Consider the following 288358-nt stretch of genomic DNA (forward strand, 5'->3'; position numbering starts at 1 on the left):
ACATGTGCCATTACTGAGTTTTCTTTCACTTATGGAGATATCATTTCATTAACTATCTTCTGTGAATCTAGTCTGGTGTGTGAGATTCCTTAATTTTGCTTGAATTGAAAAACATTTCCTCTTTGCTGCTGAGATAAAGTATCAGTATGTACAATATTATTGATTATGAGTAATTTTCATATATAATGGCGGTTGTTAACCTTCCTAATGCTTCAACCCTTTAATACAGATCCTCATGTTGTGGTGACCCTCAACCATAAAATTATTTTCATTGGTATTTAAAAAACTGTAATTTTCCTATTGTTATGAATCATTATGTAAATATCTGTGTTTTTTGGTGGTCTTAGGTGATCCCTGTGAAAGGGATGTTCAACCTGCAATGGGTTGCAATTCACAGATTGAGAACCACTGACCTAATGGTATTCTAATGATCTTAAAGGCTTTATTCATTTAGTCCAATTTTACCCTTTCTTTTGTCTGACTAGAATATTTCAACAGACTTATCTTCAGGTTAATTTTTTCATTCATATACTTCAAATAGCCTATAATTAATGTTTTCAACCATATTTTTTTTTCCTTTGGCTGATATTGAGCCTTTTATTTCCAAGATTTGGTTGGGTTCTTTTTTCCATATCTGTTTATCTGTGATTAATCTGATATATCCATGCAACTGTTTTTCTGATTTTGTTCAGCTGTCTGCCTATATTTCCTTGATTTTCACCGGACTTCACAGTTTCCACTTGAATTCACCAGCTATTTCATGTATATCATTTTTCTTTGGGCTCTTTTCTTGGAGCGTTGTATTTCTTTGCACATTTCTTGGGCTTTTACATCAACACTGACACTTGTGTATCTGACAGTGCACTACTTATCTCTACCAACTTTATTCAGGGACATTTTACAGTAAATGGCTTTTTAATGGGGATTTGCCTTGGGATATCAAATTAGTATGCAGTGATGGCCTTGATTATGGGCATTGTACTTTTGCCTCCCTATAGTTTCTTGGTTGTAATTAGTGAATTTGGGCATTGGATAGGAGTCAAAGAAACCTATTCATTCTGCCTACCACACAGATATGAAGATAATTATATGTATTAGATAAGCGTGGCATGCAAAGTAATGTGTGTAAGAAGCGCATGTATGGCTACTTTAACAGTTGGAGCTGTAAACTATTTGGGAAGTAGACATTTCTTCAATAATTTCTGAGGCAAGTTGTTTGAATAACAGTGTTTTATGGTACTGACAACCCAAATAGTGGTGGGAAATTTATAAAAACAAAACAAAACAAAAATTTTTAAAAATGCTATTTTTCCAGGAAATGCATATTCTGAGATACTGTGTTTGAAAAATGGTAGAGAGAATTTGTTTTCTCCACTGTGTGGCATTCACATTTAGCTACAACAGTACCTGGACACATACCAGCAATGAAGCTGTTCTACTGGCTGTTGTCCCTGAAATAGAGTAGATTGTACAGCCAGAGAAAATGATGGCACAGGGTGAAAACAGAACCTGTAGTGTTGGCAGTGAGGTCAAATGGGAGTGAAGTCCATGTTGTCCCACAGTGGAGTTTTATTTGACCAGTGAAGGCCTGGTTGGTGCTTGTGTACTGTTGTGTCATTGGCATGAATCCATTTATTTCTGGGCTTGATCTTGTCTCCAGTAGATAGTCACCTTTTTCTCTCAGTTCTTGAGGAAGGCACTCTTCAGTTTGCTTTGTTCTGAAACCTCTATTTTCTGAAATTAAAAGGCAAAATAATTTTGAAGGCTGGTATTGCAGTTGGTCTCTTGTGTCTAGTTGGGTTTGTGAAGCTTAATTCACAAACTAGCTCTGGAGATACAGATACTAGTGCAATTCTAAATATGGTCCAACTATTGTTGTCCTGGGCATCTGCCCAACATCATACTCCACAGATACTTGCTTTGCAATGTTAATATCTGTCCCATTCACAGTAACCAGGAAATGGAAACCCTTAAATGTCCTTCAACAGATGAATGGATAATGAAAATATGGTACATATACACAAGAAATATTATTCAGGTGTAATAAATAGTGAAGCCATTAGCTTTGCAGGTAAGTGGGTGGGGCTAGAGAAGATTATATTGAACAAGGTAATTCAGATCCAGAAAGACAAATCTAATGTGAGTAAACAACATGGAGTAACTATAGAAAGCAGAAAAGTATAGTTATCACTCCTCATCAAAGAAGCTTCTCAATATGATTTTGAATAACATCTCTCAATTTGGTTCCCAGCCACATCAGCCCATTTCTGTTTACAAGTAGACAATGGACTTTTTCTTCAAAGCCTAGTTTCTAGGCAGAGAATTCCAGATTCCTCCTTAACTGGACTATAAATCAATGGTGGCTGTGAAACTACCCCTTGAGACTGCTGCCTTCAATATTGATTAATTTTGAATGTATTATTTCATTCATTCTTTCTTTTGCAAAAGAGGTTCCTGTATCCACCTAGGATACCAAGGCAGAAGTTACAGGATGTTTTGCTTTTCTGTCAATGGTGTCATCCCAGAATCTATATTATTGTAAATTCTAGAATGATAATTCACTTAAAACTGTGGCTATCTGTATAATCATTTCTTTTTTCCCTTTTTTTGGTGGAGGAGGAGATTTGTTTTGTGTGAGTCTTTTCTTACTATATTTTAAATCCTGCTCTGTTTTTATTTATACATCCTAACATGCAATTTAAGTAATCTTGAGCAAATTTTTAAAGTTCAATTCCCTAGAAAATGTAAAAAATACAGTAATGAGACTCAGCTTTTCAAAAGAAAAAAGAAAAGGGAGCATGTTTTTATGATAATGACTATTTTCCCATGTTATTATTGCCATTCACGTAAATTACTTGTGGATATTTGAATTCATTTTGTTCACATTTAATTGGACTTTTGTATTATTATTTGAGAGATCTTTGTACATACTGGAATAAAGAGCTCTAAAAGATGTATTGTTTGCAACTATTTTCTCTAAGATTGTAATTTAGCTTCAGATTCCTTTTTATAGAGAAAAAGCTCAAAAAAACAGACTTTCTCATATTTCAAAATCACCTTCATTAGTTTTAATATGTTTGAGTGAAAGTACATATTATTTGGTACTGCTTGGGTTCAAACTAAAGTCCTAATGGCTGCTGAGCATGTCCAGTGTAATATCTGAGGCATCTAAATTAATCTGTCTAAATTGAACATTATACTAGCATTATTCATCCACATATTATATAAATACTCTTGTTGGTTATAAAAGTATTTCCATCTCCACCAAAGTGGAACTCAGAGCCATTAACAGCTCACTTCCAATTTCCCACTCCAATCAGTTCCTAGCAAACAATATTTTCTTTTTGCCTCTTCCTTCATTCTGAATATTACATACACCTATAAACTTATACACCTTCTTAATTTTTTTAAACTTGATTAAATCAGGTAATCTGAGATGTACCAAGAAATGGGCCATTACCCTATGAGTTATTGGTGAGGGAGATCCCAGAAGTATTGTAAACAAGACAGATTTCTGCTGTATTTGATTACCCACCATAACCATATGGTAAGACCCTATTTTGGAAGACATATCAGTCTTTGGCTATAGAATGTAGAAAAATTTATCTCAAATTGAACTGAAAATGTGTACTCTACTGGCTAGCTTTCATGCTGCCTGAAGTTGGTATGCAGAACACTTGAGAAGAAAAGACAACCAGGATTTTACCCAGCACTGAACCATGCATCCTGCAATGTTGATCTGCCAGGTAAGACGTACCCACTGTTGCAATAGTGGTATGGTTGTAATTTTCATGCCTGCTGCTATAATCTTGGTGAAATGCAATGTTTGGGGGATCTTAAGCACTAGACTAGAACAGGCTTTTGGTATTTTGCTATATAGTCTTGCCAAATTGACTTCTGAAATTTATGTTTATACCCATATACTTGGGATTCTCTCAGTCTTGGTTAGAGAACCTTTCTTTTGTAGTTGGCACCAACCAATAGAGATAAATGTAACTAGTCTAAGTGCTGACAAAGAAGGCCTGAGGGCTTAGCGCTAAATGGAACACCCACATTAGCTTGTCTGTGGAAGAGGAAGCAAGGCAGAGGGTAGGGAGGAATGCACTGAAATGATGCTCTCTGAACATAACATGGTTATGGCATTCAGAAGCTTTGGTTCCTTGTATGAGACCTATACAAGATCAAGCTAGCCAAAACTGAGACATAAATGTTGTAAATGATCTTCAGTACCCACTCGTCATTGAGGAATTTGTACCAGGGTCTAATTTCTGGGGGAGGAATGATCACATTTTTTGGAGTATATCACCCTCAGTAGGTTCCCCATGCTTCAGTGGATAGCTCCACACCCAAGTCCCTATGAATGGCACTAAATGAACTTTGTTATGAAATAAAAGGACATGAAGTTTGCAGGGGGATGTGTCAGGGAATATGGGACAAGTTGTATACCTGTATGACATTCTCAAGAATAAAGAAAAAAATTTTTACAAAATAGATTACCTTAAAAAATCATCTACAAAGTCTTTCTTAGATTATTAAAGGAGAATGAATATATCATAAATTTGCTTATAGTTTTGATATAGAGAGAGGTAAAAATTTCCACATCAACATATCAATTCAAATATATTTTACATTATGTCCCTTTCCAAGAAGCTTGTGCATTAAATATTGAAATATTTCATGATGGAGTGAGAAAGTTATAGGAGAAAATATATGAAAAAAGAACTTCAGAGGCATTAATGAATGACTTTCATTGAACTCTGAGTATAACAGGAAGCTAGAAATTATAATTGTGTGCAATTATTCCTCTTTCCTTAGCAATCTTTTGGAAGAAACACTCTTAATCCTAATAGTAACTCATAAAAATAAATAAATGTCATGTGTATTCTTTTTGATGGCCTCTCTCTCACAAAGTACAGAAAGCCTACAAACTCATGGAAACTGAAGAATGCTCAACTGAATCACCTCTGGGTCAAGGAAGAAATAAAGAAAGAAATGAAAGACTTCCTAGAATTCAATGAAAATTAATGTTGAGGTCTTTGATCCACTTGGACTTGGCCCCCAACTGGATCAGGCCCCCTGAATGGGTGAGACAGTCATTTGGCTTGATCTGTTTGGGAGGCAGCTGTGCGTTGGTGACGGGTCCTGGGCTCGTTGCATGAGTTGGCTGTTTGAATCCTGGGACTTATGCAGGGACGCTTGGCTCGGTCTGGGAGGGGGGGACTGGACCTGCCTGGACTGAGTCTACCAGATCGACCCGGTCCTCGGGGGAGACCTTGATCTGGAGGAGGTGGGAATGGGGGGGTGAGCTGGGGGAGGGGGAGGGGGCGAGAGGGGGAGAACAGGGGAATCTGTGGCTATTATGTTGAACTGAATGGTGTTGTAAAATAAATTTAAAAAAAGGCAAATGGGGATATTGAAATAATAAAATACATATGAAACAATAAAAAAGGATATAATATTCAAAAAAAAAAAGAAAATTAATGTACAACATACCCAAACTTATGGGACACTATGAAAGCAGTGCTAAAAGGAAAGTTCATGGCACTAAGTGCTTTCATAAAGAATTTGGAGAAATCTCACACTAACAACCTAACAGCACACTGAAAGCTCTAGAACAAAAAGAAGCCAACTCACCCAGAAGGAGTACATGCCAGGAAATGATCAAACTGAGGGGTGAAATTAATAAAATAGAAACAAAGAGAACAATACAAAGAATCAATGAAACAAAGAGTTGGTTCTTTTGAGAAATCAATAAGATAGACAAATCTTATCCAAAAAGGATGATAGAGAATATCCAAATTAACAAAATCAGAAATTAAAAGGGAGACGTAACAACAGACCTTGAGGAAATCGAGAGAATCATTAGGTGATACTTTAAAAAAATTGTACTCCACAAAAGTGGAAAATCTGAAAGAAATGGACAATTTTCTGCATAGGTACCATATGCTAAAATTAAACCAAGACCATATAAACAATTAAAATATACCTATAACCCTTAAGGAAATTGAAGCAGTCATTAAAAGACTTCCAACAAAACAACAACAACAACAACAACAACAACAACAACAAAACCCAGGACCTAATCGTTTCAGTACAGAACTCTATCAGAATTTCAAAGAAGAGCTAATACCAATACTCCTCAAATTGTTCCACACAATAGAAACAGAAGGAACATTGCTGAACTCTTTTTATGAAGCTACAGTTACTCTGATACCCAAATCACACAAAGATGCAACTAAGAAAGAGAATTACCAATGCCCCTCATGAACATTGGTGTAAAAATTGTCAACAAAATACTGGCAAACTGAATCCAAGAACATATAAAAAAATCATCTACCATGATTAAGTAGTCTTCATCCCAGCGATACAGGGATGGTTCAATGTTAAAAAATCTGTTAACATAATCCACCATACAAACAAACTGAAAGAAAAAAAACACATAATCATCTCATTAGATGATGAAAAGCCTTTGACAAAATCCAACACCCTTTCATGATAAAGGTCTTGGAGAGATCAAGGATACAAGGACCAAAACTAAACACAATAAAAGCAATGCACAGCAAGCCAACAGCCAACTTCAAATTAAATGGAGAGAAACTCAAAGCAATTCCACTAAAATCAGAAGACAGACAAGACTCCTCTTTCTCCATATTTTTTTCAATATAGTACTTGAAGTTCTAGTTATAGTAATAAGGCAACAAAAGAAGATCAAGGGGATACAAATTGGAAAGGAGAAGTTTAACTTTTGCTATTTGCAAATGATATGATAGTATACATATGTGACCCCAAAATTTCTACCAGGTAACTCCTACAGTTGACAAACACCTTCAGTAATGTGGCAGGATACAAGATTAACTAAAAAAATCATGAGCCCTTCTATATACAAAACATAAATGGACTGAGAAAGAGATCAGAGAAACAACACCCTTTACAATAGCAACAAATAAAGTAAGATATCTTGGGGTAACTCTAACCAAACAAGTGAAAGACCTATATGACAAGAACTTTAAGTCTTTGAAGAAAGAAATTTGAAGATATCAGAAATGGCAATCTTACCAAAAGCAATCTATAGATTCAATTCAATCCCCATCAAAATCCCAGCACAATTCTTTACAGACCTCCAAAAGACAATACTCAACTTCATATGGAAAAACAAAACAAAAAAAAACTAGGATAGCTAAAACAATCCTGTTCAATAAATGAACTTCTGAATGTATCACTAACCCTGACTTCAAGCTCTACTGTAGAGCTATAGTATTGGCATAAAAACAGACATGTGGATCAATGGAATCAAATCCAAGATCCTGATATATATCCACACACCTATGAATACCTGATTTTTTAACAAAGAAACCAAAATGGTACAATGGAAAAAAGAGAGCATCTTCAACAAATGGTGCTGGCATAACTGGATGTCGACATGTAGAAGAATGCAAATAGATCCATATCTATTGCCATGCACAAAACTCAGGTCCAAGTGGATCAACATAAATCCAGTCACGCTGAACCTGATAGAAATTAGGAAGTGGCCTTGAACACACTGGCACAGAAGACTACTTTTTGAATAGAACACCAGTAGCACAGACACTGAAATTGGCAATTAATAAATAAGACCTCCTGAAACTGAAAAGATTCTGTAAGGCAAAGGACACTGTCAATAAGACGAAACATCAGCATACAGAATAAGAAAAGGTCTTTACCATGCCCACATCTGACAGAGGGCTGATTTCCAAAATATATGAAGAACTCAGAATACTAGATAGAAAAAAACACCACAAATAACCCAGTTAAAAATGGGGCTACAGATACAGACAGAGAATACTCAACAGAAGAATGTCAAATGGCCTAAACCACTTAAAGAAATGTACAGCATTCTTAGTCATCAGGGAAATGCAAATCAAAATGTCTCTGAGATACTATCTTACACCTGTCAGAATGGCTAAGATCAAAAACAATGATGACAACTTATGTTGGAGAGGATGTGAAGCAAGGGTAACACTCCTCCACTGCTTGTGGGAGTGCAAACTTGTACATCTTCTTTGGAAATCAGTATGACAGTTTCTCAGAAAATTGAGAATCAACCCACCTCAAGACACAGTGATACCATTCTTGGGCGTATACCCAAGTGATGTTCAGTCGTACCACTTTGAGCAAGCACACTTGCTCAACTATATTCTATATTCAAAGCAGCATTATTTGTAATAGCCAGAACTTGGAAACAACCTAGATGCCCCCTCAACCAAAAAATGGATAAATAAAATGTGGTTCATTCAAACAATGGAGTACTACTCAGTGGTAAAAAACAACATCATGAAATTTGCAGGCAAATGGATGGAACTAGAAAAAAAATTATCTTGAGTGAGGTAACCCAGACCCAGAAAGAAAAACAGTGTGTATTCACTCATAAGTGGATAGTAGATGTAAAGCAAAGGATAACCAGACTATAATCCACGTCCCTAGAGAAACTAGCTAACAAGGAGGACCCTAAGAGGGAAGCATGGATTGTCCTGGGAGGGGGAAATAGATGACGTTTCCTATGTAAAGTGGAGGTAGGGAAAGGGAGTAGAGGGGAGGGGATGAGGGATGGGAACATGAGGGATCAGGATGTTGGAGTTGGGGAAGTGATGGAGAGGGAGAGCAAAGAAAGAGACATCTTGATAGAGGGGGCGATTATGGGGTGAGAGAAATCTGTTGCCAGGGAAAAACCCAGGAATCCACAAGGATGATCCCAGACTACTAGGAATAGTTGAGAGGGTGCCTGAACTGGCTGTCTCCTGTAATCAGATTGGTGACTAATTGTCATCATAGAATCTTCATCCAGTAACTGATGGAAGCAGATACAGAGATCCACAAGCATTGGCCTTAGCTTTGGGAGTCTTGTTGAAAAGAGACAGGAGGAATTGTATGAGCTGGGGTGGGGCAGTCAAGATCATGAGGGTGAAACCCACAGAGACAGCTGAACTGAGCTCCTGTGAGCTCAGGGAATCTAGACTGATAGCTAGGGAGCCTACTTGGGACTGAGCTAGGCCCTCTGCATATGGGTGACAGTTGTATAATTTTGTCTGTTTGTGGGGCCCCTAGCAGTGGACCAGGATTTGTCCCTGGTACATGACTTGGCTTTTTGAAACCTATTCCCTACAATGGGATGCCTTGCCTTGCTCAGCCTTGATGCAGGGGGAAAGAGTTTGGTCCTGCCTTAACTTGATATGCCATGCTTTGTTTGCTCCCATGGGAGGCCTAACTCTTCCTGAGGAGTGGATGGGGGTAGGGGTAGGAAAGAGGTAGGGGAAGAGAGTGGGAGGAAAGGAGGTAGCAGAAAATGTGGTTCATAAAATAAATAACATAAATAACAAAAATAGTACTTTTAACTTAGTCTAGCTAAGACTGTAATGTTGTTCCATTTGAAATAACAGTAATGGATAGGCTAAGTAATATGTCCATCAAATCTCACAATTACCATTTCTTTGGGTTGAGAACATTTAAAGTACATTCATAATAGTTTTGTAATATACTTTATAAATTAGTTACTGTGCCATGCAACAAGTAAACAGAGTACATTTTTTTTTCATGTAACAGAAAATTTGTACCTTTTTTTTTTAAGATTTATTTATTAATTAAGTGTACAGTGTTCTGCCTGCATGTATCCCTGCAGGACAGAAGAGGGCGCCAGATCTCATTACAGATGGTTGTGAGCCACCATGTGGTTGCTGGGAATTGAACTCAGGACCTTTGGAAGAGCAGTCAGTGCTCTTAACCTCTGAGCCCTCTCTCCAGCCCCCCCCCCTTTTTTGAGACAGGGTTTCTCTATGTAGTCCTGGCTGTCCTGAAACTTGCTGTGTAAGCCAGTATGACCACAAATTCATGAAGATCTTCCTGTCTCTGCCTTCTGAGTTCTGGGATTAATGTAGTGTGCCATTACGCCTGCCTAGGAACTTTGTATTCTTTGACCAACATTTCTTCTTTCCTTGTCTGCACACTCTCTTGACTCTAGTTAAAATAATCCTCTCTATATACATATTTTTTCGTTTCTTTGAGTTTGAAATTTTAGAATATACATAGAAGTGATATTATGTGACACTTTTTTTCTGCATCTGAATCATTTTACTTACTGGAGTATTATCTACACTCACTCATTTGTCATAATCAGGAATTAGCTAGATATATAAATATTACATTATTTTAGAAAATTGGATATCAGTAGCTTTACTTGGCAGGGCAGCTTGCTTTGAAAGTGAGTTTGACATAAGGAGATAAAGAAATGATGTACCAATAAGAATAGTGAAAATTAAAAGAAAAAATATTTCATATTTTTAAAATATAATAGATATGTTGTGATGGCTAGTCTTCATTGTCAACTTGCCTCAATCTGGAATCAACTAAAACCCAAGGGGTTGGGTACACCTGTGAGAGATGTTTTCTCAATTGAATTATTTAAAGTTGGAAAATATACTCTTAATCCAGATCTTTTAAGGTGGGAAGATCCATCTTTAATCTGATCCACATCTTCTGCTGGCTGCCTATATAAGGACATGGAAGAAGCTTGCTTGTAGCATGAATCTTAGAAGGTCTTATTAATAAAGACAAACCCAGGGCTAGGTACTGGGGTGAATGCTGGAAGATCAGAGAAGCAGAACACGTCTCAGCCACCTCACCTTGCCAGTTCCTCGGCTGATCCTGTTTCCTCAGACTGGAAGCCTCTGTGTCCTCATTTGAATGAATCTCAGCTGAATTGCTGCCCCAAAGCCTAAAAGCCTAACCAGTTCTAGTTCCTGGTTTTCATGCCTTATATACCTTTCTTCTTCCTGCCATCACTTCCTGGGATTAAAGGCGTGTGTCACTATGTCTGGCTGTTTCCAGTGTGGCTTTGAACTCAGAGATCCAGATGGATCGCTGCCTCCCAAGTGAAAGGATTAAAGGTGTGTGTGCCACTGTTTTTTGGTCTCTATGTCTATCTAGTAGCTGTTCTGGTCTCTGACCCCAGATAAGTTTATTAAGGTGCACAATATATTGGGGAATACAATATTAGCACATTTGCTCTCTTTGTCTGCTTGCCCTCACTCACTTCCTTACTGGCAATTCACTCCCTTACTGGCAATAGAACCTACTTCTTCAGGGTTGTGGCACTCAGCCTCACAGACTAAACAACTACTGGATTCTTGGATCTTTTGCTGGTAGACAGCCATTGTTGGGCTAACAGGACCACAGCCTGTGAGTCATTCTAATAATAAATCTCCTTTTATACATACATACATATTCATTCATTCATTCATTCATTCATTTTTTTAATAAATCCATATATATTCATTCTGTAAGTTTTGTTCCTCTAGAACACCCTGACTAATACAAAGATGTTTGGTTAAAAAGAAAAAAGAATTCAAGATAATCCATGTAAGCAAATAAGAATAAAATAAAGAAGCCGGGCGGTGGTGGCACACGCCTTTAATCCCAGCACTCAGGAGGCACAGGCAGGTGGATCTTTGTGAGTTTGAGGCCAGCCTGGTCTACAGTGCGAGATCCAGGAAAGGCGCAAAGCTACACAGAGAAATCCTGTCTCAAAAAACCAAGAAAAAAAAAAGAATAAAATAAAGTTCAGGAGAACCATTCCTTAGGGCAGATTTGGTGCTACAGTGAACAATGCTTTAATAACTCTTTGAAAATTACTGATCTCATTTGAGCTTTGGCCCACATATTAACTGAATCTTATTTTATTTCATTTATGCAACTTACATATTTTGGAGCAGTTATTTGGGTGTTATTTGCATGTTTCATTAGATTATTTCTATCATACAGCATAAGTATTTGGAAATATTTTTTTAAGATAAAGTAAGCCCTACATTTTTACTTTGCTAACATATAAGTAACTACTTTTTATATAACTATAATACAATAGCAATTATGGAAGTATAATAATATGCTTCAATATCACAGGAGATCCAAAGACAATTTTTTTACTGTGAGCATCTGAAAAATATAATACAATCTGTGGCAGAAAAATATGTTCCTAAACATTGAAAGCAGAAGGATCGGATGCTCTTTCTCTCCGTGTGTGTGTTTGTGTGTGTGTGTGTGTGTGTGTGTGTGTGTGTGTGTGTCTGTGTGTGTCTGTGTCTGTGTGTGCATGAGGTTTCTGCGATAATATAAGACTCTTCAGGACTATGGAAGGCAGATGGTAGTTTTCTTACCACCCACTAGAAATTAAAAACCAGTTTTTATGCCTGCACACAGATGATATTTAGGGCATTAAGACTTTGTAGGGGGAAAGACCACAGTGAATAAATAACAAGATGTTGGCTTTGCAGTATTTTAACTTTTGAACATTTTGTAATGTTCCACTATGAGATGAGTATAAAAGAAATAGACGGTTACAGTAGCATTGGGAGAGATAAAAACTACATCTCCAAAGCTGTCTAAACAGCACTGAATAAACCAAATGTTGGACAAAGCAAACGTGCATTGTTAACATTGCCAGAACTGCATTCTATGAACAAAGCCAGAAACCACAGCGTGTAGTAGAAACAAGATTTGATGATTTCAAGAAAGTTGGCTTATAATTCATTTCGTAATTCCTTTCATTTTTCTTTCTAAATTTCACGTGGCAAATTTGACCCTTGAGGGCATGGGGACTGAATTGCAATTTGTGTCAAACTATGGCTGAGTTCCAAAAAGCTTAGGCACATGACAGAAGTGGTGGTGACAAGGACTTGCTCTGGGGAAACTGGGCACCACTCCCCTGTAGGAGTGTTTAGTATACTGCATGTGGGAACAATCAGAAGCACACAAAGCAGACACAGACCTCAAGGGGAAGTAGCAGTAAAAATTGGGTCAAACTGGAAGTCTTTGCCAAGAGCTTGGTTGAAAACATGGCAATGATGGAAAGTCTTTCTCTGAAAGAATAAGCAGGAGGTTGGGAAAATAGGTGGATGAGCTCCAGTTTTGGGTGCAGAAAATTGTGATGGAGTACCTGGAAGTAATTACACGTTCTCTTTTTTGCCAGGAAAGTAGACTGGGAAGATTGTTTGGGCCTATTTTCACAATGTGTTAAGTGTCTTATAAACATATGTATGCTGTTGCATGTTTAGAGGATGTAGAAATAATTAATTTATTGACTTGTTCAACATTTGTTTAGTGGTTTTTTCATGTCAGTCAGCAATTAAAATATTAAGAGCTTACTCTGAACACTGCACTGCAACAATAAAAGAAGTTTTTAAATGGAATCTGATATGACTCTTGCATATAAGGACTTAAGCACTAATTACAGCCACAGTAAAGCATGCATATACCACAAGCCTATTGAATGTAGGCCACAGGAGAGGAATACAAGCAATAAGTGCTACAGAATTTTTGAGAGAGAATCAAATGTGTCAAAACAGTAAATAGGAGAGAAGACTAAAAAAAAATATAGATGACAGGCTGGCAATACATGAACAAAAAGGATAAATTAGGCCAGGAACACTGTGGAAATGGGAAGAGATATAAATAAGGTATGGGATTTAATGCACTGAGAAAATTATTCATTGCTACATCTAATATGATATCTAAATTTCTGAAAATTAAAATGAGAGACATGGGAAGGCTTTGTGCATTTGAGCTGTACTATGACAATGTTATAGGAAGAGTTTTATCATATAGCATACAATGGAGCAAGGAAGAAATTGGGAGAGTTGGAGATAGATAAATGTACTTGGTGATAGTTTAGTGGTTGAAGCATGTGAGCTATGACCTAAACCACAGGCATGATAGAAGAGTTAGAATAAATATGAGACACATTGTATAGGCAATCAGAATTTTATCCTGGACATAGAGCATAGTATTGGGAAAAAAGCAATCCATGCTTTAAACTAACTTATCAATCATTCAAACAGGAGGACATATTAAAATCCTTGAGCAATAACTTTATCACTTGAAAAATAAAAGGGTTGGATATACAAAGTAGTCTCAAATATTTTCTTTTTTCCTATAAAATTCCATTATTCTGTAGTTATAGTGCACTTGGATTGAGAAAATTGAGGAAAAGGAATGCTATATAAAATGATGCTAAATGATTAATAATTTAAGGATTGAATGTGCCATTAAATAATAGAGTGTTTACTAGTTAATTGTCTAGAAAAAATGGTAAGTTACTATTTGGGTAAAACAAGTAAATTTGTATTTTATTGTTATTTGTCAAATAAGAAATAGAAAATACAGGCTTCAGATTGAGACAGGTGCTTAAAATAAAAAAATCAATAAAATCAGTTCTTGATTTGCTTTCTAGGCTATGAGACAATAATAATAGTCATATAAATTAGAGCTAGGTATAAAACTCTTACTAATTGATAGAGACAATACAATTCTTCTGTGATGTTTAAAAATGAGTGATGTAACCAACCAAGACCCAGAAAGACAAATAAAACGTGCTCTCTCATTTGTGGTTCCTAGCTCTGAATCTTAAGATTGGAATATATAATCTGAAATAACTGCAAACTCAGGAATGTAGAAATGGAGAATGGATACATGGGCAGAAAGGGCTCTAGAGACACAGGTGGTTGGACACAGGTGCTATGAAGGGGGAATTGAGACTTTCAGTGGGGAGGGGAAGGGTTGTAGCTGGAGTTATCTCCAATCCTGTGAGGAACCATAGCACTCTGTAGCAGGAATCTTAAAAGTTCTTATTAATAAAATCAAACCCGAGGCGAGTTATTGGGGTCCATGCTGGTAGATCAGAGAGACAGAACAAGCTACAGCTATCTCACCTCGCCGGATCCTCAGCTGGTCTTGTCTCCTCAGACTGGAGGCCTCTGAGTCCTTCCTCATCCGGAATGGGTCTCAGCTGAATTACTGCTCAAAAGCCTGAAGCTTAACCAGCCACATGCTTAACCAGCCAAATGCTTAACCAGCTAAAAGCTTCTAGTATCTGGTCCTCACGCCATATATATCTTTCTGCTTTCTACCACCACTCCCTGGGATTAAAGGCGTGTGTCACCATGCTTGGCTATTTCCAATGTGGCCTTGAACTCATAGAGATCCAGAGGGATTTCTATCTCTGGAATGTTAGGATTAAAGGTGTGAGTGCCACCATTTTCTACCCTTTGTATCTAGTGGCTGTCTGTTCTCTGACCCCAGATAAATTTATTAGAGTACACAATATTTTGGGGAACACAATACCACCACACCACTCAGACCCAAATAAACACACAGAGACTAATATTACTTATAAACTCTATGGCTGTGGCTGGCTTCTTGCTATCTAGTTCTTATATCTTAAATTAACCCATTTCTATAAATCTATACCTTGACACGTGGTTTGTGGATTATTGGTACCTTACATCTTACTTTTCTTGGTGGTGGCACCAGCCAGTGTCTGCTGATTCAGTCTCCACTTCCCAGAATTCTTCTCTCTGCTTATCCTACCTATACTATACTTCTTGCTTGGTTACTGTCCAATCAGCATTTTATTTATCAATCAATCAGAGCAACACCTTCACAGCATACAGAAAGACATTCCCAGAAGAGGGTGGAAAATACAATTGGAGAGGAAGGAAGGAGAGAGAAAAAGCACTAGGGATATTTAAAGCCAGTTACCTCACACTCCTGCATCTATCAATTCCCTGCCATAATTGACTATATCCTCAGACCATGAACCAAAAGGAGAGAGACTGAACTGAGAATGCCACACTATAGGTAAACAACAGCCTAGAGAAGTATTTTCTCAAGTTTAGTCACTAAAAGTGCACAGAAGCTGCTAGAGCTGTTGCAGAAGAAGTCCAAACCACACAAAATGCCAGCTGAACTTGACATTGTCCCCAACATGACATTGGTATTATAAGTATATAAAAGAGTTATGTGATCAGCAAGGTTTCAAACAAGGTTTCAGAAATATGCTGGGGATGGATGCTGTGGGGATTAGTTTTATCTGTCAACTTGAGACAACCTAAAATCATCTGGAAAGAGAGTCTAAGGAGAAACTATTTAGATTATGTTGGTCTGTGGGCATGTGTGTGGAGGATTGTCTTGGTATTGATACAGGAAATCCCAACCAATTATGGTTAGTACCATTCCCTAAGTAGGGGTATCCATGTGGTAGTTTGAATCAGAATGGTCCTCATATACTTGAAAACTTGGCTTCCAGTTGGTGGAACAATTTGGTAACAATTAGGAAGTGTGGCTTTATTGGAGGAGGTGTGTCCCTCAGGGCTGGCTTTGAGGCATCAAAAGACTAGTGCAACTCCCAATTTCTCTCTCTCTCTCTCTCTCTCTCTCTCTCTCTCTCTCTCTCTCTCTCTCTCTCTCTCTCTCTCTGCCTCCAACTTCTCTCTCTTTGCCTCCAACTTGTGAACAAAGGTATGAGCTCTAAGCTACTGCTCCAGTGTTAGGCCTGCTTACTTGCTACCATATTCCCCCATGGCAGTCATAGACTATAGCCCTATAAAACTGTAAGCCCCCATCAGATGCTTTCTTCTACAAGTTGTCTTGGTCATGATATCTTATCACATCTATAGAAAAGTAACTAAGTTAGTTTAGAACAGCATAAAAGAGGGGAAATCTAGGTAAAAGCAAGCAAGCAAGGGTCTAAATTTTTATTCTCTTTCTGCTATTGATCTTGGATGTAATATTTTAAATTCCTTTGTTGACTTCCCTGCTACAATGAAATGTAAATGAAAAACCAAATGAATCCTTTTTATCTTGAGCTATAATTTATCAAGATATTTATCACAACAGCAAAAATGAAACTAAAACAGGATTAGAGAGGCCATTTGTAAAGCTTTGAAAATGAAGCCCAAATTGCAGTGGATAACTAGATATCAGGAATGCCATAACAATGTAATATCCACCAAGATAAGCTGTAGGCATGTAATTAAATGGCCCAGGAAGGAGGCAAAATGGGCTACAAGCAGAACTGAAGGATTAGGGTTATCCAAGTCTGTTGGAGCCCAGATGCCATCAAAAGTTCTTGACTTAAGATACGGAGTTCCATGATGTGTTGTTTCTCTCCTGGATTCTGGTCTTGCTTTGGACTGAATGTTTTAGCTATGCCTCCATTCCTCATTTTTGGAGTGGGAATGTTTATTCTGTGTCAATGTATATTAGAAGTATGTAACTTAAATTTTTGATTTTATAGCACTTCACATTTAAGAGACCCAAGTCTCAGAAGAAACTCTAAACTTATACTTTTGATAACTTAAGATCTTAAGATTTGGATTTCATTGTCACAGCTTCATGAACAGCCTCTTAAAACTTTCAGAAATTGAATAAATGCAATTTGCCTTATGAAATGACTATGAAGCTTATATAGTCATTTGTGGAATGTGATAACTCAAAAGAGATGTTTGTGTATCAAGTAGACAAGGAGTGGGCTTGTGATATATGGTTTTTGTTGTTAAATTGGTGGAATTTAGACTCATCAAGGAGATAACCTTTGGATTTTTCTATGAGAGCTTCACAATTGAGACTTAATCATGGGAAGATCAAGATGAATGTAGGGAGCACTGTTCATTGGTCTAGGTTTCCAGACTGAATCAAAAGGAAAAATCCAGTGGCTCATCAACATTCATCTCTCTTTTTTCTGTGGACACAATGCCTATTACTCCTGTCACAGCTCCTTCCTTACTATGATAGCATATAATTTAAAACTGATATGAACTGTATTCATAAACTGGGAGATAAAATAAACTCTTATTTTGTTATGTGGCCTCTTGCCATGTATTTGTTAGGTTAATAAGAAAAGTAACTAATACAAATAATATTAGTTGTTGCCTCTATTTGATCTTGAAATATGTTCCCTCATTGGATATTGAGATACATTCATCTTGCATAACTTCAATGCTGTACTCTCTGAGCAACATCTCCCCATTGCCCCTATTCTACTGCCTCTGGTAATCAGTATTGTACTGTGTCTATATATGAGTCTGAATTTTTGTTATTGCTATACTCTACATAAATAAAAGTTCAACAATATTTCTTGTTCTTTGGCTGATTTCACTTACCACAATACTTTCAAATTTTATCCATGTTTCTTCAAATGACAGGATCTCTATGTGTGTATATGGAATGTGAGTGAGGGTGGGGTGGTGTGCAATTTGTGTGTGGTGTGTGAATGTTAATGTGCCAGTACAGCACATCCATGTAGGTGCATGTAGAAGCAAGAGTAGGAAGACAGGTATCTTCCTCTATTCCTCCTCACCTATGGTTTAGAGAAGGGCTTTCACTAAAGCAAAAGCTCACAATTTTAGATGGATGGAATGAGGGTTAGCATGTTATCAGAAGCCATCTCTACTTTTTGATGCTAAGTCGCAGGTATGCATAGCAATTCACAGATTTTATACGGATACTGGTAATTCAAACTCGGGTCCTTAACCTAGCAGAGCAAGTGCTCTTACCCATCAAGTCATCTCCTCAGTCCACTATCTGTACTTTTTTATGTTAAATATATATATTTTTCTTCAGTTATTTGTTGACAAATCTTAGTAATTATAAATAATATTTTAAAGAACACAGAAGTCTACAAAGTGATGATTTCATGTCTTTTGGTTTTACCCAGAAGCAAAATTTCTGAGTCAAATGGCAGTTCTTTCCTCAATATTTTATAGGATATTCATAGTGTTTTCTATAATGGCTGTACCAATTTCATATTCATGTCCATGGTGTGATTTTACCATATTTTTGTCAATGCTTTTATCTCTTACGTTTTTTGACAATAAGCATCCTTGTAGGTGTTATTATATATATATATATATATATATATATATATATATATATATATATATTGTTTGGTTTGCATTTCCCTTATTTGGAATTTAAACACCATTACTATTTGTCATTATTATTTTATTTGATTTTTGAGATTATATTACATAAATTCTCCCTTCCATTTATACCCTCCAAACACTTTCATATATCCCTCCTTGCTCTCTTTAAAATTCATGGCCTTTTTTGCATTAATTAATGATATATATATATATATATATATATATATACACACACATAATAGTTTCATAAAATAAAATGCTATTTGTATAATATTATTATATGCGTGTCTTAAGTACTGACCAATTGATATTGGATAACCAATTGGTGTGCTCTTTCCTTGGGAAGACTTTCCTTCTACTCTGAGCATTTCTTACTTGCCTGATGTTCTTTGTGTAGGATTAAGGCCTCATGCATGGACTTTTCCCAGTTGTCATTGTTGTCCTTGTTCAGCTCCTGTTTAGGCAGTCATATTTGAGAGATTTTACAGCATATTTTCTGACATTACTAGAGACAAAATCCCACAGCTAACTCCCATATCCTCTGATTCTTAGAATCTTTCTGCACCTCTTCTTCAACATTCTCCAAGCCTTAGTTGTTTTGTAGATGTAGACACTGGATTCAGCTCCGTAATGTGGACCCCCCCCCCTTTTTTTTGTAACAGTCTTCATCTGTTGCAGGGAACAGTTTCTTGATGATGGGTAAGGACAACACTGTGGGTATAAGGACATATGCTTAGAAAGTATTTAGGCCTTATGTTGGTTTAATAATGTGGCAGTCATAGACTCTCTGAGATACACAACTTCATTAGCCCTAGGTAGTTGACTAGATTACTAATACCAGGCATGATTTCCTTCTTGTTGAGCGGTCCACAAATCTAATTTGAGAGTTACTGAGAGTTACTGGTTACCACCAAGGTATGTATCACTACATGTATCACTAGTGTACCCTTAGAGTTTACATGCCATTCTGGTCATTGCTGTGGTTCATAGGTGTCATAGCTGGGTAGGACTGTTGTTTGCTTCCCTCCTTTGGAAACTTGCATTGTGCTTTCTGGTATCATGAAAATAAGTCCTCAGAGAGTAGGCATTCTTGTAAGTTCCAGATCAGGGCCCTCTAAGCCCTGTGTATATGGTACATGGTGTCTTTGCGAATAGGAACTTAGCTTAACCTCTGGGAAAAGCCAAGGGCAATAATAAGAGCTTGTAAGTTTTGAGGAGGCTCTTGGACAACCCTATCCAACAACTCAAAAGTAGCCTCTCATGCCTGGTGTTAGGATTTTTGTTAGGTAGTCTTTGGCTTTTGGAGGAATCATTGTCAGTCTAGATGAAATAATTTCATTTAAATTATACATGTATATTTATATACAAATTAGGTGTACTATAGGCTCTTTTAGGTGAATTATTAAAAGCCTGATTTCTTATGACTTTTCAGATGTCCTTACTGTTATTTTACACTCCCCTAGTCTTCTGTATTTGTCTTTCTCCATGCCTAAATAGAGCCAAACATTAGGTAGAGTTTGTGGAATTCTACAGAAGAGGACAAGGCTTGTAGGAGCCACAGGGGTCATGGACACCACAAGAAAATGGCCCATAGAATCAACTGAAGGGCTCAAAGGGGCTCAAAGAGACTGAACTGACAATCAGGAAGCCTGCATGGGACTGCCCTAGGTCCTTTGCATATATGTTACCATTGTGTAGCTTGGTCTTTTGGTGGGGCTTCTAACACTGGGAAAAGGGTCTCTCTGACTCTTTTGCCTACTTTTGGGACCATTTTTCTCCTACTGAGTTGTCTCATCCAGTCTTAATATGAGGAGATATACCTAGTCTTATTATAACTTGATATGGCATGTTTGGTTGATATCTCTGGGAGGACTACCCTTTAATGAAGGGAAAGGAGGAGGAGTGAATCTATGGGAGAGGGGTGGTAGTGAGAGAGGGACTGGGAGGAGCAGACAGATGGGAAACTAAGGTCTGGATGTAAAATATGAGGGAAGAATAAAAAAGGAAAAGATGCTTGACAGATGGAGTTTATGGGGGCATTTTCTTAGTTGGGGTTCCTTCTTTTCTGATAAAACTAGCCACCACACTGTGTCTATTTACTGTATTACATTTATTGAGTTGCATACAAAAAATGCTCAAATACCTGAAATAAACCAACTTGGTAATGTACAGTATTTTAGAAGTATGGTTGAGCTTTGTTTATGAATGTTTTACTTAGAATGTTTGCATCTATTTTCATCAAGGAAATAGGTAGTTTTGTGTGTGTATGTAGTCTTTATCTGAATTTTACAGCAGGGTAATATCAAATTCACAAAATGAGTATAAGTGAATAGTAAGTGATTACTTTCATTTTATATTTTGTGAGGAGCATTGCTGCTAAATCTGATTATCTGGAAGAATCCTAAAGTGGATCTGTCTGGTCCCAAGATTTTCTTGGGAAACACTAGACTTTCAACAATTTCACATCTTTCATATATCTGTTTAAATTGATTATATCCTCTTGATTTAATTTATGCTACATGTGTTTGTTATTTCTTATATGTTCAAATTCATTGAAATAAAAGTTTTTAAAACATGTTAATAATGCAGTGGGTTTCATTTTTATCAATTGCAATGTCCAATTAATTATAATTTTATGGAATAAGACTTTTCTTTCTGATGTTTAAGTTGGTGAAATATTTGTCAATATTTTTTATCTTTTAAAATATCTAAGTCACCTTATATAGGTTATTTCTATTGTTGTTTCAGTTTCTATCTAAGTAACTTCTGTGAGATCTTTAATATTTTCCCTCTAATGACATGAAATTTGCATTGTTCTTGCTTTTCTCAGAACTCGATGTGTATGTTTGAGATATTTATTTTATTCTGTCTGCTCTTTATTAACATAAGTACTCACAGCTATAAACATTCTTCTTGGAGCGATATAACAATGATTCTAATGAACTGTATTTATTGTTGTTTCTTAGAAATTTTATGTTTCTGACTAATTTGATCAATATTCTACTGATCATTCAAGACTGTCTTATTTATATGTTCTTGATGGAATATAATAATGGCTACTTGTGAAAAAAAGATAGCAAACAGCAGCAACCAGTCCAGAAAGGAAGCTGGCAGATTATTCCCCTTAATAAGGATTATCAGAACAAAAAAAGTTCTAAGGCTGTGATTGAGACTCAATGTAGGAATGAGAGCATTAAAAAGAGCGAATGCAATATATGGAGATTTCAAAATGATTAGGCTTTAAAGGAAGGAAATGCTTCATTTTATAGCTTAGTTAACATTATTAAGAGTGAGAATTGAAAGGCTGTCAAATCCTTAACCACTAGATCACCAAGGAGCAAGTCAATGTAATGATTCCTAAAGATATTTTGCTATATTCACAGACTGAAGCCTAGACCAATCATCATCAGAGAGGCTTCATCCAGCAACTTATGGGAACAGATGAAGAGACAAATCCACAGTCAAACACTAGGTACAGTTCTGGAAATCCTGAGGATGGTGATGATGAAGGATTGTAGGAGCCAAGGGGATTGAGAACACATAGAGAAAAGGCCCACAGAGTCGACTAAACAGGACTCATAGGGGTTCACAGAGACCAAAACAGCAGCCACGGAGCCTGCATGTGTCTACACTAGGCCCTCTGCATACACTCTGTGGATTTTCTGCTTGGGTTTTGTTGTTGTTGTTGTTGTTGTTGTTGGACTCCTAACAGTGGGAGTAGGAATGTCTCTGACTCTTTTGCCTCCTCCTGGAACCCTTTTCCTCCTACTGAATTGCTTTGTCCAGCCTTGATATGATGGTATGTAAATGGTGTTATTATAACATATTATGTTATGCTTGGTTGATATCCCTGGGAGGCCTGCTCTTTTCAGCAGGGAAACAGAGGAGGAGTAGATCTGTGGGAGAGGGAGGGATGGAGGGAGAGGGAACTATGTTTGGGATGTAATATATGAGAGAAAAATAAAATTTAAAAAATAAGATTTATGAAAAATAAAATAAAGTAAAATAAAAATTTAATAAAATCATGAGAATGGAGAGGGAGAGGAGAGGAGAAGAGAGGAGAGGAGAGGAGAGGAGAGAGAGAGAGAGAGAGAGAGAGAGAGAGAGAGAGAGAGAGAGAGAGACAGAGAGAGAGACAGAGAGAGAGACAGAGAGAGAGACAGAGAGAGAGAATGAAAGAGAGGGCGAGTGGAAGGCCAGAAGTGCCTCTTCAGAGAGCATCCTTCAGAGAAATCTCCTCAACAGTTTTGCTGAGGAGTCTTGAATCAACCCTCAGAACAAAGGGAAGATCTGACTTTTTGTAACCTTTTAGAGTCAGTGAGATGTTTCACACCACATGACTTAGTTTAAAATATTATATGTGACAAAGAGCATGAATGGAGACATCAGATAGCATAAATCAGCGGCTATTGTTAGGCAACAACATAGACAGCTTCTTATTCACTCTCCTAGACAGGGCTTCAATCTGTGGACTGGCTTAATGATGCAGGTCAGTATTCTAATAGTTACCTTCTATATATTTTTGAATTTGCCTTTGAATCCCCTTTGTCAGACATATGTATATTTACTCTTATTTTCTTTAACATTCTATTTGTGAAATATCATTTTTCATGCTTTTACATTCAGTGTGTGTGTGTGTGTGTGTGTGTGTGTGTGTGTGTGTGTGTGTGTGTGATCAGGAAGTTTTATTATTACTTTACAGATAACTATAAGTTGGATTTTGTCGTTAAATGAATTTAGTTAGCCATGATTTCAGTTCTAGAGTCATAACCTCTCTTTAGTGTAATTTCTGATTTCTTTATTCTTTTTGTTTGTTCTCTTCGTTGCTTTGATTGCTATTTGTTCTTTTCTTTCACTTGCGTGTTTACTGAGTTGTAGATGTGTAATTCTTTCCTAGGTCTCCTTCCTTCATATATTTCCCTCAGGAAGTTCATTCTTTTCTAAACTCTTGTGTATGTGGGACTGTCTTTGTCCATTGTTCAGAGAATTCTTTTGAGTACCTTCTGCAATGCTGGCTTAGTGGTCATGGATGACCTTATTGTGAACTTATCTTTGAAGGTCTTTAGTTACCCAAGAATTTTAAATGATACTTTCCAGAATATATTTTTGTTCACGTATAGGTATTTACTTTCAAGCTTTGTAATGTATTATTCCAGGCTTTCCTGAAGGTTGTAATTATTAATGTGTAGTCTTGGGTTATTCTGCTGAGTTTATCTTTTAGTTGAGTTGGTGAATGTCTCATGCTATACTTCTTATTGTTTCTTTATCCATATAATTTTTTATTTTGATTATTGCTACCTGAATGTTATATCATTCAAATATTGTACTTAATCTCTAAAATTCTTCTATTTGATATAGTTTATTGGTGATATTTTCTACTATTTTAATTTTTTGAAATTTTAATTTATTTTTATTTTTTATATATGGGTATTTCACCTGCAAGCATGTCTGTGTGCCATTTACATATATGGTCAGTTGAAGACAGAATAGGGTTTCAGATGCTGGGGTTACAGGTGGTTGTTAGCCAAAGTGTAGGTCCTGGGAACTAAACCTAGGTTCTCTAGAAGAGAAGCTGGTGCCCATAGCCACTGAGCCATCTCTTCAGACCCTCTACTGTATTTTTTTTTTTTTTTTGGATTTATCAAGTCTTTAGAGACCAGATCAGGGATATAGTTCAGTGGATTGGAGCACTTGCTGCTTTTGCAAAGAACTTGAGTTCAGTTCCTAGGATAGACATTGGGCAGAACACAGCTGCCAGTAATCCCAGATTCAAGGGTTCTGACTCCAAGTCCTAGACTCATATGTATCAGGAATCTCTATGGTGCACATACATACATGTAGGAACTTACCCATAAACATAATATCAAAATCAAAGTAAACCTTGTTTTTTTTTTTTTAAAGATTTTTAACATTTAGCCGGGCGTGGTGGCACATGCCTTTAATCCCAGCACTTGGGAGGCAGAGGCAGGCGGATCTTTGTGAGTTCGAGGCCAGCCTGGGCTACCAAGTGAGCTCCAGGAAAGGCGCAAAGCTACACAGAGAAACCCTGTCTCGAAAAAACAAAAAAAAAAAAAAATACCAAAAAAAAAAAAAAAGATTTTTAACATTTCTAAGATTTCCATTAGAGTATGTATTTTAAGAATCTCCCATGCACCATCCACTTTATCATTTGTGTTGCTAGCTTTGTTGTTCACATCATGAATTGTGTTCCTTATTTAATTTAACTGCTTTTTGAATGCTATTTGACGTCATTTTAAAAACTAAACTTTCAGATCTTTTTTTTTTTTTTTTTTTTTTTTTTTTTTTTTTTTTTTACAGATTTAGATATTGAAATGTTGTGATTTTTAGAGGTGTTACATTGACCTGACTTCCATGTTTTTAATGTTTATAAGTTGGGGATTATTCATTTATTAGTACACATATTACTGCTGGTTTTATTTGAAGACCATCTCTTCATAGCCTATTACCCTGTATTACTCAGAGAGGAGAAAAAAATAACTTCCATTTATAGCAGGAACACCAACCTAGATGACAGAGAGAAATAAAATGAAAATACACTATTCATCTACTAGAACAACATTATCCAGATAAATGAAAGTGGCAAAATTATTATATAGTAAACTGTGAAGCTAAAGTTTAAGGTAAAATCAACAATAATAATTGAATTAAAGTTAGAATGTGTCATGGTTAGTTTTAGGTCATTTTGACACAAGCTAGAGTCATCAGAGGAAGCAGCTTCAGTTGAGGAAATGCTTCTGTAAAATCAGGCTGTAGGTAAGCCTCTAGGGCATTTTCGCAATTAGTGATTGACAGGAGAGAGCCCAGCCCATTGTGGATCATGTTACCCTTGGCTGGGTGTTTCTGGATTCTATATAAAGTAATTAGGGTATTCACTGATTTGATTACTGGGGTAGGCCATTTCAGGTGCTCTCTCCACTATTGCTAGTAGTCTCAGCCAGGGTCAACTTTGTGGAACTTTCCTAGCACCTTGTTTCTCCCTATCCCCATGATGTCTCCCTCTATCATGGTATCTCTTTCATTGCTTTCCCACTCCATCTCTATTCCAGCTCAACTATCACATTCCTTTATGTTCTCATTCTCCATCGCCTACCCTCCATTGCCCACCTCTCATCACCATTGGCTAGAGGGGCAGAAGGAGGGAAGAGGGGGATCTTTGGTATGTAAAACGAACAAAAAAATTTGTTAATAAAAAAAGAAAAAATGAAAAAAAAAACCCATGCCTGATTAAAAAAAAAAAAAAAAAAGCAGAGCAAGCCTTGCAGAGCAAGCCTGAAAGCAGCACCCCTCCATCAGTTTCTACCTCCAAGTTCCTGCGCTGCTTGAATTCCTATCTTGACTTCCTCCAGTGATGAACAGTGATGTCGAAGTGTAAGTCAAATAAACTCTTTCCTCTGCAGGTTGCTTTGGTCATGGTGTTTCCTCATAGCAATAGTAGCCCTAATTAAGACAGGAGGGAAAGGTAAGGAAAGAGACAGAGGATTGAAATGAGTATGTGGATGACAAAAAAAAAAAAACAAAAACAAAAAGGAGCAGTTGATAAGCTATAACCATACAACAAAGAATTGTAAATAAATAAAACTACACAAAGGTAATAGCGAAAATTTAAGCATGCAAAAATGTTTTAAAAACTAAAACAGGTTTTGGCTATTACAAACAATGCTGATATGAACATAGCTGAGTAAGTGCTCTTGTGGTATGATTGAGCATTTCTTGGGTATATGCCCAGGAGTGGTAAGCTGGATCTTGGGGGAGATTGATTCCCAATTTTCTAAGAAAGTGCCATATTGATTTCCAAAGTGGTTGTACAAGCTTGCATTCCCACCAGCAGTGGAGGAGAGTTCCCCTAATTACACATCCTCTCCTGATCATGAGATCTGCCCTGGGGTGGTCAATATACTCAGTGTCATTCCATTGAAGAAAATTGACATTCCCTCTCCTGGCAGGTATAAATGACAGTTTTGCTGCTAACTTTTACCATAATGGGCAACTTTACATTTATTCATTCATTTTTTAAAAAACAAAACAAAATAAAAATAAAAAAGACAAAACAAAAACTATCACATTGAAGTTGGACAAGACAGACCAACAGAAGGAAAAGAGCCCAAGAAAAGGCACCAGAGACCCACTTGTTCATATACTCAGGAATCCCATAAAAACACCAAACTAGAAGCTATCATATAAGTCCTGAGGACATGATACACACTTGTGCTGGCTCTGAGTATGCTAATTCGTGAGTTCATACAAGCTTTGCTCATGTTGATTTAGAGGGCCTTATTTTCTTGGTGCCTTCCATCCCCTCTGGCTCTTATATTACTTTTGTCTCCTCTTCTATGGTGTTTCCTGAGCTCTGACGGGAGGGATTTGATGGAGACATTACATTTAGGGCCAGAAACCCCATCCAAGGACTGAGGAATCTGGATGCAGACATCCATGGCTAGGCCCCTGGTGGAGCTCCGGGAGTCTAATTAGTGAGAAAGAGGAGGGTTTATATGAGAGAGAAATGTTGAAACCAAGGTTGGATAAAGCACAGGGACAAATAACCAAATGAATGGAAACACATGAACTATGAACCAAAGGCTGAGGGGCCCCCAACTGGATCAGGCCCTCTGAATAGGTGAGACAGTCAATTGGCTTGATCTGTTTGGGAGGGATCTAGGCAGTGGTACCAGGTCCTGGGCTCGTTGCATGAGTTAGCTGTTTGAAACCTGGGACTTATGCAGGGATGCTTGGCTCAATCTGGGAGGAGGGGACTGGACCTGCCTGGACTGAGTCTATCAGGTCGATCCAAGTCCTCGGGGAGACCTTGATCTGGAGGCGGTGGGAATGGGGGTGTGCTCGGGGAAGGGGAGGGGGGCAGGAAGGGAGAGAACAAGGGAATCTGTGGCTATTATGTAGAACTGAATAGTATTGTAAAATAAAAAAAAAAAAAAACTAAAACAGAGCGGGGCGGTGGTGACACATACCTTTAATCCCAGCACTCTGGAGGCAGGAGGCAGGCAGATCTCTGTGAGTTCAAGGCCAGCCTGGGCTACACAGTGAGTTCCAGGAAAGGTGCAAAGCTACACAGAGAAACCCTGTCTCAAAATACCAAAAAAAAAAAAAAAAAAAAAAAAAATGTATGTACTGGGGCTGAAGAGATGGCTCAGAGGTTAAGAGCACTGACTGCTCTTCCAGAGGTCCTGAGTTCAATTCCCAGCAACCACATGGTGGCTCACAACCATCTATAATGAGATCTGGTGCCCTCTTCTGGTGTTCAAGTACATGCAAGCAAGCAGAACCCCGTCTCAAAAAAAACAAACAAAAAAAAACCCAAACCTAAAACATTCTATATACAATACAAATACATGAAAAAGTAAAACACAAAGGGACATGAAAGAAAAAAATTTAAAAATCTCTTAAAAATGTAAAAGAATTGAAGATATGCATATATCTTCTAATATTAGATTCTGCTGGGTGCAGAGAGTATTGCACAAAAGCTGGGGACATTTGCCATTCCTAACATTCTGGGACTGAGGTCAGGTCAAGGGTCAGTTGTCTACCTTAGAGCCACCACACTAATTTCAGAAGCTTCCATTCTTTGCATACTTGGAGACATTGCTCATGATCTGAATTTTGCATTCCAAACTTAGTGGTGCCTTTTGGGTGTATTGGAGATAGGAGGAAGTCAACAGAGTACTAAGGTCTGCATGGAAAACCCAAGGGAACTTATCAACTTATCAACTGCTTCTAGGATCCCATCTAGCAGGAAACCAGCCTGAGGGAAAAGGAGGCTTTTGATACTCAGTTATCTTTTCGGTGTGTATTGAATACTCACAGTCCACTTATAGCAAACCACATTCAGTAGGGAGGCTGTTCTGGAGTTCATGCTATTCATTGCTCATAGGCTCAGGGTTATCAGTTTCCATATTCAGGAGATGGTGTTTGTTCCTCACTGTAAAAGATGGGACCATGAAACAATGTGCCCTATACATCCAAATTCCTACACTGCCTGAACTTCTCAGTGTGTCCATGCTCTCCTGTCCAACACTCCCCATTTCTTGTACCACCTCTTGTACCTCGTTTACCATTCTGTGGAGGGTGTCTCCAGGCTCCCTGATTTATGATTGCTAATTTTATTCAGGATAAATATTAGCTTAGTAGCTCAGTATCAAGGAATAAGTCCTTTCAGAAGATGCTAGTTGAGTACAGCATTACATATAGAGAATGTTAAAATGAATTTCTTCTTGAACACTGGCCTGATCCATAGGAAGTATGACTGTCTTAAATTTCTACATTTGATTTAGGCTTGAAAACCTGTCTGTTCTTCCTGCAGCTGAGTGACTTTACTTGTGGTTGTAGTTTCTGCTTCTCCTTATCTCTGGAGATCTGAAACTGAAGTTGTGGGCAGTTTTCTGCTTTGTGCCGTGTGTGCTTTGTGTTTCACATCTGCCCTGTTATCTCTTTAATGATGTCGGTAGCTCATCCTCACTTTCTCATTTCAGAATAAATTATTTCTGTTGTCACCTTGACTTTTCTCATTCACAGATTCATCTGGTAGCAGTTTCTAATCTGTCATCTCACATGCAGACATATCTAATTATATATGCATATATGCATCTCTCTCCCTCTGTCTCTCTCTCCTCTGTATCTCTCTCTCTCTCTCTCTCTATATATATATATATATATATATATATATATAATGTATATACAATGTGTGTATATAAATATATCCTCTCTATAGCCTAAGTCTTAATCTCCTAGCAATATTGGAAGAAACAGTGAAAAATTCCTGAGACAAAGTATATACCTCTGTGACTGAATATACCATATTATGTAGCAATTTCAGACACACAAAAGTGTTTCTTGATTTTCTTTTCAATAGGATAGAACTAAGGTCATTAAGGTTCTGGAACATGGTCCAATTAGGATGCCAATTCACAAAGTGATACGTCTCGGATATTGTATCAGAGTCATAAATATCTCTCTCTGTTTCCCCCTCTCTCTGTCTCTCCTTTCTCTTCACCCCTCTCTTTTTTAAAGCTCTGGGCAGTGAACCCAGACTTTTCAGGATGCTTGGTAAGTTACCAAAGAATTGCACCCCAACCTTTTTTATAAATTTTATTTTGAGACAGAGTCTCACTAATTTGGACAGATTGTACTCACTCTGCAGGCAAGCCTTAAATTTCTAATCCACCTACCTAAACATCCTAGGTAGCTGAGATTACGGGTTTGCATCACAAGACTTCCTTATATTTTATTTATATAATTGAGATTTTTAAAAATTTCTGAAGAGTTACTGTTCTGTCCCATGCAGGCTCGATAGCTGTTGATCTAAAGTTCATGAGTTCCTGCTAGTTTGATTTGATTGTCTCTGTAGGTTTCTTCATTATGATCTTGATGCCCCTTGGTCATAGAATCCCTCTTCTCTCTCTTCAACTGAACTCCTGGAGTTCTGCCTGGTGTTTGGCTGTGAACTGGCTTTTTGGTGCCCACTACCTATGGTGGGACAATTCACACATCCTTGAGGCAGGGGGAGGGGCATGGATCTGCTTCTACTGAATGTACTAGGTACTTCTGAGTCCCCATGGAAGGCTTTACCTTCTTGTAGGAGGGAATGGGGGTGGGGAAGGCAGGAGGAGTGAGGAGAAGGAGGAGGGGGATCTGTGATTGGTATGTAAAATGAATAATAAAATTTCTTAATAAAAAAAAAAGAAAAAATAGAGTTACTGTTCGAGGACCAAGAAATTAATTGTACCTATAAGTCAAAAAAAAAATTGTAGGCTTTAGCAATGAAACAATATTTTAAAGTGTGTATATAGCATCTATATTCACAATAGCCCAGACAGGAAATAGCCATCATGTCTATCATTAGGATAAACACTTTGTAGTTGATTCAGACTGTGGACATTACTCAAACAATGAACAGGAATAAAGTGATATATTTAACATCACAGGTAAATTTCAAAAGCATTATGAACTATACAAAACGCAAATGATACAAAAATCGTTATGGTTAGAAATGAAACATTTTGATTCTTGCAACTTTAAAGTGCTTCAAAAACAGACTGATGAAGGTAAAATGTGTGCCAAAATATATTCAGCAAAATGTTAACTACAGCATACATAGAAGGGAGATTGATGAATGTTCACTATACAATCCCTTCAAGTTTTTTTGTAATTGAAAATTTTCATTATACATTTTTTTTAGGCTGAACTCGCAACAATAAATATTTTGAAACAATATTTTTAACAGTTATTACAGATTCTTGTTCAGATAGTTAACAATCATATTTTTACTATTACTACACTGGAAAAACGGAATATATTTCATTGGGTTTTATGTGTCCAACGTCTTCTAATTTCTGATGTACCCAATGCGTCTGTGCCTCAAACAACCTCAGACTTAACCTTTTGGTAGACTGTGAAATCTCCTGCTGAGATTTGGCACAATCAGCCAGAATCTTAAGAACAGATGAATCAAAGTGACTGGATAACATGATGATTTTAGGAAATGATTCATACTGTTATCTTATCATAGCTTTAAATGCATGCTCTGCACCATCCATTGCTAAATACAGACAGAATTGAATAGATCCATTTCAATAAATATTACTGAAATTTTCAAAAAATTCCACCTGTTAGTGTTTCTAATTGCTTCAGATTTATATTTTTCTTTCTTTTTTTTCAGTATGTGTCTATTTAGGCCAACATTGAATAGTATTGGCTCACCAAGCCTATAGACAAGTAATTAGATTAGATATCATATTCTTCCCAGAAGTCATCCCTGTAACTATACACACAACTACAGAGGCTGCAAGAACAGCTATTTTTGTTTTGTGACTTGTGAAAGAAGCTGAGAAAAATCTCCATAGTTGAAAAGTGAATTGCCAAAGGGATTATTTTAGTCTAATCCATCATAAATTAAAGATGTTCATTATGTATATTGAGCATGCTAAACTTGATGATACAGAATACGTCATACTTGAAAAGAAAATCCATTCCAAGTAGGATGTCTATCTGGACATTGTTTATCCAAACAGGGTATTGACCCTTAGGAAGACTTGAAGGAACTTGAAGATAGCCAGGACCCTCTTGTCTTTGTCTCACCAAAACTGGAACTACGGAAACATACTGTAGTGACTGCTCTCATATGAGTACTAGAGCTCAAATTCAGGCCTTGTGCTTGTGTACTGAGGCATCTCTACCTGCCCAGATTTTTATGTAGGGTTTATTATTCTTGTTCTTTTACTTCATAGCAAACAAATGTATAAAGCTAATAAGGGAATGACTGGACTTTATCCATCACACCCTCCTAATTATTATGAAAAAAATTATTTACAGTATGCATCTACAGAAGATGCAGATTCTCTTGGTAGCCCCTAATGTATTGCATATAGTTTCTTATAACAGAGTTAAAAATAGCTACAGCTGAGGGTTGTTGATTAAATAACTTGAAAGTATTGGAATTATTCTATTAGAAACTTCCAAAAGGCAATTCTTGAACAACAACAAAAAACTAGGAAAACATGATAGTTCAGTTAGTATTGCTTTGAATTTCAGTCCTACAAAAATTAACAATATTAAAAGCCAAAAATACATCTACATATAAAATATAATTTGGGAGCACTATGAAAGACTGTCTCTTGATTTCTACTTCTATATTCTTGCGTTGCTTCTGTGTTACAACTTTGTTATTAATAAAGCACTAATAAAGAAATGGAAGAGAAATTTATAGTTTTATTTCTTTAGAAGCTAAATATTAGAGAGAATTCATTTCAACAAAAGAAGATAAATAAATAAGTCTTAGTTTTTATTTTTGTCTCTTCAGTGTTCAAACTCTTTCTGTGTCTCTTATTAACTATAATTATATCTTATTAATTTTTTCACGTGTATTTTCTCTCAGAAGAAAAAAATCACTTGTCATATATTATTTTCTGATTCTTTCAAGACAAATAGTCAGAACACACTTGTTTCAGCTTTTGTGGTCTTAGTGATAATATCAGAGAACTCAGCTTAGAGGTTTTTTTGTGATTTCAAGACATAGTAAGCATCATGTCCAAGAATGTTGATAGTGAAGATGACCACTGCTAAAAGTTCATCTTGAAAGAAGCAGCTATAATTTGACCTAATTATGGGTTACCAAACCTTTGTAAAATCTTAGAAGTTTGCCTTGTCAGTTTGGCCTAACTGCAATTAGTTTCTTTTATTTGAGGTAAAATGTACTTAAAACCTGCACTTAAAAGGGATGTAAAACAGTCAAAGAAGCATAACACTTAACCTCTATTCATCTAAAATATATATTCCTTTGCAGAGGGAGCCTGGACAGTGTCAAATGAAACAAGCAATTAGTCGCTTTCTAACAGTGAGCAGTTCAAACTGTAACATCATGCCAGACATGATTAAGAATGATACAGCACATCATCATTGTCAACACTATTCAGCCAATGTAAACCTTAGTTAGAAATGTACTTGTCAGAGAAAAATGCGCCTTTGATTTCTATTGCACTTTCCCAGTAATTGCTGTCATCAGTGGCAGGTTATTATTACAGTTGAATAGAGTTTCAGTAATTACTTTTCCACAGATTCTAACAGCTTTTAGATTGAAGGATATTCTGACAGTTTGAATACTCTTGACAACAATTACCTTTTTCCTGGTTAACACTGATTCAGGAAAATTAAAAATTAAATCTGTTCAGAGGAAACACTTATGTATGTCACTAGTAAGTGCGTTGATATAAAAAAATGTGTAAATTGCAGAATGACTTAGATTTTTTTAAACTTCTCTTTCACTCAAGTATTTTTGAAAATCAGCATTTAGGGAGATACAGACTATGTTGGTTAGTTTAAAAGTAAATGATGTGGAAAGACTGAAACCAATCCTCAATCCAATTACTAACAGAAACCACTATAATGTTTTGATGAAAAAAAGATGTGCATGAGAAGAATAGAACAATATTATACATGCATGTCTATATCTACCTATGCATATATCTACATGCCTTAGGTAAATGGAGGCCAACGTACATTCACATTTCTACATCTTTCAGAGAGTAAGAATATGCTTTTGCAAGTTTGCATTTTATGACATTAAAATGCCAGCTTTTAGGAAATGGAGGGTAAGTGTGATTAACTGAAACATTAGGATGAAAACACTTTGGTTTGAGTTATTGTAAAACAATAATAGAGAGCAGGTAATTTGGGATTTAAAGGATCCAATTCATCACTTTACATTGTATTTAAGTTAATGGGAACATACTTAAAGATTCTTAAATGTTTAAAATCATGTTTAAATGTTAGTATTTTAAAGTTATTATTAGGTAGAATGAAGTAGTGCCAAGTAGTTATTTTGGAATGAAAATGATAAAAACATTAGTAAGAAGCTGAACAGTATCTTATAACTAATTTGATTTAAAACATGTTTCAAATACAAGAATAAGAAATCATATACGTTGGTTATGATACATACATCTGTAATCCAAATATTTTAGAAGATTAAGCAAGAGGACTGCAAATTTGAGGCAATCCTGGACTTCAAGGTCAACTACTATCTAATGAAAATTAATGGTTGAGGGTATGGTAAAGTGCTTACTAAACTGCATGTATAAGATAACGAATGCTCTTCCTTGAACTTTAGCACAGTAAAATGTAACATGTAATAAGCAAAACATTGTATTGAGTGTTACAAATTATGTTACATGTTATATTGATTAGTTGTTTTAGGTAAAATGGGGGAAAAGTCAACTTGCATTGTAAAATTCAATTAAAATTTCTCTTCTAACCTACCTACAAAATGCAGGGGAAAGAATTATCAGTAGAATGGACCAAATAGAAAGTAATATAAGTACTCAAGCATAAAGTAGAGTAATTGAACTACTCAGTCAAAGAACATGACACGTTTTAAAAAACACAACAAAGGAATATGCAGGAATTTTGAGACACTGTGAAAGAACCATGTTTTAAAAACTGTACAAAAAGGAGAAGAATCCCAGGTCAATGCCAGAGAAGATGTTTTTCAACAGGATCATAGTTAACCATTTCCTGAAGTATTGAAAAGATATAATAATGCCTATACCAGAAGTATACAGAATACCAAAATAGATAGACCCAGAAATGAAATTCCTCATGGCATGTTATAGTAAAGATCCTGAGTACACAGAGCACAGAAAAGGTATTGACAGCTGCAGGAGAAAATACATGAGTCAAATATAAAGAAGACCCATCAGAATAATAGCTGATTCTCAATGGAAACTTTCAAAGCCGTAAGAGTCTGGAGCAATGTAAAATAGGAATAAGAACACAAAAAGGGAAAAATGACACCAATCAACACATACATTTTCCTATAACAACTTTAAATATTAATGGTCTTAACTTACTAATCAAAAGGAATGTGCTAGTTGAACAGGTTAAGAAATAAAATCTATTGTTTTGTTGTCTAAAAGATACTCATCTTGCTTTCAAGTATAGGCATAATGAAAGGATGAAACAATAAACCAAGCAAATGAATCAGGAAACAAGTGTTCCATACTAATATGTGTCAAAGTAGGCTTCTAACCACTAATATCTGACAAAGTAGATATTAATATGAAAGATAAAGAACATTTCATTCTGATCAAGGGAATATTCTGCCAAGAAGACACTACAATCCTAAAAATGTATATTCAAAACTCTGGTTGATCCAATTTAATAAAAGGCATAATATTGGACATTCATTAAAAATTAAGTTTGTATATGCATATAAGTATGTAACATCAATTAATGAAAAAAGTGTTCATGAATTTGAAAGAGAGCAAGGAGGTGTATATGGGAGGATTTGGAAAGATAAAAGTGAAGGGGGAAATAATGTAATTATAATCTCTAGAATAAAAGTAATAATAGCCGGGCGGTGGTGGCGCATGCCTTTAATCCCAGCACTCGGGAGGCAGAGCCAGGCGGATCTCTGTGAGTTCGAGGCCAGCCTGGTCTACCAAGTGAGTTCCAGGAAAGGCGCAAAGCTACACAGAGAAACCCTGTCTCAAAAAACCAAAAAAAAAAAAAAAAGTAATAATAACAGTAAAGTTAGAGAGATCAAAAACAAACAACTTAATAATGCAAGTTTGGAAAATACTTAATAATGAGTTTGGAAAAAAAAAGTACAACCAAACACAAATCAATTACGCAGGGAGAAATAATTAGATAAAATAGAGCTGAAGTTGAGAAAATAGAAACAAATAAAAAACCCACAATAGAAATAATCACTGAATGTACAATAATAAAAAGAAGAAAGAAACCTAAAAACAAATGACTTAATAATAATGCAACTTATTGGTTTGAAAAACAAGAACAAACCAAACCCAAATCAGGTAAACATGAAGAAATAAAAAGGAGTGAATATTCATGTAAATATAAATGTGTATTCAAAGATGTTAAACATACATTCTGGAGGAAAGAGAATGTCTTTAAGAAGTGATGCTTTGAAAACTGAATGTCCACATGTAGAAGAATGAAATTAGACGCATATCTATCACTCTTCACAACAATCAACCTCAAATGGGTCAAAGACTGCAATATAAATGAAACCCAAGATGCTGAAACTGTTAGAAGAAAACAGGCAGCACCCTACAAGATACAGACAGAGGAAAGGACTTTCTGATTAGGACTACAATCATTCAGGAATTAAGGCCAACAGTTTACAAATGGGCACAGCATGAACATAACTAAATACATATTTCTAAGTTCTATTCACCATAATTAGGGCAGAAATAAAACAAAATGAAACAAAAAGTCCATAAAAATGCCAGTTGGTTTGGTTTTTGTTAACTACTCTTGGGAATGGAGACTTGTGACATCTGGTTGATACACACAGGGGGAATCCATTGGAGAAAACTGATTTTCCCTTTGTCAGTGGGTATCAATTTCAGATAGCTGGGTGATTTTGATGATTGCTTTTCTCCTTCAGCAGCATGTAGAGTACATGCAGTGCCATGACTACTACCCAGTAGTTGTCAAGCTTCCAGTTAGTGACTAGCTCGATTTCCCTGTGTTTGATGAAAGTAAGCATTGTCTTCAGAAGTAGGTTTTTATCATTAGATTGTGGAGAGTAATCAAGATCCTTAACAATAGCCTATGATGTTTGGAGGTTTTCATGTTATCTCTCTGGCCAATGACTCAACAAGATGTAACTCATTCCTGGGGTTGAAGGTTTTACTTGGTGTCATAAGATGTCTAGTTGGGGCATTGTCTCTACTATTATTTGGTGACTCTTTCTGGATTCGTTTCATATATGTATATATTTTAGGAAGTTTCTACAGTAATAAGTTTCCATGTGTTTTTTTTTTCAAATGGTCTTTAGTGTTAGTTGTCCTGCCCCTTATTCCTCTTTTACTCTTCTCTTTCATCCCCTCCCTATTTAATCTTCCTGTTCTGCTATCCTCTTTGTCATTCCATAGCACTGTATTTTGTTTGCCCTACTTCAGTATATCCTCTCCTACTCCTTTTCCCTTATCTTTTTGGTTGTTCAGATTACAGAATACACTTATAAGCTGAAATGCTAATGTTCCTGTATAAGAGAAAAAATCAGTGTTTGTCTTAAATACTGAGTTACCTTACTCGGGAAGATTTTTTTTCTGGCTCCACCCCTTTATCTATGAATTTCATTTTAAGTAACAGCAGAATAATATCCCTTTTTGCAAATATACCACATTTTCATTATACATTCATCATTTGATAGAAATCTGGACTGCTTCCAATTTCTGGCAACTATAAATAAAGTAGAAATGGACATGAATGAGCAAGTATCTCTGTAATAGGATGTACAGTTCTTTTGGTATATGCCTAAGAATAATATAGCTGGATTTTGAGGTAAATCAATTCTTGGTTTCCTGAAGGAACCACACACTGATTTCTATAATGGTTGTACAAGTTTATATTCCCACCAGCAGTAAATGAATACTCCTCTACCTGCATCATGACCAGCATTGGCTATCATTTATATTTTTGATCTTGACCATTCTGACTGACATAAAATGAAATTCAAAGTTTTCTTTTCCCTAATGGTTAAGAATATTGAACATGTTTTCAATAGTTTCTTACCCATTTGTGTTTCTTTTGAGAACTCTGTTTTTTCTGTCTTGATATCCAGTTTGTTGAGGTCTTGATATATATTTTAGGTATTATCCTTTTATCAGATGTGTAGTTGGTAAAATATTTTTTACATTCTGTAATCTGTGACTTTCTCCACATGATGGTATTTTTGTTTGTTTGTTTATTCATTTTGCCATACAGAAGCTGATCAGTTTCATGAGGTCTGGTTTATTAACTGTTGGTCTTAGTTCTTTAATACCACTGTCTTATTCAGAAAGTCCTTTCCTGTACCCTTGAGTTCAAGCCTATTCTTGATTTTCTTTTCTATCAGATTCAGGGTATCTGGTTGAGATTATTGATTTGCTTGGTCTTGATTATTATGTGACATGAAGTATTTCTTTCCTAGTCCTATATATTTTGTGTTCTGTATGTTTCCTGTACTTTAATCTGCACTTTCTTCTTTAGATTGGAATTTTTTCTTCTATGTTTCTTTGAAAAGTATTTTCTCTGCCCTTGACCTGTGTTTTTTTCTCCTTCCTGTAACCATTTAATTTGTAGAAATGGTAATTTAATAGTAGCCTGATTTCCTGGATATTCAATGCCTTGATTTGTTTCTAGATTTAACATTTTCTTTGATTGAGCTATGCATTGCTTCTACTTTATCTTCAAGATGTGAAATTCTCTCTTCCATATCTCTATCCAAATCTTCTGGTGAGATTTATTTCTTGGTTTGTGTTTGACACTCTAAAATTTAACTTCTAATTTCATCTCATTTTAGGTTTTCTTTAGTGATTCTAATTCTACATTCATGTCTTGAAACATTTTCATTATTTCATTTAAATTTTTTGTTTTCATTTTCTTTATAAAGGCAATTACTCATATATTCTTTTATGTCCTTGAACACATTCCTAATTGCTATTGTGAAGTCATTGTCATATGATGTAGCTAAATTGCTTTCCTCAGGACCTAGTACATTATAGTTAGTGGTTTCTGGGGCTAGAATACTGTCTTGTCCTTTCATATTTGTGTTTTGCTCTCTGATCTAGGCATCTGGACTTACAATGTTTGAGGGGTTGCTTGGTGTAGATTTCTAGGCTTATCTTTACTGAGGGTGTTTGTTCTTTGGCTGCTGTTGTTTACTTTCTTTAGACCTAGAAAGCATAGTGGCTGTGGACTCACTGGTAGAAAGTGCTTTTAATTGTGAGTGGGTGACACAAAGGAATGGAATTGGGCTAGGTGAAATGGATGAGAAGGCCAGCAGGAAAATGTCCAGGGTCCAACCAAGAGGCAGAGTCCCCAGGGAGTGGAGGCAGGGTGGGAAGAGGAGCTCCTGCCACCAGACTGCTACAGGACTAAGAGTAAATCTGAGAAGACTGAAGTGGAGGACAGGAAGGATAGTGAAAAATCACCTACCTATGTCTCAGCCCAGTGTACTACTGGAAATTCCTGGTAGACATTGTTTATGTGGATTATCAGCTGACAAAAAGGAGTGGAGACTGGCTAGAAGAAAGACTGAGAGAGTCTTCAGGAAATCCCTAATGAGCACCTGGATCTGCACCAAGAGGTGGAATCCTCAGGGAATAGGGCAAGGGAGGGAGAAGGAGGGGTTCCTGCAGGCAGTCTACAGTAGGACTAAGGTTAGTCTGGAGGAACTGGAATGAAAAAGCTCTCTGTTTCCTTTCTTAATGTGCCATTGCTGCCTTCTCAGAGGTTACTTTAATGCATTAATTTATTCAGCCATGAAGGAAAAATGGAAAAACCTGGGGAAAGACTTTAAAAAGGAAAGGGGAGAGGAGAGGAATATAGAAAGAGAGAGAGGGAGGAGAAATAAATAACACTAAGAATGTTTGAAAATCCACTGGGAAATATTATTTTATAAACCCACTTATGCAAAACAGAATCTAATTCAGCTGCAAAGAAAAATGATATCATGGCATTAGCTGGAAAATGGAAAGAATTATCATATTAAGTATATATTAAGTATAGCAACACTCAGATAGACACATTCATGTTTTCGTTTATACCTAGGTCTTCTAATATATATATATACACACACATATGTTGTATGTGTTTGTGTATAGGTCATGAAACTAGAATGCGACTTTGGGTAGGAATAAAGTTACTTTAACAGGGAGGAAGGAATATAGAGTGTAATGCAATAATCTAACAGGAGAGCTGAGTAGATACTACTATGAATGAGAAAGTAAGATCAACATTAAATAAATATGTATGAAAATTCCATAATGAAACTCATTAGTACATGCACAAATTTAATTAAAAGTTATAAAGTATCTTATGTACACTATCACAGCCTGAAGTTTCTTCGTTCTATGCCAACTATTTTTGCATACTAGATTCAATGACCTGTGAATTAATTGGACCTACAGATGTAGATAATCCTTTTATCACTGTGTCATCTCTTGGCACTGCAATCTCTTTGAATGATTATTTTTATAACTTGTGATAGTTTCCTCAAACTCATGAGCAATCCTATTCTCAGTATACGCTGGGTGCTAGTTTACATTCCATTTGTCAGACATGCTAACACCAGAAATTGTTTTAAGATTGGAGCACTCTAGGCTTTCTCATTTCATCTTTACGTAATGCAATACACAAACATTTTTCTTCCATGTGTTGTTTCTGTACAATTAAGAAAGTTGGCTTTTGTTCATATCAATCAATGACCAGGATCTTTTATTCTTGGATATTAAGGGTTCTGAAAACTATTATTTGAAAGAACTCAAGAAACTAGACAAAATACCAAATAATTCAATTTAAAATGGGGGTAAAGATCTAAACAGAGAATTCTGAACAGAAGAATCTCAAATGACTGAAAGACATTTAAGGAATTGCTCAACATCCTTAGTCATTGGGAAAATACACATCAAAATGACTCTGAGATACAGTTTATACTTGTCAGAATGGCTAAGATTAAAAACACTGATGACAGCTTATGTTGGAGAGGATGTGAAGTAAAGGGAACACTCCTCCACTGCTGGGGGGAGTGAAAACTTGTACAACTACTTTGGAAATCAGTATGAATGTTTCTCAGAAAATTGGGAATAAATCTACCTCAAGACCCAGCCATACCACTCTTGGGCATATACTCAAGGAACGCTCAATAATACCAGAAGGGTACATGTTCAAATATGTTCATAGCAGCATTATTCATAATAGCCAGAACCTGGAAACAATCTAGATGTCCATCAACTGAAGAATGGATAAGGGAAATGTGCTGTGGGTATCATTCTGTATAAATAAAACACTGATTGGCCATTGGCCAGGCAGGAAGTATAGGCGGGACTAACAGAGAGGAGAACTGAGAGAACAGGAAGGTGGAGAGAGTCACTGCCAGCCGTCACCATGACAAGCAGCATGTGAAGATGCCAGTAAGCCACAAGCCACATGGCAAGGTTTAGATTTATGGAAATGGATTAATTTAAGATGTAAGAACTGGATAGCTAGAAGCCTGATCCATTAGGCCAACCAGTGATTTGTCCTGACTGTGGACCAGTCAGGACTGGAGAATACTCCAGCTACAAATGGCGCCCAATGCGGGGCAATAGTTTCCACTTAAAACCTGAGAAAAAAGATTCTAAAATGGAGCTAAAAACAGTTCCTAGTTGTTTCTCTCAAGTTAGTGGTAGCCTGCGTGTTTGAGCTACTATGGCAGGTTCCTAGCATGTGCACTCAACCTGCAGTATGGCAGGAATAAGGCCTCTGCAAGTGGCACATTAAGCTGTATGGTGGATTTAGCTTTTGCTAGTACAAAACAAAAAGAGGTTTCTGGGCTACATGCTGCTTTGATAGAAGCGTAGACCCACTATTTTTGAGAGTTAATGGCTCCCAGACCTGGCGGGAAAATGTACCACCGCCATGTTGGGAAGCTGAAGTGGGTGGACTCAGCAGCCACAGCACCATTTCAGGCTTAGAAGGCTGCCGTTTAAAGCAATAGGCTCAAGGTAATATAAAAAATAAGCCACGTAAAGATGGCTACCACACAGAGAATCTGGATTATGTTCTCTTTGATATTCGTAACTGAAGAAAAACATTTGATTGCAAGAGCTGTTGAGTTATGCCAAAATGTATATTTTAAACATACTTTGACTTCAAAATTTGGATGTAAGGATATGTTGCTTTGGAAAGGAGGCTCTGCTTTTGTTTCCACAGAAAGCCAGAGGCTATGGATTTGTTCCAGATTAAGATACATCAGGTTTGACCAGCCAAGACCCTCTGAAAGGTCTCCGATGACAGCATGGCCCAGATGATCCAACATCCAGAATGGTTTGAAGGCAACTGGCTCAGACAATACAGCCTCATGGACTACTCCATAATCCTAAAAATTTCTTTGTGTCCCCATAAGATACAGTGCCCCCCTCCAGCAGGAAGTAGTAAGAGAGGCTACACCCAAATTCCCAAATTATATGTAATTTTACTATGTTAAGGTTAAAACCTTCTTTTAAAAAAAAGAAAAAGGGAAGCTTAAACAATATAAGTCTCTATGTATTTACTTGGTTGTATCAAAGTGGTTGTGGGACTGGCGGGTGAGAGAGATTTGTCCTGACTGTGGACCAGGCAGGACTGGAGAAAAACTCCAGCTACAGAAATGTGGTACATATACACAATGGAGTACTACTCAGCAGAGAAAAACAATGACATCATGAAAATTGCTGACAAGTGGATGGGAAACAGAAAAGATCATCCTGAGTAACCCAGACCCAGAAAGACATATATGGTATGTAGTCACTTATATTGGATATTAGCAGTAGAGTAAAGGAGAACCATGCTACAGTCCACAGATCCAGAGAAGCTAAGTAACAAGGAGGGCTCAAGTAGGGACACATGTGAAGGGGAAATAGAATTTAAATTACTGGTAAATGGTGGAGGGGGATGGAAACAGGAGAGATCAGGTAGGGGAGGATGGAGGGAGAGAGTACTAGGATAGACACCTGGAATCAAGGCGCACCTCTGGGAAGAGCTAGAAACCTATTGCTTAAGACAACACATATCTCACTGAACATGGAGAAGTTGAGCTAGTATCCAAGTAGAGCTTTCACCCCTACTGACTAGTGTTCGTTGTAATTAAGGATACTCTTCATGCTACCAAGGCAGAAAACCATAAACCCTGTGATCTACAAAGATGACCGACCTGTTTGTCGGATATGCTGGTGCAGTAGTAGTACAAACTTGAGAGTAACAAATCACTCTTTGATTGGATTTGAGTGCCATTCCACAAGGTGGAACCCATGTCTGACCCTGCCAAGAACCTAAGACTGGATAGGTCGTGAGCCTAGAGGAATGCTATTATTCTGCTAAAGGAACATAGCAATAAAATGACTCCTAATGACATGGTGCTATACTCGTAGATCAGCCATAATAAGAGAAGTTTCTTTTTGCTGTAGATGGCAACTAACACATAGACCCACAACTAGAAAATATGCAAAGAGTGAGAAATATTAGAACACTCATTACTAAATGGGATGTCTTCACCAAACCTCTCATCGAGCCTCAGAGAGCTTTGCAGAAGAGGAAGCTGGAAGATTGTAAGAGCTAGAGGTAATGGATGACTCCAAAGAAACAATATCTTCCAGATACTACAGGAATGACACACATGTGAACTCATAGACTGGCAGCATGCACAGAACCTGTGCAGGTTCTGTTAGTGGTAACCCAACAGAGATGGCCACTCAGATACAGTATACAGCCAATTGAAAGGCTTTGTTCCAGCTGGCCAGGAATATACCCAGATATTTGCGGACCTAGGTGTGACCCTTAGTATACAGAACAAAGGGATTTTGGAGGAAAATACCACATCCTGCCATCTCACTCAGCAGCTCGAGGGGGCGGGGCTTGGCAGAAGCAAGCAGTTTAACAGAAGCTAAGATAAGCAGTTACCTGTAGGAGGTTCTGTGCAAATATGCAAAGGTAAGTTAGCTAGGGTAATCTGTCTTGGGTTCCTAGAATAGAGTTAAGCAATTTTCCATGGGATTCTCCATCAAGGAGATCAAATTCTACTTAAACCTGAAATGGTCTCAGTAAGAATGCAAGATGGAGGAACTTTGATATTTTCTTGCCAGATGGGGTCCCAGAGCTGAGAGGGATAGTTGGGACCCTAACCAAGAAGCTATCTCCAATTGACATCTGCTTCCAAATGAAAAATTAGCTCTCTCCATTGAAGTCTTACTGGGGATACTACCTATGCATAAGGGTGGGCATCATGTCCATCAGTAGATGGCCAACACAAAACAGACTCCATAGAATTTTTGTAGCCTTTTTTTGTCTCATATTGCTTTGTTTGAGCATTTTTTTTTTATCTCACTGGCTCTTTGCTTGAATATTATGGTTTACAATTTGGTGTTTTTATGATGTTTTTGCAAGTATTTCTCTGTGTGTTTCTTGAGGTTTTCTTTTATTAGTAGTGTTATGGTTTGTTTGTATTCTTTGTTTACCAATTTGTTTTCTAAAGAGAGAGGAAAAGGGGGGTGGAAGTGGATGGGTGATCAGGTGGGAAGGATTTGGGGCAAGGGAAACTGTGATTATAATACACCCTGTGAAAACTTTTTTTTTAGCAAGAAAGAAAATTCCTGACAGGTATATCTTGCTGCTTGTATTTTAGTTTATATTAGATGGAGTCAAGTTGACAACCAATATTTGCTGTCACAATAATCAAAAGGGGAGGGCATGGTTTATTTGGATTATAAATCACAGTTAAAGATTGAGAAAAGATAAAAACAGGAAGTCAAGAGAGAGACCTGGAGGTAGGATTTGAAGCAGAGGCCATGAAGGAAAGATACTTCCTATCTTTCTCCCCAGGGCTTAGTCATCCTGATTTCTTATACCACCCAGGACCATCTTCCTAGGTTTGGCACAACCCACATTGGCCTAGGCACTCCCACATAAATATAGGCAATCAATATAAGCAAACAATATAGACAATTTGGTGGAGGCATTTTCTTAATTGAGGTTTCTCTACCCAGGTAACTCTTGCTTATGTCATGTTAACAACATGAACATAGTATATTATTTGTTATATATTAGTACATATTGTGCATAATATATTTTTAAAAGAATTTAGGGGCTGAAGAGTTAGGTCAGTGGTTAAGAGCACTGATTGCTCTACCAGAGGATCTGGGTTTGATTCCCAGCATGTCACATGGCAACTCACAACTGTCTGTAACTCCAGTCTCAAGGGGCCCAATACCCTTCTCTGGCTTACACAAGCACTACATGAACATGTTTGCACAGACATACATGTAGGCAAAGCACCTATACATATTAAGTAATAAAATGGATAAGTCTTTAAAAATAAAGATATTTTTTAATTGTTATATGTGTGTCTGTGTATATGAGTGCAGTGCTCATGGAGGCCAGAAGATGGCATCAGATCCTCTTGGATTCTCTATAGCTGGAGTTAGGTAAATTGTTAATATCCTGATGTGGGTGCTGGGTAACAAATCTGGGCCCTCTTCAAGAGTAGTAAGTGGTTTTGTTACTGAGCCAACTCTCTAAACCCACTTGAAGATAAATAAATGCTTCTGCTTGAATTCTAAATGGCCAGGATTTAATCTGATCTTTTACATCTTTAGGTGTGCTGAACAGCTGTCATGTCATCACATTATATACTTTTCTAACCATCTTTGGAATTCTTTCTGCATATATTCTCAATAAATTTTTTTCTTCAGGAATATTTGATATCATCTTTATTCATCTCCTGAAATTTGGAGGAATATTTTTAATCTTCTATCTTAGGAAGTACTAATTTTATGAAAACTTGCAAACCTGAAAAATGTTTACATCCTACAGTTTCATGGTTTGGACATAATGATTTATTTCAGAAATAATTTTATTCGAGTTTGGATGATCATTCTTTATTCTAAACTTAACTTCTAGAATAACCTTGAGAAATCTACCATTCTTACTTGTGTTTTGTAAAATACTTGTTTTATTTTCTCAGTTATATCTATGTAAAAATATAAAGAATGGTCAATATTTATATAATTTTTTTCTTTTGATGTTTTTGACGTGTGTGTGTGTGTGTGTGTGTGTGTGTGTGTGTAAGGTTGCAGTGGTACACATGAGTGGAGGTCAGACTATGACTGGCAAATACACACACACACACACACACACACACACACACACATATATATATATATATATATATATATAATAGTCTGGGGTTTTTTGCCACCCACCTTTTTCTTCTTTATTCTACTGTCTAGATTTAATAATACTTTGAGTTTACCTTATTGATTTTTAGAATACTCTCAGAATTTGATTTTATTTCCTTTTTTACATTAATCTAAGATTTAAACTTTTTTATTATTAAGAGATCCTTTCCCCTTCTTTTACTCTTCATTTTTTCATTTATCTTCTTTCTCCTTTCTTTTATTTTTTATTTAGCCTTGTTTCTCCTCTATTTCTCCCTCTTTTTCTGCCTCCTTCATTAAGCTCATAAATTTACCATTTCCTTACTTACCTTAAATTATTTCTAATTTCTTAGCATATTCCACAGTAGTATTTTTCAGTTTTCAGCTTTGTTGTCATTGTTATGTCTTAGTTTGATGGTGTTGCTTCACTTTAGTTGGTTTTCTTCTCAGTGGCAATGAGAAGCATTTAAGAGCAGTCTTTTCCATGAAATTTACAGGCAAATGGATAGAACTAGAAAAAATCATCCTGAGTGAGGTAACCCAAACCCAGAAGGATAAACATGGTATGTACTCACTCATAAGTGGATTCTATATATAAAATAAAGAACAATCAGACTACAACCCACAGAACCATGGAGGCTATATAGCATGGAGGACCCTAGGACAACTGTGGCTTATAATAAGTTTTGGTTTTACTCAATTACTGAGCAAGCCTCAATGAAACATTTCGCTATTAAGGTAAGAATACATACTGTTTCAAACTGATAATAGAAAAATAAACAATTTAATTAATTTTAAAAAATAAAAAATAAAAAAGATAAGAAAAATTTGAACTATTAAAAAAACAAACAAACAAACATATTTTACTAAAGTTAAAAAAAAGGGGGGAACTAGGGGCTCAACATTCCTCTCCACATTCTATTCTTTCCCTTGTTTTATATATTTGAAATTTTTTATCGGTGGATTTGCTGGAGTATCTGCTGCAGATAAACACTGGAGGGCTCCTGCTGCAAATTACCCTTTGGAGTGATGGAAGGATCTTTCTACTGGCCCTTGGAGGAGACCTGATCCAGTGTTGGTGTGGGCCTGGTGTTCTATTTATGTCTTTCCACGGGACAATGAGGTTCCTCTTTGGATTCCTGAGCACTGTGTATGCCCTGTGGCTGCTGCTGAAGCCCAACATGACAGAGACATATTGGGCCTTTATGAAAAGCTCTCCCCTTCTGATGCCAATGGGGATTGAGAGCCCTATGTGGTCAGCTTTGGCAAGCATTAACGTAAGACTAGGAACTGTAGCCATGTGGCTGGATTCTCCAGGAGGATATATATGGTAACTGCTTTTTCAAGTATGTTTGAGAACGTGTCACCAAGACACCTTGGAGATTAAGGATAACCCTGAAGGTCACTGACCTCCATTTGTTAACAGTAGCATGCCAGATTAGCCTTTTCATTTTCACAATCCTCCTCAAGCTGGTGTAGTACCTACTTTTCATCAGTGGCTCTGTGCAACATTTTTTGGCCTCCTGAAATTCATTTAGCCCCCCTTTGAAGATACCTTAATATTTATGAGCCTGAATGTAGCCATTATAAGACCATAATTATGCTCCTTATGAGCTGCCTGTTTTTTCTTTATGGATCTTAGTTGTTCTTTTGCAGAGCTTCCAGCTTAAGTTGTACTAGGATCAAGAAAAATGGGCCTTGGCAGTTCGTGTTCCAGGAGTTGTATCCATGCCAGTGGATGTCCACATGCTCCAGAAGAGAATTTGACATTGCTGCTGCCATTGTTGCTGTTATAGCAGTGGTGGCCACGCTGCTACTGTTTCTGGGATTACCATTTCATAATTGCTTACTACAGCTAGCACAGTGGAGACCCTGGCAACAGAAGTAGCTACCACAGTTAGTTAATCTTATATTCTATTGGGCATGATAAATTTAATTCAATAGTTATATACATTTTGATTGGCTTTCAAAATTATAAATTTATAAACTCAAGTTCCATTTGCTTTTGCGATACCATCTTACAAGGACTCCAATTTGCAGTAAGGCTTGTTAAGGAGGGGAATGGCTCAGGTGCCTTTAGCCTACTGGCTATGGGTGGGATATGACCTCTGTTGGTCTTTTCTGTGTTGAACACACAGATTGCAAGCCCAGTGCCACTTTGAGATCTTTGGCAGCAATTAACTCTGCAGCTTACACACGATTGAGCCTGTAAGATAATGAGTATTCAGAGACGGGTTATGCCTGGGGGGGCGCTCACCAACCTAAGACAGAGCACCTGTGTGACCTGGGCAGGTGTCTCCATGATGGGTAAGGTGACTTGCTGACGACCCACCCAACCTAAGTCAGGAGCTCAATTTATACAATATTGTACATAAAAATATAAAGACGTCATCAAACCTATTTTAACTTTAATATCATCTCACATATATTAGATTGAAATTAGATCAGGTATCTGTTCTGGCCAGTATGCTACAAGGCTGGAAACATAGAACAACAACAAAAGCAAAGCAAAAGAAAACATTGGAAATTGGGCAATAATACAAAAATAAAAGACTTTATATTCTTTTCATTTGTTTATGTTTGAGAATGAATACTTTTATGTAATAGTGCAAGAGAGTTACTAAGAAAGCAAGTGAATATATGGAATGCAGTGGTAAGAATAACATTTAAAAGTGGAAAATACTTTAGTATTGAAAGTGTGCTCTTGGTCGAGTGAAAAAGAGGGAAGGTTTATAGCAATCAACTCCTAATTCAAAGAAACAAGAAGCACTAAATTAGCAACCTATTGCTGCCTATAAAGAAACTGTTGAAACAAACAGAAACCCACCCTATAATTAGCTTAATGAAGAAAATGTTAAAGATCACAGTTAAACTAAATGAAAATAGGAAGAAAAAGTACAAAAAAAATCAATGAAGCATATGTAGACTATATTCTCAGATGGTCTAAAAAAATGACAGCAAGGAGTCAAATAAATTTAATTAGAGATGATGATGAGAGAAATCGCTAAATAGCAAAGATACACAAAAGTTCACTCAGGCATGATAGCTCAAGCTTGCAAGTGTTGCACTTCAAAAGTTGAGGCAGGAGGATAAGTCAAAAGCTTTCCCAGGTTACTTAGCAAGACATTATCTTAAAGGAATGGAACAAAATATTTCATCAAAATATTATAAACAGTTACAGGACAATACATTTTATAATCCTGAATAAATAGACAAATTCCTAAACAAATACGTTCTACAAAGAAATAGCAAACCAGCATTTCAGCCAGGGAAGCAGGTAGCATAATTGCAGATCTTCAGCTCTCCCTCCTCTCCTCTAAATCCAATCCCTAGGAAGCATCCCCAGCTCTGTAACAGACCACTTGGAGCAGCCTACCCTACCTCTCTAACCCCATTTCCAGTGAATCAAGTAGATCTCTCCTCCATTATTCCTTCCCCCAATTCATCACATTGAACCCAAAACATCAGCAGACATTCCCTGGGAACCCACGACCAGGCTGCCAGGGAAGCAGGAATGCTAACTATAGATCTTCATATCTCTTTCCTCTTCTCCAAATCCGATTCATCCTCAGCTGTGTAGCAGACCACCTGCTGTTGTCTCGTCTTCCTCTCTTGTCCCCATATCCAGTGGATCATACAGATGTTCCCCTCTAAACTTTCTTAATCCTACTCAATGGTTTATTCCAGGATCTAATCCAGCAGGCATTCCCTGGGAACCTGAAGGCCATTCCAGCCATGGAAGAAAGTAGGCTAACTTCAGATCTTCACTCCTCTCTCCTTTTCTCCAAATCCAATCCTCCAGTCTCATCATACTCTGTAGTAGAGCAGCTGCTGTGAACTTTCCTCTCTCATTCTTCCCATCTTCAGTGAATTATACACATCATCCTTCAATCTCTGTTTTTCCTACTTATTGCTTTATTTCAGCCTCCAACTCTAGTAGACATTCCCTGGGAATGTGCAGGTCACTCCAGCAAGGGAAGCAGGTAGCCTTTACTATGAAAGTTTCCCTTTCCCTCCTCTCCTCTGAAACCATTATCCCTGTATCAGATCACCTGCTGCAGCCTCCTCTTCATCTCTGCCCCCATCTCCATCACACAGACTTTCTCCTTCAATATTCCTCCCCACTCATCCTGTTATCCCATTCCCCAACTCTAGCATGAACTCCCAAACCTGGCAGTGAAGCGGGTAGGAGAGCTTCAGACATCCAGTTGCCCTCCTCTCCTGAGTATCCAAATGCCTAGTCTCATCCTCAGCTCTGTAGCAGACTAGCTGTTGTGGCCTCTCCTCACTCTGCCTCCACTCCCAGAAGACTAAGAATAGTCCATTGGAAAACCCTACTTTTATCCCTCCTGTGAACCCCCTCAGACCATCCCTCTTAGACCATCCCCTAAGTGTCAGCCCCTACTACATAGAAACACATTTTACTCTGAACCCCCAGTAACCACACCTAACAGTATCACAGAAGAATCCTCACCAGGCATCACACAGCCACCACACCCTCCCAAGAAATAGAGAAAGCAGCAAAAACCAAGGAACACAACACCTACCCAACAAAGACAAGATTAGATATCATCACCTAGTGTTCCAATCTTCCCAACCCCAGATGTCTAGATGTAAGCCTAAAAAGACAATCAGTAGCAGTCAGGACAATATGTCTCTAACAGATCCCAGCCACTCTACAACAGTAGGCCCTGAATATTCCAACATAGATAAAGCACAAAAAAGACCTTAAAACAATCTTTATGAATATTATGTGGCTCCTTAAAGAAGAAATGAATACACCACTTAAAAAAATCTATGCAAAAATAACCAAACAATGAAAGGAACTGAGTAAAACAGTTCAAGACCTGAAGATGAAAATAGAACAAGTAAAGAAAACCCCAAATGAGAAAAATCTGCAAATTAACATTGAAAGAAAATTTTTCAACAAAATATTTGCAAACCTGGTCCAAGAACATATCAGAAAGATCATCCATCATAATCAAGTAAGCTTCATCCAAGAGATGCAGGGATGGTTCAACAAATGTAAACTAGTAAATGTAATCTGCCATATAAACAAATTGAAAATAAAAACCACATGATCATCTTATTAGATGCAGAAAAGGCCTTTAATGAAATCCAACACTCCTTCATGATAAAAGTCCTGGAGAGATTAGGGATACAAGGGACATACCTAAACATAATAAAGGCAGTTTAGAGCTAGCACATAGCCAACATCAATCTAAATGGAGAGAAATTCAAAGCAATTCCACTAAAATCATGAACAAGACAAGGTTGGCTACTCTCTCACACCTATTCAACATAATATTTAAAGTCTTAGCTAAGGCAATCAGACAACTGAAGGAGATCAAGGGTTACAAATAAGCAAGTAAGAAGTAAAATTATTGGTTTCTGCAAATGGTAAGATAGTATACATAAGTGACTAAAAATTTCACCAATAAACTCCTACAGCTGATAAACACTTTCATCAAAATAGCTGGATACAAAATTAACTCAAAAAATCTGTAACCCTCCTATAAAGATATGACAATGGACTGAGAAAAAATCAGGGACACAACACCTTTCACAATAGCTTCAAATAACATAAACTATCATGGGGGTAACTGTAAACAAACAAGTAAAAGACTTGTATAATAAAAACTTAAAGACCTTGAAGAAGGAACCTGAAGAAGATATCAGAAGATAGAAAGAGCTCCTATTCTCATGGATTGGTAGGATTAATATAGTAAAAGTGCCTACTATGTCACAAGCAATTTATGGATCCAATGCTATCTCCATTAAAATTTCAACACAATTCTTCACAGATCTTGAAATGACAAATATCAGCTTCATACAGAAACACAGAAAAAAACAGCACAGCAAAGAACAGTAGAAGAACTTATAGAGGTATCACCAAACATGATTTCAAGTAGTACTACAGAGATATAGTAATGAACACAGCAGACACATTGTTTAATGTAACCGAACTGAAGACCTACATACAAATTCATAAACCTATGGACATATAAACCTATCATTTTTGATAAAGAAGCCAAAATACACACCAGAACAAAACAAAAAGAACAAAAAAATAAAAAATAAACAACAAAGAAATAGAGTCTTCTACAAATTGCACTTGTCAAACTGGATGACTTAATGTAGAAGAATCCAGCACAAAACTGAACTGAAAATGAATCAAAAAACTCGACATAAACCAAGATATACTGAACATAGTAGAAGAGAAAATAGGGAGTAGCCTTGAATGCACTGGCACAGGAAAAGACTTTCTGAACAGAACACTGTTAGCACAGGCACTAAATCAACAATTAATAAATGGGACCTCATGAAACTGAAAAGCTTTGGCACAGCAAAGGACATCATTTGGACACAGCAACAGCCTTCAGGATGGAAAAAGATCTTTACAAATTGTACATTTGATACAGGGTTAATATCCAAAATACTTAAAGAACTCAAAAGGCTAGATGTCAAGAAAACAAATAATCCAATTAAAGGGGGGTACAGTTATAAACAGAGAAATACCAATAGAGAAAAATGTAAGTGGCTGAGAAACACTCACAGAAATGTGCAACATCCTTAATAATCAGGGAAACACAAATCAAAACTACTTTGAGATTTCATTTTACACCCATCAGAATATCTAAGATCAATAAAACAAGTAACAGCTCTTACTGGCAAAGATGTGAAGTAAGGGAGTGACTACTCATGCATTACTTGTGGGAGTACAAACTTAAACAGCTATTATGGAAATCTGTGTCAACTCCTCAGGAAAATGGGAATTGATATACCTCAAGATCTAGTTCTACTCTTGGGAATATACCCAAAGGGGGCTTCCAGTTACCACAGGGACACTTGCTCAGCCATGTTTACTGCTGCTATTCATAGTAGCCAGAAAATGGAAGCAACCAAATGTCCCTAAACAGATGAATGGATAAAGAAAATGTAGTACATTTAAACAATGGATTATTACTCAGCCATTTAAAAACTGAAATCAGGAAATTCACAGACAAATGGATGGAACTAGAAAAAAATCATCCTGTGTGCAGTGACCCAGACACAGAAAGACAGATATGGTATATATTTGGATATTACCTATTAGGTCAATGATAACCACACTGCAATCTATAGAACCATAGAGTTTATGTGCAGAGTCAAGGAATAGGAGAAAAGAAAGATCTCATTAAGAAAGGGACATAGAATAGATAGTTATGGATGGGGAGGTACAACCTAAAAGTAGGATGATCTAGCAGGGGAAGGAAGGGAAGAGGAAGATGAGGGAGAGAATAAGGGGAAAGACAGCTGAAATGAAGGGCCATTTGAGGGGGGTAGTGTATAAACTTAATACAATCAAATATTCTTAAAATATATACATATATAAATGCAATCTAAATGAAATCACCAAATAATGGGAGAGACATTTTTAAAATCTATTTTATTTTTCAGTGATTGGCAATTTCACACATTTACATAATGAATATTAGTCATTTTCAAGCCCATGCTCTCTTCCCTTCACCCTGAAAGATGGAAAAGTTGCATGTATCTTTCCTTTCTTCATTTCACCCTGAGAAGTTATGAAAGTTTGTGGTGGTATTGTGTTCCCCAAAATATTGTGTACCTTAATAAACTTATCTGGGGTCAGAGAACAGAAAAGCCACTAGTTAGGCAGTGATAGCACACTTTAATCCTAGCCTTTAATCCTAGCATTCCAGAGACAGAAATCCCTCTGGATCTCTGTGAGTTCAAGGCCCACATTGGAAACAGCCAAGCATGGTGACACACGCCTTTAATCCCAGAAAGCCAGCCTTTAATCCCAGAGAGTGGTGGTAGAAAGCCGAAAGATATATAAGGCGTGAGGACCAGAAACTAGCAGCATTTGGCTGGTTAAGCATGTGGCTGGTTAAGCTTCAGGCTTTCCAGCAGCAGTTCAGCTGAGAGCCATTGGGATGAGGACACAAAAGCTTCCAGTCGGAGGAAACAAGACCAGCTGAGAAGTTGACCAGGTGAGGTTAGCTGTGGCTTGTTCTGTCTCTCTGATCTACCAGCATGGACCCCAATAACTGGCCTTGGGTTTGATTTAATTAATAAGACTTTCTACGATTCATGCTACAAAAGTTTCTTTTTCTTTCATTTTTAGAAAATTTTACTTTATTATACAATTCATATAATCAAATATAATAGTCTCATCTTAACATTTATATAAGCTAACATATTGTCAAGTCCCGTGACATAAAAATTAACATAATGAGACATAATTCTATGTACAACAAGATTTTTTTCCTGGGAAATTTTTTCCTAGGACTTCTTAAAAGATCATAAAGGACAAGGAAACAATGATTTGGATCTTTCTCATATTTTCATTCACAGCTACTTTGTTGGAAATAGTTTATGTTCATTTCTAGAAATTTTATTTATTCCCGTATTTGTTATATTTTAAGCTATTAAGCCATTGGAGTAAGATACTGGGCCAACTAAACAGGCCTATAGCTAAGTATCTGGAAATAATTCACACATTTTGAATAGTAATCACTATGTTTTGAATGTATTCCCTTCCAAAGTTGATGTTTTGGAAGTTTAGTCTTCAAATTTCTATACTGATAGTGTTTGGAAATTGATTTTTTAAATTTAATTTTTCTTCTCTCATACATTATATCTCAACTGAGGGTTCCCCTCCCTCCCAAGTCCTCTCATCTTCTATTTCTCTTAATAAAATAGAATGCCTTCCAATGACATCAACCAATGCAGCATAACAAGTTACAATAAGACTAGGCACAAACATTCATATCAAGACTAGAGGAGGCACACCAGTAGAAGAAAAAGGGTGACAAGAGCAGGTGAAAGAGTCAGAGACATGCCCTACTCCCACAAAAACACCAAGGTAAACAACCATAACATATATGCAGAGGACCTAGGCTCAGACCCATACAGGCTCTATGATTGTGGTTTTAGTCTTAGTTGATTCTGTGGAATGTATTCTCCTGGTGTCCTTGACCCTTCTAGCTCCTGCAATCCTTCCTCCTCTTCTGTTGGGGTTCCCTGAGCTCTACCTAATATTTGTGTGAGAGCCTCTGCATCTGGCCTCATTGCTTGCTAGATGAAGCCTCTCTGATGACAATTGGGCTAGGTGCTGATCTATTATTACAGCAGAATAATTAACATTAGGAACCATTTCATTGATTTTATTTATTTATTTATTTGCAAGTTGTGATTGGTTCTCTCCTTGGTCTCTGGGATATCTAGCATCTGATTCCTGGCCATTCAAGCAGTGTCAGGTGTGAGCTGCCTCTCATGGTATGAGCCTATTTACTGGATATGGCTGGTTCAGGCTCCAATTTCCCTATTAATAGAGGAATTTGCTTGGGTCACCCTTGTAGATTCCAGGGAGTTTCCACTGCACTAGGGTTCCACACTACCCCTAAAATGCCCTAAATCCCAGTCATCTCTCTTAGCACTCTCTCCCTCCATTCACCCCTGTCTGATTCTTCTTGTTCCTGTCCCTTCCTGTCCCCAGTCCATCCACAAAATCTACTCTATTTCCCTTTCTCAAGGAGGCCCATGTGTCCCTCTTTGAGCCCTCCTTATGACTTACCCTCTCTGGATCTGTGGATTGTAGCATGATTGATGTAGGTGTAACCAACCATCTTATTAAATAAGAAACACAGAACCAATGTAAAAGAGAAAGCCAAGAAGTCAGAGCTCAGAGCTAAAATTTCACCCTTCCTCCTGTGGTGGTCCTAGCTCTCCAAAAGAGAGCTACTGCCTGTGTGTATGTCTTTTCATAGTCTTTTTGTTCTGCCTTCTCATTGGTTGTAAACCCAAACACATGATTGCCTCGTCACTGTCTGTATGTACAGCCCCCTAGGTCTTAAAGGCGTATGTCTACAATGCTGGCTGTATCCCTGAACACATAAAGATCTATGGCATTAAAGGCGTGTGCCACCACTGCCACGCTCTTTCTGTGGCTCTGATAGCTCTGACCCCTGGGCAACTTTATTTACTAACATACAATTAAAATCACATTTCAGTACAAATAGAATACCACCACAGATTACCATTTACTTAACAGCTAATGTCCACTTAAAAGTGAATGCACATCATGTTCTGGGTCTGGGTTATATCACTCAGGATTATATTTTCTAGGTCCATCAATCTGACTGCTAATTTCATGATGTCATTTTTAACAGTAGAATAATGCTCCATTATGTAAATGTACCACACTTTTTAAAAATTTTATTTTATAATTCAGTTTAATTTTACATATCAGCCACAGATTCCCTTGTTCTCCTCCTCCCCCAACCCCACCTTCCTCCCAGTGCAACCCCCATTCCCATCTCCTCCATGGCAAGGACTCCCCTGAGGATTGAGTTCAACTTGGTAGATTCAGTCCAGGCAGGTCCAGTTCCCTCCTCCCAGGCTGAGCCAAGTGTCCCTGTATAAGCCCCAGGTTTCAAACAGCCAGCTGATGCACTGAGCACAGGACCCGGTCCCACTGCCTGGATGCCTCCCAAACAGATCAAACTAATCAACTGTCTCTTATCCAGAGGGCCTGTTCCAGTTGGGGGCTCCTCAGCTATTGGTTCATAGTTCATGTGTTTCCATTCATTTGGCTATTTGCCCCTGTGCTTTTTCCAACCTTGGTCTCAACAATTCTCACTCATACAGACCCTCCTCTTTCTCGCCAATTGGGGGTAATGAAGGGCAAGGTCAAGGGAAAGAGAGCTTAGGGGAGCGGGATATCCCAGCTGGATGAAGAACAGAGAGGGAGATCAAGGAATAAGAGACCGTGATAAATGAAGACCACATGAGAATAGGAAGAAGCAAGGTGCTAGAGAGGTCCACAGAAATCCACAAATATACCTCCACAATAGACTACTGGCAGTGGTCAAGAGACAGCTGGAACTGACCTACTCTGGTGATAGGATGGCCAAACACCCTAATTGTAATGCTAGAAACCTCATCCAATGACTGAGGGAACTGTATGCAGAGATCCACAGCCAGGCCCCAGGTGGAGTGCCACACTTTCTTATTTTTATTTTTTAAATCTTTTTAAATTTATTTATTTATTTTATATCTTGACTGTAATTTCAACTCCCTCTTTTCTTCCCAATCCTTACCCCCACTTCCACTTTCCCTCTGTTCCCCCAATCTACTCCTCCTTCTTTTCTGTTCAGAAATGGGCAGGCTTCCCACATATATATATAAATGGCATATCCAGTTGCAGTGAGGCTAAGCACCTACCCTTGTATTAAGACTGGGCAAGGCAAAGATCTCTTCCCATTCTTCTAGCTGCCATTTTGCCTTATTGACCATGTCCTTTGCCTTGAAGAAGCTTTTCAGTTTCAGGAGATCCCGTTTATCAATTGTTGATCTCAGTGTCTATGCTACTGGTGTTATATTCAAGAAGTGGTCTAATGTGCCAATGCATTCAAGGCTACTTCCCACTTTCTCTTCTATCATGTTCAGTGTAACTGGATTTATATTGATGTCTTTGATCCACTTGGACTTGAATTTTGTGCATGATAAAAGACATGGATCTGTTTGCATTCTTCTACACGTTGACATTCAGTTATGCCAGCACCATTTGTTGAAGATGCTTTCTTTTTTCCACTGTAAAACTTTTGCTTCTTTGTCAAAAATCAGGTGTTCATAGGTGTATGGATTTATATCAGGGTCTTGAATTCAATTCCATTGATCCATATGTCTGTTTTTATGCCAATAGCAGGCTGTTCTTATTACTATAGCTCTACAGTAGAGCTTGAAGTCAGAGGTGGTGATCCCTCTGGAAGTTCCTATATTGAACATGATTATTTTAGCAATCCTGTTTTTTTTTTTTTTTTAATTTTTTCCATATGAAGTTGAGTATTGTGCTCTGGAGGTCTATGAAGAATTGTGTTAGGATTTTGACAAGTATTACATTGAATCTGTAGATTGCTTTTGGTAAGATTGCCATTTTTATTATGTTACTCCTATCTATCCAAGATTATGGGAGATACTTTCATTTTCTGATATATTCTTCAATTTCCTTTGTAATATAGGTCTTTCACTTGTTTGGTTAGAGTTACCTCAAGGTATTTTATTTAATTTGTGGCTACTATAAAGAGTGATTTCTCTGATTTCTTTCTCAGCCCATATATTTAGTATATTGTGGTGGTTTTGTGTACCCCAAAATATTGTGCATGCTAATAAACTTATCTGGGATCACAGAATAGAACAGCCACAATATTAAACATAGAGGATAGGCAGTGGTAGCACATACCTTTAATCCTAGCTTTCCAGAGGCAGAGATCTACCTAGATCTATGTGTTCAAGGATACAGCCAAGCATGGTGACTCACACCTTTAACCCCAGAAAGCGAGCCTTTAATCCCAGGGAGTGATGACAGAAAGCAGAAAGGTATATCAGGCATGAAGTCAAGAAACTAGAAGCTTTTAGCTGGTTAAGCTTTCAGGCTTTGGAGCAGCAGTTCAGCTGAGATTCATTCTGGATGAGGACTCAAAGGTTTCTGGTCTGAGGAAACGGGATCAGCTGAGGAACTGGCAAGGTGAGGTAGCTATGGCTTGTTCTGCTTCTCTGATCTTCCAGCATTCACCCCAATAACTAGCTACAGGTTTGATTTTATTAATACGACCATTTAAGAGAGGGGAGGAGGGATTCTATGAGCAAAGGAGGTCAAGAACATGAGGGGGAAACCCACAGAGACAGCTGACCCAAGCTGGTGGAAACTCATGCACTCTAGACTGACAGCTAATCATCCTACATGGGACCAACCTAGGCCCTCTGCATATGGGTGACAGTTATGTAGCTTGGCTTGCTTGTGTGGCTCCTAGCAGTAGAACCATGATCTGTCCCTGGCACATGAACTGGCTTTTTGGAACCTATTCCCTATGGTGGGATGTCTTGCTCAGCCTTGATGCAGTGGGGAGGAGCTTGGTCCTGCCTCAACATGATATGCCATGCTTTGTTGACTCCCATGGGAGACCTTATCCTTTCTGAGGAGTGGATGGAGGGGGTAGAAAAGAGATGGGGAAAGGGAACAGATGGGAAGAGGGAGAGGAAACTGTGGCTGGTATATAAAATAAATTGAAAAAAATTAATAAAAAAGGGGCCACCCCCCATCAAACCCTGTAATCTGCAAGTTCCATTCGATCCTCCAAACCTACCCATCCCCTGAGACCTCAGCAGCTCGTTGAGACACAGATTCTGCCAGCTCCAATTAGACCAACAGGTGAGTGACTGCTCTCCCCCAAAGTTCAGTCCAATCTCTAGGCCCTAGGCCCTGAGGCACAACCTGTGACCCCCCCAACCCCACCCATTGCAGCCCTAGTTGCAGGCCAGCAGGCAAGACTCCTGTGAGCAGGGCTTCCTACCGGCCCCTTGAGTCACACTCCATCACCCAAACACACCCATCCCCCAAGACCCTAGTGTCTCCCTGAGATACAAACAACACCTGTACCAGTTGGACCAAAAGTAGCTCCCTGAGACACAGACACCACTTGCACTGATTGGAGGAAAAGATGGGTCGATACCATTGCAAGAATACATTCAATAACATAAAGAGCAATATTGCACCACTAGAACCTAGCAGTTCTACAGCAGCAAGACTTCACATCCCAATGCAGAGGAAGAGGAGGAGGAGGAGGAGGAGGAGGAGGAGGAGGAGGAAGAGGAGAAGAAGAAGAAGAAGAAGAAGAAGAAGAAGAAGAAGAAGAAGAAGAAGAAAATGACCTTAAAATAACTTTATGAAATGGGCAGTGGTGGTACACACCTTTAATCCCAGCACTCAGGAGGCAGAGTCAGGCAGATCTCTGGATCTCTGTGAGTTTGAAGCCAGCCTGGTTTACAGAGCAAGACACAGGACAGGCACCAAAACTACACAGAGAAACCCTGTCTCAAAAAACGGGGAAAAAAAAAAACTTCATGAAGATGATAGTCTTTAAAGAGGAAATGAAAATTTCCCTTAATGAAATCGAGGAAAAGACAAACAAAAAATTGGAAGAAATCAATAAATCCCTGAAAGAAAGCCAAGAAAACCAAGAAAAACCAACCAATCAGGTGAAAGAAACAGTTCCAGACTTGAAAATTGAAATTGAGGAAATAAAGAAGACACAAATTAAGGGAATACTTGAAATGGAAAATCTGGGTAAACAAACAGGAACTAAAGATGCAAGCATAATCAACAGATTAGAAGAGAGAATCTCTGGCATTGAAGATACCATAGACAAAATAGATTCATCAGTCAAAGAAAACATTAAAGTCAACAAACTATTGGTTGTAGAATTAAGACAACTCTACTTCATGTAGTTAAAAGGGAGGTTTATTTTGTGGGGTAACTTACAAGTAAAGGTATAGGTTACAGGGTCCGGGAAAAGTGTAGCACAGTCCAGCGGTATTCTCTGGAGAACTCTGCTCAATCTACCTCCAGCGTCCAGGACCCAGGAACCAAGAGAGCCAGCACATCTGGATCTTGGGTCTTAAGGGCTCTTGTCTCTGCCTGCCTTGTAGGTGGAACAGATACTGAAGCCTCAATGGGGGTAGTACTTCCAGGTCAAAGCTGGAACAGCTACCACTACAACAAAGTCATAACATAAAATGTCCAGGAAATCTGGGACACTATGAAAAGACCAAACCTAAGAATAACAGGGATCGAAGAAGGAGAATACCAGCTTGAAGGCACAGAAAATAATTTCAACAAAATAATAGAAGAAAAAAATTCCAAACCTAAACAAGGAAATGCCTACAAAGATACAAGAAGCTTACAGAACACCAAATAGGCTGGACCAAAAATAGAAGTCTCCTTGCCACATAATAATCAAACCACTAAACATACAGAATAAAGAAAAAAAATATTAAGAGATGCAAAGGAAAAATGCCAAGTAACTTATAAAGATAGACTGATCAGAATAACACCTGACTTCTCAATGGAAACTCTGAAAGCCAGAAGGTCCTGGACAGATGTTATGCAGAAACTAAGGGACAACACATGCCAGCCCAGACTACTATACTCAGCAAAACTTTCAATCACCATAGATTGAATAAACAAGATCTGCTATTAAAAAACTAGATTTAAACAATACCTGTCCACTAATCCAGCCCTACAAGAATCACTAGAAACAAAAATGCAACCTAAGGAAGTTAGATACACCCACAAAAACACAGGCAATAGCGAATCCTACACCAGCAAATCCCAAAGAAGGAAACATACACATACTAACACCAAAAAATAGTAGGAATTAACAATTACTGGTCATAAATATTCCTGAATATCAATGGACTCAATGATCTTCTAAGCCATCTTATTAAATATAAAACACAGAACCAAATATAGGGGTGAAAGCCTTAGAGAGATCAGGGAAATAGGGAAAGCCACCAGCCAACCTTACCTCACCAACTCTGAAGCTTCCAAATACGAGTTACTTCTGTCTTACCCATGCCTTTATTGCCTTGCTGTTCTTCCCTCTGATTGGCCATCTTAACCCAGCTACCTCACTTTCCTGTCACTGTCTGTCTGTACAGACCTCCAGGACTCTATGGTTGGTACTGGGATTAAAGGCATGTGTCACCACGCTTGGCTTTGTTCCCTAGTATGGCCTTGAACACACAGAGACCCTGACTGATAAGTGATAGGATTAAGGGTATGTGCTACCACTGCTTGACTTTTGTGTTTACTTAAAATGACTTGCTATTTCCTCAGATCTCCAGGCAAACTTTATTAAAGCACAAATAAAATATCACCACATTTCCCTTTTTTTGTCTAATAAAAATTTTTAAAAGTTATAACTAATATAAGAAAAACTATATACAATAAGTACAATAACTGTATACAATATATACAAGCAATAAATACATCAACAATGTCTAGTCTATTTGCATTTGAAAAATTCAGAGAAAATATTCCATTATCTATCCTATTTTGGTGAGTCCAAAATGTACCTAATTCACTTTATATCCTAACTTGAATTACCAACAGAAAACTATCTTATGATGTCTTTCAAACTTATACACTTAACACCTCTTAGTGAGTTTCTTTTCTGAATTTCCTTTCCTTTTTTTCCTTTTATTTTATTTTACAATACCATTCAGTTCTACATATCAGCCACAGATTCCCTTGTTCTCCCCCCTCCTGCCCCCCTCCCCTTTTCCCCAGCCCACCCCCATTCCCACCTCCTCCAGGGCAAAGCCTCCCCCGAGGACTGAGATCAACCTGGTAGACTTAGTCCAGTCAGGTCCAGTCCCCTCCTCCTAGACTGAGCCAAGTGTCCCTGCATAAGCCCCAGGTTTCAAACAGCCAACTCATGCAATGAGCACAGGACCCAATATCACTGCCTAGATGGAACAAGGAATAGGAGACCATGGTAAATGAAGATCACATGAGAAAAGGAAGAAACAAAGTGCTAGAGAGGCCCACAGAAATCCACAAAGATACCCCCACAATAGACTGCTGGCAATGGTTGAGAGACAGCCCGAACTGACCTACTCTGGTGATGGGATGGCCAAACATCCTAATAGTCGTGCTAGAAACCCCATCCAACGACTGAGGGATCTGGATGCAGAGATCCATGGCTAGGCCCTGGGTGCAGCTCGGGGAGTCTAATTAGTGAGAAAGAGGAGGGTTTATATGATCGAGAATTGTTGAAACCAAGGTTGGATAAAGCACAGGGACAAATAGCCAAACGAATGGAAACACATGAACTATGAACCAAAGGCTGAGGGTCCCCCAACTGGATCAGCCCCTCTGAATAAGTGAGACAGTTGATTGGCTTGATCTGTTTGGGAGGCATCTAGGCAGTGATACCAGGTCCTGTGCTCTTTTCTGAATTTCTTAACAAGGAAAACTGTAACCACAACTATCTAATCTTCAACTCCCTCAGACACCCAAAAAGAAAATAATATTAACTAGTAAAACAGGAAGTGCACAAAAGTGACTTCCAAAAAATGTGAATTGACAGAAACAGCCAGCTTCCTGGACAGTCACCCAAGGTTTCTTTGCACGTTGGGGCATCATCTTCAGCCTATAGGCTTAGCATATCTGACAGACTCATTTTTGAAGTAGGATGTACACAAGGCCTACAGTTTAACCTCACAATTGTTGAGAGTAGTCCATGTACAATATAAACCTGAATTCCAACAGTGTCCTGTCATGATTCAGGATTTTAAATTCTGGAAATTGCTGGTGGTTTTGGAATTTGGCTGCCCATTCTTCTCAGCTTGAGGGTGGCTTCATCTCCTTTATTAAATGCCAGTCTATCATTGAGAAGTTAGACTCTGTCAGCCTAGTTACTCCTTCAAGAATAACTCTTTCAGCTACTGTTCCACCAGAAGCCATTGGTACACTGCCTGTTCAACTGCCTTTGAAGAAAGGGGCACTGAAACTTTTCTGGATTGCAAAGTCACTTCAGCGATGGTGCCATATTGTCCTGACCTCAGAGAACACCTGTTGCCAAAGCTGCAATCACACTTGTCTTGGCAAGGATTGGTAGTCCTTTATTTTGTGTCCTGTTTGTCTGTTTTGGATAGCATACTGTCAGCAGTCGATGTGAGAGCACTTTGTTGCCCAGTGGCTAACTTTTACTACAATGAAAGTTAATTCTATATGCATTTTCTTCAATGCCCATAACTTCTCTTAAGTAGATTGGTGCTGCCAGGGGCCAACATGTCTCATAGTCATAAAAAAGAAAAAAAATCTAAGTTATTAAAACGTTTTAAATGCCATATTCTGCAGATCTCTGAAGTGTTTGAAGACGACCTGTCTATCTAAAATATATCTCTGCTTGACTTTGAAAACATACCTAATATGACTACAAGTTTGCTTGAAATGTCTAACTACTAGCTTTCATTTCTTTGTATCCTAATGGTTGGTAATAACATGCAAGGCAAATTACATTACATTGTTAAATGAACTGTACAGGTACAATATCCTGAACAAGATTAGAAATATACATACAGCATTTTCTAACGAAATCAATCTCAATAGATATAATTTGTATACAATATATGTGAACTATTTAAAACTAGTAGTTGTCTTTTAAAAGTAGATTGAATAATCCTCTTTTGTTTTCAGATTCAATTATCTACCCTTTATTCTATCATTTCTATATATCTTTTCTTTCAGAGTAGATTCAATAATCTTCCTCTTTTTCTTCTCTTTTTTTTTTACTTTGCCTTACAGAAGATTTTCAGTTTCATTATTTCCCATTTATTAATTGTTGTTCTCAGTGTCTGTGCTACTGGTGTTATATTTGGGAAGTTGTCTCCTGAGCCAATGTGCTCAAGGCTGTTTCTCAATTTCTCATTTATCACATTTAGTGTAACTGGATTTATTTTGAGGTCTTTTATCCACTTGGACTTGGGTTTTGTACAAGGTGATAGATATGGATTTATTTGCAGTCTTCTACATGCTGAAATCCAGTTATGCCAGCACCATTTGTTAAAGATGATTTCTTTTTCCATTGTATAGTTTGGGCTCTTTTGTCAAAACTCAGGTTCCATAGATGTGTAGATTTATGTCTGTGTCTTTGACTCAATTCCACTGATCCACCTGTCTGTTTTTAAGCCAATACTATGCTGTTTTTTAATTACTATAGCTCTGTAGTAGAGCTTAAAATCAGGGACAGTGATAACTCCAGAAGTTTTTTAGTGTACAGGACTGTTTTAGTTCTACTTGTTTTTTGTTTGTGTGTTTGCTTGTTTTTCTATATGAAGTTGAATATTTTTTCAAAGGCTGTAAGAATTGTGTAGGGATTTTAATGGGGATTTCATTAAATCTGTAGATTGCTTTTGATAAGACGGCCATTTTTATTGTTAATCTTACAGATCCATGAGCATGGGAGATCTTTCCATCTTCTGATATCTTCTCTAATTTATTTCTTCAAAGACTAAATGTTCTCATTATACAGGTATTTCACTTGCTGGGCTAGAGTTATCACAAGATACTTTATATTATTTGTGGCTATTGTGAAAGGTCTTGTTTCCCTGATTTTTTTCTCAGCCCATTTATCATTTATATATAAGAAAGAACTAATTTTTTGAGTTAATTTTGTATCCAACCACTTCACTGAAGGTGTTATCAGCTGTAGAAGTTTGCTGGTACAATTTTGGGGATTGCTTATGTATGCTATCATATTATCTAATAGCACTACTTTGCCTTTTCCAATTTGTATCTCCTTGATTTCCTTTAGTTGTATTCTTGCTCTAGCTAGACATTCAGGTACTATACTGAATAGATATGGAAAGAGGGATAGCCTTATCTTGTCCCTGATTTTAGTGGAATTGCTTTAAGTTCATCTGAATTGAATTCAATGTTGTCTATTGGCTTATTGTGGATTGCCTTTACTATGTTTCAGTATATCCTTTGTTTCCAAGATTTTAATCAAGAAGGGGTGGTAAATTTTGTCAAAGGCTTTCTCAGCATCTAATGAGATGATAATGTGATTTTTTTACTTTTACTTTGTTTACATGGTGGATAAAATTGACAGATTTTCCTAGGCTGAACTATCCCTGCAACTCAAAATAGCCTATTTGACTATGGTGGATGATCTCTTTCATGTGTTCTTGGACTCTGCGAGTATTTTACTGAATATTTGTGCATCAATGTTCATGATGGAAATTGGTCTGTAATTCTCTTTTATTGATGAGTCTTTGTATTGTTTGGGTATCAGCATGAATGTGGCCTCATAGAAAGTATTTGGCAATGTTTCTTCTGTTTCTATTATATAGAATAACTTGAATAATAGTGGTATTATTTCTTCTTTGAAAGTCTAGTAGAACTCTGCCCTAAAACCATCTGATCCTGGGTCTTTTTTTTTTTTGGATGGGGGGACTTTTAATGACTGCTTCTATTTCCTTAGGGGTTATAGATCTATTTAAATTGTTTATCTGATCTGGATTTAATTAGTTATGTGGTATCTATCAAGACATTTGTTCATTTCTTTTAGATTTTCCAATTTTGTGGAGTATAGGTTTTTGAAGTATGAACTAATGATTCCACAGATTTCCTCAAAGTCTGCTATTATGTCTCCCATTTTGTTTCTTATGTTGTTAATTTGGATATTCTCTCTGCCTTTTAGTTAGTTTGTTAAGGGTTTGTTTATTCTTTTTTATTTTCTCAAAGAATCAACTCTGTGTTTCACTGATTATATTATTTTCTTTGTTTCTATTTTACTGATTTCAGCCATCAGTTTATTTCCTTCCATCTACTCCTATTGGTGTGTTTGCTTCTCTTTGTATCTAGAGCTTTTAGGAGTGCTCTTAGGTCACTAGTATGAGATTTCTCCAAATTCTTTATGTAGGCACTTCGTACTATGAATTTTCCTGTTAGCACTGATTTCATTGTGTCCCATATGTTTGGGTTTGTTGTGCATTCATTTTCATTGGTCTCTAGGAAGTCTTTAATTTCTTTTCTATATTTTCCTTGACCCAGTGGTATTTCAGTTGAGAGTTGTTCACTTTCCATGAGTTTGTTGACTTTCTCTGGTTTCAGTTGCTGTTGAACTCCAGCTTTAACCCATGGTGATCTGATAAGATACAGGGAGTTATTTCAGGTTTTGATTTTGTTTTTGTTTGTATTTGTTGAGACTTGCTTTGTGACATGACCAAGTCTATGGTTGATTTTGGAGAAGGTTCCATAAGGTGCTCCAAAGAATTTATATTCTTTTGTATCTGGGTGAGTTCAGTGTTAAGTCTCCCATTAAGTATGGGTTTCAATGTATGGTTCAAGCTTTAGTAATATTTCTTTTACAAATGTGGGTATCCTTGCATTTGGAGTATATATTCAGAATTAAAAAGCCAACTTGTTGGATTTTTCCTTTGATGAGTATGAAATATCCTTCTCTATCTCTTTTGATTAATTTTGGATTGAAACCTATTTTGGGTTCCTAGATCTCTCATGGCCTCAGGTAAAGCCATGATCTTCTTCCAAAGTTGTAAGTCAGAATATGGAGTCCAAGGGAGAGGATACTGTCTGGGGTTGTTGAATGGGGTATAAGGAGTGTTAGCAGGTGGTAGATTGTATCTTACCTGGGTGTCTATGACCATATGGCTTCCAGTAAAGCTGTCTGGGCTGTGGGCCAGAGTATGGAGTCAGTGATGGGGATACCTCAGTCCTTAGATCTGGCCTCACCTCTGGTAAAGCCCAAGTCTTCTTTAGAAGTTGTAGCTAAAACATGGAGCCCAGGGGATATGATGAAGTCTGGGGTTGTTGGGTAGTCTTTTTGCCACATTTTCTTTATCCATTCTTCTCTTGAGGGACATCTATGTTGTTTCTAGTGTCTGGCTATTATGAATAAAGTTTCTGTGAACATAGTTGAACAAGTGTCCTTGTGGCACAATGCAGCATCCTTTGCATATATGCACAAGAATGATATAGCTGGTTCCTGAGGTAGATTGATTTCCAATTTTCTGAGGAGTCACCATATTAATTTCCATAGTAGCTGTACATGTTTGCACTTCCACCAGCAATGGAAGTTCTCCTTGGTCCACATCCTCACCAGCATGAGCTGTCACTTGTGTTTTTGATCTTAGCCATTCTGACAGTTATAATATAGAATCTCAAATTAGTTTAGATTTGCATTTCACTGATTACCAACAATGATGAACATTTCTTGTGTGTTTCTCAGACATTTGATATTCATCTGTTGAGAATTAATTCTCTGTTTAGATATGTACTTGATTTTTTTTATTGGATTATTTGGTTTGTTGATGTCTAGTTTCTTGAGTTCTTCATATATTTTAGATATTATCCCTCTGTCAGATATGGAATTAGGGGAAACTTTTCCCATTCTGTAGACTGCTGTTTTGTCCTATTGACAGTGTCCATTGCCTTACAGAAGCTTTTCAGTTTCATGAAATCCTACTTATTAATTGTTGACCTTAGTGCCATGCAGTGGTGGCATGCACCTTTAATCCCAGCACTATGGAGGCAGAAATCCTCCCTGTCTTGAAAAAACAAGAAAAAAATGTTAGTGCCTGTGCTACTGGCGTTCCAGAAGTTGTTTCTTGTGCCAATGTGTTCAAGGCTTATTTCCCACTTTCTCTTCTATCAGGTTTAGTGTATCTGGTTTTATGTTGAGGTCTTTTATCCACTTAGAGTTGAGTCTTGTACATGGCAATAGATATGGATCTATTTGCATTCTTCTACATGTCGACATCCAGTTATGCCAGCACCATTTGCTGAAGATGTTTTCTTTTTTCCATTGTCCAATTTTGCCTTCTATGTCCAAAAATCAGATGACCATAGGTATGTGAATTTACATTTGGGTCTTTGATTCAGTTCCATTGATCCACCCGTCTGTTTTTATGCTAACACCATGCTGTTCTTATTGCTATAACTCTGTAGTAAAACTGGAAATCAGGGATGGTAATACCTCTGTAAGTTCTTTTATTGTACAGGATTGTTTTAACTATCCTGGGTTCTTTGTTTTTCCATGTTAGTTGAGAGAAAAGAATGAAAAGTCATTTTTTTCTTCACAAGAATTTAGTCTGTGGTCATAGATATAGTGTCATAAAATATAAAGATTAAATGAGTGATTGTGGTACAAAGACCCATGCAAATAATAAGATGATGACTTTGAGAGCTTTCTAGGAAGATGACATCCAAACAATTATGAAAAATGAATTCAAGTATTAAAACATTATGGTTATGATGCTTTGACTGTCCCCAAAGATCAGTCATTATACTTCACCTTTTAAGAGAAACATTGGCATGTTAAGTTGTTTATGTGTCTTTGTATGTTGTATTTAGTGACAATTTCAAGTGAAACATAGTTGCTACTATGGCATGTTTTTATCAAAGGTAAGACTCTATGATCACTGAGGTACCTATTTGGAGATTTAGTAAATTGCATTTAATCCTCTAAGTGGAAATATTTTTTGGTGGTTCAGTGCTCAATAAAAATGTGGTCTATGGCAGAAACACATTCAAGAATGATTTTTAAACACTTATTTAGAATTGAATATATTAACCAAGGCTTGCTAATTTATACTGTATCTTTTATCATTATTACAGTTGTCATTCCGAATCATAAGGAGCTTTCAGAATCTCATTGAGAATGTTAATTTCTGCATATACTCTCCTTGGAAATTAAAGGTGGAGAGAACTTTTAAAAAATATGTTTCTATGACTTTCTGCATTGTTTTTTCCATTTAAGGAGTCTTTATCTCCAGTTATACAATGTCAATATATAAAAATATATCTATAAATGTAATAGAATAAATAATATATTTTATACAAATATACATACATATAAATGAATATGTATTTTATTTGAGAAAGGGTGTCTATGTGGTACTGTCTAGCTTTGAACTCAAGATTCTCTTGCCTTTGCCTCCCAAGTGCTTAGATTAAACTGTCTGTCATCTTTTCTAATAAAGCTTTTACGACATTTAAAGAAAATACACAAATAACCTAATAGTGTCTTACTCAGGAGAATCATTTTCTTATCAGTAATTGATAACACTGTTACAATTGGAATTTTGTTGATCAGGTTATGTTTTGCAACTTTCTGTGAAACAGTCAGTGAATATTTTTAACAACCGATTGTCAAGACAACTTAAATGTTATAATACCATATTTTATGTCTGAAGTACTAAATTTCTGTTAGTGATGTACTGATTTTACAGGTACACAAGATGGGCTATAAAGTCAAGCCAAATTTTTCCTGTCAATTTTCCATGGGGCTAATTAAACAATGCAGCCAATATCTTCTTTTCAACAATGTCAAAAACTAGCATACAATTTTTATTAATTGGGTATAATTGAAATATCCGTTCCCAGAGTGAGATAGTGTATCATCTATAGATGTGGATTTCACTACAGTTCTATTAGCCTCCTTAGTAAAATAATAAGGAAACATCATAGCATGAGCACACATGAAAAGACAACCAGTGCTGTGTATGCATTTTCATGTCTTGCAGATTGTTTCTTCCTTGTTAGATAAAATGAAAATGGTTATAATTACAAGACCACTGCAGGATCAGGACTTATTCCTTCATACTTGTCTTTTGTTGGTTTTTAAAATAATAAGCCTTTAGTGCTGGCCTGCTTTTGTAATGAAATAACAATAATTTTTGTTCATTAGTACTATTATAAACTTGTAGTTTTGTTGTACAGTTGGTCAAGATCATTTATATTAGCATTGTACAGACTCTATAAAAGCAAAATTTAGTCTTTCCTGAGAGGTGAAAGGAAGCAATCTCTTATATGACAAACCTAACATTCTCATATGTAAACTTCATTTACCATGGAATGTCTCCCTCTTTCCAGCTCATTAATTGAATGAAACCCATTTTTACAATTTAGTAGGCAGCAATGCTCTCCAAGTAATGGAATGGCATCTTTAGAAAAAATGGGGGAGGGGGCATGGAATGGAAAGATAATGAGAGAAAATAATTCCCTGAAAGTGAAAATATGCTGATAGAAATATCAAAGCCACAATATTCTACTAAGTTGTGAAATATAAAATTGATATGCATAAGTGGGTGTTATTAATATAGTAAACAATTTGTTTACTAAAATCTACCAAATATTTAATAATAAGTAACTTAGATGTTTTTTCTCTTCCTATAAATTTCCCCCAAATGACAAAAAGAAGTGGTTTTATATGGACATCACATAACTAATTCTGCTTCTGCCCTTTCTTTGTGTGATAGGAAACTTCAAAATTCATTTGGTTTTACAATAGACACATCAGACAACCTATATATAGATTGACTGTTTAAAAATGTATAGTTATCTAACCATGAGGCACTTGGATGTATCATTCAAATTCTCATCCTGTATTTTATTCTAAAATTCTTTAACAAAGTACCAGGGTTTCAGTGTTTACAATGACAGATACCTATGAACTCTAGACAGACCCAACTCAGGAAGGTGAGGCAATAGCTTCATTTGTCCATAGCAGTAGTTTTTCCTTACTAAATGCTATTTGAAAACTGTTTAAAAAACTCTTTAATATATAAAAACCAACTAGGAAAGTAAATTACATTTCATAGAATGGTAAGGAAATTCACACATATAGAAAATTCCTAGCTGGAGAGAGAAAGAGGTGTTATACACCACTGATGTCCATGTTTACAATGATGATGCCTTTTATTTACATAACATAATGTTTTGCATATATTATCTAAATTGCTATGCAACCAACAACCACTACATACCTTTTCTCTGGCAGGATTAACCTGCTTACAAAAACCAAATTACCTGAAACAATGGACTATATTAGACACATTAGCATAAGAAGTGTCTCTTAAGTCATATAATCTGTCTACATGATCTGTATGAGAAAGACACAAATTCTTTATTACAGCACAAGTCCAGGAGTATAATATCAAATAACTGAGAGTTTCTTTGGCCATATATTATGGTTCTGTCATCCAGACATTTCTCTATACCTTTTATACAGCTATGTATTTCTTAGACTCATTTTCTTACTAGATATTCTGTTCTATTTCATCGTTCTTCCGCTTGGTAAATAAGCAGCTCATATATTTGTCTTTTATCAAAATTGATAATATAGTGAAACTGATAGTATAGTTATACAATTCCAATTCAGAATTAAAGGAGGAAGTCAAATCATCCTCCCTGCTATCCTCTGAGATGCAACCAGTGAGATCTCATCTTCTGAAGAAGTCACTTATTAACTTTTTGTTTATATTTTTAAACTTGTTAATTGGTTCACTTTATGTGTATAAGTGTGTTTTCTGCACATTCATGGACAATCAGGGGATTGAAGAGAGTGCCAAATCCCGGGACCTGAAATAGCAGATAGCTGTGGAGCCCTGTTTGGATGCTAGGAACTGAATCCTGGTCCTCTGCAAGAGCAGCAAGTGCTCATATCCACTGATCAATCCCTATAGCCTTTGTGTATTTTTACTGTTTAAAATGTAAAGATCAGGCTATTCCTAGCTGTGAGTTATTCCTATTGTGTAAAACAGTGACTTATCAGTCTGTGTCATTCTCTAAGACTATTTTGCAATCGACTTTGGACTCTATTCTGAGGGTGGGTGTAGTGGGTAGCCATTCCAGCTTGGATCTGGAAGTCTCAACCCCCATTGAGACTCTGGCAACTGTCACGCCCATGAGGCAGGGCCAGGGGAGGCACCTGGAGACCCGAGATCTGGATGGGCCAGCGCTCTCTCTGTTCCAGGACTGTAGACAGTGGATGTTGACCGAGCAGAGCTCCAGAGGACACCGCTGGAGTTTGATACACCTTCCCCAGACCGCACAATCTACCTTTCCCTTTTTTGTAAGTTACCCACTAAATAAATCTTCTTTTTAACTATGTGGAGTGGCCATAATAATTTCACCAATATCTGGTGCCCAACGTGGGGCATGAACCCACGAACCTGAGATTCAGAGTCTCATGCTCTACCAACTGAGCTAGCTGGGCACTTGAAGCTGCAGGGTACCGCCTGCAGAGCTCCGTAAAACCAGGAAAAACCTACATGGTTCCATTACTGAAAAGGAAGAGCAACAGGTAACAATGACTCCTAGAAATAGACTCCATAGTGCTTTATTAACCTTGAATTTTCTCAATGCTGATGAGAAAGGAACAACAGCTGCAGAGAGACATTGGACGACAGACAAAACTCCTGTGCTAAACCAACTGGTTTATTTCAAGGTTGTGCTGACCTCAGAATGGAAAGCTGGATATTTTCTATGTTGGGGAAGGTATTTTGCCTTTGTTTCTGCAGGAAAAGAAAAGCTACGGATACCAACAAAATTAATAAAAATTCGATTCGAACAGGAAAAACCCCTTGATGAAGAGAAGTGAAAGATCATCCACCAATGTAACATCTCTACAAGTTGTAAGAAAAATTTAACAATCAAAGGTTGGGGTAGGGTTCTGTTTTTGCCTTTCCAGGATAATGGAAATACCCATCTTCTAAAATCATAAGGCTTTGGATATCTGGATGTTTACAGCAGAATGAAAGAATCTATTGGTACCAATCTACACATGGTAAAATCTCACTGTCTAACATCTATCTCTCTATCAATCTAGTAAAGTTGTGGTTCCAATTCAATTATAAGCCAAGCTAGCTTTGGAGATGGAATTGGCTCACTCCTTCTCTAAACCCAAGCATATTGCTAAAAGAAAACTTTGAGAGATTCTTCAGTCCCTTATCAGAAGAGCCCTTTGGTGTGGGACAGAAGGAAACCAATAAAAAGGGCCCATTGTCTTCTAAATTCTAATTCTCTCCATGCTTACTCTTGATTTCTCAGAATCCTTTCTTACATGCTATGTCCTCTTTAAATCCAACCCCCGCCATTTTTGATAACAAATAAGTTTTTTCAATAGCAATCTCAGAAGTCTCCAGAAGGAAGATGGGGCCCCAACAACAACAACTCTACCCAATCCAGATTGATGCCATGGTAGTCATCATCATACTACACTTCTTGCCAGAATTTTAGACAATCTTACCCACTACTCTAAAACTTGCTGCAGAACCTTCAGTTAGTTTAACTGAGATTTAACTATCTGAGCTTTCTCACAGTACCCAACAGAGATAACATCACCCTCTAAACGGCAGGAAGCAATTCTAAGAAAACAACGCCCCTTCTCCCTTAGGTTTCATAATTCCAGGGTTATGGATGATGGTTATAGGGTTGGGGGTGGAAGAAAATATTAGACTCCGTATTCTAAATAAAAGGGGGAAAAGAAGAAATGTAATGGATAGGTATGAGATATTATGATAGATCATTGTATATACTAGTAAACAAATTTAGTAAAACAGCAACCTTAGATAGTTTGCACTGTAATTTGTACTGTTATGGATTCTTATATGTTGATACAATTGTAAACTATTTTTATATTCCTGTTTAAGATAATTTGTGTATTGATATAAATACAGAACTACATTTGTTATAATGTACATATATTTCTACTCTTATTTGAGATATTTTTATATTAATACAAATGTAAATTTATATCTGTCATACTTTATGTATGTTCTACTTCTGTTTAGGATATTTGGTATATTGATATATATTTAAGATTATTGTCATATTGCATATTGCACTATATATTCCTACCTCTGTTATAAATATTTTGTGTATTGTCACAGTTTTGAAGTCATCGTTCTTTACCATACATTTGCTTAGAGACTGTTTACCTTGTTTACGTGAAGCCTTAGTCCTTAGGCTATTTCCGTAGATAAGACTAATAGATTTATAGTCACCTATGCCTGTCATCTCTATAGTTATGTTAGTTAGGTTATCCAGATTTACAGATACATAGGTCAGATGGACAGGCAATCTTCAAACACTTCATAGACCTAGAGAATATGGCATTTAAATAACTTAGAATTCTGTTGACGTGAGACACAATTGCTCCTGGCTGCACCAATTTGATCCCAAGAGAATGTTGGGCTTCTAAGACATTTCCATTTGGGAGTTTGTCTTCTTGGCACAAAATGGCCTACTGGGCAAAGAACTGCCCTTGCCTTGACGGCTGACAGTACAAATGCAATGCTGTCCTTTCTGGACAAGCGGGACACAAGGAAAGCGACCAATGTACTCTGCCAAGACAGGGTAAGATGGTCTTTCAGAATTCCTGCTTCTGAAAATGGTCTGTCAGATACTCTAGGCCTGTACCCAATTTGAATGCACCAACAATGCTGAGAAACATTAGGTGACTGTCCAGGCTGCCAGCTGTTTTGGTTTACTCTTGCAAGATTCCCGAAAGTTGCTTGCATCCATCTACCATTTCTCAGGTACCATTGTGTTCCTTCTCAGGTCTTTGATGGGATTGAAGACTAGCAGTTATAGTTATAACTTAGTATATATAATATCTTAGATAGAACATATTAAGTATTAGATTCAGGTTTTTTAGGATAGGACACCTTTTGGAATGATCTTTATAGCATGCCATTTACCTATGCTCTATACTTCTCTGGATTTTTGTATGTGTTTCTTGCTTGATATTGTTTGCATTGGTTGTAGTTCCATCTTATCTAGGTCATTATCCCTCATTATTCCTGGACAATATTTGATAACCATTCCTTTGTATATATTCTTGTATTAGTTTAGAACCTTCTTATTTAGACAAAAAGGGGGAGATGTGGTGGGTAGCCATTCCAGCTTGGATCTGGTAGTCCCAACCCCCACTGAGACTCTGGCAACTGTCACGCCTACGAGGCAGGGCTAGGGGAGGTGCCTGGAGACTCGAGATCTGGATGGGCCAGTGCTCTCTCTGTTCTGGGACCCTAGACAGTGGAGGTTGACCAAGCAGAGCTCCAGAGGACACCGCTGGACTTCAATACACCTTCCCCAGACCCCACAACCTACCTTTCCCTTTTTTGTAAGTTACCAACTGTGGTGGTATTTTATTTGTACTGAAATGTGATTTTCATTGTATGTTAATAAATAAAGTTGCCCAGGGGTCAGAGCTATTAGAGCTATAGCAAGAGCATGCTGGTGGTGGCGCATGCCTTTAATCCCAGCACTTGTTAGAAGAGCTAGGTAGATCTCTGTGTGTTCAGGGATAGAGCCTGCATTGGAGACATACGCCTTTAAGACCTGGAGGGCGGTACTTACAGGCAGTGACAAGGCAGTCATGTGTTTGGGTTTACAACCAATGAGAAGACAGAACAGAAAGACTATTTAAAGACAGACACACAGGAAGTAGCTCTTTTTTGGAGAGCTAGGACCACCGCAGGAGGAAGGGTGAGATTTTAGCTCTGAGCTCTGACCTCTTGACTTTCTCTTTTACATTGGTTCTGTGTTTCTTATTTAATAAGACGGTTGGTTACATCTACAACCCACTAAATAAATCTTCCTTTTGCTGGGTGGTGGTGGCGCACGCCTTTAACCCCAGCACTTGGGAGGCAGAGGCAGGCGGATCTCTGTGAGTTCGAGGCCAGCCTGGGCTACCAAGTGAGTTCCAGGAAAGGCGCAAAGCTACACAGAGAAACCCTGTCTCGAAAAACCAAAAAAAAAAAAAAATCTTCCTTTTAACTACATGGAGTGGCCATAATAATTTCACCAATAGGTGGGAGATGATTGAGCGCCTTTGTAGATCTGCAAAACAAAACCAACCCTCCTGTACCACTCCTGTGATAAAGATTGATAAATGACTTGTTCCTGGGACTAGAAAGGGTACCATCATATAAATTTATTGAGATAAATTGAACAAGAGCATATTAAAATCATAGTATGGAAATAAGACCCATGAACTTAAGGGATAGTGCTGTGAGATATACAATGGCAGGAAGCACCGTCTGCTTTGGGCCTTATAGCCCAATTTCAAGGACAGAGCAAATACCACTACAGGATATGTCATGCTGAATACTGTAACTCCTTTACCTAGCACATCTATCACAGGGTGCCAGTGATCTGTCACCTGATACCTTGTGTGTATGCAGATCAAGGGTTAGTAGAGAACTCCTGAGTATCCTTGGAGCTTCAGCTAAGTTTGGCCTCCACTGTTAATGCTGCTTCTAAAAATTGTTATTAATTAATTTATTTTTATTGCTATGTGTATGTGTGACTATCTGTATACCTATACATCCCCATGGAGGACATAAAAGCATCTTGGCTCCCCTGAAACAGGAGTCAAAGGAGTTTTGGGGATGTAAGATATGGATGCAGGAAACTGAACCTAGATCCTCTTCAAGAGCATCAAGTACCCTTGACTGCTGAGACATTTCTGTAGTCATTGGTATGACCTTTTCAGCTGCCTTCTGCCCATTCATCTGCTTACCCTTTTTGACTTAGAACTGATCTCATTCTCTAGACCCAGTTCTTCTCTTTCCTCTCTGCACCTGACTATATCATAGTTCTCAGTATTCACTCTCCCAAGGCTAGTTGGGGTTTGGTCTGAAACCTGTTGAATTCTGCTATAGTCACTTTGACTTATGTTCATTCTGTAACTCACATCTATGGATAGATAGATATAAGTGTTATATATTAGAGGAATAAATAAATAGATACAGTTTATGTGTGCAATGTTGTATATGATATGAGTTAGTATTAGTAATTTAGACTGAGATAAAAGAACCTGCATAGCCTCAGTCAGATTACCATGATAGGTATGATTATTTGACTCATGGCTGCAGTTGAAACTTCTGCATCTTGTGGATTTATTGTTGTTCAACAAATTATGACATTGTGGTAAAAGAAAGACATGTTCATATACATTTATGGCATAGCACAGTATCAACAAAATTACGCTCTCTTTTGAAAAAATATTTCTATAGTGCTTCCTAGGCTTGCCAATAGCAACAGTATCTGTTAACACCTGTGGCTATTGAGCAACTATGGTATGGTTTATATAAATAAAGTTCAATAAGTGTGAACTATTATCAGATTTCAGAGTTTGTGTGTAAAAAACAACACATGCAATATTTCTATGTGTAGAACATATTTGTTTTAATTTTATTGAACTTACACATTTTATTTCTCTTGTTTCTTTTAATTCTTTGCCCTCAAGGAAACAATTGTCAAATATGATGTTTATTTGAATAGAACTGTTTTCAAAATATCACAAATAGGATAAAATATTGACTTGATGCATAAGTAGTTGTACATTATATCAGCAGTATATAGACACTGCAATTCATTCAATTTTCAAAGCAAATTTACCAAATGAAATGAATTTTATAGCTTAAATTCTGGCTGATGGCATTCACTGCTATATAAAAAAATCAGGGATTTAAAATAGATATAAATTCATATTGTAAGATACTGCACAGCTCTGCCATTTCCTAACTGTGACTGAGCAAGAGAACTTGGTTTCTAGGAATGTCAGTATTTTTCCTGTATACATGAATGCTTGATAAATGTTGCATGCATCTTAACCATGGCCAACCCAGAGACATGTTTCCACTCAAATATATCCAACATACTGGAAAATGCTGCCTCTCTCTCTCTCTCTCTCTCTCTCTCTCTCTCTCTCTCTCTCTCTCTCTTCCTTCTCTCTGTCTATCCCTCCCTCTCTCTGTCCCTCTATTTATCTCTGTAGAATTGCATATGTATATTTCCTCCTAGCTACTCCTTTCTTTCATGTTCTCTAAAATTCCTGAGCTTCTATTTTATTTTTATTATTTAAAAATAATTTCTTTTGTTTTTCCAGATTATAATTAAATCAATTAAATAGAAAAAAAGAGAACAATACAAAAAATTAATGAAACAAAGAGTTGGTTCTTTGAGAAAATCAACAAAATAGACAAGCCCTTATCCAAACTAACCAAAAGACAGAGAGAGAGAATCCAAATCAACAAAATCAGAAATGAAAACGGGGACATAACAACAGACATTGAGGAAATCCAGAGAATTATAAGGTCATATTTTGAAAACCTCTACTCCACAAAACTGGAAAACCTAAAAGAAATGGACATTTTTCTAGATAAGTACCACATACCTAAGTTAAATCAAGACCAGATAAACTATTTAAATAGCCCAATAACCCCTAAGGAAATAGAAACAGTCATTAAAAGTCTCCCAACCAAAAAAAGCCCAGGACCAGATGGTTTCAGCGAAGAATTCTACCAGATCTTCAAAGAAGAGTTAATACCAATACTCTCTAAATTGTTCCACATAGTAGAAACAGAAGGAACATTACCAAACTCCTTCTATGAGGCTACAATTACCCTGATTCCTAAACCAAACAAGGATGCAACAAAGAAAGAGAACTACAGACCGATCTCCCTCATGAACATTGATGCAAAAATACTCAATAAAATATTGGCAAACAGACTCCAAGAACACATCAGAACAATTATCCACCATGATCAAGTAGGCTTCATCCCAGGGATGCAAGGGTGGTTCAACATACGAAAGTCCATCAATGTAATACACCATATAAACAAACTCAAAGAAAAAAACCACATGATCATCTCACTAGATGCAGAAAAGGCATTTGACAAAATCCAACACCCCTTCATGATAAAAGTCTTGGAGCGATCAGGAATACAGGGAACATACCTAAACATAATAAAGGCAATATATAGCAAACCAACAGCCAACATCAAATTAAATGGAGAGAAACTCAAAGCAATTCCACTAAAATCAGGAACGAGGCAAGGCTGTCCACTCTCCCCATACTTATTCAATATAGTACTTGAAGTTCTCGCCGGAGCAGTAAGACAACATAAGGAGATTAAGGGGATACAAATTGGAAAGGAAGAAGTCAAGCTTTCCCTATTTGCAGATGACATGATAGTATACTTGAGTGACCCCAAAGTTTCCACCCAGGAATTGATAAAGCTTATAAACACCGTCAGCAACATAGCAGGATACAAGATCAACTCAAAAAAATCAGTAGCCCTCCTATATACAATGGACAAAGAAGCTGAGAAGACAATTATAAATACATCACCCTTTACAATAGCCAAAAATGACATAAAATACCTTGGGGTTACACTAACCAAGCAAGTGAAGGACCTATATGACAAGAACTTTAAGTCCCTGAAAAAAGAAATTGAAGAAGATGTCAGAAAATGGAAAGATCTCCCATGCTCATGGATAGGCAGGGTTAACATAGTAAAAATGGCAATCTTACCAAAAGCAATCTACAGATTCAATGCAATCCCCATCAAAATACCAACACAATTCTTCACAGACCTGGAAAGAATAATACTCAACTTCATATGGAAAAACAAAAAACCCAGGATAGCTAAAAGAAACCTGTACAATAAAACAACTTCTGGAGGCATCACAATCCCTGACTTCAAGCTCTACTATAGAGCTACAGTAATAAAAACAGCTTGGTATTGGCATAAAAACTGACATGTGGACCAATGGAATCGAATTGAAGACCCTGACATTAACCCATACACCTATGGACATATAATTTTTGACAAAGAAGCCAAAAGTGTACAATGGAAAAAAGAAAGCATCTTCAACAAATAGTGCTGGCATAACTGGATGTCAACATGTAGAAGGCTGCAAATAGATCCATATCTGTCACCGTGCACAAAACTTAAGTCCAAGTGGATCAAAGACCTCAACATAAATCCAGCTACTCTGAACCTGCTAGAAGAGAAAGTAGGAAGTAGTCTTGAACGCATTGGCATAGGAGATCACTTCCTAAATATAACACCATTAGCGCAGACACTGAGACAAACAATCAATCAATGGGACCTCTTGAAACTGAGAAGCTTTTGTAGAGCAAAGGATACGGTCAACAAGGCAAAGCAACAGCCTACAGAATGGGAAAAGATCTTCACCAACCCCACATGTGACAGAGGACTGATATCCAGAATATATAAGGAACTCAAGAAATTAGACATCAAAACGACCAACAGTCCAATTGAGAAATGGGCTTTAGAACTAAACAGAGAATTCTCAACAGAGGAAACCCAAATGGCTGAAAGACATTTAAGGAATTGCTCAACATCCCTAGTCATCAGGGAAATGCAAATCAAAACAACTCTGAGATACCACCTTACACCTGTCAGAGTGGCTAAGATCAAAAACACTGAAGACACTTTATGCTGGAGAGGATGTGGAACTAGGGGAACTCTCCTCCACTGCTGGTGGGAATGCAAGCTTGTACAACAACTTTGGAAATCAATATGGCGCTTTCTTAAAAAATTGGGAATCAATCTCCCCAAGATCCAGCTATACCACTTTTGGGCATATACCCAAGAAATGCTCAATCATACCACAAGAGCACTTGCTCAGCTATGTTCATATCAGCATTGTTTGTAATAGCCAAAACCTGGAAACAACCTAGATGCCCTTCAACTGAAGAATGGATAAATAAATTGTGGCACATATACACAATGGAATACTACTCAGCAGAGAAAAACAATGACATCATACGGTTTGCAGACAAATGGATCGATCTAGAAAAAATCATCCTGAGTGAGGTGACCCAGACTCAGAAAGACAAATATGGTATGTACTCACTCATAGGAAGATACTAGATGTGGAACAAGGATGACTGGACTACTACTCACATCACCAGTGAGGCTACCTGGAAAACAAGACCCCAAAAAAGACACAGAGAAATGGATGAGATCTACATGAACAGCCTGGTCATGAGTGGGAACAATGAAGGGCAACGGTCGAGGGAAAGAGAGTGGGAGGTCCTAGCTGGATCAAGAAAAGAGAGGGAGAACAAGGAATAGGAGACTATGGTAAATGAAGACCACATGAGAAGGGGAGGAAGCAGAGAGCTAGGGAGGCCCAAGGAGATCCACAAAGATACCCCCACAAAAGACTGCTGGCAATGGTCGAGAGACGGCAGGAACTGACCTACTCTGGTGATGGGATGGCCAGACACCCTGTTAGTTGTGCCATAAACCCATCCAAGGAAGGTCTGAGGAATCTGGATGCAGACATCCATGGCTGGGCCCCTGGTGGAGCACTGGGAGTCTAATTAGTGAGAAAGAAGAGGGTTTATATGAGCGAGAATTGTTGAAGCCAAGGTTGGATAAAGCACAGGGACAAATAACCAAATGAATGGAAACACATGAACTATGAACCAAAGGCTGAGGGGCCCCCAACTGGATCAGCCCCCCTGAATGGGTTAGACAGTCATTTGGCTTGATCTGTTTGGGAGGCAGCTGTGTGTTGGTGCCGGGTCCTGGGCTAGTTGCATGAGTTGGTTGTTTGAATCCTGGGACCTATGCAGGGACGCTTGGCTCGGTCTGGGACGGGGGGACTGGACCTGGCTGGACTGAGTCTACCAGGTCGATCCCGGTCCTCGGGGGAGACCTTGATCTGGAGGAGGTGGAATGGGGGGTGGGGTGGGGGGAGGGGGAGGGGGCGAGAGTGGGAGAACAGGGGAATCTGTGGCTATTATGTTGAACTAAATGATGTTGTAAAATAAATTTACTTAAAAAAATAATAATTTCTTTTGTTTTTCCAGATTATAATTACATAATTCCTTTCTTCTTTTATCCCTCTAAATCATTCCATATTCACCTCCTTAACCTTTTTAAAATCTATGACCTTTTATTTCATTAATTGTTGTTACACATACACATAAACATAATATTCTTAGTGTGTATGATATTAATTGTAGGTATATTTTCAGGGATGACCATTTGGTATGGGACAATATGTCTGTGTGCTCTTCTCTGAAGAAGACTGTTTCCACTGCATTCAGTATTCTTCAGTTGCCTATAGTACTTTATATAGGGTTGAGGCCTCATGGGCTTTTTCCTATCCACTTTCCAGTTTCTATTGTTGTCATCCATATTCAGCTAACGTTTAGACAATTAAGTTTGTGAGACTTTATAGGTGCAGCTTTTGACTTTCTTAGGAGATATGGTCTGACAGAATACTCCAATTATCTGGGTCTTACATTCTTTCCTCATCTCTTCAGCAATGGTCCCTGTGCCTTAGGTATGGGAGTTGTGCTACACATGTTTCAGGATTGGTTGTCATTTTCTGTAATTGTCTCTATCTGTTACAAAGAAAAGTTTCCTTGATTAATGTTCAGCACTACATGTATGTGTAGATATAATAATGAATATTTAGAATATAGTTAGGAATTATGTTGATTTAATAAAGTGGTGGTTGTTGGTTCCCCTTTAAGCCCTGGGTAGTTGGTTAAGTTTCCAGTATCAGGCATGATTTCCCTCTTATTGAGAGGATCTTAAGTCCAATTAAAGGGCTGTTACTTAACACCAAGGTATGAATACTACTACTGTACCCTTAGAGTTAGCATGCTATGCTGGTCATTGTTGTGGTTTATAGGCATCATAGCTAGGTAGGATGGCTGGGTGTTTCCCTTCTTTGGAATACTGCATGATAACTTTGAAACCATGAAAGACAGTCATAAGGAGACTTTCAGGTCAGTCCTAGTGCAGGGGCCACTGAGGTCCTGCATCCAAAATGCATGGTGTCCTCAGCAGTAGGGATTTAGATCTGGGAGGCAACCAAGGGTAATAACAATAGACCCTGTATATTTTGGGATTCCTTAAGACAACCCTGACAATTGTATCAAAAAAAAAAAAAGCTTCACATGCCTGGTGTTCTGCTTTTATTAGATGGTCTTTGGCACTTGGAAGTAGCACTGACTGTCCAGATGAGAAAATTTTATTTAAACTATATATGTATATTTATACACAGACTCACACGTATTCTTTGTTTTTTGGCTGGATAGTTAGTAGTGTGATTCCTTATGACTTTTTAAGACAAAGGGCTGTTTCTTTTTCTAAAGTATTGTGAATAAGGCAACAACAAACAAGAATTTACAAATACTTCTTTGGTATGTTAACTTAGGGTTATAACGACATACCTAAGTATAGTATAGGGGAATCATATGGCAGCTTTATTATTAATTTTTGAGGCAATTTCATACTGATTTCTATAATGCCTATATTAATTTGTACTCTCACTGAATAAGGGTTCCTCTTTCCCATATCTTCTCTAACATTTGTTGTCAGATTTCTTTATGCTAGTTATTCTGACTAGAGTGAGGTGTTAGCTCAAAAAGTTTTAATTTGTATTTCCCTGGCAACTAGGGATGTTGAATGTAGCTGGAGTTAATAGCTGGAGTTTTCTCCAGTCCTGCTTGGCCCATGGTCAAGACAAATCTCTTTCACCCACTGGACCTCTAGCCATTCAGACCCAAATAAACACACACAGGCTGATATTATTTAAAACTGCTCGACCATTAGCTCAGGCCTACCACTGACTAGTTCCTACACTTAAACTCAGCCCATTTCTGTTAACCTGTATGTTGCCATGTGTTCCATGGCTTTATCTGTGTGTCTGTTATATGCTGCTCCCTTGACAGGGCTGGCATCTCTTGACTCAGCCTTCCTGTTCCCAGAATTCTCTTCTCTGCTTGTCCTACCTATGCTTCCTGCCTGGTTACTGGCTAATCAGCATTTTATTTATACAGAGCAATATCCAGAGCAGTTGAACACTTATTTTAAATAATTACCAGCCATTTGTGTTCTTTTTTTCTTTTGAGAATGATTTAGTTCATTAGCTCATTTATTGATTAGTTGCTTTATTTATTTACTTGGTGTTTAATTTTTGCAGCTCTTTGCAAATGCTGAATACTTCCCCCATCAATGTAGTTGGTAAAGATGTTCTCCCATTCTATGGGCTGTCTGTTTATTCTATTGATAGTTTTCTTTTGCTATACAGAAACTTTTAAATATTCTATACTCCCATCTGTTCTTGAGGCTACTTCTTGTGCTATTGTATGTTCAGAAAGTTCTTGCCTATACCATCATCTTGCAGAATATTCCCTGTATTTTTCTCTAGAAGTTTCAGCATTTTAATTTTTATTTTCATTTTTTACTATTTAAAACAATTTTTAAATTTAAACATTTTGATAGATTCCTCCCCTCACCCAAGTTCATCCACATCCTGCTCTCTCCCTTATCCGTAAAACTTGTTCTTTTTCAAAAACAAACCAGAAACCAAATGTAACAACAGAATGCTACAAATCTCAAAAACAAAATACATTGCCCCCAAAGTAAAAACAAAAACCCATAACATTTTAACCAAATAAACACACCCACCCACCACCACCACCACCACCACCACCACCACCACCGTAGTGGGTAGCCATTCCAGCTTGGATCTGGAAGTTCCAACCCCCATTGAGACTCTGGCAACTCTCATGCCTACGAGGCAGGGCCAAGGGAGGTGTCTGGAGACCCGTGTCCTGGATGGGCGAGCGCTCACTTGGTTCCTGGGCCCTAGACGGTGGAGGTTGACTGAACAGAGCTCCAGAGAACACCGTTGGACTGCGATACACCTTCCCCAGACCCCCACAATCTACCTATTCCTTCATTTGTAAGTCACCCACTAAATAAATCTTCCTTTTAACTACGTGGAGTGGCCTTAATAATTTCACCAATACACCACCACCACCAACAACAACAACCACAAAAACATGGAGTCCATTATTCTTGGTCAACTACTCCTGATCATGAGATCTGCCCTGGGGTGGTCAATATACTCAGTGTCATTCCATTGAAGAAAATTGACATTCCCTCTCCTGGCAGGTATAAATGACAGTTTTGCTGCTAACTTTTACCATAATGGGCAACTTTACATTTATTCATTCATTTTTTTAAAAACAAAACAAAATAAAAATAAAAAAGACAAAACAAAAACTATCACATTGAAGTTGAACAAGACAGACCAACAGAAGGAAAAGAGCCCAAGAAAAGGCACCAGAGACCCACTTGTTCATATACTCAGGAATCCCATAAAAACACCAAACTAGAAGCTATCATATAAGTCCTGAGGACATGATACACACTTGTGCTGGCTCTGAGTATGCTAATTCAGGTTCTGTGAGTTCATACAGGCTTTGCTCATGTTGATTTAGAGGGCCTTATTTTCTTGGTGCCTTCCATCCCTTCTGGCTCTTATATTACTTTTGTCTCCTCTTCTATGGTGTTTCCTGAGCTCTGATGGGAGGGATTTGATGGAGACATTACATTTAGGGCCAGAAACCCCATCCAATGACTGAGGGATCTGGATGCAGACATCCATGGCTAGGCCCCTGGTGGAGCTCCGGGAGTCTAATTAGCGAGAAAAGAGGAGGGTTTATGTGAGCAAGAAGTGTTGAAACCAAGGTTGGATAAAGCACAGGGACAAATAGCCAAACGAATGGAAACACATGAACTATGAACCAATGGCTGAGGGGCCCCCAACTGGATCAAGCCCTCTGAATGAGTGAGACAGTTGATTGGCTTGATCTGTTTGGGAGGCATTCAGGCAGTGGGACCAGGTCCTGTGCTCATTGTATGAGTTGGCTGTTTGAAACCTGGGGCTTATGGAGGGTTGCTTGGCTCAATCTGGGAGGAGGGGACTGGACCTGCCTGGACTGAGTCTATCAGGTCGATCCCAGTCCTCGGGGGAGACCTTGATCTGGAGGAGGTGGGAATGGGGGGTGTGCTGGGGGAAGGGGAGGGGGGCAGGAAGGGAGAGAACAAGGGAATCTGTGGCTATTATATAGAACTGAATAGTATTGTAAAATAAATAAAAAAATAAATAAAATATAAGTGTAAATATAAATAAAAATATTGCACACATATGCAATAGCAATTAGTGAAAAAGGAGACCATGAATTTGAAGTTGAGTTGAAAGGAGTAGACGGGAGGATTTGGAGAGAAGAAACATGTTTAAATTAAATTATAATTTCAAAAAATAAAAATAAAATTATTATATGTGTTTATTTCAGTTTTATGTTCACAAAATCTAGCTATCTGCAAAGAGATGAATTTATTCATTTCTTTTGGATATTTTAGTATCTAGATCCCCTCCATATATTTTGTTATCTAATAATTCTAATTAGAACTTCCAGTAAGTTATTGAATAACAGTGACAAAACTTATTATCCTTATCAGATTCCTGATATCTGAATAATAGCTTTAATTTGTTAAACCACTTTAGATGCTGTAATTATAAGTTTGTGATATATGACCTTAATTTTCTTAATGTCTATTTATTTTCTACCTAGAATATTGAGCATTTTTTCATGAAAGGATATTTGTGTTAAATTTTTGTCTACATTTTTGGAGGATATATTTTCAGACACTGTTATTCTATGCAGCCCTGGATTATTTGATATTTGCTAGGGTGGGTGTCCATGCTCACTTTGAGCCCAAACTTGTGGCACTATTTCTGCCTTCTTGCAAATGTCTACAATTACAAGTATGAGCTACTATATGCTCAATCTTGTCTTCAAGTGTTCATATAATCTTACGTCAACCCCTTGTTTTGTTAACATGGAATTAACAGTCACTGATTTGTGTATGCTCTTCTAGTCTTGTATTTATGGGTTAAATATTTGTTGATTAGAGATCATGGTTTTTATGTGCTAGATATTTATTCTGCTTGAGAGTCATTTCATGAAGATTTTACACCTATGCTCAATCTCTAGAGATACCAGTTTGCAATTTTCTTTTGTTGTAGTGTTAGAGTTTGGCTTTGGTATCAGAGAAATAATGGCCTTCATGAAGTTGGTTTGTAATATTTCCTTAGTTTTCAATTTAGGGGATGCGTTTCTTTTTGGGGGGGGATTTTTTTCTTTCTTTTTTTAAATTTTATTTTACAATACAATTCAGTTCTACATATCAGCCACAGATTTCCTTGTTCTCCCCTCTCCCGCTCCCCTCCCCTTCCCCCCAGCACACCCCCATTCCCACCTCCTCCAGGGCAAAGCCTCCCCCGAGGACTGAGATCAACCTGGTAGACTCAGTCCAGGTAGGTCCAGTCCCCTCCTCCCAGATTGAGCCAAGCAACCCTCCATAAGCCCCAGGTTTCAAACAGCCAACTCATACAATGAGCACAGGACCTGGTCCCACTGCCTGAATGCCTCCCAAACAGATCAAGCCAATCAACTGTCTCACTCATTCAGAGGGCTTGATCCAGTTGGGGGCCCCTCAGCCATTGGTTCATAGTTCATGTGTTTCCATTCGTTTGGCTATTTGTCCCTGTGCTTTATCCAACCTTGGTTTCAACACTTCTTGCTCACATAAACCCTCCTCTTTTCTTGCTAATTAGACTCCCGGAGCTCCACCAGGGGCCTAGCCATGGATGTCTGCATCCAGATCCCTCAGTCATTGGATGGGGTTTTTACCATGACAGTTAGGGTGTTTGGCCATCCCATCACCAGAGTAGGTCAGTTTGGCCTATCTCTCAACCATTGCCAGCAGTCTATTGTGGGGGTATCTTTGTGGATTTCTGTGGTCCTCTCTAGCACTTTGCTTCTTCCTATTCCCATGTGGTCTTCATTTACCATGGTCTCCTATTCCTTGTTCTCCCTCTCTGTTCTTGATCCAGCTGAGATCTCCCGCTCCCACAAGCTCTCTATCCCTCGACCCTTGCCCTTCATTACCCCTACTCATGTGCAGGCTGTTCATGTAGATCTCATCCATTTCTCCATCATTGGGCGATCTCAATGTCTTTCTTGAGGGGGTGAGTTTCTAAGGTGATGCTACCAGATCCTAGTGGATTTACAATAGGATTTATGATTTTTTATGATAGAATTTTTAAGATTACCAATTCAACCATTTTATTTATTCCTATCTGGAATATTTAAATTCCTTATAATTGTTTTTGTTTCTTGGAAATTATCTATTTTTTCTATCTACTTTCTAATTTTAGTCTTTTGTGGTTCTTTTGAAATAATTACTTGAAGATTTTATATAAGAATATGATACATGACTGCTACATCATTCTCCCTTCCCTTTTACTTTTCCAATGCTTCTTGTTTCCCTCTCAACAACCTACTTTCTATTTATGACCTCTTTTATAATTGTTTTTATTTACACACACACACACACACACACACACACACACACACACACACATACCAGTAGCAACTTCTCCCATTTGTTCTATGACCTTACAGCCATAGCTTCTTGGCTTAGGTTTCAGCACTAGGCATGAGTTCCTTCGTATATTGACCAGTCCTTAAATACAATTAGACAATTGTTGTACTCCCAAGATTAATAATATCCCCAAAACTAGAAGATATCTATCTATCTATCTATCTATCTATCTATCTATCTATCTATCTATCTATCCACCTATCATCTATCTATAGTTAGATATAGATACTGCAATTAGTATTGCTCCTACTTGAATATGTTTAGGGATGACCACTTAGGATTAGGGTTTGTGTGGTAGTTTGAATGTAATTGGCCCCATAAACTCAGAGAATGATATTATTAAAAAGCAGTGCACCTTGTTGAAGTAGGTGTAGCTTTGTTGGAGGAAATATATATGACTTTTAGTTGATTTCCTGTTGCTTGCAAGAGGACTCTCAGCTACTTCTTCAGCACCATGTCTGTCTGCATGCCAACATATTCCCAGTTGCCATGCTTCCCATCATGATGATAATGGACTGAACCTCTGAACTGTAAGCAAGCCATTCCAATTAAATATTTTCCTTATAAGAGTTGCCATGGTCACGGTGTCTCTTCACAGCAATAGAAACCCTAAGACATTTTGTTTCTATAAAAACTGGTTCTAACTCCATTAACAACCATTTACTTCTTATAGCTCTTCATCTAGGAATGGGGCCTTGTTAGATTTTTTTTTCTCCATCCATATTTGCAATTGATTATTGTTGTCTTTATGTAGGTATTGTTTATGCAATCATATTATTTTGGTTTCATAGATACAGCATCCCTGCCATGTCTAGAAGACACTATCTCACAACATATATCCTAGTCCTATAGCTTTTCCACCATTTCTTCTCCCTCATCCATGATGTTATCAGAGCCTTATGTGTAGAGTTGTATTGTGGATGTATTAATTAAGGTGAGCACCCTATGATCATTTATTCTCTTCATTTTCACCAGTTTTATATCTTTGTAACAGTCTCCATATTTTAAAAATAGAAGCTTCTTTAATGAGGTTGAGAACTACACTTATCCATTGGTATAAGGATAATATTTAGAATGCAATTAGAAATTATACTGGTTTAAGAAAAAAATTATATTGGTTTAGGTTCATCTCTATGGTCTATGACTTCTCTATCTACGGTTATTTTGTGAGGTTTGCATGATAAGAACATTCCTTGTGTTGAGCAAGCCTTAAGTCAAACTAGACAACTCTTGATTATGCTCAAGATAAATAAGTGTTGTTATAATTGTACTTATTCTTAAAAATTTACATTCCTTGGATTAAAACCACTAACTGACAAAAAGTATAAAATTAGTTCAGCATAATGCTGAATTTTCTTGGAAATCATTTATTTTAAGTATTTGTGTTTATAAACATAGACTATGTAGATACATATTATTCTTGTGGTATCTTTGTCTAGATTTTAATACAGTGGTAATTTTGTCACATACGATATACTAAGAAATGTAGCTATATATTGATTTAACTCAGCAGCTTTTCCAATCAAATGTCTCTATCCAGTTAAAAATCCCAAGACAACATAATCTAGACTCTCTGTGTGATATCATCTTTATGTGCCTTAATTTCTATATTACTTTTATTTTCTCTTTAAAGACTTTATTTTTTAAAACTTTCTATTTCTTTAATATAACTGTCTATATTCCATTTCCTCTCTCTTCTAAGCCTATGTACATTTTTACACACAGTGTTATAGCTGGAGATTTCTCCAGTCCCACCTGGGCCCATAGCCGCTCAGACCCAAGTAAACACACAGAGACTTATATTACATATAAACTGTTTGTCCATGGTAGGCTCCTTGCTATCTAGTTCTTATATCTTAAATGAACTCATTTTTATCAATCTATAAGTTGCCATGTGGCTTGTGGCTTACCAGTACTTTACATCTTACTTCTCATGGTGGTAGCAGATGACAGCTTCTCCTGACTCAGCCTTCCACCTCCCAGAATTCTCCTCTCTCCTTATTCTGCCTATACTATACTTCCTACCTGGCTACTGGCCAATCAGCATTTTATTTATCAATCAATCAGAGCAACACATTCACAGCATACAGAAAGACATCCCCAACACAGCATAAACCATTTAGAGGTTTACTTCAGCTGAATCTGCCTTACTGTGAATCTATTGTTTTAAACTGTGGAATGACTAGGACTGAAATGGCAGCTTTTGCTGCTGGCTCTGCCCACCTCAGCTTCCCAACATGGCAGAACTATGTTTACAGCCAGCTCTGAGAACCATGCTCCCTGCCAACTCTGGGAAGCAGTGGGTCTATGCTTCCATCTAGCAATATGTAGCCCAGAAACCTCTTTTTTTGTTGTTTTTTAATCTTTCTCAGGTTTTATGTGGATTTTGGAGCCATTTGTAGCTGGAAGTTTTCCTGTGTCCTGCCTGGTCCTGCAGCTGCCCAGACCCAAGTAAACACACAGAGACTTATATTAATTAAAGCTGCTCAGCCATTAGCTCAGGCTTACTACTGACTAGCTCTTACACTTAAACTCAGCTCATTTCTGTTAATCTATATGTCACCCTGTTCCATGGTTTTACCTGTGTGTCCTTACATGTTGCTCCCTGGACAGCGGGTGGCATCTCCTGACTCTGTCCTTCCTTTTCCCAGAATTCTCCTCACCTGCTTGCCTGCCATTACTTCCTCCCTGGCTACTGGCCAATCAGCATTTTATTTATCAAATAATCAGAGCAACACATATTCACAGCATACAGAACAACATCCCACAGCACTTCCTCTTTTCTGTCTAATCAAAAAAGAAAGTTTTAACTTTAAAGTATTAAAATTACATATAACAAAACTGTTATCAAGCAAGAATTATAGTTACAATATCTAGTCTATTTGAATTGCAGTTACAACATCTAGTCTATTTATATTTATATAAGCTTCTGAGTGATTAAATTTTAAGCAGCTGCAAGACCACAGGTGAGAGATATTTCTCCCAAACACCTGCCAGCTAGGACATGGAAAAACTTTCAGTTACAAAGAAATTTTTTATACTTCCTCGTTTTCTACATTTGGAAGAAGTTTGAGAAGATATGTGATATTATTTAAAAATTTTGTAATATATTTCGGTGAATACATTTAAACCTTTGTATCTCATTTCCAGATTGCTAATAGTGGTGGTTTGTAAGAAAATTATCCCTCAAAGGGAGTGGCAATATTAGGAGGTATGGCCTTGTTGGAGTACTTGCCGCCTTGTTGGAGGAAGTGTGTCACTAGAGAGGTGGGCTTGGAAGTCTTCTATGCTCAAACCACACCCAGGGTCTAAGTTCACTTCTTGTTACCTGCTGATCAAGATGTTGGACTCTCAGCTCCTTTTCCAGCACCATTTCTGCCTACATGTTGTCATGTCCTGCCCCATTGATAATGGTCATGTCTAATAGAGATGAGGCAGAGGATATGAAGCTCAGGTCATGAGGATAAGAATGAGTTCAAAAGGAAAAGTTCTAGAATATGATTGAAATATGGTATATCTTTGTATAAAATATGACAATAAACCCATTATTTTGTAAAGTTAATGCATAGTAATCAAATAAAATATAAGAAGAAAAGAGTGAGTTAATCATATCTAATCCTGAAATATGCCATAAAGCTATGATAGTCAAAACAGTGTGTTATTGAATAAAGAAAGCCATGGAGGTCATTTAAAATTGAATTTGAGGATGACCCCAGCTTAGACTACTAGCAATAGTGGAGAGGGCACCTGAACTAGCTTACCCCAGTAATCAGATCAGTGAATACCCTAACTGTCATCATAGAGCCTTTCTCCAGTAGCTGATGGGAACAGATGCAGAGAGCCACAGACCTAGTTGAATAACAGCAGTAGTCAAAGGTTCTACCTTTGTTTTAGCAGTGACATGTGTTCTTCAAAGGCAGTCCCATCCAAAGACTGATTATAACCAAGTTACCCAGGTGTTAATTCTCTAGGATAATAATTTTGTTGTGCATTCCTCCTGTCAGAGGAAGCAGAGAGTAATGAATTTTTGTATTCAGCTTCCTTCCCCCTTTTTATGCCGTCCAGAATCCCAGCCCTGATAATGGTTCCATCCAGAGTAGTCAGATCTTCCTATCTCAACCAACCTAATCAGGATAATTTTCCACAAGCATAACCACAGTCTTGTCTTCTAGGTGACTCTGGATATATTTAAGTTGACTTGACAATTGAGATGAACGTCACAATAGGTATCAGATAAACCACAGACAAAATTCTTCATTAGCCTCTTAAATTGTATTGGCACTGCTATCTTTTTATGCAGACAAAATAATGCCAATTTAAGGTATCCTGAAAATGTGAAAATTTGACCTCATAATACAAACATAGCCAAAGGCAGAGGGTGATATCAAAGGCTGAGGGTGGATACAAAGGGAAAGGGAAATGAATGGGATGGAGATGCATGATGTAAAAGACACAAAGAATAAGTAAAAAAAAAATAGGGAATTTTGGTTGTTAAAACTAATTGTTCTGGGAAAGATGACGAGAAAAAAATCATATTGGTTAAGCCCAGAAGCCCCAGAATTAAGTGGGGCTTAATTAATATGTTAATTAAGAATTAGCATAAAATGTAAGGTTTCAATAAAATATGAACCTGCTTTCATAGGATCCAAAATACTGATAAAATTAAGTGTGAATATTAGAGTGATTGCCATTCATTTGTGATTTTAAATAATCTTTACTAAGATAATGACCTAAGAGAATTGTAATTATGAAGCACCAGGTATAGGTTGCTTAATACTTTGAAACAAATTATGCAGGAAACAGTTAACACTTGACAATTTCATTCAATTGTATACTGAATTTCAATTTTTTTATGCAGTGGAAAAATTGGAGAGGCTTATACCTATATAAAACCTAAAGACATACAATATCCTCATTAATACAAATTACAAAAGTCTATGTGTATCTGAATATTTGTGATTTTGTCATTTATGCAAGGAGAACTAGTAGTGAAAAGTTAACCAGGGTGGGTGAAGATCAAAACCAGACTTGGGAAAAGTTATGTGGGCAGGCATCTATTTACATGTAGTAAATCAAGTAAAATGTAGGAAACTTGTGCTATCAGCATTCTATAATATATGGAGTAAGTTAATAATATCTCTTAGTCTCATTTTGTCATCCTTAGCATTGTATAAATAATCTGTCATTTCTTTTTTCTTTTAATTAAACTGAAATATAAGCATATAAAGTGTGTAAATTTATGTCATACCATGTGATGCTTCTAGTATATGCATATATCACAGGTTCCTTGTGAAAATCAAATGAAAACAGATATATGAATAGACTCAGTAATTCTTGTAGACCAGTTTATATTTTGAGAAAGCAGTCTTGAATTGCCCTCCATTTGTCTTGTATTCTATGTCTAACTTGTTATTATAATTCTCTTGGTTTTGCTGTAAATATTTTATGTAAAGTTATGTAAACTAAAACAAATTTCATCTTTGAAGCTATTAGAAACATGATTTCAAATGAATTGTGGCGATACATTACTATGTGGACAGTTGTTTACACATGTAGTTTAAATGTGACAAGTGATCATTTATTTTCTGTCAACTACTCACTAGTAGTTTTTTGTTTAAATGTTTAAGTGTTTGAAATATTTGATCTTTATAAGTGCCTGATTTGATTTTAACTGTTTTATTTGCTATCTATAAAAGTATCTATCATTCAGTAATCAAATAAGTTTAGGGAATTAGCTGGTAGACACTAGATTAAAAAGAACAGATGGAATGTGTTTGCAGGGTAAATAAGAGAAGTGAAATGCACATCAATTAGTTAGAAGGGTTGAGTGTGGGCTGGGCCATGACAACGCCTGGATAGCAGGCAGGCAGAATGAAGGCTTTAAGTTCTTGGTGGCTGGATTGATGTGGGTTGGGGAGGGCAAACCAGGTCATTGAAAGATAAGATGGAAAGCATGAAAAACAAAAGTTTTCTATTCCCAATATTGTTCATGCTAAACCTGCTTCAGAAATTTCTGAAAGCAGACATTTGCATCAACAAAGCTTTTGTTAGACAAAAAGGTCATATTTTATGTTCAAACCATTGAGAAAACCAAAGAATTTAGCAAGTGTCCCCACCTACAAAGGTCCTTCAAATGCAGTGTTTTCCTGTTAACCTAATCGGGTCATGCAACTTTAGCTGGAAATACCAAGGAGAAAAAGCTCATAAAGCTACTTTTGTAAACCAAACAATCCAGGATCCACTTAAGGTAGTGCCGATCTTATAACCTACAAATTCCCATTTCATTAGTACTAGGGAAAACAGTGCCAAAGTGCCCTTTTAGTGACACTGGAGCTGTGAGGGGTTTCCTGACTTGATTGCAGACCTCTCTGTTAATTATTAGTAAAGAGCTTTCCTCACAAAGGCTGCTGGCCAGCTGGCCAGGCTGAGGAACTTAGGCAGTTTGGATAGAAGAGCTCTCGCCAATTGGAAGCGCTTACTTCAAACATCTCATTCAAGGTTTAGAATCTTTTGTTGCTAGGTAGGAAGGGTCTCTGAGCTCAATGTGGAAAGACTATCATGAACTCAAGAGCATGGAGTTTTTAGAATTTAAGCTCAGAGCTCCATCTGGCTCACATCAGGGTGAGAAATTTCTTTTAACCCTCTCTGTATCTTCCAATTCAGTTTAGCATTATCTTTTCAGTTATAATGACAGATTTTTGTCTATCACACACTTAGCCTTATTATATTGTTCAAAGGATACCTAAAGAAAAGTATTTTTAAATTTAATAGTATTCAACATAATTGGAAAATATAAAAACGTTGTAGAAAAAAATCAAATTTCCTCCACACTTCTATGATGCAGCTGTGAGATAAAACATTTTCTTTTCTCATAGTTTTTATGCCTATAACACACACACATTGCTTCTCTTAAGCAATGATGTCTAGGCACCTGACTACCTTGGCATAGCTGTATATTATTAGTAAAACTTAATCCCAGTGTCATCAATTGACTAAGTTTTTAAACCATAATGAACATATTTGAATAACTAAATGTCATTTAATATTGGCAAATACCTTTTTGCAAGGTGTTTCTGGTTTCTTTGTATGAAAGTTACCAGTAATCACACTACGTAGCTTCTGTGGTTCTGATCTTCATTTATAAACTTAAGAATTTTTCTTACATTTTGTTCAACACAAATTGTGAATATCGCCCAGATATGGATTTCTATATATTCATATCTTTTTAGATAAAAGTGACTTCTGAGAAAGATACTCTTTTAATGCTGTCAGAATTAAGTCTAAGATCTTTACTCCCTAGTCTAGAAATTACAAATTTATTTCCTGTTTTTAATAAAGTTTTCTATTTTGATATTTAAATGTGAAACATAGTTTGAGTCAAATTTTGTAAAATAGTTTTTCAAAATTTGCAAAATTTAGGCCAAGCTGTGTGTTTATCCTGTAGTAGTCTAATTGTTTTATCAGTATTTCTTTAAAAATTTACTCGTTTAGATCTTAATCAAAACTTAAACCAAGTGTACGAGTACATGCCTATATTCCAGCACATAGAAGCTAAAGCTGAGTTCTAGGTCAACCTAGGCTACACAGTAGAGACACATTTCTCACTGGCAAACTTTTTTTTAATTTAACCTCTTTTGGGGGTCTTTATATCTTATATTGTGTTTATCCTTTCACTAATATCACACAGTCTTCTTTACTGTATCATTACTGAAGGTGTTAATATTAAGTAGATTGCTTCATCCTACTGTATTCTTTATCAACTTTAGTAGGATATTTTGAGTATTTTGACTATGAAAGAGTCTTGGCTTCTATCAAAATATTTCTATATTAATTTTCTATACTTACCGTGTGCGTGCATGTGTGTGTGTGTGTGCGCGCGCGTGTGTGCTTGTGAGTATGTGTTTGTGTTTGTGTTTGTATGTGTGTGTGTGTGTGTGTGTGTGTTCACAGAGGCCAGAGGTGTCAGATCATCTGGAGTCATAGGCAGTTGAGAGCCCCCTGACATGAGTGCTGAGCAATACTTGCTCTTGATCACTGAGATTTCTCTCCTACCCCTTCTATACTTCCTTCTTTATGGTTAATAACACTGTTTTATTTTGATTCAGTCTTTGCTCTTTCTATCTTTTTGTTCCTTTATTTTGTATTTTTTTCAAGGAAGTTTAGACTTTCCATTGTTTCATTTAAAGTTAGATTTATCTTGTACACTTGGAAAATAAATGCTGCATGCTCATTATGATTGATTATTATTTTCTGCAATATCAGATCAAAATTTCTGATAGTTTTCAGGAAGATTTTTGTGTCTAAGATTATGCTATATACTGGTGTGTAATTATCTTTTCTTTTTTTACACTCTTCACCTGCTTTTGCTCTTAGAGTATTATGAGCCTCATAAAGTAATTTTCAAAATGTTCTGGTCTTTCTGTTTGATGCAAGAGAAATATATTTTATTTCTCTATCAAATGTTGTTTAGGAATAAATGAATGAAAAAATGAATAGAGTAAGAATTATGCCTGTCTTTTTAATTCTGCTTTACTTTGCTATCCACCCATTTTTGTGCAAATGACATAAGTTTGTCTGTATTGTGGGTGGGTCAAACCCTAGTATATATCCTACATTTTATTTATCATTCATCTTTATCTTAGACATCTTCTATTTTTATTAGTTCAAAATGAATTATGACCAATAACATCAAAAGATTTCAGATATCAAAATTCTAATACAGCATTTATATCAGCAGGTAGATGGTAAAAGAAAATTCCATAATGTGTAGCATATCTTGGGTTGTTTTACAAATACAAAATCAATGTGTTATTAAATTTATCTTGTGGATCAAGAGTGTTGACATAGTAGAAATAAGGATGCATGGTAGACAGTACCTTGGGAAACTGTGAGAGAGGCTCCAGGAAAAAAGGCAGAGGGCTTTTACTTCAAGTACATTTTTGTTCCCTGGATTGTTTTTGGATGTGATTTCTTGACTCCTGTGAGAAACATTTACATTCAATTTGTAAGACATGTTTATTCGTTTTTGATCTCAGAACATGGCTATAGAACCCAATCTGGTCAGTGTACCCTGAATTTGGATATTGCCTTCTCCCTTGCTTTCATGTCTTTCCAGATATAATCTATAGTATGTGCCAGGCAATTGTGTTTAAATTGCTCTTTCCTGAGAACATTCTGGGCTGCCCTGTTAATATTAATATGTGCTTGCTGACCTTTATTTATGTTTTTCTGATTATAATTTTCTGAACTCATACAACTTTCCTTGGATCATTGCTTTCTTTGTTACAATCATTTATAAAAGTACCCTGAAACTGAAGTAAGGTTGTCTACAGCATTAAACTGTAGTCTGCACATTCTTTCAGGTCCTTAGATCCCAGATCTCACAGACACAGATCTGCATAGGTCAGAGAAAGTTGAAACAAGAGCATGAAGGAATGCTTAAGGCAACTTTATTACAATAATAAATGAGATGAGTATCTATAGGAGATCCATAGTTATAGACAAGAATCATTTGTTTCTCTAGTATATGGAAGAACAAAAAGACTGAATAACTCTTTGCATTTTATCTGATCACAATTCAATAAAGTTCATTATTGACACCAAACAAATCTCTAGTAAATACACAAACTCATGGAGATTAAACAACTCATTACTGAATGATTAATGTGTCAAAGAAGATGCCAAGGATGAAATTTAAAGAATCATGGGAAAAAAACAAAATGAAAATAAAATATAAAAAAACAAACAAGCAAGCAAACAAAACAAAACTTTGTGACACATTGAAAGCACTTCTCAACATAATAAAAGCTATATATGAAAAAAATCCACAGCCAAAGTCATCCTAAATTGAGAAAAGCTTGAGGCAATCCCATTGAAGTCAGAAGTGAGACCGTATGTGTAGAAGTAACCATCTTATTAAATAAGAAACACAGAGCCAATGTAAAGATGAAATCCCAAGAGGTGAGAGCTAAGAGCCTTACCCTTCCTGCTGCAAGTATCCTCTTCAGCCAAGAGACCTACTTCCTGTGTGTTTATCTTTATATAGACTTTCTGTTCTGTTTTCTCATTGGTTGTAAACCCAACCACATGACTGCCTCATCACTGCCTGTCTGTACAGACCTCCTGGTCTTCTATGGTTGGTATTGAGATTAAAGGTATGTGTCTCCATGCTGGCTGTATCCTTGAACACACAGAGATCAACCTAGCTCTGCCTACTAAGTGCTTGTATTAAAGGCGTGCACCACCACCGCCCAGCTTTTGCTATGGCTCTAATAGCTCTGACCACCAGGCAACTTTATTAACATACAAATCACATTTTAGTACAAATAAAATATCACCATATTTCCACTTTTCTATTTTAATAAAAAGAAAAAAGGAAAATGTTGTAACTAATGTAAGAAAAACTATATACAAAAGTACAATAGCTATATACAATATATACAAGTAAATACTGAAACAATGTCTAGTCTGTTTGTGTTTGACAAATTCAGATAAAATAATTCCATTATCTATCCTATTTTGGTAAGTCCAAAATGTACCTAATTCACTTTCTATCCTAACTAGTCTTCAACTATAACTAACTAATCTTCAACTATAACTAACTAATCTTCAACTCCCTCAGAGACCCAAGAAGGAAATAATATTACCTAACAAAAATAAAAACAGGAAGTGCATGCAAGCAACTTCCAAAAATTTGTGAGTTGACAGAAACAGCCAGCTGCCTGGACAGTCACCTGAGGTTTCTCTGCAGTGTTGGGGCATCATCTTCAGCCTATAGGCTTAGTGTATCTGACAGACTCATTTGTGAAGTAGGATGTACACAAGGTCAACAGTTCAACCTCACATTATTTGAGAGCAGTCCATGCACCAGAAACACCTGAATTCCACTAGAGTCCTGTCATGTTTCAGGATCTTAAATTCTGGAAATTGTTGATTTTTTTTAAATTCAGCTGTCCATTCTTCTTGGCTATGTGTGTGTGTGTGGCTTCATCTCAGTATCCCGTTCTTCTCCATATCCCTCTATTAAATGCCAGTCTACTACTGAGAGGCGTGAGCTTAGTTACTCTTCGAAAATAACTGTTTCAGCTGCTGTTCCATTGCTCATCAGAAGCCATGAGCCCACTGCCTGTTCAGCTGCCTTCGAAGAAAAGGGCACTGTACCTTTTCTGGATTGCTTCAGGGATGGTGCCATATTGTCCTGGCCTCAGAAGATGCCTTTTGATAAAGCCATAACCACACTTGTTTTGGCGAGAATCAGTAGTCCCTTGTTTCGTGATCTGTCTGTCCATTTTGTCCTGTTGATTCGAATATACTTTGTTGTCCAGTGGCTAACTTTTGCCACAATGAAAGTTAACTCCATATGCAGTTTCTTTAATGCCCGTATTCTCTCTGAAGTAGATTGGTACTGCCAGGAGCCAACATGTTTCATAATCATAACAAAAAGAAAAATTTTCTAAGTTATTAAAACTTTTTAAATTCCATGTTCTGTAGATCTCTGAAGGGTTTGAAGATGACCTGTCAATCTAAAATATATCTGTTCAATCTTGAAAACATACTAATATGACTACAAGTTCTATTATAATGTCTAACTACTAACTTTCATTTCTTTATATCCTAATAGTTGGTAATAATAACAGTCAAGGATCAGAAATTTGCATTACATTGTTAAATGAAGGGTATAAGTACAATTAGAAATATACATATAGCATTTTCTAACAATATCAATTTCAATATATATAATTTGTATATAATAAAAAACAATCCAATCCAATGTAAAGTATTTAAAACTAGTAATTGTCTTTTTCTTTTCTTTTTTTTAACAAGTACCTTAAATCTAATCTCCTTTGCTTAGCCCTTTTTCTAACCCTTGACAACAACTTGTAAACAACCCCACTAAACAATGAAAATTGTCCCAGACCCAAAACCCATTAAAAGACCCAAAACCACCTGCCCCACACCAACTCTTTGGGAATGTGGGCATCATATTCTTAAAATTGCTTCCTGCTGGGTATGGCGAAGGTATCTTTATCCTGAAAAGAAAAATTTTAGGTTAATTGCCAAATTCTAGGAAAGTAACTATATCCTTCGTTATTCAGTCTGTGTATAATGCCAAAGTTCAGGGTTTATTTTAAGTTCTTATTCAAGTAGTCTTTGAAACTGGATCATCACAGCTAGCCCTCTCAAAATTGCTCTGAGCACTTTGTAGTTCAAAGCTGATCTATAGATGATGTTTGTCAGCTTAGTGATATTACTATTGTCCACATGGAATTGTTGTTGTTGTGGGGCCCCATCTTCTTCCTAGAGACTTCAGTTGATGTTAGGTGTGGCCGTGATTTCCTACAAAAAACTGATAAGAGATTCAAACACAAAGACATATATATGTAGCTAATTGAAGCCTTTTTTCTAGAATTAGTACTCTATATGACCATTCATATCTTAACAAAGTTTAAAATGTGTGTGTGTGTGTGTGTGTGTGTGTATGTATATATATATATATATATATATATATATATATATATATTAATCTTGTAAATTTTGATATAAAATTCATACTTTAGGAAAAGTTTAAAGAATCAGAATAGAATCAAAGAGTTGAGATTAGTAATAGAATAGTCCCTTAATTAATTTGGTTTTTCTCCTGTCCCATAGCAAAAGATGGTGCTTTTCTATTGGAGAAATTATTTTGGCCACTCCACATTGTTAAAAGGATATTTATTTAATGGCATAACTCACAAATTAAGTGAAAGGTAGGTCGCAGGGTCTGGAGAAGGTGTATCGCAGTCCAGCGGTGTTCTCTGGAGCTCTGCTCAGTCCAACTCCAACGTTCAGCATCCTGGCACAGAGAGAGCGCACAGAGAGAGCGCTGGCCCATCCAGCTCTTGGGTCTCCAGGTGCCTCCCCTGGCCCCGCCTCGTATGCGTGACAGTTGCCAGAGTCTCAATGGGGGTTGGAACTTCCAGATCCAAGCTGGAATGGCTACCCACTACATCTCCCCCCCTTTAGTCTAAATAAGAAGGTTCTAAACTAATACAAGACTGTATACAAAGGAATGGTTATCAAATATTGTCCAGGAATAATGAGGGATAATGACCTAGATAAGATGGAACTACAACCAATGCAAACAATATCAAGCAAGAAACATATACAAAAATCCAGAGAAGTATAGAGTATAGGTAAATGGCATGTTATAAGGATCATTCAAAGGTGTCCTATCCTAAAGAACCTGAATCTAATACTTAATATGTTCTATCTAAGATATTATATATACTAAGTTGTAACTATAACTGCTAGCCTTCAATCCCATCAAAGACCTGAGAAGGAACATAATGGTACCTGAGAAATGGTAGATGGATGCAAACAACTTTCGGGAATCTTGCAAGAGTAAACCAAGACAGCTGGCAGCCTGGACAGTCACCTAATGTTTCTCAGCATTGTTGGTGCATTCAAATTGGGTACAGGCCTAGAGTATCTGACAGACCATTTTCAGAAGCAGGAATTCTGAAAGACCATCTTACCCTGTCTTGGCAGAGTACATTGGTCGCTTTCCTTGTGTCCCGCTTGTCCAGAAAGGACAGCATTGCATTTGTACTGTCAGCCATCAAGGTAAGGGCAGTTCTTTGCCCAGTAGGCCATTTTGTGCCAAAAAGACAAACTCCCAAATGGAAATGTCTTAGAAGCCCAACATTCTCTCGGGATCAATTGGTGCAGCCAGGAGCAATTGTGTCTCATGTCAACAGAATTCTAAGTTGTTTAAATGCCATATTCTCTAGGTCTATGAAATGTTTGAAGATTACCTGTCCATCTGACCTATGTATCTGTAAATCTGGATAACCTAACTAACTAGATAGTTGTAATTTCCTCAGTTATGATAAAAGATATGTTAGATATAAAACCTTAAACTCACAAATGTAAAATAGATAGGACATCTTTAATATTGTAACTGTAATTCTTGCTCAATAATTGTTTTGTTATATGTAATTTTACCATGTTAAAGTTAAAACCTTCCTTTTTAAAAAAAAGAAGAAAAGAGGAAGTGCTATGGATATCATTCTATATAAATAAAACACCGATGGACAATGACCAGACAGGAAGTATAGGTGGGACAAGGAGAGAGGAGAATTGGGGAAACAGGAAGAAGGGAGAGAGACACTGCAGCCACTGCCAGGACAAGCAGCATGTAAAGACACCAGTAAGTCACAAGTGATGTGGCAAGGTATAGATTTATAAAAATGGATTAATTTAAGATATAAGAACAGTTAGCAAGAAGCCTGCCATGGCCATACAGTTTGTAAGTGATATAAGTATCTGAGTGATTATTTTATACATGGATTGTGGGACTGCGGGGTTTGGTGGAACCTGGAGAGAAGCCCTCCAGCAACATTTTTCTTCTGGCATGATACTGGGAGTTTGCATTTTCCTTTTAACAACATACTTGAGTTTAAAGAAGGAGAGAGCCATTCTCCAACTCCAAAGTCAGCTTTAAATTTTAATTGAACTGGGACTATAAGAAGACCAATAGTGTTAAATGTCTTTAGAAAAGAGCAGAAACAAACATTTAGGAAGACTTATAAAATTTTATAAATGATATACCTATAGGCCATTTTACTCTGTTTCCTGGGATAGATGATTTGTCCTTTTTCTTCATTTGTCTCATTTATCCAGTGTTCTTCTGATTCCTTAGCCTTCATTCTCCTAAAAGACAAAAACAAAAACATTTCCACAGTCTTTTGAGATATTGTGTTCAAAGTACTGGCTGGTGAAATAAGGCAAGAGAAATAAATTGTGTATCAAGAGGGAGAGAAGAAGCCAAAATATCCTTATTTGCAAATGGCATGATGATATACATTATAGATCCCAAAAGTTCTACCAGAAAATTTCTAGAAATGATACAAAAATTAAACAATGTTTCAGGATACAGAATCAACTTTTATAAATCAATAGCTTTTCTATACTTCACCAATAAACATAAAGAGAAAGATATAATGGATGTATTTCCATGAACAATAGTCTCAAATACAATTAAATCTTAAAAAATAGGAATAACCTATCCAGGGAAGTAAAGAGGCTCTCCAATGAAAACTTTAAACCTCGGAGGAAAGTGATAGAAAAGACACTAGAAAATGTCTACAAATGTGGAGGGAATGTAAAGCACTGAGAAGAAACTCTTCCTTAGTTCCCCATGCATCCTTAAGGTTCAGGGAATGGAAGCTGAAGGATGCTGAGGTTGCTTAGCTTAGGAAAAGTTTAGACACACTGTGGAGTATCCAGAAAGACCTAAAAGATCTATGACTGCCAGGTTCTAGGCTGGAGGAATCAAACCTCCAATGTGACTAACCATGAACCTTTTAAAGTTCAACCTTATATGTAGGTCACAGTTTGCTTCTTCCCTGCCATGTAATATGAGCTCACAGATCAAAGGGCAGGCATGTTTGATGTTTGTATATGGAGCTTTTGAAGAAATAACCTTAGTTAAGAAGTGTAAAAAAAATCATTCATGCTGCTTGTTGGCCTGCTGCTTGTGGCTTGCTCAGCTTGCTTTTTTATACAACTTGCTAGTATCTTCCCAGGTTTGCGCTGAATCTTTCCCCATCAATCATTAATAAAGAAAATGTCCCCAAAGACTTGCCTACAGGCAATCTGATGAGGACATTTTCTCAACTGAGTTCCCTCTTCTCAGATAAATCTATCTTGTATCAAGTTGGAAAAAAAAAAACTTACCTTGCACAAACACCCATCTTATTAATCTCAGATAAAAAAATGAGAAGTCACTAAACCAGAAAAAAAGTAAAAATTGATGATAGATTTCAGAAATAAATGTCAGAAACAAAGAGATGGGAATTAAATCATTTGAAAAGTGTCAGTTCCTGAAGAAAATATAACAATTTTGAAGGTGTATACACCAAACTTTAGAACTAAAAACATGTGATATAAGAACTGATGGGAATTTAAGAAACCAATATGCAAATAATAATAGAGATTTTGAGAGCTTACAGTAATTGATAGAATAGATAATCAGAAAATCAGTAAAGATTTGAAAGAAATTGGATACACCATCAAATGTACCTGATACATATTGATAGAACACTTTTCTGATCAACAGTAACAACAGCAGTACCTATGGATTTATTATCACACATATCATGAAACATGAAATAACATCAACAAATGAAGCAGGAAATAAACATCAACAAATAAAGGAATTCAGTTCACATAAAATGTGACAATGAAATTAAAGAGTAACTTAATAACTGGGAATATACAGCAAATTTATAAATTTTGGGAGTTTTTGTGGGGAAACAAGGTCTCAATCTGTCTGTGTTGCCCTGGCTGGCCTGGAACTCAATATGTAGACCAGGCAGATCTTGAACTCACATACCTGTCTGCCTTTAACCCCAGTGCTGGGATCAAAAACATGTGACACCACACCCATCCAAGGAGCATATTTTTAAAATATCTATGGATAAAAGCAGAATTCTCAAGGTAAAAGAATTATAGTTCACTGAATGAGTACACATTATACTAAAAAGTGTGAAATATATCTTTAAAAGTGCTGAGAGTTGGGGGCTGGAGAGATGGCTCCGAGGTTAAGAGCACTGGCTGCTCTTCCAGAGGTCCTGAGTTCAATTCCCAGCAACCACATGGTGACTCACAACCATCTACAATGAGATCTGGTTCCCTCTTCTGGCCTGCAGGCATACATGCAATCAGAACACTGCATACATAATAAATAAATAAATCTGGCCTGCAGGCAGAACACTGTATACATAATAAATAAATAGATAGATAGACTTTAAAAAAAGTGCTGAGAGTTTATAGTAAAAAATTCTATAATCTGAGCTATAATTTTAAAAATACTAGATAAAGTGTATAATAACTATTAAGCAAGTAAAACTAACATAACTATAAAATTTAATGACAGAAAAGCATAAATATATATAAAAAAGAAATCCAATGAATTGAAAAGCTAGTTCCTTGAAAAATCAACAAAATTCAAGGTAGGCTGATAAAAATGAAAAATAAATGACTGACATCTTCCATAGAACCTTCTCTCATTATAGGTGCTGCAGACAAAAAAAAAAGAATAATATAGTGATCTCTATTTAAACATATGTGACAGTTGAGATAAAACAGATAAATTCCTTGAAAAGTACGATCTACCAAAATCAACTCAATACGAAACATGACAAATAGTTCCTTTACAGTTTAGGAAATGGATTTAATAATAAAATAAAAATTCCAAAATTATTCCACTGGGAATTTTTACACAATATTTAAAGAATTAATATGCATTTCTATAGACGAATTTCTAAACAGTCTTATTAAATAAGAAACACAGGGCAAAATACAGGGGTGCAAGCCGTAGAGATCAGAGCAATAGCCTCCAACTAACCTTAGCTCACCACGTCGCAGTAGCTTCCCAAGAGAGCTTCCTCCTGTCTAACCTGTGCCTTTATTGCCTTCCTGTTCTGCCTTCTCATTGGCTGTAAGCCTAGCCACATCACTTCCTGGTCACTGCCTGTTTATACAGACCTCCAGGTCTCTATGGTTGGTACTGGGATTAAAGGCGTGTGTCACCACGCTTGGCTGTGTCCTTGAATACACAGAGACTCTCCTTGCCTTGTGATCAGATTAAGGGCATGTGCTACCACTGCCTGACTTCTTTTTATGGCTAACTATGACCTCTGATCTCCAGGCAAACTATATTTATTAACATACAAATAAAATATCACATTTCAGCACAAATGAAATATCACCACACATTCCATACAATTTTCAGAAAATAAAAAGAACCATTCCTAAATCATTTCATAAGCCTAAAATTACTTTATTGCAAAAGCAGACAAGAATGAAAAGGAGAAAATGCAATTGTATTTGTTTTTGGATAAAGATGTGAAAGTTATAAGCCAATTAAGAGGACAAATGTTTGTTAATACAAAATAATTACTATGCAGTATGATCAAATAATTAACTTCAGGTATAGTAGATCTGTATCTTCTCTCAAAATCCAGCTATAATCATACCTAGCCCTTCAGCCCTTGCTTCTAACCATCTATAAAGACCTCCTTGAGAGGACCCTAAGAGGGATGCGTGGATAGCCCTGTGAAGAAGAAATAGATGAGATCTCCATGAACAAACTGGGGGTGAGGGGGGCCAATGGAGGGTAGGGGATTGGAGATGAGAACATTAGGGAATGGGACGTTTGAGCTGGAACAGGGATAGAGTGGGAGAGCAAGAAAAGAGATACCATGATAGATGGAAAAATCATGGGAATAGGGAGAAACTGGGTGCTAGGGAAACTCGCAGGAATCCACAAGGATGACCCAAGTTTAGACTATTAGAAATAGTGGAAAGGGTGCCTGAACTGGTCTACTCTGGTTATCAGATCAGTGAATACCCTAACTGTCATCATAGAGCCTTCATCTAGAAACTGGTAGAAGCAGATACAGAGATCCACAGCCAAACACCATGCTGAGCTCCAGGAGTCCATTTGAAGAGAGAGAAGAGGGATTCTATGAGCAAAGAATATTAAAATCATGATGGGAAAACATACATAGACAACCAAACCAAACTAGTGGGAACTCATGAAGTGTGGACCAATGGCTCTGGAATCTCCATGGGACAGAACTAGGCCCTCTGCATAGGTAAGACAGTTGTTTAGCTTGACCTGCTTAAGGGGCCCCTGGCAATGGGTTCAGAATCTGTCCCTGCTGCATGAGCCAGCTTTTTGGAGACCAGTGCCTGTGGTGGGACACCTTGCACAGCCTTGGTTCAGGGAGAGGGGCTTGGACCTGCCTCAACTGTATGTACCAGGTTCTGCTGACTCCTCATGAGAAGCCTTGCCTTGGAGGAGGTTGGGATGGGGGTTGGGTTGGGGGGGAAGGCTGGTGGAAAGGAGGAGAGAATGAGGGAGGAGAGTAGAAAATTGCTTAATAGTGAAAAAAAAGAAAAAAAAAGACCTCCTTGAGCCATTAACTGTAGCCAGAAGTTTCTTGCTTCCTGCCTTGCCCTGCAATCTGGATTAGTCTCTCCTATACACATCCTGCAGCCGCTTTGCCCCAAGTAAACACACAGAGGCTTATATTAATTAAAACTGCTCAGGCTTATTACTGACTAGCTCTTATACTTAAATTAACCAATTATTCTTATCTACGTTTAGCCACATGGCTTGGTACCTTTTCTCAGTTCTGCTTTGTCATCTTGCTTCCTCTATGTCTGGCTGGTAACTCCTGACGCAGCCCTTCCTCTTCCCAAAATTCTCCTCATCTGCTCACCCCACCTATACTTCTTGCCTGGCTACTGGCCAATCAGCATCTTATTAAACCAGTGTACAAGAGCACTATCCCACTGCCATTTTTCCAAAATATCTTTAAGGTTCCCAGAAATACTTAGCGGTGTTTATTTTTTTAAATAATGTACACAAATATGTTTACTGGAACAGTGTTTAATACCAAAACCCTGGAAACTTGGATTTTTTTTTTTGTATGCTGTGAATATTTGTTGCTCTTATTGGTTTATAAATAAAGCTACTTGGCCTATGTTAAGTCAGGTTATAGTTAGGTGGGAAATTGAAGAGAGAGACAGGAAGAAGAAAGGAGAGGTGGAAGAGACACCAGCCACTGCCAAAGGAACAACAATTTGCCAGGAGACTAGTAAAGCCACAGAACACATGGCAAAATATAGATTAATAGAAATGGGTTAAATTATAAGAACTAGCTAGCAAGAAGCTTGCCATAGGCCATGCAATTGGTAATTAATATTAAGCCTCTGAATGTTTATTTTATAAGTGGCTGAGGGACTGCAGGGCTGGGTGGGACTGGAGAAAACTTCAGACTACATTTGGCACATACCTTTGGGCATTGATGCATATAGACCTAAAAAAGCTTAACGATTCTGAATGCACAGAAACAGAGCCATACTAGGCTTCCTAGTCTCAGAGTCTCATGGCAGTAGCAGTGTAGAGACTCATCTCCTGGTAGCTGCCTGTGACATGGAACTGGCCTCCAGTTGCCATAAGCTAAGCAGCATGGCGAATTCCTGCTGCAGTACACAGTGGTGTCTCCAAGCAGTACAGTGCACTGCATGATGGATTTAGCTTTTGCTAGTCAAAAAAAAAAAAAAAAAGATTTCTGGGCTGCATGATGCTGAATAGAGGCTTGGACCCACTGCCTCCCAGAGTCAGCCGAGAACATGGCTCCCAGAGTTGGAGTTGAATTACCTCTGCCATGTTGGAAAGCTGAGGTGGGGAGAGTGAGCAGCCAAGGCTGTTGCATTGATCCTAGCCATGCAGTTTAGCAGTTTAAGGTCTCTCCTTGTCAGAGAAGTATTATAGATTCACAATAAGATTCAGATGGAATAAAACTATAAATGGTTTACATTGTATGTAAAAATGTACATAGGCTTGTAAGAGAGAGGAAAAAGAGGATAGACTGTTATATAAAGAAATACATAATTTTAAAAAATAAAGTCTTTAAAGAGACAATAAAAATAATATAAAAAATAAGCCACATAAAGATGAAAATCACACAGAGAGTCTGGATTATGTTATCTTTGGGATTTTTAACTATAGAGAGACATTTGATTGTAAAGGCTGTTGAGTTAAACCATATATATATATATATATATATATATATATATATATATATATATATATATATATTATCTTGACTTCAAAATTTGTATCTAAGGATATGTTGCTTTGGAAAAGAGGTTTTGCTTTTGTTTTCACAGAAAATGAGAACCTATAGATTGCTTCCAGGATAATATGGTTTGATCAACCAAGACTCCTGGAATGTCTCCAATGAAACCATGGCCCAGATGATCCAACATCCAGAACAGCTTCAAAGCAACTGGCTCAGACAATGCAGCCTCACAGACTACTCCAGTCAGCACTTGACCATAATTCTTAATTTTCTCAGGATTTCCATAAGATTACCAGTACCCCCACCCACAGAAAGTAATATGAGAAGCTATGCTCAAATTTGCAAAATATTATTTATAAATGTTAATTTTATTTAAAGGGGCTTGATTATAAATGCAATCTCTTTCCAAAAGAAAAAAGAGGATATGATATAGATATAATAGGATGAAAGGGTAGATCATTGAATCTACTTTTAAAGAGCAACAACTTGCTTAAAATGTGTTATATTGCTATGGATTTTAGTTTATTGATACAAATTTGAAGTTAATTTTGTTATAGTCTGTATATATTTCTATTCTTATTTAAGGTATTATGTTTATGCAACTCATTTAAAATTGTAATGTATAATTAAGAAATACAGGTTAATAATCAGTCATCTATGATAATCAAACATATTCATATTAGTTAAGTTTTCCTGATATACATAAATATATTTCAATTAGGTAGGTAATCTTCAAATACTTCCAAGACCTACAGAATATGGCATTTAAAATGTTTTAAGAACTTTGACTTTTCTGGATATTGAGTCATGTCTGCTCCTGGCAGCACCAGGCTACTTCAAGGAGGATGATGGGCATTGAAGACACTCATTATGGAGTTTGCTTTCTTTGTGGCAAAAGTTAGTCACTGGGCAAATAGTGTGTTTACATCAACTGATAAGAGTATGGTGTATAAACTGGACATGTAGGACCCATAGGAAGGTGATCACTGAACTTTGCAAGATGAGATGGTCTTTCAGGTTACTGCTTCACAGAGGAGACTGCCAAGTATTCTACAGAACACAGGGAGAAGTGACTAAAAATCTCTAGGCTGAAGATGGATGCCCCAAAGTTACAGAGGAACTGTGGATGTCTATCCAGGCAGGCAGCTGTGTCTGTCATTTACAGAATTTTAGAAGTTGCTTACAATCCACTTCCTGTTTACTTAGGTAATATTATATCCTTCTGGGGTCTTTGATGCAGTTGAAGACCAGATAGTTATAATTATAGTTTTCCTTAGTCATGATAAAAGATAAATTAGATATGAAACTTTAGACTCACAAATATAGGATAGATGATATATATTTTCCTTAATTTTGCCAAATACAAATAGACTAGATATTATAACTGTAATTCTTGCTTGATAACTGTATTGTTATATGTAATCTTACTATGTTAAAGTTAAAACTTTCCTTTTTGATTAGATAGAAAAGGGGAAGTGCTGTGGGATGTATTTCTGTATGCTGTGAATATGTGTTGCTATGATTGGTTAATAAAGAAGTTGCTCTGGCCTATGGTGAGTCAGGATATAGTCAGGCAAGAAATCCAAGAGAGATAAAGGAAGAAGAAAAGCTTAGGGGAGAGACATGCCAGCAACACCAGGAGAAGCAAGATATGAAAATACTCATAAGCCACGGCTATGTGGCCACTTATGGAAGCTAGCAAGAAGCCTGCCATAGGCCATGCAATTGGTAATTATTATTAAGCCTCTGAGTAATTATTTTATACGCAGCTGTGGGACCTCAGTGATGGACAGGAAAGGAGAAACCTTCTGACTACAATTAACCCATCACACTACTTCAAATAAAGTAGGTCTATGTCTTCTCCTAACATTCTGTTGTTAGTATATAAAAGTTTATTTACATGTTACCACACAAGGTTTATGTCAGGTAGAAAATGATGATTAAGAAACTGCAACATAACAGAATATTGTCCAAATGAGAGCTCCATACTAACAACCAGGTTAATAAGATTCAATAGCAGGGCTGCGGATATAGCACAGTTGGCAGCGTGCTTGCCTAGTGTACAATAATTCCTGCAATGGATACTTATCACCAAAAAATCATACATATTTGTAATAACCCCAATTTTCAGCAGGTAGAGGAAAGAGAATCAGGAGTTCAAAGTCATCCTTGGCTACATAGTAAATTCAAGGCTTTTATTTGATATGAGACCCAGTCTTGTTAAATAAATAAATAATCAAACTAAGTAAACTAAACAAAAAAACTCAATTTAACAGAAGCAGAAAGTTCATGGCAATGGGAAAATAAGTCACAAATTAACAATATTAAAAACATAGTCAAATAGGAGATACTTAATAATCAGCTGAGTCAATAAGAAGGTTGATACTTAGAATACTTATGTGTCAACGTTTATGAGCATAACAGGTAAAGAGAATACAGATACAGCATTATTTCTCAGTGTTTTGACATTTATAGATTCCTGTTTTATAACTAAATATCTTGACAATATTTCAAATAGGAAGAATAAAAATTACCATCACTGGCAAAATCAAATGTTCATCAATATCATGACTTTGTACTTGAAACAAAAATGATTAAATAAGTAGGCAATCTTCGCTGTGGGACACCAGCTTCCACGTTTATTTACAGCAGGGACTGTTGAGGAATGAGGAATAAGAGACGTAATTAGAAATAAAGAGGGGAGAAAAACAGATAGAAACACAGGATAGACTCAGGTGGGCATGGATCCTTATCTACTGTAGCGGTAACGCCAGCATTACCAATACCCATTCACCATGTCCGAGCGAAGGGCTGCGGATTAAAAAATAGAGACAAGAGACAGCAGGTCATCCATACAATTGGATGTCAAATGCCGTTTATTGAAAGAGGGAAGAAACCTTAAATACATACAGGCTTACAGCACAAATGGAGGAACCCCCGGAGGGCAGAAGTTCGCTGTCAATGGTCTACATTCCAGACCCAATGTTCTACATTCTTGCATCTAAGTAGTTAACGCCCAAAATGCAGGATACACAAACAAGGAACTTCCCTTAAGCATTCAGAAGGGTGGATACCGGCAGGGAATCTGAATAGGGAGGACATCTGATCGAGGTCAGCAAGCAAGGCCGCAGCCACTCCCAGTCGGGGGCCAGGGCCCATGGCGCCCACAGGTCCCCCCTTTTTATTAAATGAGCTTCTGACTTAGGTTGCATGGGACCAGCAGACCACCTTACCCATCATAGAGACACCTGCCCAGGCCACACAAGTGCTCTGTCTTAGGTTGATGGCAGCCCCCCAAGCATTACCCGTCTCTGAATACTCATTATCATACAGACTCAACCATGTGAGCTGTAGAGTGACTGCTGCCAAAGATCTCAAAGTGGCACTGGGCTTGCAATCTGTGCGACACAGAAAAGACCAACAGAAGTCCGAACCCACCCATAGCCAGGAGGCTAAAGGCAATTGAACCATTCCCTTCTTAAATGAGCCTTACTGTAAATTGGAGTCCTTGTAAGGTGGTATCCCATAAGCAAATGGAACTTGAGTTTTAATAATTTTTTACAACTTACAAAGCCAATTATAATGTATAAAAGTGGAATTAAATTTATCATGCCCAATAAGAAGAAAGATTAACTAACTGTGGTAGCTACTTTTGCTGCCAGGGTCTCCATTGTGCTAGCTGTAGTAACCAATTATGAAATAGCAATCCCAGAAACAATAGCAGCAGTGGCCACTACTGCTATAACAGCAACAACGGCAACAGCGATGTCAGAGTCTCTTCTGGAGCGTGTGAGCATCATCTGTGTCTAGCTGCCACGGTCCACTGGCATGGACACGGCTCCAGGAACACGAACCACCAGGGCCCATTTTTCTTGATCCCAGCACTACTTAGGCTGGCAGGTCTGCAAGAGAACAACTGAGAAACATAAAGAAAACAGCAAACAAGGAGCAGAACTAATGGCCTCAGTAATGGCTACATTCAGGCTCACAAATTTTGAGGTATCTTCAAAAAGGCTAGATGAATCTCAGGAGGCAAATAAATGTTGCACAGAGCCATTCCTGAAAAGTAGGTACTACACCAGCTTGAGGGGGTTTGCAAAATGCGAAAAAGGCTTAGCTGGCATGCTACTGTTAGCAAATGAAGTTCATTGACCTTCAGAGTCATCCTTAATCTCCAAGGTGTGGTACATTCTCAATGTTTTTTGAAAAAAGTTACCATACATTACCTTCTGAGGAATCCAACCACATGGCTACAGTTCCTAGGCTTACAATAATGTTTGCCAAGGCTGGCCGTATTGGGCTCTCAATCCCCATTGGCATCAGAAGGGGAGAGTTTTTTACGAAGGCCCAATAGGTCTCTGCCATGTTGGGATTCAGCAGCAGCCACAGGGCGCACACAGCGTTCAGGAACCCACAGAGGAATTTCATTGTCCTGCGGAAAGACACAAACAGATCCCCGGGCCCACACCAACACCGGATCGGGTCCCCTCCAAGTGCCAGTAGAAATATCTTTCCATCGCACCAGAGGATGATTTGCAACAGGAGCCCTCCAGTGCTTATCTGCAGCAGATACTCCAGCAGAATCCACCGATAAAAAATTTAAAATATATAAAACAAGGGAAAGAATAGAATGTGGAGAGGAAAGATGAGCCCCTAGCTCCCCCCTTTTTACTTTAGCAATATAAGTTTTTAAGGTACGATGGCAGCGTTCTACTATAGCCTGCCTTGAGGATTATAAGGAATACCAGTCTTATAAACAATAGAAAAATCTTGGCAGAATTTTGAAAATCCCGTACTACTGTAGGCGGGACCATTATCAGTTTTTATGCATTTTGGCACTCCCATGTAAGCAAAAGCATGAAAACAATGATTCTTTACATCCTTAACCTTTTCCCCTGAATGGACAGAAGCAAAAATTAGAGAAGAATATGTATCAATAGACACATGGACATATTGTAATTTTCCAAAGGAAGGCATGTGCGTGACGTCCATCTGCCACACATGATTAGGTAAAAGTCCTCGAGGATTAACTCCCAAATGAGGAACAGGTAAAAATTCCACACAAATAGGGCATGATTTAACTATCGGGATGGCTTGTTCCCGGGTTATGCCTGTATGATAACGGAGAGATCCAGCACTAAGATGATAAGCTGATGCAACTGAGTAGCCTTATCAAAGGCAGAACAGACTAATGTGACAGCCATACGAGTAATGGCGTCAGCCCTCTGATTACCTTCACTTAGAGGTCCAGGCAATTGAGTATGAGCTCTAATATGGCCCACATAAAGGTTATGTGAGCGAGACCATATAAGTCCTTGCACTTGCAATAAGTATTCATGAATGGAAGAAATGGATGGTATGTAGGCTGTTGTTTCCAAATGCATAATGGCATGTGCCACATATTGCCTATCAGTATAAATGTTTACACTCTCATCAGAAAACATCTGTAAAGCAAGCAACAGCGCCTGTACCTCTGCCACCTGGGCAGAAGTGCCCTGGACTTTTATTCTCTTTACTATGTTACCAGAAACCACCACAGCAAAACCACATGAAGTGTCATCAGTAAATACCACACGGGCCTGAGGAATAGGAGTCATTTGTACTATCTTGGGAAATATAACAGGATGCAATTTAAAAAATTGACACACATCATTGGAGGGGTAGTGAGTATCAAACTGACCCTGCATGGAGCATGTCAATATGGCCCAATCATTGTCATTAGCTTGCAACCATGCTACTTGAGACTGGGTGTATGGGGTCACCACAATATCTGGCTCCTTACCAAAAGTTTGAACACTGGTCTTGATTCCCTTAAATATAATCTGAGCGACAGCCTGTGGATAAGGAGTGATGATTTTTGCTGGAGAAGCTGGGGAATGTACCCATAAAATAGGACCTGTTTGCCAAAACACTCCAGTAGGTGAATGAGTAAAACAAAATATCAAATACAATAAGGGAGGATTAAGATCTATATACTGTACGTGAGCCTGTTCCAGGGCCTCTTGCACACGTTGTAGGGCTACACGTCCTTCAGCTGTTAATTTACGGGGAGATGAAGGGTCAGGGTCGCCCTTTAAGACATCATAAAAGGGGCGAAGCTGACCTGTTGGAATTTTTAAAGTGGGCCAAAGCCATTGAATATCTCCCAGAAAGGTTTGGAAATCATTAAGTGTGCGTAGCTGATCCATACGAAGAGTAATCTTTTGTGGGCGTATGCCCGTGCGTAACAATTCATGACCTAAATAATGATAGGGAAAAGATACCTGTACCTTTTCTGGGGCTATCTGTAAATTAGCCAAGCTAAGAACCTCTTGTAAATAAGAAAAGGCATCAAAAACAAGTTTTTTATCTTTAGCAGCCATTAATATATCATCCATATAGTGAATTATATAAACACCTGGAAAAGCTTTTCAAACTGGAGCTATGGCCAAAGACACATAAATTTGACATATAGTAGGGCTATTGGCCATTCCTTGAGGCAATACCACCCATTGATATCTCTGATAAGGTTCCTTAAGATTTTCTGAAGGAACACTGAAAGCAAAGTGAGGACTGTCCTCGGGATGCAAAGGAATGGTGAAGAAACAATCCCTCAAGTCAACCACAATTAAGTGCCAATGCTTAGGAATTGCCACAGGGGCAGGCAAGCCAGGCTGTGTTGCTCCCATGAGAAGCATGGTTTTATTTACAGCTCTAAGATCCTGTAACAGCCTCCATTTTCCTGATTTCTTTTTAATAACAAATATAGGTGAGTTCCAAGGTGAAGTGGAAGGAATGTGTCCAGCATCTAAATGCTCTTTAACCAATGCATATGCAGCCTCCAATTTTTCCCTAGTAAGGGGCCATTGTTCCACCCATAAAGGGTCATCACTTTTTCAAGTGACTTTTATTGGTTGTATTATTGAAGGCTGTTGTGCAGTGACCTCTATGGAAAAGACCCTAATATTCTAGTATCGCCAGGACCCCTAGTGACACAGTTTTTGTCTGTCGTAGGGAGCGGGTCTCCTTGCAACATTTTTCCTAAGCCTTTGTCCGGGCAGTAGCCCTGACTCTTTAGCATCTGTTGTACAGGCTGTGTAGTAAGCACTGTTCTCATACCATCCAACACATCCCGTCCCCACAAGTTCACTGGAATGTCAGGTAGCACAAATGGTTGAAAAGTTCCTGTATGACCTTCCTCATCCTTCCAATTTAAAAGTAGCCTGCTCTGTAATGGCATCTGAGCTGTGCCGGTACCTTTTGGTTAGAGGTAGAATTTTTAAGGGGCCAATTGGGATCTCAGGATTCCTGTGAAACTATAGATATACCCAGCACCAGAATCCAATAATCTTCTAATCTCAATCCCACATAATTTTATTTTTAATTTAGGCTGTTTATCATTGATAACTGTTTGTCAAAACACCTTTTTTTTTTCTGTACTTTCAAAGCCTCCAGTTCTATATATCGGCACCATTTTGAATTTAAAATATGAAAGCAATAATAATTGAGCAATTTTATCACCAGCTTTTGTTTCCATGGTCCTTATTACATATGCCAATTATAAAAGCATTAAATACAATCTCTATAGGATTTGAAAAGGTAAACTTTAGATAATACTCCTGAGTATTTTTATAAAATCTTAAAAAGAGGATTCTTTTTTATAGATCCCAAATAACACATTAGCACAAATAGCCAATTATTAACAATGTGGACCAAACAATTTACCTGTATTTTATTTACTGGAAAAATAATTTTGTAACCTCTTTATCAGGAAGAGATTATCATTTATGGGTTTATCTTAGCAACATTATTTAATAAGCTAATAACCCAAACCATTTCAGGTGTTATATTTTTATAGAATTAAACCAAGAATTTCTAGAAAGCAACTTAAATTGCAGAGCCAAATTTTCAGTAATGATCAACAGACAAGGGCACACCTAATATATAGTTCAAAATTATGAATCCTGTTCCTTTAGTTTATCTACCATAAAAATCCAAACATTTATCAAGACAATCAAAAGAACAGAACATCCTTTATTCAAACAGCATTGACTTAGCATTCAATGTCCTGACCGAAACCATTTTTCACCAGAAGTTAGGCCCGTTTAAAATTTTAGTGCTAGTCCCTTCCCGACCTCAGCTCGCTGGCTCTGTCCAGTGCTCAGGCTCTATTGCCAGTGCCTGCCTGGGCCGCACTCTATCACGGCTCTGCCTCCTACCGGCGTGTACCTGTCTGCCCGCTGCTTCGGGCTATCTCGTGCACACCTTTGTCCGCCACAGCCGCTGGGCGTGCCCCCCACACACAAACTCACATTTAAACTTCCTACTCCCATGAAGGGACTACCTAATAACGAGTTATTCCCACCATAAGGGAAAAACAGAAAAACATTTCCCACAAAGGGATCCTAAATATTGAATTATTCCCACTCTGAGGGAAAAATAAAAAACATTTGAGCCAAAATTAAGCAAACAGACAGCAAAACTTTAAGCTCTGGGCTTGCTCGCTGTTCAGCCAGCAGCAATGAGGCCTACCTGTTGATTCTTTGTAATTCAGATGCTGCCGCTCTGCACTGGCGGGAAGAAAGAGCTCAGAGTTTCAGCTATCCTGAAAACTCTACAACTGGAAAAAGTCTTTACATTTTCCATTACCACTGGGAAGAGGCTTCTCTCTTTCCTTCATCCTTCCTCTACAAGGCCCCAATCTTTAGGCCTAGTTTCAAAATTTTTTCCCCTTCTTACCGGGAAAATACTTTTTTCTTGATTAAAATTTTTTCTCCCTTTTCTAACAGGAAACTTCCTTTCCTTCCCTCTTCTCTATTGGGAAGATTTCCTTTTTCATTTAAAATCTTTAGCTGTCTTGCCCTTACTTAACTTTGGTGCCTTCCTGCTTCAACAGTCCAATTAACTGACTGTGAGCTACCTGCACCCATTTCAATCCACTCTTACCTGTAAAATGCCAGCCGGCCTTCCAAGAGTGTCCGTCAGCTGGTCCTTCTTACTCAGACCTCGGTAGGAACCTCCATCTGTAGCGGTAACGCCAGCATTACCAATACCCGTTCACCATGTCCGAGCGAAGGGCTGCGGATTAAAAAATAGAGACAAGAGACAGCAGGTCATCCGTACGATTGGATGTCAAATGCCGTTTACTGAAAGAGGGAAGAAACCTTAAATACATACAGGCTTACAGCACAAATGGAGGAACCCCCGGAGGGCAGAAGTTCGCTGTCAATGGTCTACATTCCAGACCCAATGTTCTACATTCTTGCATCTAAGTAGTTAACGCCCAAAATGCAGGATACACAAACAAGGAACTTCCCTTAAGCATTCAGAAGGGTGGATACCGGCAGGGAATCTGAATAGGGAGGACATTTGATCGAGGTCAGCAAGCCAGGAGCCACTCCCAGTCGGGGGCCAGGGCCCATGGCGCCCACAATCTACTACAGGCCCAGAACTTTATTCCAAAGAGCTTTTTATAACAATGGCAAGGAGAGGAACAAAGGACCTCCCCCTTGCTAGATACAGCCAAGTGTAGACACTTAACAAACACCTGGTACTTGGGCCTGTGGTCCAATCATCCTTTTATGCAGACCTGCTGGGCAAAGCCCCTAGGAAACCTAGATGGGCTCCAACACTTCGCTCTTGTTACTCTCCTCTAAATCAAATGCCCCAGTTTTGTGGCAGAGCACCTACTTCAGCTTCTCCTCACTCTTGTTAATCCCACAGATTTGAGGAGAAAGTCCAGCAACTCAAATTATGGCCAAATTAAATCATACTTTATTGTGCATACCAGAGTGGTTGATTACTGAGAGAAGTCATTGCAAATCAAGGTTTTTAAAAATAAAGGAATAATAAGAAGTTACACCTAAAGCCTATTAATTTTTTAATATGAAGCTTGGTAGCAAGGCAAACCTGTCTGTGAATTTGCCTTTTTCAGCAGGAGACTGAATAGCTCTAGAAAAGCAAGGTCTGATTTTCATATATGCAATGCATTGAGTCTAAAGCTGTAGCTTTGTGAAAGCAGCTGGGTGCCTGTTGTTAAATTGATAAAGCTACAGTTATCTGTCAATAATTTTAGAGCTCTGAGAAGGATAAAACATAGCAAGAAGTGTAATCCAAATGGCCTATGTATCAATTAAAATGACAGTTACTATAGGCTTCTGTGGTCTTGATGGCTTCATTGCAGGACAGAGGTCAGTCTTTGCCTGTCACATAAGACAATATTAAAACTTTATCTGCTGCATAGGACAGCATAAGCTTTTAGCTTCCAGACCCCGAAGGTCTGAGATATTTTCCTGTGGAGGAGGAATTGGAAAAACTGTCCCACCATGGTGAAGCAGAGGACAGTTATCCCAACAGTGTCCACACTTAGGGCAGGGGCTCTGGTGGCAGGTGGGGCAGTTCTTTGCCTAATGCTTAGTGTTACCAAAATCCTGGTGGAGTTGCCTGTGTCCCATCGTCTTCTTTGGAGACCCTAGAATTGCTTCTAAGAGTTTGCATTTTTGTGTATAAATGGGAGTCTTTTCTATTAAACATTCTAAATGCCATATTCAGGAGATCTCTGAAATGTTTTGAGGGCCATCTATTAAGTACATCTGATTTTAAGTAAACTTTACTTGTTTTTAGTTACTTACTTTAGGCTTGACCTTGAAAATACATACAGAAAGCCAGATAAAACTTATTCCCCTAAATAAATTAGATTTGTATTTATCATGGCTACAAGTATAGTTCTGAACACATGAAATAATTTTTTTATTTATAAGGTAACAATTAACTTTCATATCTTAATTACTTTTAACAATTCACAACTAGGTAGCAACTTTTATAAGACTAGGATTTGCATTTTCATCCCCACCAAACTCAGTCTTAGAAAATTATAAGTTTTTACCTGAAGGTATTTTAGTATCAAAATAAAACTTTAAACCAAAAATACATAAATAAATAAACTGGCAACTTTATTTTCCTGGTTCTTTTATTATTGAATATCACCATTTCTGATATGATTCATTTTCTCAAAATAGTTAAATCTTAACAAAGTTACCAAAGATAAGTAAGCTAGACATACATTCTTAAGTCACTCCCTGTTAGCCTGAATAGATTTTAGATAAGGAGAGACATTCCATAGGCTCTTTACCATACTGCTTATATCATTATCTTGCTGCATCATGGGATAAGATTATCACAGTTTCGGGTGTTTAGGGTTTGGTGCTTAGAGCTGTGGCCCTAATTCTTTAGCTTTTTTTTTTGCTTATTAATAAAGACATCATAATATAAAACATTTATAAACCTAAAAGTCACATACCCTTATAAATTTAAATATTTTCAAGAAAGATTGTTTCTTTTTTAAAAAAAATTCAGTTTTTTTAATTTAAAGTTTGTGTAAAACTCCAAAATTTCCTGAATACAAAATATAGATGTGCTTGCTTTTCACGCTCTGTTCCCATTCTAGGGGATCACATAGACTTTTTATGTTCTTCTTCCACCACCCCATCACTTTATCTCAGTCACGAGCACACCAAAGTCATTGCCTGAAAATTCACTGGCTATGCCAGACAGGAAATCTGGTAGGTAATTTTCACTTCTCCCCTGCCTTCTAGTTCTTATCCTCCATTCTTATTCATAGCTTTATTGCAGACTACCTTTGTGTCCTCTCTTTCCTCTCTGACCACACTACCAAGAGTTTACTCAGATCTTGGTACCACACCAGCTATACTCTCTCTAGCTGATATTATGAGACCCCCTTCTAGTTCAGTTCCAGTCCTCAGTATCAGTTCCTAACACCTAGAAACAAGTTCAACCCAGGACCTCCAGTGGCCATATCTAGCAGGATCTCAGAAGAATTTCCTACCAGGCAACCAATAGCCACCACATTCTCCTAAACAACCAGAGAGGGCAACCGAAACCAAGGAATAAAACACCCACCAAATGCCAGGCAGTTGTAGCACATGCCTTTAATCCCAGTACTCAGGAGGCAGATGGGGGTGGAGCTCTGTGAGTTCCGGGGCAGCCAGCCAGAGCTGTTACACAGAGAAAACCTGTCTTGAAAAACCAAACCAAACAAACACCAAACCAAAAAACAAACAAAAAAACACCCACCAACGAAGTCAATAGCAGGCATCAGCACCTAAAATTACAATCATCCCAAACTCAGATGCCTAGTTTCCAATATAAAAACATAATCAATAGTAATGAAAGTCAAGACAAAAATGTCTCCACTAGGCTCATCAACCCTACTCAAGTTAGACTAGAAAAATGCAATATAGATGAAGTACAAAGCATGTACTTCAAAATAACTATTATGAAGATGCTCAGAGACCTTAAAGAAGATGTGAATAACTCCATTAAAGAAATCCATGAAAAGCGCCAGGCGCCAGTGGCGCACGCCTTTAATCCCAGCACTCGGGAGGCAGAGGCAGGCGGATCTCTGTGAGTTCGAGGCCAGCCTGGGCTACCAAGTGAGTTCCAGGAAAGGCGCAAAGCTACACAGAGAAACCCTGTCTCGAAAAACCAAAAAAAAAAAAAGAAAAAAGAAAAAGAAATCCATGAAAACACAATCAGTGTAATAAAATTTAGAAAACAGCTCAAGACATGAAAGTAGAAATGGAATTACTAAATAAAACCCAAACTCAGGCATAACGGGAACATCAAAATTTAGGAATGAAAATAGAAAGGTTAGAGGAAGCCCCACTAATAGTACAATACAAGAGATAGAGAATATTGTGCATTGGTGATGAGAAAAGAAATGGGCATGTCAGTCAAAGGAAATATTAAATTAAAAAAATCCAGGTACAAAAGAAAACCTTCATGAAATCTGGGACATTATATAAGAAATACCTATAATAGGAATAGAGAAAGGAAAAGAACTCTAGGTCAGAGTCACAGACAATATTTTCAACAAAATCAAAGAAAGAAATTTCCCTAAGCTATAGGAGAGGCCTATAAAGGTAAAAGAAGTATACAAAGCAACAAATAGATTGAACCAGAAGAGAAATTCCCCTCAGCACAGAATGAAGACACTAAATATACAGATCAAAGAAAGAATATTAAATGTTTCAAGAGAAAAAAGACCAAGTGACATATAAAGGCAGACAGATGCCAGCCCAGACTTCTATACCCAGCAAAACTTTCAATTATCATAGATGGAGAAAACAAGACATTCCATGATGAAACCAAATTTAAGCAGTGTGCTGGCTAGTCTTTATGTTTACTTGACACACAGACAAGAATTATCTGAAAGGAGGTAACCTTAATGGAGCTTTAGCAATAAGATTCAGCTATAAGGCATTTTCTTAATTAGTGACAGATAGAGGATGGCCCAGCCAATTGTGGGTGGTGTCATCCCTTGGCTGGTGGTACTGAGTTCTATAAGAAGGCAGACTGAGCAAAACCATGGGAGGCAAGCCAGTAAGCAGCACCCCTCCATGGCTTCTGTATCAACTCCTGCCTCCATGATCTTGCACTGCTTGAGTTCCTGTCCTGATTTCCTTAGATCATGAACAGTACTGTGGAAGTGTAAGCAGAATAAACGTTTTCCTCCCCAACTTGCTTTTTGATCATGATGTTTCATCACAGCAGTTCAAACCCTAAGACAAACAATGTTTAACTACAAATTCAGCCATACAGAAGGTGCTAGAAGGAAAACTCCAACCTAAAGAGGTTATCCACACCCAATAAAATGCAAGGTGTAGCTGTGTGGTCACTACACCAGTGTGTGGGTTCATGTGGATCCATGGAATGAAGACACAGAGGCATCTTAAGAATGAATTTAGGCCAGGCAGTGGTGGTGGTGGTGGTGGTGGTGGCGGCGGCAGCGGCGGCGGAGGCGCACGCCTTTAATCCCAGCACTGGGGAGGCAGAGGCAGGCAAATCTCTGTAAGTTTGAGGCCAGCCTGGTCTCCAAAGCAAGTTCCAGGAAAGGCACAAAGCTACACAGAGAAACCCTGTCTCGAAAAAAACCAAAAAAAAAAAAAAAAAGAAAAGAAAAAAAAAAGAATGAATTTAGCCTATCATGGCTGCAGGAGGTCCAGTCTTGAAGGACTAAAGTCCTTTTCCCTTCACCTAGGGCAGTTTTATTTACTCTTTTTTACAGTTTAGATAGTTAATTTGCATAGCTTCAAAGCAACCTAAAAGGAGCTCCCAGAGACCAAATGCCAGGTGCAAATTACTTGAATTAACAGATACCTCAGTTTTCCAGGCTTCCTGGACCAAGTTTTGCATAGGCCTTTGATCCTTGGGGGAGTCTCTGATCCTTGACTCTCAAATAACATTCACATAGGGCAATAAGAGAAACAAAAGGTAAGAGAAACAAAAGGTGAGGTTAATCAAAGGAAGAATTAGGGCTAGGTGCTGCTCTCTGGAGCCAAGCCAGGAGTTCAGCAGGAATGCCATTACAACAAGTAATAATCTCAAAACATAATCAAAAGAGGGATTAAAAACTTACAGCCTAACAACAAAATAATGGGAATCAAAAAAACACTGCTAATTAATCACTCTCAAATTAAATTGTCTCAGTTTCCCAATTAAAAAAATAGACTAACAGATTGGATTTGAAATCATGATCCATTTTTCTGCTGCCTCTAAGATATACACCTTAACATCAAGGATAGACATCACCTAAGGTAAATGGAGGAAAAACATATTCCAAGCAAATAGACCTAACAAGCAAGCTGGTATAGTCTATTCAATATTTGAATTAATAGACTTCAAACCAAAAGTAATAAGAATAGAATAATTAATAAGAATAAGGAAGGAAACTACATACTTACAAAAGGAAAAAAAATCCAACAAGAGTATATTGCAATTCTTAACATTTATACACCAAACACAAGGGCATCCAAGTTCGCAAAAGAAACACTACTACAGCTTAAATCATATATTGATGCTCATATATTAAGAGTGGGTCACTTCAATACCCCACTATTGCCAACAGACAGATTAATCAAACAAAAGCTAAACAGAGACATGCTGGGGCTAATCAAATGGGCCTGACAGATATTTGCAAAGCATATCTCTCAAAGACCTTCTTCTTAGAAGTTTATGGAACTTTCACCAGAGTAGACCACATACCTAAACACAAAGCATATCTCAACAGAAGAATATTGAAAAAACATGCAACCTATCTGATCATCATGGCTTAAAACTGGATATCAACAACAGAAACAACACAAAGCTTACAAATGCATGGAAACTGAACAACTCAATACTGAATTAAAAAAAGGGTCAAAGCAGAAATCAAACTCTTTTAAAGATTGGAATGAAAATAAACCTCAACATACTCAAACTCATGGGACACAATGAAAGTGGTTCTAAACTGGGCGGCAGTGGTACATGCCTTTAATCCCAGCACTCAGGAGGCAGAGCCAGGCGGAACTCTGTGAGTTCAGGGCCAGCCTGATCTACAGACAGAGATCCAGAACAGGCACCAAAACTACACAGAGAAACCCTGTCTTGAAAAACAGTGGTTCTAAGAAGCAAGTTCAAAGCACTAAGAGCCTGCATAAAAACATTGGACAGATCTCATATTAGTAACTTAATGGTATACCTGAAACCTCTAGAACAAAAAGAAGAAATAATGCCCCAAGGAGTAGATGGCAAGAAATAATCAAACCTAGGGTTGAAATGAACAAAGTGGAAACAAACAAAAAACAATATAAAGAATCAAAGAAAGAAAGAAAGAAAGAAAGAAAGGAAGATTTGGTTCTTTGAGAAAATCAATAAGATTGACAAACTCACAAACAGACCAGGCTACAAAACTGTCATCCATGGAAGGCCTTAACCTTTCTGAGGAGTGGATGAGTGTGGGTTGGTGGAGGTGGGGTGGGGCAGGAGGATGAAAAAAGAAAAGAAAAAAAAACAAAAACAAAAGATCAAAATGATAATACATTTAAACAGATCAAGTGGAAAAAAATATTTACACACTCTTATTCAAATTAACTAAAAGACAAAGAGAGAATATCCAAATTAACAAAATTAGAAATAAATGGGGGGCCATAACAGACACTGAGGAAATGCAGAGAATCATAAGGACATACTTTAAAACCTTATCTTCATTTCTAGCCAAAGCAGTATCAAAACACATTATTAAGGATTAATATATGGACAAGTGAAAAGATTATATTGCCAGAGAATTATAATACTTGTGCATTTCACATGACAATTTTCTCTTGGGGGATGATAATATGTTAATATTTGTTTGATATTCATTAGACAATAGGAGTTATTTAATCAGCTACTTGTGGCAAGCACAAATAGGAATGAACAGCCATATTAATGCACCCTCCAAAGGCATTTCAGCTAAAACCTTTGGAAAAATACCGGTACATACCCATTTTTCCTCTGTGAAATCTTTAGTAAGTAAGTAAGTAATCCCAGAAAGTTCCTAACTACCATCATTATGACTCAAGATTCATGCCCAGACTCCAAAGTGTTTCTATCTTCTGTTTTAAGCTTTCCATCATGTACTGCATGAACTTGCAAAAAGCATACTCAGGAATGTTCACTGCATCTTTCCTTCTTGATTCATGATTTTAAACCATGCAGTAATGAACACCTTAATCCTGGCATGTTCAGGTATATGCCCCTCCCCCAATTTTTCCCATGTAAATATGTACCTGCCTCATGGATAAAATTGCCTTTCTTGGTTGCAGAAAGGCACTGATTTTAGAATAACTCCAGATCTCTCCCCACATGATTCGGGTAATTATTCTTTCTCCATTGCTTTTATCTTCTGGTTGTGCTTACTGGTTTTTTTTTTTTTTCAGCAAAAGAGTTCATTTTATTTGATTATGATTATAATACTCTTTCTTACATATAAGACTTAGTTTTGACTCCAAATTGTTTTATTTTTATTTTTAAAAAGTATTTTTAAAGCCTCAATTAATTTACAAAACAAAGTAGGATATTTAATAAGAAAATTTTCAACTAAAACTGATATATCACAATGTTAAGTAACTTCTCTTCAACGGATGTAAATTTTCTAAAGTTAGGAAGTAAAGCGCTGATAATATATTCTCATGTAGTAGTAAATCAGAGGATGAACGGGTATATCCAACTCAAGCCTTTGGCACTGTAATTCTGTAAAAGATTGAACATTTGGGCCCAGATTTTATTTATGTACAAATTTGTTTACAATAAGGGAGATTCTTTGAAACACCTGTTAGGAAATAGGCATAGTTGGTATATATATATATGTGTGTGTGTGTGTGTGTGTGTGTGTGTGTGTGTTGTAGTGAGATAGAAAGTTGCTAAAGAAAAAATAATGAGTCATAAATTAATTTCCATCTTCTTCAGTTGTGATCAGTTTTATAGCCTAATTAACACTGGCTCTGAATTTTATTATTATTTTTCATTTTTTGCAGTAATTCTCTCTTTCAATCCTCCCCTATCCTGCATTTCATATTTAAAATTTACTTAACCCAACATAAGACCAAGCTTCCAACTGTTTTGTTAAAAGTTTTTATATTTATATAGCCTAAGATATCTCTTTACTTTTGTGAACTTCCATACCTAGTTCATCACTTCTCTTGAGTAACATAATGTATGCAACAATATTATATTGTGATCATTTGTGTACATACCTACTTCCCCTATTAAATTGTAGCCTCTGAGCCAGTATTTGTAATTTTGTATTGCAGTCTACACTGTAGCCTATATTATGTGCCAACACATATTCAAGTGAACAAATTACTTTTTATGTGCATATTTACATGTGTTGATAACAGGAGCAAATGGGTCTATTTGCATGCACTGTTAGTAACAGCCCCACAATTTGCATCCAATAAAGCTTTAACATTTACCTCTCTGCTTGTTTTACAATGACTCTACTGTCATGGTTGGCTGGTATGTTTATTGGAGGCAGAGAAATATTTGATATGAGGCGGCATGCTGCAGGTTCTGTTCTTTATAGATACTTCTTTACATCCCATGTATGGTTTAAATTTTATCTCTGAAATTTAGATCAAACATGGCTGTCAACACACATTTTCTCTTTTTAAACTTCATTTCTTGATCTTTGACTTTTGTAGATGAGCTCTTTCTGGTTTATATAAATTACCTCATAACTAAGGAGGTGTATTCCTAGATATATACAAATGTCTGTCTTACACATTTATATTTGTCAATAATACAATGACTGTGGCTAGAACAATCATCCACTAGCAGTTCAGGTAGGAGAATGCATGTGGCATGAAAGCAAAATGGGGACTACTGTGGGAAGGAAGGGATGGTTCCTCAGGAGGGCACAGGGATGGGAAAGAGGAATAAGAGAGGAGGATTACCAAAAGAAAATACCATGATGAAACCAGTTACTACACATTCTGCTGTGGAATGTCTTCTCTGTAAGCTGTGAATATGTGTTGCTCTGATTGGTTGATAAATAAAGCTGCATTGGCCTATGGCAGGGCAGGATGGATCCAGGTGGGAAACTCCAAGAGAAGACAGTGAAAGGAGAAAGGAGAGTAAGGGGAGACACCAGCCAAACTGCTATCCAAGGAGCAACATGCAGGTAAAGCCACGGAACATGTGGCAATACATAGATTTACAGAATTGGGTTAATTTAAGATGAAAGAACTAGCTAGCAAGAAGCCTGCCATAGGCCATACATATGGTAATTAATATAAGCTTCTGAGTGATTATTTTATAAGTGGCTGTGGGAACTCAGGGACACAGGAAAACTTACAGCTACACACACACTAGTTTTTGAAAAGCAATAAAAATAAAAACCTAAAGAATAATTTTAATAAATAATAATTATGAAAATGAAAACAAATTTTAGAATTATGAATGTCAGAAACATTCTGTATTGATATTTCCTGTTATTAAATTATACTTTTATAATGGTGAATTTTATATTAACATATTTGATAATAACAAATATTCATTTTGAAAAGTCCAATTAAGCATAAAGAGGAAAATAACAATAATACTGGAATCTTACAATTAAAAAATAACCTGTTAATATTTTGATAGATTTCCTTTTTCAGTTTAAATAAATATAATAGTTATATTTATAAATGAGGGTTAATGTAATAATTTGCTTCATACTTTGATATTATATATTTTCCCTTTCTCTGGATCATTAAAAACTTTTTAATTATTGGACACTGTGCCTTTATACTAATTTAACCATTTCTCTCTTGTTTTCCCTTTTTGAGTGTGCCACAAATATTTCAACAAGAAATACTTGTTGTCCATGAATTGTTTGTACTCTTAAGATCACTTCTTTGATATGAAAATACTGAGGCTTCTCAATGATTGTTTAGAAAATACTATACCTTTTTTTTGTCTCTTGATTGCACTAGTAGATATGGTGTGCTTTTTATATGAGTATTTTTATTATTGTAGTTTTAAATTTGATGAGCACAAAGAATGTTAGATTTGTAATGATATTCAAGACTTCGAACATCTGCTACTAAAATTGTGAAAATTTGTGCTTATTTCATTAATATTATACCTTACACAAAATTGACTTTAGTCATATAATAAAGTATATTTGATGTTATGCTAATATTACAAAATATTTTAAACAGAGTGGCTTATAAGCAGCCTAATACTCAGGAGACCAGATGATGTTGGGTGTTCAAGGACATTCTGGCTAACACCGATCATTACAGGCTACAACTATACAGAAAACTGTTTTCCAAAAACAGCAAGTACACAAAAGAAATGTTTTTCTTATAAACCTGTATGCTAGGAATAGCAACATTTTGTAGGGAACAGCACAACTGAATTGTAGTGGTTCATAGTTTGCAATTATTTTTGTATTTTCATATTGCACAAAGAGAACTACAACTAGAACTGTGAGCCATTTCTTCTAAGGGACCTTGATTTTATCTATGAAGTTTCTACCATCCTTGCCTGAATTATAACCCCAAATCTCTATCTTTTAATACCATCACATATGAGTTAAAGTTTAACACATGAATTTTTGAAAGATATAAACAATTTCAACCATGATACAGCTTCTGAGACATCTCAGATATAATAAAACTATACAATGGTGAAACTTACTTTATAAATATTACATTTATTTCTATTATTTACTTCATGAGATTGGATATGAGTGCCTGGTTGTGTCTGTATGTGTGTTTGGAGGTAGAAGGACAACTTTCATGAGTCAGTTCTTTCCCTCTTTCATAGAGATCCCAGAGACTGAACTCGTCTGCTCTTCAGGCTCAGTGGCAAATATATTTACTAACTGGGCCATCTTGACAGATGCGTAATGATTAAATTGTTATATGTTTTATTTTGATCTTCTCACTAATGCAGAGAGTTAGATGTTACTATACTCTTAAATAAATGTAGGGAGCTGAGATTTAAAAGCCTAAGTAGTAGCTTCATCAATATGAAAGTAAGGAGAAAAATAAAACTATTTCCACATTGATACACTAATTTTTGGTTATAAATTTTCACTTCACTAGTAAAAATATTTGTAAAGGCATAGAAATACAGTTTTGTCATAAATGTCCTTACTATAAAAAACAATCAAAAGTTATAATCTTATAGTTAGATATATCAAAATTGTATATTGTATCACTTAAATATATGCAAATAAAAAATGAACAGAGTATAATAACAATAAATACATCCTTAGATTTTATATTCTATAATTCTATAGACACAGTTAGCCATTAATGTTGTGTTTCTCTTAATTGTTTCCAGAAAAGTGTGTCTAATATCTCTCTATAGGTATATTTTTCTTTTGTGTCTATACTATTAGACTTAAATATAGATGTTACCTTTTACATCACTGTTTAAATCCATGGCTCATCTTAATCTTGTGTTGAAACACAAAAATCTTACCTCATTTTTTTAAAATCTTGACATTACTCCTACTGTGTGATTATACCATAAACTATCTTAAAAAAATCATTTACTAATTACATTCTGCATATTCTTTGGTTGGAAACTTACTAAGTAAATATCTCTATGGCAGAAAGCTCAGTGATAACCATATTTCAGAATGCAAGCAATGAAATACCTTATTAAAAGTTGATAGTATAAAATTGTTACACAGAATTACCCAATTAAATAGTCTGAAGAGTATCAATAGTATATTAAAAATTTGGCAACATCAGTAAAAATAAAATTATGTTATTTAAGTTTTGACTTTAAGGTGTACCATATCTGGTTGGGATGCTGGAGAGTTACAGAAACAATGTACTACTGCTGCTGGACCAAGATTGTATCCCAGGTGAAATCCCAGGATATTGAGCTTCACCATGTCCTAAGAGTGGCAACAGGGCCTGGTACACTCAAGGGCATAGAGCCTGTGGCTTAACTGTCCCTGGGATCTCTAGGTAAGTCTATTGTATAGGACCCAAGGTGACAAGGTAGGTAAGAAGCAGAGTTGGCTGGCATGGTGAATGCTAGGACTTATAGGTGAGCTCCCTGAGGGGACAGCTGGAAAGCCAAGGGCACACCATCAAATATGTCTGTACTCTAAAGACAATGAAGAATTTCTATGTACCCTATGATGTACAGAAGTTTCTTCCAAAATTAACTTCTTCACTAAAACAGAATGTTGGAAACTGAGCATGGACATTGATACAGTTCTTCAGTCTTATTCAGATCACAAATTCTACCTGCACATAATTGTATATTCCACACAAATTACCATCTGCATAAATTTTTGGACCAAAGTTAATATCATAATACAGAATTGTTTGTCACTACTTGAATCCTGTTAGAGGTCATTGATAACAGCAAATAATTCACACACCATTCACACTTTATAACTCTTGAGTGATAATACCATTTCTATCATTTTCCCACCCTAATATGTCACTAAAATGAAATTATAGATGTGGTTTGGGATTTTTTTCAAGCAGTATAATTTTCTGGAGGATTTCCTCTAATATTGGTTGCATCAATACTTTGTTAAATTTTTATTTCTAATTAAATAGTATTTTATGAAAAATATACCCATTTCTTTAACATCTGCAATATTACAAGCTTTAGTTTTAATATATATACATATATATTATATGAACATGATTATAATAATTTGAATGAGCACATATTTCCTTTTCTCTGGGGAATGACAAGTTGTCTTTGGGTGAACATATGGTAATTGCATGTTAACATTTGAAAGAAACTGCCAAATGTTTTTCATGGTGAATGTTCCATTTTGAGTTCCAACCAGCAATGTGTGAGTAACATGATTTTTCTCTACTTCTGCTAGGATTTAAGAATGTTACTTCCTTTTTTAAAATTATAATGCTAATTGTGGTTGTTTGGATGTATTTGGTATCCACAAGCTCATTGGCCTCCAAAGGGAGTGGCAATATTAGGAGGTGTGGCCTTGTTGGAGTAGGTGTGGTCTTATTGGAGGAGGTGTGGCACTGTGGGGTAGGCTTTGAGGTTTCATTTCCTCAAGCTTTCCTTGGTGTGATTGTCAGTTGATTTCCTATTGCCTACATAGCCCCCTTAACTAAATGTTTTCTTTCTAAGAGTTGCCATAGTCATGGTGTCTCTTCAGAGCAATAATAAACCCTAACTAAAACAGTAATAAAGTTGAACATCTTTGTTGGGTTAATTTATAATATTTTATTCTGTTCGCTTAATATCTGTTTGTAACTTTGTTCAGGTTCCAATACATTCTTAGAATTTCTTGTTGATGTTAATTTTTGAGTTAAGTTCTTACTAACTGTACATATTTGAGGGATATCACTGTGATGTTTTATGCTTCATGCAATTGCATCATGTTCATTATATCATGTCTATTACTTGTATATTACATCAAATAATGTACATTATACTAAAGTAGTTAGCATATGTATCACTGTAATCATTTATCTTTTTAAAGCTATTTTGAAGTACAAAATGCATTACAGTTAGTGGTATTTACTTTTCTCCATTATTTTTGGTGAGAATATAAATTACTACAACCAGAAAGTTTTGTGGCTATGTCCCAAATCTTTAAAAATAAAAATGCTGCATAGTCCAATAACCCCACCATTGACTCTCTATAAAAATGACAGGAAATAGCCAGGTGGTGCTGGCGCACGCCTTTAATCCCAGTACTTGGGAGGCAGAGGCAGGCGGATCTCTGTGAGTTCGAGGTCAGCCTGGACTACCAAGTGAGTCCCAGGAAAGGCGCAAAGCTACACAGAGAAACCCTGTCTCAAAAAAAAAAAAAATGACAGGAAATCAACACACCAAAAAGATATCTGAACTCCATTTATTGCTACATCAGTCACAGAAATCAATATGCAAGATAAATACAAAACATAAATGTCTAAATGGACAAATTATTAAGAAAGATAATTAACATTATATAATACCATTCACATGTATTATCTTATAATGCTGATATTAAAGAAGTTTAAAGTAGAATATTTATGAATCTAGAAAGAGTGATATATTATTATGAATGTCTTGGTTTGAATGAGATATGTGCCCCATATTGCTGGGCATCAGAATCCTTTGTCCAGTTGGGTAGATTTAGGAGGTATTAACTTGCTAGAGTATGGAGGCTCACAAAGGTTTCCTAGTGAGATGTGAACTTTCTTTACCCAGCAGGGCTGCATTAGAGGATTGCTTAACCATGTGCATGGTTACTAGGTGATTGGAAGGCTCTACACTTGGCTGAGCTAGGGGGAGGTCTTTGCTCCACCCCTGGCTTTCCTATAAATAGCCCTTTAGAAGAGACATAAGAGGCTGGTGGATAAGGATCCAGGCCCTCCCAAGGATATCCTGTGTTTTTATGTTGCTCTCCCCTCTATCCTTCTATCTAAATATTTCTCAATTCACCTTCCTCAAGAGTATCCTGGGGGAGGGGAGTGGGAGCAGGTTTCCCACACTAGAGGAAGTATGTCAGAGGAAAAAAAGGAATTATGCTTTGTAGTGATTTTATAGACATGTTGGAAGCAAATAATACCAGAGGACATAAGAAATATTTTCCATGTAAAATGCTATATTATGTAAAATGGTGATATTTGTTCAAGTGTGGGCAAGACAGACTGGGGCATGAAAGGAGCATTCATGTGTGAAAGTTTTTAAAAGGTTCATTGGTGAGATGATATTAAGTACAATGAAAATAGTACCACAACAATCTCTAATATTTTGATACTGGAATTCTGGAATGTTTGTAAAAGATTTTCCAAATTGAAGGGGTAAAGGACAAAATGTTAAGTATAAGAAAATCTGTGGATGTCCTTCAAATAAAAATATAGTCATCTACTCCTACAGCTGAAAAAACACTTTCAACAAAGTAGCTGGATATAAGATTACCTCAAAAAATTCAGTAGCTCTGCTATATATAAATGGCAAACTGAGAAACAAATCAGGGAAAGAACACATTTCACAATAACTGAGGCAGATAAGGCCAAAGCACTGGGCCATGCCTTAAGCAAACAAATGTGCAGAGAGCACTCTGGCCAGAGGAAACCTAACCCGTAAGCGCCAAACCAAAAGGTAATGATGTGTAGCCCAGGGCCAATCAAGAAATGCCATATCAGCTAAGAGCAAAGCCTGCCAAAAAACCATATTTACAAACCTTAGCCCTTTGTTTAATAAATGAGAGATTGCTTGCAAACCTCCTGGAGTCTGTGTCATTGACTCTGTGTCTACCTACCCCTTGCCCATGAAATCAGAGACAGTGAAACCCCAGCAGTAGAGCCAGCAACAAATAATCTCAAATAATATCAAATATTTTGGGGTAACTCTAACCAAGCAAGTGAATGATTTGTGTGATAAAAATTTCAAGTCGTTGAAGAAAGAAATTGACAAAGATATCAGAAGATAGAAAGATCTCCCATGATCATGGATCTGTAGGATTAATGTAGTAAAGATGGCAGTCCTACAAAAAGCAATCTACAGATTCAAATCAATCCCCAATCAAAATATATACAATATAATTCTTTACAGAACTTTAAAGGGCAATTTTCAACTTCATGTGGGAAAAAACCAACCCAGGATAGCTAAAACAATCCTGAACACTAAAACAACTATTGGAGGTCTCATCATTCCCAATTTCAAGTTGTACTACAAAGCTCAAAAGCACATAGTATTGCTATAAAAGCAAACATGTTGATCAATGGAATTGAACTGAAGACAGAGACATAAATCCACACACCTATGGATACCTGATATTTTGTAAAGAAGTCAGAAATATACACTGGAAAAAGACAACATCTTCAACAAATGGTGTTAGTCAAGTTAGATTTCTGTATGTAGAAGAATGTAAATAGATCAATACTTATTATCCTGCCAAAAACTCAAGTCCAAGTGAATTAAAGGCATCAACATAAAACCAGATATAAACCATAAAACCTGATAGAAGAGAAAGTTGGGAATAGCCTTGAACACATTGGCACAGGAGAAAACTTTCTGAACAGAAGACCAATAGTGCAGGCACTAAAATCACCAATTATTAAATGGGACCTCATGAAACTGAAAAGCTTATGTAAGGCAAAGGACACTATCATTTGGATAAAGTGAAAGTATACAGAGTGGGGTAAGATTTTTATCAACTCCACATCTGATAGAGGACTAATATCCCAAATATATCAAGAACTCAAGAAACTAGATATCAAAAAAACCAAATAATCAAATTAAAATGGAGTACAGATCTAAACAGAGATTTCTCAATATGGAAATTTTGCCAATGGCTGAGAAACACTTAAATGTTCAACATCTTTAACCATCAAGGAAATGCAAATCAAAGCTACATTGAGATTCCATTTTATAACTATCAGAATGGGCTTAGATCAATAACACAAAGGATAGCTCATGCTGGCGATGATGTAGAGCAAGAGGAACACTTCTCTATTGCTGATGGGAATGCACACTTGTACAACCACTAGGGAAAGCAATATGCAGTTCTTCAGAGAGGTGAAAATTGATCTACCTCAAGACTCAGTTATATCGCTCTTTGGCATATACCCGAAGAACACTTTCATCCTACTGCAAGGACACTTACTCAACCATGTTGATTGCAGTTTTATTCATAATAGACAGAAACTGGAAACAACTTGGATGCCCCTCAACCAAAGAATAGATAAAGAAAATGTGGAACACTTACATAGTGGAGTGTTACTTGGATGTTTAAAATTGACATCATAAAATTTGCAGGAAAATGGATGGAACTAGAAAAAACAATCATCCTGAGTGAGATAACATAGACCCAGAAATATGAATATTGCATGTATTTCCTTATAAGTGGAGCTTATAAGTGGATATTAGCCATGAAGTAAATGACAATTGAGCTATAATTAGTAGACTGGGAGAGGTTAGGTAAAGAGGAGGAGTCTAGGGAGTAACAGCTGAATCTCTGAGGGAGAAATAGAATAAACATTATGAGCTGACTGCGGGCAGGTTAGGGCAGGAGAAGGGGGAGATCAGGAGAAGGGGTGGAGTGAGAGTATAGGTAGAGATGGCTGGAATTAGGGGTATTTGGGGGATGGTGTGGAAGCCTAATGCAATGGGAACTTCCTAGAATGTATGAAGGTGACCCTAATAAGGATTACTAGTAATGGGGGACAAGGTGTCTTTTCAAAATTAACATAATTTCTTTATTGAATCTTTGGAAATTTCATATCATGTACCTTAATTCAGCTTACCTCCCAGTCCCTCCATATCCTCTCCTCAGCCCTGAAGTGGGCTACAAAAGAAAAATTAAAAAAAAATCAAACAAAACCAAACCAAAACAAGTTAACAAACAAAAACAGAAAGAACAACAACAAAAGAAAGAAAAAGAAAAAGAAAAATCTCATGGCTCCTCCATATTTCCTACCTCTCCAACACCTCTTCCTCCATCTTGTTTGCATTGGGAACCATGGTGCATCACACAGTACACCCTTTTGTCCAATCAGCTTTATTTGCAAATGTTCTCTGTAATGAGTCATTGGTCTGGTTCAAGGCCTCTTGTTTCTGACATACCATCATCGCTGGATCCTCACCAAAACTCCTCTTGGAGATCCTGCAGCTGTCTTGGGTCATGGAGATCCTGTGGGTATCATTCCACAGGACCAGTCCTTTCATGAGCTCCAGCAGGTCCTATATGGGGTAGATGTTAGGATGGGCCAACCCAAGGCCTGGCTGTAGGCCCGAGTATTAGCTGAGATGATCAGTCCAGACCATTGGGCCACCTCCCTCAAGGGATGAGAAGAGCCAGCTCTACTATGACCACACCATCAGGGTCAGTTCTCCTTTGCCCATGATGAGGGGTGGGGCCATATCTCCCCAGTGCTAGAGGGGAGCTCTCTTGCTGTAGTGTCCAGCAAGGTGCAGGGCCAGCTATCCAAGGCCAATGAAAGGCAGGGTGGATGAGTATGGCTTTCTGATTTCACCATGCATGATTCCTATGGCCCCCTGAGGTGACACAGGCCACAGATATCAACACATACCTCAGATGAAGCAGTACCAGGGACCTAGAGATGGCCCTGGTCAACAACCAAGGATGTTTCTTGGACCCAGCCAACATCTTGGCGTGGAGTAGAAGAATAGGCCACTCATATTAGGATGACTCTGGTGGAGGTATACCCCCAGACACCAACAAGGCCACAGGTTGTAGCCCCAACCCTGGGCTTCTGTGTAAATCATTGGTGGCAAAACGGGCTTTGGACTTCAACACAGATCCTGGCTATGACAGGACCACAGATACGGTCCTTGGCAGTAGCTGTGTCTGGATGTCATCATTGCCCCAAGTGGCAGTGCAGGCTACTCAGATTGGCCTGGCCCCAGCTGCAGCATGGTCCTTGGACCTTAACATGGCCCCAGATCTTGGGCATCCCACATGGCCTTCTATGGTGGCAGAAACCTCGGATATCATCACAGACCCTGGCTGCAGTAGGGCCACAGAACCAGATATGGCCCTGAGCTGCAGCTCTGGCACAGAAGACACCATGGTGTCGGGTAGCAGTGCAGGCCATTCAGATCTGCATGGCCTCAGCTGCAACATGGCCCTAGGCCACCAACACAGACTCAGGTAGCTGACCAGACCCCAGGTATTCATATGACCCTCTGTGGGAACATGGGCAATGGACTTCAACGCAGACACTGGCTGTGATAAATCAACAGAGTCCCTGGCTGCAGTAGGGACATGGAGGGTCAAGGAGTCTTAACTAGCCATCTCTTGTCTCCAGGTGAGGCTTCTATTGGTGGTACTGGATTGCACTCAATTGAACTTTTGACAAAAGGGCTACTGTCCACAAACTGACAGCTGGGCCCCATTGTCAGAGACAACATCCACACAACTCACTGAACGTGGAGAAATCGAGCAGGCACTTCCATCCTTATGGTCTAGTCTCTTTAATGGGGGATACTGAAAGAGAAATGTGGACACCAACCTGGCCACAAATCCTTCCATCTATATTCTATCCTACCTGCAAAATATGCTAGGGCAATGGTGGCACAGAACTTGTGGGAGTAGCAAACCAATGTCTGATTTGACTTAGAGCCCATTCCATGAGAGGAAACCCATGTCCAATACTGCTTGGGTAACCAAGAACTGGAAACTAGATAGTCCAGAGACCCAAACTACTGGTCTAAACCAAACACTACTGGTCTAAAAAAATAAATAAAGTACAAATAAAAGGATTCTCACTGATAATTTGCTGTACTCTTAGATCAGTGATCCAGTCATTATCAGATAGGCTTCCTCCAGCAGCAGATGGGAACAGATGCAAAGACCCACAGCCAGACATTGTGCAGCGACAGTCTAAATGGAAGGTCTTCTTCAAATTCCTCCCCTAAGCACTCAGGAAATCCCACAGAAGAGGAAGCAGAAAAATTTTAAGAGCCAGAGAGGATGGAGGACATCAGGAGAAAGAGGCCCTCCGAATCAACTTATTCACAATCTTCACATGTATAATACAGGTTAGTAAAATCACTCACAAAATTTCTAATAAAATCTTCAAATTATCTTGGATAAATATATTTTTCATTTTTTCTTTTATTTAAAATAGATTTTCTCATACAATATATCCTGAGTACAGTTTACCCTCCCTTTATCCCTCTCAATTCCTCCCCATCTACATACCCTTCTGAATCCAGTCTCTTCATAATTTCTCTCCAGGAATCTTCTAGGCCTTTGGTGCCTCACTGGGGCTTCTGAGACATCTAGCCTCATGTACTGACTTAGTGGCTACCAGATTCTTAGATTCTCCAGTGTGAAGACAGCAATTATTGGATGACTATATTGGACTATACTGTGTGAGCCAATCTAATAAATTGCCTTTTAGTATATGCTTATTCTGTCCATTATTTTTCCTAGAAAATCCTAAGTAATATAGTATTCCTTTTGTTGTGTTTTTTTAAAGGTTTATTTATTTATAATGTGTATAGTGTTCTGTCTCCATGTTTGCCTGCAGGCCAGATGGTTGTGCACCATGATGTGGTTGCTGGGAATTGAACTCAGGACCTCTGGAAGAATAGCCAGTGGTCTTACCCATTGAACCATCTCTCCAGGCCTGTAATATAGTATTCTTAATTGAATCTTCTACTTGAAAAACCCTAACACTGAACATCTGAGCAATCACTTGTCTTGTTCCTGTTTGATAGCCTGCACTTATTCCTTCTAGTTCATGTTTGTCATGTTTCTATCCTGTTTCATTCAACAATGACTGTCTATACAGATTGCTTCTGTTAGTTTCTTTGTCCACTGGATTGGATAATACTAGTTCAAAACTTAGAGGGTTGGAAGCACAGTGAAGTTAAGTGTTTGTTATTGTGGCTCTCACTTTAAAGCTTCTTTTTTAAATGAAGAAATGACCTTCTAAAAAACACGGCTCATCAAGCAGTTATATGCTTTTATAGGATTCTTTCCCCAAATCTAATGTTTTTTTATTTATTTTATTTTATCCTTTCATAGACGATGGTGCTGGCAGCGATTCTATGATTACAGTACATCATTTGTGCTTTATACACACCCAACTCATTTTGACACAAATATTGACCCTTTTAAATTATTCTAATGTTCTAAATATTGTGAGGATTTCCTCTTCTTTCTTAAGAGATCATGATGCTTATTTCTCCAAATGAGTATTATCTCTCTTGCTCATTCCACCCATATCAACAGTAGTTAATGCACCAGAGAGCCTCTTGTTGGCTACAACTATTGAAATCTGTCTGGAAAAATATTGCTTTAACCCCCCATTCACTTTAAGCTCTTGTCTTAACTCATTGGAAAACTAAAAATACTTTCTGTCTTTATATTCTCTTTTTCCTTGAAATATTTTCCCCACCCTCATTTTTTCATGAGATAAAAACCTGACAGCTACAAAATGTTACTGATCATATGACTATATCAAGAAAAAAGGTTATAAGGATTGAAATGATGAACTGAGCTATTCTTCCCACACCATAAAACATGCCTATTCAAAATATGCACTACAAAGATTGTCATTACATTTGTAGAGTTGTGTAGACCAAACTGCAATGAAATTTACAACATTGTGTTGCCTACAGAACAACTTTCATACTAATTAGTCATCAGTATTAATCTTTTCTGCAGTAAAACTTCTCACTCCCCACTGTACTGCCCATCAAGCTAAAGCAACAGTTATATGTTGCCTTATATATTTTCATCAGTTAGATATTTCCTATAAATATCCTTAGATATGATGTCATTGTCATAGTGTTTTATTGCAGTGAAGAGACACCATGACTATGGTAACTATTCTAAAGGAAAACATTTAATTGAGACTATCTTTTTTTAAAATTTTACGTGTATGGGTGTTTTGCCTGCATGTATGTATATGTGCCACATATATGCCTGGTGCCCACAGAGGACAGAAAAGGACAGCAGATCCCTGGAACTGAAGTTACAGGCAGTTACAAGTCATTACGTGGGTGCTGGGAATCGAAGCCAGGCCCCTTTGCAAGAGCATCCAGTGCTCTTAACCACTGAGCCAACTCCCTAGCCCCCCATAATTGGGACTATCTTATAGCTCAGAGGGTTAGTCTATTATTGTCATGGTGGAAAACATGGTGGCATGCAGGCAAACATGGTGCTAGTGAGGTAGCTGAGCATTTACATGTAGATTGGCAGATAGTAGGAATAAAATGCCACTGGGCCTGGCTTGGGCTTCTGAAATCCCAAAGCCCACTCCCAGTGACATACTTCCTTCATCAAGGCAACACCTATTCAAAGAAGCCAACACTTCCAAATATGCCCCTCCCTATAAAAATGGGAGTCATTTTCATTCAAATGAATGAATTCATATTCCACCCCCTGACACTCATAGGCTTGAAGCCATATTATAATGCAAAAAATATTCAGTCCAACTTCAAAAGTTCTCATCATCTAGTACAGTCTCAACACTGTTTTAAAAGTCCAAAGGCCTTTTCTCTTCTGAGGCTCATGACAATCTCTTAACTTTAATCTCTATAAAATCAAAATAAAAAAGCAGATCACATACTTCCAACATTTAGTGGCACAGAATACATATTTCCAAAATGGAGGAAAGGAAGCACAGTGAGGAAAAACTGGACCAAAGCAAGACCAAAAACCAGCTAAAGGCAAACTCTAAACTCTGCATCTCGATATCTGATGTCAATGTGCTCTTCAGATCTTCAACTCCTTTTATCTTTGTTGACTGCAACACATTTATTTCTACTGGAATGGTTCCACTCCTTGTTAGCAGCTTTCCTCAGCAGGTATTCCACAGCTCTGGCATCTCCAACATCTTGGGGTCTCCAAGGTAATCCAGGCTTCACCTTCACAGCTAAATACAATAGCATCTTTGGACTGTTGGTGGAGTTTTCTGTTCCAGAAGCCAACTCCCAAATAACCACACAGAGACTTATTATTAATTATAATTGCTCAGCCAATAGCTTAGGCTTGTTACTAACTAGCTCTTACAATTTAAATTGTAAATTAAATTTAAATTAACTCGTATTTCTTATCTACACTCTACCATGTGGTGGTAACTTTTTTCAGCATGACATGTTCATCTCCTGATTCTTCTGTTTCTGATTAGTGACTCCTTCTTCCCAGAGTTAGTCTGGCTCTCCCACCTAACCTCTTTCTGCCTAGCTATTGGTCAATTAGCTCTTTATTAAACCAAATGAGAGTAATACATTTTCACAGTGTACAAAAGCATTATCCCATAGCATTTCTCCCCTTTTGTATAATTAAAAAGAAAGGTTTTAACTTCAACATAGTAAAACCATATATAACAAAAACAGTTATCAAGTAAGAATTACAGCCACAGTATCTGGTCCATTTTTATTTGGCAAAAATAGAGAAAATATTATCTATCTATCTCTGTGAGCATAAAGTTTTATACCTTATTTATCTTTTATCAGAACTAAGAAAAAAATTAAGTCTAATTATTTAGTCTTTAACTCCATCAAAGACCGCAGAAGGATGCAATGTTACCTAATGATAGTGACATCTGGCTGGCTGGAGAGTCACACAAAGTTTCTTTGTAATATTGGGAAATCCATCTTTGGCTTACAGGTCTGGTATATCTGACAGACATTTCTGAGTAGCAGGGGATTTTGAGGGACTGTTCTACCCTGTCTTAGCAAAGATTGGTAGTTGCTTTATTTTCCATCATGCTGTTCTACTCAATTGCTGACAGTATACTGTCAGCAATTGAGGCAAGGGCAGTTTCTTTGCCCAGTGTAGCACAAATCTTAAAAGGTCTTATTAATAAAATCAAACCTGAAGCCAGGTATTTGGGTGAATGCTGGAAAATCAGAGAAGCAGAGCAAGCCACAGCTTCCTCACCTTGCCCATTCCTCAGCTGATCCTGTTTCCTCAGACTGGAAGCCTCTGAGTCCTCATGCAAATGGATCTCAGCTGAACTGCTGCTCAAAAGCCTAAAAGCTTAACAGGCTCTAGTTCCTGGTCCTCATGCCTTATATACCTTTCTGCTTCCTGCCATCACTTCCTGGGATTAAAGGCATGTGTCACCATGCATGGTTATTTCCAGTGTGATATTGAACTCACAGATGGATCTCTGACTTTGGAATGCTAGGATTAAAGGTGTGTGTGTCACCATTTTCTGGCCTCTATATCTAGTGGCTGTTCTGTTCTCTGACCACAGATAAGTTTATTAGGGTGCACAATATATTGAGAAACACAATATCACCACAGACTAGTGTCTAGTTTTAGCCACAAAGAATGCAAATTCTGTATGGAGTTTTTTCAATGCCTATCATCTTCTCTGAAGTAAATTGGTGCTGCCAGGAGCAGACATGTCTCACTGTCAAGAAAAGCCTTATATTATTAAAACATTTTAAATGGAATATTCTGTAGGTCTTTGAAGTGTTTGATCACCTATCTAAATATATTTATTTTACCTTGAAAACATACCTAATATCACTACAAGTTTAAGTATTATACATGACTAACTACTAACCTGTATTTCTTAATCATACATTACATTTTTAAATGAGTTACATAATCACAATACCCCAAACATCCAGTAGAGGCAAGTCCAAGCCTCTCCCCTTCCTCAAGGGTGTACAAGGTGTCCTATCATAGGTAGTGGGCTCCAAAAGGCCCACTCATGCACCAGGGATACATTCTGATCCTACCACCAGCACCCCCACCCCCCACCCCCTACTCCCCCACCCCCAATCCCCACCTCCCCATCCCCCCACCCCACCAAATAGATCAGACTACATAACTGTCTCACCATGCAGAGGGCCTAGTCCAGTCCCATGCAGGCTCCACAGCCTTGATCCAACTTTCATGAGTTCCCACTAGTTTGGTTTGGTCATCTCTGCAGGTTTCCCCATCATGATCTTGATGCACTTGCTCATAGAATCCCTCTTCTCCCTCTCTGACTGGACTCCTGGAGCTCAGCTTGGTGTTTGGCTGTGGATCTCTGCACCTGCTTCCATCAATCACTGGAGAAAAGCTCTGTGATGACAGTTAGGGTATTCACCGATCTGGTCACTGGGGTAAGCCAGTTCAGTTCAGGCACCCTCTCCATTATTTCTAGTAGTCCAAGCGGGGGTCATCTTTGTGGATTCCTGGGAACTTCCCTAGCACATGGTTTCTCTCTATCCTTATGATCTCTCCCTCTATCATGGTATCCCTCTTTCATTGCTTTCCCACTCCATCCCTGTTCCAGATCGACCATTGCATCCCTTTATGTTCTCATCCCCTATCCCCTACCATCCATTGCCCACCCCTGATCCCCAGTTTACTCATGGAGATCTCATCTATTTACCTTTTCTAGGGTGACCATGCATCCCTCTTTGGGTCTTCCTTGTTAGCTAGCTTCTCTGGAGTTGTGTGTTGTAGTCTGGTTATCCTTTGCTTTACATCTAGTATCCACTTATGAATGAGTACATACCATGTTTGTCCTTCTGAGTCTGAGTTACCTCACTCAGGATGATATTTTCTAATTAAATCCATTTGCAGGAAAATTTCATGATGTCACTGTTTTTCTCTACTGAGTAGTACTCCATTGTGTATGTATACCACATTTTCTTTATTCATTCTTCAGTTGAGGGGCATCTAGGTTATTTTCAGGTTCTGACTATTATGAATAATGCTGCTATTATCTCACAGGATTCGCAGCTGGGTAAGAGTGGTTGATTAATTTTTGCCTCCATTAGTATGCATAGAGCTTTCTAGTACCGTGAAAGCTAGTCACTAAACATGAAGTTCTCAAGTCAATACCAGCTTTAATTCTTCATGTTTTATGGCTCAAGTATGTGGTTTCTTCCGTATTATATTTGGAAGGGTAATCAAGAGCAATGGCAGTAATCTGTAATATTCTAGGGTCAATGGTACCTTGCTGACAAACAACTCTGAGGACATAACTCATTCCTGGCACTGGCTTTTTGATTGGTAGTCTGTTATGTCTAGAAAATGCTGTACCCACCATAGGGAATTGGCTCTAAAAAGCCAGTTCATTGGGTAGGGAGGACAAAAGAAGGTGAGGAATGGGGAACAGTGGTTGGTATATAAAATGAAAAAAAAATAAAAATAAGAAAATGCTGTACCCCATTATAGAGTAACTCTGCTTAAAGTACGTATTCTAGGAAGCTTCTAAAGGATTGTTTCTGTATATGACTACTCAGATGTTTTTAGTGTTAATTATACCTTCCCATACTCCTTTCTCTATCCTTCTTTCCCACTCTCTTTACACCAATAGATTATTTTGCGTTTTTTATTGACTATTCTCCTATATACCACTTGTGATCTATCTTTACTCATTTAAGTCATGGTCCTGACTACTTTCCTTGTTAACATGGGTATTCTATTTAAACACACAAAAATAACAATGTGTAGTCAGTATTTGTTAGTATTTTTTAAAATAAGATTCAGGCCAACTAGATGAGATGATATTTCATTGCAGTTTTAATTTGTGTTTCCATCATAGCTGATGATATTGGCCATTATTATGAATATTTGTTGGTCATTCATATTTCTTTTAAGAATACTTATTCAGATCACATATGTATTTGATTTAGTGTTTGATTATTCACTTTAAATTGTTTTCAGTGTATTATGAATATTATTCACTTTCAGATGGCTAAGTGTCAAATATTATCTCCAATTCTGTATATTATCTCTTCCACATATTGATTATTATATTTCATTTGGCATTCAAAAACTTCTTTATTGACTACAGTATCATTTTCAATATTTTGTATTTGTTTTCTGTGACCTACTAGTGAAACATCAAAATTAAAAAGTAGAATTTAAAAATATTAAAAAATCTGACTGTAGAGATGACAAAGTTGGTAAAAGTTATTTCCATGCAAGCCTAATGACCTTCTTTTAAACCACTAGAACCCATCTAAGATGTAGAAGGCGATAACCCAGTCTACAAAGTTTTTCTCTTATTTCCACACAAGTAGTTTGGCATAAATGTGCCCTCCAAACTATAGCATACACATACCCCAATAAAATAAGTATTTAATGCAAAAAATATCAGGGACAAAAAATAGGATTTTGGAAGCAAGGAGAAAAAAAACGTGACATATTGTGTATCATAACTTCCATGAGACTATCAGAGAATCTTTAACATAAACTGGGAAGCCCAGAATGTAGCGGCATGATACATTCAAAGTACTAAAAGAAAAAAAAATAGGGCCAACAAAGATTGCTTTCCTCATAAAACTTTCACACAATCTATAAACATTTGTGCTTTATCCACAGAAAGCAAAGTCTTCACCCCTCATCAAGGAAACTTCTCTTTGCAACAGACAGAGACCACCACAGAAAACCATAACCAATCAAAATGTACAGCTGTGAGACCAGTCCCAGTGGATTCATCTACAAAACACTTCCATACCTAAGGCTCAGGGGACATTGTGGAAGATGAGTCAGAAAGATTTTATGAGGCAAAAGACCAGGGAGTTTGCTATGACATTGTGCCTCCTAGTATTATCAGAAACTACATACACAAAGTCTCACCAACATGACTGTTCAAAGGTGAGATAAATAAGGACAACACCAATAGACAAGCCAAGCTTAATGGGACAAAGCCTACAAGGCCTTCACCCCAACACAAAGAAACCATAAGCAGCTGAGGAAAGCTGAAAAGAGAAGAGGTGCTCTTCCTCTGAGAAGAGCACAGCAATTGGTTATTCAACACCAAAAGGTCAGCATTGAAAACAAACATGCAAGTATCATTTGAACTGAACAGGTTGTATTTAGGAATAGATATGTATATACACACATATGTATTGCAATAACAATTGGTGAAAAAGAGAGCATGAATTTGTAGGAGAGCAGTGAGATATGAGAGGATTTGAAGGGAGGAAAGGGAAGAGAAAAATGTAATTATATCATAATCTCAAAAATAAAAGAGAAGAGCAAAAACAAAGGAATAGAAAAGAAAATCTTTCACACAAAATCAAGGAAAATTTTGCAGATAAGTGACCTAAAATAATTTATTGATACTATATCTACATTACAAAAACTGCAAGAAGGAAAATTTCAATTAGTAATTAAAACAGTAAACAAAAATACGATGGCATTTGAAAACATTAAATTCACATATACAGATTATTTTATAACTGTGACCAATATGGCTGGTCAGTTTTAATTCTAATAGAAATGATAAAATAAGATTAAAATTAAACTGTAAAAGTATGTTGACATTTACACCTTAGGAATAAATGCAATTAATAATGATACTAACAAAAAGTGAGAAGTGGGAATTTTAAATCATGCTTAATTGTATACAATGAACTCAAGTTGTCATCAGCTAAAAACAGACTATTATGAAACATTTTATGCAAACCCTTCAAGTTAAGTTCAAAAAGTACATATAATTTGTTAAAAAAGGAAAGAGGAAGAATCAAACCATATCAACAAATAAAAAAACTGCACAAAATACACACACATACATGCATACCCAAGTATGTGTGTTTTGTGTGTGTGTGTGTATATATATATATATATATATATATATATATATATATATATATACTGCAAGAAGGAAAATTTCAATTAGTAATTAAAACAGTAAACAAAAATACGATGGCATCACATATACAGGTTATTATATATATAATATATATATATATATATTGTATTTAGGAATAGATATGTATATACACACATATGTGCATGCAATAACAATTGGTATATATATATTATATATATACATTTATTTATGGATATATAATATATGCAATATATAGAGAAAAAGTAAAATATATTAACAAAATTGGAAAAGTTATTAAAGTCAGCAATGAAAAGAAAATGCAACAACTGAAAAAGAAATTTTAAAAATTCAAAAGAGCAATTTTTCAACAATAATATTTTTATGAAAGACACCTTGGGATGGTACTGCCCTCATTCAGGGTCAGAAGTCACTTATCCCTTTACAATTAAAGCTTTCTGAAAGTACTCTCATGGACATGCTCTTTCTGTATTGGTCTTCCAGAGTAATTGTAAATCCAGTACATTTGATAATTAACATTGAGTATCACACTAAGAAATACATGCAGAAATAGAAATAGAGTAGACATTCCAAATGTGGAGGTGATATAGATTGTAAAATGTCCATAACAGCTGTGGTGGCCCACAGATTCAATGTAACCTCTATCAAAATTAATAACCAGGACTGAGAGATGGCTTAATGGGTAAAGGTACTAGCTGCCAAGTCTGACAACTTTAGTTCAGTCCCAGTGACCTATATAGTAGGAGGAGAAAAGTCATGTCTGTGAATTGTTCTCTAGCTCCCCAGAAGCTATAATTTCACCAATAATCGAAAATCTTTCCAGTGTAACCCAATGTCTTTAATACTTTGCAAATTTTACCTTCTCATTTTTTCTTTTTTGTACTACAAATTCTGACTATGTGAGGTGATATATCACCAAGATTTTGAATGGTCTTTACCATTCAAACGTGTGTGTGTGTGCGTGTGTGTGTGATAGAGAGAGACAGACAGACAGACATACACAGAGAGACAGAGAGACAGAGATCGAGAGAGAGGAACATAGGAACATAATATCATTGGTAGAAACAGTGTTACAAATTATTTCCTGTATGACAGCTATGACTTTTGGAATTTTGCACTGCATTTTTAAAATTTTTGTTCAGCTTTGGGATTTATTTGGCTATGGTATGAGATAAAGATCAAATTATGTGGTGTCTTTTTAGCTGGAAGTGTGTAACTTGATTGTTATTTTAGGGGAGCTTGCATCTAAGAGTTTGCCTTGAGTCTCAGAGGAGACTTTTATATTGAACTTTTAAGAAATGCTTAAACTTTCTGGAACCTCGCAGATGATTTAAATGCATTTTGTATTATGATATGGACTGAGACTTTTGGGAAACAGAAGATTAATGTTATGGTTTGAATTTGATGTGCTCCTTCAAAAAGGCTCATTTATAAAAGTCTTATTCCATAGCTCATGATAATATTGAGAAGTGATTTTTATTATGAGAGTACAGCTTTATGAATGTGTTAAAGTATTGATGACTTCAGTGCAGAATGGGCTATTAGGCCATGGTATCTGGTTGGAAGCAGTGTGTCACTGGGCCTCGTCGTCTATGAAACATATATCTCATCCTGGATCTTCCTTCTTTCATTACATTCTGGCTGGTATGAGGTAAATATATTTACTCTATCATGTTGTTCTCACCACAATAGTTATACCTCATGGCAGTCCAGAAACAAGGGTGCTGAGTAACTATGAATTAAAACTTCTGAAATCCTCCATCAAAATAATTCTTTTAGTTACTGTTTCCTCTTCTGGTATTTTGTCTAATTGACACAATCCAACACAAAGTTTAGTCAATCAGTAAGGTGGCTAGTGCAGTCTTAGGCAAAACAGGAACCTGAAAAGAAGGATGATTGTAGACAGAGACATAGAGGTTGGGTTCATTTTAGGAATGACCCTTTTAACAAAAATTCCCACTGTTGTTTACATATTGTTTAGCTAGTTACCAGAGATTGCACTGCAAGCAGAGCTTGAGCAAACATTGTCCTTGATGCCCTTATCTGAGTTCTTGCTTCCTCACTTCCCTGCTCTCAAGGTCTTACTTTGCCCCAAGGACATTCCTCCTATGCCTTATCTCCTACCTGCAGGTTTCTGCATTCCTGTGGCTACATCTGGGTCAGAGTTTGTGCAAGAGAAAGGAACTTCAGACCATCTATACCTCAACAAAGCAGGGCAAATAATTCCTACAGAATTGCTTTGTATTATTTCTGTAGACAATAATTGTTTACATAACTAAAATTTATTGAAAGCTAACGTTATTTGGTTTTCAATCTTCTGACTGCAATAAGACAAAGTAACTTAAAATGAAATTAAAAACAAGCAAAGATCTAACAGAGACCAAGGAAAGCCCATAGTCAACACTGTTGATTAGTTTACTCGGATATGCATGTCTGATTGTTTTAGAGAAATCTATTTTAATGTGTCAGTTGAGGAAAAGTGTTAATGGAAAATCAAATGAAGAAATCTGAAAACTATTTGATAATATTTGCAAGAGTGGATAGAAAATAAAAAGATAGAGAGCTAAACCTGGTACAAGAATGAACATTTTACTAAGATAAAAAAAAACTGAGGGTCAAAGTGGAATTGATCACAAAAGCTCAAGTTGAATTGACCAAATCTTCTCAATATATTGAAAAATAATTTAAGTGTGAGTGAAGATATGATGAGAGTTAGAAACACACAAAAATATGGCTTTCATATTTTAAAAAGTATTTGAAGGAATTCTGGTGTGCTGAGTTGTAGGATGTGCCTGGGTATGTAGTGCTATGAAATACAGAGGTGAACATCTGCATGGAGTCCTAAAAGGATTTGGAAAACATGAGTGATATTCTACCATGGGACCAGTAAGTGGGAATACATAGTGTGAGAGTCTACTCTGTCTAAACTATTTCAACTCAAGCATAGTTTTAAAAAGCCTTCTTGTTATTTAGGGGCAAATTGATGTACACACATGTTAAAGAGCATCATAGTAGAAAAGAAATAACACCAAGTATTTGAATTGAATAGTGTCATTATCACAGTAGTATATGGGGTAGTTGAAATGAAAGTAAATTAAATGAAAGAACAAACAAATAGGAAGCCAAGAGTGAAGCTGAAGTCTTATAATCCCAGGATTGGAGGACAAGAGAAGACAGTCTGGATTACACAGGAAAACACTGTTTCTAAATAAATGAACAATCAGAAAAGCCTCTGAAAGACAGAAGGATAAAAGACTGTTTGGTCATTTCCCTTGCAACCAGAAATAATGTTAGAAACAGAAAAAGGCAATGATATGGTGAATATTAGTCTGTTAAAACTTTTCCTTATTAAATATCAACAGATAATTGCTAGACTATAATTACATTTTAAGTAATTTCATATAACCATGCATGAAATTAAAGAACATTACAGTGATAAATTGTATAAATTCATTTTCTCAATATTAATATTCAATAATATGATATTGACATTGAAATTTATTAAAGGAAATATTATGGTTTATTTTTTATATAGCTCATTTAAAAAAGTGCCAAAGTATACATGCATTTAATTTATAGACACTCATGAATTTAAGTTTATCAGAGTTAACTAATCTAAAATGTTAAAATGTATAATACAATAAAATTAGTATAAAAATGGAAATACAGAAAAACTCATAACTCCACCTTTGCCTCCAATATTTCCTGCTTTTGACATTGTCATAACATCAACATCATCTATAATTAGTTTGATTACACATTATGCATTTTAATAATGGGATATGCATATATTACTATTCATGACTCAATAATTAGAAGCTGCAGAATTGTGCATACCTAAACTTCATAAAGAATTATTTCTACTATTCTTTGCATTTGAAACTTTATAGTGCATATTAAATCATGTAACTTAGTTTAAAAGTCATAAACAATTATAAAATAGATAAAGCTAGAAAAATGTTTTCTTGTGATAGAAAAACCTTTAAGTGACTTTTCAGTGTACCCCTGTCTGAACATGCAAAAATTACTAGTGTTTACATACACCAATAATGAACTTGTTAAGAAATAAATTTTGAAAGAGACACCATTCATAATAGCTTTGAAAAAATGCATACCGAGGAATAAATAAACTTTACAAATGAGGTAAAAAAACTCTACAAGGAAAACTTTAAGACATTGAAATATTTGAAGACAGAAGATGTTAGAAAGATCTTTTTTTGTACGTCAATTGGTACAATTAATACTGTGAACATGGTTTATTACCAAAGCAATTTTCAGATTCCATATAACCCTTACAAAATTTCAATGATATTCTTCATAGACCTGAAAAAATCCCAGCATATGAAAACACAAATTACCATGGATTGTCAAATGTAAATAATATGGCCAGAGACACCATATTTCCTGGCATCAAATCATATATAGTACAGAGCCACAGTGACAAACACAGCATGGTGCTTGGACAAAAGTGACATGTCGACTAAGAGAACGTAATAGAGAACCCAGAAATAAACCCACATATACACTGATATCAAATTTTGACAAAAATGCACTGAAAAAAGACATCTGACTCAAAAAATGATGCTGTCAAGACAGATACCTATACATAGCAGATCTAAATTAGACCCACATCTCTCACTTTTCACAATGATCAATTAAAAGTGAATCATAGATCTTATCTTGAAACTGGAATATATGGAAGTTGCAAAAGAAAAATATAGGGGGAATAAGTAATGAAATAATAGAAGAGAAGAGAAGTACCAGGATGGAGCAGCTCCTAATTTTTTAAAAAGAATTTCTCTACAGCAGGACAGACTGTCAACAGTTTGAACAGATGGCATATAGGAAGGGGAGAAAATATTTGAGAGCCATAGTTGAGACAGGGAGTTGACACTAGAATTTTCAAAGAACTGCAAAAACCAAACTGCACAAAACCCAAACTGCTAGTCCATGAATGGGATAATGACATAAACAGACAGTTATCAAAACCAAATGGCAAATAAACATTTTAAAAGTCTGCAACACTACTAGCTATCAAAGAAATACACATTTAAACTTCTTTGGTATTCCATTTCACCTCAGTAAGAATGACTGACTACCTAACCTGTAGAAATCAATTGGCAATGAATGCTGGTGAGGATCTAGGAACACTGCCTATGATAGTTGAAAGTCAGGCAGCCAACATGGAAATCAATATGGAAGTTTCTCAAAAAGCCAGTACCCAGTGGTACTACTCCTGAGAATATACCCAAAGAACTCTTCACTCTACTACACAGATGCTTGCATGTCCATATTTAACTCTGCTTTTTCCACAATAACAAGGGTATGGAGGTGTCTTTCTGAAGAGGAGTGGATAACTATAATGTGATATGTATACACAACAGAATTTTATTAAGATGCAAAGGAAAAGAAAAACACTTTGTAGCAAATATATGGATCTTGGAAACATTAAAGTGAAAGACAGGAAGAAAATTATGATATGTTCTTCCTCATACTTGGATGCCAATTGCTAATTGTCAAAAAATATATCTAGGTGGAAATATATATGGGTAACATAAAGTAAAAGTAAAAACGAAGAAGTAAAAATGGACCTCTGGGATGGATAATAACCATGGAGCCTTGGTGGAGGGGGCTGTGGAAGACAATAAAACACCAGATGTTAGAGTTAAAGATATAATACTGAGGGCAAAGGGATAGAGTGGGGAAAAGGAGGATGGAAAGATGGGAGGAGCAACAGGGAAGGGATCAATCCATGTGAGGTGGATGTATAAGTTTCATCAGGAAATCCGCTACTCTATACGATTATTGATTTCATTCCTCTTAAATAAAATTGTCTTTTTATGTACTGACTATATACTACAAAATGAGCTGCCATTATTTCTTCCTCTGGTGGCATGAGAAATAGCTATTAGGCATTATTCTTCATGAAATTATCCTTCACTTAAGAGCTCTTCTTAGTGATATTTAATAGCTAGAAACTGGGTAAAATATTTTGGCTAAAATTCCTTAACTGAAATGAAGAATTAATCATCTTTCAGACAGACACTAAGGGTTTAGAAAGAGTACCATAGTATATCACAGAAATATGTGACTAAATATGTAGAGAAAGTGTAACAGTCCAAGATGAAGGACTTCTACTTCTGGGAGATTGAATGTATAATGTTTTCTCAATAGGGAAGAATATCTGACTCAGTTAAATCCTATCAGTTATTAGCTGAAGATTCTCTAGTATTTTTTGTAACAACAGGGTTGACATGGTTATCACTTGTATTTTCCAAATGTACTACTTGAGAATTTTATTTTAAGCCTTTAGTTCTTTACTTCTTTGTCTTCTGGAAATCACTCTTTTACACTTTGAAATTAAAATTTATTCTCTCATACTTTTATGTAATACAGATGCTTTTGTTTTCTTTGTGAGTTTCCTTTTGTAGTTCTTCCCAGAGAATGGGAAAAAACCTCTAGTTTCCTATGATAAAGTGACATGAGAAAAGTCATAATGATTGTTTTAAATTAATATTTCTGATGATTTAACTCCAAAATTACATATATTCTTCCAATTATTTTTATTTTATTTTTGACATTATAATTACATAATGTACCCTTTCCCTCTCCTCCTCCCCAACACTTCCTGCTCTTTAAAATTCATAGCCTTTTAAAATTATTCTTACATGAACATATAAGATATCAAAAGACAAAAAACAAAAAAACAAACAAACAAACAAAAAAAAAAACCCTATCAAACATGTTTACCATTGGTACCAATTAGGGAAACGGAAGTCAAAATATCTTTGAGATTTTTATCTTATCCTGGTCAGAATGGCAAAGACCAACAAAAGAACAACATTTTTTTTTTTTTTTTGGTTTTTTCGAGACAGAGTTTCTCTGTGTAGCTTTGTGCCTTTCCTGGAGCTCACTTGGTAGCCCAGGCTGGCCTCGAACTCACAGAGATCTGCCTGCCTCTGCCTCCCGAGTGCTGGGATTAAAGGCATGTGCCACCACACCTGGCTGACAACATTTTAAATTACTTAAAAATATGTATTTAAATGTATTAAAATTAATTTATATTGTATCACAGTGTTAGGAATTCAATAGATATATTAAAATATTTGTAAATGGGTTAATATTAGTATAGGCTCAGGATTTCATCAGTCTTTTGAATCGAATCATTCACTTTATTAAGCTACTGTTTATTTCATAGCACATTTATACAAAGATTTTTAGATACCAGATACTTCTGTCATGGATAAAAATGGCCATTAAAGAGGTCATAATCTGCCCAGACTTCCCTTCTGGACCAGAGGTGAGTATCCGGCTCCAATCCGGACCCCATCCCTGGGCACCAGCCACTCCGGGAAGACCTGTCCAACTTGGCCACAGGCTCTGGCCACCGGGCAGGTCCCCTTCTAGCCCCACCAGGAAGGATCCCCTTCTCCAAGCCCCCCGGCAGTCCCTGCAATCTCCACGCCCTGCCCCCACGCCCATCTGCCCGAGACCCCAGCCACTTCCTGAGACTTAGAGACCGGCCCCCAGCTCCCATCCTGCCCCCGACTTCCCTTCTGGACCAGAGAGAATTGGACAAGAGAACTCCCTTTTGGACGAGAGAGAGAGACTTCCTGAATCTGTCAGCTCTTTCTGAAACAAGTACACTGATAAGACCAAGAAGGAATCATGAGGAGATGGGCAGACGTCAAGGCAGAAGTACATACAACAAAATGAAGAGCAATACAGCATCACCAGAACCTAGCCCCCCTCCAACATCTAGACCTGAACACCAAAAATTGGAAGAAGCAGAAGAAAGTAGCCTTATGAGTAACTTCATGAAGAAGGTAGAGGCTTGTGTAGAGGAAAAGACAAGAAAATTGGAAGAACGCTGTAAACAACTAGAGGAAAGGGCAAACAAATTAGAAGAAAACAATAAAGCCCTCCAAGAAAACAATAAAGCCCTCCAAGAAAACAATAAAGCCCTCCAAGAAAACAATAAAGCCCTCCAAGAAAACAATAAACTCCTGGAAGAAAACAATAAAGTCCTGCAAGAAAACAATAAAGCACTGAAAGAAAATCATGAAAAAGTAATGAAACAAACAAAGGAAACAGTCCAAGAACTGAAAAGGGAAATTGAAAAAATAAAGAAGACACAAACAGAGGGAATGCTGGAAATAGAAAACCTGAGTAAAAGATTGGGAACTTCAGATGCAAGTATAACCAACAGAATGCAAGAGATGGAAGAGAGTATTTCTGGCATTGAAGACACAGTAGAAGAAATAGTTTTATCAGTCGAAGGAAACACTAAAGCCAACAAAGTCATGAACCAGAATGTCCAAGAAATTTGGGACACCATGAAAAGACCAAACCTACGAATTATAGGATAGAAGAAGGTGAAGAATACCAACTCAAAGGCACAGAAAATATATTCAACAAAATTATAGAAGAAAACTTTCCCAACTTAAAGAAGGAAATGCCTATGAAGATACAAGAAGCCTATAGAACACCAAACAGACTAGACCCCCCAAAAAAGTCCCCTCGACACATAATAATTAAACAACTAAATGTACAGAATAAAGAAAGAATATTAAGAGCAGCCAAGGAAAAAGGCCAAGTGACCTATAAAGGTAAACCCATAAGAATAACACCCGACTTCTCAATGGAGACTTTGAAAGCCAGAAGGACCTGGACAGATGTAATGCAGACACTAAGAGACCATGGATGTCAGCCCAGACTAATATACCCAGCAAAACTTTCAATCATCATAGACGGAAGGACAAGACATTCGAAGACAAAGCCAGATTTAAACAATACCTATCCACAAACCCAGCCCTACAGAAAGCACTAGAAGGAAAATTCCAACCGAGGGAAGTCAGATACACACTCGAAAACACAGGCAATAGATAAAGCCACAACAGTAAACCCCAAAGAAGAGAAGTACACACACACTACCACCAAAAATAACAGGGATGAAGAATCACTGGTCATTAATATCCCTTAATATCAATGGACTTAATTCACCTATAAAAAGACATAGACTTACAGAACGGATACGAAAGCAGGACCCATCTCTCTGCTGCATACAAGAAACACATCTCAAATTCAAAGACAGACACTACCTAAGAATAAAAGGCTGGGAAAAGACTTTCCAATCAAATGGTCTTAAGAAACAAGCAGGGTAGCCATCCTGATATCCAACAAAATAGACTTCAAACTAAAATCAATCAAAAGAGATCAAGAAGGACATTACATCCTCGTCACAGGAAAGATCGACCAAGATGAAGTTTCAATTCTGAACATATATGCCCCAAACACAAGGGCACCCACATATGTAAAAGAAACATTACTAAAGCTTAAACCACATATAAAACCCACACATTAATAGTGGGAGATCTCAACACCCCACTTTCACCACTGGACAGATCTCCCAAATCGAAACTTAACAGAGAAATAAAGGACTTAACTGATGTCATGACCCAATTGGACCTAATAGATATCTACAGAACATTCCATCCTAACAAGAAAGAATATACTTTCTTCTCAGCACCCCATGGAACTTTCTCTAAAATCGACCACATACTTGGCCACAAAGCAAATCTCAACAGATACAAAACAATCAGAATAACCTCCTGTGTTCTATCAGACCACCATGGTTTAAAGTTAGATTTCAACAACAACAAAAACTACAGAAAACCTACAATCTCATGGAAACTGAATAATGCTCAACTGAATCACCAATGGGTTAATGTGGTGGTATTGTGTTCACCAAAATATTGTGTACTCTAATAAATTTATCTGGGGTCAGAGAACAGACAGCCACTAGATACAAAGGCTAGAAAATGGTGGCACTCACACCTTTAATCCTGGCATTCCAGAGATAGAAATCCCTCTGGATCTCTGTGAGTTCAAGGCCACATTGGAAATAGCCAAGCATGGTGACACACGCCTTTAATCCCAGAAAGCCAGCCTTTAATCCCAGGGAGTGGTGGTAGAAAGCAGGAAGATATATAAGGCGTGAGGGCAAGAAACTAGAAGCATTTTGGCCTGGTTAAGCATTTGGCTGGTTGAGATTTTGGCTGGTTGAGCATTCAGGCTTTTGAGCAGCAATTCAGCTGAGAGCCATTGGGATGAGGACTCAGAAGCCTCCAGTCAGAGGAAACAAAACCAGCTGAGGATCCGGCAAGGTGAGATAGCTGTGGCTTGTTCTGTCTCTCTGATCTACCAGCATGGACCCCAATAACTTGCCTCGGGTTTGACTTTATTAATAAGAACTTTTAAGATTCCTGCTACAGGTTAAGGAAGAAATAAAGAAAGAAATTAAAGACTTCCTAGAGATCAATGAAAATGAAGACACCACATACCCAAACTTATGGGACACTATGAAAGCAGTGTTAAGAGGGAAATTCATAGCACTAAATGCCCACATAAAGAAGTTGGAGAAATCCCACACTAGTGAATTAACAGCACATCTGAAAGCTCTAGAACAAGAAGAAGCATGGTCTCCCAGGAAGAATAGACGCCAGGAAATTATCAAAGTGAGAGGTGAAATTAATAAATTAGAAACTAAGAGAATAATACAAAAAATTAATGAAACAAAGAGTTGGTTCTTTGAGAAAATCAACAAGATAGACAAGCCCTTATCCAAACTAACCAAAAGACAGAGAGAGAGAATCCAAATCAACAAAATCAGAAATGAAAAGGGGGACATAACAACAGACATTGAGGAAATCCAGAGAATTATAAGGTCATATTTCAAAAACCCCTACTCCACAAAACTGGAAAACCTAAAAGAAATGGACATTTTTCTGGATAGATACCACATACCTAAGTTAAATCAAGACCAGATAAACTATTTAAATTGTCCAATAACCCCTAAGGAAATAGAAACAGTCATTAAAGGACTCCCAACCAAAAAAAGCATAGGACCAGATGATTTCAGCACAGAATTCTACCAGATCTTCAAAGAAGAGTTAATACCAATACTCTCTAAATTGTTCCACATAATAGAAACAGAAGGAACATTACCAAACTCCTTCTATGAGGCTACAATTACCCTGATTCCTAAACCAAACAAGGATGCAACAAAGAAAGAGAACTACAGACAGATCTCCCTCATGAACATTGATGCAAAAATACTCAATAAAAAACTGGCAAACAGACTCCAAGAACACATCATAACAATTATCCACCATGATCAAGTAGGCTTCATCCCAGGGATGCAAGGGTGGTTCAACATACGAAAGTCCTTCAATGTAATACACCATATAAACAAACTCAAAGAAAAAAACCACATGATCATCTCACTAGATGCAGAAAAGGCATTTGACAAAATCCAACACCCCTTCATGATAAAAGTCTTGGAGCGATCAGGAATACAGGGAACATACCTAAACATAATAAAGGCAATATATAGCAAACCAACAGCCAACATCAAATTAAATGGAGAGAAACTCAAAGCAATTCCACTAAAATCAGGAACGAGACAAGGCTGTCCACTCTCCCCATACTTATTCAATATAGTACTTGAAGTTCTAGCCAGAGCAATAAGACAACATAAGGAGATTAAGGGGATTCAAATTGGAAAGGAAGAAGTCAAGCTTTCCCTATTTGCAGATGACATGATAGTATACTTGAGTGACCCCAAAGATTCCACCCAGGAATTGATAAAGCTTATAAACACCTTCAGCAACATAGCAGGATACAAGATCAACTCAAAAAAATCAGTAGCCCTCCTATATACAATGGACAAAGAAGCTGAGAAGGAAATCAGAGATACATCACCATTTACAATAGCCACAAATGACATAAAATACCTTGGGGTAACACTAACCAAGCAAGTGAAGGACCTATATGACAAGAACTTTAAGTCCTGAAAAAAGAAATTGAAGAAGATGTCAGAAAATGGAAAGATCTCCCATGCTCATGGATAGGCAGGGTTAACATAGTAAAAATGGCAATCTTACCAAAAGCAATCTACAGATTCAATGCAATCCCCATCAAAATACCAACACAATTCTTCACAGACCTGGAAAGAATAATACTCAACTTCATATGGAAAAACAAAAAACCCAGGATAGCTAAAAGAAACCTGTACAATAAAACAACTTCTGGAGGCATCACAATCCCTGACTTCAAGCTCTACTATAGAGCTACAGTAATAAAAACAGCCTGGTATTGGCATAAAAACCGACATGTGGACCAAAGGAATCGAATTGAAGACCCTGACATTAACCCACACACCTATGGACATATAATTTTTGACAAAGAAGCCAAAAGTGTACAATGGAAAAAAGAAAGCATCTGCAACAAATGGTGTTGGCATAACTGGATATCAGCGTGTAGAAGGCTGCAAATAGATCCATATCTGTCACCATGCACAAAACTTAAGTCCAAGTGGTCAAAGACCTCAACATAAATCCAGCTACCCTGAACCTGCTAGAAGAGAAAGTAGGAAATAGTCTTGAACGCATTGGCATAGGAGATCACTTCCTAAATATAACACCATTAGCGCAGACACTGAGACAAACAATCAATCAATGGGACCTCTTGAAACTGAGAAGCTTTTGTAGAGCAAAGGATACTGTCAACAAGGCAAAGCGACAGCCTACAGAATGGGAAAAGATCTTCACCAAACCCACATCTGACAGAGGACTGATATCCAGAATATATAAGGAACTCAAGAAATTAGACATCAAAACGACCAACAGTCCAATTGAGAAATGGGCTTTAGAACTAAACAGAGAATTCTCAACAGAGGAAACCCAAATGGCTGAAAGACATTTAAGGAATTGCTCAACATCCCTAATCATCAGGGAAATGCAAATCAAGACAACTCTGAGATACCACCTTACACCTGTCAGAGTGGCTAAGATCAAAAACACTGAAGACACTTTATGCTGGAGAGGATGTGGAACTAGGGGAACTCTCCTCCACTGCTGGTGGGAATGCAAGCTTGTACAACAACTTTGGAAATCAATATGGCGCTTTCTTAGAAAATTGGGAATCAATCTCCCCCAAGATCCAGCTATACCACTCCTGGGCATATACCCAAGAAATGCTCAATCATACCACAAGAGCACTTGCTCAGCTATGTTCATATCAGCTTTGTTTGTAATAGCCAAAACCTGGAAACAACCTAGATGCCCTTCAACTGAAGAATGGATAAATAAATTGTGGCACATATGCACAATGGAATACTACTCAGCAGAGAAAAACAATGACATCATACGATTTGCAGGCAAATGGATGGATCTAGAAAAAAATCATCCTGAGTGAGGTAACCCAGACTCAGAAAGACAAATATGGTATGTACTCACTCATAGGAAGATGCTAGATGTGGAACAAGGATGACTGGACTGCTACTCACATCACCAGTGAGTCTACCTGGAAAACGGGAGCCCAAAAAAAGACACGGAGAAATGGACGAGATCTACATGAACAGCCTGGTCATGAGTGGGAACAATGAGGGGCGACAGTCCAGGAAAAGACAGTGGAAGATCCTAGCTGGATCAAGAAAAGAGAGGGAGAACAAGGAATAGGAGACCATGGTAAATGAAGACCACATGAGAAGGTGAGAAGGGGAGGAAGCAGAGAGCTAGGGAGGCCTACGGAGATCCACAAAGATACCCCCGCAAAAGACTGCTGGCAATGGTCGCGAGACGGCAGGAATTGACCTACTCTGGTGATGGGATGGCCAGACACCCAGATAGTGGTGCCATAAACCCCATCCAAGGACTGAGGAATCTGAATGCAGACATCCATGGCTGGGCCCCTGGTGGAGCACTGGGAGTCTAATTAGTGAGAAAGAAGAGGGTTTATATGAGCGAGAATTGTTGAAGCCAAGATCGGATAAAGCACCAGGACAAATAACCAAATGAATGGAAGCACAGGATCTATGAACCAAAGGCTGAGGGTCCCCCAACTGGATCAGGCCCCCTGAATGCGTGAGACAGTCATTTGGCTTGATCTGTTTGGGAGGCAGCTGTGCATTGGTGCCGGGTCCTGGGCTAGTTGCATGAGTTGGCTGTTTGAATCCTGGGACTTATGCAGGGACACTTGGCTCGTTCTGGGAGGGGGGGAATGGACCTGCCTGGACTGAGTCTACCATGTCGACCCCGGTCCTAGGGGGAGACCTTGATCTGGAGGAGGTGGGAATGGGGGGTGGCTGGGGGCAGGGGTGGGCGAGAGGGGGAGAACAGGGGAATCTGTGGCTATTATGTTGAACTGAATGGTGTTGTAAAATAATAAAAAAAAGGAATTGAAAAAAAAAAGAGGTCATAATCTAGCAAAAATGACAACCAAGGTAACTGAAAATATCGTCAAGGTGTAGAAGGAGGATTTCCCTAAGAAACAGAAAAACAGAGGCACTTACTTGCTTTCTGGGGTATTTAAAGGGTTGCTTAATATGAAATGCAATGTACTCAAGTAATATTACCTCTGAATCATTCTTCTAGTTCTTAGTTTGGTGTGGTTTCATGAAGGCTAGCTACTCTGCCTAAGCCTTACTTCCATTTTCTATATAATAGGGGTAATAATAATACTTCAGGAAAGTGTCAGATAGATTAGATTTCAAGTAAGTATAAAGTACTTGGAATAGAACTGACATATAAGGCACTATGTGTTTTGTCATTAGTTTTTATTATGTATGTTCTATAAGTAAGAATGAAAGAAACTAGAGACAAAGTACACTTTTGTTAATTGCATACTTTCCTGGGTATATCCACAGAAATGGGTATGCTATGGGAATGGTCTTGCCATTAATTTTAATAGAAAATAGTTGAAAATACCTGAAACATTGGATACAGCACCTTTAAGGGCCTGTAGGAGGGAGTATCTTATCCTCTCACACAGTCAACCACTAACAAATGTAAATTGCATGAAAGAACATATTTATACTATACTTATTTATACATATTTATATTTAGTTGTTTGTTTTAGGAGAATTTATTTTAGTCAAGAGTTTTATCATTTATCCTATTGCCTGATTTCTCATGTTTTTCAGTATGACAGTATAACCTTTTTGAAAATATTACTTAGAAAGATGTTTAGTGCTTCACTTTTTCATTTTTACTTTTCTGATAATTTTATTTTGTGATCTTGAGGCAACATTGATGGTGCTTCATTTCAATGTAGAAAGTGACTTTTATTTTTAAATCCTGATAGATTACATGAAAAATATGATACTCTACATTGGTAAAAATATGTGTCCTTTTCTCTTTGTAGATTGTTAGAAACAGTGGAGAAATCTAGGAATTACAATGCAAAAAGCTTAGAGTTCATTTGCAGATTACTGGCTAATATTTATTTCCACCCTCTGCCATGGGAAATCTGCTTAGATATAATTTACCCTATTATGCAGGTCAGAAAATTCTCCAAATCCAGAAAAAGTTTGATATTTGTTCAGCTTGTAAAAATTAAATATTCCAGAATCTGTGGTTTGATATCCAGAATAACTGGTAATTGTATTTTGGAAAGATTCATAAATGACTCTCAGCTCCTTCATATTTATATGAATTTTACCTGAGGAGATAACATTTATACTCTAATAATCTAATCTGCATGTATAGTGTCCTCCAATAACAAAAAAAAAACAGAATTAGTAAAATTTTTCTTAGACTGGACAGATATTCCTTTATTTTTTATTATTATTTTATATGTATGAGTGTTTTGTCTACATGTATGTCTGTGTATCACATGTATGCCTGACACTCAATAAGGCCAGAAGAAGGTGTCACATGGTTGTGAGCCACAGTATATATATACAGTGAATCAAACCTGAGTTCTGTGGAAGAGCGGTCAGTGCTTGAACCTCTGAGACATCTCTCCAGCCACAGATATGTCATATTTTAAGACAGCCAAAAAAGGTATAAAATTAGAATGTGGTCTCTCATATAGGTTTATGTGAAAATTCTTGCTTAAACATTCTTCTCATTCACTGAAAATTTATCATAGGTATATTCATTATACAAACCTCTATAGACATTAAAATCATAACTATTTATAATGTAATAGAACTTTACTCATTGAAAATGTCTTCAGGTGTCTTTACAACATGATTCTTTATATTAAGATGTGTTTGGCCTAATTCATTTCTCACCTTCATCTTGAACAATGTACAAAATACATGTGATATTGAGAAATATCATTGTTATTTTATCCTTAGTACTTGAGGATCTTTATGTTTCAGAAATATCAGTATTTTAAACACAGTAATGTCAAACATAGTATAGAACAAAAAGATAATTTCTTGTATGATACACTCACTGTGAAATTGATTAATCAAATCTACTAACTGTCAGAGAGATTTTTAAAAATTTTATATGTGTTTTATATCTCAATGTGTACACTAAATAAATACACTATCTTTCACTCTTTTTATCCCTGTCTCCCTGTCTCTGGCTCTCTGTGTCTGTCTCTGTTTCTTGCCTTCTCTGTCTCTTGCGTGTATGTGCATATGTGTGTCTGTGTGCATGTACTATAAACATGGATGTTGACATCCATTGAGGTACATTTTTAGCAACTCAAAAACATACATGATTGACAGAACAAAGCATATGGAAACGAATAAGAATCTAACCCACATTTAGATCTAAGAAAAAAATATTTGCCTGCAGGGAAAATATTAATTAGTTTGTCTACATGCTAGATAAGAGTCTGGAAGACATATCCATCAAAAGGCAGTGGAATAAACAGCAAAATGGAAATTATTTGTAAATTGACAGTAAACTTGGCAAACATTGAAGGGGTAAACAAGTTATTTGGCATGCAAAGCATTTCGAAATCACAGCCTCTGTCAGGAGGCATCTGTGCATAGATTCACTTATTTGACAGAAATTAACATTTTGCAGAAATCTTTGTTGCATGCTAAAGATTTTTTCACCCTCCTTAATTATTTTAATTGCTGCTTCAGAATGTTCTACATAAACATTCAAAAGATGCTAAAATCCACAAAGTCTGATCCAATTTTATCAATATAGGGCTACTCCAATCTAGAGCTGACAAAAATACTAACTGGAGGGTTAATTATTGAGTGACTATCCCAAACATATTTTTCTAGCATAAAATATAAAAGCCCTATAAAATACAGAGAGAAATGTATTATGCTAGGAAAGGTAGAGTTTAATTTTAAGGAAAGTAAAATGTTTCACCCAATTTTATTTATTTTAAAGTAAATAAAAATAACCTAAGAGACTAAAAGTATATGGAATAAACACTATTTTCCACATGAAAATGGGTAATTTTAAAGTAACTTATGAGATAACAAATAATGGGAAAAATCTAAATTCAGTGGTCTTACTTCTTCCACTTAGCCTGCTAGAAGTTTTCTGTAGACCTTCAGTATCCTCATTAGCCAAATGAGATTTAGTCCATTCTTTTCTAAAGTTTGCTCTTAGCTGTAGTTTATAGAATGCAAATTACTCAGCATAAACTTTCAAAATTCCTTATTTCTGACTCCCAATAAAAAAGCAAACTTTTTTCTTAGCTAATACTGTCTACTGTTTGTTAGAGAGAGATTTTTCAGCAAAATTCATAGGTTTCTCTAATATAAAAGAGAATGTTTAAATTATTTTTCCTTTGCTTTTTGAAAAATGTGAAAGTCCATAGAGATTAACTGACTTGAACCTAATTATGAAATTTTTAATAATCCATTACTATATTCTGTGTTCTTTGTTATGTTTGTCATGTTTTTTTTCTTAATCAATCATAGAACAGTGTATGTCACATAGAAACTTTGTGAGTTAAACAAAATGATTTCGTAAAAAAAAATTTCAGGCTATTGTTTCCATTTCATAATTTTAATAAGAGTTGTACATTTTCAATTTGTAATATTTGAAATTAACCAAGCAGGTACATATTTAAAGCATAAATCAAGAGACTCTGCTGACATGCTATACTGAATAAATTCATTCTGGTATGCTAACAGATTATAATCATCTAGGACTTCATAAGAAGAATCACAGAAATGGGTTTAAATATTTCACAGTAATGAACATTTTATTTATCAGTATTGAAATCAACCAGACACTTTTCCTAAGGCTAGCTAACTTGTATTGCAAGAATTTCATACTAGATTATCTTTTTTGTTTGCTTGTTTGGTTGGTTTTACTTTTGTTTTTGTTTGTTTGTTTCTCCCCTCCCTCTTCTCCTCCCAGTCTTCTCCCCCTGTCTGTGCCCCCCAACCCTCCGGCCCAACTCCTCCTCCATTTCTATTCAGAAAACAGCAGGCAATCCATGGATTTCGACAAAATATGGCATATCGAGTTGCAATAAGACTCCACACCTCGCCTTATAAGGAATAGAGTCCCAACAGCCAGCAAAGGAGTCACAGACAGTCCCTACTTCCACTGGTAGGAGTCCCACAAGAAGACCAAGCTACAGCCGGGCAACAGTGGCACACCTTTAATCCCAGCACTCGGGAGGCAGAGGCAGGTGGATCTCTGTGAGTTTGAGGACAGTCTGGGCTATAGAGCAAGTTCGAGGATAGATTCCAAAACTACACAGAGAAACCCTGTCTCAAAAAAAAAAAAAAAAAAAAAAAAAAAAAAGACCAAGGTACACAACTGTCACATATATGCAAAGAACCTAAGGTCAGTCCCATGCTGGCTCCATGGTTGTTGGTTCAATCTCTGTGAGCTCCTATGAGCCGAGGTTAGTTGATTCTGTGGGTTTTCTTGTGGTGTCCTTGACCTATCTGGCTCCTACAATCCTTCCTCCCCCTCTTCAGCAGGATTCCCTGAGCTCGGCCTAAAGTTTGGTTGTGGGTCTCTGCATCTGTTACCACCAGTTACTGGATGAAGCCTCTCTGATGACAATTGGGATTGGCACCAATCTGTGAGTTTAGCAGAATATCCTTAGGCATCCTTGCATTGACATTTTTTTCTCCAGTTGTATGTGGTTCTATCCTAGGTGTCTGATCCATACAGCCTCTGAGGCCTGGCATTCAAGGCAGTGTCAGTGTGGGCTCACTCTCATGGCATAGATATGAGGCTGGACCAGTCATTGGTTGGCATCTCCCACAATCTCTGTGCCACCTTTAATCCAGCACATTCAATAAGCAGGACAAACTGTATGTAGGTCAAAGGTCATGTGGCTGGGTTGGTGTCTCAATCCCTGTGCTGGTAGTATTGCCTGTTCACAAGAGATGGCCAGTTCAGGCTATGTATCCCCTGTTGCTATGAGTCTTAGATTCCTAGGTCATCCTTGTAGATTCCTGGTAGTTTCCCTTGCACCAGGTTTCTACCTGAACCTGAAATGACCTCCTTTCCAGTCAACTCTTTCAGTACTCCCCCCTACCCACCCCTCCTGACCCCTCATGTTCCCACACCCACAGGCCCCCACCACCCATGAAATCTCTGCTATCTCCCCTTTCCAGGGAGTCCAGAGTGTCCTCCTTGGGCCCTGCTTATTACCTAGCCTCTCTGGGTCTGTGAATTGTAGCATGATTATCTTTTATTTTACAGCTAATATCCACTTATAAGTGAGTACAGAGCATGTTTGTCTTTCTGGGTCTTGGTAACCTCACTCAGGATGATTTTTGTCTAGTTATATCCTTTTTACTTAGAATTTCATGATGTCAACCAGATTCTCTTTTATAGTAAAAGACTATTTTTTTGCTTATAAGATAAAAGTTGATAAAGAAGACAGGGACTATATGGAAGAAAGTAGGTTCTAGGCTGTTTGACTGAAGCAGTTTGAAGTAAAAGTTGAAACTAGAATTTTGGCTTTTGAAATTTTGGCTTTTGATGTCATGTTATTTCTAATTAACAATCCTTAGGGCTCCTATAACAGTCTCTATCAGTTGCACAAAGAAGTTTCCTTCATGAGGCATGAGTATACTTATCTGTAGGTACCAGGACAAATATTTAGAACATATTTATGAATTATGATAGTTTAGTAAAGTTGTGATTGTTGGTTCTCCTCCAAGATTCATGACTTCATTATCTCTGGGTAGTTGGCTAAGTATTCAGCATCAGGCATGATTCTCCTATGCTGAGTGAGTATTAAGTAAATTACAGAGTTGTTTGTTACTGCCAAGGTGTATGTTCCACTACTGTGCCCTTAGATATAGTGACATGTTAGTCATTGTTGTGATCCATAGCATCATAGCTGGATAGGACTGCTGGTTGATTCTTGTAACAGAAGTGCTATTCTTACTTGATAATCTACACTATAACTCTCACACCTAAGGCTCATGGATCACTGTGAAAGAGAAGGTAGAATGATTGTGTGAGTCAGAGGATCAGGGAATTTGCTGTGCAGCTGTGTCTCCTAGGAATGTAAGAAACAACACTCATAAACTCTCACTATTGTGACTGCCTAAACATGAGGTGAATAAGATCAACAAAAATAGACATACCAAGGTGAACAGGAAAAAGCCTGAAGGCCTCATCCCTAGACACAGAACTACAGGCAACTAAGGAATCCTGAGAGTGGGAGAAATAATCTTCCCCAGGGAAGAGCATACCAATAGGTTATCGAATACCAGATGGTCATCCATGAAAACGTATACATACATGTAACATTAAGAAGACTGATCAGGTTTTATTTACATATTTAGGAATATATATGTTATATGTATATAACATATATATATATATGTATATAACATATATATATATAACAAAAATTAATGAAAAATGCCATGAATCTGAAAGAAAGCAAAGAAGGAGTATGGTTTGGAGGGAGGGATGGTTTGGAGGGAGGAAAAGAAAGGAGGAAATGATGTAATTATATTCAAAACTCAAAAATACAAGAAATTTTTTCAAAGACTAATTAGTCAGTGGGGCTGGAGAGGTGGCTCAGAGCTTAAGAGAAGAATCACATGGTGGCTCACCACCATCTATAGCTTTAGTTCCCACCAGTCCTGTATCCTTTTCTCTGCTCTTATCAGGCACACATGTGGTGCAGTTATACACACACTGGAAAAGCACCCATACATATAAAGTTAAAACTTTAGAAAAGAATGCTTAAGCAAGTAATTAAATTTTTCAATAATTCCCCCAGATCAATAGTATTCAATCATCATATTATTTTATAAGACTATTAAAATAATAATCTTAGTTAATGCATAGTAAAGAGCAAGCAATTTTTCATAATTTTATTAATGTGATCACTTATATGAAATATATGTATATGTATATTTGGTCATGTACATATTTGCATTTCAATATTTTCTACACCTTTGCCTGCTAAAATAAGAAGTACACAATACATCCTAATCTCCCTGATGTTTCATTATTGTGCCACTTTAAAAAGTGTCGTATAATATTTATAAATATTTATGGAGTACAATTACTGTTTTGATACATATATAGAGTGTACAATTAATTGAGTATGATTAGCATGCACATTCATCACATAAGCCATTTATCAGTTTTCTTGATGAGAATAATAAAAATTCTCTCTTCTAGCTACTTTGAATCTAACACTTACTGTTTATTGTTCTCATACTTATATTACAACCTTACATTCCTGATTTGATTTTTCAAAGTCCTATCCCACCTTTGCCATGCCCAGTTTCAGGTGGTTATCATTATACACTTTACTTGTCCATCAGTCATGGAGTACAAATCCGTGGCTAATACTGAACTGTTAACCTCACTGGGACTTAGTTTCAACATTCTCAACCTAAACTGAGGATGGAGAGTAGGCTGAGAAGTTTTGAAAACAGAGTTTATAACGGAAGTTAAGATGAAGGAAGACAAGAAAGCTTAAACCCAAGTGTAATAATCTCTAGTATAAGATGGAAAGGCTGGAAAATGTGTTTGATTACAGTATGAGGAAGAGGAATTATTCAAAATAGGAGTGTGAAGAGACAAGGAACTAATTTAATTGACTTTTTGATTTTACTTACTTATCTGAATTTGTCAACCAGAAGTCCTGGTTAGCATTTATTTAGAATGACCTGAGAGCAAAAATTTAAATATGTATATATATATGATTGCCCTCTTTTCAGAGGAGAAAAATTACAAGCATTGTAAGTCTCTTCATTTCTTTAGTTCTGTACTTAGGAATCCTTTCTGAAATTTAAAAAGAACAAAACACACACACACACACACACACACACACACACACACACACACACTGTACATAACAGGGATCACTAAAACACTGTGTTCTCAAACATTTTCCATTGGGGTGTGTGTCTGTGTGTGTCTCTCTGTGTGTATATGTTTGCATAGTAATGTCTATGTGTGCATGGGGTACACTTCTGTGTCTGTACATATGGTATCAGGTTTCTTCCTTTACCACATTCTAATTTACTTACTGAGGCAAGGACTTTCACTAAACTCAGAGCCTGCCAATTCTATCTAGTCAAGCTAGCTTGCTTGCTGACTAGTGAGTGATCTTTTGTCTTTACCTCCCAAGGGCTGAAGTTACAAGGAGGCTGCCCAACCTGCCTGGCTTTTATGCAGATCCTGGGGAGCCAAACTCCTTGGGATATGTAAGTGCTTTGTTCAATGAGCCATCTACTCAATCCGGATTGTGCAGTTTCTCTTATTTCTGTTGGAGGGGTTATGTCATGGTGTCTGGGAATTGTGGGAAAGCACCTGAGAGATATGGGGATGGAAAGGGTTGTGTGTGGAGGATATTGAGTTAGCAAGAATGCATTATTACACAGTAAAATCACTGAAAGGGTTGAAAAGTATGTCTTACTTCCTTTTATGACTATACTCATTATAATTCTGTTTTTTCATGAATTTATCATAAAAATGAAATGAATTAGAATGAGAAGTGTAAAATTATGTTCTTTTTATACTTTTCTCTGAAGGAATAGAAATACTTATTATTTTTTATGAAAATAACCTTATCTGGAATGATTCACTAATATTTATTATTAATATATATTAGTAAAGCTAAGCATTTTAATAGTACAAAATACATGCTATAGTAATATTCTGAAGTATTTGTTAGACACAGGGCTTTTTTATGTATTTCAAGTTGGACTTGTACTTCCTATATAGCCCAGAGTGATTTCAAATTTGTAGACCCTCTGGTGTTAGCCTCCTCAATGTTGGAATTGCAGGCATGTGGCACAAATATGAATTCTGATGGTTTTTTGAAGTAAAGTATGATTAGATTTCATGGTGATGATATTAAATCAAAATATATATAAACTGTGACTTTATTTTAAGATTTATAACTTTAATAAGACTTTCTAAGGAAAAAAACACTTAATGGTTTTATTTAATATTTTATATCACTTATCCTTAAACTTCAAGATATGAAAGTCATTAAAACATGAATTTTGAAAGTATTCATTTTGAAAAATTCAAAGCTCTGAAAGAAATACCAGATACTTCCAGGTTTAACCTTGCCATATGGATTGAGCTTAATGCAAGTTGAACCATGTCATATTGAACAATGTTTGACCCAGAGAAACAAAAGCTTGTTTTTCTATTGTTTCTTAGCAAATTTTATGTGCACAAAACCATTGCAGAATTATTTGGAGTTTTATAAGAAACAAGAACCATCAACACGCCTGACTCTCTGTCATTAAAAACGTTTGACTATCATGTAGTCACATTTGCTGTCATCAGTATGCACACTCTCCATTTCACCAAAAAACATCATCCATGTGCTTGCTCTTGCTGCAATCTAGAAGACACTCCTGTCAGTAAATACCACAATAAATTGTATTCTGTGCAGTGCTGTATCTATTTACTTCTTCAAAAAATGTGTGCTTCAATTGCACAAAATAATAGGTTGCATTATATTTTCATTCATGTGCAAAATGTGCTTGATCATATTCACACCCCTCATTACCCTTACTTGTCCCTTTCTCTTCTTTTGCTGTCATAGATTTCCCTGAAAATAGTTCTCTTTTACTCATATATTTAAAAAAAATACATGTTTTTTTGAGTCTTGTTTATTTTACCTAACATGGTAATCTTCAGTTCCATCTATTTTCCTTCAAATGAAATAATTTCATTTTTCTTTATTGCTGAATTATATTCCATTGTTTATGTTACCATATTTTCTTTATTAATTCATTCATTTGGTGGGCAGTTAGGCTGATACAAATCTTGATTTTTATGAATTGTGCTCTGATGTACATGGATATGCTGGTGTCTCCATTGTATACTGACTTTGATACTTTCAGGTATAAACAAAGTAGAGATACAGCGAGACCCTTTGATAGGTCCATATTTAGTTTTTGAGAGACCTCCAAACTTATTTCAATGATAGTTAACACTAATTTACATTCATACCAAGAGAATAAAAGAAATATTTTTCACCACATCCCAAAAGCATTTGTTGTTTGTTTTCTTGAAAACAGACATTCTGACTGGGATGAGAGAGAACCCCAATGTAGTTTGACTTGTATATGCATTGTGGCTAAGAACACTGAACAGTGTGTATATAAGCATTAGAACTTTTAACTTGTTCTTTTTAAGAACAGCCTATTTGATTCTTTTGACAGTTGAATGATTGGATGACTTTTTATTGTTTAATTTTGGAAGTTCTTTATATGTACTGAATTGTCATCTTTTGGCAGAGAAAAAAGTGGTAAAGTTTGGCTATTATTTCCTGAATTTGGAGTCACATTAATAATGTTGTTGTCTATTTCTATGTCTTGAGGAGGTATTGTATGACATATTTTCCTCTGGCCATATTTGTGACATGGTGCTATTTTGGACTTTGTCCTAGTAGTTACAACTAGAGCAGAGCAGAGCAGTGGTACCCAGGTCTATGACAGCTGTAATGGAAGTACTGACACTCTGTATGGAGAGTCAGGAGACCCTTACCTGGGATGGCAGTTAGTGTTCTCTCCTCCTGTTTCAAGTGGTCTTGGGAGTAAGCTAGAGTACATAAATAAAACTCTATGATGCCACTTACAAGAAGTTTCCATGTAGTGATGTTCCTGTAACCTCTCATCTATGGGCGACAAGAAATTCCAATAAATTCATTACTCTCACCAAGGTAGACTTGATTAAATTACTACCATCCTTTGGTCCACAACACATGATGAAATAAAAACAATTCTTCTCTTAAGAGTCACTCCAGATCCTAAAACTTCCAAAAAACCACCCCTCTGCCAGGAGGGAGTAGCCACATAAAAATAACCCCTATCCCTCTACTTTATACATAAAAGGTCTGGAATAAATGAAATCTCTCACCTCAAACCAGGGCCATAAAATAGGCCCAAGGCTTCATGAAACCTACAAGACATGGAATTCCAAAATCCAGTCAGTCCCCATATGTCCTGGAGCCCAGAGATCACAAAAAAGACAATGTGACTGACTGACCTCTTAGCCTGAAGCCTGGAGTTTGGAAGAAACATACAGTCTGGTTTATCTTCCACCATGCAGTTTCAAAACTGCATTTTATTCAGAAAAGAAGTTTCTTTCAAGGCCTGATGAAGGTAGACTCTTCCCCCACACTACCCTCCACTACAAGAACTGATTCTCAGACCCTGTACTGAGGACAGAGTTCCTTCTATCTTCAGATGCTGAGCCACAGGATTGGAGTGTTCCAAATTTTCAGACCAATATATTCTGCTCTCAATTGAACAATTAGTATTATTTCCTTTTCCCCCACTGACCTATTTCTTACAAGACTTAGTCTTTAATATTCTTGAGACAGCTTTGAATAAGACAATTTTCCTGTTTTCTTTTTCAGTGTCTTCATTATTGGCACAGACAAGGTGATGTAGTTCCATAGGTCTAGGGGTCAAATTCTTTTCTAGGGAATGTCTCTCTTCCTTTGCAGTCTACTGTGTTTGGCCTATAAATCCTAGCAGATCCAAATCTCCCCTAAGGTCTCTTATAATCTGTCAACCTAATTTCAAGTCAGTAGGCAATATTTGGTGATCCAGCAGGAATCTCTGATTGTTCCAGTGTATTGCTAGCTTATTAGGGTGAACTCCCAGGTAAGCTGAAATGTGAACTCAATATAGAGGCTTCCATATCTTTTCATGCCAAAGAGTTGTTAATGAAACACTTTTCTGGCCTAAGGATATCATTAGCATTTTACAGAGCTGGGTTCACCATGTGTCCTTAACAAATTAGATCTCATCAGTCCATGTGTCCAGGATTATTCAGCTGCAATTGCACAGTGCGTGGCTTGGAATACAATCAATGGCACAATTGTCAGGCTTACATAGTGGTTCCAAACTTTGGAAATCAACCCTACAGGCATTAAGATGTACCTTACTGACAATACAGAAAGTAAATTGATATCCTATAATTCTATCATGGGAATCTCCAGTGGTTATAGGTCTATGACTTAAATACAGGAAACCTGAAAAGTAGACCTCTTTATGTAAGTATAAAACCCCTTCCCAATCTAACTGCTTGAAATTTCTTTGTGACTGGTATGAGCTTAATGACAAAGGATTCTTCTTTGTTAGTGGCAGAGGAATAATACCACACAATGTATCCTCTCATTCCTGTTTACAAGGTTCAAAGAAATGAGGCCTGCTAGTTGGACACAGGACTGTAGAATGAGTGAGTCTGAGTCAGGATTAGAGAGATCCAAGGTCTGCTGGGAAGAATCCCTATAGGAAAAAGCATTTTTAGTCCCGGGAGTAGAGTAAATAATCCATAAACTGTGATAAAAAGTGTTACTATAAAGAAAATTGGGGTAAGTATAACAAGAGAAGACATAAATAATAATAGCCACTGCCAGGGCAATACTTGTGCAGGCTACTAGTTTAAGCTGAAGCACACAGACATATCTTTAGTTGGAGGGTAGTAATGTGAAAAGCAGTTTGAGGTTCTCTAGTGGCTCACAGAAGTAATTAGAGTTAGTTGGTTCTTGGTCTTGGGACTCATTGGTGGCTTAGGAGAATCAAGAATATCTCAAGTCTTAAAACATGTCTAGTTCTATTACAGTTCTCTTAAGTGTGGATATACTATCTGGATATAGACTCCCCCATGGGGTTGAGTGAGGCCTCTAAATTGATCAGAAGTCTTTACTAAGACCAAGATTAAGACCCAGAACAGAAGAGAGGGGTTCTCTTCTGTTCTTCCCAAAGCAATTCTGCTAGACGTTTTGATAATTTCTGTTGAAGTCTTGCCAATTGGGGAGCAAGGTTAATCAGTCTAGCTATCTCTTCATCCAACATTAAATCACTAGTGAGATATGGACTGCCTTATATTACTTCAAAAGGTGTCAGGCCCTGGTAGCTGTAGTTGTTTCTAAACCTAATCAAAGTCAGAGGTAACAATTTTGTCCAAGGAGATTGGTTTCTGATTCCTACTAATTCACAGCAGATCTTATACATTGGGTCATGTTTTAATTACATTTAAGTTAAAAATTGTATTTAGCCAAAATTAGTTTTGAAATTACTTTACATTGCTCATAAAAACACTGAAGTGGATATGATTTTCACGCAGTCCTAAAGAATATAACATATAGTTGAACACAGAGTTTATGAAAGTAAATGTGGTGCTTATAGAATATAAGAAAGATTACTTGTAAAAATTATTCTAATGGATTTTAATTAAACAAGGAAAAATGAAAAACTGAATTCATATAATTTAAATACATGAATTTCAAATATCCTTTCCTCTCCCCTATTTGTTTTTGGTTTCTGGCTATAGACCAAAAGCTAAGATTTCAGTTCTTAGCTGGAAGAGCTAGCAAACAAAGGAGATGGGAATGGAGTCAGAAATGATGAGTAATATTAATCAACTTATAAATATTAACACCTGAATATTTTCTGCTTTTTCACTCTACTGCATCTTTTAACCGAGTAAGCAGATGAAAAGTGGCTGAAATTTGTGATTAGTAATTTTTAATTACATTATAAAAATATTTGAAGAATACACTTTAAAATAGTATTCTATTCAATTTAGAAAAGTTTTGAGGGTTAGAGAAGTGGCTCAGTATTTCTGAGCACTGGCTGTTTTTCCAGATTTCCTAGGTTTAATACCTACCACCTACATGGCAGCCCAAAAGTCCCTGCAATTCCTCTTCCAGGAGATTCAGCACTCTCTTCTGGCCACCACAGGCACTGCATGCATATGGTGCACAGACATACATGCAGACAGAATATTCATACACATATCACATAAATAAGTCTTTTAAAAAAGAGCAAAAAACACATTTAAAGAATTTGAGTATAGAAATAATAAATAACACACTTGCTAGTAACCTGTGTATCAGTTGTTTACCATGATTTAAAACAATGTTAAAATTTATGTGAGGGCCCACAAGATGTCTCAGTGGGTAAATGCATGGCAGTGATGACCTGATTTTAATTGCCAAAAGCTATGTAAAGATAAAAAGAATCAATTATATAAAGTTGTTCTCTAAACTCTACATGGGTTCTGTGACATGTACATATACATATGCAAATGTATGCATATGTACATACACACATGCAAACACAGACGTTATTAATAAATATATTTTAAAGGTTATATGTGAAGAATATTATATCTCTGTTCCATCCCACATTTCTGAACACAGTGTCGAATAATCACTAGGTCCTCACTAAAGTAAGTTTTGGTTTCCTCTCTGCCTTCCACTAACATAAAAAATGTTAGAAACACATTTATACAATGAATAGCCAGTCAGTCAACATCTGTCCTATGTGAGCCTATAAGAGAATAAGGTCACAGCAAGCTATCATGGCACAGAGAGGAAGAGTTTATCTGACTTTGAATGCCTGGGAGTACCTGGGCAATATTCCAAGAGACAGTGAGTGAAAGAAAAGCAGAGTCAATAGATTCCAGAGTAAGTCATTGTGAAATGCTGACTCAACACAGCAGAAAGAGCAAGTTTGATTTGGATTACACACAATAAGCAGAGATTGTCAGGGAACATCAGACACAGGAATAAGAGCAATGTGAAACAGGGCATGAAAAATCAGGAGACAGGAACTTAGTTGTTTGGAAATCCTGAAGGGCAATGCACCAGACTTCCAAACAAGTCATTTGAAAAATTTTTGATACATATGTGGTAACCAGTAGAATATACAATACAGAATAATCTCTTATTTCCGTGTGCAAATAGACGGTTTTGTTCATTAAAGTAATCCTAAAATACAATTCATTATTTAGGCCACAATAGGTACTTAATAAATACTTATCAAACATATAAATGTAGATATGTCATCAGTGAATTCACTCAGGACTTATTCAATAAGTATTTAATTCAGTAGGATATTTATTTTTCTTCTCTGCCTTCATTCAGTCAGCTAAATAATTAAAAATAAATTCCATACTTAATTCTTGTCTTCAACGAATGTTCAATATCGGAGAAATTGTAAAATATACAGAGAATGCTATATTAAATGTTAAAAATCGTGTTCTCCCAAAATGAATAGGAAACTCAGAGAGTTATTCAATTACTCATCTATGTGAAAATGTCAGCTGACTACTGAAGGACAGGGAAGAATAAATGGAAACAATGACTGCAGCAATCTAACAAGAAAGAAGGGTAATTAACAAAGCTTAGAAATGGGGCATTCCAGGTGCGAGAAACAGCTGATTGTCCAATTTTTGGAGAGGGTGACACACTGGGTAGGGAATAATGGGAGAAAAAGCAGGAAAGGCAGAATACAGACATTTTAGAAAGATTATCAAGAACAATTTTTAAACCCTACTAACAAATAGCTGACAGATTTGGGAAGAGCAAGATAGAAAAGAGAGTTAGTTTTTCATTGAGCAGTATTATGTCTTATCTTGCTAACCACATTTATTTAGATTGAGAGATGCCTATATTAGTAAAGTATACATTACAGTTTGTCTATGAGGACATTTGTAGAGATTATTGACATGCAGGAAAACAGCTGTGGGGGCAAAAGCAGCCTTGATTGTGATTAGCACCATGCAATAGATAAGAGTCCATATGGAACAAAAAACGACTTTTTAAGAGAGACCAGATAGTGTGTAAAAGTTTTATTTTCCAGAGTGAGGGCCCTCTATTGCTGTTGCCATTGCTCCTGGATATCAGACTCTAGGTTCTTTAGCTATTAAGCACAGGTTTATAGTAAGATATATTCGGGGAGCTTTCAAGCTTTTGGCTACCAACTGGGACTGCGTAGTTACTCTAGTTCACAGACTTCCGGGTTCTCTGGCTCTGTAGCATCCGTAGTGCCATTGTTGGATACCTAGCCTCCAACTGTGTAAATCAATAATTTTAAATTCTCTTCTATGAAGATGGAAAGTTTTGAGACATGGTCTTTCCATGTAGCCCAGGCTGTCCTCAAACTTGTGGTTCTCTTGAGTTAGCCTCTAAATGCTAGGGTTATAGGTAAACACTATCATGCCTGGCTAAGTTTTATCTTTTAAACATTTTATTTATTGCTTTATTTTTTTAGTTAGGTCCTTATGTGTCAACACTGGCTTTAAAATCACTATGTAGCTAAGACTGAACCTGAAGTTTTGATAATCCTGTTTTAACCTTACAAAACCTAGGATAATAGGCACACATTAGTGCTCCTGGTTTATGTAGTATTGGGGCTCAAACTCAAGGTTCCTTGTTATGCTAGAAGAGCACTCTACCAACTGAGCTATGTCACCTTTTGTAAATTTTCTGTTTTTAATTTTAAATTTTCCTGCCCTTTTAGTGAATCTCTGTTTATTTCTGGTATGTGCAAGAAAATGTTCAAATACAGACATGACGGAATCTAAAAGGCTGACAAGGACATGTAAATCAAAATGAGACACAGAAGAACTTCAGACTAGGTATCATAAGGAAAAATGTGTTTGACTGCAAACATACTTAACTAATAAAGGTAACTTATGGTGGGCTGGTTTTAAAATTCCTCTTTTCCTATACCACAAATAAAACTAAAATTTAACACTCGTTGATGCATCTATCCTACTTTTCTTGGATGTTTGCCAAAGCATTACCTCATAAATATAGTTTATTTAATTTCTTACTTTGTGTGTGATAGTATGTGAGTTTATGTATGTATTATAATGTGGTGGTGGTGATGATGGTGTTGGTGGTGGAGGTGTGTGTGTGTGTGTGTGTGTGTGTGTTATACCTGTGCATGAATATGTGGAGGTCAGAGCTTAATGTCAGGTATATTTCCTGTCTCACTGTCTGCTTTATGTTTTTTAGATGAAGGGTCTTTCACTGAACAGAGAGTAATAATTTTCTGCTAGACTGGATGGGCCACTGAGCTCTGGGGACCCTCCTGTCTTCATTCCCCAAAGTGTTATGAGCACAGGCTTGTTTCATCACACTCAACGTTTTACATGAGACATATTTAAGATGCATTATTCCCTTGCATTTAGTCATTGACCACGTTTTATCTATAATAAAATATCTTAGAAAAGTTAGAGGTATTCTCCATTTAGTAATGTGAAATATTTATCTATTTTTAAAAACTTGAGTCAATTTTAAATTTAATTCCATGCATTTTTGAAAGCCTAGTAATATAGTGACTATGTAAAAGGATATAGACAAAAAAAGATATCTGATGCCATACCTATGCTGAGAGAATGTATTTGGAGAAGAGCAAATGAGTGCAAGGTAACAAATATGAAGGGATTTACTGGAATACAAATCTGGGCAAGTAGTTTTAGAGTAGAATTTGGAGAGACTTAGATTCTTACTTGAGGATTAAGAATTTATTAGTGAGTCAACAGAAAAATCACTGAAGGTTTTAGAAGAAATGTCATGGTTTAAGTTATTTTGAAAATGTAACTCTGATAGCAATGTGAAGTTAGAAATGAGTAGAATGCTTAGGGAGCCATTTCATAGTCTATAGACTACTTGAAAGTAAACATATTTAAAATAAATTAGAGTATATGTAAGATAAAGAGATAAATTTAGACAAAAATGGACTTTCATAGAAAAGTGTTTGTAAAGAACATGGAGTATAATTAGATGTTCTGATAAGTCTCCTGTCTCTGTGGGAATCAAGTTTTAATTTATGCCCCCAAACATTTGCTTTTCTGGAATCCCAAGTTTTCACCACCAGCAACATTTTGAACTGAAATACATAGGCATGTTTAAAAAAACTCAGTGGATCACCTGAAATTGCACTGATAAAATTTTCTCCATGAAAACATTTCTAAGATATCTATGTGGCTCAGTTCATTAAAATTTATCCTCTGAGTCTGTAGTGTCTTACCTATAATCTTTCATTAAATACCAAGCTGTGACACACAGTCCTTATGCAAGTGCTCTTTGTCACTGAGCCATCTCAACAGCCTAAGTCTCTGAAGTTTTATTTCCTCAGAGGACATCATGAAGACTAAGAGCCATTACATCATTCACTCTCATAACCCCTTAATCCATTAATCTACAAAGAGATTAATCCATTCATTAGTACAGACTTTTCATGATGAAATCTCATGCCAAAAGTGTTTAGGGAACCACGTTTCCAAATTTGGGAGACACTTTTAAACCACAGTCCTGCATAATTTTAGATAAAACAATTTCTTCACGATTTTCAGTCTAGCTGCTTAAACAACGAGCAGAATTATGCCGATATTATGAGATGGTTGAAAGAATTAAATAAAATTGGTGCTGTGCCTGGCACATAATTAAGCTTGTCTGTGTGGTTTGCTTTTAGCCAGTGTGTGGCAGATGGATGAATCCTAGTTCCTAAGCTAGACTTTAAGAAATTATGCATTATCCTGCAGCCTTTTTGTACTGTGTTGTGATTTTTGTGAGAAGAGTGTTTCTTATGCATCTGTTGCTTCCTCAACCTGGATTCCTTAATGAAACATGTGAGACACACCTAAAATTGAGACACAGGCCCATCAGGTGCTGCTTGACCTGGACAGGTGGAAGACACCCTGAGATGGGCAGGCTGGGACCAGTACGGTGAGCAAATATATGAAGGAGAAATGGAAGAGAAAGAGAAACCAAGCAATTCATGTGTTGTAGAGAGAGGCAGATCTGAAGAAACAAAGGTGGTGAGGAACTGGCTGATGTGGGTGGCCTGTGCTACCACCAAGGGCCATGGTGATGTCTAGGCCCAGGCTGCTGCTGAGGGCCATGTCTGGGCCTGTGGCCTTACCACAGCCAGGGTCTGTGTGGATGTCCATGGCTCCTGTTACCATCAAAGACAATACAACAGCATAGATACCTAAGAGGAATTTTGGTGAGGGTCCAGGATTAATTGTGTACCAGTGGCTAGAGGCCTTGAATCAGACAGACAACAGATTACAATGAATATTTTCAAGTAAAGTAGTTTGGACAAAAGGATATACTGCATGACACAATGCAGCACCCAGTGCCACTAAGATGAATGAAGAGGTAACAGAGAGGTAGGACAGATAGAGGAGTGAAGTGGTTTTATATTTTTAATTAATATTTTTATTTTTAAATTTTCTTTTGAGGGGAGCACTGCAAGGGTGAAGGGCAGCTATGGAGGGAATGGGAAATGAGTGGGATTGGGTACATGATGGAAAATTCCCAAAGAATCAATGAAAAATGTTTTATATGAAAAAAAGGACAAAGCCTAAAATTGGGCCCAAAGAGAGCTTAACAGGTAAAGATACTGGTCACCAGGTGATGTAAGCATGAAGACCTGAGTTCAATTCCTAGAACTCTCAAAATTGTAAGTAGAAGGAATAACTGAGTTCACAGTGTTGTCCTATGACCTTTATATACATGACATGGCAAGCACACACACACACACACACACACACACACACACAGAAAGAAAACAACTAAATGAAAAAATCTAAAATTGAATAAAATCTTTGAGGCCTTCAAATGACCTGCAATATGAAGCAGAGAACTGTTGCATCAGGTGTAGAATTGCAAGACTATTACAGATATTACAGAATAAAATATTATAGATATTTCTCAATTTTTAGAATTTTATATTTGTTGATGTTTTATCTGCATGTATTTCTGCAGCATGTGTATGCCTGATGCCAGTGGAGGTCAGAAGATGGCATTAAATCCCTAGAACATGAGTTAAAAATGATTGTGAGCCACCATGTGGGTGCTGGGTATCAAACCTCTGTCCTCTGTAAGGAGAGTCAGTGCTCCTAACTGCTGAACCATCTCTCCAGCCTCCAATCTTTGTTTATTTTTAAAAGTGTTTTATGAAGTATTTTTTAACAGTATCTGGGTTCTAAGAGTACTTGATTCACTGTTAGCTAGTGCTATCATTAAGAAAATGTAAAATGACTGGACTGGTTCATTAAACAGTATCCAAACAATTTCAAAGCCAGAATACATTCCACATATAGGGACAGCAAAATGAGTTAAATCTGGTTAACCTCCTCATTGAAGACACATGAAAATATGACAAAGGCACAGATGGAGACATTGAGTCATGTGAAAGGTACTCAGAAGTTTGAGGAGACATCTGTTTTATAAGTCTTCGTAAAGTTTACAGAAGTTGTAAGATTGGCAAAAAAAATATTAGAATGTACTACTTTAGAAATCAAGACACAGAATTCTACAAATAACTGTTTAAAAAACATCAGCCAATGTAGAAAACACACAGACACACCATATGTGTTAGAAGATCCTGACATTAATCCTCACACCTATGAACACCTGATTTTTGACAAAGAAACCAAAACTGTACCATGGAAAAAAAGAAACCATCTTCAACAAATGGTGCTGGCATAACTGGATATCAACATGTAGAAGATTGCAAATAGATCCATATCCGTCTCCATTCACAAAACTAAAATCCAAGTGGATCAACGACCTCAGCATAAATCCAGTTACACTAAACTTGGTAGAAGAGAAAGTAAGAAGTAGTCTTGAACGCATTAGCACAGGAAACCACTTCCTAAATATAACACCAGTAGCACAGACACTGAGAGCAACAATTAATAAATGGGACTTCCTGAAACTGAGAAGCTTTTGTAGGACAAAGGACACAGTAAATAAGACAAAACGACAGCCTACAGAATGGGAAAAGATCTTCACCAACCCCACATCTGACAGAGGGCTGACATCCAGAATATATAAAGAACTCAAGAAATTAGTCATCAAATTACCGAACAATCCAATTTAAAAATGGGCTATAGAGCTAAACACAGAATTCTCAACAGAAGAATCTCAAGTGTCTGAAAGTCATTTAAGGAATTGCTCAATATCCTTAATCATCAAGGAAATGCAAATCAAAATGACTCTGTAATACCATCTTACACCTGTCAGAATGGCTATGAACAAAAACACTGATGACAGCTTATGTTGGAGAGGATGTAGAGCAAGGGGAACACTCCTCCACTGTGGGTGGTAATGCAAACTTGTACAGCCACTTTGGAAATCAATATGGTGGTGTCTCAGAAAATAAAAATCAAATTCACCCCCTGTCTTAGTATGTTCATTTTCCCTAGCACACTGTCCTGATCAAAAATAAGTTTGCCTTGTCCAGACACTTAAAAACAAACAACAAACACAAAATCTTAAAAATGTAAGAAAAATTAATTCATTTAACAGTTTTTTGCCACATAGAAGATACCAGTGAAGAACTTTTTCTATCTTCATTCCTATTCAATGAGAAAGGGTGCCAAAAAGCAAGGATTCAGATGCAAGTTTTGATACCTACTTTTGTGAATGTTTTTTTTTTAAATTATGGTTCTTAATTTTTTTAAGAAGGAGAACAAAATGAAGTGGGAAAGAGAGTCTATAAGAGGCAGATCAATAGGTATATACAAGAGGGAGACAACATTTGGAATTTTAATGGCTTTCTAAGATTTATGATTCTTCAGTATATTTTAAAATAGCTGAAATCATTTTTGCCTTTCTTGTTTGTTTTATTTTATTGATTTTGTAGTAAGATTGTTGTTTTGTAAACACACCATGTGGGTGGCTTTGGTTTAAATAGTATATAAGATGCTAATCATAGAATTTGTAACCTGCTTCCTGGAACTGCTTGAGGCCTGTTGGAACAAAACTCATCCCTTATGCTTTTGTAAAGTTGCTAAATTGCAACATAAATCTCACACTATTTCTGTTTGTGTGTAGGTGTGGGTATATGTGTATTAAGTGTTTGTGTTACCTGGGATAGGTGGTGATGGGAAAAAAAGAGAAACAGATAATATTATATACTACCCAGTCTGAACCTTCTTGGGATATATATGTGGCTCTCTATAGATTATTTTTTCTTTATCTTTTAGGGCACTTTACTTTTTACATCATTGTCATCATTATTCTTAGTATTACAGTATCTAACATTCATTGAATGACTAAATATGCTTTATATAGACTGTCCTTTGTACTTAAAATTTCTCATTGAACAAAATTATATATTTTCTGTATTTATAGACAAATTATTATACTTATAATGGCTAAATGTATGCTATATATCAAATATTTAGTAAATCACAGAATGGTGATGTACCCTCAGGTGTATATAAATAAGGAGGCAGTTCTGATGGTTCTCTACATTTAAATCAGGTATACAGAGAACAATGAATGTGTCTTACTAATGAATGCATTTTTTGTTACTGGATAGCTAGCAAAGTTTCTTCCCCATAGCAGTGATGACATCTAAATAGAAATATGGAAACAAATAAAAATTGGATAAATCTAAACTCAAATAAAGATGTAATAGGAAGGCTAATTCTACTTGCTACATCATGGGGGCACAAATGTGTATGGGCATGGGGCAGATATTATGTTTCATTTTGTGCAACTTTAAAAATTGATGCACTGAGTATACAACTTCCAAAATGCTTTGTTTTTGTCCAAGTGAGGCACTTTCACTTTTGCAAACAAGTATTCAATATATTGTTGATGCTATTCTTTAGCTACTGGATGTATTTGAGTTATCATGTATGTGTGTGCACTCATGAATATTCTATATTCTGAATAATAATCTCAAGAAAGAAAAACCTATTTTTGTATTTCTTACTGAAAATCATGATGTTAGTTTTCCTGGACAAATTAGAACAAATGCTATTCATCCCACATAAGGCACAAAGAAGAGACCTAACTAAGGATTGCATCCAAGTACAAATTGGTGAAGCAATGAACTTACTGGTCTTACTTGGAGGACATGGGTGTAATACGTTTTGAATCACCTTAGAGATGAGCCTGTGGGCATGCCTCTTTAGGATAATCAGTATGGGAGAAGTAAATTATGAACAAGACTTGCTTTTTGGAGTCTGGGGCTCTGGAACAGAGAAAGGAGATAATCTGAACTGTTAAACAGACTTCTGATCAAAGAAAACTGCCAAGGGAAGTAGATTTTTGTTTGTTTTTGGTTTGGGTTTTTAAGCTTTAGCTTTGAAGTTGCCCAAAGGCCATTGTATCTAGAAACGCACTGAGTTCAATCAATGTGTAATAGAATTAGTATACAGTCGGACTCCCAATGAAGAGGCATTGAAATGCCATTACGTGAAGTTGGGAAGGTGAAGTCTAATGTGCAATGGAGAACCCAAGATGTTGGAGACACAAGGACCATGGAATATCTATCTGTCAATACAGCTGCATGTATGGAATAGAGATGATCTAGAAAAGTGTGTGCTTCAAGAAACAGAACTGGAGAACTGGGGCTGCTGATCTAGATTGGAGTCCAGACATTGTCACCAAAAGCCAAATATGTTCAAATAGATATGTCCTGTTTTATGAAATCCTGTTGTGTTTGGTCTCTCTTTGATTTGTTATTTCCTAGATATATTACCATTATTCATTTTTAGAATGGGAGTGTTTATTTTGTGTCATTGTATATTTAAAATATCTAACTTTTTATATTATAAAGACATACAATTAATAAATTATCTAAATTTTTAAAAAGACTCTTCTGTCAATACATCTGCAACACTCAATTCTTTGAAGACTTGGACTATTAGAAGGGGACTAAATGCATTTTGTATTATGACATGAACGTGAAAATTTAAAGACTAGGGGTGGAATGTTTTTGAGTGATATATTTTGTGTACTGAATTGACACAGGGTGGGCTTGTGATATTTAATCTTGACTGTCAACTTGATGGCACTTATAAACACATAGGAAACAATATTCTGGGTGTATCTGTTAGTGTATTTCCAGAGAGGTTTAAATGAAGGGGGAAGATTTACCCTGAACATGGATGGAATCATAAATGAGCATATATCCCAGACTAAATAAAAAGGAGAAAGTAAGTATAGCACAAGCATTCATTCCATCTGTTTCTTGACTGTGGGCACAAAATGACCAGTGTCTTCAGATGTCTACTGGTTCCCCACCATTATGGATTGTATCCTCACACTGGGAATTAAATCAAACTCTTCCTTCCTTACGTTACTTTTGTCAGATATTTTTATCACCATAATGAGAAATAAACTACAATGATTAGGTTATCATTTGATTATATTGAAAGCTAGATAACAATTCACTTCATTCACAGGTCATTTTGGGACAAATTTATCAGTTGAGTAAAAAGATTACTTTAAGACAATTATAATTTTGGAACAATTTTTTTAAACAAGTTCAGTCTCCTGTTAATAATTTTAAATGTCTAAATACCATGGCCATGGTCATGAGAACCAGCATGTTCTGCAACCATTATGATTAATATAAAACATTTTAAAACTATTTATAAACTTTCAAGTAATACTAAAGATTTGTATCTTTACATTTTTTTATTCCAAACATAAACAAAACTACTTGATACACAAATAATAGATGTAAACATGTACACAAAAAATAGATGTAAATAGTAAATTTATTACTGCGAAACTACCATTAAACTGAAATATGCTTCACAATAGAAGTCTATATAAATTAAATCAAATTAAGAAATTTAAAATTCAATAACTAAAAACTTCAGTGACATTTTAGCTTCATTAATCATAGTCCTTGTTTGGAGTATGATGAGTATTAGCAACTAAAGTAAACAGATAAAAAGTGGTATGATCTACAGAAATATTCAACTTTGCAGTTAGCCTGGTACCACAAGTCGTATTCATTTGGAAACCAAACAACAACAACAAAATCTAATGAGCATAAAGCTTGCAAACACTCAGGCTTGCCATCTATTTGTATTCCTGCAAATAAATTGTTAGATATTCCTATGAGCACATCTTGTGTTCCTTTTCACCGAGTAATTTCCTTAATGTATTCAGTGACCATGTGTTGAGAATTGGCAACATCATCTCTGTTTTAATCAAGCTCTTAGTAATAATAAAATAAGGAAAAAACAGTAAGTGTCACCTTTTATTCTGTTCAGCACTATACACAAGCCTTCAGCTTGGAAACAAAAGAACAGAATGATATTCTGTTAAAGTGAATTTCATGAGCCTAAATTTTCCTGTGCAGTTGTTGAAAGGAAAACCAAATCTTTTTGCAGCAATGAGAAATCTAATCAATGACAAATCAGAAGATATTTCTCAATTTATAGAGTATCTTTAAGTTCCTTACAACCAACTCCTGACAGTCACCAAGAGCTCCATTAGAAATTTTTATAAAGGGAAATTAGTTTATCCTTATATACTTTAAGATGAATATTAATTTCAGTTACAGAGAATTTCACCTCTAATTGGTGAAAATAACCTTAAAACATTCAGAAAAATTATTCAGTAAGCTATAATGGCCTAGGCCAAATACCAAGAAAGTTCCTGATGTAGAACAAAAGTAAATTTCCCATAAACCCCAAGTAGGATTTCTGGTTACTTGCAGAAGCATAAGCATTGCTAGTGCTATGCTCAGTGTATGTTCACTTAGATTTTCTGGCAAATAAAAGTAAAGTGTTCATATAATATCAAATAAAAAAGAGAGCAAGGGCCCTAGGACCTCCAAATGCCCATCCCACACAGCAAGAAAGCCTATATCCCTCTTGTCTGTATTCTGTCCACTCAAAGACCTTGTCTGGGCACTTGCCCATGTGGATTGTGCGGAAAGGGGACCTGGAGTTCCTTAGGCTCTGTTCCTTTGATCTGGGAACCCCATTAGGTGAACAACCAACTTCATCTGGAACAGTTTATAGTTTGTGAGTTAATCTAGACTCAGAATGACAAATGTCTTATGTTCTCACACATGACTGTGTATGCTAACTCTTTTTTTTTTTGTATGCTAACTCTTAATCTCTAATTCTGTATGTTCAATTTGAAGTACATGAAGAAGCCAAGAAACTGGAATGAAGCCATTGGGAGGTTCCTTAAGGGAGGATAGTAGAATGCAGGTAGTATGAAACTAGAATAGGCGAGGATACTAGGTATAGAAAAGCTTAAGCAGAGAGGAAGCAAGGAGATTTGGATACAAAGGGATGGGGGAACCAAAACAAAGGGTTCTGAAAGGACCTGTGGAATATAGCCATTTTGTACTTCAATTAAAATTCTCTCAAAAAAAAACAGGATCAACAACAAAAGAGTTAGATGGAAGACATCCTGCTGCTCCTGAAAGCCCCGAGTTTGCAATAGAGGTCTCAGCGTCAGAATTGGACACCTTCTAAAGAGTTATTAGTCAAGGAAGCCTCAGTGGTCGCAAACACATTAGATTAGCTTCAGTATAGGCTTTTACCATTATTCTTGGTTGCCCAACAGAACTAGCTGATAATACCCTATTTATGAAGATGCCATCTACTTTCATTGCAATATACATGAAATTAAGCTATAACTGAGCAGGAAACATCTTTCTGGCTAGGTTTTACAGCACCTGAAGGTGCTATGCAGGCTTCTCAAGTAGAGAAAGCATCCAAATAATTACCTAGTTGTGAACTCGAAGAACTATAATATTGACATTCTAGGGAATATATACCCAGTGGTACAATAGAGGCATGACTGTTATGGAAAAAAATAACTATCCTCTGATGACTTTGAGGCATTTTCCATAGTAGAAAATTTTCATTAAATTACTTGTATTTCTTATGTATTTGAGTGATATAATCAGATTGAAAAGGATTTCATAATCACCATTGTACTTTCAATATTTCTTTTCAACTCACCAGGAAAATTTAGTGGTTTTTTCCCCTATTTTAAGCCAATGTGATTATATTCAAAATTTCTTTTCAAAAGTTCACCTTTCAAAAACCTTGTACTTACTTCTTAACTATTAAGTGCTGTCCTTGATTTTATCTCTTCATACTCTAAAGTAATGCAGTAACTCTACTTTAAGACAAAGCTTTCTTTTCCCCTGCTCAACAAAATAATAAACAAATACTTATACTTTTAAGTTTCCCATATCATATTCCCTGCACAGATGTATATAAATGTTTTCTTATAACTATGGTATGTAGCTAGTGTTTTCCTGCCTTGCCCACAGTCAGGACAAATCTTTGTCACCCGCCAGTCCCACAGCTGCTCAGACCCAACCAAGTAAACACAGAGACTTATATTGCATACAAACTGTATGGCCATGGCAGGCTTCTTGCTAACTGTTCTTAAAGCTTAAATTAATCCATTTCCATAAATCTATACCTTGCCACGTGGCTGGTGGCTTACCGGCGTCTTCACATGCTGGTGGTCATGGCGGCAGCTGGCAGTGTCTCTCTCTCAGCCTTCCACTTCCCCGAATTCTTCTCCTCCTTGTCCCACCTATACTTCCTCCTGCCTGGCCACTGGCCAATCAGTGTTTTATTTATTGACCAATCAGAGCAAAAGATTTGACATACAGACCATCCCACAGCACTTCCCCTTTTCTTTTTTTAAAAAGGAAGGTTTTAACATTTACACATCTCCAAAGCCATCTTGGTATATTTGGGAAGTTGGGCGTAGCTTCTCTTACTACTTCCTGCTGGAGGGGGGCGCTGTATCTTATGGGGACACATAGAAATTTTAAGGATCATGGAGTAGTCGGTGAGGGTGTATCATCTGAGCCAGTTGCCTTGAAACGATTCTGGATGTTGGATCATCTGGGCCACGGTATCATCGGAGACCTTTCAGGGGGTCTTGGCTGGTCAAACTTGATGTATCTTAATCTGGAACAAACCCATAGCCTCTGGCTTTCTGTGGAGACAAAAGCAGAGCCTCCTTTCCAAAGCCACATATCCTTATAGCCAAATTCTGAAGTCAAGGTACCTTTAAAATACACATTTTGGCATAACTCAACAGCTTTTGCAATTAAATGTTTTTCTTCAGTTACAAATATCAAAGAGAACATAATCCAGATTCTCTATGTGGTAGTCATCTTTACATGGCTTATTTTTTATATTACCTTGAGCCTATTGCTTTAAACTGCAGCCTTTTAAGCCTGAAACAGCACTATGGCTGCTGGCTCCGCCCACTTCAGCTTCCCAAAATGGCGGTGGTATGTTTTCCGCCAGCTTTGGGAGCCATCAATTCTCAGAAATAGTGGGTCTATGCTTCTTATCAAAGCAGCGTGCAGCCCAGAAATCTCTTTTTGTTTTGTATTAGCAAAGGCTAAATCCATATTGCAGGTTAATGTGCCACTTGCAGAGGTCTCATGCCATACTGCAGGTCAAGCGCACAAGCTAGGAACCCGCCAGGAACTCAAACTGGCAGCTGCTTCTCATTTGAGAGAGACAATTAGTAAGCTGTTTTTAGTTCCATTTTAGAATCTTTTCTCAGGTTATAGGTGGAAACTCTTGCCAACTCATTGGGCACCATTCTTCTGCTATGGGACAGGACAAAAGCCAAATTAATTAAGGGACTATTCTATTATTAATCTCAATTCTTTGATTCTATTCTGACTCTTTAAACCTTTCTTAAAGTATGAATTTATATCAAAATTTACAAGATTAACATATATATATATATATATATATATATATATATATATATATATACATTTTAAACTTTGTTAAAATATGAATGGTCATATAGAGTACTAACTAATTCTAGAAAAAAAGGCTTCAATTAGCTGCATATATATGTCTTTGTGTTCGAGTCTCTTATCAGTTTTCTGCAGGAAATCACGGCCAGGTGTAACATCAACTGAAGTCTCCAGAAAGAAGATGGGGCCCCACAACAACAACAATTCCACATGGGCAATAATAATATCATTAAGCTGACAAACATCATCCACAGAACAGCTTTGAACTACAAGGTGCTCAGAGCAATTTTGAGATGACTAGCTGAGATGATCCAGTGTGGTGGTATTGTGTTCCCCAAAATATTGTGTACTCTAATAAATTTATCTGGGGTCAGAGAACAGACAGCCACAAAATACAAAGGCTAGAAAATGGTGGCACTCACACCTTTAATCCTGGCATTCCAGAGATAGAAATCCCTCTGGATCTCTGTGAGGTCAAGGCCACATTGGAAATAGCCAAGCATGGTGACACACACCTTTAATCCCAGAAAGCCAGCCTTTAATCCCAGGGAGTGGTGGTAGAAAGCAGAAAGATACATAAGGCGTGAGGACCAGAAACTAGAGGCATTTGGTTGTTTAAGCATTTGGTTAAGCTTCAGGCATTCGAGCAGCAGTTCAGCTGAGAGCCATTGGGATGAGGACATAGAAGCTTCCAGTCTGAGGAAACAGGACCAGCTGAGGAACTGGCAAGGTGAGATAGCTGTGGCTTGTTCTGTCTCTCTGATCTACCAGCATTGACCCCAATACCTGGCTCCGGGTTTGATTTTATTAATAAGAACTTTTAAGATTCATACTACAATCCATTCTCAAAGACTACTTGAATAAGGACTTGAGATAAACCCTGAACTTTGGCATTATACACAGACTGGATAATGAAGGATATAGTTTCCTTTCCTAGAATTTGACAATTAACCTAAAATTTTTCTTTCAGGATAAAGAAAACTTTGCCCATACCCAGCAGGAAGCAATTTTAAGAATACGACGCCCACATTCCCAAAGAGGTGGTGTGGGGTGGGTGGTTTTTTGGTCCTTTTAATGGGTTTTGGTTCTGGGATAATTTTCAATATTTAGGGGGGTTCGTTACAAGTTGTTGTCAAGGGTTTGGAAAAAGGCTAAGCAAAGGAGATTAGATTTAAGGTTCTTGTTTAAAAAAAAGAAGGAAAAGAAAGAAAGAAAAGAAAAAGACAATTACTAGTTTTAAATACTTTACATTGGATTGGATTGTTTTATATTGTATACAAATTTGAAATTGATGTTGTTAGAAAATGCTATATGTATATTTTTAATTGTATTTATACCATTCATTTAACAATGTAATGCAATTTTCTGATCCTTGAATGTTATTATTACCAACTATTAGGATATAAAGAAATGAAAGTTAGTAGTTAGACATTACAATAGAACTTGTAGTCGTATTAGATATGTTTTAAAAATTGAGCAGAGATGTTTTAGACAGATCATCTTCAAACCCTTCAGAGATCTACAGAATAAGGCATTTAAAATGTTTTAATAACTTAGAAAATTTTTCTTTTTTGAGACATTGGCTCCTGGCAGTACCAATCTACTTCAGAGAAAATATGGGCATTGAAGAAACTACATATGGAGTCAACTTTCATTGTGGCAAAAGTTAACCACTGGACAACAAAGTATCCTCAAATCAACAGGACAAAATGGACAGACAGAACACGAAACAAAGGACTACTGATTCTTGCCAAAACAAGTGTGGTTATGGCTTTATCAAAAGGCATCTTCTGAGGCCAGTACAATATGGCCCCATCCCTGAAGTGGCCTTCGCAATCCGGAAAAGGTACAGTGCCCTTTTCTTCGAAGGCAGCTTAACAGGCAGAGGGTCGATGGCTTCTGATGTGCAATGGAACAGCAGCTGAAAGCTCACGCCTCTCAATAGTAGACTGGCATTCAATAGAGGGATGTGGAGAAGGACAGAATACTGAGATGAAGCCATATATACACAGCCAAGAAGAATGGACAGCTGAATTTAAAAACTGTCAACAATTTCCAGAATTTAAAATCTTGAATCACGACAGGACACTAGTGGAATTCAGGTGTTTCTGGTACATGGACTGCTCTCACCCAATGTGAGGTTGAACTCTTGACCTTGTGTACATCCTACTTCACAAATGAGTCTGTCAGATACGCTAAGCCTATAGGCTGAAGATGATGCCCCAACACTGCGGAAACCTCAGGTGACTGTCCAGGCAGCTGGCTGTTTCTGTCAACTCACAAATATTTTGGAAGTTGCTTGCATGCACCTCCTGTTTTTATTTTTTGTTAGGTAATATTATTTCCTTCTTGGATCTCTGAGGGAGTTGAAGATTAGTTAGTTATAGTTGAAGATTAGTTAGTTATAGTTGGAGATTAATTAGGATAGAACGTGAATTAGATACATTTTGGACTTACCAAAATAGGATAGATAAGGGAATTATTTTCTCTGATTTGTCAAATACAAATGGACTAGACATCGTTTAGGTATTTGTTACTTGTATATATTGTATATAGTTATTGTACTTTTGTATATAGTTTTTCTTATGTTAGTTATAAACTTTTGCTTTTTTTTTCTTTTTATTAAAATAGAAAAGGGGAAATGTGGTGGTATTCTAATTGTACTGAAATGTGATTTTAATTGTATGTTAATAAATAAAGTTGCCCGGGGGTCAGAGCTATTAGAGCCATAGACAGAGCGTGGTGGTGGTGGTGGTGATGATGGTGGCGGCGGCGGCGGCAGCAGCAGCGGCGGCGGCGGCGCATGCCTTTAATTCCATAGATCTCTGTGTGTTCAGGGATACATCCAGCATTGGAGACATACACCTTTAAGACCTAGAGGGCTGTACATACAGATAGTGACGAGGCAGTCACATGTTTGGGTTTACAACCAATGAGAAGGCAGAACAAAATACTATGAAAAGACAGACACACAGGAAATAGCTCTCTTTCGGGAAGCTAGGACCACCACAGGAGGAAGGGTGAGATTTAAACTCTGAGCTCTGATCTCTTGGCTTTCTCTTTTACATTGGTTCTGTGTTTCTTATTTAATAAGATGGTTGGTTACATCTACAATGGTATCTTTAGTAATAAACATTAATTAAAATTCTTAATACAAAATAATGTTAATCTTGGCAAAATACTTAGCTGAATATATTTGTTTGTTATTATGAATGAGGGAACAGAAATGTTGTTTGTGCAAGTATCTCTTGTATTTAGACTTAATTTACTTTGGACATATACAAAGGAATAAGATAGCTAAATCACATATTGATCCTTTTTTACCTTTGTGAGGAAACACCTACTTTTTGTGCCAGTAGCTACTAATTTATATTCTCAATGGCTTCTATTTCCTTCTCATACTGATTAACACTTATTTTTAAAAATCTTTTTCTTACTTTTGATAACAACTATTCTAATTTTATTATGTGGTGAGACATTTTACAGTGATTTTCAAGGATAATAATATTGGATATTTTTCATGGTTTTTTAGTCACTTGTAGGCCATATATTAAAAAAATTTATCAAGAATTCCTACATTTAAAATTTTTATTATGTATTTTTTTGTTCAGTTAGAGTTTTTTTAAATGTATTCTGTATATTATTCCTTAGTCAATTGAAGGACAATTTCTCAGTAAGTTCATTGTTTAATTTGCAAAACGGGTGCTTTTGCTGTGATACAATCCCATTTGCCAGGTTATGTTTCTGCTTTCTGTTCCTTTAGAGTCCTAAACTCTAAAGTTGTTTGTACCAAGGTCTTAAGGAACCCCTTAAATAGTTTCCAAATTTTACAGCTTACACTAAGGTCTTTGATATACAGTAAGTGGATTTTTATACAAAATGAAAGATGGAATTATGTTTCAGTTTCTGTATATATATGTCCCTGTTTTCTGAGTAACATTTATTAAAGAAGTTATTGCTGTAGGAAGTTCTGTATGGCAAATATGTTTCTCTGATTGGTCAATAAATAAAATACTGATTGGCCAGTGGCTATGCAGGAAGTATAGGCAGGACTAACAGAGAGGAGAAAAGAAAGAACAGGAAGGGAGAAGGAGTCACTGCCAGCCGCCGCCAGGACAAGCAGCATGTGAAGATGCTGGTAAGCATGAGCCACATGGCAAGGTATAGATTTATGGAAATGGATTAATTTAAGCTATAAGAACAGTTAGCAAGAAGCCTGCCACGGCCATACAGTTTAAAGCCAGAGGCTATGGATTTGTTCTAGATTAAGATATATCAGGTTTGACCAGCCAAGACCCCCTGAAAGGTCTCCTATGACACCATGGCCCAGAAGATCCAACATCCAGACTGGTTTGAAGGCAACTGGCTCAGACAATACAGCCTCATGGACTATTCCATAATCCTAAAATTTTCTTTGCGTTCCCATAAGATACAGCTCCCCCCTCCAGCAGGAAGTAGTAAGAGAAGCTATTCCCAAATTATATGTAATTTTACTTTGTTAAGATTAAAACCTTCTTTTTTTTAAAAAAAGGGGGGTGGTGGTGTTGTGGGACGTTCTGTATGGCAAATGTGTTTCTCTGATTGGTCAATAAATAAAATACTGATTGGCCAGTGGCTATGCAGGAAGTATAGGCGGGACTAACAGAGAGGAGAAAAGAAAGAACAGGAAGGCAGAAGGAGTCACTGCCAGCCGCCACCAGGACAAGCAGAATGTGTAGATGCTGGTAAGCCACAAGCCACATGGCAAGGTATAGATTTATGGAAATGGATTAATTTAAGCTATAAGAACAGTTAGCAAGAAGCCTGCCACGGCCATACAGTTTGTAAACAATATAAGTCTCTGTGTTTACTTGGTTGTGTCTGAGCGGCTGTGGGACTGGCGGGTGACAAAGATTTGTCCTGACTGTGGGTAAGGCAGGAAAACTCTAGCTACAAGTTACCTTGTCCAATGTGTATTTTTGACATCTTCAACAAAAATCCATTGACTATGGATCATGAATCAAGGTCCAGGTATTCTATTATGTTTCTCTGGTCTATATGTCTGTTTTTTATGGAAATATTATTCTGTTTCAGTGAGTATGGTTCTGTTTTGAAGTCTGGTATTGTGACATATCCAAATGCTCTTTTGCTTAGTATTGCTATGATGATTTATGATCTTTTGCATTTTCATATGAATTCTTGTGTTAATTTCTGTTTTTCTGAAAAATGTCACTAATATTTTCACAAATATTGTAATGGCTATATAGATGACCATGGCCAGTATGACTATCTTAATACTATGTATTCCTGAAACCCACAAACATGGGAGGATGTAGTGACAAATACTGATTGTCATTTTGACAGATTCTATAGTCCCCTAGGATATAAGCCTCTGGGTAGGCCTGTGAGAGAATATCAATATTAAATTAATTGAGATGAGAACACCCTAACTGCTGAAAAATAGAAAGGAGAAAGGGTTCTGAGCACTAGAGTTCATTGCTCTCTGATTCCTGATTGTAGATGCAATGTAACCAGTTGCCTTAAGTTCTGGGCACTGTGATTTTCATGTCATGATGGTTTGAACCATTAAACAGTGAGTCAAAATAAACCCTCTGGAAACAAGTAACTAATCCAAAACAATTGGTACTGATAAACTGGATAACAGGATCCCCAGGCCTTTGAAACTGTTTTATAGGAGGTTTTGTAGAAGGTTTTGCAGTTGTAAGCTACAAAAGCCATTAATTGCTACAAGCAGAGCTTAATTGTCCATTTTGGTGGGAACACAGAAGAGAGGAATGCTGAGACTAACACTGGTAGAGAAGAGCTATCTGAGGTTTTAGAGGAGAACAAGGAATCTGTTAGTAACTGGGTTGGAGGCTGTTTGATATTCTGGCAGACTTTGGTTAAGATTCTGGCCATATCCTAAGAAATTGAATGAGGAATGTTATCCTTTAATTTGTATTATTGTGATACAATACCATGACCAAAAGCAACTTGAAGAAGAACTGGTGTCTTTTTATTTATATATTTATTTATTTTTCATTAAGACATTTTTTATTCACTTTACATACCAAGACAGATCCCCCTCTCATCCCTCCTCCTGCTCCCGCCCAGCCATCCACCCCCTCAGCCCACTCCCCATCCCCTTCTTAGAAAAGATAATGTCTCCCATGGGGAGTCAGCAAAGCCTCGTACACTCAGACTAGGCAGGTCCAAGCCTCTCCCCCTGCATCAAGGCTGTGGAGCCTCCATGGGATTGGCCTGGGTCCTCTGCATGGGCGACACTGTCGTGTAGCTTGGTCTGTTTGAGGGGCTCCTGGCAGTGGGAATAGGATTTACCCCTGGTGAGGGAGCTGGCTTTTTGGAGCCCATTACCTATGTTGGGATACCTGGAACTGGTTTCTTTAAATTTATGGCATATTATGAAGGAAAGTCAAGGTAGAAACTAAAGGTAAGAACTTCAAGTAAGGGATCGAAGCAGAATCCAAGGAGGAATGCTGCTTACAAGATTACGTATTATGGCATATCGAGCTTGCTTTTTTATATAAAGCAGGCCCATTTGCCGAGGAGTAGGATCTACCACAGTGGGCTGGATGATCCCACGTCAATTATTAATAAAGACAATGCTCCACACACTTGCCCACAGGCTAATCTGATGGAGATCATCGCTCCATTGATGATCTCTCTTCCTAGATTATTCTAGTTTATGTAAAACTGGCTAAAATAATCACCAGAAAAATGATGAATTCAGGAATAATGAACTGATTTCTTTGGCAGAGAAAATCTGAAGACAGTGTAGCATTTGGGTTGCCTGGCTATTTCTCTGTACTCTTATTCAGATTTATAGTGAGAATGAAAACATAAGAAAAACATGAAGAAGATTAGTGAAGCAAGGTGTAGATGAATGCATATGAAAAAGCATCTGTAATTGTTAACATTAATCATTTTATTCTGCACTGGACAATAGGTTTCAACATGTGAAAATTCTAATTTATTTGAAAAGAGAAAGATTGCACTTCTTTTTATTCGAGACACGGTTTCTCTCTGTAACAGCCTTGGTTGTCCTGGAACTCACTTTGTAGACCAGACTGGCCTGAAACTCACAGAGATCCACCTGCCTCTGCCTCCCTAGTGCTAGGATTAAAGACGTGTGCCACTACTGCCTGGCTGAATGCTTCCATCTTAAGTAACTCCCTGCACAAATAGAACCAAGTAAGGAAATGCTTTCTTAAGGTCAGACTGGAAAGAGAACAGAGGCTAATACACTGTGCTTCAAATCGGCCAGGTTCCATTTCTAGCTAGGAGGTGATTTTGTGGGCATGAAATATAGAGGAGGTAGTGAGTCATGGAGTCTTGAGTCAACATTCTGAAGAGCTGATAAGGCCAGGCACTATGAGGCAGAGTGGAATCCCTACTAGGTTTCCCTGAGTGTCTATTGTGTGAAGGTGTTGAAGATGAAGACTGAGTTTCTGTGGGTCTCCAACATGTTGTAGATACCAAGGTTAATGCCTAGGGATATTGATTTGGCTCATTTCTCTGACAGCTAAAGAATTAAAATGCATGAAAAATCTAGAGCATAACAGGTATCAGTGAGGAAATTTCAAATATAGCAGGCAAAATCAGCCAATGAAGAAAGGCTTTTATTAGAGCAAGGAAATGTGTACACGCACACACACAGCAAGCACCAAGAAAGAAAGCCCCTCTGCAAAGCAGAAAGAGGATTCCAGAAACTTAAAATAGAATCTCTCCTCAAGTTCCACCAACTAGGGACCAAGTATTCAAACATCTGAGCCTAAGGGTACAATTCTCATTCAAGCCACCACAGGAAAAGCTAAGGTTTAAATATGGTATGTCTGAGTGTTAGAGTGAGAAAGGGAAGACTTGTAGTGATTAATATTGTCAACTTGACAAGATATAGAATCATATTGAAAACAGACTTATGATCATTTCTTGAAAGGAATATATATATATTTGAATCATATATAATTGATGTGTGTGTGTGTGTGTGTGTGTGTGTGTGTGTGTGTATACTAGGTTATTTGAATTGGAAGTACCAACCCTCACTGCCAGACAAATAAAAATGGGAAAAGGAACTGAGCAGTACTGAACAACAACCTTTATTGCGCTCTGCTTTCTGAATGCAGCTACACTGTCACAAGCTGTCTCAAGTTCCTGCTGCCATGATGGACTTTAGCTTTGACTTGTAAACCAGAGTAACCCCTTCAGCTCTGAAATTTTGCTTGTCAGGTGATCTGTCACATCAACAAGATAAATAATGAATGTAGGGAATATATACCTTTCAGTGTTTACTCAAATCTCCATTTTCACTGTTGTGAAAATTTCACTGCAATGCTCATGTATTTCTTTGTTAGATATGTTCCTTTTGTTTTTCTTTTGTGGCTATGACAAATGGGATTAGTTTTCTCTTTGCATTCTTAATGAATCTGTTTCATTTATTTATTTGTTCATTTTATTTAATTTTTCTAAAAAAAAATACCTAGGAATAAAACGAATCAAAAAAGTGGAAGGATTACATGAGGAATTATAAAACATTGAAGGCAAAAGTTTAAAAGGACTCCAAAATGAGTAAAGATATTCCTCATACATGGGAAATCAGGATTAATATTTTACAAAATTTTATATAACTGGAAGTAATCTATACACTCAGTGCAAGCCCTAGTAAACTTCCAGTGTGATACTAACACAACAAATTTTATATGGAAACAAAGTAGATCCTTAATACATAAAGCAAGAATGAACAAAAAGAACATCATTATAGATAATATAAACTACTTTGAATTACAGGTGACAAAACATGTTACTGGCAAAAATAGAAATGTAGAATAATAAAATTGAATAAAGGAACCATAAATAAGTTCACACAGCTACCATTTAATCCATGAAAAGACAGCCTTTTTGAGAAGTAGTACCAGGTAAACAGAATATCCAAATTTGGAAGATTGAAACCAAATTCTTAATTTTCATGTAAAAAAAACAGAAAATATGAGTCAAACATGCTAATAATGTACCAGAAACATTGACACTACTAGGAACTAAAACAAGTTAAATGACTTCAAGTTATAGAAATACCTTCTGAATAGGCATCTAATAGGTTAAGAAATAATGACAATAATTGACAAATATGATCACATCAAATTGAAAAGCTCCTGTATATCAAATCAAGTAACATCATGAATATATCATTCATAGAACATGACAAAATCTTTGCAAGGTATTCACTTGACAAATGGCTTATATCTAGAACATGAAAATAATTTTAAAATATGAAATATCAGAAGTGAATAATGCAATAATTTATGGACAAATGAGCTAAAAAGCAGTTTTTGTAAGAGGTTATAAATGGCCAATGGATTAGTAAATCGCTATCTTTAGTCAACATAAAAATTCATATCAAAGGTATTTCAACTCAACATATTGATGATAATACCTATCATTAAAAATAAAAAAAATAACAAATATTGATGGGATTTCAGGAGAAAGGAACCACTAGGCATTGTTGGAGAGAATATAAATCAGATTAGCCACTATTAAAACCAGTATTTATGTCCGTCAAAACCCAAAGTACTACATTTCATGATCTAAAACCATATAGCTACTTGGTAATATATAGCTATCCAGTCCAGATTGTATGTGATCATTTCTATATTGATTCAGAGCAGCTACTATCATCCACACAATATTCTCATGTGTTTGGGCCTACTAACATTCTCTACAATAGTGAGAGAGGGGAGCTAAAGAGACTCATAAGTCATTGGTCTCATGAGGTTCACAATGCTCACAAGGCTCTTGACATGCATACAAATGTTCTGCCCTCAACAAGATGGCATAAATAGTAAGTAATTGGTGGAAAGAACTTGCAGTGGTGTGGCTGCACCTAAGTTGTACAAAGGAGTACCTTTGAATCACCCATCCTCCTGTGTAACCTCAAAATCTCAATTCACCGAGATAAACTTTCGTACACACAAAAAAGTGTATTTGAACTAAATGTATTTGAGTCATCAGAGTCACCTGTCCCAGTGCAAGGTGTGCAGCAAAGAAAATGTGTAGATAGCTCATATGCAAGTGTTGTTTGTGCTGAGATAAATAAAAAGAAACAACAGCGACAAAATGTGGGTTAGATGTCACCAGGAACTGAGAGGAGAGAAAAATGACTTCTTGAGTATGAATTTTCAGTTTCATGTAATGTAAATACCTTGCCAATAGATAGTTGTGGTAACTATAGTATGTTGTCTATATGATTAATGCCAGTTAACTTTATACTTAAAATGGATAAAATATCATTACACTTTGTGTTTTACTACAATGGAAATATCCTATAGTTTTCAAATTTCACTCTTTTTTTTCTTTTCTCCAATCCTTTTTTTGTTTTGTTTTGTTTTTCGAGACAGGGTTTCTCTGTGTAGCTTTGCGCCTTTCCTGGAACTCACTTGGTAGCCCAGGCTGGTCTCGAACTCACAGAGATCCGCCTACCTCTGCCTCCTGAGTGCTGGGATTAAAGGCATGCACCAACACCGCCCGGCTTTTCTCCAATCTTTACCTTTATAATTGTCCAAACATTCCACATTAATTTGGAAAATATATCATCTAAGTCAAAGCATTATCAGAAAAAGAAAGTAAAATATGTCGAGGTCTTAAAATAAAAATAGCCTTTAAAAATAATAAATCTATCATATACAAAATGTTATAAATTCTGCTAAATGCTTTATCTATTTTATTTAATGTTCATTAATGTTTATGAAGTAAGTACCAACATTACAATTACTTTCAGTAAGTTATTAATGTTTATTTTATTATGTATGTGTTTTGTAAATATATGTCATATGTGCATGAGTGATTGTAGAGGCCAAAAGAGGGAATGATATCTCTTCCTCAACTGGAGTTACTGGGTTTCTGGGAATTGAACTCAGATACTCTGGAGGAATAGCAGGTGCTTTTAATCATTAGTCATTTCTCCAGCCCCTACAATTACTTTTATAATGAGGACAAATGTCACATAGGAGTTAATGATGTTTTGAAGATCAGACTTGTCTTTGACAAGGATAATGTACAAATATACATTGGTGTTCCATAGTCTTTCCCTTCAAATTTTCTGAAAATTTTATGATTTTGCATTTCATTAATACTGAAAAATAATGGAATGCCTTGTGTGTGCATATAATGAACCATATTTTATTTTTAATACATTTTTATTAATTCACTGAAAAAATCATACAATGGATTTTGATCATGAATTATCAGTCATATTTCCTAATTTTCTGATCTTTCACAAACCAATTTTATCTCTAAAACAGAAAAATATTTCAGTGATTTATTTGAGTCACCTCTCTTTTGTATTTAGTATATACATAAATCATATTATATTACAATAGTAAATCTTCTTCTTATCATAGATGTAGTTAGGCCAATCATCAAGAATCCTTACAAGATTTCCTGATAGAATAGGCTTAGTATTTGCCATTGCTTAGTACACAAAATACAATTAAAAAAATCTCCTGCGCTCCCTCCTTGGCTTTTATATGCACCTTATTATTTTCTTGCTATTTGATATAACAATTCTAATATATTTCAAATATTCTCATCAAAATGAATAGATCCTAAGTGCTAGAATAACACACAAGGAAGAATAAAGTCCAATATACTCTGTTGAAGGTCCAATGGTCTCTGTTGAAGAGGATCTACCACCAAACATAATCTAAAGGCAGGTGAATCTGAGAGGCTGAATTTCTGCTTAAGTGAATACTAATATAAGGTATCTGATGCTGCTCCAAAGTGAAAAAATATAAAATAATACTATAAATAAACATGAATAAGTTTTGTAATTGTTAAGATATGTAGTTTCTTTTATGCATTCAGGACAAGCTAGACTTTCACAACAAAAGCCCAAATTTCCTGATTCCTCTTCCAATAACTTTCCAAAAGTTTTTCCCAGAGTCTATTGGAAAAGCTCCATCTGTATTTCTCTCTGTGGAACATCTTTTTACACCAGTTAAACAGATTAACAATGATAAAAAGTAAATAAATAAATAAAAACAAAAAACCTTTAATTAGTAATTATATAATTGGAAAAGCTGGAAAAAATGTTCAGTGGTCCTCTTGGGGAGGCTGACAGTAACTTTGATGTTTTATTGAAAGGATTGGCAATGGCAAGAGATGCATACCTTGAGCAGCTGAATAACTAACAAAATGGGAATTTCGATTGGGCTACACTGGTTGATATTTGTCTTAGTACTAGACCAGAATGCTATTTTCAATCACAAGACAGATATTGTTGCTCTGCTAGCTTGACTATTTTGTCATGAGATGTTTATCCATAAGGCCTCTTCCTAGAATCCAAGGCAATTATTGAAAAGCATGATTCAGGAGAACTTAAAGAAAAAAAGTCATATACATATGATAGAGTCAAATGAACAAAATGGAGTACATCCCATCCTTCTTCTGAAGTATATAGCATATTTTTATGTTTTATGTTACTAAGAGTATTCTTTGAATAGCAGAGGGAGTTGTTGATTGGACTTTTGAACAATACTGGAACAGTTAAAACATTTCAACTCTTGGTGGTCAATTGAATGGATTTTGTATGGTGAAATGGAAAATAAATCTTTTGGCTAGATTAGGAATGGTATATTTGGGATTTTCAATAACCATAAAAGTATCATATATTAATTGTTATCTTTCTTTCTTGATGTTAGTGGAATCTAATGTATCCTTGAAAATATAGGAATCAGGAGGATGTTTTAAGCCATTAGGCACATGTCTTATAGGAGACTGTGGTACTACAGCAACTTGGAGTGGTTATGCTATGTATGGTTTTGTGGTCATAATATGGTTTTGTCTTGCCATGTAGTACATCTAGGAAGCAGTGTCTTCCAACATACTGCAATTGCCACATAATTTGCTCATGAACCTCTAAAGTCATACCACTTTATATGCCTTTTATCTCAAGAATCTCACACAGTGACTGGCCTCGTTTTTTTCTTACTCATTTGATACAGATAGTTTCTCAGCTGTACATTACATGTGTGTCTTTCAGTCATTTTCATTACTTTTTAAATATTTATTTTATTATTTTATGTGCATGAGTGTTTTGCCTTCTTATATGTATGTACACCACAGAAAAGGGCATCAGATTACCTAGGACTGGAGTTAGAGATGGCTATAAGTCACCATGTAGGTACTGGCAATTGAATCTAGGAATTTGCAAGGGCAGCAAGTACTCCTAGTAGTGGAATCATTTCTCTAGACACTCTCAGATATTTTCTGATGTTCTTTAAAGGGACTAAACTAATGAATAGTTATTTACTTGCTGTATTCAAATTTGTAAGAAGACTCAGGAACTTTCAACTCTTACATGTTGCTGACATTACTCCACTCATGAAACTTCTTTGAGATTATTTTTAACTGAATTTTGATGTGAATGTATCATTTCTTTAGGGTTATTTACTTGCTGATGGTCATTGTGACCATGTCTTAGCACATGCATATTTATTTACATATGTATTGATTCAAGATTCTATACACTTGCTTTAACAGGGAAAGAACGTCAAGTTAACATACTCAGAATTTCTGGGCAGGTATTAGCAGGGTTGATAGGTAATACTGCTTTTTAGCAACATAGAAAGGCTGGTGTATTGTCTGGGTAAGCAAGCAGAAGTAGACCTGATGTGCTTCTAGAAATTAGCATTGAGATATAGTCATCTGGAACTGGATTCTCTTTATACATGGTCACCTTTGCTATTGGTATCTACTGTGATGGACCTACCAACTGAGTCATTGAAGACAGGGATAAAATCCTTGACTGTGTGGGCACCATCGTGCAGCCTGGATTCATTGAGTGCAGCCTAGTTCTTAATTCAGTCTGTCATTTGTGTTAAAAAAAATAAATAAAATATGAGTTTGAGTCTATATAGCCTAGCTAGAAATGAGGGAATGAATAAGGCATTTGTCTACAAAGATCAAATGGGAGCTTATTGCAATCTTCTTCCACAGAGAATAGCCTGGAGATTGTATGTAAGCACTAGTCAAATATTTGGACAAGGATAGAGGCTGAGTTCAAGGGGTCAGTCTAGTGCTGGTATCTATTGTTATGGGCCATGAGTCTGAAGACTTAGAAATGGTGGAGCTTTGGAAATCAGCCTGTAGCTAGGCATCACTGAATCCTGAAGCTATAGCAACTACTATGATGCTAAACAAGCTCAGGCCCATGTGGTGATATTGTGTACCCCAATATATTGTGCAACTTAATAAACTTATTTAGGATCAGAGAACAGAACAGCTGCTAGATAGACTTAGAGGCCAGAAAATGATGGCACACACACCTTTAACCCTAGCATTGTGGAAGCAGGGATCCATCCGGATCTCTGTGAGTTCAAAGCCACACTGGAAACAACCCTGCATGGTGACTCATGCCTTTAATTCCAGGAAGTGATGGCAGAAAGCAGAAAGGTATATAAGGCGTGAGGACCAGGAACTAGAGTCTGTTAAGCTTTTAGGGTTTTAGCAGCAGTTCAGCTGAAATCCATTTGGGTGAGGACACAGAGGCTGCCAGTTTGAGGAAACAGGATCTACTGAGAAATTGCAGAGATGAGGTTAGCTCTGGCCTGTTCTGTCTCTCTGATCTTTCAGCGTTCACCCCAATACCTGGCTCCAGGTTTGTTTTTATTAATAAGACCTTTTAAGATTCATGCTACAGGCACATATTCATAGATGCAGGGCTAGAGGGTGGTTCCAAATGTGCCAAGCTAGTACTACCTCAGATTATGTGACCCAGAATACAATGGAAATCTTTTTATTTTATCTGATCTGAACCTTTATCATAAGGCAGTGGACTGATGTTGTTTTTTGAAACCGGAGTCCTTGAGGATTGGACTGACAATATGATGAGTATAAAGTCTTGAAACCTGGAGTCAATGAAGAATCCTGGATCTTCTACTTTATGGTAGCCAGAATACAATTGGTCTAAATGTACCAGTCTAGAACTGGTAAGAATCTGGAATTTTGTAATTTATTATTTTCAAATAATGATGATGGTGGCTTTGTTGATTCATGAATTTCAAAAATATAAAATAAAGCAATAAATATGGAGAGGCTTTTTAAAAAGGATTAACTAAATCCAGATTAACACTATTTTAAAAGCATGGGTAAAAGAAAGAAAATAAGATGTTTACATTTAAACAAAGGTACATTCCATTCATTATTCCATAATCCATCTGTCCATCCATCCATCCATCCATCCATCCACATATGAGTATATATTCCTTCTGTGTTAGACACCTATTATTTACTAGTTGTATGGACTCTGTAGGCCAAAATAATATAAAAATATCTCCGGCTTTTGGAAATTATTTTGTTAAATGATTATTTGCAAATTATTATAACTTCCTAGGTTGTTCAGTTTATATTTTTAAAATAATGCAGATTCATTTAACTATCAACAGAGTATCCTTATCAAAATGTGAAGATATGGTTGAAAACTATGTCATTGTCTCTCAGGAGTACACAAATGCATATAACTTTCTGTTCAAATTTATATAAGATGGTATTGTTTAAATGCCTTGGATTCCTTTTCTAAATATGATCAATTGAACATATTAAAAGAAATTACATGTGTAGAGACATGTAAAGAAGAATGGCAGGACAGCTTGAATTACAGAAACTTACCAGCAGTTCATTCTATGTAATAGTCTGATAGTCCATTCTTAATGTCATAATTATGATCATTATTTAAAGTATCGAATATTTATTTTCCTTCTACCAAAATATATGTTTCTATACCTCTATGAAGGAACCATATTGAAAACAGACCATGTACAGTGATGTTATTTGCTCCCATGCTCTTTGAGCTACCTCCCCACCGTTGTTTTCTCATAATGAGATTTGAAATGAAATACTAACTGACTCCTTTGATGATCAGACTTTGGTCCTATATAGTTATCTGAGGTAACTGGCCAAGACAAGTTACTATGCCATTTAATTACCAATAAACTAGATATCTTTGTAAAATTCAAGGGCAACACCACAAAGATAGGCTGATTATTAAACAGATCAAGAATTTGGTATCCCTTATAACAAAACTAATCCTCAACAGTAGCTTTTGATAGTTCATTTGTAGTCTAGGGAATGACTTGATTTAAAACCTGAAACATTTCTGTCTTAAACATTACTTCATATTTTAAAAACTGAACTGTGTGCTTTATGTCATCATGCCAAGAAATCAGTAAATGAGATCTCTTTTGGGAATGATTTAGTGGTAAAATTTGAAGTTTACCATTTAGTTTTTCCATATTTGTAAACATATTTTCCATGAACTATAAAAGAATTCTCCAAAAGAATACTGTCCTTGAATGTATAGGCTACAGATAACTTTATTTCTGATCAAGTCTTCATAGTAATATATATTATTTGCATTCCTTCATTTTTTCCTTCCTGCTCTTCCATATTGTCTCCTTCTCCCTAGCTTCATTCCTTTTTATTTCTCTCTCTTTTCTCTGAAAGGCACACACACACACACACACACACACACACACACACACACACACACATACAGACACACAGAGGAGGGTACATATAAGTGCACACATAGTGGTTATTAGAAAGTGATGAGATTTTTAAATAAAACATTAAAAAACACCGAAGAATTAACAGATTTACCACCTGGAGGAATTCAATATAGGTTCAAATATTTCAAGTGAAGTGAAGTGTCAGGAGATAGCAACAGTTTAAGAAGCCTTTAAATTGAAATCTATGACAAACACATTAACTTTTCAATACTGTAGAAAGAGATGGCCTAACGTTTCTAATGTAGCTGTTTTCTACAGTTATCTGTAATATATAGTGCCATATCCTGTATGTATGCATCTAAAGTTTCTTTTAAATGCTAAAAGTAATGATATGAATACTCAATTTGCTTTACATCAGGTCTCTTGTGATGGATTGGATGAAAATAGTCCTCATAGGCTCCTATACTTGTAAAGGATGTAAAGCTCTCAGCTACTACTCTAGCTCCATGCTTGTCTGCTTCTGGACATGATGATAATGGACTTAGCCTCTGGAACTGTAAGCTAGCCCCCAGTTAAATGCTCTTTTTTATAAGAATTGCCTTGGTCATGGTGTCTTGTCACAGCAGCAGAAATGTAACTAAGATATCTCCTAAAGACAAATTTCTTATCTCAAACTCTCCTAGCTCAACACAGCAAGTCTCCATGCCACTTTAGAAAGCTCTGTGGGTTTAACTTCCACCTAAATGATTCCTAAGATCCATCACTTTCCATTCTTATCGCTCCTTTCTTTGTTTAGATCATTGTTCTCAGTCATATTCATACCTAAAATTGACTTCAAAATGTCCATGTACTCTTGAATGTGAGCCTTCCACTGGAATATGTTCAACCTACATATGGTCAGAGCCTTAAAGAAAACTGATGTTCCCTTTCACAGAAGTAATCATTTGCCAGTAGCTCCTTATCAGGAAGTGAGACTTCTTGTCTACATCCTGTATCCATCCTAGGCTTTGGTGTTGGCTTGAGCTTGTACAGATCTTGTACATCTATCACAACCACCATAAATTTATATGTGCAACTTCCCCGATATGTAAAAAAAAAGGGGGTGGAGAAGAAATGGAATGGATATTATTATTATTATGGTAGATTATTGTATATACTAGTGAACAAATTTAGTAAAATAGCAGCCTTAGATAATTTGCACTGTAATTTTCACTTATGAATTCTTATATGTTGATACAAATGTAAACTATTTTTATATTCCTGTTTAAGATAATTTGTATATTGATACAAATATAGGACTATATTTGTTATAATGTACATATATTTCTACTCTTATTTGAAATATTTGTATATTGATACAAATGTAAATTTATATCTGTCATACTTTATGTATGTTCTACTTCTGTTTAGGATATTCGGTATATTGATATATATTTAAGATTATTGTCATGTTGCATATTGTACTATATATCCCTACCTCTGTTATAAATATTTTGTGTATTGTCACAATTTTGAAGTCATCGTTCTTTACCATACATTTGCTTATAGACTGTTTACCTCGTTTACATGTAGCCTTAGTCCTTAGGTTATTTCAGTAGATAAGACTAATAGATTTATAGTCACCTATGCTTGTCATCTCCATAGTTACGTTAGTTAGGTTATCCAGATTTACAGATACATAGGTCAGATGGACAGGTAATCTTCAAACACTTCATAGACCTAGAGAATATGGCATTTAAATAATTTAGAATTCTGTTGACATGAGACACAATTGCTCCTGGCTGCACCAATTTGATCCCGAGAGAATGTTGGGCTTCTAAGACATTTCCATTTGGGAGTTTGTCTTCTTGGCACAAAATGGCCTACTGGGCAAAGAACTGCCCTTGCCTCGACTGCTAACAGTACGAATGCAATGCTGTCCTTTCTGGACAAGTGGGACACAAGGAAAGCAACCACTGTACTTTGCCAAGACAGGGTAAGATGGTCTTTCAGAATTCCTGCTTCTGAAAATGGTCTGTCAGATACTCTAGTGTTGCTGGAGGGCTTCTCTCCAGCTTCCACCAAGCCCCACAGTCCCACAATCCACGTATAAAATAATCACTCAGACGCTTATATTACTTATTAACTGTATGGCCATGGCAGGCTTCTGGCTAACTGTTCTTATATCTTAAATTAACCATTTTTATAAATCTATACCTTGCCATGTGGCTGGTGGCTTACCGGCGTCTTTACATGCTGCTTCTCCTGGCGGTGGCTGCAGTGTCTCCCCCCTCCGCCTTCCACTTCCCAGAATTCTCCTCTCTCCTTGTCCCACCTACTTCCTGCCTAGCAACCTACTTCCTGCCTGGTCACTGGCCATCAGTGTTTTATTTATATAGATTAATTTATTTATATTTATCAATATCCACAGAACTCTAGGCCTATAGCCAGTTTGAATGCACCAACAATGCTGAGAAACATTAGGTGACTGTCCAGGCTGCCAGCTGTCTTGGTCTACTCTTGCAAGATTCCAAAAGTTGCTTGCATCCATCTACCATTTTTCAGGTACCATTACTTCTCAGGTCTTTGATGGGATTGAAGACTAGCAGTTATAGTTACAATTTAGTATATATATATATATATATATATATATATATATATATATATATATATGATAGAACATATTAAGTATTAGATTCAGGTTCTTTAGGGTAGGACACCTTTGGAATGATCTTTGTAACATGCCATTTACCTATGCTCTATACTTCTTTGGATTTTAGTATGTGTTTCTTGCTTGATATTGTTCACATTGGTTATAGTTCCATCTTATCTAAGTCATTATCCCTCATTATTCCTGGATAGTATTTGATAACCATTCCTTTGTATATAATCTTGTATTAGGTTAGAACCTTCTTATTTAGACAAAAACGGGGAGATGTAGTGGGTAGCCATTCCAGCTTTGATCTGTAAGTTCCAACCCCCATTGAGGCTTTGGCAACTGTCACGCCTACAAGGCAGGGCCAAAAGAGGCACCTGGAGACCCGAAATCTGGATGGGCCAGCACTCTCTCTGTTCTGGACCCTTGACAGTGGACCGAGCACAGCTCCAGAGAACACCGCTGGATTGCGATACACCTTCCCCAAACCCCACAACCTACCTATTCCTTCATTTGTAAGTTAGCCACTAAATAAATCTTCCTTTTAACTATGTGGAGTGGCCTTAGTAATTTCACCAATACTGATATGTCCAGAAAACACTCTTTCTTTGTAGTCATCCACCACTTGTGGCTCTTGTTATCCTTCTGCTGTATCTCCACAATGATACCTGAGCCTTATAAGGAGAAGGTAATGTAGATGACCCATTTCAAGTTGAACATTCCATAGTGTCTTATTATTTTGACTAGCTATGGGTCTCTGTGTAAATCACTATCTACTGCAGAAAGCAGCTTCTCTGATGAGGGTTGAAAGATGTACCAATCTGGACTTTGTTTCAATACTATGCCAATTAGCAGAATAGTAGTAGGTGGTTCTCACTTCTGAGCTATGTCCTCTTAGCCATAGGTTCTTGTCTTTGATAACAGTGCAGGTAAAGGTTTCATGTTATGGAGTGGACCTTTTATCTAATAAAAAGTTATTGGTTACTCCCATGGCATTTATGTTACTATCACTATTATATAGTGGCATGACTTTTCCGGTCTGTTTTTATTGTAACTCTCAGTGTTCACAGGTTTGATTAATGATTACTTTTCTAGAAGTGTGCAATGATGGTAAATGCTGAGATGGATGTGGCGAAAAGGGGAAAACTTGCTCTGATAAGAATGCAAACTGGTATAGCTACTATAGAAATGAATATGTTAGATCCTCAAAAATCTAGAAGTTAACCTACCAACCACATGACTCAGTTATTCTATTTTTGGGAACTGACTGAAAGAACTCTATATCCTATTACAGAGATAGCTACTCATCCATGTTCACTAATACTCTATCGACAATAGCTATGGAACATAAAACGAACTAGGTATTTACCAACATAAATGGATTCAAATTTGATACATTTGCACAATGGAGTGTTATTTGGTTGTTAAGAAAAACATTTGTGCCAGGCAGTGGTGGTGTGCGCCTTTAATCCCAGCACTCGGGAGGCAGAGCCAGGAGGATCTCTGTGAGTTCGAGGCTAGCCTGGGCTACCAAATGAGTTCCAGGAAAGCCAAAAAGCTACACAGAGAAAACCTGTCTTGAAAAACAAAATAAAACAAAACAAAACAAAAAAGAAGAGCATTTGTCTCCTCCAAAAATCATAGGTTATAACAATTTCAAGCATAGAAAATCTTACGTTGAATTTACACAATAGGATATTATTCAGCTGTTAAGAAACATTAAATTAATAAACTCACAGGTAAATATATGGAACAGAAAAAAAGTGATGTTGCCCAGACCTAGAAAGACAAATATTGAAAGTTTTATCTCATTTGTAAATGTTATCTTTGAATCTTTTGATGTGTGTTCTCCATTGGGAATACCCATAGAGGACAGGGAATTAGTGATGGATAATGGGGAGGTTTAAAGGAGAGGGGATAGAGCATAGTGTTGTAAAAGGTAAAAGGGGAATATTGGAACAGAAAGTGTAAAATTGGATTAGCAGATAGGAGAGCAGGGTAGAGGAAGTTATGTGAGAGGGACGACTAACACCAAAAACGTTTTGAAAGAGTCATATGAAATCCTACTCCCATTGAAAGCTTCTAATTTATATACATATAAATGTATAAAAAGAATTTCAATAGAGTTGTTTCATAATGGAACAGTAAAGCCCCTGTTAGACACCACAGGCTAACAAAAAGTCTAGTTCCAGGAATATATTACCTCTTTTGGAGTTTCCAGTTAATCCCCTAGACTCCCAAACATTATAGGCTCTTGTCCATGCTCTTGGTTGTCATCCAGAACATGATGGTAATTACCTATGGCCAAAGACATCACATACTTGAATTATAGAACATGGTCAAGCTGGTATGGACCTGGAAGCTTCATTCCCACTGGCTAGCTTTCATAGTACTGGAAAGTGGTATATTTACTTATTTTACTAAAACGCTTGTGCAATCTTCCTCTTACTCAATAAGGCCCTAAGTTTCATGGAATTCAAACCTCTAAATTAGACTTGCCCTCCCTTTTATCTTATAATGTTCTCCTATATCATTTCCCTAATGCAGCTAAATTTTACTTCTTGCTATTTTTGAACCACCCTGTGTAAGCATTATTCTTTCCAAAATAAATGTCTATTTCCCAATCCTTATATCTAAATCCTCACAAATTTTCGAAGTTTTCTCATTATATTCTTCTGTATGAAGAATTTATTTTTTGGAATCCATTTGGAATCTGTTGAACTTATAAATGTTTGTTTTGATTTTTTATTGATTTTACAAAAGTTACTATTTCTTACAGATGTAGTTATTCATCTATTTGTTCTATTCTACTGTGCTACTAGAACGTACATACCTTAGCAGACAAGATGTCATGCATCTTTGTGTATTAAAATACATGAACTAAATGTTCTATGTTTAAAATATAATATTTTGGTCCCTGGTTTAATAAACATATTTGAATAATTTCTGTTGTAAATATTTTTTTGCAATTGTGGCAAAAGTGAAATACTTTCTGGATTGTAGTTTTCTTAACTAAAATACTCTTTCAGGTAAATTATTTCTGCCTTCTGGATTTAAAAGTTTATTTAATTAACTTAAAATAACAACCATATCTTCTTTTAAATTTTTAGCTTCTTTCTTACAAAATGTTCACCTGAGATTGAGAAAATTAGTTCTGTATACAAAAATTCCTTTCTGTCATATGAAAATACAAAGCTTTTACTTATACTGGGAAGTTGAATGAAAAATGTGAAAGTTTAATTTTAGTTATCTATTTATGTATTCTTTTCCCCACTAAAGTACATAGTATTCTGCCAATATATCAAGTCCTTACCATCATTAATCATTTCATAATAAGAATACATGGCTTTCTAGATCTTCCAAAGAAGATAAAACTTTTATTTATGATGTTTTTTCCTGTCAACTGTGTACTTCATAACATTTTCATTGTAATCGCCTATGGAAGTAAAGACTCCACCTTATCATTTCTGGTTTGCAGTCACTTTCTGCATTTTGCACAGTGAAATTAAACCAAGTCCTTCCCCCTTTGCATGTGCCTAATCTTCAGGGCCTATTTACATTTCATTGCAATCTGACAGCGGGGGGAAGAATGCAGCCAGATGTAAAAAGGCTCAGCCACATTGTCAAGCAGAAGGTTTGACTTACATTTTTAAAAATGAGAGAATAAAGGAGAGGAAGAAAGAGAAATGAAAAATATTTTTCTCCTAAAACAAGCAGAATTCTACAAATTAATATTTTAAAATAATAAGGTATTTTAGTGCAAATGTTCGTCTATGTAAAAGACAGTCTTATTTTAAATTTAAATCCCTCTGAAACCCAGAGCAGTGTGTTTATAATAGGAGAACAGCGGAGGACAGACTTGCCCTTCACTGGAGGGCATGTCATATAGTCCTCGCCTTCTCTGCAAAACCATCAGGCTGGCAGTAGTGACAGATGAACAGCTTACCATTAATTTCCCCTTTCATGCCTTCAATCCAAACGGTGAATATTCTCCATGGGGAAGCATCAAGGTCTTTGCCTTTATTTCTCTTGCATACTCACAGTGACTTATAAATCAAGTGCAGATAAGAAGAGAGGGCAAATATCAATCTTTATTTTTTTTTTCTCCTGGCCTGTGCCTACTGGCATGCTACTGAGCTTTGACTGAAAGGTTCTTCAAATCATCCTGTGATTCAGAAGCTAGGGAGCTCTCAGGGAGGACAAAAAAAAAAAAAAAACAAAGGAAATGTGTGAGAGAAATTTTGTATACCTTAGCTTATAAGTGAGAAGCTCTGAGCATGCAATATTGTCTGCTTCCAAGAGGTTACCACTATAGAAAAAAAATATTTGAAAAGTCACCTGCATTATTTTAGCATGGTTTAGAGAGGAGCAATCATTAAAATGGCTTTTAGTCTTAATATAAGGAACTAATGCTAAAAAAAAATACCAAAACTTAGAGCATGGTGCAAAGCAGAGCTTCTATTATGACTAGTTTGTTTTATTTCACTCAATTTATTTTCCATTAGTGTTGTAAGAGAAAGATTTTACAGAATATATTTGAAATTGAGGCTTGGCTATATTCAGGTTATTGTGAACAGCATATATATATATATATATATATATATATATATATATATATATATAATGCATGATACTTTGTGGTATTTACTATATTCTGTTTCTCTGAAGCAATTATTAACAGTTCAAGATTTAGTTACAGCAGTCACTTTATAGTTACATTTTTAAAAAGATTTGATTTTAAGAATATTTTTGAAGAAAGTATATCAGGTTGCCTTTAAAAAAGGAATATTTACAGTTCCTTTAGTGAGTTAAAAGAATGAATCTTCGACAGGAAACAAACTACATTAACATTTTTAAACTTATGGACTTGCAATAAGCTTTATTCAAAAGCACTGAGTGATGCAGTATGATTTTAAGCTGGAAAAGCTGATATTACAATTATTAGCAAATTACAATATTATTTTCTAGCTAAGCACGAAGTGTTAATTCTGTTAAAGGACTGCAAGTGTTGATGTTCAAGGCTGCCTGCTGGCCTTTTGCAGGTGACATATCTAGGGATCAGAGCTATTTCATTTTCTATCCTTTTTTTAAGGCTTAAGGCCTCAACTATAAATTACAACTGATGACAAAAGTGGAAGCTAACAGTGGCAAAATTAGGCCCAAAGGCAAAATAATTATATATACAGCCTTCAGCAGTGAGGGAGAGAGCCATCAATCAGCCCCCAATTATTCACTAGTTAATCAGCTCTGCCCTTCCTTTATTGAAGGGTTACAGTGTAATTAAGTTGGCAGCATCCTTTTAATTCATCAAACATACAACACATGGCGGTGTTTGCTGCAATTGAGGGACAGCACCTTTGTGAGTTTGACCCCTAGCACTGCTGCTGTAGATGAGGAAAACTTCAGAGGTAAGAGAGAATATTTATGCGACAGCACGGCACCAGGGTGGTGGTGTCTTCATACACAGCCTTAAGCTTAAAACAACTAACTGAACAGAACATTACTGAGCACATTCATATCCATATTCCATGAGGCATGTGGTAAATACTCACAATGCTAACCTTGAATATGTAAATGATGTGCATGACTGTGTATATTTATGGATGTGTGTGTAAATGGCACATATAAAATATGTGATTATGAAGAGGTAGAGCTGATTTCTGACATGCAAATGAGCACTGACACCTTCAGAATAACAGCTTTAGGAGGATCCCCACTTAACCCAGTGAGGAGACTACCACAATCCACACTGTTTGGGAGGTGATCCTGTAAACTTTCCCTGAGAGGCATTTATATGCCACATCAGAAAATGAGACAAGTGTCATTACAGTCACATCTTTTTGGAATGACTTCATTTTATTTTTGTATCTGTTGCTGAAAATGATGCTGTCCCATTTGTCTGGTGAATTTAAAAATGAATGCAATCTTTTACAAAAAAAAAAGTCTTGCAAAGTGCACCTCTATTTAGTATGTTTTTACAAAGATCAAATATATCTGTAATGACTACAATTAGTTTACTGCTGTCCATATGTATATTCATTTATTGTGAACTACAAAAAAATAATATTGGGGTACCTAAGATATAGTGCTGTTTTTACAAGTGGTTTCCACAGTTTTCTCATATGGTTTTAAAGCTATATAGATAGAATTTCTAGATAATTTATTCCATATCATTGACAATAATACGCATTTAAAGAGCAATTAAGATTTTGAAACTGAACAGTATCATGAGTTTGAGAAGCTCAACATGAAAAGATACAGTTGTATATCCAAGATTTGCCATATTTGCACTCGGACACATAAATTCCACATCTTCTTCCACATAAATAATAGCGAAATGCTGGAATAGCTCATAGAATAAATTGCCTGAATCATCACAAACAACATACATGAGATATCAAAACTTCTCTACACCTTATTTTGGGATCAATATTTTAGATTGTCTTGCTTATGCTCCCTTTTGTGTGAATTTGTGCTGTACTGCAGTTGGATTACTTATGTGTCCCTTCATTAACAACGTTTTAAGAAACTTGAAGACAGACTGTTTAGAGGCCCTTTCCTGACTGTCAGTTGCTAGCAAGAGAGCCTGCACATAATAGGAAGCCAAAAGCTTCCTTGATGAATGGACATAAATAATGCATGCAAAACTATCAGTACAGCAGCCACTAATAATAACCTAAAGATTCACTTAGGTCAGTGCTTATGTGGCAGATGTACACAATCTAAAACTAAATTAAAATCAAATATCCACAAAATTACTTAAGCTAGAAGCAAAGATAGCACAGAGCCCAAGAGTTCCTTCTCTTCTAAAAAAAAGTGCATCACATTTTGATTCTAAAATCTGTGTTAATCATGAATTTAAATACATAAATAAAATAACCTGCCTTTGTCTCTAAACAATTTGATATAATTGCATTTTGCTTATCTTGGCCAGAAATATTTGCTGTTTTTTTTTTGACCTAATTCATTTCACGAATTTTCCCCTAACATTTTTGCAGATATGTAAATTGTATCTGCAAGTACATGATTTTCTTATTTTCCTTAAAGTTGGGGTAGTTGATTATAAGTCCCTTTATTTAATGTATTGAAATATGTTCCCCTTGACTTTTGCTTCTCTGCTTTTCATTTTTTCCTGTCCTTTGAGTTGTCTTTTATAGTTCATAGTTGTTTTTCTTTCATCTCTGTAAAGACAGAGATTTTTAAAAAATAAACATTACAATCCATTTCCTTTTGGGAATCATGTATTATAAACTTGCCCTTATCATTTAAAGGGCAACCTTTTCTCTGATCTTTGTCTTGCTCCTGATAATTTCCAAGAAGTTTTCCTAGCTGATGATCTGCAAGTTGCAACTTCGTTGTGGTTTTTCAATTTTGTGAGTATAAAAGAAAAATATTAATGGTCTTTTAATATATTGATCACCATATGCACTCTGATTTAAAAATAGAAACATATGTATTTCTTTTAACCTGCTGAAATTTTGTATAGGAACTTTCAAAAAATCTTTATATGATACTTAAAATGATTTTATCTTTTATCCAGAAATATCAACTTCCTGGGTTTGATTATATTTTAAATATCCTGTAAGTTTGATATAACAGTATCTGGATAAAACATAAACAAATTAAAATTAGTGGTACAAAATTAAAAGCTGTACTATAAGGATGACTCAAGAGAAAATATAGCAAAAAGCAGCACCTACTTTTGCTTGAGTAATTCACAATAATGCAGACTTAAGTTCTTTCTTGACTGAGAAGTCTCCATAGAAGGGCCAGAGCTGATTTCTTCATTTGTTAGACTTGTAGCAAACCAAGCACATTTAGCAACATAGTTAATAAAGTGAAATATTTGTTCATAAATAGACGATAATGGGGACACAGTTTTACATGTTCCTTCCCAGCAGCATAAATTGGTTATTAGCATAAGCTCCTTTGCGGTACTGGTTTCCTTAATACAAAAGGAGCTCCAGAACACCCTCCTCCCTACAACCATTTTCCATTCCTTAAAAGGAATTTTATATTTAATGTTCAGATTAAACTCTGTAAAATTGGTTGCTATGCAGAGGAAACTAAGCAACGAAATGATCTTCCTAAATGAAATGATAATGATTCTTGCAGTGCTAAGGGTGAAACAGGTAGCACTGTGAAAGAAGCAAGGAACACATGATCTTTCTGGGTTAATGTCTATATCAGAAAAACTGAAGAATGAACACTTTGTAAGCTATTTCTGTAGCTCACAGCAAAGAGAGTTGGATAGTATATTATGGTGCAGTTTGTAAATACTATCACAGACACTGTGGATCACTAAAGAGGGATAATTTGTGTCTTCCTTGTAGACACTTAAATTTTATGTTTAGAATGTCTTTTCTTTGCTAGATAACCATCCTATGCCTGCTTAACATTGACTTGAGAGGAATAATTTCACTTGCTTTCCTTAGCCAGACAATGACTTGGCTCAATAGAAGAATGTTGTGGCATGAGATAATTAAATTTGGAAAATCAGAAAGAAGTATAATGGCAGATGAAAACATGTTGGTGTTTAAGTAATGCTCATGTTTCCTTAAATCAAGAAGGAAAGGGAAGCCTTATTTTCATCCAAAAATTTCCCAGGTTTTAAATATACTGTTATTAAGATCTTATTCTGTAAATCCAACAATTTTCAGCAGCCAAAGCCTACTGGAGAATTATGGAGATTCTATAAATCAGTCGTTCTGACTCTTAGTATCAGGGAAAAAAAGAATCTCATTGTTTTTCTCTTTTTATTTGTTCTTTCACAGAGAAAGAGTGGCTGAATTATTCTTTAGTTTTTTCTCCTTTGGGAATGCTAAGTTACAACATCATCCCTTCTGGAATCTAAGAAGAATATACTTCATATTATAAGTGCTCTAAATAAAAAACAACAAGATTAACAAGATTCTCAGTTATTTACTGTATCCAATAGGCTGATGAGCCCAACATTTTTTTTTTTGACAAGGTTTCTCTGTGTAGCTTTGGATCCTTTCCTAGAACTCACTCTGTGGCCCAGGCTAGCCTGGAACTCTCTCTCTCTCTGTAAACCAGGCTGGCCTCAATCTCACAGAGATCCACTTGCCTTTGCCTCCCGAGTGCTGGGATTAAAGGTGTGTACCACCACTACCGGGCCAGTCCAACGTTTTAAGAACAAAAGTAATACTGCCTGTAAAATCTGAGGATTCAATGTAATTATCAAAGTAATCATGACAATCCCTATTCTAATCGTTTTTATAGTCATTAATTTAAGTGTATTCATATATACTACACATATAAAACTTTGACATAGCTATTAGTACCTCTGCTCAACAGGTGAATTATCCAAGATGCAAAGAAGTCAAATAGCATGTCTAAGGTCACAGAGTCAATCTTTACACTGAGCGAGAGTTCCAAAGTCAGACATTAGGCTCCCAGATCCCTGTAAGGGCTATGCTAGTAACCGTGGTGCCCTGCTGCCTCTTCAGAGACTTCTACTAAGAAACTGCAGACAATTATTTCTTTGACTATTTCTTTAAAAATAACTTTTGGAGTTGATTTTATTCAATGTCAGAAAAAAATGCTGACATTTTGATTAATATTCCAACTTATTAAATTGGCATTTTATTTGATATATAGTGTGCTTGCTAGCTAGTTATCTCTACATATATGTGCAGCAATCTCTTAAAAGGGAAATATAGAACTAATGAGTAATTAGAATCTTGTGTGCTATAGGCTAATCAGCCTCTTCACTAGCCAAATGAGAAATAGATTTCTTTCTATGTATGTTGAAGTGATATAGTAGAGATTAAAATCACCTTAAAAATGTCTTCAATTTTTTTACTACTTTGATTTAAGAAAAATGCAAAACTTATCAACATGATTTTTTTCACTAAGAACATATAGGTAAAGGTGATCATCTAGTTCAATTAATACAAAATTATATTCTTTTAATTAGCACTTAAGTACTATAGTGAGTTAATTTGTATGATACTACTTTGTAAATTGCAAAGTATTATAGATACATTTTATTAAGTGGAATTATTCTTTATATTTACCCAATATTTTTTGGCTTTTAAACACGTCTCTTACTGTGAAGTTCCATATTGTTACACTAGTAGAATGAAGTATTCACATAGCAGTTTTCCATAGGTTAAGGTATATTTTGGCATAAGTACATTTTTTCAGGTCATTGTAATTGCTACTGATGAGACTAAGATGGTATGGAAAAGTCCTTTTGCACTATTCTACATCTAATTAATCTCACACAATACCTATTCCTTGACGTTGTCACTTTCTTCTGCAATTTTATTTTTCTTTGATTTTTCTACCTGTCTCTTTTTCTAATCAAAGAATGCATGCCCCTAAAATCTATTGGTATAGTATAAAAAGCAGCTGTAACTTGGATATTATTTCAAAAAATACTCAAAAATCACGATACTTTTATCATTTGTAATCAAATTTTAATTTTAACAATAGAATTTCCTTTCATACACTACATTATTACTATCTGCACAAGTTGCCAAACTCAGTTACCTTTGATTCATTTTTTTCCTTTTATTCTGTTCTTTTGTCTTAACATTTTCACATACTGAGCACCTACTATGTCCTAACCAATATTAGAGTCTAAGAAGATAAAGCAAGCAAAAAAATCTTTGCAACGTTTTTGTTTCTAAATTTTACATATACTTGCAATTATTAACACATATTAATTCATGAATTAATGAGATTCACTATAATATTTTTATGCAATATACTGTGCACTAATCATGTCGATCTATTCTTTTCCTTTCACTCACAAATATACCCTTGCAATTAAATTATCATACTTCTTTTATTTTCAAATTGACATTAGTTTTAGATTGCTTTTTACATAAACAAGATCATTTAACATATTTCTTTTTCTTGGCTAGACTGGATTGCTTCATTTAACTCATCTTTCAAATCCATACATTTTGCTGCAAATGATAGGATTTCTGTTTTCATTTATAAACTAATAATTTTATTTATTCTTTGAAAATATCATACATGTATACAATGTATCTTGATCACATCTGCTCCCCAACCATCGCCCAAACCCTCCACCATATCTGCCTTCCAACTTTGTGCACTCTTTTTAGTTGTTTGTTTTATAACTCACTGAATCCAATTAGTGATGTGCATAATGGCATGGGTATGGACTTATCCAGAGGCTTGGACAACTTATCAGTGTCCCCAAACCAAAAAGAAAAGTGACTTTCCATCCCAAAGCATCTATCAACTTTTAATAATTTCTTAACTAAAGTGAGTCGTGGTAGCCTCTCTCCTACCTGTCCTGAAAGTTTTAACTGGCTTATCTTGTTCAGGTAATGACACTACTATAGTCAGCATTTCACAGGGCTCTTCCCTTCTTCTATCTCTTACACTATTTTGGCTGCCTCTTCCTTAATGATCTGTATGACCTTTGGTGTGTGAGGAACTGCTGATATAAACAACACATCAATAGCTGAATACTCACAGTCTTATACTCAGCACATTGAACAGTTATAAGTCTCCACATTAACTACTACTCATTAAAAAATAACCTTTACTAACCAAGGTGGAGAACAGCACAAATCCATATATATATATATATATATATATATATATATATATATATATATGTGTGTGTGTGTGTATATATATGTATACACACACACACACACACACACACATATATATATATATATATATATATATATATATATATATATATATATGCAATTTGACTATATTTGGCAAAGTAACAGCAGTAGATTGGCCCCTAAAACTTATGACCTCTCTAGACATGCTTGTTATTTTTAAAGCAAGTTTTACAGTATCAGGCATGAATTCTCTTCTGTGGAACAGGCCTCAATTCTATTACAAAAGAAGTTAGTTAGCCCTGAAACACTCATGGCACTATTGAACCAGTGGGCACATCTTTCCTGACAGATTGTTATTGCATCATGCAGTGCTCAGTGTATTGGGTAAGATAATATTTTCTCTTTTTTCACTCTTTATTATTTATTATTATGCATTTTAAATTAAATTAAAATACAGTTACATCACTTCCCTCTTTCCCTTCCCTTCATCTAGCCCCTTCCAAGTCTCCTTCCTTTATCTACTTCCATGTTCCCTGCCTCAGTATCAAATTGATAGCCTTTTCTTCCTCAATAATTATTGCTATATGTATATATATATGTGTGTGTGTGTGTGTGTTTACATATACACAAATATATAAGTAGAGCCTACTGAGTCTGTTTTTGTGTCTATATGTTTTCACTAATTATAACTTTAATTGGACAACCAATTAGGTGCTCATCCTTGGGAGAGGTTATTCCTCAGTAGTAGTTTAAAGGAGACCAGCTCCTATAAGCTCATGTATTTGAATGATTGGTCCACAGTTGGTAGAATGTTTAGGAAGTATTAGGAGGTGTGGCCTTGTTGAAAGAGGTGTGGCTTTGTTTAGGAGGTGTGTCACTGAGGATGAACTTTGAAGTCCATACTAGGTAGTTCTCTTCCACAGGCCTGTGGATAAGAATGTAAGTGTTCAGCTACTGCCTCAGTGCCATCCTTCCTGCACATTGCCCCCAATTAAATGTTTTCCTTTATAAGTTGCCTTGGTAATGGTTTCTCTTAGCAAAAAGTAACTAAGACAGAAGTTGATACCAGGGAGTGGTCAGTTGAATGATGTAAGCAGAGCTTAATGGGTCATCCTAGATGGAACATGGAATACAGTGTTGCTGAGGGCAATGTGTGCTATGGAGGCCCAGCTCAAGAGATTTTCAGAGGAGAGAAAATATGAGCAACTGGCCTAGAGACCACTCTTGTGGTATTTAGATAAAAAATGTGGCTTTTTTCTGCTCTTGTCCTGAAGGTCTATTGGAGACTAATTGAAGAGTTTTGGACTAATTAGAAAAATTTGAAGATAACCCTAGTATTGACTGTGTCACATGGTTGTTAGTAATCATTCGTATGCAACTCTACATTGAAAAAGAGCAAGTAGGACAAAGAGAAATATAAAACACACAATTTGAGGAGAAAAAGAGAACCAGAAAATGAAATATTGGGAGCCAACTCCTGTGATCAAGCAGATGAGACATTTAAAGAAAGGTCTAATGCTAAATGGAATAAAGGGAATGGTACCCTCAGGGCAAGATCCCACCCAGGTCACACTATAGTCTGTGAGAAGAAAGGGCCAAAGAGATTTCTTCTCCCTAATAAAGCATCACAAGTCAAAGTTTACCCAATTTTAATTCAACAAGGGAGGATCATTTCCAGCTCTAGCAGGCAGCAGAACTTGGCAACATTGCCCTCATGGTTCTGGCTTTATCACAAAGTATACCGTCATAAAACGGTTGTGGAATTTTCCTCCATGGTTAAGAAAAAGCTACTGAACTCAGTCCTGTGGCAGGGGAATTTCTGCATGGAGGCCTGGATAAGCCTTTTCCTGAAGCTGTGAAGGTAAAGCCTGGATTCCACTGGATTACCCAAGGTGTCTGCTGAGAAGAGCTGCAAACAGGGTGTTGAACAAGCCCAAGAGAAAAGTATATTGCAGTCAGCAAAGGTGGAAGGAATGAGAGATATGAAGAGCTCATTTGATATCAGACATAAAGATGCTTGGCTTGCTGGGTTTTGGACTTGCTTTGATCCACTATTTTTGGTAGAGTATTTCCTCATTATGCTCCCCTTTCTCCCCTTTGAAATGGTACTATGTGTTCTGTGCTTTTGTATATTGGATATATGCAATCTGATTTTGGTTTTGACTTTTACAAGGGGTTGCAATTAAAATATTGTTTTGAGTCTCAGAAGAGATTTTGTACTTTCAATTTTGAGCAGTTCTGAGACTGTGAAGCATTCTGGGAAGTTTTGAATTTGGATTAAATGAAATTTTTGTTATCATATGACTACAAGCTTATGGAGGCCAGGAACTGGAATGTGGTGATTTGAACAATAATGGTCCCCATAGACTCATATATTGACAGTTTGGTCTTATGTTCGTGGGCTGTTTAGGAAGGATTAGTAGATGTGACCTTGTTGGAGGAGGTATGTCACTGAGGGTAGGCTTTGAAGTTTCAAAAGCCTAGTCAAGTCAAGCCTCACTTTCTCTCAGTCTCCTGCTTGTGAATCAGATGTAAGCTCTCAGCTTCTGTTCTAGCACCTTGTTTACCTGCCTGCTGCCACTTTCTAGCCAGGATGATCACTGGGACTCACCCTATGAAATTGTAAGCATGCCTCCAGTCAAACACTTTCATTTAGAAGTTGCCTTGGTCATTGGGTTTCTTCATGGGAATAAAAAAGTAACTAAGACAATCTCCGTCGCTCAGCAATCATAAATTGTCTATACTTCGTTGTTGAAGGGTGTGATTCCATGGGATTTGCTTGCTTCGGCTTAGCATGTCTGTTGAATTGTTAAGATCATTTTATCCAGCCATTTCTACAAAGCGTTCTAGCATGCTGGCTCTTAACAACCATTGCATCCCCTTTTGCCATGTTCCCTGAACCACAGAAACAGAACCTGTGATATCGATTTTACACAGGGGCTAAGCTCCCTATGATCTGTTGTTCTATGCATTGTATCCATTGTGGTTTTCTGTGATGGTCTTCATTACTATAAAGAAAAACTTTGCCAGGCTGTGGTGGCGCACGCCTTTAAGCCCAGCACTTGGGAGGCAGAAGCAGGCAGATCTCTGTGAGTTCGAGGCCAGCCTGGTCTACAGAGTGAGTTCCAGGACAGGCTCCAAAGCTACACAGAGAAACCCTGTCTTGAAAAACAAACAAACAAAAACAAAAAAAAGAAAAGAAAACTTCTTTGATATGTAGTGACAGCTACACTTACCTGTCTGTATAAAGGTATGATGTAGAATGCAGTAAGGAATTATGTTGGTCTAGCAAAGTGGAGGAAGTAGATTGTTTCCTAAGGTCAATGACAAACTAGAGAGGAAGTTGGTCATGGCTGTTATTGGAGTTTTTTTAAACAGTCCATGACTCTTGGGGGAACAGTACTAGACAATATGATTTCCTGTGTCATTTGAATGTCTTCAGTGTTATTCATCCCTCATTCCACTTCTTTCTTCTGTATTGTCCTTTACCTTGTCTAGTTAAAGTCATCTCCTTTTTCTCATTTCTTCCTACACAGTACCTGTATCCTACAGTTGTTCAGTATAGAGATACTCCCTCCTTCTTAGTTCCTTTTTGCTTTCCTGGTTTGTATTGTCTGTGTAGAAGCTTTTAAATCTTATTTAATCCCACTTACCGACTTTGCATTTGTTTCCTATACTTTTAAGATTCTATCTGAAAGAATAATTGCCCAAACCAATATCTTGAAGTTTATCCCTAAGCTTTTCTGCAGTAGTTTTACAATTTCAATTCTTGCATTAAAGTTTTTGATGTGAAAATGAGCTTATATTTAAATGTTTTGCATTATGATGTCAATTTTTGCTGTGCAGATTGTTTAAGTGGATGTATATATTTTGGAGCCATTGTCAAGAGTTGTATGCTTATAATTTATACATTTATTTCTTAATTTTCTCTCTTCTTCTCTTTTTTTTTAAATGAGCATACTGTGGTGGTTCGAATAAGAATGACCTCCATAGGCTCATATGGGAGTGGCACTACATGAGAAAGGTTAGGAGGTATGACATTTTTGGAGTACATGTAGCCTTGTTGGAGGGAGTTTATCACTGGGGGTGGGTTTTGAAATTTCAAAAGGTGATGCCAAGACCAGAGTCTCTCTTCCTGCTGCCTACAGATCTGGATGTAGAACTCTCAGCTACTTCTCCACTACCATGACTGCCTATGAATTCTTGTGCTCACTGCCATGATGACAATGGACTAAAACTATGAAACTGTAAGAAAGTCCCAATTAAATGTTTTCTTTTATAAGAGTTGTCATGCCGAGCGTTGGTGGCGCATGCCTTTAATCCCAGCACTCGGGAGGCAGAGCAGATCTCTGTGAGTTCGAGGCCAGCCTGGGCTACCAAGTGAGCTCCAGGAAAGGCGCAAAGCTACACAGAAAAACCCTGTCTCGAAAAACCAAAAAAAAAAAAAAAATAGTTGTCATGGTCATAGTATCTCTTCACAGAAATAGAATAGTGAACAAGACACACACCATGTTGGTTTTGTTACAGTGTATCTGTAGTATTTTTTGAAATAATCTATTTTTATTCCTCTGGATTTGCTAAGTATCCTTGAAGTAACATCAATTATTTATGTAGTTCTACAATTTCATAAGAATTTTAAGATCATTAGTACTTTGATAGGCATTGCATTGAATTTGTAGATCACTTTAGCTATTATAGACAGTGTAGTAATGCTGTTTTCCAATTTAAGAACATAGGAATTATGTCCATCTTTTTAGTATATCCTTTAATTTCTTGTCAGTGTCCAGAAATTTCTACTTTGGAGAGTTCTTTCATTAATCTATTTAAGTTTAATATTAATTATTTCAATTTTTTTAGTTGTTAAGAATGGGATAGAGATTGTATAGAGAGTGGGAAATTGCTGTGGGATAATGCTTTTGTATACTGGTTTAATAAAATGCTGATTGGTCAGTAGCCAGGCAGGAAGTATAGGTGGGGCAAGAGATGAGGAGAATTCTGGGAAGAGGAAGGACTGAGTCAGGAGTTGCCAGGCAGACATGGAGGAAGCAAGATGACAAGGCAGAACTGAAAAAAAGGAAATAAGCCACATGGCTACACATAAATAAGAATTATGGGTTAATTTAAGTGTAAGAACTAGTAATAAGCCTGAGCTAATGGCTGAGCAGTTATAATTAATATAAGCTTCTGAGTGATTATTTTATAAGTGGGCCACAGAACTATGGGGGCTTGTGGGGCCAGAAAAATATTCCAGCTACACGAAATCTTAGAACCCTCGGTCCTAAATGGGACATTTCCATCAAATCCCTCTTCTCAGAATCCAGGGAGTTCTGCAGATAAAGAAACAGAAACAGTGTAAGAGCCAGAGGGGATGGAGGATAACAAGAAAACAAGGCACGGGGTTTGCAAAGGTCTAAGCCAGAATGGGTCCCCACACTGAAAGGAGAAGTGGATAGGAACCCACAGTTCTATTCCAGAAGTAGCTCCAATTTATAACCACTTGCACATGAAAAATTAGATTTCTCCAAGGGATTCCCACTAGAAAATCAAACCACTCATCAAGGTAGGTCTCATGCCCAGCAGTAGATGGCCAGCACAAATGAAATTGACAGCATCTTTGGACATTCTTTGTCTCATAACGTTTTGTCACAACATTATTTTATTTAACTGTACAGGTCCAGTTTGTGTGTGTGTGTGTGTGTGTGTGTGTGTGTGTGTGTGTGTGTGTGTGTGTGTGTGTGTTTGGTTTTGTAGTTTTATGAAATTCCTATGTGTCAAACGTATGTCTCTGTATCTAACTCTGGCTGTCTGGAACAACTCTCTATGTAGACCAGGCTAGCTTTGAACTCACATATATCAGCATGCTACTCCCTCCCTAATGCTGAGATTTAAGGTTTGAGCCACTATATTGTTTTCAAAGGAAAGACAGAAACTATGTGGATCTCAATGGGTGGAAAGTTAGGAAAGAACTGGGAGGAATTAATGGAAGGGAAGCTATAATAAGAATATATTGTGGCCGGGCGTGGTGGCGCACGCCTTTAATCCCAGCACTCGGGAGGCAGAGCCAGGCGGATCTCTGTGAGTTCGAGGCCAGCCTGGTCTACCAAGTGAGTTCCAGGAAAGGCGCAAAGCTACACAGAGAAACCCTGTCTCGAAAAACCAAAAAAAAAAAAAAAAAAAAAAAAAAGAATATATTGTATAAAAAAATCTATTTCCAATAAAAAAAAAAGAATGGGATGGATTTTATGCTATTTTTCAACTGTTATTATTATTATTATTATTATATATTGCTATTGTATTGAATTTGTTTATCAGTCTTTTAATAGTGTCTTTAGGTTTTTATGCTGTGGATATCACTCTATATAAATAAAACACTGATGGCCAGTGACCAGACAGAAAGTATAGGCGGGACAAGGAGAGAGGAGAATTGGGGAAACAGGAAGAAGGAGGGAGAGACACTGCAGCCACCACCAGGACAAGCAGCATGTAAAGATGCCGGTAAGCCACCAGCCACATGGCAAGGTATAGATTTATAGATATGGGTTTATTTAAGATAAAAGAACAGTTAGCAAGAAGCCTGCCATGGCCATACAGTTTATAAGTAATATAAGCATCTGAGTGATTATTTTATACGTGGATTGTGGGACTGTGGGGCTTGGTGGAACCTGGAGAGAAGCCCTCCAGCAACATTTTTATATGTGGAGGAATTTCATCTTAAAATGAATCAAAGAAACACCGATAGTAAGAGAAATAAATGGTTTTCTCCAGGGACCAGCACACTAATTGGTTATCCAATACCAACTGGTCAGCCCTGAATAAGTACACACAAGTAATGTTATCCGTATTGAGCAGGTTATAGATAGGAATATATATTTGTGTGTATACATATATATTCATGCAATAATAATTAATGAAAAAGAGGTGATGAATTTTAAAGAGAACAAGGAGGCTTATATGGGAGGGTTTGGAAGGAGAAAGGGAGAGAGGAAAGGTTGTAATTATAATCTCAACAATAAAAGAAAAAGGAGCTATTTTGATTTCCCTTTTTCCTATTAAAATATTCTGATTCCTATTTGTCACTTGCCCAAGTGCTCTGACTAAACTTTTACTGTCACACCAAGAGTGGTGAAAGTAAACACGGTTGCCTTTTGCTTTATTGAAGAGGAAGCAGCTTTTATTCCTTTTAGTAAGATGTTGGTTATGGTTTTGTTACATATGCTTTTTAAAAACCATATTGAGTTTCATTTCTTGTTTTTGGTATTTCATTACTTTTGTCATGAATGTTCATTATTCATTGTATTTATTTTATGTATTATGTTTATGAATTTATATTGTACAAATTTTGAGTCTGTACAAACTCCTTCATGTTTAGTGTATCCTTTCATTTATCTTGCTAGCATTTTGTTGGGGTTTTGTACAACTATGATCATAGAAATCTATAATTCTACATCTTCATTTGTTCATTTTTTTTACTTTTATGGGATTTAGTCACAAAATAATGCTGGCCTTATAGATTAGGTTTTAAGAGCTATCACCTCTTTATTATATTGAACAATTTGATAATCATTGATGTTAATTCTATATTTTTTAAAATGAATCAATAAAGCAATCTGGATCTGAGCTTTCCTTTGTTAGGAAATTTTTATTACTTTTAATAAATATCGTTGCTTATTATTGGTATATTTGATGATTTTTATATCATTATTGCTTAGAGTATGACCCATGTATTCAGAAATTTGTTCATTTTCTTTTATATTTTCTAATGTGTTATATAGCTTTACACAATGATTCTAAATTTTGTTCCATTTTCTGTGAATTTTTTGATGTACTTAGAAAAACATGTATATTTTTTTTCAAAGGACCAACTATTTAATCCATTGATACTTTCTAATGATCTTTAGACTCTACTCATTTCTGCTCAAATGTTTATTATTTCTCTCCTTCTACTAATTTTACATTTGGTTAATTTTAATTGGGAGTAATGTTATTGTGTATCCCATGCCAGCATCAAAACTGTGTTATTTTCTTCACTTGCCAAGTTCTGAAATGTGATGCACAAACCATCACATCTACTTCTTGGTTTACAGAAATTTCTAAGATAATGCTACATGCATTATGATTCTCAACACTTTAGTCTATATGATATAATTAAGTTTACATTGAGGACAATGGAATAGCAATCATGCCTGATATTTTGCCCTGTATTTTTCACTGTTTTGGTGTGACATTGTCATTAAAGTGCTGATGCCTTGTACATTGCTAGTGGGCATGTAAAATGGTACAGCTGGGAAAAATAGTTTGACAGTAATCAAGTTAAACCTATAATTACCATATGACCCAGTAATTCCATTTCTGCTTATATATCTAAATGTATTTTTAAAAGATTATTATTCCCAGGCTTGGTGGCATGTGGTTATAATCGCAGAACTCAGGAGGTGTAGAAGAATGTCCAAAAATTTCTGTCAAGCCTTCGATATACAATGAGACATATAAAAACTAACCAAAGAAGAAATACCCCTTGACATAAAAGTAATTATAATATTTTGAATACAAAAATTCAGTTTTTCATAACATATAAAACATAGATAAAATAAAAATTAAAATTTTTAGGTGGCTAAGTAAAATATGGTATACCTATACACTACTGATTTTTTAGCTATGGAAAGGAATAGAATGCTGCTACATGGCATACTCTAGATAAAATTTTAAAATATCGTGATAAGTGAAAGAAGCCATGTATAAAATGGCTGCATATTTTCTTTTTTTTTGTTTTTTTTTGTTTTTTCGAGACAGGGTTTCTCTGTGTAGTTTTTGGTGCCTTTCCTAGAATTCCCTCTGTAGTCCAGGCTGGCCTCGAACTCACAGAGATCCGCCTGCCTCTGCCTCCCGAGTGCTGGGATTAAAGGCGTGCGCCACCACCGCCCGGCAACATATTTTCTTTCCTATCCATAAATGATAAATCCATACAAACTTAAAACAGATAAATTGCTTCCAGGGTCTACTACAAGTGAGAATGGAAAATGACTGTGTTAGTTGGTGTTGTTACCTTTGGGAGTAATATCTAAAAGCAGATACTGATGGTGGCTATATAGCATTGTATATATACTTAATTTAACTGAATTGTAAGTTCAAAATTATTAAAATGGTGACTTTTACATTGTATGCATTTTAAATGTGATACCATTTTTAAATTAAATATGTCTACTTATTTATATATGAATACCTGTCATAAACAAACTAACTGGGTCCTATTTTCAGAAATTCTAGTCTGCAGTCATTTTTTCACTGATTCTGGACCTATGGTGAAAGAAAACATGCTGGTGGAAGAAACTGGTGCAGCCTGTACACTTCATGACCAACAGAAGGCACAGAGAATAATGGGCGGGGGGAACCACATATGTCTTTCAAAGGTGAGGCCAATAACCTGTAGCCTTTAGAAAGCCTCCTAAATTTTCAACCACCTCTCTAAATAACATAATCAGCTAGGGATTAAGTATGTAGCACAGGATGCTGTGGGACTATTTCGTGTTCAAAATACTATGTTCTGCTTCTGGTCTTGGAAGGCTTATGTCAACATACTAATACAAAATCATCCACTATATTTCCAAAAGTACTCAAAGTTAAAAGCTAAATGTCTTCTTATTCTCAAAGAATGGATTAGTTATAAGTCCCTGTGAAATCACTAAGAAAATTATGTACATCTTTAATAAAATGGCACAAAATAAATATCCTCATACCAAAATGAACAAATAAGAGAACAGCAAAAATATAATTAGACCTACAGAAAGCCAAAACCCAGGCTTGCAAATGCTGTATCCCAGAGTTTCATGCCTCGTATGAGAAACATATGTTGTGATGATGCACAAGCCAACAGGGTGTCTCCTTTCTCCTTATGCCTATACCTTTCTACATCTTCATGGCTTCTCCTTGTTCTGGCTTTTCCTGTTGCTCTTGGCTTTTCTCAGCAGAAAAATCCATGTTCCTGGCATCTTCAACAATCTGGGGTTTTCACTGAATTTTTGGGTTCATGCTTCCAGCTTCACATATGAATCTCTGGGGGACCAGCTGCAGGTATCATATCCCTGTCACATATGATTTGAAGTTTCAGATTCTGGACCTTCCTTGAAATTTCCTTGGAAGTGTCCATGACTTTCTCCATATTAAAAAAAATGAGCTTCATGCATTGGACATCAAAGTTTGTTGTCAACCTGAACCATAACTGGACCTCCTTAGCCTGCCATTATATTCACACTTAAGTGCCTGGGAAGCTTAACACATTGAATTGCATTCTAGAGAATCAATTTTCTTTGTCAACAGCATTTACTGTTCTATACCCTTGAACCTGTGATTGGTGGGGTCTGGTCAACTTCTCAGGTACCCTCAAGGTATCGCTCCTATTGCCCTAATGCAAAGAAATTGGCTTTCTTTTAGCTGTCCTAATGTCTTTACAAAGCATGATTTTCATAAACTAAACTTCATTCTATGTTTTATGACCAAACTGTAACTTTTTAAAGTCTTTCTTCTCTGGATTTTGCTCCTGATTCTCACTATAAACTTGTCTTCTTGTGGACAGCAGTAAACATGGGAAAACACGAATGTTGGTTGAGCTGCCTGAAATATTTTGTGCCAGATGAATTAGTCTACCACCTTAACCCAGCCTCATATACATATCTTTCCTTGACAAGAATGGGTTCTGTATATTCCCAATAGAGTCTTGATTGCAATCTAAATCCAAAGGAACATAGTGTTTACTGTTTACAATCTTATAGAAAATTTGGTCTTCTGAGCTACCACCAGAACCTTTCATTGAACTGCAGTTAAGAAAATTTCAGCCTTCATCTCTGATGTTTTTCTAAACTTTTCCATATTCATCACACAAACAAATGCTAAATGCTTGTGCTCAAATGCTCAGGTAGTTACCACAGCCTCACTGCCTTGGTACCTGTCTTCTGTTTGTCACCTTTCTTACTGCTATGGCAGAATGACTGATACAAAAAACCTAAGAGAAGAAGGATATTTTTGTTGGTGTTCCACCCTTTTAGAGGTTTCAGTCCACAGTTCTTTTTACAGATTGTGGCTCTGTGATAAGGCAAAATAAAATGACAACAGGAACATGTAGTAGAGAGTATTCATCTCTCAGTGGACAAGTTGCAAATAGAAAGCAGCCAGGGTCTGATATAACTCTCAAAGGCATTGCCTACTGTCCTATTTATTTCTTCTATGCTTCACTGCCTAAAGCTTCCATCATCTTCCAAAAGAGATCCAGTAACTGGTTCCCAAGTAGCAAACACAAGATCCTATAAGGAACATTTCATAGTCAAGTCATACACATATGTGCAGGTACCCAAAGAGGCAAGAAAAGGCTGTGTGATACCTTGAAGCTGGAGTTACAGGCTCTTATGAGCCCCACCCACACTGATTTGGGTGAAAATCCAGTCCCCTTTAAGAGCAACAAGTACTCATACACACACACACACACACACACACACACACACACACACACACACACGAGAAAGAGAGAGGGAGAGAGAGAAATAGATCTTTGTCAAGATGTTAAATAATGTTCAAATGTTAAAAATTTAATTTAAATTCAATTTGGTCATGATTTCTAAAGTCTTGTACATGACTACATTCTGTTCCTTAATATTCTGTTATTATCAATTCTAATATGGAAATAATTATGCTAGTAGATTTTTACACATGACTACATGGCAACTTTCTGTTCCCTAATATTTTCTTAGTAATTCTAATATGGAAATCATATATGCTGACAGTATTCTTAAAATTTTTAAATATTTTTTATTTTTTGAAATTAAAATATAATCACATTATTTCCCACTTCCCTTTCCTCTCTCCAGCCCTTCTTGTTCTTCCTCTTTACTTTCTCTAAAATTCATGGCCTGCATTTTTCTGTTATATATAAATGTATGTGTGTGTATACTTATATATGTATATAATATGTATAGTTATATGATTATATATAAGTGAAGTATATGTATTATCTGCTCAGTCCCTGTATTATTTGTATAAATATGATTTCAGAGTCGACTCCTTCCTATTAGATAACATTGATATAGTATTGATGATGCTTCTCTGGGAAAAACAATCTCTCCTGCTCTCAGAATCCCTTAGTTGCCTATAGTCCTTTGTCTAGGATTGAGGTCCTACAAGAGATTTTCCCCATTCACTGTTAGCATGTCTATTAGTATCATCCTTGTTCTGGTCTTGTTTTGCCAGCCATATTGATGAGAGTTCATGGGTGTAGTAGCTTCCAACCTTTCTAGAAGACACAATCTCACAGCAAGCTCCATTTTCCTCTGGTTCTTACAATCTTTCTGTTCTTCCATTATGGTTCTTTAAACTTAGATGCAGGAGTTGTGTTGTAGATGTACCATTTGGGGCTAGGCACCACATGGTTACTTGTTCTCTACATTTTGATTGTTTGTTGCTTCCTGTAATGGTCTCTGTTGCAAGATGTTTCTTTGATGAGGAGTGAACCTATACTTATCTGTCTGTATAAAGATAAATATTTATAATGCAGTTAAGAATTATGGTGGTTTATTAAAATGGCAGTTGTAGGTTCTCCTCCAAGATCCATAACTCCACTAGTCCCAGATAGTTGGCTAGGTTTCCAGTACCAGGCATGCTTTACTTTTTGTTGAATTGGCCTAAAGTTCAATTTCTACTAATATTTTTTTTTACTATTTTCATATTATGGTAATAATACCCTAATAAAATAGATGGTTAATGGTCCTTTCTCTTTTACTTTATTCAAGCAATTAATTTTGTATTTTACTTGTTACTTCTCCCTGAACTATTTGATATAATTATCCAATAAAACAATGAAGATCTGAAAAGGTTATTTGGGGCACTTTAATAATTACTTCAACTTATTTAGTTATTAAAGGAGATGCCAAATTATCTGTTATAGCTTTAGTAAATTTTTATAATCTGATTTTTAAAAGATTCATATTATTGTTTATTTATGTGTATGTGTTTGTGTCTGTATACATGTATGAGCACATGTATTATGGTGCCCACAGGAGCCAGAAGAGGGAGTTGTGGTCACAGGCGGTTGTGAGTTCCCTATTTGGGTGAAACTCCAGTCCTCTCAAAGAGCAGCAAGTCATAATCTCTAAGCCATCTCTCAACTGCAGAGAGACTATTTTAATGAAATTTGACTAGTGAATTTTGACCTTGATATTTGTATCTTTGTTTGGGTTTGGGGAGTTATTTATTTCCTAGAATAAGATTCTCCTTACCCCGGCATTTTTAATTCTGTATCAGAACTCAATAACTTGCATGTTTGCTCTTTTAACTTTGCCCATTCATTATTGCTCTTTCTTCACCCAACTTTGGAGATGTGTTTATCCTCACTAATTTGTTCCGCTATTCTTGTGTTCAAAGGCGTTGTTTCTTTCCACCAAGTATACTATTTAGCTAAAAGATTTCTGTTAGTTTTTAATTTCTTCTATTTATCAAATTTCTTTGGGGAAATATAAAAAAAACCTCAATTTTCTTCTAGTTTATTGAATTGCCTTAAATAGCCATTTTAAATTCTGTCAGTGGATTTTCTTGCATGGAACACTCAACAACATCTGGCACTTCATTAGTTGTGGACATTTCTTTTAAGCATTTTTGGATTGTTGCAGTGACTGAGAAATGGAAGTTTTAGTTATTTATTCTAATCATCTGAGTATTTGTTAGTTTCTGCATGTTTTACAAAAAATTCTAAGGTGGTTTGTGTATATCTCTGAGCCCATAGTTGCTTCCATTATGTCAACACTTAGATAATCAAAATTGACTTATTGTTGAAATATGCTCCTGACCCATGCTAGCTCTCAACATCGATAGGTTGTGCTAATGGAAATAGAACTCTTAGTTAGACTATGCCTGTTTGTATCTTGCTTCCCCTTGAACTCCACCAGAGATTTCAGCCAAAGACAGAAACAGATATATAAGAAACTAGAACTTCCATATACTAATTTATACCTATACAACACAAGATTCTATGTGTTAGTAAATTGGTTGCAAAAGGCGAGTTTTGCAACTCTGTGGGTTTGGTTTCCCGGGTTTCAGCACCAAAATGTAGCACAGCTGTGATGGCTGAAACTGCAAGGAGACAGTTCAACCCTGGAGTGTGAGGTATCCTGGATACCTCGAGCTACTCCGAACCAGAGCTCTGCCCCAAAGGTGTCCCAGACACCTAGAGCTGTTTAGTATAGCTCTGACAGCTGGGACTACAAAGAAACAGCCCAACCCTGAAAGGGAAATTTTTCTGACTTCTCAGGAAAGTCAGACCTGGAGCTGCTTCAGCAGGGAAGGGTATCCTGACTCTTTGGGAAAGTCAAGGTATACCTGGTGTGATGGGGGATGGTCTCCCTGCAGGATATATCAATCCTGCTCCTCTCCTGGAGAGTCTCTACAGCTGAGCTTTGCTCAGCCCCCTGTGGTGGTATTGTGTTCCTCAAAATATTGTGTGACTTTAATAAACTTATCTGGGGTCAGACAACAGAACAGCCACTAGATATAGAAGCCAGAAAATGGTGGCATGCATGCCTTTAATCCTATCACTTGGGAGGCAGCAATCCATTGGGATATCTGTGAGTTTAAAGCCACACTGGAAACAGCCAGGCATGGTGATTCATGCCTTTAATCCCAGGAAGTGAGCCTTTAATCCCAGGAAGTGATGGCAGAAAGCAGAAAGGTATTTAAGGCAGGAGGACCAGGAACTAGAGCTGGTTAAGCTTCAGGCCTTTGAGCAGCATAGTTCAGCTGAGATTCATTCTGGATGAGGACTCAGAGGCTTCCAGTCTGAGGACACAGGATCAGCTAAGGAATTGGCGAGGTGAGGAAGCTGTGGCATATTCTGCTTCTCTGATCTTCCAGCATTTACCCCAATAACTGGCCTCAGGTTTGATTTTATTAATAAGTATCTTTAAGATTCATGCTACAGCCCCACTTAAGGGGGCTTCCTATTGGAGCTGTGCTTCTCTGACCAAAGATGTTGTTTCTTTTGCTTCACTCTGTGAAAGGGGAAATGTAGCAATCTCCTCCTGCTCCAGAGAAAAGTTTTACTTACAGTTCTTTGTCCATTGGGGGACGTCTCAGCAAGAATCTTCTCTATGCCACTGAAGATGTGTTCCTAGGACCTACCCAAGGAAAGGATGCAGGCTGAAACTTGACTCTGACTTGTTAGTGCATGGGTATCCCCTTGATGCAAGAGCCAGTTTAATTGTTCCATCTTTGGCCTCTGGTCTGCATATGTACCTTTTCTTTGAACCAGATTCTGAATCTCTGTGTAAGTGGCTTGGCCTCAGATTTCAATATATAATATTGTTGTCTTGATGCATGTGACCAATCAGCTAGATAATTGTTCTATTCTATTACACTCAAAGATGATGGAGGACAGGTGATATTTGTAGTCAGTGATCTGGCCCACAGCATTCAGCAAGTTAGCTAGTGAGGCTTTCTCTAGGAATTTCACTGTGTTTAGTTTTAAACCAGATTAAAAGTATAAGACCTAGAGTCAATTCTTTCTCCTCTTTTCACACTGTGAGCAACTTTTTTTTATTCTTGCTTTATTCTTTGTTTCTTATATGAGAAGTAGGAACTATGATCTATCACCTAATTTCCTTGAGTCCTGTAAAGGAGTTTTGGTGAAAAAATATTCATCCCATTTTCTAAATAAATATTATTCATCATTTTTTTTTTTTTTTTTTTTGGTTTTTCGAGACAGGGTTTCTCTGTGTAGCTTTGCGCCTTTCCTGGAACTCACTTGGTAGCCCAGGCTGACCTCGAACTCACAGAGATCCGCCTGCCTCTGCCTCCCGAGTGCTGGGATTAAAGGCGTGCGCCACCACCGCCCGGCTTTATTCATCATTTTCATTGATAATTTTGAAAACAGACTTTCTGTGCCATTTAATTTCTATTATTGCTGTGATTTTTCTCTCAATTTTATTAATTTTTGTTCTTTTTTATTCTGGTTTCTTTAGTTATTTTTCTAGTTTTCTAATTTAGGTTAGTGACTTCAGTCTTTAGTATACTGTAAGGTATATTGTGAATATAAGAGTATTTGTTACTTAATGGCCACTGAAACAACATGAGGGGGATAACACTGTGACTCACATGGGCTGGGATTTCCAGTTTCATGTATAAGTTTCCCTAGTAAATAATAATAGGAAAATAAACCAAATTTATCCAGACTGACTGTCACCTCTGACAAATTCAAATTTTATAAACTTTAACATAAATATTACTATTACAAAATGTCCCTTTATCAAAGAAATACCTGGTAAATGACTTAAATGATATTCAAGAAAAATATAGACTTCTCCCAAACTTTGAGAATAAAATCTAATTCACACTCTTCTAGTTGAGCAGTCATGTGATGCCTGAAAGTGCTCCAGTCTGTGACAATGACCTGCTCCTATTATACATCTTTTAAGATTGCTGCCAGAAAAAAATGCTTTGACATCAGATGCTTCTTAAGTTTTCTCTGTAATGCATATATGCCAAAGATGAAAAGTTATCTCTAGGGAATCTGGTCAACTAAGACTGCAATGTCCAGAAAAACAGTAGAGGATATTCCACTCTAGAATATGATCATTTAATGTTTGAATTTCCCCCTCAGAACAGCTTTTACAGGGTAGTTCTGTTTCCTATGTGAATAATTCATTTGAATTATTTCAAAAGTTTTATGTTATTTCTAAGTGTTTACACCTTTTTTCTATTGCTCTTCTCATTGATTTGCATTTTATTACATCACAACTATTAACAAAAGATACAACTTCGGTTATTTTGAAGTTTTTAGATATTTATTTTGTAGGCTCAAGAACAACTGAGATTCATAAGTGCTCCATGAGTATAAGAAATAGGCATTCTGTGGAATGTTTTGGAAGCATTCTGTATACTGTTAGCTGGTTATGTTGTTTATTCTTCTACATGTGTTCTGTCTTTCTCTCTAAAAGTTTTAGTAGCTTGTTAGTAGAAAATAAATAATTTGAATATTATTATATACTTATTTGTTTTTCCTTCATATCTGTCAATTTTATGTTATGTATTCTCAGACTACTCTGTTCCCCTGTATACAACTTCAAATTATATGATCACAGTAACTTGATAATTTTGTCATTGTATAATACAACTTGTTGATTCCAGTAATACTGTTTGTTCTATATTTTATATATTATCAATGTAGATATTCCTTGTTAATGAGTATTGTATGGTATATATCTTAAATCATTTTATTTATTGATTATTTTTTCTTTTATTTCTTTCATACAATATGTTTGTTTATATTTCCCCACACTAGCTCCTTCCACACTCCCTCTGCACAAATTCATTTTTTTTTCTCTCTCTTAAAAAATCTAACTAAGGGCCAGCCAGTGCCGATTAGACTAAGAGGTGAGTCTTTGTTCTCCTAGCTGAGCACACACACGCAAGCCTCTAGGCTTTGGGCCCAGGGACACAACCCCACGCCCCCACAATACCACCCATTGCAGACCCTGTCTCAGGTCAGCAGGCAGGCCAGACTACCACCATCCCTCACCCCAGGCCTCAAACCTACCCATCCACCTTCTGAGACATCAGCTTCTCCTTGAGACAGAGCCTGCCAGGGGATATTGGACTAAAATGTGAGTCTTTGTTCTCTTATCTAATCACCCCAGCCTCTAGGCTTTGGGCCCAGGGGCACAACCCCACTCCCCCATACCACCACTCATTGCAGACCCTGTCTCAGGCCATCAGGCAGGTCTCCTGCAGGCAGGCTGGAATACCACCAACCCCCAAACCCATACACCCTCTGAGACCACAGTTTCTTCCTGAGACAGAGCCTGCCAATGCCCATTGGACTAAAAGGACCAAGAGCTCCAATTGGACCAAGAGTTTCTTTTGGACCAAGAAAGGCCCCCTCTGACACAGACACTGCTTGCACTAAGTGAAGGATGAGATGGGAAGACACCAGTGCAAAAGTACCAGTGCAAAAAAAAAAAAAAAAGACCAATCTGGTACCACCAGAACCTAGTGGCTCTATATCAGCAAGACCTAAACATCCCAACACAGAAGAAGCAGAAGAAAATGACCTTAAAAATGACTTTAAGAAGATGATAGAGTCCTTCAAAGAGGAAATGAAAAATTCTCTTAAACAAATCGAGGAAAAGACACACACAAAATTGGAAGAAATCTATAAATCCCTTTAAGAAAGCCAAGAAAATCAAGAAAAAGCAATTAAACAGGTGAAGAAAATAGTTTAAGATTTGAAAACTGAAATAGAGGCAATAAAGAAGACACAAAGTGAGGGAATGCTGGAAATGGAAAATCTGAGTTAAATGAATAGGAACTACAGATGCAAGTATAAGCAACAGAATGCAAGAAATGGAAGAGAGAATCTCTAGTGTTGAAGATACAATAGAGGAAATAGATTCATCAGTCAAAGAAAACATTAAAGCCAACAAAGTCATAACACAAAATGTCCAGGAAATCTGGGACACCATGAAAAGACCAAACCTAAAAATAATAGAGAGAAGAAAGAGAAAAATACCAGCTTAAAGACACAGAAAATATATTCACCAAAATCATAGAAGAAAAATTTCCCAACCTGAAGAAGGAAATGCCTATGAAGATACAAAAAGCTTACAGAACACCAAATAGACTGGATCCCAAAAAAGATCCCTCACCATCTGTGGGTGATATATTGTGTCTCCTAATAAACTTATCTGAGGTTCAGAGAACAGAACAGCCACTAGATTAGACATAGAGGCCAGAAAATAGTGGCACACATGACGTTAATACTATCACTTGGGAGGCAGAGATCTGTCTGGATCTCCTTGAGTTCAAGGCCACACTAGGAACAGAGCCAGGTTTGGTGACACATACCTTTAATCCCAGCACTTGAGATCTCATGTCTTTGCTTGGTAAAGACACATGTCTTTCTTTCTTTTTCTTTCTTTCTTTCTTTCTTTCTTTCTTTCTTTCTTTCTTTCTTTCTTTCTTTCTTTCTTTCTTTCTTTCTTTATTTATTTATTTTCCTTTTATTTTATTTTACAATACCATTCAGTTCTACATATCAGCCACGGATTCCCTTGTTCTCCCCTCTCCTGCCCCCTCCCCTTCCCCCCAGCCCATCCCCCATTCCCACCTCCTCCAGGGCAAAGCCTCCCCCCAAAGACTGAGATGGACCTGGTAGACTCAGTCCAGGCAGGTCCAGTCCCCTCCTCCCAGGTTGAGGCAAGCGTCCCTGCATAAGTCCCAGGTTTCAAACAGCCAACTCATGCAATGAGCACAGGACTCAGTCCCACTGCCTAGATGCCTCCCAAACAGATCAAGCCAATCAACTGCCTCACCCATTCAGAGGGCCTGATCCAGTTGGGGGCCCCTCAGCCTTTGGTTCATAGTTCATGTGTTTCCATTCGTTTGGCTATTTGTCCCTGTGCTTTATCCAACCTTGGTTTCAACAATTCTCTCTCATATAAACCCTCCTCTTTCTCACTAATTGGACTCCCGGCGATCCACCCTGGGCCTAGCCGTGGATCTCTGCATCCAGATGTGTCAGTCGTTGGATGGGGTTTCTGGCACGACTATTAGGGTATTTGGCCATCCTATCACCAGAGTAGGTCAGTCCTGGCTGTCTCTCAACCATTGCCAGCAGTCTATTGTGGGGGAATCTTTGTGGATTTCCGTGGGCCTCTTTAGCACTTTGTTTCTTCCTTTCTGATGTAGTCTTCATTTACCATGGTCTCCTATTCCTTGTTCTCCCTCTCTGTTCTTGATCCAGGTGGGATCTCCCACTCCCACACACTCTTTCCATCAACCCTTGCCCTTCATTATTCCCACTCATGTCCAGGTTGTTCATGTAGATCTCAGCCATTTCTCCGCCATTGGGCGATCCTCGAAGACACACATCTTTAATTCCAGGAAGTGATGGCAGAAAGCAGAAAGATATATAAGGTGTGAGGACCAGGAACTAGAGGCTTTTTACCCTTTAGGCTTTTAAGCTTTTAGTAGCAGTTCAGCTGAGATCCATTCGAATGAGGACTCAGAGGCTTCCAGTTTGAAGAAACAGGATCAGCTGAGAAGTTGGTGAGGTGAGGTTAGCTGTGGCTTGTTCTGCTTCTCTGATCTTTCAGAATTCACCCTAATACCTGGCTCCCCTGAGTTTTTATTAATAAGACAATTTAAGATTCATCTTATAGCCATATAATAATCAAACCACAAAATATACAGAATAAAGAAAAAATATTAAGAGCTGCAAAGGAAAAAGGCCAAGTCACTTATAAAGGCAGACCCATCAGAATAACACCTGACTTCTCAATGGAGACGCTGAAAGCCAGAAGGTCCTGGACAGATGTTATGCAGACACTGAGAGACCATGGAAGCCATGTCAGACTACTATACCCAGCAAAACCCTCAATCACCACAGACAGAGTAAACAAAATATTCCAATATAAAACCAGACTTAAAAAATACCTATCCACAAATCCAGCCCTACAGAAAGCACTAGAAGGAAAAAATCCAACCTAAGGAAGCTAGATGTACTCATGAAAACACAGGCAATAGATAATCCAGCACCAAGAAATAACCAAAGAAGGGAAACACACAACACTACCACAAAAACCCCAGGAATTAACAATCACTGGTCATTAATATCCCTTAATATCAATGGACTCAATTTGCTTATAAAAGACATAGGCTAACAGAATGGATATGAAAACAGAATTCATTCTTCTGCTACACACAAGAAACACACTTCAACTTCAAAGACAGACACTACCTCAGAGTAAAGGGCTGGGAAAAGTCTTTCCAGTCAAATGGACTTAAGAAGCAAGCTGGTGTAGCAATCCTAATATCTAATAAAATAGACTTCAAATTAAAATCAATCAAAAGAAATTGGGAAGGAAATTACATAATTATCACAGGGAAAATCCACCAAGATAAAGTCTCAATTCTGAACATTTATGCCCCAAATACAAGGGAACCTGCATTTGTAAAAGAAATATTACTAAAGCTTGAACCACACATTAAACCCCATACACTAGTAGTGGGAGACTTCAACAACCCACTCTCACCAATGGACAAGTTTGCCAGACAGAAACTTAACAGAGAAATAAGGGAACTAACAGATATATGACTCAAAATGACTTAGTAGATATCTACAGAACATTTCACCCTAACACAAAAGAATATACTTTCTTCTCAGCACCCCATGGAACCTTCTCTAAAATTGATCATATACTCAGTCACAAAGCAAATCTCAACAGATACAAAAATGTTGAAATAACCTCCTGCTTATGTGGGGAATAACAAGGCAACTCTATGTGGTTATAAATGAGGTTGACTTTGGGGTAACTTACAGCCAATAAATGGTTGGGTACAGGATCCAGGAGAGGTGAGGTGCAGTCCAGCAGGTTTCTATGGAGAACTCTGACTCAGTCTGTCTTCCAGCATCCAGGATCATCAGGAACCAAGAGTGCAGGAACATCCAGATCTCTGGTCTTAAAGTCTCCCATCTCAGCCCTTCCCCAGGGGCACATCATAGGCAGGCATAGCAGTTACTAGGAACCTCACTAGGGGTAGTACTTCCAGACCAAAACTGGAACAGCTACACACTACGTCCTGTATTCTACCAGACCACCATGGCTTAAAGCTAGACTTCAACAACAAAAATTATAGAAAACCTACAATCTCATGGAAACTGAATAATAATCAACTAAAACACCACTAGGTCAAGGAAGAAATAAAGAAAGAAATTAAAGACTTCCTAGAATTCAATGAAAAGGCATGTACAACATACAAACTTATGGGACACTATGAAAGCAATGCTAAAAGGAAAATTCATGGCACTAAATGCCCACATAAAGAATTTGGAGAAATCTCACACTAGTGACTTAACAGCACACCTGAAAGCTCTAGAACAAGAAGAAAACTCATCCAAGACAAATAGATGCCAGGAAATAATCAAATTGAGGGCTGAAATCAATAAAATAGAAACAAAGAGAACAATACAAAGAATCAATGAAACAAAGTGTTGGTTCTTTGAGAAAATCAACAAGATAGATAAGCTCTTAGCCAAACTAACCAAAAGGCAGAGAGAGTGTATCCAAATTAACAAAAGCAGAAATGAAAAGGGAGACATAACAACAGACAATGAGGAAATCTAGAGAATCATCAGGTCATACTTCAAAAACGTGTATTCCACAAAATTGGAAAATCTAAAAGAAATGGATGATTTTCTAGATAGGTACCACATATCAATGTTAAATCAGAACAAGATAAACAATTTAAGCAGACCAATAACCTCTAAGGAAATAGAAACAGTCATTAAAATCTCCCAACCAAAAAAGCCCAGCACCACATGGCTTCAGTGCAGAATTCTACCAGATTTTCAAAAAAGAGTTAGTACCAATATTCTTCAAGTTGTTCCAACAATAGAAGCAGAAAGAACATTACCAAACTCTTTTGATGAGGCTACAGTTACCCTGATACCCAAACCACACAAAGATGCAACAAAGAAAGAGAATTACAGACCAATCTCCCTGATGAACATTGATGCAAAAATACTCAATAAAATATTGGCAAACAGGATCCAAGACCACATCAAAAAACTTATCCACCATGACCAAATAGGCTTCATCCCAAAGATGCAGGATGGCTCAACACATGAAAAACTGTCAAGGTAATACACCATATAAACAAACTGAAAGAAAAAAAAAACACATGATCATCTTATTAGATGCTGAAAAGCCTTTGACAAAATCCAACACCCCTTAATGATAAAGGTTCTAGAGAGATCAGGAATACAAGGAACATACCTAAACATAATAAAGGCAATTTACAATAAGCTGACAGCCAACATCCAATTAAATGGAGAAACTCAAAGCGATTCCACTAAAATCAGAAACCTGCATTTGTAAGACAAGGCTGTCTAGTCTCCCCATATTTATTCAATATAGTACTTGAAGTCCTAGCCAGAGCAATAAGACAACAAAAGGAGATCAAATAGATAGAATTTGAAAAGGAAGAAGTCAAACTTTTCCTATTTGCAGATGATATGATAGTATACATAAGTGACCCCCAAAACTCTACCAGGGAACTCCTATAGCTGATAAACAACTTCAGTAATGTGGCCAGATGCAAGATTATCTAAAAAAATCAATAGCCCTCCTATATACAAATGATAAATGGGTTGAGAAAGAAATCAGAGAAACATCACCCTTTACAATAGCCACAAATAATATAAAATACCTCATGGTAACTCTAACTAAGCAAGTAATAGTCCTGGATGAAAAGAACTTTAAGTCTCTGAAGAAAGAAATTGAAGAAGATATCAGAAAATGGAAAGATCTCCCATGCTCATGGATAGGTAGGATTAACATAATAAAAATGGCAATCTTACCAAAACAATCTACAGATTCAATTCAATCCCCATCAAAATCCCATCACAGTTCTTTACTGACCTGGAAAGAACAATATTCAACTTCATTTGGAAAAACAGAAAACCCAGGATAGCTAAAAGAATCCTGTACAATAAAGCAACCTCTGAAGGTATCACGATCCCAGACCTTAAGCTCTGCTGTAGAGCTATAGTAATAAAAATACTTGATATTGGCATAAAAACCGATATGTGGAACAATGGAATTGAACTGAAGATCCTGACATTAATCCACACACTTATGAACACCTAATTTTTGACAAAGAAGCCAAAACTGTACAATGGGGAAAAGAAAGCATCTTCAACAAATGATGCTGGCATAACTGGATGTTGACATGTAAAAGATTGCAAATAGATCCACATCTATCTCCATGCACAAAACTCAATTTCAAGTGGATCAAAGACCTCAACATAAATCCAGTTACACTGAACTTGATAGAAGACAAAGTAAGAAGTAGTCTTGAAGGCATTTGCACAGGTAGCACAGACACTGAGAGCAACAATTAATAAATGGGACCTCCTGAAACTGAGAAGCTTTTGTAAGGCAAAGGACACAGTCAATAAGACAAAACAACAGCCTACAGAATGGGAAAAGATCTTCACCAACCCCACATCTGACAGAGGGCTGATCTCAAAAACACATAAAGAACTCAAGAACCTAGACATCAAAATACTGAACAATCCTATTAAAATGGGCTACAGAGCTAAATAGAATTCTCAACAGAAGAAGCTCAATGGCCGAAAAACATTTAAGGAATTGCTCAACATCCTTAGTCATCAGGGAAATGCAAATCAAAAAGACACCGAGATAACACCTTACACCTGTCAGAATGTATGAGCAAAAACACTGATAACAGCTTTTATTGGAGAGGATGTGGAGCAAGGGGAACCTCCCCCACTGTTGGTGGGATTGCAAACTTGTACAGCCACTTTGGAAATCAGTATGGTGGCTTCTCAGAAAATTGAGAGTCAATCTACCTCAGGACCCAGCAATACCACTTGTGGGCATGTAGCTGAGAAACACTATCATACCACAAGGAGACATGCTCAAATATGCTTATAGCAGCATTGTTCGTAATACCCGGAACCTGGAAACAACCTAGATACCCATCAACTGAATAATGAATGAAGAAAATGTGGCACATATATAGAATGTAATACTACTCACCACTAAAAACAATGACATCCTGAAATTTGCAGGCAAATGAATGGAACTAGAAAATATCATCCTGAGTGAGGTAACCCAGACACAGAAGGACAACCATGGTATGTGCTCACTCATAAGTTGATGCTAGATGAAAGGTAAAGGATAACCAGACTATACTCCACAGCTCCAGAGAAGCTAGCTAAGAAGGAGAACCCCCAAGAGTTATACATGTATCACCCTGCGAAGTGGATAGGATGAGATCTCTATGAGTAGACTAGGGAGACTTTATCCAGTAAATGATGGGAGCAGATGCAGAGATCCACAGTCAAGCAGCAGACCAAGCTCCAGGGTCCAGTCAAAGAGAGAGAAGAGGTATTCTATGAGCAAGAGGCATCAAGATCATGATGAGGAATCATACAGAGACAACCAAACCAAACTAGTGGGAACTCATGAAATGTGAACCAATAGTTGTGGAGCCTCCATGGGACTGGACTAGGCCTTCTGCATAGATGATACAGTTATATAGCTTTGGGGCCCCCTGGCAGTGGGATCAGGATCCATCCCTAGGTCATGAATAGGCTTCTGGAGTCCACTGCCTACGGTGGGACAACTTATACAGCCTTGGTGAAGGAGGAGGAGCTTGGGCCTGCTACAACTGAGTGTATCAGGCTCTACTGACTCCCCTTGCCTTGGAGGACATGGGAATGGGAGTTTGGATGGGGGGAAGGCTGGGGGTGTGAAGATGGAGGGGAGGGAATCTGTGGTTGGTGTGTAAAATGAGTAGAAAATGTCTTAATTAAAAAAATACTTAAAAAATCTAACCAAACAAAAACACCAAAAAAAAAAAAAGAAAGGAAATAGTCCCCCAATAAAATGACTCCTAATGACTTATTGGTATGCCCATAGAGCAATGTATTACTCAGCCTAATTCAAAGATGCTTTTTCTTGCCACACTTAACACAGAGTCCTAGAAATTGAACGTGTACAGATAGTGAGAGACCTTGGAGCACTCAACACTAAATGAGGTATCATTATCAAACTCTCCACCTCATAGTTTAGGAATAGATGTAGAAATGGATATAGCAAAACTATGCTAGCAAAAGGTGGTGAAGAACTCCAAGGAAAAAGTGTATTACAGAAAAAACAGAGTTGATGCAAATATGAACTCACTTGGACTGTGAAAGCATGCCCAAGACCTGCACAAATTCACACCAGACAAAATTCCAGCACAAAGAAATGGGCACAAAGTCAAATCCCTAACCCAAAAGCTATAGCAAACAGAGAGGGAAAAATCAGTTTACTTCAATGGAGTGACATGGAGTCTATTAATCATACTCCAGGGCAGGCTTCGTACATACAAGTAGTTAACCAACAGAAAGAAAGCAAACTACATAATCATTATGTATGTATGTATCTATTATATATATATATATATATATATATATATATATATATATATATATAAATCTTTTGTTAGTTCCGTAAGTATTTTATACAACATGTTTTTATTTTGTTTACCCTTCCTACTCTATTTATGGCATGTGTGCTATATTTCTTTATCCCAACCTGAAAGAATTTCGGGATTTTGGTGATAGCACATTCAACTTGACAAACAGATTTTGCAGGAAACTATCACTGACGTAATAATTAATGATGAATATGATGAATTAATGATGAATTCTTCATAGATTTTTTTCATGACTGGGAACAGTAGAAACATTCAGTTTTATTATAATTTTGAAATATGAAATGTGAATTTTTGGACACAGCAAGAAGGGAAACAAAGTAGAAAGAAAGAAAGGAAGGAAGGAAGAAAGGGAGAGAGAAAGAAAGAAAGAAAGAAAGAAAGAAAGAAAGAAAGAAAGAAAGAGAAAGAAAGAAGGAAAGAAAGAAAGAAAAAGAAAAGGAGGAAGGAAGGATAGAGAGAGGAGGGAACGAAGGAGAAGAAATTACATAGAGTGATAAGGAGGCAAGAAAACTATCTCTATTCATGGTGTCATGATTTACTTGTCCTAGCTATTCTTACATCAACTTCACACGCAAACCAGAGTTTTCTGAAGTGGCGGGGGGGCTCAGTTAAGAAGATGCCTCCATAAGATCTGACTGTAAGGCATTCTCTTAATTAGTGATTGATGAGGAAAGGCCCAAACCATTATGAGTGGTTCCATCCATGGGCTGGTAATTCTGGGTTCTATAAAAGAGAAGGCTGAGCAAGTCATGAGGAGCAAGTCAGTAAGCAGCACCCCTCCATGGTCTCTGCATCAGCTCCTGCCTCAAGGTTCCTGCCTGCATGAGATACTGTCCTGACTTCCTTTGGTGATAACAGCAATATGGAAGCGTAAGCCAAATAAACCTTTTCCTCCACAGCTTGCTTTTTGTTCATGGTGTTTCATTGCAGTGATAGAAATCCTAACTAAGGAATTCCTAATATATAGGAATTCCCAATATATTAGCAAAATTTCCTGATTATTTTACTCAGCTGCAATAGCAAAGTACATACATAGAATATGTATACAGGATCTCTGTGCTATTCTGTTGAGGGCAATATTTAAAAAAAAAAAAACAGGAAATTTACTAATAAACCCTTGTTGACTAGAGGACTAAAATAGAAAAGATTGCATTTTTTTTTTTTGTAAATTAGTCTAGAGGCACAATTCAGTTCATATCAAAATTTCAAAAAAATGTAGACATTGAAAAGATTATAAAGTTTGTATGGAAACGCACAAAATTTAGAACATTTAAAAGAACTTTCTAAATAAGAACAAACTGGAGAGATGACGCTAGTACATAACCAGTTTTGTATCAGTTTGAGGGCATTAATAACAAACTCAGAGTCACCAATAGTGAGTCAGTGTCACATTAAAGAAGTTAATCAAATCTCTTCCTCTTAGTATAATTTAACCAAGAGTGAGCCCAGGTTTGAATTTATATCTCACTTGTCCTGTGTTTTCTGTAGTCCCTGTCTGTCTGTTGTATGAGTCTGCCTCTGTGCCTGCATGGAGACTGACTTATAAATCTGCCCCTAACAAAGAGCTTTGTTCTCCCTCTTGTTCAACACAGAAAGCATCATACAGGGAAGGACTGGAATAAAGAAATCTTTAACAGAATTTTACAAGAAATTAAGTCCCTGGCTCCAACCAATCCCAAATGACTCAGATAATAAACAAACAAACACTATCAAGTAATATCCAAATGCCACTTTCAGCATTTATGGATATTCATTTTATAAGATTGCTTTCAACCTATATTTGCTGTTTTCAGCAAACAATAATCATAACACACATACAGACACACATGCATTATTCTTGGATTAGTGAAATGGAAGAGTATATAATTTAAGATTACAGGCATACATTACCTTAGACTGTAAAAATTGATAACACGTAAATCCAAGGCAACTAAGCTTTGTTACATTGTTCTCTTAAAGTCAGGTTAAACAAACATGCTGAGTACAATATAGAACAGCAGAACAGTAGTCTTAAGTTTTTTTGTTTTTTGTTTTTTTTTTGTTTTTTTTTTGAAATAGGATTTCTCTGTGTAACAGCCCTGCTGTCCTGGAATTCACTCTGTAGACCAGGCTGGCCTCAAACTTGGAGATCTACCTGCCTCTGTCTCCCAAGTGCTAGGATTAAAAGGAATGTGCCACCTCCACCCAGCTGTAACCTTAAGTCTTAAGTGACCTCAATGTCTATTACTAACTCTGGCTGTGAGGTCTAACACAACTTTCCATCTCTTATAATGTAAGAGAGATTATTTTATTATAAAGTATTGCCAGAGAGTTTTGGAAATTTGTATTATAAAGGCATTGGTGAAAGCACAGACACATAGGTTAATACAAAAGAATAAAGAACTAAGAAATAGATCATTATCCACTTCATTTTTGACAAATAAATGGAAGCAATTCAATGAAATTAGAGTTTTAACAATGCTAGAATAATTAAGGATTTGTAAGTTAAAAACTAATTTCAATCTAGTTCTTATCCCTTATCCAAAAATCATCTGAAAATGTCCAGAGATAAATGCACATAATATACTGATAACACCTTTACTTTGGAAGGTAAAATCTTCAGGAGCTGAACAAACTTCAAACAGGTCTTTGACAGTTGTATAATCATTTTTTTTTTTCAAAAAGTGCTTGACACTCAAGCCTGGTGATGAGTTCAATTCCTGGAACCCGTATAAGGATGAAAGGACCAATTTCATAATCTCACCTCACACATGCCATGACACTCCCAGTCCCCCTCTCTCATCCAAACACACAATAAAATAAAGCAATCTTTCTAAGGAAGAAAATCAAGAAGTCATACTACTGAGTTTCATTAAAGTAGAACAATTCTGCTTTTTAAATATAATATTATGAAAAGTAAAATGTACAACCTATGATCTAGAAGAAAGAATTTCTAAACCACATGATATAAAATGGGAAAGCTGAATTATAAACATTTTACTGAAAATGCTATACAAAATCCAAGTAAGAACATAAAACTATTGAAAATTGGTACATCTAAAAAATACAAATTCCAATTGTCTCAGTTAGGGTTCCTGTTGCTGTGAAGAGATACCATGACCACAGGAACTCTTTTAAAGGAAAACATTTAATTGTGGTGGTTTACAGTTCAGAGGTTTAGTCCATTGTCATCAGGGTGCGACACTGTGGCGTGCAGGCAGACACGGTACTGGAGAGGAAGCTAGCAATCCTATATTTTGACTTGAAGGCAATAGGAAGTGAACTGAGATACTGGGAATGGCTTGAGCATATATGTATGAGACTTCAAAGTCTGCCTCCACAGTGACACTTTCTCCAACAAAGCCACATCTCCTAATAGTGCCACTTCCTATGAGCTTATGGGGGCCAATTAAATTCAAACTACTATAAAAATTATAAGCTATCCCCACACACATTTAAAACTGACTGACATTTTTAAAATACTGATGCCAAATGCCAAGTATGCAGAAAAAATTGTGTACTGATAGAATATTAATGATAATATAAAGTAGCACATAATTTTAGAATATATTTAAAGTTATTTATTAAAACTAAGCACATAATTACCATGCAACTCAAGAACTCTACTTTTGATAAATCATCATGTAGCAACAAAGAACATATTCACACAAAAATCTATATATAAATATATATGAATAATATGATCTCCCTGTTTTGTATATTATGAATTCATATCAATCTGAAATTATCCTAAAAAAAAACTTTTAGAAACTTAGGCCATAAATAAAAAAATTGTTTTTGTACTGCGTGGTTAGGAATATAAATATCTTTCTAATGTGTCCTAATCAAATATTTTATGTTCTTTGAAGGTCTAAATTTGATGGCAAATACATTTGTGTTTATCCCAACTGCAGTGACATTAGTAGGTGTTTAATTAATAGTTACTGAAAGATATGATATAATTGAGAATTCCTTCACATTCAATATTGAAGTTGACATTGAATGCCTACTTTATGGCAGATATTGTAAATACTCAAATGTGTAACCAGATCATTGAGTTTCTACTAGTGTTTCATAATCCAATGCAAAAAGACAGTCATACAAACTAATAATTTAAACAATGTGAAAAGTCAAAATAGAGGTATACACTGAAGGTTGAGGGAATCCTATTAGTGAAAAATGTATTAAAGAGTTGGGGGAACTCCAAAAACACAATGCATAGGAAAAGGAAATATTAATAGAATTTTTCTAGGGAAAGAAAACAGGTAAAGTCATCTTTGAATTTAGGGTTGATGGTATAAGCATATCAACACATCATGAAATCAATAACAACTACTATGATTATGGCCAATAAATAGCAATGATAGTGAGCCTGCTTGAATAGAAACTGATATACACAGAAGTGAGTATGAATCATATTTTCTATGATTCTGTATTGCAGGCCACAGAAATTGAGTTTTTATCTTACAAAACCTAAGGAACCATACATGGGTAGTAGTACGATAAACGACAGAGAGGGTTAGTGAGGGACTCCCCTTGTTTTAACACTGGCAGTCTCAAGTTCTAGAAATTTCTTTACCTTGGTAAAAGAGAAACAGAATTGTTTATTTAATATGACTATACATGAATTATATGTTAGAAGGATAACTTACTGTTCATTTAAAGCCAGCCATGATGTGAAAAAAGAATGGAGGTGGGAAGATGAACTGGAAGAGAAAAGCATGTAATTGCAATGTACCACTATTTCCTTAATACTCTTACTAGAATGAGTGCATTGTGCACAATTCTTTTTTAACCAATTTATCTTGTGTATGTAAGCATGTGTGTGATGTATTTGTATTTATATGTATAATTTTTGTTTCTGAGAGTGAGGCCACATACATTGCTATGGTGCACATATAGAAGTCAGAGGACAAATTCAAGTGTCCTCCCATACCTGTCACTTAAGATTCTGGGGTCAGAATTATTCACTAATCCACTCATGCATGGTACTTCCATTCAAAGACTTTTTAAAAACTAAATTTGGTTAATTTATTTTGTGTATGTATGTGTGTGTGCGAACAACATGTGTATGTACCTGTACCATGATACACTCATGGAGGTAGAGGACTACTTTCTAGAGACAGTGCTCTCCTTCCATTATGTGGGATCTAGAGATCAAGTTTAGGTCACTGGGCTTGGTGGCAAGTGACATCACTCTAGCTCTAAATTATATTTTTTTTAAATTAGACTTAAATTAGATTTTAAAGTAGTTGGTTTCACATGACTTCTTCATATATATGTAGTTTATGTTTATCTTCCCTGTGTATTCCATGTTCTCCCCATTGCCCACCCTCTTGCTGGATTAAGCCTTGCTACCTTGAATATTCTTACCCTGTACTTTTAGTATATGTGTTCTGCCATTTCAGTCACCTAAAGAATACTGCTTTGCCAGCCAGTGCACACCATGATTACTTTATCTCCTTCAAGTTTCTATAGACACCCCATTTAAGCAAAAATATCTAAAAATTAGAAGCTGTAGCTAGGCATGTTGGTGCACATTTTAAATACCAGCATTCAAAAGGCAGAGGCAGATGGATTTGTATGTGTTTGAGGCTAGCCTGATCTACATAGTGAGTTCAGGGTCAGCCAGTGCTACACAGTGAGAACATATCTCCATATGTAAATGATCACATCCATCATCCACCTGATTTGGGGGGTCTGGGGTACCTCAAGTAGGTTGTATTTTAGTTTTCTAAAATTTTCTAGTTTCACTAATTTCCCTGCAATTTCATTTTGCTTCATAGTTGAATAAAATGCCCTTGTGCTTACTAAGTGCATTTTCATTATCAATGTACCTGTTGATAGACGTACAGCTTGATTCCATTTCTTAACTGTTGTGACCAGTGGTGAATGTGATTGTTCAGGTACCACTGCATATCTACTGACTGACTACTATGTGTAAATGCCTAGAGTTGGTATAGTGAGGTCACACAGTAATACAATTTCTAGTTTCCTGAGATAGCCCTAGGTGGCTTTTCAAAGTGGCTGAACTAGATTATACTCACACCAACAGTGTATAAATGTTCCCCCCTTCTCCACATCCATGGCACCATTCGTAGCCATTTGTGTTCTTGATGGTGACTGGGGTGATATGGAATCTAAAAGCAGTTTTAATCTGCATTTCCCTGATGGCTAGGGATGTTGAACTCATTTTTCAGTGTTTAGTAGTTATTTATATTTCTTCTTTAGAAAATGCTTTGTTCTGATCCTCAGCCCATTTTATAATTAGGTATTTTTTCCTTGTTTAATTTCTTCAGTACTTTGTATGTTATAGAAACTAATCTTCTGTCATATGCAGAGCTAGCAAAGACTTTTTGCATTACCATTCTGTGCGCTATGTCTTCTCTTGATTGAAGGTTTCTTTTGCTGTATGGAAGCCTTTAATTTTATGAGAGCCCATTTGTTAATCATGGTTCTCACATCCTGCAATACCAGAATCCTATTCAGAAAATCCTTCTCTGTGCCTCTATACTGAAGTGCATTCTCCACATTTTCTTCTAGAACTTACAATAGTATCAATGTCTTCTGTTGAGGTCTTTGATCCATTTTGAGTTGAATTTTGTGAAGGATGAGACATGAAGTTCCAGTTTCATTCATCTATACATTGTGCAGTCATCCCAACACCATTTATTGCCATCTTTCCTCCACTGTGTGTTTTGTCATTTTTTTCCAAAAATCAGTTAGTTGTAGTTTTGTAGACTGTCTCCTGGTCTCTCTATTTGGTTCCATTGATCTACATGTCTGTTTTCGGCCAGCACTTATTATTATTTTTTTGTTAATTTAAATGGCTCTGTAGTATAACTTGAAAGTAGGCCTGCTGATATCTTATATACTATTCTTTCTGGCTACTCTTGATCTTTTGTGCATTAGCATAAATTTTAAGATTGTTCTTTTTTACAGTGTCTGTGAAGAATTGAGTTTAACATTTGATTGGTATCACATTGAATTTGTAAATTATTTTTATATAGTGACCATTTTCACATGAATAATTCTTCTAGTCTATGAACATGGGAGCAGAATCTTTCCTTTTTATTCTTTTTTTGTGTGTCTTCCTCAATTTCTTTTATAAGCATTCTAAAGTTTTCAATGTACATGTCTTTCATTTCTTTCATTAGATTTATTCCCAGGTATTTTATAGTTGTGTCAATTGTTAATGAGAATGTTTCACAAATTTATTTTTCTATATATTTATCATTGATGTATGTGAAGGCTACTGAGGTTTGTATGTTAATTTTTTATCTTGACACATAGTTGAAAGTGTGAATCCACTGCTGTGGGGTGATGTATATGTCAAATTGCTCTGATTGGTCAATAAAAAAAACACTGATTGGCCAGTGGCCAGGCAGGAAGTATAGGTGGGACTAACAGAGAGGAGAAAAGAAAGAACAGGAAGGAGGAAGGAGTCACTGCCAGCTGCCACCATGACAAGCAGCATGTGAAGACACCGGTAAGCTACGAGCCATATGGCAAGGTATAGATTTATGGAAATGGATTAATTTAAGCTATAAGAACAGTTAGCAAGAAGCCTGCCATGGCCATACAGTTTGTAAGCAATATAAGTCTCTGTGTTTACTTGGTTGGGTCTGAACGGCTGTGGGACTGATGGTTGAGAGAGATTTGTCCTGACTGTGGGCAAAGCAGAAAAAACAACAATCCACTCTAAGAGGTTTAATTTGGTGAAGATTTTAGTGTCTCTTATGCATAGAACAATATCATTTAAAAATACAGATATTTTGACTTCTTTTTCTATTTGTACATTTTTATTTTATTTTCTATCATGACATTGTAGCTACAACTAAAATTGCTACACTAAATAGAAGCAGAAAAGGTGTCTTACCCCTTTCTGTAGTCCTTTGATTTAGGTATTTAAAGCTGGCAATTTTCCTCTTAGGACCACCTTAACTGCATACCACAGATTTTGATATGCTGTGTTTTAATTTTTATTCAATATGGAGAATTCTTATTTCTTTTTATTGCTTTAATAGTCTTTTCATCACTCCACAATGTGTTTTTTAACTACATTACTGTGTATTTTCCTGGGTTTCCTTTGCTCCAACTATATTGCTTTGATTCATTGTTGTCAGATAAACTACAAAGAAGTGTTTCAGTTTTCCTATAGTGTTGAGATCTGTTTGGCTTACCAATATATGGTCTATTTCAGAGAAAGTTCCAAAGACTGATGTTAAGAATGTGTATTCTCTGTTGTTTCAGTAGAATATTCTGTAGATATGTTAGGTATATTTGATCTACAATGTTGTTTAACTTCCATGTTTTCTCTTTGACTTTTGTTTGGACAACTTGTCTATTGGTTAAAGTTACCTGCTATTAATGTGCTGGGGTGCATAAACATTTAGAATTGTTATTTTATCTTGATAGGTTGCTCTCTTTGTCACTATGGGTCACCTTCTTTCTTTATTGTTCTTGTTTTTGTTTTGCTTTTTAAAAGTATTCTTTTGTTTTCTGTTTTTGAGAATATAATATGATTACAATATTCTCCCTTCCCTTTCCTTCCTCAAAGCACTCCCATATACTACTTCCCTTGCTCTCTTTGACATTCATGTCCTCTTTTTCATTAATTGTTGTTATATGCATATGTGAGTATATACATATGCATTCCAAATCTAACCTATTCAGTCCATTTAGTAGTATTTGTGTATACATTTTCAGGGCTTCCTTATTTTATTAGCTATGCTTTTGTATTTACTTGGTATTCATGCAAGAGCTTATTTCCTTAGTTTTAAAATTTATTCAGCCTATCTTGTTTGAGTATTGTATAAATTAATCTCATTGAAGATTAATGATTTTTGGAAGAGACATAATTTATAGGTTTTTCGTTTTTCTTTTTTTTTGTATTTTTACCATGCAATATGGGCATCAGGAATTAGATTTTTATTTTTGTATGAGTTTCTGACTCACTTATGTTTAATGGACATTTGGATCTCCCTGGCTTAGGAAGTTTTGGATCAGTTAGATGACATTCAAAGTCTGTCTTGAAGCCACTCAGTACTTATTTGTGAGTAGTGTAGCTGAGGTGATCTTAGTTCATATAGGGAAAGGTGTAGCTTCTGTCCTTATCAGCAGGCACTTTGTAGAAAGTGTAGGTGCTTTTTTGGTTCTATATATGCTGAGGTTACATTGCCAGAGAATGGGTGTGGTGAAGACTAACTATGGAGCAAAAACTAACGTGTTGCAGCTTCTCATATGGAAGAAGATGTGAGGGCTACCTGCAGAGAGAACAGAGGTTCAGCACAGGTCCTTGGATGTTAGCATTCAAATGTCACATGAATTGAGAACTGAAGGATATGTGTGCAGCAAACAGAAGTTCTATGAAGGTCCTCATATAGTTAGGGTTCTAGATGGAGAGAGGGGATAGAGCTGTTTATAAAGCCAGTAGAATATCATCATGGTCCACAATGTCAGTATTAGTGTTCCAGAGTGAAAATGAACCCGTGGAACAACAAGAGGCTTAAAACAAGACTTCAGATTGTACTATTAGGTTACTAGAAGAAGATGACAATGAAGAAAAAGAAGACAAAGGGGAAGAATGTGGTGGTAATCTAATTGTACTGAAATATTATTTTGATTGTATGTTAATAAATAAAGTTGTCTGGGGGTCAGAGCTATTAGAGCCATAGCAAGAGTGTGGCGGTGGTGGCACACGCCTTTAATCCCATAAGATCTCTGTGTGTTCAGGGATACAGTCAGCATTGGAGACATATACCTTTAAGACCTAGGGGGCTGTACATTCAGACAGTGACGAGGCAGTCATGTGTTTGGGTTTACAACCAATGAGAAGGCAGAACAACATACTTTAAAAAAACTAACCGACAGGAAGTAGGTCTCTTTTCGCGAAGCTGGGACAGCAGGAGGAAGGGTGAGATTTTAGCTCTGAGCTCTGACCTCTCGGCTTTCTCTTTTACATTGTTTCTGTGTTTCTTATTTAATAAGACGGTTGGTTACATCAATAGAAGAAGGAGGAGGAGGAGGAGGAGGAGGAGGAGGAGGAGGAGGGTGCTACCTGGGAAGTGCTCACATTGATTTTTTTCTTTTTGATAATAGAATAGTCTTTTGGTTTTTATTTCCACAGTTCTTTAGAAGGAAGCAATACTGACCCCTTCATATCTAAAAGTTGCATTAATTTTGTCATCTTATATATTTGCATAATTACCTAGGGATATTTCAGTGATATATGGAAATTTTATAAAGTAGGCTTGCATGCAAACTTTTTACATGAGAATTATTTGCCTAATTTCAGGTGTTTTTTGTTTTGTTTTGTTTTGTTTTATCAATTTGGAATGCTGTTTTATTTTTTATTAAGTCAGAATATCTGTATAGTTATAAGTTTATAAAATTTCAGTGGTGGATAAACCATAGTGACTGAATAAAATAAAGTTCTAAGATTTGAATCAGTGATAAACAGAAGAAAAAAGGATGACAGGATCTTGATGATATTTACTCAAAGCTACAAATTTTATAAGGTTAATGGACAAAGAAGTCGGCTAGGCCCCGGGAGGAGCTCTGGGAGTCCAATTAGTGAGAAAGATGAGGATTTATATGAGAGAGAATTGTTGAGACTAAGGTTGGATAAAGCACAGGGATAAATAGCCAAACGAATGGAAACACATGAACTATGAACCAATGACTGAGGGGCCCCCAACTAGATCAGGCCCTCTGAATGGGTGAGGCAGTTGATTGACTTGATCTGTTTGGGTGGCATCCAGGCAGTGGGACTGGGTCCTGTGCTCATTGCATGAGTTGGCTGTTTGAAACCTGGGGCTTATGCAGGGACGCTTGGCTCAGTCCGGGAGGAGGGGACTGGACCTGCCTGGACTGAGTCTACCAGGTTCATCTCAGTCCTCGGGGGAAGCTTTGCCCTGGAGGAGGTGGGAATGGGGGGTAGGCTGGGGGAAAGGGGAGGAGTGCGGGAGGGGGGAGAACAAGGGAATCCGTGGCTGATATGTAGAACTAAATCTAAATTATATTGTTAAATAAAATTAAATTAAATAAAAAAAGAAGTGTAAGCTGTCATATCTTACTAGGCTGCGTTTAAGTCCCTGCATTTAAAATGTATATTTTCCTTAATATTAAAAACTATAATATAGTTTATATTCATTGTGAATAGTAAATCTACATCATAGGGGAATAGAAATAAAAGTGAAATTCACTCCCAGAAAATGCCATAACATAGAGGAAAAAAATTATTAATTTTCAAAAATTTGTACTTCAGTTGTGAAATATCTGTAAATACCCTTTTCAGAAATGTAATTATATTATGCATAGTATTCTGCAAAAAGGCTTCCTTTCACAATATAACTTTTAACTAAAAGCCAAGCTTCAGTTGACATTTGTTCCCTATGTGTTCAGTTTCAAAGACTGAATATTTAGTAAGATTTGACAAAATAGGTTCATCAAATTAGTTGTTTCTAGAGCAAAATACTGTCTTATTTCTTCTTTTACTATCAGGCAGATCCTTTAGCATTCTATTGTATCAGCTGTTTAATCAACCTATACTATCTAAAAATGAAGTGAAAAATATTGCCTTGGCCCTTTTTAAAATATGTTTTTGTGCATAAAATGGCCATAATTATAACAGTCATTTATTTTAGATGCAGGGAATTGAATCTAATAGGGCTTCATAAATGCTTGGCAAGTGCCCTACTACTAAGCCATATCCCCAGCCCAAGTAGTCATTGTTTTAATGTATCCACCTTGTAAATTGCACTGTACTACATCTTGGAGGAAACACACATTGATCGTATGGATATCATACACTGTTTATTATTACTATTATTATAGTCAATATTTTGAACACAGATTTGCTTTGGAAAGGAGGCTCTGCTTTTGTTTCCACAGAAAGCCAGAGGCTATGTATTTGTTCCAGATTAAGATATATCAGGTTTGATCAGCCAAGACCCCCTGAAAGGTCTCCGATGACACTAAGGCCCAGATGATCCAACATCCAGAACCGTTTCAAGGCAACTGGCTCAGATGATACACCTTCACAGACTACTCTATAATCTTAAATTTTTCTTTGTATCCCCATAAGATACAGCACCCCCCTTCAGCAGGAAGTAGTAAGAGAAGACAGGATGACAAAACTGTATAACTCCATGTAGAAGAATGAAATTTGAACCTTATTTCTCAACCTGCAGGAAGCTCAACTCCAAGTGAAGCAAAGACCTGATATCTTGAGTGCATTAGAAGACAAAGTAGGAAATATGCTTCAGCTCACTGGAATCTGAATGAACAGGACACAGTCATTAAGACAATCAAGAACAAAAACAAATCTTGAAAGTGAAGTGTGAGCTCACATTTTACAACATATAAAATTATGTATATGAGTCTCTAACCTTTGCAATATTGTCTGTAGATACTGTATTTACACAAAAGAATCAATTGTTTAAACTAAATTTGGTATATTATAAGTAATTCTGGACAAGTAAGTAACTAGTATGATCCGAATAGTCAGATAGTTCCAGAGTGTTGCAGGGGGGTGTAGCAGGATTCTTAAAGGTACTTATTAATAAAATCAAACCTGAGGTGAGTTATTGGGGTCCATGCTGGTAGATCAGAGAGACAGAACAAGCCACAGCTATCTCACCTCGCCGGATCCTCAGCTGGTCTTGTCTCCTCAGACTGGAGGCCTCTGAGTCCTCATCTGGAATGGGTCTCAGCTGAATTACTGCTCAAAAGCCTGAATGCTTAACCAGCCAAATGCCTCTAGTTTCTGGTCCTCACGCCTTATATATATTTCTGCTTTCTACCACCACTCCCTGGGATTAAAGGCTCGTTTTCTGGGATTAAAGGTGTGTGTCACCATGCTTGGCTATTTCCAATGTGGCCTTGAACTCACAGAGATCCAGAGGGATTTCTATCTCTGGAATGCTAGGATTAAAGGTGTGAGTGCCACCATTTTCTAGCCTTTGTATCTAGTGGCTGTCTGTTCTCTGACCCCAGATAAATTTATTAGAGTACACAATATTTTGGGGAACACAATACCACCACACCTCTCCATTTCCCTTTTCATCCAAATCCACCTCCTTTCTATTTCTCCTCAGAAAACAGGCTTCAAAGGGACAATAATGAAATAAATAAGGTGAAACAAAAATAAATACATCAGAATAGAATTACACTACAAACAGGAGGAAAGAGCCCAAGAAAAGGCACAGACATAGATGAAAGATGAAAGAGACCCACTCTTCCACACACTCTAAAATCAATAAAATCCCAAAACTGTAAGCCATAATATATGTGCAAAGGACCTGTAGGAGAGAGAGAGAGAGAAAGAGAGAGAGAGAGAGAGAGAGAGAGAGAGAGAGAGAGAGAGAGAGAGAGAGAGAGAGAGAGAGAGAGAGAGAGAGACACAGGGGGTAAAGTAAAGTGAAATAAAATAATTAAAAAGATTTTTAAAAGAGTCTTTACAAAACATTATGAGACAAGAAGCCTCCAAAGACACCCTTGAGTTTGTTTTTTGTTGGCCATCTACAGCTGGGCATGGGGCCTACTCTAAAAAGAGTAGTTTGTTTCCCCAGTGAGACTACCATCGAGAAATCTGAACTTTCATTAGGAAGTAGTTATCAGTTAGAAATAGCTTCTGGGAAAGGAATGAGGGCATGTGCCTAATTTTCCTTCAGCTCTAGTATCTCATCTGGTGCAGACACATGCAGGCCCTGTACAGGCTGCCTCATTCTCTGTGAGTTCATATGCACATAATTTCTGTTAATTTAGAGGGCCTTATGGCCCTTACAATCTTTCTACTTCCTCTTCTGAGACTGCCTTGAACCCTGGGCAATGATTTGATAGAGACATCCATTTTAGAGCTTACTGTTCGAAGGTTTCTCATTCTCTGTAAAATATCTGGTTCTGTGTGTGTGTATTTGTTTCCATCTGCAGCCTCTGGTGCCAAAGGAAGCATCTTTGATGATGGCTGAGCAAGGTTACTGCCTTATGAGTATAACAGAATGTCACTAGGAGTCATTTTATTGCTGTGTTATTTTAGTAGAACAGTTGTATTTTGTTTTACAATAGGTCTCTGAGCTAACAAGTTTCAGGGTCTTGGTTACCACCAATACAGTGATGGGTATGGGTTTCATCTCATGGAGTGGGGCTTGATTCAAATAAGATGTATATTGGCTACTCCCAACTTGGGTAGCATAATGCAAGATTCCATTTGATGTAAAATGAGTTAATAATTAGCTAAATTCTAGATATCCTTGTGGATGGCACCTTTCAATAGCTCTTATAATAAGAGAAGGCAAGTATCTCTGGTCTATGTTACTTTTATCTCAGCTAATAATATCTGTGACAGCTATAGTTGTCTTGAGACAGAATATCACCTCAGAAATACGTTGCCCATCAAAGTGTTTACCTTTTACCTACCCCAATGTTGTGCTAACTTTAGTGGGATGGGAACTTAGAATGTGACAGCTTGGGGCTTTGCTGTAGGTGTGGCAAAGGAGGGTGGTAATAGTTCATACATGATATATTAGTTACTTTCTTATCAAAGGAGGAAATATATAATAAAATCAACATAAAAAGAATGAAGATTTCTTTTGGCTCACTGTTTCAGAGGATTCAGTTCATTATGGCAAAGAAGATTCATGTCACATGAGATAGGACCAAGAAACAGAAAAGGGAGAAGACTGGCACTTAGCTCCCTTTTCCCATTCATTTTACATAAGTTTTCAGTCTATTATGACACTGCTCATATTCAAACTGGGTCTGCCCCTTTAGTTAGTTGTCATTGGAAAGACCTTCACAGGTAACATTCAGAAATGTGTCTCATCAATAACCCAGGTGATTCTTAATCTGCCAAATTTTCAATGAATATCAGCTATCATTCATGATGACACTGCTCATAAGCAAGTAGAAGTTTGTTGTGATTAACCACAAGCCTGTGATTGCATATGAATTAGCAGGGTCTATCCTGGCTCCATGGAGAGATTGGTAAGCCTGTTTCTAAGCACTCTTCTTTTTGTTTCATAATAACATCCTCAGAATATTCAGAACAAAACTAATCTTATATTGTCCTCGTTCACTAAGAGTAGCAATATTACTAAAATTGGCTACAGGTTGAGTGAAAATAAGCTGCCTGCTTAGAATTAGTGAAAATCCAAACACAAGCAAAGTTGTATAGAGATTCAATCATACTCCAAAATTATTTAATGCTTTTCAGTAGACCATGACCTTATTTAGTACTAAAAATACATTATAAGAAACTGACTAGGAATTAATCAGTATATGTGAAATCTATGATCAAGAATGTCAAATTGTTCTTTCATGGAAACCCATTAAACTTGCAGAAAATAGAGTGAAATATTTCAAATGTCCATCAGAAATGTAATGAAAATGAAAACAAAGAAAATGGGGGTGTATGGGAGGATTTAGAGGGAGGAAAGGGTCCTCTGTATATATGCCATAGATAGATCGATAGATAGATAGATAGATAGATGATTGATAGATAGATAGATGATTGATAGATAGATAGATAGATAGATTTTTTTTTTAAGATCAGTCATGTTTAGTTCTACCCGAGGTCTCTGGACTACCCAATCTCCGTTTCCTGGCCATCAAAACAGTGTTGAGCATGGGCTCCCTTTTGTGGAGGGGGCCTCAAGTTAAATAATATATTGACTGACCACTTCTGCAGTTTCTGTGCCACCATTTCCCCAGAAAATCTTATAGGCAGGACAGGTCAAAGGTTTTGTGCTCGGGTAAGTGTCCATGTTTCTCTTTCAGTAGCCTGTAGAGCACCAAAGAGTTTAGAACCTGGGGGTGAAGCTCAATGCAGGCACCAGCTCAACTTCTCTATGAACTGTGCAGATTTTGTAGCACTCAATGGGGCCCATGCACTCTGTCCTAACATCAGCTTAGCTTGTTTAAGGATCTCCGTAGGACACCCTTAGCCAACAAATCAACCAAATACAAACCAGTCCAACCCAATCCTACCATTGGAAAACTTGCCTAGCTATAAGAGATGACCAGTTGAGACTCCATATTCCCCATTACTAGGTGTGATCTCTAGGATCACCTTCATAGATTCTAGGAAGTTTCCATTGCACTAGGTTTCTAAACACACACCCAATTCCAGCTGTCTCTCCCCATGTTTTCTCCTTCCATCTCATCCCCCCACATGATCCCTTCTGCTCAGTCTCCACTTGCCCCAATCCACCCATAAAATCTATTCTATTTCCCCTTCCCAAGGAGATCCATGTGTCATCACTAGACCCCCTTCTCAATACCTAACCTCTCTGGGTCTACAGATTGTAGCTTGGTTATCATTTACTTAATGAATAATAATATACTTATAAGGGAAAAACATACTATATTTGTCTTTCTGTGTCTGAGTTATCTAACCCAGGATGATTTCTTCTAGTTTTATCCATTTGCCCAATATAATAGTGCTTGGATAACCAGGAACTGGAGACTGGATAGCCTAGAGATCTAAGGTAGAACCAAACAAGATTGGTCAAAAAAAGAGCAATGAAATAATTCTTAATGATATTTTCTTATTCTCATAGATTGGTGCATTGTCTAGTCATCATCAGAGAGGCTTTATCTGGTAGCAGATAAGAGTGGATGCAGAGACCCACAGCCATACATTATGAGGACAGAGTCTAAATCAGAGTTCTCCATTTGGGTCCCTCCCCTCAGTGCTAATGGAATCTAGAAGAAGAGAAGGCAATAAGATTCTAGGAGTCAGAGGGGATGAAGGACACCACGAGAACATGGCTGAATCAACTAAGTAGGGCTCATAGGGGCTCACAGAGACTGAGGTGGCAAGCATGAGGCCTGTTTGGGTCTGTATTAGGTCCTCTGTGTATATGCTATGGCTGTTAGCTTGTGTTTTTATGGGACTCATAACAGTGGGTTTAGGTGTGTCTCTGACTCTTTTGCCTGCTCTTAGAACTCTTTCCTTCCTGTTGGGTTGCATTCTAGAGCCTCTATATGAGGGCGTTTGCCTTTTCTTATTGCACCATGCTTTGTCATGTTTATCTGTCTCTTGGAGGTCTGCTCTTTTCTGAAGGTAAATGGAGGGGGAGAGGATCTCGGGAAGAGAGCAGGTATGGGGCATTTGAGAGGAATGGAGGGAGAGGTAATTGGTAGGGATATATTGTATGTGAGAAGAATCCATTTTCAATAAAAGTATACATATAATATATAAAAGAAAATTTAAAAAATTAAAATCAAATAGAAATTCATAAACTAGGAAATAGTAAAACTTCAAAAAAGGATAGACATCACCAATAGGAGGATTCATCAGACTAAAGAAATAATGATATTAATAAAATATTATTTGAAAATATGTAATTGAAAGAGGAAAAAACAAATGTGTAAGAGCGAAGAAAGCTGAGATGAAATGTGAGAACATCATAAACAAGCAAATATTTGGGATATTGGGAATACGAAATGCCTGACAATGTCAAGGAGAAACAAAGCATATCTAAATTACAATAAGAAACTTTTTAAACCTTGATAAAAATACAAACATCCAGATATATAAAGGTCAGAAGTCACCAAATATGACTCCAATAAATTTATACTAGGATATCACTAAGAAAACTCTCACAGGAAACAATATCAAAGTTGTAAAAAAAAAATAAAGAGAAAAGAAAGAAACAAATGAACAAATTAGAAATAGGCTGATTCCAACTCACCTCACACCTAAGGACTCTGTAGAAATCTCATGGGCTGGTAAAAGATGGCATTAGAATTTCACAGTACAGAAGGAAGGAAAGAATTTAAGAATCAGGAAAACTGCACTCAGTAAAGCTGTCTTTTAGAAATCTAAATGGAAATCTCATTCTGATTGGTTTCACAAAAATGACAAAGAAAGCCCTTTAACCTGAAAGAATAAGATGTAAATGAGTAAGAGCAAAACAGGAAGGCATAACATATATTAGAAGCCATTACTCAAATGCAGAATTCTCTAATATTATAAAGATTGTGCATAATCCATTCATACCTTTGATATTAATTCTTAAAATGGAATGATAAAATAATGACAATTATATTAACATGCAAAACAATCAACAATAATATCACCTTCCCCTTCCTCACTCCAAACCCTCCTACCCTCCACATTCTTTATTGAATTTATGTCCTTCCTTTTCATCAACTGTTTTCACATACATTCATGTGTATAAACACACACACACACACACACACACACACACACACCACATGCACAAGAGGAGGGGAAAGGACAGAGAACACTTCAGATTAACTGGTCTCTTACTTGCAAAATGGGTTCAATATCATATTAAGAAAACAATTTAGGTGTTGGAAAGATGCATCAGTAGTTAAAAGCGTCTGCTATTCTCAATGAGGGCCTAGGTTTGTTTCCCAGCATTCAATTTTTTTCAACAGAATTCTCAAATTCCAAGGTAGAGCAATCAGCTATTAGAAAAAAATAAAGGTTTCTCACTAACCTCATAATGTCTCCCTCTATCAAGATATCTCTTTCATTGCTCTCCCACTCCATCCCTCTCCCAGATTGACCATCCTATTTCCTCATGTTCTCATTTCCCATACTTGATCCTCTAGTGGCTCTCCCCTTGTTCCCAGTTTACTCGTGGAGATCTCATCTGTTAATACTCCCCAAGGAGAGCCATGTGTCCCTCTTAGGGTTCTCCTTGTTAGCTAGCTTCTCTGGAGCTGTGGGTTGTAGTCTGGTTATTCTTTACATTTAGTATCCACTTATGAATGAGTACACACCATGTTTGTCTTTCTGAGTCTGCATCCTGGGTTACCTCACTCAGGATGATATTTTCTAGTTCCATCCATTTGCCTGCAAATTTCATGATGTCATTGATTTTTACAGCTGAGTAATTCTCCATTGTGTGTATATACCACGTTTTCTTTATCCATTCTTCAGTCCAAAAAAGCTAGGTAACAAGCAGGACCCTAAGAAGGATGAATGGATCATCCTGGGAAGTGTAAATAGATGAGATCTCCTGAGTAAACTGAAGGATATGGGGGCAATAGAGGGTAGAGGATGTGGGATGAAAACATAAGGGAACAGGATGGTCCAGCTGGAACAGGGATGGAGTGGGAAAGCAAGGAAAGATATATCTTGATAAAGACATCATAGATATAGGGAGAAACCTGGTGCTAGGAAAGTTCCCAGGAATCCACAAGGATGACCCCAGCTTAGACTACTAGCAATAGTGGAGAGGGTCCCTGAGTTGGCCTACCCTGGTCATCAGATTGGTGAATACTCTATCTGTCATCATAGAGCCTTCATCCAATAACTGATGGAAGCAGATGCACCAGGCCAAGCTCTAGGAATCCAGTCAAAGAGAGATAACATGGATTCGATGAGCAAGGGGCATCAAGATCATCATGTGGAAACTTACAGATACAACCAAAACAAGTTAGTGGGAACTCATGAACTTTAGACCAACAGCTGTGGAGCCTACATGGATGGAACTGGACTAGGCCCTGTGCATAAGTGAGACAGTTGTGTAGTGAGACAGGTCTGTTTGAGGGTCCCCTGGCATTGGAAATAGCATCTATCCCTGATACATGAACTGGCTTTTTGGAGTCCATTACCTTGCCCAGCCTCCATGCAGGGGGAGGGGTTTGGACCTGCCTCAACTGAATGTACCAGGCTTTTCTGACTTACCTTTTGGGAGGAGGTGATAGGGGGGTGGGGTGGCAGGGAAGGCTTGGGGGGGCAGGAGGAAGGATGAAATGGGGATCTGTGGATGGTATGTAAAAACAAATAAAAAAATCTTAATATAAAAGAAAAAAATTGAAAAATTTAACAAAGTTTACATTACAAATGAACACAGAAGAGATTAAAATATCAGAACTCACATTATCCATGAGATTACTGAGGTAAATATGATGACACAGCCCTCTATTCCCAGTATATGGGAGACTGAGGCCAGCCTGAGCTTCATAGTGAGTCTCAGGCCAGCTTAGGTACGTAATGAGAACAATGATGTAAATAAATAGATACATAAATGCATAAAAGGATAACAAAGTTTATTAATAAATGGAATTAATAAACAGTATTAATATAAATACTGTTTGGGAATTGTATTATAGTGGGACATAGCTTACAATTAGCAATTTATCCATTCATTTGTTAATGGGAAGCCAAACTGGTTCTAAATTTTGGCTATTATAAAGAGTACTACAAAAAACAGAAGCTTGTTTATTTTTATATTTTATATTTTTAACTGTTTCTTGGTTTCCTGAGAATGAAATCATTGCTTGTACTAATGTCTTGAAGTGTTAGCAGTGTTTTCTTCTAGTAGTTTCAAAGTAGCATGTTTTACATTTAGGTGTTTGATGTAACTTAAATACTAAACAAGTTGAGCTATAGGAGTCAAGGTGCTTCAATTTCTAGCTTTTGTTTAACTTATTTTACAAATATATTTGCTAAGCTTGAACAAAGCATACCAATGCTACATCTATAAAGTAGATCACTGATATTTTAGACATATAAGATGCTATAAGGTGGTGGTTGAGTGGTTTGAACATTTTCTCTTACCTCCAAAAACTTTATTAAAACATAATCCCCAGTGCAACAGTAATAATAGTTGGTAAATTTAGGAGGTGATTAGACCATGAGAGCTCTCCCTCCTCAACAGGATTAATAGCTCATAAAAGAGCTGAAGGGAACCAGATGGGTCCTTTTTGGAATTACCTTTCTATCTCTTCTGCCATTTGAAGACAGTTCAAAGAACTATTTTAAAAACAAAGAGCAGATCCTCCCTATACAATGAGCCTACTGTTAACTTGATGTGACACTTCCAGGTATCCAGAATGGTGACAAACATATTTCTGTTGTTTATAAATCATTTAGTGACAGATATTTTAATAAAACATCCTAAATGTACAAAAAGAAAATTTATATTTGCTACATAATATTTGCATACCTTCAAGGAGTCTATTTGACTTAAATTATAAATTAAAGTTTTACAAAATGAGGATCATAAGATACATTATAATGTTTAATAAAAATTGAGAAAGGACATTCACTTGGTAAAACTCTTAACTATCATATGATAAATGTTGAATCAGTTATTGTTATTGTCTGGCTCATAATCAGTAAAACGTAGCGAGAGAATTAAGATATTCTAATGAAAACCACAGTAAATACATGACATAATATATACCATATAGTTTATTAATCAATAAAATATAGCAAAAATAATAGAAACAGGGCTATATATCCAATATGACTAGTTTATCATTTTGTGTCTCACCATCAATTACATTTTAATATTTTAGATTTTAAAAAGTTTTGAGAGTAACTTTGAGAAGTAGCAATAATAATTACCACTGAATGCTTACATTCTGGGGATTAAGCTGATATATTTCAGCTTTAAAATTACCTCAGCACTATTTATCTACTTATTAATAAAACATTGTTAATATTCATTTAAACCAATTTTTATTTTACTTATGTATGTGCATGAAAAATTAAGAGGGCTTAATTATATTTTAAATGTTATATTGTAGAGGAGCATAAACATGATCAACCATTTAAAAATGTCAGTGTATAGTAAGTTGTTCTTACATGAGTATAGTGTTGCACAGCAAGTGTCTAGAGATTTTTTTGTTGTTTTCTAGACTCAAGCTTGGAGTGTCAGTCACTGACAGCAAACAGTTAACTATTTCATTCTACCACTGTCTATGCTATATACCCCATAAGGGCAACCATGCTGTGTTTGTCTCTCTCTGGATGATGTACTTCACTGAACATAGGCCAACAGGCCAATGAAAAAAGTTCAATATCACATAGTCATAATGGAAGCACAAACCAAAACTACAATTGTATATCAACTTGTACCTGATAAACGGCTGTCAATAAAATAATTTAAAATTACAACTGTTATAGTGAAGATATGGAAATACTGGTGTTTTTTAATGCTGTTGATAGAAATGCAAAATGGTGATGTAACTCCGGAAGACAATAGAGAGATCGTTTAAATATGATTTATTTTGTGTTTAATAATGTTAGTCACTTCTTAGTGTATTAATCAAATCTATTTTATTGGAGTTTACATTTAATATAATAGATTACTAATAAAAGTGAATATCATTGAAGAATAAAGAAAAATAATTTTCTTGTGTCAGTCACAAGTTTCATAAACAGAAACTACATAGAGTAAGAATATAATGAATTCAAAGTTGCTTCCACAAGACATAACTTTTGCCAATCTCTTCTGTTTGCACATTAATATTTGCAAGTTTATGTTTTCTTATATTGCATTTTGATGAAATTATATTCTCAGCAGCTTTCCAAAAGTATTCTAAAACATTTTATACCATCATATAGAGATACCTTATACATTAAAAAAAATTTTGTTCAAATTATTTTCTAAAGACTGATCAAATTTCATTTTACTTTATTCTGTATATGACATGCAACATTTGAACTGTGTACAAATAAAAAACATATTCTGGTTAAAGAATATATTAATATTAAGATGTTTCAATTTTGAAAAATACCCTATATATCAATAACTTCATATACAAGTTTTACAAACATCAATGTAACAAGAAAATTGTGTTTTATAAACTATCACATTTATCTCCAGCCAGGCATGACAACATATATCTCTAATGCCAGCCCTGGAATATGCAATGAGATAATACCTCAAAAATATAAACAAAAATGTAATAAATAAAAAAGATTTATGTTGTATGTAAGGATAAATCCTAACGTGTGTAGAAAGCACAACACATAGTAGAGGATGCAAAGCATGTAAATGATACCAATATTATCATAAATTTTATTTGTTTAGTAATTTACAGACTAGGTAACATATAGTAGAATTAATGCCTTCCAATTTAAATGACAAGTCTAATTTCTGAATCACTTTATGTTTTACCTAATGTTTGTTGACATGATTTTTTTCTGATTCCTCCACATTATTGTATTACATAATGCAGCTTATTACCTCAGTGTTGAGCACAGTGACAGGTACTTTGCTGTCATAGACTCAACAACTTCAAACAGTCTGAAAATCTAGAGTGTTCTCAGATAATGACTGCTGGGATCCAAACTTACAGCTGAACATGATTTAGCAAGAATGGATGCAAAATGTTTTTACATAGCTTCCTTATGGCTACACTTTCGACAAGCATCCAGAATGTAAGTGCCTTAAAAAAAAAAAAGCATATCTGGGCACATAAAATTGACTAAATTTCTGCTTAGTTGAGAAAGGCACATATGACTAGTCTAAGCTTCTTGCTGACAATGACCATTACCGTGAAGTGTGGAGGGAAGCTGTCACTGCAGATGTGGAGGGAATGTGGATCTGAAGAACTACACTTGCTGGCAAAATGCATACAGCCTATGCTTGCAGCATAAAGGCGGCTGTCAGCCCTTCAAAAGCTCAACTTGCTACAATTTTCTGAAACCCACAGTGCAGATGTGTCAGGCAGAATTTGGCCCACAGTGTTTGGATTAGCAGTAAATCTACTAATCCAACCTAATATCCAAAAGGCTATTGCTAAATCTGGGGGTCATAAATTTACACCAGTCTTTCATCATTCTAGGCCCCAGATGGCCTTAAATGGGCATAAAGAATAATGAGATCTAGGAAGACATTATTATACTCTTAGGTCAAAATTCACAGCACAATCTCTTTTTCTTTTTTTTCAGGCTGGAAGAGATGACTTTCTTGAAGTGCTAATATCCACTGTTGATTGACTCTGCAGACTACTTTCAGAGTTCACTGTATTTACTTTAGATACAAATAGCATTACTGATAGCCAGAAGCCTGTAACAACGGTATCTATTCATGTGGCAATTCACCCAGGCCATTGCATCAAATATAATGTATACTTTTGCTTGGGTTTACACTTACAGCTTTATAAAAGTATTATTTTAGTGAGGGAAAGATAAAATATGAATTTTATCATAATTCTCACTGTGTGATGTCTATGCATCCTTAAGCTTGAAGTTTCATAAATGGCTCTTTTGAAACTGGAAAGTTTTAAGAAAGCAAAATACTATGAAGTTTGAAATGTGTGCTTGTTTAAAACTCCCCTCCACCATCTCTGGCTGAGCATACAGGTGGCCAAGCACAAGAGTTCCTGCCAATTTCTAAAGTTACACTTTTATCCACTAAACAATCATCCTGATCCGGGTTACCAAACAGGGCACTCAACAGGAGCCCTTGGGCGTGCATATTAAATATCACTTATGCCTCTGTCTGGACTAGCCACTTTGGGAAGGCTTGATCTCATTCTGTTTCACCCTTTTCCTGTGCTCCCTGGCTTTGGGTAATGAACTTTCCCTAGAGACTTTTCACAGAAAGGATCTTCATGTAGAACAGTGGATGCACATGCTTCTATTTTAAAAGCCACATGTTCAGCACATTTTGCTTTTGTGAAATGGAATATGGTTTAAGTTTGTTTCAATCAAAAAGAGTTTGGCTGGAAGGACTCATGTCAAAGTGCAAAAGGTTTTATACACAATAAAGGAGGTTTTTCCCCTCCTTCTTTTTCCTTTTATGGCCCAAAAAGGAGAAAATTAAAAAAACATACTCTTTTGCCTCAACAGTAATTGCTTTATTTTTGTTTTATATGGATGAATTTACAAAGCAACTTGTTAAGAAAATATCATTGTTTTATTTATTTTGGATTCAACTGATATATTACAACTCACATCAAGAAAACAGTCTTATTCTCTACTCTGAAACTTAATATGTATTCACAGTAAACAGACTCAATGTCAGAATTGAGTGGATTATATTAAAAGCCCCTTCTAGGAGTAACTGTTCTATTGTATCTGCCTGGTATCCAGGGAATTCTACTTTTAAACACCTTTCCTGAATCACTATTCATATTCAAAGAAGTGTGCCTCTTAATATGCAAAACTTCAACTTAGAAGGTGGTTGACAAAATAATAAAGAAAATGAATGATGAATTATTCTGAATCCAATAACTAAATTGATGACAATTATAACCTAAAAAGCCTTGCATCTGGTGTTAAAATGCAGTATTTTTGTTACTCTGTGCCAGTTTGAAGGTAAAATTCTTGGAAGCTTACTTCTTCAGAGAAGGAGAAAATTTACCTTTTGAAGATCAAGCATCCATTAATTCCCATTCATGAATATACTTGTTCCATTTTCATCTTTTCAGATACTTTAATGACTTACACACATTGAAAATCATATCAACGTATTTTGTGTCCATGACATGTCTTCAATGAAGTTAACATGGACTTATTGACTTATTTACTCCATTCAAAGCATAGTAGTAGAGTTTGTGAGATGGACATTGAGTATATATATATCAAAAAAAATCTAAATGTGATATATATATATATATGTATATATATATCACATTTAGATTTTTTTTAGCAATCTAGTTAAGAAAATAAGGTGAATATGTATAAATATTTAGAAGTTAGAAATTAACTAAAAACAGGAATTGGAGAGTAGGCTCAGCAATTAAGAGCACTGATGTTCTTGTAGAAAACCCTGGTCTAGTTCACAGCACCCATATGGAGACTCACAACCATCTGTCACTCTAGTTCCAGAACATCACATGCCCTCCTATAGCCCTCAGAGAACTGCGTGCACCTGGTTTACTTGCATATACACAGGCAAAACACTCCCACACATACAATAAACTTTAAATCTTTAAAATAATTTTTGAAGAAGAGCTTACCAAATGTCCTTATGCAAAGATCCAGAGATTGTCAGTTAAAGTAGAATTGTTGTTGTTTTCTAGGTGTTCATTTATCAAACACTTATTGAATATGTTTTAGGCTGCAGACCTTGTTACTAAAACTGATTTTGAGGGGATTTAAACCTTTTTAAGATGAATCAGTAAGAGGACATGCTCATTTTCATAAACCTATAGATGTTATAGTTAGGTTCCAAAGCAACCAAGAAGTAAGTTTAAGTCATTTATACTTTACTACCCACAATTAGTTTCTAAGTAAAATCAATGCCTCATCAATCTTTCAGAAAGTATTACTGTGATATCTACATATTATTCTATTTTGTTGCTGCTTTTTTAAAATTATGTTTCATTTATTAAATTAATCAATTTGAATTTCAGTGGTTGTGTTTGATTAGTGTGAACTTAAAGCTCTTAAATTCAAGGTTCAATTGAAATTTAAATGGATATGATTATTACCTTTTGAGGAAAAAAACAACTGTGGATTAAGTTGTTGAGAGCTACTATGTAAAACACAAACCAGCATGATAAGATAAAAAGCTTTAAAAGAGAAGTAATGGTTTCCCCAACAGCTTCTCTCTAAATCACCTCATAAATACACCAAAACACTAGAGAGTACATTGTTACAGACAAAACATGAAACTCAAATGGTGGCCAGTTATAATGCTAAAAACATGTGGATTATTGTTGGAATCGATCACACCACTGCTAAGGTTTCTCCTTCTGGGTCCTATTAAACACCTCTGGTATAGTCATATGGCTGGGATTTCAAACTGTCTTTGGGAAGAAAGCCCAGTTTCTTTAGAGATATGTGAGTGATATAGCTGTGACATCTGTCAACCCTGATGATTGCCAGGAATAATTGAACCAATTTAGTTGTTAAAATGTCCCTTGGTTTCTGGTTTTATCCACAGTGTTTCTTGGTATCTTAATATCACTTCTTTGTAAAAAAAAAAAAAAAAAAAAAAGTAAAGCAACTAGAGGAACTCCATCTATTTTTCCTGTTGCCTTTTCCTTTATGATTTATGAGTCTCATATTAATAGTTAAAATTCTATCACTTTTTTCATCTATAGTGTTTTCAAAATGCATAAAAACAAGTAACAAATTGTGCCCATCTAAGCTAAGGATAGACAGGTTGATAAGTGGAATCAAATTCAGATTCATTCTTAGCAGCTTTAACACAAGCCATGATCCTGAAGTATTTTATAGCTCATTAATTTTCACAGTTATGGAAGTATAACACTTCCTACTTTTTGAAATATTGTTAGATATCATGAATTAAAATTTACAAAGGATACTGTGAAGAGCATAAAAAATCTTCATTAAAAAAAAGCACAAACACAAGTGTGAAAATAAACCTGTAAACCTTCATAAAAATACTATGGGAAATTTCGTCAGATCATGTAGTTTTTATGATGTTTAAGTGTCAATTGTTATATGAGGAATTGGTCCTGGAGATGTAGGTTACTATCCACAGGTCACTCACTAACTGGTAAGCTATAGTATATTTAGGACAATTGTCCCTTCAAACTTTGTATGCATGTGCACGTGTGGTATAAGGAAATATTATGTAAGTAAGAATCTTTTGTAATATATCAAATATTATCTCCATGTGGAAACATAAATATAAACAAATGAACATGCTGGAGAACACAGGAGGCACTTTATGAACAACTGAAGGCTCTGCACTGAATTCTAGTTTTAATAACTGGTTCTGTAAATTGTTTCTTCTACATAATCCTGCTGAGATTCCCATTAAGGTAAGTAGGCAAGAATAAATTAACAAGATGCAGGAACCATGTAACATAGTGGATAAATGAAATACATGGCTATAGAGATGGCTGAGCAGGTAAAGATGCTGTGGGATGTTCTGTATGTCAAATGTGTTGCTCTGACTGGTTAATAAATAAAACACTGATTGGTCAATAGCCAGACAGAAAGTATAAGCTGGACAAGGAGAGAAGAGAATTGTGGAAAGTAAAAGGCTTAGGCAGAGAGACACTGCCAGCTGCCGCCATGACAAGTGAGATGTAAGGTACTGTTAAGCCATGAACCACATGGCAAAGTATAGATTAATAAAAATGGTTAAATTTAAGATTAAGAAAAACTAGATAACAAGAAGCCTACCACAGCCATATAGTTTGTAAACAATATAAGTCTCTGTGTGTTTACTTGGTTGGGTCTGAGCAGCTGTGGGACTGGCAGGTGAGAGAGATTTGTCCTGACTGTGGGCCAGGCAGGAAAACTCTAGCTACATAAAGATGCTGCCTACCACCAAGCCTGAAAGGCAATGTCAGTTAGATTCTCCAGGACACACATGCTGTAAGAAGAGAAACAACTTTGAAATGTCGTCTTCTGACCTCTACAGGTGCACATCCACACACATGAGCACAAATTGAATAAAAAAATGTGATAATTTTTTTTAAAAAAATGAAATCTTTCATAATAGATGCTAACCAAAATTATTCTGCATAGCTTGAATTTTGAATTTACATATGTGTGTAGCTTTGAGACTTTTAGTGTCATTTAAAAATTGTATTTGTGTGTGTGTGTGTGTGTGTGTGTGTGTGTGTATGTGTTTGTGTTTGTAGGCTTATGCCATGATGTGTGGTGATATTTTATTTGTTCTCTAATAAATAAAGCTTGCCTGGAGATCAGAGGAAAAAGCCAACCATTATAGGTAAACACAAGTCATGCAATGTTAGCACATGCCTTTAATCCTAAGCCTTGGGAGGCAGGGATCTGTCTGGATCTATGTGAGTTCAAGGCCAAAATTGGGAACAGAGCCAGGTGTAGTGGCACATGCCTTAAATTCCAACACTAGTTAACAATGGAGGTCTGGAGGTCTGTACAGACAGACAGGAAATGACAGAGCTGGGCAGGAAGAGGAAGCGATGTAACTGGACAGAGAGAACAAATCAGATGGCATAACAGCAAGGTCTCTAGGCATGGGTAGACAGGAAGTAGCTCTCTTTTGGAAGCTGCAGACTTGGTGAGGTGAGGTTAGCATGTGGCTGTTCCTATTCCTCTGATCTCTCTCAGGTTTTCACTCCTATATCTGGCTCTGTGTTTTCTATTAATAAGACTGTTTAGAAATTCATCTACAATGATGTCCTTGTGGAAGTCAGAAAACAACTTGCATAAATAAGTTCTCCCCTTCCACCATGTGGATCCTAGGGACTGAACTCAGGTCATCAGGCATGGAAGCAAGTAACTATAGCCACTGAGCCATCTTAACGTGGTTCTTATTGCCAATTTTAATTGCAACAGTTGAAACTAAACTATGCTAATACAAGATAACCCATATCAAGTAAAGTTTATAAAATTTAGACTTCATGAAATATTAGACTTTTTTGAGAATTTACTTTTAACCCTTATGTCATTTTCATACTTGTTTTAGATTTCTATTACTGTGGTAAATACCATAATAAAACATAACTTGTGGAGAAAATAGTTTTGTTCACCTTGAACTGTATAGTCTATCATGAAGTCAATTCAGGGCATAGAAGTCAAATAGAAATCTGGAGGCAGAAACCATGAAAGAACACTATTTCTTGGCTAACTCCTTGTAACTTACTTCAATACCTCAGGACCACCTGCCTAGAGATGTCACCACCAACAGTGGGCCCTCCAACATCAATCCTTAATCAAGAAAATGTCCCACAGTCTTGCTTACAGAAAATCTAATTGAAGCATTTTTTTCATTTGAGGTTCCTCATCCCAGATAATTTTAGCTAGTATCCAGTTGACAAAAACAATAAATAAATAATTTGCATTTGTTTTCAGAACCATTTATTTAATCTTATTGTGATTATCTTGAATGAGGAAACATAATTCTCAAAGCCTGTAACTTAGTGTTTTGCAAAATAATCTCTAGCCATGTCTTTACTTAATCTAAAGATATTAAAGTTATAGAATATGCATATGCAAGCACCATATTATCAGCCTGAAGCAGAGACTAGATGAAATGGTAACAGAATTTTCCTGCTGAATGAATTGGCAAAGCTACATGCTGTGTGACTGGATAGGGAGAAACACTGGAGGCAAAGTCTAGGAATGAATACTGACAATTAACTGATTTTTCTCCAAGATTGCAAAAGGATGGCATTTGAATTTTATTTGTCTCTTCACATCATCTATACAGGGTCTTCTGAGCTCTTCTTTCACACAGTCATCCCATCTTTTCATATAGATAAACATTTTGAATATAAAAAGAATCATCTTGCATACCTTCTCCTCCATAAGTACTTATATACTGTAATTAAAAGTGATGTTATTTTTTTCATATTGACTTTATTAGTAAGAAAGATCGCAAAGAACACTTGAGTACTTTAGTTTTATGTAATTCCTTGATTTATTTGTCTTCAAGTATTTGACAAGAATGTAAAATAAAAAAGAAATGAGAGCAGAATTAGAAGTATCATGTTTAACAGGAAGTTGATTATAGATGATGACATATATATGAACATATTTGTATACACCATATATATGCATATGTAATCTGTGCACCATAAAAAGTTGGAAAAAGGATTTTGAATATTTTCACAGGAACAAAATATATTTAAGAAAACCAGATGACAAGAGAAACTTTCAGTAATATATGAGAAAGACTCCAGCTAAGACTCCTAGCAATAGGGGATACATAGCCTGAACTGGCTATCTCCTATGACCAGGTAATACTTCCAGTGGAGAGACTGGAACACTAACCCAGCCACATGACCTTTGACCTAGACTCTGTCCGGCCTATGGGATGTGCTGAGGTAAGGGTGGCCCAGAGATTGTGGGAGTGGTCAACCAACGACTCTTCTGACCTGAGATCCATGCTACAAGATTTAGCCCACCCCTTAAACTGCCTGCAGTGCCCGGACCCAGAGGCTGGATGGCCCAGAGACCTAGAATAGAACCAACATGACTGGAGAAAAAAATCAATGTAATAATGCCTAACAGTATTCTACTATACTCATAGATTGGTGACTACCTCAAGTATCATCAGAAAGGTTTCATCCAGCAACTGAAGAAAACATATACAGAGACCCACAGCCACACATTAAGCCGAGCTCAGGAAATCCTGCTGGATGGAAGAATGGTAGGATCCAAAGGGGTCAAGGACATCACAAGAAACACCACAGAATCAACTAACCTGGGCTCATAGGGGCTCACAGAGACTGAACCAACAACCAGGGAGCCTGCATGGGACTAACCTAGGCCCTCTTCCTATAGGTGACAGTTGCATAGCAACTTCTAACAGTTGAGCAGGGGCTATCTCTGATGTTTTTGCTGGCTTTTGGAAACCTACTCCTCATACTGGGTTACGTCGTCCAGACTTAATAGGAGGGGAAGTGCTTAGTCTATGTTTTGATTTGTCATGTTTTGTCAATATCCATGGGAGACCTGCCCCTTTCTGAACAGAAACAGAGGCAGAAGAGGGGAGGTAGGAGAGGAAATGGGAGGAGGGAGGGAATTGTAATCAGGATGTAAAATAAATTAATTAATTTAATTCTAAAAAACACCATATGACATGATTACATTGATTTAAACTATGCACTAAGACCCTATGCATCAAAATGTCACATGGTTGCCACATATGTGTGTATAAAATTGTATATTAAAAATTAATTAATATATATGTTAGCCTTTTTGAAGTGCCCAAAGTGTTTCCCTTCAAAAATTAACTTTGTCACATACAAGCATCCATTATCCTAGTTGTAGTGATATTATATGTATACACACAGGGATATTTGTTCAGTTAAGCATTCTTTTCTACTATCCACAATAATACACATGTACAATTCCTCAATTTCACAAGAGTATTCAAATTTATTTTCCTCACATGTATTAAAATTATAAACATAAAATTACAATATAAAACATGAGATCCATCAGCTTGTAAAATTTTAAAACATACAGCTCAGTATTGCTAACTGCATGGGATTGCTGAATGACAGATTTCTAGAATTTATTTTATCTTACATACACAGAACTCAATATGAATTTAGCAGCAAATCAACTGTACCCTTCCTTGTAGCCCATAGCCACTATCATGCTATTATCTGCTTCTGTAAGTGACTTACTTTGGTAATGAATTATCTGTAGGATTATTTTGTCCTTCAATTTCTGACTTAGTTTACTTAACATAATGTCTTCCAGGTTCATCTATATTGTACTAGATTACAGGATCTCATTATCTTAAGGATGAAAATATCACCATAAATGCATACAACATATTTTATTTACTTATCCATTTGCAGAAAGATGATTCATTTGAATTTAAGTTTTTTGGTATTGTACATATTACTTCAGTGCAAATTGGAATGTTCATATATATTTGAGACTATTTCACTTATTGTATATAAATACCCAGGAGTGGGTTTTTTAAAATAAATAGTTATTACCCTTATATTTTTAGTGGAATCCTCATTCCTAGTTTTATAGTGAGTAGGAACATTTAAGAATGCTATGTCTCCCAATCCATAAAAAAATCAATACTTCCTCACTGTTTTATATGGAATTTAGCATTTTTAGCACAGAATGTGCTTTATTTAATATACCAAATAATGATCACTTTTAAATTTATATTTTATTTTTAAATTTTATGGTCATATTCACTCCCTTACCCAAATCTTCTCTACCTTTCCTACCAGCCTAAATTTGTAAATTTGTGTCCTTTTTTCTTTGTCTTGCTTTCTATCCATCAATGTATGCAACCTATATATTCTTGAATGTGTGCCTTCTGCTAGAGAAGAGCCCTTTACCAGAAGGAACATTCTTTTTTTTCCCTCAAACAATGCACATTTTAATCTTAAAGTTAGTACCTAAAATATGCTATATTTTTTCTTTTAAACAATATCATTGTTTATATCCATTTTCCTAGTATAATTCACATAAGGATATAATGGATATTTAGCATATTCGCCTGGAAAGATGGCTCAGAGGTTAAGAGAGAACAGTCTTAAAGAATTTTCCCTCTTCCAGCAACTATCAATTGCTCCTTGGATGAGGTGTGCTGTGGGATGGTCTGTATGCCAAATTGCTTTGATTGGTCAATAAATAAAACACTGATTGGCCAGTAGCCAGGCAGGAAGTATAGGTGGGACTAACAGAGAGGAGACTTGAGAGAACAGGAAGGCAGAGGGAGTCACTGCCAGCCGCTGCCATTATAAGCAGCATGTGAAGATGCCGGTAAGCCACGAGCCATGAGGCAAGGTATAGATTTATGGAAATGGATTAATTTAAGATATAAGAACAGTTAGCAAGAAGCCTGCCACGGCCATACAGTTTGTAAGCAATATAAGTTTCTGTGTTTACTTGGTTGGGTCTGAGCAGCTGTGGGACTGGCGGGTGACAAAGATTTGTCCTGACTGTGGGCAAGGCAGGAAAATTCTAGCTACAGACTTGGGATTTCATGCCCATCTCTTCCTCTTTTCATACTGGGATTTCATCTGGTGTGAACTTGCATAGAGTTTGTGCATGCTGTCAGAATTGTCATGAGTTCATCTATGCTGTTGCTCTTTTGTGTTCAGAAAACTGTTTCCTTCTATTCATTCGTTGTCTTTGGCTCTTATAATCTGCCTTCTACTCACAATGTTCCCAAAGCCTTGGGAGAAAGAGATGAGACAGATGTTTCATTTAGGATTGATTATTCTTCAGTCTCTTATTCTCTGCACCTTGCCCAGTTATGTACATCTGTGTTAATCACAATCTCGAGTAGACAGAAGCATCTCTGATAAAGATTAAGAAATACATTTATTGTATGGGTATATTGGAAATCATTAAGACTTGTTTTAATATTATTTTTTTTTCAGCAAAATAATAGTACCTTCTCCCTTAAGGCCTGTGGCCTATCTAGTGACAGATTCTTGACACTACAATGGTGCTAGGCATAGGTTTTACCTTGGGTAATGGGAATGAAATCCAACTAGAACATTGTTGGTTGTTCTCCTTATCTTGTCACTATTGCACTAGTAAGTCCATCTTACAAGTCCAGTTATTATTGTAGTCCTCAGGTTTCATAGCTTCTAATAGTGTGCATAGTACCTTCCAGCACTCTGAAAGCTAACCAGTGGGAATGATGCTTCCAGGTGAGTGCCAGATTGATATCTTCATGTTCTGTGACTCAAGTACATGAAGTCTTCAGTAATGGTTCTTATAATCAAGTTATGTAGAGAAACCCATAGATTGTCAGTAGCATATGATGCTTAGAGGTCTATAGAGCTCACCAGTCAACAAGTCCATAAGATGTAACATATTCCTAGCTCTGAGGATTTCATTTTGTAGCCTGTGCATTAAGTATGGAGATTTTCATTCAGTTATAGGGTAACTTCTCTCTCTCTTTTTTTTTCAAGACAGGGTTTGTCTGCGTAGTTTTGCACCTTTCCTGGAGCTCACTTGGTAGCCCAGGCTGGCCTCGAACTCACAGCGATCCGCCTGGCTCTGCCTCCCGAGTGCTGGGACTAAAGGCGTGCGCCACCACCGCCCAGCTAGGGTAACTTCTCTTTTAACTAAAGTATATTCTCTCTTCTCTTTTGTCTTCCCACCTCCCCCCTCAATTTTACCCATCGCATTCTCTTATTCTCCTTTAAGCCTTGATACTTCTGTGTTCTTTCTTCATTTCCTGTAGAACAACCCTAATGGCCCATTACTAATTTCCTGGCATCTGACAGAAGCCATAGATTCTAAATTACTTTGAGTTCCATGAAGACATCATGTTTGGGGAGACAGAAATTGATCCTTTGGGTAGTCTGTCTAAAATCTGGAATACTGAACAGATTCTCAATTCTCCTTTCCTCTGAAGAGTGGCCATTAAGCTATGTTTTAGGTATTTATTTATTTATCTATTTGTTTATTTATTTTAAAAGTTTTATTTCATTTTACATACCAACCACAGTTCCCCTCCCTCCCCTCCTCCTGCTCCCCCTACCTCCCCTTACCTCATCCCCTCATCCACTCCTCAGAAAGGGTAAGTTCTCCCATGGGGAGTCAACAAAATCTGGCATATCAAGTTGAAGCAGAGCCAAGCTTCTCCTCCCTGCATCAAGGCTGAGCAAGGCATCCCACCATAGTGAATGGACTTCAAAAAGCCAGTTCACACACTAGGGATAAATTTTTGTCCCACCACTAGGGGCCCCACAAACTGCCCAAGCCACACAACTATCACCAACATTCAGAGGGCCTACTTCAGTCCTGTGCAGGTTCCCTAGCTGTCATTTCAGGGTCCATGAGCTCCCACTAGCTCAAATCAGCTGTCTCTGTGGGTTTCTCCATCATGAACTTGACCCTCCCTCTTGCTCATATAATCCATCCTCCTTCTCTTCAACTGGATGGACTCTGGTGCTTAGCTGTAGATCTCTGCATTTGCTTCTATCAGGTACTGGATGAAGGCTCTCTAATGACAATTAGGTAGTCATCAACCTGATTACAGGTGAAGACCAGTTCAGACACCCTCTCTATTGCTTGGAGTCTTAGCTGGGGTCTGCCTTGTAGATTCCTGGGAATTTCCCTAGCATCAGGTTTCTCCCTAACCCCATCATGTCTCCCTCTGTCAAGATATCTTTCTTTGCTCTCCCTCTCTGTTCCTCCCCCATGTTGGCCATCCTGTTCCCTCAAGTTCTCATTCCCCATCCCTCCTCACTCGTGCTCCCAATTTACTCAGGGGATCTTATCTCTTTCTCCTTCCTGAGGCAATTCATTCATGTCACTCTTAGGGTCCTCCTTGTTACCTAGCTTCTCTGGGGTTGTAGATTGTATCCTGGTTATCCTTTGCTTTATGCTTAATATCCACTTATGAATGAGTAAATACTATGTCTTTCTGGGTCTAGGTTACCTCACTCATATCACCATGCACAAAATTCAAGTACAAGTGGATCAAAGACCTCAACATAAATCCAGTTATACTGAACCTGATAGAAGAGAAAGTGAGAAGTAGCCTTGAACTCATTGGCACAGGAGACTACTTCCTAAATATAACACCAGAAATTGATCCTTTGGGTAGTCCATCTAAAATCTAGAGTATTCAACACATGCCCAATTCTCCTTTCCTCCAAAAAGTGGCCCTTAAGCTGTATTTTAGGTACTTTAGATCAGCAGCCAGCAGGACTCCTTGATTTCATTTCTTTTCAGCAGCCCACGTGTAGTTAAAGTATGCTAAGTCCTATCAAATATCCCTGATAGGCAAAACAGAAATCTCTCTAGTTGGTCCCCCAAACCATAATTTTTTATGTATGTGCCAACTCATCCTTCTCACAAGAAGAAGTTATAAGTACAAACCAACATTGTTTTGTTTTTTTTGTTATTTGGTTTTTTGTTTTTAGTTGTTTTTGGCTTCTTGTTTGGTTGTTTGGTTAGTTGGTTGGTTTTTTGTAGTCATGCACATGGTCCCTTTCCCTGTCAATGTGTATATAGAAGGAAAACGTAAACTTGCCCTTTAGGATATTTCTTCCACCAAAATTACTGAATATTATGTTTATTTCTATTTCATTTGTCAAAGAGAAACTAGCTATTGATAATTTAATTTTTATTGTGCAGTAATGAACCAAGGAGAAGAAATATGGTGGAGGTGCTCCAGAAATTTTCTGACTGGCTTTGATTCAGGTGCTTTGGTATTTGCCTGAAATGTAAGAACCTTTATCTGATTTGTGGATGTTCCTAAATGGATGTTGTCTATGCACTGTTGTTGAATCAGTGTCTCTGTGGGGCACAGGTGTGTCTACTGAATCTGGGGAAGTTAATGGAGAAACAGGCCATCATTATTCTGTATATCTTTCTTTTCTTCTTACTCCATGGCTGGCTGTGTGGCTGGATGGCTGGCGCCAAGTGTCCTCTCCCCTCCTCCTTTTCTTGCTCCTTGCTTTTCTCTCTTAAGCCTAGATTTCTCCTACTTATTCTTTCTGCTTGCCATCCCCACCTATTCTTTCTATTGCCTTGCTATTAGCCATTCAGCTCTTTATTAGACCAATCAGGTGTTTTATAAAGACAAAGTAACATAGCTTTACATAGTTAAACAAATGCAACACGAAAGAATGCAACACATCTTTGCATCATTAAACAAATATTTTGCAGCATAAATGAATGTAACACATCTTAAAAAAATATCCCACAACATATCTGAGCTGTATTCTCAAATTTAGATCAACATAATTCAGGAAAAGGACATAAAGAGGTGTGAGATGCTGAATGAAATTCTGGGGGTTTATTTCTTACTACAGTCAATTCTTTGAGATGCATGCTGCTCAAGAATATCAGTTCTTATCTTTTCCTTTCTGCATAATTTTCCCTTATCAGATGAAGAAAAAATATGAGATAAAAATGCTAAATGTTTTAACATGGTATATAACATCCAACTGTTTCAACCTATTAGTACCTTTTAGTCAGATGTCTCTCCTTTTTATAATAAAATTCCACAAAATATAATTGATAGTCATTATGTTTCTTTTGTGATATAATTTACATGATGCTTTTAAGTCTAGTCATAACAATGTAATTAATGATCATGTAATATAACCACATATTACAGCAGACACTTTTATTATTTCACCAACTATGCCCAGAGGGATGTTTTATTTAAATGGGTCTTTTGTCACTGCATTGACTCCCAGAGGTGATGTGCATAATCTTGCTGGTGAAACAAGATGCCCTCTCCCTAATTCTTGCTCCAAGTAGAAATATCTTAAAGCATCCCAGAAAGATGTGTGTCATTCACTATTTGAATAGAATCACCATCCCTGAAAGAGGTGGGTCATTTTCTGGTCAGAGGTAGAGGAAAAGAGGTATGTTATCATGGATTCATTTCCTTCTTCCAATCTCTACAAAAGATTTTGAATTAAATTATACATGACTGCTATTTACTCTGCATTCAATCAATTGAGCTATCTACAGCCTAAGGCGAAAGTAACAGTTAAATGGGAAATAGAGGAAAGTAAGGCTTGGTAGAAATGCAGGGAAATGTATTTAATGGCCTAGTGTATATTAAGATAGTTAACTAGATTTACAACTAAAAATAATATGAAACAAATTTCTCACGAATAACAAGATTTATTCTTAGATATATACTATGTATACGTATAGCTACAGAGTTTTTGTTGTTGCTGTTTTGAAACAAGGTCTCTCTATGTATCCCTGAATGTCATGGAGCTCTCTATGTAGACCAGACTAGCCTCAAAGTCACAGAGATATACCTGCCTCCCTCCTTAGAGTGCTGGGATTGAAAATATGCACAACAACACATTGCCACCAAGTTTTTGGTCAAGGTTGCATCTAAATGCCCAAACTAATATAAATAATCATGTGATCAGTTTGATCAGGAATGAAACTAATATGTTCATTCATTCATTCGTTCATATATATATGACTATATATTATGTGTACATAATCAGACACACTAATAAACATACTACTTTTCAAACACTTAATTAGTTTCTTGACTACATGAACAAAATTTACTAAGCATTTTGAAATAGAATGAGCAGAATTATGTGGCAAACTCATGTGGGAATTTCCAAATGACAATAATTTTTTAGTTATAAAGTTCAACCCTGTAGGGAGCCGCCATTCAAAGATGGCGCTGACTTCCTGGTAGCCTAACTGTAAACAACTCCATATTTGGCTATACTCTCGGGACTACGTGTCCTGTGACCTGTGCATGTGCGGGTATGGTAATCGACTTTATGTCCTCAGCCTATCCCGTGGCTCCCCGTGTTTGCATTCTGGCGGGACCCAATCACAATACGGCACGTTTGCCTGATTCCCTATATAAGCAGCTACATTTCAGTCCTCGGGGCCCCTCACCTCCCGCTCTCCCTTAATCAAGAGGCGCTCCAATAAAGTGAGATCTGAGAAGAATCCTCGAGTGGTGGTCGTTCTTCCTCGCTGGCCGAGGAGCTCGCCGCACAACCCAAATGAGTGGTTAGTTTTTGTCTACCTTTTTAAAGAAATATAACCTAAGATATTTCTTGAGCAAGTGAAACAGATATAAATATTCTATGCAACCTGGATGAATTTAAGAAAAATATTTGTGGCATAAAAGAAACAAAGATCAAATGTAATTATTAAAACAAATAGTTTGGGACTGGGAAGACTGCTCAGTGGTTAAGTGCACTGGTTGTTCCCTCTAGAAAGCCTGGGTTTGATTGCCAGCATTCTATTTCCAGGGTATCCAATACCCTTCTGGCTCTATGGGTAACAGGCACAGAAGTGGTACACAGAAATGCAGGCAGGCAAAACACCATATACATAAAACAAGATAACTGTACCCCAAATAATTAAAATACTATTTCCCTAGGTTTTATAGCATCATAATGGAGTTGTCCTGTGATTTGAAATTAGAATCATTCTGGTTTGAGAATATATTTGACAATTTTGTGCTTACATATACCAAAATAAGGAACAGTATTAAAAGGAAGGCTACATTTTATTATAGAACATATGAGCAAGTTCTATAGAACCTTTGGAACAGATTTTTTTTTGAAACAGGTTTTCTTTGTGTAGCCTTGGCTATCCTGGAACTAGCTCTTGGGGCATGTTGGCCTTGATGTATTTAGTGTTATGAAAAACATTTTGTTTTTATTTATATCTAATCACGAAATGAATGGATATAACATATATAAGTACACAAGCCCAGGATTTCCATTTCTCAATATGACTGAAAAGCTTGTATTAGAATAAATTTAACCAAAATAACTATAGACAATAGATAAACAATTCAAGTAAATAAAGTGAACTGTCTAAAATAATCAGAGAGCAACAAGACAGCCCAAACTTTAAAGGCCAGTATCTCAAAGACATGGGAAAACACTGAAATAAGCCTGACATTCTCTGTCATTTTTACTCTACAGGGAGTGTTCTCATTCTTAGATAAGCATAGGCTACATGCTGAGGAGACAATTGTAGCTCGGAGATTTTTGACAGTTTAACAGAGCTTTGGAGTGAAAAAATGAAACTCAGGAATAGTATTCTAGAAGGGAAGTCACTACATACTTTTTATACTAAAATTCTATGGGGAAGAATGACAGAAAACACCAAAAGAATGTTAAGGATAGATAAGATGTTGCCCAAAGATGTAATGTCTATGTAATTATAGTTCATGATGGATGAAACAACAATTATCTTGGTTTAATACATAAAATACATTTTTACATACATATGTAAGACAGAAACTTTCAAAACTAAGAAACATATCAAGATAAACAATCAAAACATGACTGCAAATACCCACTGGGAAAAATATAAAGTAAAGCACATCTAGGCAAATCTTTACAAAACAGTTAAAAATTAAACGAACAGCAATGGAAAACAGCCAATAACAAAAGCCCAAACACAAACACAATAATATTAAAGGAGTAAGAAGCAATAAGATATTGCTAAATTTTATGTTAAAAATAAGTGTCAAGAAGAAATGGAATAACAGATTTTTGTGCATATGCAAGCATGTAGAAGACAAAGGAGGATATTTGGTTTTTCGAGACAGGGTTTCTCTGTGTAGCTTTGCACCTTTCCTGGGACTCACTTGGTAGCCCAGGCTGGCCTCGAACTCACAGAGATCCGCCTGCCTCTGCCTCCCGAGTGCTGGGATTAAAGGCGTGCACCACCACCGACCGGCAAGACAGGGTCTTTCACTTAACCCAGATCTAGGTTGGCATCTCCAATGATCCTCCTATTTCTGCACCCCACAGGGCTGGGCTTTATCAGCATGCATGGGCTACATGCAACTTTTAGAGGGGAGTACTGAGGATATGAAGTCAGGTATTGGGTAAATAACTTTACTCAATCAGCCAGCTCCTCAGTTATGGAATAGCGAATTTAAAATTAGAAAGAGAACGAAGAATTCTAGATACTGTAAAAAAGAAAATAAAAATGATAAAGAAACAGAAAGAAAACTTAAAGATAAAAACTGAAAACATGTATAGACTTACATATTAAATAAAGATCTTTAAACTCTAAAAATTTTATCTGAGGTTGAATCATGTAAAGAAAGAGGGAGTAATGAAAATTATGAAGATGTTTAATAAATTTATAAATATAAATGAAAACATTGTAAAATTAATTAGAATGTCCTGTATATTTTACATATTTCATGTGTGTAAATAAAATTAGTGATGACAACAACATAAAGGATATATAAGCTAAGAAAACAGAAGTATATATTAAAAAATAGATTCAACAAGCCCAAGTTAATATGGGAAAAGAGAAAGAAAAAAGAATGAATTGAACAAGTTTAATCAAATGATAAATACCAGACATAAATCAAGTTATATCAAAAACTGTATTAAATATCAATAATCCATATGAAACATATGAAAAGAAAAAGTACACCAAATCAAATATCATATCTTCACCAATGAAGAACAGAAAGGTTGAAATGAAAGGGATGAAAATAGAGTAGTTAATGCAGTACATAGAAAAAGAAAATTTAATTTTAAATTCAATGAGCATTACTGGAAACAATGAAACATTTTATAAAACTGGAGGTTTCAGTTCACCAGGAAGGAAAAAAAAAAACAAATTTTAACACTACCAATGTAACCTCAAAGCCTATTAAATACAACTTAGAATTAAAAAGGAAATATATTCCTTGTTCTCCCTCTCTGTTCTTGATCCAGCTGGGATCTCCCGCTCCCACAAGCTCCCTTTCCCTCGCCCCTCGTCCTTCATTACCCCCACTCATGTCCAGTCTGTTCATGTAGATTTCATCTATTTCTCCATCCGTCATTGGGCGATCCCCATGTCTTTTTTGGGGTCCTGTTTTCCAGGTAGCCTCCCTGGTGATGTGAGTAGCAGTCCAGTCATCCTTGTTCCACATCTAGTATCCTCCTATGAGTGAGTACATACCATGTTTGTCTTTCTGAGTTTGGGTTACCTCACTCAGGATAATTTTTTCTAGATCCATCCATTTGCCCGCAAACCTCATGATGTCATTGTTTTTTTTCTGCTGAGTACTATTCCATTGTGTATATGTACCACATTTTATTTATCCATTCTTCAGTTGAAAGGCATCTAGAACAGAGAGGGAGAACAAGAAATAGGAGACCATGGTAAATGAAGACCACATGAGAACAGGAAGAAGCAAAGTGCTAGAGAGGCCCACAGAAATCCACAAAGATACCCCCACAATAGACTGCTGGCAATGGTCGAGAGATAGCCCGAACTGACCTACTCTGGTGATGGGATGGCCAAACATCCTAATTGTCGTGCTAGAAACCCCATCCAATGACTGAGGGATCTGGATGCAGAGATCCACGGCTAGGCCCAGGGTGGAGCTCCAGGAGTCTAATTAGCGAGAAAGAGGAGGTTTATATGAGCGAGAAGTGTTGAAACCAATGTTGGATAAAGCACAGGGACAAATAGCCAAACGAATGGAAACACGTGAACTATGAACCAAGGGCTGAGGGGCCCCCAACTGGATCAGGCCCTCTGAATGGATGAGACAGTTGATTGGCTTGATCTGTTTGGGAGGCATCCAGGCAGTGAGACCGGGTTCTGTGCTCATTGCATGAGTTAGCTGTTTGAAACCTGGGGCTTATGCAGGGTCGCTTGGCTCGACCTTGGAGGAGGGGACTGGACCTGCCTGGACTACCAGGTTGATCTCAGTCCTCGGGGAGGCTTTGCCCTGGAGGAGGTGGAAATGGGGGGGGGGTTGGCTGGGGGGAAAGGGTGGGGGGCTGGAGGGGAAGAACAAGGGAATCTGTGGCTGATATGTAGAACTGAATTGTATTGTAAAATAAAATTTAAAAAAAGAAATAAATAAATAAAAAGGAAATATAAGCATATAAGCTGTTTCCATTTGCTGACTATTGCGATTAGAGAAGCTATGAATGTGGATGAACAAGCATTTCAGTAGTAAGGTATCCTACTAAAGTAATAATAATATCCTCTGAAAATATGTCCAGTAATGATATAGCTAACTCATGGGTAGCTCTGTTTCTAGCTTTTTAGGAACCTCCATACTGATTTCCATAGTAGCTGCACCAGTTGTGAACCAACTCATGAATGGATAATGAAAATGTGGTACATATATACCATGGCATATTCAGATATAAAAGACAACTGAAATTATGAAATTTGCAGATAAATTCAAGCAGCTAGAAATAATCATTACTCAGAAACAGAAAGACAAATGCATGTTCTCTCTCATATGTGGATACTAGATTTGAATCTTTAGATATGTGTGTTTAAATTGGAGCACTCATAGGAGGTACCAATAAGTAAGGAACTAATGATATGAAGGAAATACATAACTATAGTAAAACACTATTTTCCAACATGATAGTGTCATTGCAGA

General features: G+C 36.8%; 1 non-coding gene across 1 annotated transcript; it reads right to left on the reverse strand.

Moving 5' to 3' along the window:
- Nucleotides 1-72233: 72233 nt before the first annotated feature.
- Nucleotides 72234-72306, reverse strand: Trnaq-cug. The gene has a single exon. It is a non-coding gene; the product is annotated as a tRNA-Gln (tRNA).
- Nucleotides 72307-288358: the final 216052 nt, after the last annotated feature.

The sequence above is a fragment of the Peromyscus leucopus genome, chromosome X, assembly GCF_004664715.2.
Source record: "Peromyscus leucopus breed LL Stock chromosome X, UCI_PerLeu_2.1, whole genome shotgun sequence".
Classification (NCBI taxonomy): Eukaryota; Metazoa; Chordata; class Mammalia; order Rodentia; family Cricetidae; genus Peromyscus; species Peromyscus leucopus.